The 288358-nt window shown below is 42.7% G+C and overlaps 1 protein-coding gene and 1 pseudogene across 6 annotated transcripts; both read right to left on the bottom strand.

Moving 5' to 3' along the window:
• Window positions 1-66185: 66185 nt before the first annotated feature.
• LOC123392215 lies at window positions 66186-66285 on the bottom strand (annotated as a pseudogene).
• Window positions 66286-158836: 92551 nt separating this feature from the next.
• ETS1 (ETS proto-oncogene 1, transcription factor) lies at window positions 158837-288069 on the bottom strand. Of its 6 annotated transcripts, XM_045080359.1 has the most exons (10): window positions 287940-288069; window positions 273676-273759; window positions 257845-257989; window positions 192135-192254; window positions 190389-190589; window positions 187512-187589; window positions 186304-186552; window positions 181749-182009; window positions 163525-163643; window positions 158837-162656 (listed from the first exon to the last, which is right to left on the bottom strand). In XM_045080359.1, the coding sequence occupies exons 1-10, from the start codon at window positions 288060-288062 to the stop codon at window positions 162441-162443; spliced, it is 1596 nt and encodes a 531-aa protein (XP_044936294.1). In that variant the 5' UTR covers window positions 288063-288069; the 3' UTR covers window positions 158837-162440. The 6 variants fall into 6 exon arrangements, with proteins under 6 accessions (XP_044936294.1, XP_044936296.1, XP_044936295.1 ...); XM_045080361.1 differs by lacking the exon at window positions 181749-182009; XM_045080360.1 differs by lacking the exons at window positions 257845-257989; window positions 273676-273759; window positions 287940-288069 and adding exons at window positions 200362-200463; window positions 225033-225459.
• Between the last annotated feature and the right edge of the window lie 289 nt (window positions 288070-288358).

The raw sequence follows: 288358 nt of genomic DNA, 5'->3' as shown, positions 1-288358 counted from the left end.
TATGCTGCTTTCTTGACCCAACTGTCATGCATGTTTTTTATTACTCTGTGGATTTGTCTTGCACTGAGGGGTGGGAAAAGGCTGGTGAAGCAATAATCATGTAAGTGAAAGCAGTGATTCTCTGGTGTCCGCTACAAATTTCCCACAGTCTTTGCTAATGGCTTGGGGTCCTCAAGGGTTTAGAATTACAGCTTTCAGTAAATATTCTTAGACTTGCTCTCAACACGAGCTGCAGTAAAACAGCACCAAGTTTGCCATGAGAGCAATTCACTAAGCCATGGGTCCAAACATTGCTCAGAACTGAGGAGTGACAATGACAGTAGCAGCTAGCATTTATTGAGTCTTTAACCCATGGTAAGTACTCTTCTAAAATCACTTGACATGAATTCACTGATTTCATCCTCATAACAATGCTAGCCAGAAAGCGCAATCATTATCCACTTTGGATAAATGGGGAAACTGAGACACAGAGAGGGTACGAGACTTGCCAAGGGCACACAAATCATAGGTAGAGGAAGTAAGACTCAGACCTACACAGTTGGACCGCAGCATCTCTAAGATCTCCTCTTCCCAGGCCGACGAGAATGAAAAAAAGGGAGAGTTGAATTTTACACTAACCTTGTCATCACTAATTAAAGAAATGAAACATTTGTTAAATAAGAACAAATACTAACTCTTTTACAAATGGGGAAATTTTATTTATTTTTTTATTTACTTTAAAAGATTTATTTATTGGGGTGCTTGGGTGGCTCAGTCAGTTAAGCGTCTGCCTTTGGTTCAAGTCACTATCCCAGGGTCCTGGGCTGAAACTCGACGTAGGGCTCCCTGGTCATGGAGAAGCCTGCTTCTCTGCACCAACCCCCTTCCTCTGCTTGTGCGCTCTCCTTCTCTCTGTCAAACAAATAAATAAAATCTTTAAATATATATATTTATTTATATATTTTACAGAGAGAGGAAGAGAGCAGGAGCAGGGAGCAGAGGCAGAAGGGAGGAGAGAAAGAGAATTCCTCAAGCAGACTCCCCACTAAGCACAGAGCTCAACTCCAGGCTTAATCCCAGCACCTCAAGATCATGAGCTGAGCCAAAATTGAGAGTCTGCCATTTATCCCACTGAGCCACCCAAGCGCTGTGAAGACATTTTAAAGTAAGAACTATGCTGTTTCCATCCCCATACTGAGAAAAATAAAATAAAAATAAAAATAAAACTTCCTGATATTTTACCAGTAAAAATGCCTTTATTCGGAGCACCTGGGTGGCTCAGTGGGTTAAAGCCTCTGCCTTCAGCTCAGGTCATGATCCCAGGGTCCTGGGCTCAAGCCCGGTATTGGGCTCTCTGCTTAGTGGGGATCCTGCTTCCCTCTCTCTCGCTCTGCCTGCCCCTCTGCCTACTTGTGATCTCTGTCAAATAAATAAATAAAATCTTTTTTATTTTTTAATCCCTTTATCCAAAAATAGCAGAGAATCACAATCCCAGTCTTTGGCAAACCCACAAGCAAGTCCCGCCAATAAAGGACAGGGACACTCTCTTATAGAGGAAAGAGGAACACTGGGAAAGTTGTTATAAACAAAATGTCCATCAGAGTAACCTGGGTTTCAAAGTATAGCGGCTTTTCATTGGCTGAGTTGTGGCGGACTCTCATTGGCTGGGCTGTTGCCAGGGTAGGAAAAACTTCCTTCCTGCTGCTGAGACACTGAAGTAATACTTACCTGTGAGATGTCTCCCTTCCTGTTGGGTCAGTCATGGCAACAAGTGGTAGGGCTCCCCCTGCTGGCCTCCTGATTCCATCCTAAAAGGTTTCTTTTTCTTAGTTTTTATGGTAGACTTGCCGGCGCCAAGCCTACGCCATGACTGTCATTATTTCCAAGCACTTGAGTGGCAGACCAGAGGGGAAGGTGTTGGGTGAAGAAAGCTGCTGTGTTTTGCACATCAGGGTGACACTCCTGACCCGAAGTCGTTTAGGTTTCTAAGCTAGGCAGGCACTGTTTCTAGTTGTGGTGACAAATTGTCCTAAACCATCCAACCTCCATCTTTTCTTCCATGTCTTTTCTTCCATTGACTAGGTGGGGGCAGGAGACAGATGATCTGGGTCTGTGCAGGAGTGTCTCATGTCTCCTACTCAAAACCAGATAACCCAAAGGGAGCAGCTTTGCTCTCACTACATGTGCTAGTGTTCTCACCAGCTGACCCACCATCCTGGCTTTCCTAGGAGAGTCTCTCAGATATGGAACACAAGCAAAAAGCTTACAGGATGACTCTGGAGAAGGGCAGCAGAGATAAAACCAGATGGAAATTACAAATATAAAGTAAAAGCCACTGTCCACAGAGTGTCTTACACTTTAGTATTTTTACCCATGTCTTTTCCAGTCACTTTTTTAAATAAATAAGAATATGTAACTTTGAGGGTTTTTTCTTAGAAGTGATAATATGCATTTAACTTTGGATGATGCAAAAATATTTTGGGAAAATGCTATCCTAAACTGACTCAAAACCTTATGTTTAAAAAGTGTTGCAGTGTTATAAGGACTCTCCTATAGAGAGTTTAGGGGCCAAATAGGCCTAATAGGCCCCTTTAGGGGCCTAATCAATGGACACAAATATGATGAATGGTAAGTCACTTCCCCTAAATCCTTCTTACTTTTCAATAGCAAGAGTTCTTAAATTAGTGGGAAAAAAGTCATATATATATATATATATATATATATATATATAATTTTTAAGCTACGGTCACAATTCCCTCTACAGTAGACGATAAAAGGCCCATCTACATACTGCTAGCAAGAAAATAAATTGCAGAACCTTGCCAGAAAACTCAACAATAGGCTTAACAGAGAAACAATAGGAAAAAACCTTGGAGTCAGCCTAAATGTCCATTATTACATAATACGTATGATACACAACTATAATGAAATAATATGGAGCCATAAAAATAGAGAATATTTAAATAACATGAAAACATGATCTGTTCCACTATCAAGTGAAATAGCGAGTTATAAAATAACATGTATAATGTTAGTCCAATTTAAAAAAAATGCGTGTATGTGTGGTTAAGTATTGTGATATTTGCAGACAAATTCAAAGGATATATATTTAGAGAGACTACTCAAATGGCTATTTGATTTCTTGGTGATAGGACTTGTTATGATTTTGGTTTTGTCTCTTGGCTTGTCCATAAGTTTGTGACAATAAAATATAAAATAAACACTGACTGAGTGATATTGACAATTTTATTTTGATGTCTCTGTGGTAAATGCCTTGGTGTTGATATAAAACTGGTTATATTTACCACCATGATTGTTGCATTTTGCCCTTCATCTCTGTTTAACTATTCTTGCCCTGCTCAGGCCTTTTAATAAAGATGGTTGCTCTCTGACCAGCTAGATCAATGAATTTATTTATTCTGTTTATAATTAAGCTTCATAAACTAATAGTTGTCATTAGCATTTATGATTCTACCTTTTCAAGGTTCATTAGCTCATTAATTCGTCCATCTTTGCAGTATGTTTTCCCATTTCCTCCTGAGCCATGAGATTTCAGTTTATCTTCATTGTCTTTGAGCTGTATCTCCTCAAAGCAACATAGTAACTCAGTTCAACAGCTATTTCTTGAGTACGAACAAGGTGCAGAGCATGACACCAGGAATCGTGGGAATGGCACCAAGGAACAAGACAGAGAAGCACAAAATCTAGGGAACAAGAAAACCCAGGCATTAAGTAATTGCAGTGCAATGATTTCAAAAGGATCCTTTACGCTCCCATTCCAACTCCTGGATCCATCCCGTATCTGCGAACTTCCCACAGAATGTTCGTATGCATCATTTTTGTTAAAATATCACAAGTTGGAAATGTCACAAAATGGAAAATACGATATTACACATCTTCAGTAGATATAAACACTCAGAATGCAGGGACATGGGTATATTTTGATGGTGATTTCTTAAGAAAAATCCAATCTAGTCATCAGGGAGCCAAATTAGATAAGCGGTCTCTTCCTGCCCAGACTTACTGGCTTATCACCAAGTGTATACCCTCATGAACTCTAGCAGCATACACATTTTGTTTTATTGTGAACACTGCCAGGAGCTACGCCTTGTCTTCTTTGCTCAGAAATCCATGTTGAAGTCCACATTAGGGGACAGGATGTGTGCTTAAGGGTTGGGTTCCAGATCCTTTGGATATTTTCCCAACTGCGGGATTCTCTTCACTACAATTAGAACTTAGGGTTTGAAACTAGATGTGGGGTGGGCTCCGGAGGCAGAGTTGTCTCCAGCAGCTGTAAGCAGATGAGAGAATGAGCCTTCATGTTTGTCACTGCTGTCTCTTTCTGCCTCTTACATGTGTGTGTGTAATGATGATCGGTATCTGGTTGCCTTAGAGACTGTCAGACCTGGCATCTCTGTTTATCTGAAGAACACTTGGTGGTTTCTCAAAACAGGTGTGGCCTGGTTGAGCATAGCATAGCCACAATTTTTTTTTTTTTTTTTTTTTGAGAAGTTGCTTTGACTCTGGTGGCTTTTACCAACTTTCCGAATGTCACTCAGTCTCTTTCAAAGGCTATTTGTCAAAGTTGCTGGTGAACTAGTCTCTTGCCTGTTGTTTTTTTTTTTTTTTTTCCTCTGTATTTTAAAAAGATGCAAGACTAGATAGATAAAAAGCTTATGGAAGCAAAAATTGGTTCAAAGGGACAATTGTGTATTAGTTGTGGCCTGTATCTTGACAACTGGATCTGGCCCCCTCACTGGTGGTGTGGCTTCTGAGGTAGATGACATGAAGAAAACCAGTTCTCATTTGGTAAACTCCGGTGGGTTACAGAGCTCAGGGAGGGATACCATCTCCAAACACAATATATATGTATAGCCTCATTGCTATGGAGCTTATGATCAGTAAAGGTATTGAAAGTATGTTAATACTGGGTCAGACTAAGCAGGGAAAACAGACTGTATGTCACTATGTCACTAAAAAATGGTGGAGGGGTGGGAGGTGTTCAAGCAAGAAACCTTCTAGGGGGGGACTTAAAATTAATGAATACAGTCAATACAGGAAGTCTGGGAGAAACTGAGTCTATTTTGCTAGAGAGGAAACTTAAGAAAGCCATGACTTCACATATTGGGAAAAGCGCTTAAATGCATAAGCAACCATACTCATTACAGTGCCAGAGGGAAGAACTGGGTCCAAAAGGTGGATTTACAGTTTAAAAGGGGATAGAGCTCAATTCCATGGAGGCAAGACCTAGTACCCACAAGATCTCATCTAGTCATAGCAGAATGGTGGCCTCAAGAAACATGAAAATTCCCATCCGCAGAGAGAAGGCCTGATGACAGTTTGTCAGCCTTGCCAAGGAAGGATTCCTGTCCTAGGAGCAGGATTGGATTAGACCTCTGAGGTCCTTTCCAAATGTAAGATGCTATCTGTCTAATTAATTGCCAGTCATAGTCCTAGGTGTTGCCCTGGGCTCTCATCTCCGTGTCCCTGAAATTTGGATTCACTTCTTAACTGTTAGATAATCAAGTGGATTCACATCTTTAAATCAGCAGTTGGCAGAAATAGGAGGATAGATAAATTCCTGGACTCTCAGCCTGATTAATTCATGCCCCAGAGCCTTGGTTTAGGAAGATCCAGGAGACCATGAGGCCAGTCAGAGGTGAGCACTATTCCTATGTGAAATCACCCAGAGATCCTCATCTCGATTTGCCTCCTTTTTTCCTCCTTAATTTCCTTCTTTCTGGGGGTTTGAGCTCAGGGAGGTTTTGATCTTTAATGTCAGGTTTTGTTTGATTTTTGACCTGGCATTCTGCAAGGCATCGTAATAAATACTTAGGCGGCCAACCCAAGTACTTTTGTCTCCCTCACTAGTGGGTGTGAAAAGAATACAATCTATAGTCAAGTTTTGGTTTCAGCTCAGTCCCTTGTGAGTAGCGTGGCCTTGTCACTTCACTTTTTTGGGACCTCCATTTTCATTTCTGAAATGGAGTCAGCACTATTTTCTGAGTTTAGAGGAATCAAAAGAGAAAATACATATGACACTACTTACCAGGCTTTGAAGCACGTTTTTCAAAATTTAGCTAGAGTTGGATTTTTTTAACTGTATGTTATGGTCAATGTAGAATATAAAAAACACATTTTTCACTCTGTATGAGACATTAGAAGCAACATTTCTTGATCTTCCAATAAGTTCTAGGGAAAAACAATTGACTGGTGAGAACCATCGCTTTGAGTCTACTCCTGTGTGTGAAGCAGAGCATGAGGTGAGCAGCGGGAAAGTTATGTCTTCCTCAAATTCTCAGCTCTGGGTTGGGGTACATGAGCAAACAGAAAAGCAGCAGAAACTATTAGGTATTATTAAGTAAGCCTGACAACTAAGACAATAAATCTAGAAATTTACAGGGAATGCAGATTCCATGGAGTATATGGAGTTTCAATTATCTGTGGTTATTAGTTATGAAGACTTGACCTTTCTTCAGCATTTCTGCTTGAAGGGGAAGATGTTCATGGACAGTCTCTCCCATACCAAGTCCCAGAAAGAAAGTTCCCAGTAGAAGAGAGAAATATCTCACAGAGCAGGATTTAGCAGAGCTTCTCCCATCTCTGTGGAAATGAAACTGGTGTGACCATATCGTATTTATAACCTCCGTCGACCAATACTTTGTTGTTTTCTTCAAGCCTTTCCTGCAACACTTCGAGTCTGTATTTTTTGTTTGCTTTCCTTGCAATCAGAGAAAATATGTAGCCACAAAACTTCACTCTATTTTCAAAAGCGCAGTCAGAATGTTACACTTCTAAATTGTGGCAATGGGGTGAGGCACACCCAGTAGACAGAGAACTTTACACCTTTACAAGAAAACAGAGAAACCAAGATATGTTGTGATAGCTTGTACAAGAAAAACGCACCCCAACTTGGAAAGCCTGTTTTAAGGGTGAGCAGGACGATGCCATGACAAAACTGAGATGCTCGATTGTCCTCACTCACCTTCCCCCTGTCTTCCTTAGCGGACACCAGAGATTTTAAGCTTCCTGAACTGACATGGAGTTTCACATAGGCCCCTTCCGCCTCTAGCTGCTTTCAGAACCTCGGGCCCGAATATTTCCTGACATCAGGTCCTTCACCAAGAATCTCTCCATCGTCCATTTTCTCAGGGCACAGTTCTCTAGTGATAGGAACTAGGGCTGACAAATCCACATTCCTGAAACCTTGATTGTGACAGCCATTTTCTGGACCTGCCTAGGGTATAAAAAGTGAACTTCTAGAGATGCAACCTTACTCTAGTGAGAGGAGTGATTTTAGTTACAGAGTTTACAAGCATCAGGGCAACCTGGCAGAAGAGATTAATTATGGACAAAGTTCTGGAATTTGTACAGTCAGACCATGCAGATAGCTGCTCATCTCGTCCAGGTATGGAGTCAGGGCTAGGGGAGATGATACACTCTTTTTTTTTTTTTTTTAAGATTTTATTTATTTATTTATTTGACAGAGAGAGACACAGGGAGAGAGGGAACACAAGCAGGGGGAGTGAAAGAGAGAGAAACAGGCTTCCCGCTGAGCAGGGAGCCCAATGTGGGGCTCAATTCCAGGACCCTGGGATCATGACCTAAGCTGAAGGCAGATGCTTAACATCTGAGCCACCCAGGAGCCCTGAGCTGATACACTCTTCTACTCTTCCAAGTTCCTGCTATAGAGCTTCACTCAGGAAAAAGGCAAGTCTCCACACAGAGGACACTTACCCCCAGGTCTCCTGCCTAGGAGTGTAAGGCTGAACTGTGGGCCTTTATGAATAAAAGTAGGAAATAATATCTCAGCACACAGTGCTCTCAGTTGTATTCTTCTCTCTGTCTCCCTCGCCCTCTCCATATCTAATTAAATTATTACTGTATATAGTATATAGATGTATAACTGTGGCAACTAAAAACTGGGCTTATGTTGAGTGTTGAATTGATGCATTTGGGCCTTCAATCATTCATTCGTTAAATATAAGTGTTTAAGCATGTGTTCTACAAATGCCTATTGAGCATTTACTATATGCAAGGCAGTATGTGAGTCACTGGGGATCTCAGGGGAGCAAGGCCCTCCCTGCCCTTCAGAAGCTCGCAGGCTCCTGGACAGAGACAAATGAACAGTAAATGAAGATGCAGTTGTGAGAAGCTCAGAGTAGGATAGGAACATAGGCAAGGACCCTCGGAATGATGTGGGAGCTCAAGAAAAGCTTCACAGAAGATATAATATCTAAGTTGAGTCCCGAGTGGTGTAGGGAGGGACAGCCCCTGAAGATGGACCAAAGGTTTGCCTTCTGCTCCATGAGTCCAGCCAAAAGGTAGGGGAGATCAGGTTATACAGCAGGACCAATGAGGTTTTTTGTTTTTTTTTTGTTTTGTTTTAAACTGTTTTGTTTTTTACTATGGCCAGACACAACATAGAGGATAGAGAATAGAATGAGATGAATTTGAAGAGAAAATCATACCTAATATCACTTTGGATCTTGCATTCTTCTGGTATCATTTACAGCCAAAGACCTGGCTGGTTAGAATTTCTTTGAGGATGCAACTTGAATGACAAAAGTCATAGAATTTCTATGCTGGATGGAATTTAGGGGCCATGTACTAGAACACCTGTCCCCAGCGCGTGTGTACCTAGCGCACATCTACAGGATTGAGGATCCTGCTCCCTGACTGAGCCACCCTCTCTCTCTCCAAGTCCAGGTCTACAACAGTCTTCCATCTTTCTTTTACAAAAAATGATGTGATGATCCTGGCCCTCAAGGGGGCTGGACTTTAAGAGTTATGGGAATGATGCATTCATTGTTAGATAAAATAATCTGGAAACGATCATAGAGTAACATAGTAGACAAGGTTGGGCAGACTTTAGGATTTAATTTTCCTTATTTCTATGAGTTAAGATAAAAGACACAGTCCCTGTCATTAAAGAGTTTATGGTGTAAAGGCAAAAACGTGTAAGAAACCACTGCACACCTATTAGAATGGCCAAAATCTAAAACACAGACACAACCAAATCCTGGTGCAATAGGAACTCTCACGCATTGTTGGTGGGAATGTAAGACAGTACAGCCACTGGAGAATCCCAGTTGGGCAGTTTCTTACAAAACTAAACATGGTCTTATCATATGATGTAGCCATCTTGCTCCTTGGTATTTTCCCAAAGGAGTTGAAACTTACATTCACGGAAAAATCTATACACGGGTGTTTACTGCAGCTTTGTTCATAACTGTCAAAGTCTGGATGCTGCCAGGCCGTGCTTCTGTGGATGAATGAGTAATAAACCATAGTACTTCTAGACAATGAACCATTATTCAACACTAGAGAGAAAGAAGCTATCAAGCCATGGGAAGATATGGAGGAACCCCAAATGCATATTACTAAGTGAAAATCAATTTGAAAGGGCCATATACTGTATGATTCTAAGTCTATGACATTCTGGAAAAGGTAGAACTAGGGAGATGATAAAATATCCGTGGTCTCCAGGGCCCAAGAGAAGTGAGAGATGAACCAAAGAGGATTCTTAGGTCAGTGAAAATACTCTGTGAGATACAATCACAATGGATACACGTTGTTCTGCCTTTGTCCAAGCACTGAGAGTGAACCCTAATGGAAACTATGAACTTTGGATGGTAATGATGTGTCAATGTGGGTTCATTAATTGTAACAAATGCACCACTCAGGGCGGCAGTGGGGGGGTGGGTTGTGAGGGGTTGGGGGGTTGTTGATAACCGGACAGGCTACCCGTGTGGGGGGGCAAGGTGATCTGGGAAATCTCTGCACCTTCTGCTCAATTTTGCTGTGAAACGAACACTGTTCTAAACAATAAAGTCTTCAGAAAAACTCACAAGTAGAGTTAGTTCAGGAATCCTGGGGCAGTGCCTGTCAGGACTGCCTGAAGGGAGGTTGGGAGAACAGAAAGGAAACTGAACTACAGAAGAGAGTGATGTGAGCCACACAGAAACAGGGTCAATTAAACAAACCTGTTGACTCTGGACTCTAGCTGCTACATCTCTTTTCAGTGAAGGTCAGGGACTTCCCACTGGGTTTGGGATGAAGGAGCTCCTGCTGGGAGCTTGTGTGCTGGATATTGTACCAATCAAAGAACATCTCAGAGACCTAGTCATAGAACCATGTGATAGCTTTTATAAAGAAAATCACCCTCCATTAGTTCATGGGTATCTATATATTTTGAATCTGTTTAAATAGAGTAAATTTTTATAGTAAGACGAATCTGCAAATGATACCAAAACTAGGGAGATTGGAGACAATCCTTTAACCCAGATACTATGATAACCAGGAAACAGAGATTTTAGGAGCAAATGAGACTTTAAGAACATACCAAAAATCACATTTCATAGAAAGTTATACATAGATCCCACCCTGTACCTCCTTTTTATAACTTTTACGTTTTTATTTTTATTTTTTTAGTTTGAGGATAGATGACACACATTATATTGGTTTTGGGTTTACAACACAGTTATTCGACAATCCTATACATTATACTCTGCTCCGCACAAGTGTATCCATCACCTATGCCCACACACCATTATCACAATACCATTGATTCTGTTCCCTTTATCCCCATGATTTATTCATTTCACAGCCAGAAGCCTGTATCTCCCACTCCCCTTCACTCATTTGGCCCATCCCCCAAGTCCCCTTTCCTCTAGCAACTCCCAGTTCGTTCTCTGTATTATAGGTCAGATTCTTGGTACCTCCTTTTATTTTCATTTTGAGTATATAAACCATGTGCTCAATCTCCCTCCCATACCCAAAAGTCTTTTTTGGGTTTTTAGGACAAGGTCTATGTGGTCAAAATTAGCATGGGGTTTAACGCCACTCCTCTGTCTCAAGAGTAATTTTATTTTCTACAGACGTTGAAAAAAATCAGCACTTCACTGTGTGCCTCGTACAGCAGGGACCCCTCCTCTTCTGAAATAATCCAGCTCTTCTACTCTGGTATATGACATTTCGGGTTATACGTGTGTTTTGCCCAAAACTAAGGTTGTTCCAGAACGCTCTGGGTTCACTGTGCCCTGCTATCTTGTATTTGTTTCCTATTGCTGCTGTAACAAATCACCAAAAATTAGTGATTCAAACAAAACAAATTTAATGTTTTATGATTCTGGAGATTAGAAGTCCTAAAATTAACGTGTTGGTAGGGCCACATTCCCACTGAAGGCTCTAGGGGAGAATCTGTTTCCTTTCCTTTTCCACATTCTAGATCTTTCCATTCCTGGGTTTAGTCGAAAGGCACTTGTAGAACTCAGTAAGCAGGACCCCCAAATTCTAGCCTATACCACCGTATTCCTAAAGATCGGCCACACTACAAACTATGAGGATTGTTACTTCTGTACCAGCCAATCAGTCAGTTCACTGGAATCAAGAAAGAAGTAGTAATTTTCCATTATTGTGCCTGGTACTCTGCTGCATGCAAGGGATACAGTGAATAATACAGATGCTCAAGTGGTGAATAATACAGATGTTCAAGAATCATCAGGAGAAAGCAAGAAGCGAAGCAGTGTTGTTTAATAGACATCCCTTGATGAGCAGAATAGCTGACAGCAAAAATGACACGATGAAAGGACCAGAGGCGGGAGCCCGGCTGTATGAGGCCATTAGTTGTACTACATTCGTAGATTTGTTGCTCAAGAATAATAAATAAGAATTTAAAGACTTAGACCCTGGATGCAGAAAAGTTTCAGTGTAACTGGGCAGACAGATGTTGTGCATAAAATGACATGAGAAGAATTAGTCAATTACAAGCGTTAAGTCAAGAACAGGAACAAAGGTACAGAGGGAAGGGCTGCTAACATATAAGGAGAGCAGTCCGTGAAAGGACAGGTTGGGACAGTTGTGGAAAGAGGTTATGCAGTCGGAACAAGGGAAGAGTTGGACATTTAACGCAGACCTTCTGATAGAAGGAAACAATGGCTGGAGCTTGGAGAAAACCATTCCACCAAGTGCATCCATGTGCGTGTTGACAAAACCATACAAAAGGGGGCGCCTGGTGGCTTAGTGGTTCAAGGCTCTGCCTTCTGCTCAGGTCATGATCTCAGGGTCCTGGGATTGAGCGTGTGTCGGGCTCTCTACTCAGCAGGGAACCTGCTTCCCCCTCCCCTGCCTGCTTCTCTGGCTACTTGTGATCTCTCTCTCTCTCTCTGTGAAATAAATAAATAAAATTTTTTAAAAAAATCATATGAAACGTGCTGTAGAAATGTCAAGCGTGATTACAGAATACATGCTTCTTAAGAGGTGGGACTTTGTCTTGTTTACCTTCCTGGCAGTGGGACCCACAGTAGTGCTGGCACAGAGTAGCTAATCAGTAAATATTTGTTGAATGAATAAGTAAATTAATGAACGACTATAAAGAGATCAATAAAGAATTGCACTTTAGACCAGGGATAGTAATAGACAGATCTGGCTTACCCCTCTGGAATGCAATACTCAACACCCAAGAGCAGGCTATTATCACTTGTCTTTGCCCAGGGATCCAAAGAGTTTGGGGACTTGAGGCACAGGTACTTCGGGGATTCAGCTTCTGGGTGCACATCTGAATGGGAATGGAAGTTTTGGATTCTTTTTTGTTACACACATGCTATAAAAGTTCCGATGGGCCTAGCTTAAGAAGTCTACAGAAATAAGAAAGAGTATTGGGCATTATTTCTAGGAAGTGCTTTGTGCTTCCAATGTCCCATTTTTATCTCCTTTGAGTGATCTGCTCTTCTCCACTGTTCTTTGTGGCATAAACCCCTCATCCCCAGACTCAGAGTCACTGGAGACACCAAGCCATTAGCTGATGGAAGAGAAGCCTGCAGACAGGGGAACTGACAGAATGAAGTATATTAGACTGAATATTAGTTTCAGATGAAGTCCCAATGCAATGAATTGCCACGCTATTGATATAAGCAATTCTTCCCCCTCCCTTTCCTTTGCCTCAGCAGGTCCCTCAATGTCTTATGCTCAGATTTTCTGAGTTTGGTCCCTTAGAACTAGGAATCCCTTTGAGCCATCATCACAATCAACTGCGGGTCTTAAGATGTGTTTTTGTGAATAAGGTGAATCCCATGACACTGTTCCTCTACAGAACAATTTTCCATCTATCAGTGAGAAGGGCTGTGACAGAATTAGAAGACACTTGTCCCTTTCTATTTTTTTTTTGGCTGTTCTCTGAAAATTTATGCCTGAACACCTCTACCTTCTATCCAGCGCTACCTCCCTTCATTATGAGAAACCAAAATGGCGCTTGACTACATAGAGCAATTCCCCAAAAAGAATAAAGAAAGAAAACAGAAATGAAACGAAGACTGGGAAAAGAAGGGACAGGCAGGTAGCAGTAACGGTGTGAATATATGAATATAAAACAAAGCTGTGGCCTCTTGGGTCCCCTATACCTCCAGCAGGCCAGGCAGGGGCGGTGGACATGGCTTTGAAGGTGAGCTCTGGAATGTGTATCACTGAGCAGAGTCTTACGTTGCAAGGCCCTTTATTTGAATGGAATAAGTTCTGAGGTGACCTACTTATCTTGGACGGTGGCAGGGAATAAAATATGGGAAATTTGTCATGGAGGTCCATGAGAGACAGTGAGCTGAGGAGGGGTGGTGGGGAAGGAAAGAGGAGAGCTTAAGGAGCCCCTCTGGGACAAAGACCAACTTTCTGACATATATTTGCTTGATCTCCCTAGCTCTAGAATGATGGATGAATGACTAACCAAATGACCCTGTTTAATGAATGTTTAGGAAAAGAACATAGCAGCCCCAGCACAAATGGACTCAGAGCTTACACTTGGCTCTGGCCTTGGAACAGCTGTTATGATTTCCATCTCTTGGGTGGATTCAAGTTAGAAGTTCAATCCATGAGGGGGCTTTTAAAGAGGCTATAATTTTGCCTGTCTTGGCTTTCCTACTCTTTGAGGATTTTCTTGTAGCTTTTAAACGTTTTTAAACAAAGTTCAGTTTTCCAGAATTATTCAATTAAATTCCTTCCTAAGGTAAGAAGTGGAAGGTACAGTGAAGTCCCGGACAGTCTCATGCCTTTCAATGTATAGTGGGTCTCTCTCTGCCCCAAGGTTCTTTTTCAGTTAAGTGTCCTGGTTGACTAAACTCAGTGTTTTCCTTCCCATAACCACATACTCATGTGACTTTCAGAATGATTCTTCCCTTTTTTGTTACCGAAATGAGTATCATATCAGTCTAAATTTTCAAATAAAATAGATAACCTGGAATCATTTCAATTGGAAAATAGGTAATCTGGAGGTACATTGTAGACATTGAGAGTTGTGGAAACCAACAAGAGGATAAAAGAAAAAGAGCTTTAGCTTCTCGTGGGGAATGTTCTACATGAGTGTTTGTCTTTGCACCCTGAGGAACGCTTGTGAGAGCTCAGGGAGATGGACGGAGCTCATCTGTTGCCCATGTGTACCATTTGTGTAGTATGAGAGGTTCAGACAGGGTATCACTGGCAGGAACTGAGGAGCAAGAGAATGCCGTGAGGTTGCTTGGTTCAGGGACAACCTGGAAAGCAGAGCTTCAAAGACAACCCAAAACTCTCTGTGGCCATAGTTAATGCAGAACATCTACTCAACACCATTTCAGTTCAAAAGATGTTCTCACTTTGTGAGCCTCAATGGGATAACTCACCTCATGCTTGCTGGGGTAAAGGGAAAACACACAAATCTAGAATTAAGGGAGCACATGAGCTCCCAAAATGCACTGATGAGGCTCATATCCCAGCTCTATATAACACCCAACTCGTATAATTATTGAGGCAAATGATATGAGGTAAATATGGTATTTCTACATTTTAGTTTCCCTCTTTATAACTTGGTAAAGAGAGGAATGCTTATACTGTAAGTTTATTGTGAAGATGACATATGGAAACATAGAGTTGATGTAATTAGCATTCAATAGCTATCATTATTATCAATCATTCCAACAAGATTTTCCCCTTTTAGAGATTTTATATTGTTTGGAACTCCATAGCATCATTTTCTGCTTATTTTCAGTCAATGGAAAGCTTTAAGAGAACTCTTTTAATATAAAAAACCTTTTAAATCCGAATCCTCTGTCCTGTTAAGCTACAAGAAAAAATTAGATGATCTCTTACCAAGTTTTCAGAATGGATTATATTGTGCCACTCAATGTGACCTGTCCAAACATAAAATAGATTGTATTGATCAACAACTTTCCAAGAACCTCAATGGCCTTATATCTTGGTCACTTTGGGCCCAAAAAAATAATTTTAAAATGGGGAAATTAGTTAATGACTGCCTCCTGCACTCTACTCCCTTTCATTTAAAAAAGAAAGAAAGAGGGGTGCCTGGGTGGCTCAGGGGGTTAAAGCCTCTGCCTTCGGCTCGGGTCGTGATCTCAGGGTCCTGGGATCAAGCCCCACATCGGCCTCTCTGCTCAGCGGGGAGCCTGCTTCCTCTTCTCACTCTCTCTGCCGTCCTCTCTGTCTACTTGTGATCTCTGTCAGATAAATAAATAAAATCTTAAAAAAAAAAAAAGAAAGAAAGAAAGAAAGAAAAGACAACGTGTGGGGGGGAAGCTATCATAAGCAGAACTGAAACCTGCAGAGAAAGTTAATCAATACATAAGGCTAATACGTAGCTTCTAAATTGTCTAATGTATTATGACCCTGAGCCATCCAAACTCCCTTCACATTCTCTGAGAACTTTCCCTGATTAGAACTCTGTCCCATCTGCATCTTCTCAACATTTTCATTTCCAATTGACGTGGTGCAAAATCCTCTAACAGCCTCTTTTCTGAGGGCTTGAGTCTTCAGAGACTACCCTCATCCACTTCATCTGAAGAGTCACAGTATCTTTTTTTTTTTTAAGATTTATTTATTTGACAGATCACAAATAGGCAGAGAGACAGGCAGAGAGAGAGAGAGAGGAGGAAGCAGGCTCCCCGCTGAGCAGAGCAGAGAGCCCAATGCGGGGCTCGATCCCAGGACTCTGGGATCATGACCTGAGCTGAAGATAGAGGCTTTAACCCACTGAGACACCCAGGCGCCCCAAAGTCACAGTATCTTAAAGCCTGCTGAACCTCTCTTCACAAGGAGTACACATATAAGATGTATATTCTGTTCTTCAACTGAGGACAGCTCCAGGCGCTACCTACTGGTTTCTGTCAGCCCCTACAATCCATTCACCATATGGCAGCCAGTGGGATTATTTAAACACAAAACCTTGTCTAGTTACCTTCTGTAAAACCTTAAATGCTTAAAAGAAACAAACCATTGCGTATATATACCACCTCTTCTGTATTCATCCATCCATTCATTCATTCATGGGCTGCTTCCATATCTTGACTTTTGTAAATAAGGCTGTTATAAACAGAGGGGTGTGCATATCCTGTGGCATTAGTGTTTTCGTATTCTTTGGGTAAATACCAGTAGTGTGATTGCTTGATTGTAGAGTAGCTCTATTCTTAACTTTTTGAGGAACCTCCATACTGTTTTCCACAGTGGCTGCCCCAGTTTGCTTTCCCATCAACAGTATGCAAGCGTTCCCTTCTCTCCACAGCTTCACCAAAACCTGTTATTTCTTGTACTGTTGATTTTAGCCATTCTGACAGGTGAAGTAATATCTCATTATAGTTTTGATTTGCATATCCTGGATGATAAGTGATGATGAGCTCCTGCTCACGGCATGCATTTATATATATTATATATATAAAAGAATATTACTCAGCTATAAAAAAGAATGAAATTATGCCACTTGAAACCACATGGATAGAGCTAGAGAGCATAATACTAAGTGAAATAAGTCAGTCAGATAAAGACAAACACGATGAGCACTGGGTGACGTGTGGAATTGTTGAATCACTCTGTGGTACACCTACTATCAGCTTCATTTTGGTAGAGCTCTTCCCTCACTCCAGCTAGACAAGCTATATTTTTGTTTCCCAAATACACTACCAAGAACATTTATACAGGCTACTCCTTCCTCCTAGAATGTTTTCTCCACTCTTCCCTTCATTTTTGGCTCAGGAAGTTCTGAAATCCTTTGTCTAGCTCAGGTCTGATTTTAGGTCCTTTAGTTAAATGAAGTCATAGTGCTGATCCCAATATTTAATTACATATTTATCATCCCAACTACTTAATTAGCATATGAATATTCTATCTCTCTAGGATACAAATCCCAGGAAAGCAGAGACTAAATGTTTTACTCTTTGCTGCATCCCTGATGCTTAGCACATGGTCAGTCCTCACAAAAAAGTCAAATGAAAGACTTTTTATTTTTATTCATTCTGTTTCATATATATACATATACATATGATTTAAACATTAAATTTATTTACCATAATAAATAATAAATTTGGTAAATTTATTTACCAAAATAAAAATAAAAGTTCTCCAAGGCCATAATTTTCCTTAGAATATTACCAATGTGAAAGTCTTTTAGAGAGCATGACCCTCTCAGTGAGATATTCCCTGGCAACTATTTGTAGAACCTAAATTCCTACCTCAACATTTTGTATCCTCTTAATCCAACTTTAATTTTTTCCTGTTGTTTGTTGACATTAAAATAAATTTAAATGTTTGCCTAGATTACTGTCTGTCTCCCACTACCAAAGTGTTAACTCTGTGAGGAAGGACATTTTGACTTTTTGTTCACAAGTATATTGCCAGTGCCTAGAATAAAGCTTAGAAAGTGTTAAGAACTTGGTAACTATTACTTATCAAATGTCATATTTCAACTCAGCACTACAAGACCCATCAATTCTGCTACTTGTATCTTCTCCACAAAACCATATATGCCACAAGAAAACAGATAGCTTTTTCTGCTATGAGGGGCTTCATATGTGGTGGTTTTCAAGACAGTAGCCACCTGCCTCATGTGTTATCAAGCACTGAAATGTGATGGGTCCAAACTGAGGTGTTCTATAAGTATAAAATATTCAATGAATTTCAAACAATTAGTACAAAGGAAAGAATGCAAAATATCTCCTGAATAATTTTATATTGATTACACGTTAAAATGATAGTATGTTAAAGACACACCATCATCTGAGTTTAGGGTCCCCAATCCTCCCTGAGTTCTACCAAAATTCCTTTGCTTCATACCTGGAAAAGAGATTTGCACCCCATGTAGAAGAGGGTTCACTTCCTATAATCTTTATTCCTCACATACAAATAATATGTATTCCTTCTAAGATTATTAAGAAATTGGGCTCCTTACTCTTTGATTTGCATCCTAACATTCTTCCCCTAAACTGGTTTTAGATACTGGAATACTATATTCTTGAACAGCACTCTCCAACAGAAATATAACGTAAGACATATTTGTAATTTCATATTCTCTAATAACCTAATTTAAAAATAAAAAGAGACAGGTAAATTTTACTATAATAGTATATTTTTCATGGTAAAAGGATTATTTATTTGTTCATTTCTGGCATGTAATCATTATTTGGACTTCTCAGGTTTGAAAGCAGTCACAAAAGAGACTGACCTGAATTGTCTTAGGTTTGTATTACTCTAATTATGTTTCAAAGATATATTCCTCATGGAAAGACGCATGTAGGTTTCTTAGAGGTGGTATTTCCACTTTGTAGTCTGGACTAAAAAGCTTATTTCCTCATGGGCCACTTATCTAAAAAAAAAAAAAAAAAAAAAAAAAAAAAAAAAAAAAAAAAAGATTGTATCAAAGAAGGAAACACCTAGTCAAAGTCATCTGTGAGTATGGCACGATCGAGTCTCCATGACTAGTCTAGACCTGATATACTCACCCCTTTTGTGGAGAAATTTCTGTGTTAGTCAGTAAGGTTTTAAGGGGATAATATTCTTGCTTCTTTAGATTTATTTACTTATTTGACAGACAGAGAGAGTGCACGAGAGTCGGGGGAGGAACAGAGGGAGAGAGAGAATCTTCAGCAGGCTCCCTGCTGAGTGCAGAGTCCAACATGGCTCAATCCCAGGACCCTAACATCATGACCTGAGCCCAAATCAAGACACAGTGTTTAACGGACTAAGCCACCCAGGTACCCCTAAGGGGATAATATGTTGACCCTATCTTGGAAGGGTATACAGTTGAGAGAAGAAGATGACACATGAACAGTTAATTTCATCATCATGTGGTAAATTCTCTGGTCAAGAGAAATACCGGATGCAATCAGTACAGAAAAAAAAAAAAAAAAGGAAAGAAAGAAAGAAAAAGAAAAAAAGAACCGGACTCAACTTGGTTAATGCCTCTGTGTATGTGCACATGTGTGTGTGTGTGTGTGTGTGTGTGTGTGTGTGTGTGTGTGTGTGATGGGTGGTAGGAGAGATAGTCAAGGAGGAACTAATACTATATCTCCAATTACAAATCAATGTCATTGATTACTTAACAGTTAAACCGTACTTGTTTATCACCATCTCATGACAGATACACTAGATTAGTTTGAAAGTGATCACTTCCTTCTTATCAGGACTTTCACTATAACTGTCCTGAATGGTTTGTGCTAACAAGGAGTAATGAGATTGAGGGGATAAGACAGCTGTTTTGAAGACGGTCTGCATTTCTTTACTTTCTAAGAAATTCTCTGCCCTCAGAAAAAGGATGGTGTCTTTCTTCCTTAACTCTGATGACATGGTTCACTGGGGTTCCTCAGCCAGCCATCCTTGTCCACCCGTGCAAACCCCCAAACATCCCTGCTGTGCATGTTGTGTATATATGTATTCACAGACACACACATACAGAAAGGTTCAACGTCTACTTTGTTCCTTTTCCTCCTAGTTCTATAGCTATTCTTTATTTATGTGTTATGGTGTATGTGTTTATTATATAGGAGGTCTCAGTTTCAAACTGGCCTGCCTAACAGATCTCCTCTGTTCCTGGCAGGATCTGAACATGAACAAGAGCCTTCTAGGGAAAACCCAAAGCCCTTCAGGAAGTGGTCTGTGATGATGTGATGTGATGCTGATGAGTTTCCTTCTGAGTCAGGGCTGACACAAGGGGGTCCCCAGGAATTGACATCTCTCCAAAAAGGTGTAAGGATGTTAGTGCTGAGGTCATGACCACCTTTACCTTTGTTATGGGCCCTCGAGGGCTTTTCCCAAGTCACTGAGATGACTAGAAGCCAAACCAGATTTCGGCCCAGGTCCTCCCCTTTCTCTGAATTCCCCTCGTTTCCCTGTTTTAATACTTCCTTGGAGTGTCTTGAGTTGCCTGTTCTGGGGTTCACATGCTTCCACCATGAAACACACATCCCTGTGTACATCTAAAGCAGCATCATAAAAATGGCCCCCTGGGTTCATTTTCCATTTTCTCCCACATCTTTGTATGAAAACCCTGAGTTGAAAGGATGCTTGAAGAATACCATATGCCTGGGGCAGCCGTAATAATGCTCCTTCACATGTTTACAGACCTTTAAGCTCTTCTGCTCCATACAGATCTTACACAACTTAGGATGATGTTAGGTCCCAACGAACCAATTGCAAATTGAAAATGCCTTAAGTCAAAAATGCATCTAAGACACCTAACCTATCCAACATCATAACTTAGCCTTGTCTACTTTACAGGGACTCAGAAGGCTTAAGTGAGCCTATACATGAGCAAATAATCTCACTAACACAGAGCCTAGTTTCTAATAAAATATTGACTATCTCATGTAATTTATTGCATACTGTAAGGAAAGAGAAAACCAGAATGGTTGGACGGGTGAAGGATGGTTGTAATTGTATGGCTTGTTTGCCCTGGTGATAATCTAGCTGACTGGGACCTGCGGCTTTTTGCCCCTGCCCAGCATCCTGAGAGAGGATCCTACCACAGATCGATCACTAGCCCATGAAAAGATCCGCATTCAAAATTTGAAGTATAGTTTCTATTGAACGCACATTGCTTTCACACCACTGTCAAGTTGAAAAATCCGACATTGAACAGTCCTAAGTCAGCGATTGTCTAGACTTAGTCTCCTCTGTGTTTGCCTTCAGAGGCTCAATGCTATAAAGCCATGTCGAGCTGGTTCTTACAGAAAAATACAGAAAAATACTCTCGTGCTCCTTCGTAAATATTTGATGCTGCTGTAAAAGGGTCCCAGGCCTCTTGACATTTAGTCAAAGTCACACTAAACTCATGTAAAAATAACTAGCAATTTGAAATAATCGTTGCTCTGAAGTGTATTTACATAGGCACCTGTTTCTTTCACTAGCCTGCACGGGTCTTAAGGGTAAAGGATCAACTGACCAATCCCTGCATCTTTATGGCCTCCTAAAGTTTGGGTACATACTTTGTTCTTTTTTTTTTTTTTTTAAGATTTTATTTATTTATTTGACACAGAGAGAGAGAGATCACAAGTAGGCAGAGAGGCAGGCAAGGGCCGGGAAGAAGCAGGCTCCCTGCTGAGAAGAGAGCCCAGTACAGGACCCTGAGACCATGACCTGAGCCGAAGGCAGAGGCTTAACCCACTGAGCCACCCAGGTGCCCCCATACTTTGTTCTTAATAAATATCTGTTGAGTAAATGAAGCACTAAAACTAGCAGTAGTTACTTGAGAAACTACACAAGAGTCATTTGCTTGGGAAAGTGAAACCAGGGCACTTGATTTGGGTCACCCACTGTTGTATCAGAAGTGCTTCCTCAAGTGAAACATGGATCCCACCCACTATAAGCAAAGACCATTTCTTGTGATTCTGTGCTCAGTGACTATGGAGGGCAGATGTCCCCAGTTTGGACCCTGCATCGGACAATCCCAGACAAACAAGAGATAGAGGAAACCTCCAGTCACACTTCTATCAAGGCTTTATACTGTTCCTGAGTCTGCTTCTAAGATTCAGAAATACTCGCCAGTTTCCCCTTTGATAGCTGCTGGCTAGAAAGTTCTTACCTACAGAACAACTTGAGATCCTTCAACTTCTTCTCTCCAGAATTCTCCAGAAAATTCTCAAGCCATCTGCATGATCATTCTTCTTAGAAGTTGGAGAGTTGGGCCCAGTGAAAGGCAATGAGTTGCAAAGGCCGCCACTGAAACTGTTCTGGGTTCAGCATGGGGACTGACTGTCGTTCCAATAGCCAGCACTGCTTCCTGAGCTAAATCCATCATTAAATAAATAAATAAATAAATAATATCAATATTTCTAAAACCTTAGCTCAATAAACCAGAGCCCCTGGAGTGCTTAGTAAAAGATTATATTTTAGCAGGGAAATCTGAATAAAATCTGTAGTTTAGTGAATATAATGTGCCACGGTTATGTCACAAATTCACATTAGGCTTCTAGGTATATACCCCAAATAAATGAAAGCAAAGACCCAAAGAGAAATTTACAGATCGCGTTTGTAGCGGCACTGTTCACAATAGTCAAAAGCGGAAGCAACCCAAGTGTTAATAAAGCAATTATACAGGTAGATAGATATATAGATAGACTACATATATATATATATATATATACCACATATAAGTGTATACAAATAGATAGTATATATAAATATATATAGTATATATATATAAAAGGTAGTGTACATATATTTAAATATACTACATATATACATATATACTATATATACACATTACAGATTATTATTCTGCCTTAAGAAGGAAGGAAATCCTATCATGCTACAACATGGATGAACCTTGAAGACACGATGCTAAGGGAAATAAGCCAGTCACAAAACAAATATTGCACGATCCCGCCTATATAAGACCTAGAGAAGTTAAATGCACAGAGGCATAAAGCAGAAGGGTGGTGTCCACGGTGGGGAGGGAGAGAAAAGGCAGTCTTTGTTTAATGGGTACAGAGTTTCAGTTTGGGAAGATGAAAATCTTCAGGAGACAAAGGCGGCGATGATTACGCAACCTATGAATGTGTTTAATGTTGCTGAATTGTGCCCTCTAAAATGGTTAAATGACAAATTTGTTATGAATATTTTGCCACAACTTAAAAGAAGAAAAAGAAGAAGAGGAGGAGGAGGAGGAGGAGGAGAATTAACAGGGGCACCTGGGTGGCCTCTGACTTTTGATTTCGGTTCAGGTCATGATCTCAGGGCTGTGGAATCGAGCCTTGCTTCAGGCTCCTTGCTCAGTGTGGAGTCTGCTTGTCCCTCTCCCTCTGCTCCCCCTGTTCTCTCCCTCTTTCTCTCAAGTAAATAAATAAATCTTTTAATTTTTTGTTTTAAATAAGGGAAATGGGATGAAGGCTATACTGAATTCTCAATATTATCTTTGCAACTTTTTTTAAATCTAAAATTATTCCCCCCCCACCAAAAAGTTTATTTAAAAAAAAAAAAATCCACTACTGGATGATTGTATGAACACCACTACCAACAAGGAAGAAATATTTCTGATCTCCACACTAAATTATACAAAATCTCTCTGGAGGTGGGGGTCTGGGATACGAAGTCTCATTTTTAGTAAGTTCTAAAATTTAAGAAAAATTATTTTTTAAAGACATTCCTAACAACTGTCTTAAAAGTTATCTTCTTTCTTCCCGCCTCTTTTAGCCAGTGATGGAATCAAATCTTTATCAGAATTCTATAGCAACCAATGTTTTCTGTGGATGTTGCTTTCCTACCGTGCTTTGATTAGTCTTCGGGCTCAACTGGATCTTCTGTAACCCCAGAACGAGGGGATTTGCCAGGTGTCTCGCCCTTCCCTGGATCTTTTCTCCATGGCTCCTGCTTTCCCTCCACGTCCACTTTTCGACCTCATGAAAAGGGCTCCATTCCCAAGAAACTTAGTAACCATGGACTGATTGGGTCACGACCAAGCTTATTTCTCTCTCTCTTTCCTTACCACTTTCAGTGACCCCTTTCAACAAGGGTCAGAGCCAGATTTGTAACTGAATACAAAAACAACAAGCAGGAAAAGGTGACAAGAGCACCAAGTCATGCTGGAACGCTTTAAAGCCTTCTTGCTCTGACGCTGCACTCATGCACTCAATAAAAAGAAAGACGAAGGTTGCCAGGACAGTCATGAAGGGGTTCGGTGGAGAGCCCTGGGGCCGGAGGCAGGGCCAGTTTCTTCTGTAAAAGCCACGTTACTTCACCACTCAGTGCCTCAGTTTACCTCTTATAAAATGACAGACAAGAGAAACTCTGAGGGTTTCGGCAGTTTTGAAACTCTGTGATTGAACAAAACCAAATGATCGTGACCTGAGGTATTTGCATGGCCACTGTCCTTGGGGATGGAACTTGCCTTTCTTTTGCAGCTCAAAATTTTTGAAGAGAGATCTGCAACCGGGCTGACTCACACCAGAGCTTCTGAAAGCATGAAGATCATATAACCTAGGCAACTTTTCCAGCTCCTCTGGGAGGGAGGAGTGTTGAGAGAGGAAAGCGGCTTCTGAGAGACAGTCAGAGGTGACTGTTCTTAAATACATATGAATGGCTCCTGTCCTATTGCTGATTATGTGTTGAAGAAAAGGAAACTGGGACAAGAAGTTAGGTGTTTCAAGAAGATGCTGAGGAGGGTTGGGAGGGGACACTTGTTTTTTGTCCCCATGCTCTCTCCTCACTTTTCTCCTGCCCAGGAATTTCTGATTCTGTTTGCAAGCAAAAACTCCCCAGGAGACTCTCAACACTTTGGTTCAGTGACTCCCATCTTTGGAACCTTGGAATCTGGCATTGTGAGATCTGTGGGCAGTATTGCTGGTCAAGGTCAGAAGTGAGAGTATTTAATAAAGTCTGGCAATGATCAATCCGGTTGTGATAAGCAGTGCCCCCAAAGCCTTTCGGAACAGCAGAGTTAGCACCTTTAGCTCTGTCTGGAAAGAGAGAAACAGGCCAACTGTGAGCTGACAGAGAGAGACCAAGGGAGCATGGGCCCAGAGAGCCGTGCAAAATTTCGAGGAGGAGGGGCTCCCTTTGCTGGAGTTGCCCTCCCCAGGATGAGCCCGACAACATCTAGGCGTAGTGACTGCCTTAGGTATTCCCAGGGTCTCCTTCCTGGGCACTGCTTATAAGCAGTGCCAGAGGCCTACCAGAATTTTACTTGCATTTCTTCCTGTTGCTTTTGTTCTCTCGTTAGAAGTGTAAGGTCATGCTCAGTACGTGGTCTCCCAATTTCATTCTTGTGGCTACTGAGGCAGCTATGACGGTTGGTGGATTTCTTTGGGCCTTGGAGCAGGGACAGGGGACACTTGCGCAGTTACTAATAGGTCATATTAGGAGTGCCTGCTCCTGGGGCCAAGCATGTGTGGCTAAGGAGAGAGGCTGAGCCTGGGGAGAGAAGCAGGCAGCTGTGACCAATGGATGGAAGGCATCAGCACTCCCCTTTGCAGGAACTTCTGCAGATTTCCCAACCTAAATAGACCCCATGGAGAAAAGGCTCGACCCTCAGGTGGGGAAGGGACAGCCAGAAACCCTCTACAATTAGGTACGAGCTCTCACCGGGCAGGGTTAAAGCCTTGTCTGCCAGTTTTGCCTGTCAGACAAGGGGCCGCAGTGCGGCTGACGGTCATACCCGGCAACGCCCTCCTTGCCACCCCACACATTTGCCTAGTGACCTCAGCCAAGTTGCCTAACCTCTCTCATAGCATTAGATTCTCCATCTAGGAAACCTGGAACATTGCAGATGTCCATTTCTTTCTTCTTCTGAGTGAAACTTTTAATAGCTGCTGTCTTCCTGGGGAAAAAAAAAAATGTAAATGAATAATTTCTTCTCATGACCGCCGTCTTTCGCAGAGTTAGGGGGAAAATAATTCCCTTGCCATGGCACCTTTCTTGTGTCGGCTGACTCATTGTGTATCCTGGATCCAGTCCTCCGCTCCTTGCCTCAGTTTCCTGGTGTGTGCAAAAAATCCCCGCCTCCTACCACCCTCGGTTCAACCGAACAAAAGTCCCTTAAGTCACCCCCACACCATTCAGCCCTGGACCTCACGTCTTCTCCTAAATGCAAACGCCTTCCACCTGCTCCTTGTGTCAGGGGTTATCAGGTTCCTGACACTGAGGGTTCCATGCCCGGGTAATGTCAGTTTGAATTTACTGAGCATGACTTTGGTAATGAAGATGAGACCCAGATAATCCTGCCCACGAGGCAATTACTATCTAATCCTGTCCCAATCAAGGGTTACTCTTCCCTTTTGAGTCACAAGGAATCCTTGTAACATACAAAACAAAAATTTGAAAAATCTATCAGAAATACCACCCTCGGACCACCCACCTTAATGGGGCTGCATCTCGCCTGGGGTTAGATGCTGACATCTGCGGGTCTCCGCCCATCAGCTCAGAAGCAGAGATACTTTGAGAGATGAGAGGTGGACCAGAGAGCCTATTTATATAATTATTTTGTAAACTATGTAGCACTTTGTGGGACTCAGGGTAAATGCTCACCAGGTAAGCCATTTTCTTGGTTATTGTGATGGGATGTGGAGAAGTCGCCAGTCCTTCTAGCCCCCTTTGTGCTTCTGAAATGCACCCTCAGACCACCACCCCCCAAACTCAGCCATGCCCCTCCTCCCCCTCCTGGAAGAGGGATGCTGGGGGAGCAGTGGCAGCCCAAGCAAGTTCCCTCTCCCTGTCCCCTCCTCTTCCCCCTCCCCTCTCCCCCCGTGAGGGAGTGCTGAGTGCCCCCCACTTGTTCGGTGCAGAGCTCTGCGTCTGAAGCCCAAGCTTGTTGATCTTATCGGGCTGGCAGGGAGGTAATATGCGTGTGTCAGGGGATTCGTGCCTGCTCATCATTGTGGTTGCCCGAAGTGCAGGCAAGGTAACACTTAAAGTCATTTTTGCAGAGAATTGCACAAACATCGGCGGCTATGGAGAGTCAGTGGTTCCACTTCTGATCAAGAAAAACACCCACAGAATGGCGCAGAAGGCGAGAGAAGCACCGCAAACACACAGTAGCGCACACAGGCAGGGTTAAACCCCAAGTCCCCGGAGCGGGAGGAAGCGCTCTCCTGCACCAACAAAGAAGCAGCAACTGGAAAGGAAAGATGGGTTTGGTGCCAAAAGAATCTAGGAGCTGTTACTGCAGACAGATGTGTGGAAGCCTCTCTCTAAGGGGGCAGTTCTGGGGGCAGGGGAGGGAGGGTGGTGGCGGGGAAGGACACCCCTGACTGTTCTCAGGGCTTGAAACTGAACGTTTCTACTTCAGAGAATTGGCAACGATTTCTTGCTGAAGGTGAGGGTGGGTGGAACAAAGTGAGGCCAAATTTGGGGCTTCCAGGAGGCAATGGACGTTTTCAATCTGCTAAGCCGTCCAGGGGGTTAGGAATTGACAACTGTTGATAATTCACACAATTACTCTTACAGAAGCAGGATTTCTGTATAAAGATTGTGTATAAAGAATGGTTTTTTTGGTTTTTTGGTATTGTTGTTGTTGTTCTCCTCCCCTCCAAATAGAAAGGTAAAATCATGACCTGATTAAGGATGCCTTTGGCACATCTGAATTCGTGCCACAGTGACCACCCTGATCTCCTCGGTTTGACAAACACAATACCAAAGTGAATGAGACAAACCTTGTGCTGTTTTCCTCTAGTTTGATACCTAGCAGAAGGAGCAGACATGAAAGAAGCAAGCACTGAAATACATAATTACAAACTGTAATTAGTGCTTTAGAGAAAGAACCTTTGGGTGCTATGAAAGGGAATATTATTATCCAGAAGTTTGAGTCTGTTCAATAGGCATTTTCAAACAATCATTATGTGCATAATTGTAGTGATATATAGAAATGCCTGAAATCTGATCCTTACTTTCCAGGAGCTCAAATCCTTCTAAGGAATTCAGGTATATTGATATATCAATAATAATATTTGAAAAGAGAAATGAGAGATTTTCATTAAGCTATTTTAAAAGCTTCAGGTTTTTTTTTTTCCCTAGAAAATGGTGTGATCATGCTTTGTGCTATACATACACACATACACACATTTGCCCCTTTCAGTTATGCAGGTCTAGAAAATTCTTTATAATTAAGATTAGAAGACATAAAAGATATTACCATTTATCTGGTATAAACCATCCTACTAACAGTCATGGTGTCTGAGAGCAGAGTTTCTTAAACTTTAATGTGCATAAAAATCACTTAAAGATTTTGCAAAATACAGACTCTGATTCAGTTGGTCTCGAGTTAGCCCATGAAATTTGGCCCTTTCTGTTACAATTCTGCTGATAGTGATGCTGGTGGTCTGTGGACCACATTTTGAGTAGTAAGGTGTTAAAGGAAGGAATCAAATTCTGTAACACTGTGTTCACTGGGCATTCTTTCACTCAACCTAAGTTCCCTGAGTATCAACTGAAGTTGGCTTATATTATCAATAGCCCTTCCCTACTTAAAAAAAAAAAAGGTGTTCACACACTAGAGATGGGACAATACACAGTTGTTTAGAATCTGAGGAACCGTTTTATACATTTTTATATCTGGTATAAATACTTCAAGAATCTGGGGGATGAACCAACCAAGATACCAAAGGCAGCATCAAGATCCTCAATCCCTCACTGGGATTTGTCAGAGATTTTACCGTGGCGGGTGACATAAATTGATACGGACATAAATTTACATGCTAGACATGGCACTACAACTCAATATGGCCGTCTTTTAGGCTCGCTGATCGCTTAGGTGAGCACAAATTGCAACCAGCCTTTTTCTCTCCAAATCCTAGCATCTTCCCCTCAAGTCCTTCCATTCTGCCATCTTGCCCACAGGCCGGCCGAGAGGCCGTGGACCTGCTGCTGTCCCTCCCCACATGACATTTATCAACCAAATGAAACCTGACGCTAGAATTGTCATTTTTGTGAGAAGATGATAAAACTCATTTCACCTTTCCACTTAATAAGCTGATAATTCCCTCCGTGCCTGATGGGTCTTGGCAAGGTTTGCCAGAAGAACAGACTCCAGTCACACAGGGCACGTAATGCATGTCTTTCCCTTTCACATTTGGAGTTCATTTCTACCCAATCATTTTCAAACCTCGCACAAATGGAATTTCCAAAGCCGGGTTTCAAGAAAGCACCTTGATTTCCTCCCATTCACATCACGAAGAACATCAAAGGCCTTGATACATGTTGAGAGGAGGTAATATTCTAGGCGCAGATGAAGCCCTTCCCCCACTCGTTTTGGACTGTCAGGGAAGTAATTGATGTGCCTCCCCGAGCATGATAGCCTCACACCACCAACATCCTCGTGTCCTGTTGGGAATTAACCTTGTCACATTGTCTGATTCTCCACTGGTAAGAAGTATTTGCTGCCAGAGACTGAACTATCATTGGGGGGTATGATTACTTGAAGGCAATTGCAATATTTAATATTCCTCAAATGAGGGACAATCCTGAGAAGAGAGGAAAGAATGACACATTTTTAAGAAGGTGGGGAGGTGGGGGAGAACAATTGCTCTTCATTGTCCTGCTCTAGGTGAATGGCTGTCTACACCATATGAGCTAACTGATCCAAATCCAAGTCTTAGTAACAGGAAGAGCCAGTCAGAGAGTCGAGAAACCACTTACTTAGTAAAGTGTTTCCAGGTACACCATTGTTTTTTTCACATTACAAATATTTTATGAACGTTTCCCTTGGGAAAGCCCTATTACAAACCCCATCCATTGTTTTAGGGGGAGAATACTCAGAAAAGGGGTATGAGATACTCAACTAAGAGACCAAATGGAGGACAGGAAATGCAAAATTTGAATCCCATACAGTGAGAAGAACCTTGGGTTACGGGTACTGAGCTCTAATCCCGCCCCTACCCTTTGCTGGCTGTGGGAATTTGAGCTTGACTGAACTGGCTCCTAATTTCCTCACTTGTAATTAAGTAAATTGGGTCCTTGGTGAAGCTAATGTTTTAGGACTTCATGTAATTAAAACCTTCCTATCTTCTAAGGAAATTGCATATCTCCCAATCCTTTATCTTGCAGGTGATTGCTGGTTTGCTACTAAACTGCTCACAGTGAGAGACCAAGGGATGTGATACGAGTTTCATCACTCATTCCCTCAAAATAGGTTCTGTCTGTCATTGCTTCACAAACCAAGGAATAATCTTACACAATCAAAAAGGCATAGCTAGATTATCTCTGCAGGTATCTACAGAGGGCATATTCTTTCTGTTTTAAGAAAGCAAAACTAACAGGATAGCCAAAGTCAACATAAAATTACTCTCTCCCATGGATTTTACTCTGAAATAAATTTGAATGCCTGGGGTCAAGCAGCCTGAGAAAGACATCCTAGTTTTCTCTGTGTCTTTTTTGGCTTCTGAGTTTAACAGAATAGTCATAAAGAAGACACACATAACACACGACTAAATTCAAATTTCATCTGCTCTATCTCATTTAACTTTCATAATGATCCTATAATGGCAACCATGCCCTCCAACCCATAAATAAAGAAATTGAGCTTGGAAAGCTGAAATTATTTCCTGAATGCCATGCTGTTTATATACAGTGACACAGAATCTGAACCCCGATCATTCAGTCTTAGCTATCTGCCTCAGTTTATTGCCTGGGAAAATGGATCAATATATCGAAAAATAAATTGATGAAAAAATGGATCAACAAATCACGGTTTCGCAGGGAATGTTAAATGACACGATGTACACAAAACATTTAACTCGGGGCATGGGACATGAGAGGTGCTCAAACGCAACTGCCTTTTCAGATATAAGGAGACGCAGATCTGTAGCAGGGAACTGAGAAATAAGCATTTTTACTACAGAACAGGGAAGAAAAGGCAAAAGAGCATTGACGAAGCAGTTGGATGAACTCTTCCAAGACCTTTCTCCAAAGTATGTTATCTTTCCAAGGTTCCTGTTATGATTTGCTCAAAGGCTTTGTGCTTATGAAGCAGATACGGTCTGAGGAGGGTGGGCCAGCCCCTGTGGTCACTCTGCAGCCTGGCTTGTACGGGTCAGCACGCTGGTGCTCCTGCCTCCGTGGAGAGTGAGCACCTTTTCCGGAATCTTGACAGGAAATGTCCCCCGCCCCACCGCGTCCCGGCCACTCTCTCCAGGAGTCATGGGTGATGAAGATGTTTCCTGCCATTCTACACAGGACAGAGAGTGAGTTAACCCTGGTTTCATTATCAGCGGAGTAGCCGGCGACAGGACCTCTGTTCCCCCCCCCCCCCCCAGAGTGAACATGCAGCCGGGACTGCCATACCCCCAATCTTGGTTGCAAGCAAGCAAACCTGTCACCTTCCTGTTTTATCTACACATGGTGTTTGCTTCCTTTGACGTGGATTCTTACACTCAGGGTGGGAGGGATTTCTCGAAAAACAACATGTGTTGTATGCCACTGATTCCCTGTCTCCCCACCCCTTTCTCTTTCCTTTTCAAGGCTCCAGGAATTGCTAAATGGCACGTCCTGAAAAAAAAAAAAATGGCACGTCCTGAACACCCAACTCTCAGCTAAAAATACCCAAGCATGCACTTATCTACACTGGGGCTTCCTCTCCGGGGGCTTCACAGACGTTATCTCATTTATCATTAAAAACACCCTGTGAGGTGCGATGCGGTCAACGAATACTATTGCAAAAAGGTAAGGAAGGCTTTGAGAGGAAAGGTCATCTTTGGGTGGTTCTATTCTGAGGCCTCATCTTTAACTCCTCAGCTGAAAACCCCAATCACTGTGCATACTCCCTTGGGAACTGTGGGAGTCCATATAAAGCTGACATCAACCCAAGAATCCTGGCCCATAGGAAGAGGCCAGGTGTAGATGGATTTGGAACCCCTACACTGCTCCTTCTGACTGCCTTTATGTTCATCACATCTTTGGGCTGGCGATTCTGTCCCCACCGTACCCTCCCCCAACACTTCCTCATGTCTTCAAGTCACTCTCTATGTATCCTGATTTACCTCTCCTGCCACCATAGTTAGGACTCCCACCTATAGAAACCCATGGTAACTATGAGTTTTCTGTAACTCCCACCCTCTCTCCATACAATAACTACAGACTGGAAGTTTTATATGAATTTGTAACGTGTGCTTCAAAATGTGTCCCTTCATGTTCTTTGGTTTCCTATCTCAGGACCTGGAAATAATGACCCAATTCCCAAAGCTGGGACTCGCGGCAGATTCTACCCCCTCTCTTGTTACCAGGTGTGAATGCTTACTGAGGTAGATACCTTCCGCATGCTCCCCCACAACCCAGATCCACATCCCTTTCCCAAGCACAAGCCAGGGAGAAACTGACTTACAGGACATAAACGAGTACACTTGCTCTTTGGCTGCCTGCTGGGTTTGACTTTGGTGAGCGCTGGTGGGAGACTTGGAATAAGGAAGGACAGCACCTTGACTGTCGCCATGGTCAGGCCATTTCCTAGACAAAAGGGCAGACCCTACCACGCATCCCTTTCCACATAGCCCTCTGGGGTTCTGGTAATCATTCCTTCCTGCTGCCCATCAGGCTTGGAGTGATAAAGTCTCCTACTTCCTGATGTTACCAACCCCAGGGCATGGCTCAATCCCCAGTTCATTTCTTAAACCCCAATCCCACACTCTGTAAATAATCCTTATATTAAACTTATTAAAGCTAGAATGTACCATCTCTTTCCTGATGGGTCTGCAACTATGATAGTAAACAATTTTATCTTTTTCATCCAGTTGAGATGACTGTATTTGAAGTCCTTGGAGCTGATTGCTGTGTTACTTCCAAATCTTTCTCCCTGTAGTCTTCTTGCCATTGTTCAGATTGTCAACGCATCTTTTCTAAAATGTTCATATTAGATCAATCCTGAGTACGTCCATCTTAGGTGTGCAGTGGCCTTCAGCATATCATTTACTTACTTGTCTGTCTGCTTTTCTAGAGTAAGTCTTTTATCTCTCTTGCCAGGGCATCCTGACCTCAATAAGTATTTATTGAATGAATGAATATTGAATGGGACTATAGGTCTTAAGGGAAATATAGCTATTTCCTTTTACAATATTATTTTCTCTCAAAGTGCAATTTCTTGTCCTACTGAATGAGTCTCATGGTTATGGGAATACAAACACCTGGTAATGCCTTTCTATTGTTCTGAACACTTATCAAAGAAGGGTTGTATCATGATAAAAAAGTAAAGACTCCAAGCTTGACTTGCTGAATTTAATTCCTGATTTCTTCAGTAGTTCTGTGACGGGAGACCAGTGACTTAATATTTTATACCTCCATTTACTAATCTATAAAGTGAGGATAGTAATATCATCTCACTCTTGGGTTTCCCACCATAATTAAGGGAATTAACACAGACCAAACACTAAGAACAGGGCCTGGCACATGGTGAGCTCACAACCAATGTTAGCTTTGATTGCTTAACCTATGCTTAGCTCACCACTATTATGCCATGGTGTCTCTGTTTGTACTTTGTTTAGCTCATTCTTTCATGAAAACAGACCTCTGAAAACCTTCTAATGTCAAAGATGGTTCCAAAGTCTAATCATGGTGACCATGGGAACTCCATCTTAAGTTGGCACATGGCTGCCACTCTCTAGAGCTTCTGCTGAAAACATCCTTTTAAATGATCTCCACTTCCATTCAATGACTTGTCAAGAAAGGGGGCAGGGAGAGCACAGGTACTTTGTATGTCTTTGTATATTATAATTGCGATTTCCTTGTGATCATTTCCAAAACCAAAAGAATATTTCCTCTGACAGCACTGAGTCTCTGTCTGCCTCCCTTTCTCTTTTTCTTCATAAAGGGCCTCAAGCCTACATAGTTCCTTCCAGAGATTAAGAGAGAAACATTACATTTGAAATTTTAAAGATAAACTCACCAAAGGAAAGCTTTTTAAGGCTTATTATAGAATATATGTCTATAATTACAATGATCCATTTTAGAAAAAGGAAAAAAGTATCAAGAAGAAAAATAGAAAAATCACCATTCTAACATCCTGAAATGTTTTGTAACAATGCTTATAGACTTTTTTAGATTTATATGTATTTTTTCATAATTGAGATTATATTCTGAATATATTTTGTAGCCTGCATTTTCCCATTTTGTCAAATAAGAGTCACTGATCCAAACTTTATATAAAAGTAGTTTTAATGATACCATTAATTTAATAATTTAATTCAATGGCATCATCATATTCTATTATTTTTGTATTTTCCCTTTAATTAAATATCCTCTACTACCAGATAAGTTATTTCCTACTTTTTAAATTTATATTATAAAGCTACAATAAACATCTTTGGTTATAAATTTTTGTCCACCTTTATGAAAGATTCTCAGAATAAAATTATTGGGTTGAAGAATATAAATATTTTAAGGCTTTGATATAACTTAGTACAAAATTGCTTGCCAGAACATATATGCCTATTTATATTTCCGCCAGCAATATGTGAAGATTAAGGTTAGAATTAGGATATTCTCAGCTAGCTCTAAATTCATGTCTTGTTTAATCTTTTCCCACTGAAAGGCAAAGCCTACATGGGCTTAGGTTTTGTTGTTGTTGTTGTTATTGTTTGTTGTTTTTCTTTTTGAAATTTTTACTTAAATTCTAGTAAACTAATGTATAGTGTGATGCTGATCTCAGGAGAAAAATTCAGTGATTCATCACTTATATACAACACCCCGTGCTCAACACAGGTGCCCTCCTTAATCTCCATCACCCATCTAACCGACTTATCCAATCAAGCCTGTGTTTTTTAAATGTGCGTAATAAATAGTAAGTATTAAAGTAGTTAGGAAGTGTCTTAATTCTCATTTGAATATTACATACTTTATTTCACTCCCATTTAGACAACTTTAGTCAATTAAGAATGCCATGAGCTACTTCAAGAGCAGATTCCCTGCCATGGGGGACACAGCTGGCCTAGTGAACCCCGTCGTTCTGGAGGGCACCCTGAAGACGCTTCCTGCTGGATTCATCCCTACACCTGGAGGGGTGTGGGGAGGCCCCTACAAGAAGCCAGTCCCCAGTCACAGATTCCATCTGGCTGCTAGGACAGTCTGTATAAAGAGAAGGAACTCCTCAGCAAGAGAGCATTCTTTCCACTAGTCACTCAATACGTGGCCAACTAAGAGCCAATTGCATTGGCAGAGTTACACTGAGCACCAGGAAAATGACATGAACAGGAAAGACCTAGCCCTGCCTTCATAGAGCTTACAATTTAGAGAAAGGGATAGTATTAAACAATTGATTACCCAATCAGATCTTTAATCCTGTTTACAATGAAGTGCTAGAAAATACATGAACAGAGATATAGAACTTTCAGTCTGGTGAGTTTACAATTTCTGCTTGAGGTCATATATCACAACTCTGTACTTGGAAATCACGTTATTATTTGTGAACACACAGTAGGATTGAAAATGCCATTTGATGACAACTTCTTTCCTTTATCTTTCTTTGAATTTCATGAAATCATACATGTTCCATGAACAGATACAATCAGTGCTCCCTCCCTAACATGTCCACATGTTGGACTAAAAGATGAACTTCCAATGCTCAACAGATAATGGTTCGATAAAGACTGAGGGAAAAAATGGGTTTATCTAAAATTTTCTTTCCTTGAATATAGCATCTTAGAGAACCTCAGTAACAAATCCCATGTTCTAAAGAAAATTGCAGCCAAAGAACGTAAATGATCTGTCCCCTTTATAGCTTATCGTGGAAAGAACTAGGAACTGATCTATGAAAGAAATTGGGTAGTTCCTTTAGATAGCTTTACCATAGTCATTCACTTGCCTGCTCAACCAGCAAGTAATAATTCATGCTGGGAAAGTGACAAAAAAAAATCCTACTTTAGTTTCTTGCCTTTCCCAGAGCCCTTCACATGTTTGGTTTCATTATAAACCATAGTCTATAGATGGATCTTCTTACATGACAGAGGGTGACACCCTAATCTATTCATCCCCATCCACTCTACCATATGGATCTAGAAGATTAGATCAAAGTGAAGATCTGTGAGCATTGTCTGTTGTCCTCTGTCCTGTCCACACCAGTTTTCTCAAGCTTCCTTTAGTGCCTGTTTGCTTAAAAGGATGAATGCAAGGCCGAATAGGCCACTCTCACCGCTGGTGAGGACTGGTGTCCTCTGAACGCTGGAGTAGCTTCCTGTAAATGGAGCAAAACACAGACCTTTCACACGTAGGGGCCAGGGAGAAGTTCTTGAAGGAACAATGGGACACACAGGGGACTATTTACAGAATCCACTGCCCTGTGTTATGGCTATTGAGTTGCCTGGCAATTTATATTGTTTGGTTCACAATCCCCAGGCCTCCCTCTGCACCTCCACCCCCTCCACCCCCACCAACTGCCTGCTCAGCTATTGTCATTGATGGAATCATCCTGGCCTTCCCCACCCCCCACACCCACTGCCCTCCATCATCATTTCCCCTATTGTTTGCCGGGCCTAGCCCTGACCCCTGGGTATTTATAAAGGCCACTTCCCGCGGCATCATTGTGTGCTCTGTGGCCCTCAGCTCCCCACGTTTCCTGACAATGAGGGGGGAGCTTGTTAACAGCCTGAGTCCAGCTCCTGACTTCCTCCATGTCCTGTTTACTGGGTTTTGCAAGCATCTCTCCGGCCACTCCTTAGAGCCCAGCAACACTGATTTATCCCAGCAGGGACTATAATCTTATTCCAGTCCATCAGTTTGCCTAGACTCAAACATTCCTTCGGGATGAAGGACTTCCGCATAACAGGCTGGAGCCTTGAAAGGGGTTCCAGTCTTTGGATTAAGTGGCCGTGGTGTCTCAAGTTCAAACCAAAGACGAGGACAGGATGAATGCACGACATCATGTACACTGGTGAAAAGGAAGGAGGAGTAGTACTTTGAAGCACCTGTGATTGTAATATTTCAAACTTTTCAATCCCTCGTCTGTTTTCAAACTGAATTTGATGCATTTCCTGTGTCCACAATGAGAGAGTCAAAGCTCAGTCAGTGTGAGTAAGAAATTTGCTCAGGGTCATGAGCTATTGCAAAGCCCATTTGCTACCCAAAAGCACTGTGGTTGATAGCTTTGGTCATGTACTCATTCTTTGTTGTTGTTAAGATTTATTTATTTATTTATCTCTTTAGAGATAGAAAGGGAGAATGTGCACATGTGTGTGAGTGAGGAAGGAATAGAGGAAGATAGAGAGCATCTTATGTGGACTCCCTGCAGAGCATGGAGCCCGACTCGGAGCTCGATCTCAAAACCCTGAGACCATGACCTGAGCTGAAACCAAGAGCTGGATGCTCAATGGACTGGGCCACCAAGGCACCCCCGTCATGTACTCATTCTCGATGTCATCCCCGTCCTTTCTTTCTTCAAGCTGCCGGTTTCCATCATCTCCCCATCTACCTCTTTCTCCATTCATTTCATCTCCAGGAGCATGGGGATACCTGACCTAAGGTCCATCAAAACTCAGGAACTCCTTCTAGAAGGATTTGCCTTGGGGCCCTCCAGACCCACAGCAGCTAGAGAAGAACTTTCCAGGCTCCGCCCACTGGGATAAGCAACTTGTTGAATCAGGCTCCGGCCCAGGCTGGCTTTTTGTGGTGTTCGATCTCCCCCATGATGGATCCTGTCAGGAACTGAGATTTTGAAATCTCCTTTTCATTATTGTAGCCAGAGCTCTGCACTGAATGGGAAAGATAGACAATGGCGACAGAGAGTTGACTTAACCACCAACATATCAGCCGAGCCTGTCCCTTATGCCTCGATTGTTTGGTTTGGCAAAACCATGATCTTTTCCTAGTGTCTGAGTACCAAGCCAGACACTTTTCTCCCAGGGGTCCATACAGCCACTCTCTTTGTCCCTGATCATGATACAGCCACATTTCCTCGGGCGCTCAAGCTGAGCATGTGTGTTTGCTCTGGCCTGTATCATCTTCCCAGCCTAAGGGTCTCCACCCTGCCACCCCTTCCAGCAAGCATCCTGTTTTATCCCCGGCGCTGGGGCTGTTCCAGACTGAGGAGCTCCCGGCAGGCAGTGGGCCAGTCTCGGGCCCAGTGACAGGCTGAGTAATGCACAGGCCAGCCAGCAGGTCAGAGGGCAGCTGCTCCTGGGATTGCATCTCCTTAGATGATGAGGACGGCTGACTGTGATCAGCCCATGGAATTAGTATCCAGGGCTGATGGGCAAGATAAAGCACATTAGCTAAATGTGCCCTCTTTGATTTTATGCACAGGAGGCAAGAGCTTGCCTGGAGGCCTTGATCTCCCCACTGACCTTCTCCTAAGGCTACTACTACTGCATGATCATCCTTATCAGCTCCATAGTCATTGTATAACACGAGATGGTCAAGACTAGAGGGGGCGGGGCAAAGCCTCCTTTAATAAATGAAGGCACAGAGGTCCAGAGGGCTCAAGTGACCTGCTGTAATCCACACCCAAGTCCCCTACCCCGCCCAGTGACCTCTTCAGCTACATTATACCTCCACGTCTGGGAAAGGTCTCCCTGGGGTTAAGAAGGGAGGTTGGAAATGTGAGTTACAGATAAGAGGATATCCCTATTTCTCAGATTAGCTTCAAAAGAATACAAAGGATGAAATGCCAGGAATGAACTCTCCATCCCAAGAGACACATCCTTACTTGCAGGTAGAGGGAGACAGGAGAGACCACAGCCTCCAGCCCTGGGGACCCATCTCTTCTCTATCCCCTCATTCTGACCTACTTTGTCTAAACCTAAAGTCACAGAGCCATAGCAATAAACATTAGAAAGAGAAAAAGAACACACACAAAAAGACAGCCTCATCACCAGATAACACTTGTTCAACCCATAAATATGTACAGACTTTTGTGATCACGCCAACCCCACTCAACTCAACATAGATAGACACTGTCCCCGGGGTGTAAGATTACTCATTCAGTCAGTCAGCCAGTGAGTCAGTCTCTCTCTCACTCCTTCACTCAGCAGAGACAGATATCATGATATATATTAGTCTACATTTACTTGGAATACACTTAGACAATAAACTAGGTGGCAGGGTAATTCTTCTGAGGAATGATACGTTGAAGACGACAGTTTGGTGGGGCTAATAGATACATTAAAAATAGTAAAGCCTGAGAGCACCTGGATGGCTCAGTCTGTTAAGTGTCTGCCTTTAGCTCAGGTCATGATCCCAGGGTCCTGGGATCGAGCCCCATGTCAGGCTCTCTGCTCAGCAGGAAGTTTGCTTCTCCCTCTCCCTCTGCATGTCACTCCCTGAGCTTGTGCTCTCTCTCTCTCTGTCAAATAAATAAATAAATTTTTTTAAATAAATAAAATCTTTTTAAAAAACCAGTGTGGTCTATTGTGAGAATATATATAATATTCACACACATATTCTATTCATATATATCTGTATATACATGTATTCTTCATATATACACAATAAAGGTGTGCATGAGGACCCGAAAATTGCTTGGGATGGATGAGGACAACATCCAAAATATCATCAGAAAAAGATAATATTAGAGTGGAGTTTCAGGCTGGGAGTTGGGAGAGCACAGCAGACAGTAGCCACAGCCTGTCAAAGGGGCAGAGGAAAGAGGGTCCTGAGGCTGCTCAGAGAGGCACAGGAAGTGTAGAATACAGGAGCAGGAGATGATGTGGCTCTTTGGGCAGCTTCCAGGAGGCCTTGAATGCCACGGAAAAGAGCATGGGCTTTCTCCTGAAGGTACCAGAGATCCATGATATAAATGAATACAGTGAATAAGAGGACTATGTTTCCAACAAAGAAAAACACTGGTGCTCAAGTGAAAACAGAACTGAAGGGAGGGGAGACAGGTCCCAGGAAGACTCTGGAATAGTCTAGTTGAGTGCTTCCATTTGTTGACTGCCTGATCAGTGTCAGAAACTAAACTTATCACTCGACACTATCTAATTGGCATCTGTCAACAAATATTAATGAGAAGCAATTAGGTTCCAGGCACTGTGGAACAAGCAGACTGACCGTCCTCCCAACAGAGTACTTCCTGAGTACTTGCCATATGGTTGGTGAGCACGTTACAGGTAACATTACGGGTAATGGGGCCATCAAACTCAAAAAGAAACTTTTATGTTTATTACTATTATTTTTCCAATTTTCCATTACTGCCTAATGATTCTTACTCTTTCAGTTGTGAATTTGATTTTTGGAGACAGCCTACATCTAGTTAGAGCCTAACATGAAGATACTAATAGCAATAATGCAGGACAATTTGGGGCCAGAAGAAGGACAATAATTGCAATCAAAACTTTGCTGAGTGCTTTCTATATTCCAGGTACTATAAAAGATGACTTTGCCACTTAAAAAATATCATGTACAGTAAATAGTTATTTTTATTCTTACTATATTAATAAGGAGCAAAAAATCTATGGAGATGTAAAGAACTTGCTCCAGGTCATATAGAGATTCTGAATTGAAACTAGTCCTAAATACAGGACCTAAGCTCTTAACCACCATGACATTCTATTTCTCTGCAATACAAGACTAAAATGATGACTTATAGGGGCAACTGGCCGACTCAGTCAGTGGGTTATGATTGAGCCCACACTGCATGGAGAGATTACTTAAAAATAAAAATCAAAAAGTTAAAAATAAAATTACTCTACAACCCAGCAATTGCACTGCTAGGTATTCAAAGGATACACACATAGTGACTCAAAGAAGCATATGCCCCCTAAAGTTTAGAGCAGCAGTGTCCACAAGAGCCAAACTATGGAAAGAGCCCAGATGTCCATCAACAGATGAATGGATAAAGAAGATGTGGTATGTGATACACACACACACACACACACACACACACACACACACACACACAATGGAATATTACTCAACCATCAAAAAGAATGAAATCTTGCCATTCGTAATGACATGGACGAACTAGAGGGTATTATGCTAAGTGAAATGAGTCAGAGAAAATTCTCATACAATTTCATTCATATGTGGAGTTTAAGAAACAAAATAGATAGACATAAAGGAAGGGAAGGAAAAATAAAGTAAGTTGGAAACAAAGAGGGAGATAAACCATAAGAGATTCTTAACTCTAGGAAACAAACTGAGCATTGCTGGAGGCGGGCTGTGGGGAGAGATGGGGTAAGCTGGTGATGGACATTAAGGAGGGCACCTGATGGGAGTGAGCATTGGGTGTTATATGCAGCTAATGAATCCCTAAATTCTACCCCTGAAACTAATAAAAATGATAATAATCCAAAAAATAAAAAATAAATCCTTGGGGCATCGGGTGACTCAGTTTGTGGAACATCCGAATCTTGGTTTCAGCTCAAATCATGCTTTCCTGGGTCATGGGATTAAGTCCTGTGTAGGGCTTCCCACTCAGCAGGTAGTCTGCTTGAAAATTCTTTCCCTCTACCTCTCCCCCCACTCACATCTTCTCTCTCTCTCAAATAAATAATTAAATCTCCATAAATAAATAAATAAATGGGAATTATGCCTTGTAACGTAGACCTGTGCATTGTATAACCCTCTTACAATGTAAGCCTTCTGACAACGGAAGCCTACCTCATGGTATATCACACGTATGACATTGTACATATATCTTCCATAAATATGGATTATCTCTGTGTTGATTTGTTTTAGACCATTTCACAAAATAAACAAACCTTTATTAATTTTTTTATTTGTAGCTTCATTTTTGCAGTCTCAATTTTTCAATTTTTATTTATTTATTTATTACTTTTTTTTTTCCCAGTCTCAAATATTATCTTAGGGCCTTAAAAAAATCTGAAGACTATAGGGGAACTATGGCTCTAATACCTTTCTCTGTAGTTTTGTCCATGGAAGAACCCCAGGAAGGTGTAGAATTCCACAGCTGGAATAAGTACATTAGTCTTCCCAAATGAATAGCATACCTCATTATTTATAAGCTTCAAACTGCAGCTGCCTTGTCTTCATACTGGGAGGAAATGCAGCAGTCCGTCCCTGGTGATCTCTTGGTTGGACATTCTCGGCCTTGGCTCTAGTGCCCCCAAACCAGCCCCATGTCCTCTCTCTGTTTATCTAAAAACCACTCAGAAAGCAGCCAGAATCTCCTTATTATTCGGAATTATTCATAGGCAGGGCCCAGTGCACCCATCTCCTGAAACACAATTTAGTCTTAAGATGTATACATTGTACCCCACTATGTATTTTCAGGAGCAGGACAAGCCTGTATTGCAGCTTAGTTTATTTTGCTTTTGAAAATGGAAAGAGGTTTCCCTAAGCACTGGAAAGAATTTGAGATAGGAAAGAGAACACCAGAAGGGAAACAGAACTTCAGACAGAAGAGTGGAGGAAGGAAGTGGAAACAAGAGACCAGATGAATTCTTCTCTCGCTTTCAACCTGAGACAGCCTCCCAGAGCTGTGGGGTCCAAGGCAGGCAGGTCCTCCAGCCAGGATCAAGGTACGCATTTCCATATCAAAGGAGAACTCACTGACTGAAGAGGTCTTCAGGGAGAGACCCAAACTGAGGAGAAAGTGACGCTGGGTTCCTCAGCACACATTTAGAAACAACTTTAAGCTTGAGCAGCTCAGTGATTGTTTTTCTCATCCCCAGTGATGAACCATCTATTGGCCAATCCATCCAGCCATCCCAACCTCCTGCTTTTACTTACCCTCTTTAAGAAATACATTTCAGAACTGCTGGGGCATAGTCCAAGAGCCTAACTCAAGTAAAACAACTCAGAAGACGGACATTCATTTTATCTTTCAGGTCTCGAAAGAGAATGAGAGGCTTCCAAGATCTCTGGGAAGAGAAAGTCTTATTTTCTTCTCTCTCTCACACACACAGGGGAAGTTGGAAATGGAGAAACGATCTATTTCCTGAACATAGATATCTTCTGAAATCTTTCCTCACCTCCAGCTGGAACTGAAGCCATTCCCAGGAGGAAGGCACAAGTTGGAAGGCAAGCAAGAAACAGGCTAGATGCTGTAAGTCTACCTGTTGAGAATCCCTCAAGTACCCCATTTTGGACACTGCTCCCTCTAGAAGAAAAGGCATTGATGGGGATGTGGAAAGCACTGGCTCAGCCCCCAGGTACCATGGGGTAAGGTGAGTGAGCCATGCTTGGCCTGCGAGGAAAATCCGCATCCAGCCCAGTGGGTTTCCCCTCTGCGAGTCACAAAACCAACTTCAAAACAGCCACTATAGTCAAGCTTCATGGGTGGAGTATTCCCCAGCCAAGTCCAGGAAGTTCCCTATCCAAAGCTATTCACGGGGCTGGAGCTGTGCAAATCATTAGTCTCCTACTCGCTCCCGGTAACCCTGGGAGGCTGAGAGCCCAGGCCTATGAGTCCAGGTGGGACCATTAGGCCATGCTGGCAGCTCAGGCATTACCATGGAAACAGGAGGTCTTATTTATTTTATGAAAAAGAACAAAACAACTGACGGCCGTCCTTTAGACAATGGGATCATGTCATCCGAGGCCCCTGTACACAGGTGACAAGCTCAGCCCCCAGTTCTTTCCTGGGCCTCCCCCATGCTCGTTCTGGAGGAGGTGAGCCCAGCAGGCTGCTGGAGGCCGGGTGGTCTGGAGCTGACAATGTGTAGGGCTGCAAAGCCGCCCTTGCAGATGTTTCCTGGGCTGAGCCTGAGCAAGGCTGAAAGTGGAGAGTTTGGCAGCAGGAGGCACCAGGAGGCGGCCCTGAACTCGGAGTCAGGGTGGCCTCCTGAAGAATGGGTCCAGGTGCAGGGGAGATAAAAATGCCCTGCAGGACACGATCCTAAAAAGCTATTGTTGTTTTAATGAATAAAAGGACTTAGAGGTGGGAAGGAATTATCACCTTTATGGTTAATGATGAATGGCGCCATTTTGATGATTGACTTGGAGAAGAAAACAAAACATACTATGTCCTCTCCTCTTGTCCTCTGCTATGATCAAAGCTCCTACCCTACCTTCTTTCAGGAAGCTTCCTTCAGTTCTCTGGCTTAGCCAGAACGCTCTTTTCTCAGAACTTCAACAGCATTTGTCACAGCAGCAGTAGTTGTGATTACTAGTGCTGACAGTGTCCGCTCTGTGCCAGGCTTTACTCTAGGCATGCTATATGGATTACCATGATTCTTCCTCACAACAACCTCAGGAGACAGGTGCTAATATTATCCTTGCTTTCTCAGTAATGAGACTGAAGTATGGAGAGATTGAGTAACATGGTGAAAGGTGGCACAGCTAGTACAATCCAAAGCCTGGCTTCGAATCCAGACATCTGACTTCCAAGCCCTAATCTATCCACTTCACTTACTCTCTCCCGTTAATTAATTCTTTCTTTCTTTCCTTTATTTTTTTTTTTTTCCTAGAGACAGAGTGCCTCTGTTTGTGTTCAAGCTCTTGGGGGTAGGAGCAGATGGAGAGGAAGAGAGAGAATCTTAAACAGGTTCCACACTCAGTGCAGAGCCAGACGCAGGGCTCAATCTCACAACCCTGAGATCATGACCTGAGCGAAATCAAGAGTCAGACGCCTAACCGTCTGAGCCACCCAGGTGCCCCTGTTCTTTTATTTTAAAAAATAAATTCACCAAATATTCTAGAATATCTAGTATGACAAGATATTTGGCTGGACACCGTGTGAGAAATGAAGGTGGACACAAAACAGTCTGAAACGTGTACTCAAGATCCTCACAGCCTTCAAGTGTGTATAATACATCCCCAAATAAGAATATTGTGAGGAGAAGTGAGATCTACGCCCTGAGTAATTATTTCCACAGAAGGTCCATTATAGGCTTTATGAAAAGCCCACCACTTACACTGGAACTTTGAGGAAAATAAAGCCAAAACGGGAAGCATATCTGATAGGAACATGTTCAAGCAAAGCACAGCAGGATATATGTTTGTAGGCAGTGACTTTCTAGATTGAGAAGAATGACCCAGGAGTGGAATCATGGGTGATATGGATGAAATGGGTAGGTTGCAGACAGACAATGAAAATTTCTTAGTTTAGGGTTTTTTGTGGATATAAGGGAGTCAGTGAAGGTATATATTTGAACAATGGAATGATGCAACAGAAGTGGGCTTTGGGTGGAGTAATCTGCAGTGCGTGTGATGATCAAACTGAAAGAGAGAAGAAATGAGGGAGGCATTCGGTGGCTATCACAGAGCAGGCAGGCGATAATACTAAATTAAGCCAGAATGAGTTGGCAATGGGCGTAGAGAGTTAGAACTGATAGGGAACACATAGAGGAAGTTAAATTAAAGAACCCATGGACACGCTGCATGGAGGAGACCCTGAAAGGATACAGGAAGAATGTCATGCCATTATGAGAGAAAAGTTATGAAGATGATATGGTTGGTGAAGAAGAGGGAAAGGTTTATGTAGATAGTCTCAGAAAGTGTGAGCTTGAGATACGTCTAAGTATGTAAAGTAGAAAGTTGACAATCTGGGGCACTTGGATGGCTCAATTGGTTAAGCATCTTCCTTCAGCTCAGATCATGATTCCAGGGTCCTGGGATCAAATCCTGCATCTGGCTCTCTGCTCAGTGAGGAGTCTGCTTTTACCCCTCCTCCCTACTCATGCACTCTCTTGCTATCTCTGTTTCTCTCTTTCTCAAATAAATATATATATTTTTAAAGCTGACAATCTTAGACCACAGCTTATGAGGGTTTAAAATTTCCTAAAAGAGATTCAAGCATTATCCACATAGTGGTGGTAGTTATAATAGAAGACAAAGATGAAATTGACATGAAAATGGGTACAGAATTTGCAGTAGATTCTTTATTATAGAAAGGAAAATACTATAGGATCTAAGTTCCCTGAAGGTGTCACATTTTCCTGATGCATATCGAATGTGTTAGATCTCAACTTGATACAGAATAGCATAAAATAGGCATCTGTGAAAGGAATAAAGCTTTGTAGAGCCAGGGAAATTTAGAAAAATAATCTGTTTGGATGGTTGATAACCTTTGAATTCTGCCCTGTACAAAATACTAATAGATAAACTAAGCCAATGCATTTTTCTTCCAGAAAGGGCATTGGGAGTACCCAAATTAGATCTAGAATCTCCTCTTCTGGTAGCAGTTTCCAGATTCAGAGTTATGAGAGCTCCCAGGCCACAAAACCATACAACTGAGTATCAATGAGCCCCATATATATTTTTTTCCTCTAAGCCCTTTGCAATGCTCAACTCTGAAATGTCAGCCCTTTCAGCCTGGTAGATCAGTTGTACTCCCATCCTCATGTTCCATCCATAAAATGGGAACAGAATTCTCAGCTTCAACATTGCAAGGAAACATTTTGTCAGACTCCTTACAGAAGAATTTTAGATACTATTCTAAATGACAAAGTAATTATTAGATAATGCATTTAATATTCTTTAAATCCCTTTTATCTCAGGAATCATTTCTAAGAATTGCTTGGCCTAGTTTACAGACTGAAGAGGATGGGTTCTGAACTAGGACTGTAGTCAACTTTCCCCAAGTCCAAGATAATTAAGTAGGAAGATTGTGTGTACACTTGAGATTGGTGGATATCCAACAATGACCAAGAGCACACTCTGAGCCATGCGGCATGCCACTTATGGAATTTCCATCTTAATTTTCAGGTCAACTCTCTAAGATATATTTGGGGCAACATGATGACTCTGCAGTGGTTTTTCTCTGGTGGTTCTGTGTAGATTGAGGGATGGTTGAGGAGATAAACAAGGAGACAGTGTTACCACAGATACCTGAATTTGTTTTTTCTCATCAAAAGATATTCACCACACATTGGTTCTTTTATCTCTTGCTGGTCCCTATCAAAGGCCTCAACTTGCACCCTCACCTAGTTCTGAAATCAAACTTCTGAAAAATTAAAATTAAAAAAAAAAAGAAGGATTGAATGCACTGTTTCATTTCATCTTTTTACCTCTTACTGTTGTTGTCTTTACATTTCCTATTTCCCTACTAATGATGAAATTGCCTCACCTCAGCCTTATCTGTCAAGGGAAATGTCGAAATGTGCTATTTCTTGGGAGCTAACATGCAGATATAGATTAGTTTCTTGGGTCTTTTTTTTTTTTTTTTTTTTTCAGATCCAAAGTGATATCAAAAGTCTTAACTAAAGTCACCCAGCAACTGAAGAGCTATGGCGGGAAGTAAAATTTAGAGCTCCCAAATCCCAGGGACATGGAATATAAAACAATCCACCACCTCATCGTCCTCAGCTTCAGTAAGTCTCTAGACTAAAAAGTTAGAAATAATAACAATGAGAATTTTTTAAACTAGGTTAAATAGCAAAAGTAGAATTGTGTTTATTGTGTCTTCATAAAATTCAGGTGGGGAAAGGAAAAGGGTCATCCAATAATCTACCTCCAGTCCAATCTAACAAACATGTCCACACCTCTACAAACCCACTCCTCCTCTATTAGGAGCATGGAGTCAGCTTGAACACCTTGCCCTCACTTCCTGTCCTTCATTTCTGACCAATTTTTGTCATCAGTGGATCCATGTTCAGTTTTATGTTTGCTCCCTTAAAAATATACACACAGATCAAAACTACTAACACTGAAGGGGAATTTTGACCAGAGAAGAGGTATTTTATATATTTATAGTGCTATTACAATTGTATAATTAAGACTTGCTGTTTTCATTTTTTCAACATAAGACATGTTTTATTTAAGACACCCATGCCTATGAGAAAACAAAAGTGAATCTATTTTTCCACAAGAAAGTTTGAAATTTTTTCAATCTGCATTTTGCCTTAGAGACTCAGGTTCAATCCATACTTTGGGGTGAAGACTCCTGCAATCAAGTCACAGAATCTTATTTGAGCTAACAGTCAATAATCCAACCCAAGGTAAATAGAAACTTGAATTTTTCCCATTGTTCTTCAGGACTGAAAGATATAAAGAATGCCCATGGCATAACTTATATTTCCTACATAGTAAATACCCAAGAGCTACACTGAAATCCAATGTTGTATTGCTTCCATTTTATGGTAAGGAACCACCAAAGGCAAGAAAGAGAGTTACCCAGTGCATATTCCACTTCCTGTCAGGGAACAAATCATCACACATCCACACCCACATGTACTCTCACTCTCAATTGAGAGCAGTGAGTCAGGATCTATAACTTTGCAACCAACCCACCAACAAGAATGATGCTCTTAGGCATTCAGCAACTTTTCTTAGCACCAAAGTTTGGACCTTAGAGACCAAGGGTAAGTCTGAGGCAGAAACAGACCCTAGTGTTCTGTCAAGATCTTTAATACAAGAGAATTTCACCATGGAAAATGTATTTATGACAGAGCTGTGGCAGAATGTGACATCACTCATGTGCTTAAACCTTTACCTATGCCTGGAAACACCAGACCACATGGAACGGGTTTACCTCAACATGCGAAGGCCTCAACTGATGAGGAGCCTCAGAACCTTGAAAGTGTGGGCGGAGCCTGAGAGAACGGAAAAATCTACCTATCACTCTTGAATTCTCAGAATGCAGCTATAAATACCCTCAGGGTTTATTGGAGAAGAGAATGTGTATAAGTTAATAAATGTACAGTTTGTGGATCTAAAGCAAAGCATGTAAACCAGACCTCATCCACATGTGTGATAACAAGGGCCAGACATATCCCCCTACAATCTGCACAGTCTCAAGGCTAGAGGAGACATCAGCCAACCAGAAAGGATGCTGTCCCTTAGGATGGAAACAGCACTTGTTTTAAATGTAGAAGATAAGTGTTAGGATACCCAACTTTGCACTCTCCACAAGCCACTTCCCACTCCTCTACTCACTTTCCTATGGGTAGGGCAGAATGAATTAGCTGACTTTCAAAATTCCTTCTAACATGGAACTTTTGTGGCTCTAAGTCCCCAGGTCTGGCCATGCCAGTAAGACTCAATATTCTTTTTTAAACCTCAAATATTCTATGTTCCATGTTCTAATATTCTCCAGTATTTTAAGTTCAGTGTTCCCTTCTCCATCCTCAGGAAAAAGAGACAGAAACCAAGTCTCTCTTCCATTTCATTTGATTTGGTTTTTATTTATTCAACCATCTCCATTCAGCAAACATGGAGTCAAATACAAGGCACCCTGATAGATATCGAAATTACTGTAGTGACTTGTAGCCAACTAATAATTCTCCATGGCCCCTCATATGTGTTATTTTCTTTGAGCCTCATAATAAGCCTGTGAGTGTAGGTAAGTCAGACATGCCTGTTCCTACTTCAGTAATAAGGATACTAGGAACCGGTAAGAATAAATGATTTAATAGTGATTGTATGTCCAAAAATTATAAGAGGTCCAGTAACGGCGTTTTTTAACTCTGGGACTCATTTCTGACCTAATATTCTGAACAGCCTCACGAAACAATATTCCACACTTTTAGCTGAATGTTATACTTTAGAGAACACTCTTCAAGCAAAAATATCTATGTTTATCATCACAAAAGCCCCACAAAGTCTTGTGAGAATGAGGCCCAATCAACATAACCATACATGAAGTAAAGACTCGAGACTATGTTATGGTTAACTCAAGTCCTATTAGCCACAAACTTACCTGAATTTTCACAAGCTAAAAATAAGGAAGATTATCAACCACTTTATTCCTAAAATATATCAAGCAGCCACTGTGTTATTTCTTTAGCATATATCTTTTCAAAATGCCTACCATAACCCTATAAATTACATATTATTATTTGACAGATGAAGGAAAGAAAATGAGGCTTAAATAAATAATAGCCCCAAGGTCACAGAGCAACTGAAATGAGTAACTGAAATGAAAATGAAAGTCTTACCCAGGGATATCTGGCTGCAAAATGTAAGCTCTCCCACAGTTCATAGGACGAACCTGTGATTCCAAATTGATAACCTCTGTTCCAGGTCACGTAAGGAAACTCAGTTGACTTCCATCCTTCAAGAGACAGTGATTCTGAAGAAGTACCTAATTCAGTTACATCTGGATGGGAAATGTGGAGAGGTGTAATTTAGGGGGAAAAGCACATTCAGAAATAAAACAGTCAAATAAATTGGGTGATAACGGTGCCCGGATCAGTAAACCTCTACCGCAGTCTTACCGAAAGAAGATAACCAGCTAACAGTGGCTAATATTTATTCTTCAATGAATCCCACAGACTCCTATAGTAGCACACTCGTCTTTGGTGAAAAGATACTAGCCAATTACATTTTAAAGGATTTAAGGCTTGAAGCTGGACATTTCTCAGCCGTATTAGCCAGGATGCTTAGGTTATGCTGCGGGAAGAAATTAACCTAAAAAATTTCCCTAACACAACAACAACAACAGCAGCAAATAATAATGGTTTTATTTCTAACCACGCAAAACAACCTAGTTTTAAGAACTAGTCACATGACCGACCTCTCTTTGCACATGGAGAAATCTGGGGAGTACATGGATATTCGAGAAGCTCTAAATCTCTCTGCCAAACAACTTTTCAAGGACAGGAAACCTCATCCCAGTCATAATGAGAACAGATAATTTTTTTCTTTCCCTTCAAAAGGCACCCTTTGCCTTTCATCTTATTCTGTGCCCTGGAAAGCTGAGCAGTACACACTATACCCAATACTCACCTGCTCTTGGACTTCCTCTTGTGTTTGATCAATAGAGACTGCTGTGAGTTCAAGATACTGATTCCTTTTTATTCCTGGGGCATCACCGGGATTGGGGCTGAGTTTCCACCATTCTCCACTTTAACGTTCTCTTTCTGGGTTCCAGAAATCACTCCTACCCCATCTCTGTGGGAAGGTCAACAACCTCTTCTTACAAAGCCGAAAGGATGACACCATTTCTCGTGCTTTCCCCACCTTTTGCCTCTCTATTAAACTTTAATTGCTCAGTTTAAGTGCTCCTTCTTTTCCCCGCTGAGATCCTGACTGATACAAGGGAACTCTGAAAAGGATTATAACCTAACTATTGAGAATATTTCTTATGCTTACCATTGCACTAGAAATGTGTTAACCTTTAGTCAAATCTACTTATAATAACCCCATAATTTGTAGGTTTTCTCCATTTCCATCCATTCACAATATCATCAGAAAAATTGGTTCTTTTTTTCTGATTATCTGTGTCTTCATAATCCTCTAGTGGTCCTCCATTACCATAGAAATGCATCAAAATCTTTTGCCCGGATTTCAATACCCTCTATGCATCAGCTGATTTTCAGCATCCTCTGGGTACATTGTTCTCAATTCTCTAGACCACGAGTTGGCAAACTGCAACCCATGGGCCAAATATATATATATATATTTTTTAAACACAGCTACACCAATTCATTTACATACCGTCTATGGCTATTTTCACATCACAGTAACAAAGTTGAATAGTTGAGACAGAGACTATCTGGCCTGCAAGCCTAAAGGTTGATCACCTGGCCCTTTGTCTGCAAAGTTCACTGACATATTCACATATGCTGTTCCTTACCCTAGAATGAAGAGTGTCCCACCAACACCACATGCAAAAATTCGGTTCAGGTATAGTCTTCAATCTCACCACTTCCATAAAGTTTCCCAATGGTTCCAGATAGATTATCCCAGCACCTTACTTCCAACCCTACTTATCATTTACTATGTGTATGAGTCAGAGTTCCCTAGAGAAGCAGAACCAATAGGATATATAAGAAGAGACTTATTTGTAGAGAACATATTGGTGGTTACCAGGGGGAAGATGGGTGGAGGAATGGGTGAAACAGGTGAGGGGATTGAGTATATTTACAATGACAAGCACTGAATAACGTGTAGCTAATTGTTGAATTACTATACTGTATACTTGAAACCAATGTAACACTGTATGTTAGTTATGCTGGAGTTAAAATATGAATAAATAAATATATAAATAATAAAAAGAAGAGATTTATTATAGGAATTCGCTTACACAATTATGGACGCTGAAAAGCCCTAAGGTCGGCCATCTTCAGCCTGGAGAGCCTGGAATGTGAGTGGTATAATTTAATCCAAATTCAAAGGCCTGAGAACCAGAGTAGCCAATAGTGTAAATCCCAGTCAGAGTCCAAAGACCCAGGAACCAAGGAGCACCAATGTCCAAGGGTAAGGGAGTATAGATGTAACAGCTAAAGTAGAGACAAAAGTATCTTTTCTCCACCGTTTTTTATTCTATTCAGGCCCTAAACTGACTGCTTCATAGCCACCTTTATTGGTGAAGGCAATCTTTATTTGGTCTATCATTTTAAATGACAGTCTCTTCTGACAACACCCTCACAGGCATACCCAGAAGTAACATTCTACCAGCTGTCTGGATATCCCTTAGCCCAGTCAAGTTGACACAGAATTAACCAACACAAATCCAGTCTTGCCAACTTGGCACCCGTATGCATCTCCCTAAACAATCTTACTGGCCAAATAAAGACAATAACAAGGTCACGATTCTGTCTAACATGATACCGCTATCCTGTGTACAACCAAAACCACATTAATCCCTTTCTCAGATGAGGAGGTGACGTTCTTAAATGATGTTTACTTTTGTCCTGATATTCCATAACTGAAGTACTGCAATGTAAAATTAACAGCACTTAAATATTAATGTAAAGTCAATACACCTATGTTACATGACAGAGAAATGAGAAAAGAAAGAAAACAAAGATATTTGCTTAATATGTGTGTATATAAACACACAACATATTTATAACAAAATGAAATACTCGTGATAATTACAGTCCTCATTTTTGTAACACACCTCTTGTTTGTAGCTTATATTTATAACTATCTTCCACAACCCATTCTGTATTCCCTTTGCCTTTAACAAGCGCCTCAGCTTGTTGTGGTTCTTAGCTGGTAGACTGACCCAAACCTTCGTTCCTGAAGGGTCTGGGCCATTGGTCATCCTGCCTGGATTGGGTTGTTGTAGTTTTCCACTGGCCTTAATCACAGAGCATTGTGAAGCCCTAAGAAACCTCTTGCATTCCAGATATACTCTTTCTTATCCCCGCTGTAGAGTAGTAGCCCAATTTTCCCTTGGTAGTCAGGACCAGTCACCCCAGCCAACACTGTAACTCCCTTTTTGCCTGTTGATTCATAGGCATGAGGAGCCCAAAATGGCTAGCTGGCAGTCTTAACTGCCAGTTCACTGGAATCATTGGTAAGTCTTCTGGTGGAAGTCATCTTCCCTTTGGACCTAAGACTTCTAGGCTAGCAGGACAAAAAACCATAAGAACTAGAAGCCAAAATTTGGCTTGTGGTACACTAAGGATAGTAGTGAAATGGCACCCCTTCCATTTCCACTCCTCAGTTCCTGAACCAGTGGGTCCTGGCTTTCTCAGAGAGGTAGCACCATATACTGCTACAATTACTGCTTCAAAGCACACTAGATTATACCTTCTAATGGATGTGGCTTTCTTTTATGTCTGTTTCTTCTCATTAGATTAGAAAGAAACTCGAAGATAAGAATTGCATTTTAACTATATATCTTCTTTGATATGTATACATTGTCTGGAACACTTCACGTGTTGGGCACTGCATTTTAAGTGGATGGATATCTATAGCAGGAGAAAGTATGAATTTCTCCTGTAATCATAAGGCAACATGGGGAGGGGTGGAGGAATGGAAGGAAGGTGGTCAAAGGTACAAATTAAAATTATAAGAAAAGCAAGTACTAGGAACACAATGTACAACATGAGGACGATAGCTAACCGTGCTGTAGGATGCCTAAGAAAAATGTTAAGGAAGTAGGTCCTAAGAGTTCTCATCACAAGGAAACTTGTGTTTCTTTTCATTTTATTGTATCTATATGAGATGATATATCTTACCTAAAGCTGTGGTACTCATTTCACAATATGTGTAAACCAAACCATCACACTGTACACCTTAAACTTACATGGTGGTGTATGTCATTTTTCAACAACAACAAAAAGATTACACAATCATGGGTCATAAAGATGCATGAAGAAATTATCATCATTTGATTGCTCAGGAATCTAAGGGAAAGACAGAGATAAATGTGGATACCAGTCTTCAGTTTATATGGGTTCCTTGTGTGAAGACTGATAACCAGTTCTTCCCACTTCTATCAAGGAAAAGACAACCAAAGCCTGTATTTACCCAAAAGCAAAAATAATTTATATTAATTTGAAAAATAACACTGAGACACTGGGGATTTGTGTGAGCTGGAATTAGATAGGTAACATTAGGTTAGGTAACAGTAGGTAACATTGTGGGATGTCCTAATATATATAAGTATGCCTCACATCATTTTCATTATCAGCTTCAATAAGAATAACCACAGTATTTTTCTCCCACTAATACAGTTCATTAGGTCTTTGAATGTACTCTTATATCCATTTATTCCTTTAACTATCAAAACAACCTTATAGTTTATGTACAATCCTGTTTTAGTGCTGGGAAACAAAGAGAAAAGCCCATGAAAATAAGCTCTCAACCATGTGCTCTCTGGCTTTCAACTGCAACAACAAAAAGTTCATGGAATAAAAAATGGGCAGTGGGTATAATTAGGAACCTCTTGTCCATTCTATTTTTAAGTTATTTGTGGCAAGGAAAGGCATTCGTCTTCTGAACAACAACAAAAAATTTCCGGACAATTGAATACTGAAAAAAATTGCAGACACCTCTTCTTCTTCCCTTCAATCAATTCAACTGAAGCCAAAGGAACAAATGTTTCTGAAAGAAAACCAATACACACAATACAGAGAATATAGATTACTTTTTTAAGGATTTTTTATTATTTATTTGAGAGAGAGAAAGAAAGAGAGTGAGCATGAGTCGGGGGAGGAGCCGAAGGAGAGAGAGAAGCAGACTCCCCACTGAGCAGGGAGCCCATGGAGATTGATCCCAAGACCCTGAGATCATGACCTGAGCCAAAGGCAGAGCTTAATAGCTTAACAGCCTGAGCTACCCAGGCACCGCCCCCATCCCTGATGTAGGTTATTAATAAAGTCATCTACCAGGTTAAAATCTGGATTCATTCCAAACTTCTTTTTTTTTCCTACTGCAAATCCATTTGTGAAGAATTGTTTTTCTCCTTTCCCCTTCCCAGTGACTACAACCAGGTTAAAAGGAATAAATAAATGGCAGAAAGATGTCATGGATTTATAACAATCAGGAGAAAATTTTTAGCTATTACCACCCGTTGTTTCCCATTGCTCTCTCATAGCCATTACCCTCTTCAATTCCCATTGTCTTTATTACAATTCTGCCAGTAAGAATAACTTTATATACTACCATGGAGAGACAAGTTGATTCAGGTAAAATCCAAAACTCAGATTCAAGACATTAAATTTGAAAAATTGTCCTTTTAGCTCCTATGAGTGATAAAAGTACTGTAAGTCAAAGCTTTCAAATACATAAACCAAAGTTGTGAGAAGCAGGGACAAAACAAAACAAAACAAAAAACCAACAAACAAACAAAACCAGAAAAGAACAGAAACAGAAAAGAAAAAAGATCTAAAAACATTTTCCCCACTCAAAAGAAGATAAAAGTCTGACCACAGGTAGGAAGAGGAGAATCAGAGAAACATGACTAGGATTTCAATATCTGCAGGTCTCTGAGAAGGACCTTTACTTTTTGCCACACCACCCAGGGGGAGGATGAAGGGAGTACACTCCCCAGAAGAAATTTCCAATCTGTCTGTTAGGCGTGGCAGAGGGGCAGAAGGAATGACTGCCTAGCTGCCCAGGGTTATAGATCTGGTGAGGGGCAAGACTTAAAAAGAACCCCATTAGTGGCACCTGAGCTATAAAGGAGCCATTACTGAGTGCATTAGTCAATGACAGCCTCAGATATATGGATGAAAGGTAAGCCTAAACCCAATGAACAGAAATGGTGGCTATCTGGAGAGCTCATGTAGTTCCCTAGCCCATTTGGAAAATTCTACCCATCCCTCCCTTTGCCCAACAACTAGAGTTCCCTGGCAATTAGCTCATTCAAAGCCCTTTCTCTTCCTGGACACACTTTATTGGAGACGCCATGAAGAAGAGATGATCTTCCACAGCAAGATCTCCCAAACATCTGGGTTGCATCCCAGGCTGTCCGTCTTGCTAACTTATTAATAACAGAGAGGGATGACTAAAAAAAAAAAAAAAAAAACTGGATAAAAAGGTTATCAGCTCCTCTTCCCTCCCTAGCATCTTTCTGATGGCCTTGATTGATGCCAGATTGCCTGGCAAGGAATAGAAGTGCTATTTTTAGTTGGCTCTGAATCTGAGGGACTTTTATTTCTGCTTGTGAACCTTTATAAATATTTAAGAGAAAGAAAAAGCATGAATGGAAGAACATGTGGGCTCACGGATATCCATCAAAGCTGTCCATAGAAATAATAGATGTGTATGTGTGTGGAGCTGGTGGGCCTTCTGGAGGTAGAGAGCTGCATGTGGATGAATAAAAGAAAACTCCCAAAGCCTTGGAGAGAACTTCAAAGTTAAGAGAAAAATCAAGGCTAATAAGGTGCACACTCTGAACTCCTGATTCAGCCGCCTTCACCAACTTCAACCTCTGTTTTCCACTCCTGCACCAGGTGTGCTTACCTCCTTGCCCCTGAAAAAAGGAGAAAGGCTGGGTGTGAGAGGCGGTCAGAGACTTGGGTTCAAGTTCTGGATCTTCATGATGCATTTGCACAGAGGAGCAAAGTAGCTCATGCACCGGGTCTCAGAATCCAAACCTAAAATGAGCATCGGGCTAACTTCCAAATCTAAGTTTGTACTTGTAAAGAAGTCCTCTTCCTTCTTCTGACCTTTACCCAAATGATTTCCTTCATTTCAGAAAAATCTGAAATGTCTTGCCTTTTGTTTTTTTGTATGGCACATTAAAAAGTCAATTCAACAGGCATTTCCTGAGTGTCTGCTCCACCAAAACCCCAGTCCAGGCCTGTGGGAGAAAAGAAGATTAGGGCAGGATCGTGTTCTCTGGTAGGAGAGAGGGTAAAGTTCTTTCCGTTCCCTCAGGTACAATTTCAAAAGGCCCCAGTTCCCTTCAGGAGAGAAGAGAAGAAGAGAGGAGGGAATCTTTGTATTCCTTCTTTCAGGGAAAGAGCTCCAGTGGATCCCAGTTTTAGTCAAGATTGCACCCATTCTTTCTATCTTAACAAAACTCCTAATTACATGCCCTAGAGGGCCAGAAAGAAGAACAACACACGCACACGCACATACACATACACACACATGCACATACACATGCACTCGTCCAACTATTCCTTCAGTAATATTTGCTGAGCACCTACCAAGGTAAGTACTGACGTTGTAGCATCAAAGGAACAGGAACCACATGTCTTGCCTTTGTGGAATTTACAATGCAGTTAGGAATACATGCATTAAAAAATATTTATAAGCTTGATAGGTACTCAGAGATGCCATGACATGGACGCCGGCATAAGAGGTTCTAACCACCCAGTATACAATGAACCCCTTTATTGATCTCAACACATCCCTCTCAGAGGTCACAGGCAATTCTTCAAAGGCATTGTAAGTATCTGAAACCAGCAGGAAATTCCCTCAGACTTGCTTTCCTCTCCTCTGTAAACTTTGAAGTTTACATCTTCAAACCCCCTGTCTTCCTGATGGCTTCATTCCAGATTCAAGCATCCTGGTTTCGGACTATCTCACCTGGCGTTCCTTTAGGAATTCAGTCCAAGCAGCCACCCCTCCACAATTTAGGTGAGTTTTGACAGGATCCTATACCCTGCCCCTCTGCCAGCCCCAGTTCTGTAACACCACCAGTCTTCAAACACTTGGCCTCCCAGCCCTTAGGCGTCCATGCAAACAGGCAGCTCAGCAGTGAAGGCCCTGTAGGAAGTAAAGTAGAGGGAGGTAAGCTCACTCCTTGGGGTGGGTTGGGGGGTTTGGCTTTAATGTCTGACTTGTGGACTTGGTCCAAAACTCTCTGCTCATGTGGAGAATGTTGGTAGTTTTCTGAGGTGCGAAGTTCTGAGAGAACTAACAAAAAGAAAGAGATGAGTATATGAAACACCCTGGGACTCCTTAGTGCAGAATAAATGGAGATTTCCTCTTATTTAGGCTATTAAAGTAATGACAGTTTGTCACCTGCATATCTCCCTAGCTGCCTTTCCCTTCCCCACTCACACATGAAAACCTCAATAAATCAGAGCTACTTGAGCCCACTTAGCTCACCCCCGTACTTGCATGTCTCTGTCTTCTTCCCATACAACTCCCACTTGCTTCCCATCCAGCATGTTCCTGCATTTCCCCCCAAGTTAGATAAATTTCACTTGCCTGGGGAATTCTTCCTTGACCACCACCTACCACAAACAGTTAATTTCCCAGCCACAGTTTTCCTATAGCACTTTATACTGTTATTAGCATGAACTCTTTCATTCAAGAGACATTGACTGGGCACCTTCCACACTGCAGGGTCTGACATGGGTTTTTGGCTGAACTGTCTTCTCCACTTGGCTGAATGTCTTGGGAACACAAACCACGCCTTGGGCCTTGGGATAGGGTACACATCTAGGACATATGAGGCACTCAGTACGCGCCTGGTCAATTGATGTAAACTGTGAATTATTTTTTAAAGGAGCTGATGGACATGAATTGACAGAGAGGAGATCTGAATTGATGTCTAGAGAATTAGACTCTGTGAACAAAATGGAACTAAATTTGATTAAATGGATCTCTTGCAACATCGTAATTCCATTCCAGAGTGGAAGTCTCTACTTTAGGACAGCTAAGCTCTAGTTTCTAAGCTTCCCTGAGGGATCCCAGGAAGGGATATAATCTATTCCACAGGCCGTGTCCTCTTTCCCCTTTTGGCTTCTGATTCTTAGCATTGCAGAAATATTACTCCCAGAAATAAACTGACCTTTTGAAAAGTAACTGAAATCATGCATTCCAGCTGAGGACAATGAACTCGATGTTTAAAAAATATGTTTCTGTGCCAACATAATGAACTTGTTGGCTACTACTACGTTCTCTCAGTTTTTAGATAAACATAAATGCGATTCCCAAACATTTGTTTTAATAAAAACCTTTTTTTTTTTCTTCCTACCTTCGGCAAGCTGTTATTGAAAATCCCGTGGGGTGCTTAAATGCTGCCTTGTATTGAGTCAAGACTGTGAAATCCTTTTTTCAGCACTGTGCCCATCCTCTGATAACTTGTGTCATCAAGATAGATTTGGATGTGAATGCCCATGATAAAAATTAAATTCCATGATGATAAATGTAGAAGTGAAAACATAAGCTTCTTGTTTTGAGTCTGATCGATTCATTCATCACTGATTATAACAGTGATGAACAGTGGCACAGCACCTGACAGTTCACTCAACTGTGTGTATTGGTTTTTTTTTTTAATAGGATTCTCCTAACAAATTGGGGAGATATTTTGTTATTACTATCCTTGTCTATATCTTATGGATACAGAAATTAAAATTTGGAAAAATTACATGACCTGCCAAAGGACAAATGTAATGCAAGGTTTGGAAATCTCCATGGTATGGCAGAAAGCATAGTGTCTATAGTCCAACAGAAGTTGGTTTGATTTGTTTCCTCTACTGACTGGCTTTGTGATCTTTAACCATAACAATCATTACAACAAATATTTACTTAGTGCTCACCATGTACCAGTCAATGTTGTAAGCACTTGGCTTGTCTTGTATTATTTAATCTTCATAAGAGTTTATAAAGTACATTCCACCATTATCCCACCAATGGCTGAGGAAACGGACACAAAAGGATAAGAAACTTGCCCAGAATTTTCTTAACTGCTAAGTGGGAAAAAAGAGGATTTGAACCCCAGTAATCTGAAACCAGAGTCTAAGCTCCTAACCACTAGGAAATACTGTTTGCCGGTGAAGTTAGTTTATCTTTCTTACCATCGTTTTTTTTCCACCCATAAGAGAGAGGCAGTGATACTTACTTTGCAAGATTGTTATGAAAATTAAAAATAATGTCCATCAGGTACCTAATAAAATTCCTGGTACATAGAGCACTCTCATTAAGTTTTCACATTTTACTCACTCACATGATACTTTCTATGATAAATTATGCCAGGATTTTTTGTGCTGAACCTATATATGGGTCCACAAATTAGCTACCGAGAAAAAGCACCCAAAGTTGTGGGGGGAAGGGTGGTATGCATGCATTTTTATGGAGAAACTGTCTTTAGTTTTCATCAGCCTTGCAAAAATATCCATGCCCCAGTAAAACAAGATCACTTTGGAGAATCTTGAAACAAGTCCTACATTCTTTGCCTCCATTTTCCCATATGGAAAATTATTTAAATATTTTCTCCAGTCAACATCATCAGCAGAAAGGCATTTGCCAATTTGACTTATCCAACTTTAAGTACTGGTTATAAAAATAATCTGTTTATTTAGATGGGTACAATAGAGTTTGAGAATTTTGCCTCCTGTATTTTCCTCTGGCTCTATTTGGGGTTGGAGAAAAGTTTTCCTAAGTATGTGTGAGTGTGTGTGTTTACATGGGTCCTCGGGGTAAGTGATTGCTGTGAGGTTGAAAGCCTGGCCTCTATTGGCTGCCCTCCACTTATCGGAAAGCAACGACCATGTTTATCCTGTTTCCTAATTAATCTCATCCCAGCCAACAGTAGACTACTACAAGCAGCTTTAAGCCTCACAACATTTGGCAGCCATGTGGAATGTTGGGGGATGGCTTGTGGCGCTCATCTTGTCAGTGGGCCCCATCGGGCTCTGCCGGGCTGATGATGACAAGTAGGTATCAATGGGCATGCTGGCCCCATAGCCAAAAAGCTTAATGGGAATGGACAATGCCAAGGAGTCCGAAACTTCACCCTGTCAAAGGAAAGGACAGGCATCTGATGCTGATTTTTATGAGATTTACGGCAAGTTCAAATAGCCCAATTCTATTTTTAGTGAAGAAGTTGGCAGTGAGATTACAAAGGGTCTTATTTAAAAGTTCCCCTCATCTGAGAATGCAAAAGGAAACAAACGCTATAAACCGTGTGAAGCTGTGATCACCCCTCCTGTTTGACACTGGCTTTCTCACCTTTTCTGGTCTTTTATTTCTGCTCCTCTGTCACCACTCTGCCACTTCCTTCAGCTGGCTCTTTGAGTAACACAGCTGGGTTTAATGAGTTCAGGGAGCAGAACTAAACATTCCTGGACAAAATCAAGTTATGACATCTCCTTGAGTACATATTCGATGTTTTTTGAGCAATTCTAGGGAAATCATTGTAAGTTCTTCCTCAAACCCTCTCCTTCCTAGATACTTGGTTAAAAAGCTTTACCATTTTCAATGGTTTGATGCATTTTCACATTAAATTCTATTGTTCAAATTTATGTAGCTCCATTTACCAGAGTCTAATGTTATTATAATCACCTGTAAGGTATGCAAAGGAGAGTAGAAAGCAATAACAGTATTTTTAAGTGGTATAATAAGGCTTTCCTGGTTTTAGACCACTAAACCTTATTTTCTTTTTTTTAACATTTTATTTATTTATTTGACAGAGAGCGACATCACAAATAGTCAGGCAGACAGAGAGAGAGGGGGAAGCAGGCTCCCCACTGAGCAGAGAGCCTGATGCGGGGTTTGATCCCAGGACCCTGAGACCATGACCCGAGCCAAAGGCAGAGGCTTAATCCACTGAGCCACTCAGGCGCCCCTGAACCTTATTGTCTTATCTATGAACGAATGTGTCATTTTTTAAACAAGCATGCCCCCAATTTTTAATAATAGTTTAAATTCCAATATGAATCAGAGGAGATAGTTAATAAGCAATGTTTGATTTATCCTGAAACTCTAGATGACACTTAGCAGAAGTGTGAATGAAGTTTCAAACTGATAACCTCCCTTACCTAAAAAAAACAAAAAAAACAACAAAACAAAAAAAAAAAAAACTCTTCAAATTTGCTTCCCACCCTAACTACCATATTTTCCTCTCACCTTGCTTTCAGGGTCACATTTCTTGTTCTCCTCCCACGCATTCCCCAAACCCTGTAACTTGGGTTCTTCTCATATCACCTACAGAAACTAGTTCCTAACAAGTGACCTAACATGGTACACCTGGGTGGCTCAGTTGATTAAGCCTCTGACTCTTGGTCTCATCTCATATCTGGGTCTCAGGATTGTGAGTTCAAGCTGTGTTGGGCTCCACATGGAGTGTAGAGCTTCCAAAAAAAAAGTGTCCTAACAATCTCCAAACACCATTCTCCATCTCAGACCTCCTTTCTCTATCATCTTCTATGAACCCTCCATGAAGGTGCCTCCTCCCTGCAACTCTACAGCTTCTCCTCTTATTTTGGTTTTCCTATTGGCCCCTTTTGTGGAAATCTTTACCATCAGCGGTATTCATTATGCACTGTTTCAGCTTATTCATTTACCTAATAGTATTTATGAAATGTCCAGTACTGAGAGGGCTGCTTCTAACAATATGGCACACTGAGAATCAGAAAATCTCTAGCTATGAAATCCCTAGAAACACCAGATAAATATGTAAGAAATCATTTAAATAAGGGGAAAACACCCAGGAGACGTAAAAATAGGAGGAAAATTAAAATCATATGCAGGGTGTTAAATAATCCTGAGGCTGCCTTCTCAAGCAAAATCCAAATGCACATTTTTGACCGCCTACCACAGAGCCTCCTATAACTGTGTTACAAAAACCTCAAACTTGATATAGGCTGAAGAAAGAAATGTAAAACATCTTCCAAAATGTTCTCTCTCGTTTGTTCTCAGCTAAGCAAGTGGGATCAGGGACATTTCTGTCATTTCCACAGTTCCTGCATTATCCTCTCCCCATTTCCTCCCGGAACCTGATACCCAGTGTACCCAAAAAGAGTTCTGGCCGCCATGTTTCTAATTTAGGGTTAATTCCTCTTAATTCTTTCCATTTGATAAGTTTATGTGATGGGGCTTCTCTCTTGGTTATCTCAGACGTTCTTCAAATCCTCTGCCGAGACTAAATGTCTTCTGGGTTAAGCAGGGACACTGACACTGTCTAATTCTTGCCAAACTCTGCCTTCAGAATCTTTTTTTTTTTAAGATTTTATTTATTTATTCATGAGAGACAGAGAGAAAGGCAGAGGCAGAAGGAGACACAGACTCCCCAAGGAGCAGAGAGCCCGATGTGGGACTCGATCCCAGGACCCCAGGATCATGACCCGAACCTAGAACAGATGCTCAATGGACTGAGCCATCCAAATGCCCTGCCTTGAGGATCTTCTGTGCCACAGCAGTGTGACCCCAGTGATGCTGCCATGTCCTTTTGAGCATCACAGTTGCTTAAAAACCTCTACAGGTTATACTGAGACTATTTGCCTGGAAATTAATGCCAACAAATTTAGCTTGAGAGGCTGCTACCTACACACCTTTTCCTCTATCCTGGAAGGGAACCTTTTCTACTTTTAAGGAGACAACTTGAATTGATACTTAAATGTTATCAGTTACTGGGATTCAAGTATGTTTGAGCATATATCTGGAAAACTTTAATGTATCAGGTGTGATTGTGCCTACCCCACAGTTCACATGTATGAGAATGTGATGAGTATCTTGGGAGAGTGCAGTCTCAGGGAAGGAGGGGTTAGGCAGAGAATACAGGCCATGAGGTAAAGACTTGGTCATTGAAAAGAAGGAGCATCTTTGAGTTTATTATAATATCAATATCTCATATACCCCTCAAGCCCAGTACCCCCATGAAATCCTATTCATAAGCTCCATAGAATTGATGTGCTGGTAATAGGGATGAAATGGAGTAACAGTCTTTTTGTACTGTGATAATTATAAGACTGAATTTCTGGTTGCCATTCTTGAGCACTCAAAAGTGAAAAGACATCTCAGGCTTGGGGTCAGTGGGAGAGTTGACTAGAAAAGATGGCAATCACTCTCACAACAATACAGGGCCCAGAGTCCAGGAGATTGAAACTCTGGCTTCAAGCACAACATAGAACAGGAAAGGAAGCAAAGGTCCAGGGTGTCCTGAGATGAAGGAAGATTTGGACAGAAGCAACGGGTACAAGAGTAGAATTTCAAGACATTGACATGGTGAAAAAAAAAAAAGAAAAAAGAAAGAAAGAAAGACAGAAAGAAAGAGAGAGAGAAAGAAAGAAAGGAAGAAAGAAGAAAGAAATTGACATGGTGTAAATCTTTTAGCTTCAAGGAATTCCCACCTCCCCCGCTTTTCACTCAGTAGGCCTGTATCTAAGAATCACCAACATCACACTCCCATTGTACCCTCTATTCCCCACACCCCCACAAAGTAGGTTATCAGCAAGAAGCTGCAGCATCCAATGCCAGAGTACCAGGTCAGCTAACATAAACCATGCATATACTCCGACAACCCCTTTCCATGTATCCTGGTCAGGCAACTGAGGATTACTTCATTGTAATTACCTCTCCTAATCTGTCCTATACCTCTTCCTCTTCCTCTTTCCTTTATACTTATTGTTGTACCATGATCAAATATATGTTTTTCAAAGTCTCCCTCCCTCCTACCTCTCTAACACTGTATGTAGCCTCATAACTCCTGATATGACTTCTGTAAAGTCAATTCCACAGGTATGCCATGAAAACTACTATGATATCCTCCTCTAAATAATAATGGAATGAAATGACTAGTCTAAAAATCAGCAACTAGAAGGAGACAGAACAGAGATGATTCTCAAGATGTAATTCCTCCTTTTAAGCAAAAGGAAATTGATCTCATATTTAATTATATCCACTTGATACTGACAGAATAGTTTGCTATCTATTTAACACAGTAGATATACTGGATGAATAACAGAGGGAGTCATATTGTGGCTTCTGGTTATCACTCTAGAGAATAAGTGGACGCAGTGTTTCTAAGCACCCTGGACAGTTCCTTTGCTCTCATCAGTTCCACCCCTTGCCTCTTTCCATTTGGATAAATGGGTCATAACAGCAAACTACACGGGTTTTAAAATCATATGTCAGAAAGTATCTCGGCTGTCATCTTGTACAACTTTTTTGAGAGGTGAATTATCTTATGTAAGTTACCAATGGGTCAATTACTTTCACTGCTATCTTGTCTGGAATAAAAACAAACAACTCCTATCTCCTAAGTCCCATTCTGAAAGCCTCTCTACAGCATATTGAGGTTTTCTAAATTCATCTTAGTCATTATTTTAAAAGAGAATCCAAGAAAGTTGGGAGACTCTAAACACATTTTTTGCCAAAGTTAACATTCTCTCCTTTCTCACTTATCTTCATAATCTGAGAGCGTAGTTTGGAAGAAAACTGTGTCAGTCTTTCTACCTAGTTGAGGTTAAATCTCTGCCTTATTTAACTATTTATATTTTTGTTTATTTTTCCCATGCTTCTATACATGGTCAGGATATGAAGATATCACAAAAACCAGTGTCTTCAAGGATTATGTCCCTCGTGCAGGAAATGGAAGATTACATTCTTTCTAAGATATTATCTTATATGTACATAAAATATGGTTGATTCAAAATGTTCTTAACTTAGTAATAAATACTTGAATGCTAATTGTGCCTTGATTTCCAGCACATGTTTGTACCAATAATCTCACTTTAAAAAAATCACTAGGGCCTTTTGTTGTTGTTGTTGTTCTTGTCGAAAGCCAATGTCAGAGGTGATGTGCCAAAGGAAACTTTAAAAATCCATTTTTGCATAGCATTCCTTACACTCATTCATTCTTTCTACATTACAGCTCTATTGACAACTTTTCTTTTCAATCAGTTGCTATTAACAAATGTTAACACACCACATTTTAGGCTCTGCTAAGATAGAATACTATCAAAATAAATAAACCTTTCCAACAGCCATATTCATTTCCTCTTTTCCTTATTTTCCTACAGTGAGAGACATTTTCTTCCTTTTCTTTAATGTCCTTGATTTCGACACTTTCTTTTGGCTATTATACTGCTAATATATCATAGTTGCCAATGTAACTATTGTAGAATAAGCCTAATTCTTCATTCTTATAATCTTACACATCCTAGCCTGACCTCTCATCCTTTCTGATCAACCCAAACTGACTCTTCTTGCCATTTGCAGGATCACAACTATTGCAGGAGTTCTTTCTGCTGCTAGAAAGAAGATAATAACAAGAGTTGAGTTGCCACAGCCATACATTTCCATCTATATCCCTCCTCACTCTCCACCTAGAATCCAGACATCTAGCATTTCTTCCTTGAATATGATGTGGCCATATTGTCATCAACAACACACATCTTTTTGAGTCCCTACCCTCCTAGGGGGACACAAAAGCTATGAGACATGGCATAAACTGCCTAAAAGCTACAGTGAATGAAAAGGTAATTCAATGCAAGATAACAGAGACTCAGAGATGATTCAGAAGCTGAGCAAACCACGATGTATAAAAGGCTCAGAGATATAGTTCCTTCTCAGGTCAGGCTTGAACTGGCCCTGAAAGGAGGAGAGGACATACCAGAATAGAAAGGAAGAGAGAAAATATCCCATGGGTGACTTCTTGATTTAAAAAGTTGGCTTTTTGTATTCATAGATTGTTCCTTTGTTGTTCTAAAGAATAAGGTTCTTCTTTATCTTTTTTTAAGTTTTTGGTTTAATTCCAGTTAGTTAACATACAGCATAAAATTAATTTCAGCCCTTCCATGCAATACCCTGTGCTCATCACATCAAGTGTCCTCCTTCATCCCCATCACCTATTTAAAAAAATAGGATCACTATATGAATTTTTGTGTCGTCCTGGTTCAGGGACCATGCTCATCTTCTCTGTATCATTCCGATCTCCGTGTATGTGCCGCACATTCATAGATAGTTCTGTTCAAAAAGACTTTTCAAAACACTCTCTGAAGGACCGAAAAAAAAAAATCACATATTTGTGTACATTAGGCCCCAAATTTTAAAACTTCTTTATATTAATTTTCTAAACATTAAGAAACATAAGCAGACTAATTATTCTTGGCAGATCTTTATATACTTTAATCAGTTTCTTAGCTGTAGCAGACTCCAAAACTGTCACAAATATCTTTTTGAATAATTTGTTTTTATTAAGACAGTACTATTATTTTTAATTTTGCCATAAAGTTTCTTGCAATCCTAAAAGTTGAATTTTTGTTTAATAAACTTGGAATTACTGGCATTGCCAATTGACTTGTCTTTTAGACTGTGTTTTTTTTGTTGTTGTTTTTGTTTTTTTTTTAATTGAGAAAAATCTCCAGGTGGTCAGGTGAGGTCAGGCCAAATTCCACTAAACAGGGAAGACTTTTAATTCTAATTCCTTATAAGGAAGTGTACAAATATATCAGCTCAAATGTTCAAAGTTTCTATTTTTGGGTTTTCCACCCAAAGTACTTTCACTTTGTAGAGGATCAAACTCATCAAATAAGATGCTTCTATTTGCCATGTTTAAAATGGTGGCCCAGAAGGGAAGCAACTGGGGGATGGGCAAAATGGGTGAAGGGGAGTGAGAGGTATAGACTTCCAGGCATGGAATGAGTAACTCATGGGAATAAAAGCATTCACAAGGAATAGAGTCAATGATATTGTAATAACGTTGTATGGTGAGAGATGGTAGCTTGTGGAGAACATAGCATAATGCATAGTGTGTGTCAACTATACTCAAATTTTTTAAACCTTAATAAATAAAGTAAATGTTTCATAAACAGCAAATGTTGTAAAATCATAAGTCTTCTCAATTTTATTTCTATTCTGAAAGAAAATATAAATGATTGAATTAAAAATAATGTTTCCATTAAAAGACTATTACCCAAAGTTGACGTATTTCAAGATTTTATTGAATTTCAGGATTAAGGTTTATATATTCTGAGTTCTCATAGTCCCATTAGACAACATGTTTCCCACAGTGGCATTCCAGATCAATTTTTCTGCTTTTGTATTAATTTTCAGGATTGTCTCACTCAGATATTTTATTTTTAGTAATTACAATTTTTTAAAATCTTCAAAAACTTAAGCTTTGCAGTGTGCCAATTATTGAATTTTTTTTTTTTTTTTTACAGAGGCTGACCTGCTGCCCTCCTGGCTCCAGTCTTTCCTACAAAGTGTGAAAAGTTGGCCTTCAGGGCCCTAACCCTGGCTGTGACCACCCTGGCCCAGGAGTTTCTGGGCCCCAGCCACCCACAAGCAGCAGCTGCAGCGCAGCCGACAAGTGGAACATGCCAAAACTTTAATAAAAGATGTTCAAGTGATTTGGAACAAAATGCAATTAAAGTCAGGTAGTTCATGGAGCACCTGGGTGGCTCAGTTAGTTAAAGCCTCTGCCTTCGGCCCAGGTCATGATCCCAGGATCCTGGGATCCAGCCCCACATCAGGCTCTCTGCTCAGCAGGGATCCTGATTCCTCCTCTCTCTCTGCCTGCCTCTCAGCCTATTTGTGATCTCCGTCTGTCAAATAAATAAATAAAATCTTTTAAAAAAATAAATAAATAAAAAATAAAATAAAATCAGGTAGTTCATGGAGCACCTGGGTGGCTCAGTTTGTTAAGCATCTGCCTTCTGCTCAGGTCATGATCCTGGAGTCTGATTCTCCATCTGCCCCTCACCCAACTCGTGCTCTTTGTCTCTCTCTCTCTCTCTCTCTCTCTCCGTAATAAATAAAATCTTAAAAATAAATAAATAAAATAAAATCAGGTAACTCATTTACCCTCTCCAAAAAAAGGTTTCAAAAACTTCATAGGACATATAGGTTGATTCACATAAAGTTTTCATATTTATAAAATTTGCTCATTAACAGGTAACAAAACATTTACCTCCTTTTATATTTTTATATTCAACATCAGCTTTGTAACAAAAAATTAAATTTAATTATTTTAACACTATTTTTAAAAAATAGTTGTAAGTCTTACCAGCAATAGCTTCTATATTTGACTAGGGAATATTGTGGCTTTTGTGTATGGACACAGTTTGAGAAATACATTCACCACTAATTCCATATATATTTCTGTGCCCTAGATTTATTCACTTAGTGACAACACTGATCATTTTGAGGGCATGCTCCACCAAAGTCCATATTTACATAAAGTATATCATCACAAAGTATATAACTGGTTCAATGTTGAAAGTTTTAACTCAATTCTGGTAGTATTCAAAATAATGTCAGCAATTTCACCTGCGGAAGAATGAACCCAAAAGCTTTACTTGGTCCTATGGCTGGGTGGGTGAAAAATGATTTGGGGATATTATCTTCATGGTCTTTCAATTTGAAACATAGGACTCAGACTTTTTCCACTGGAATTCTTTAGGAGTTTTAAACTGTCCTGGATCCAAGGCATCCACTGTATGTCATGGCAGGCACACCTGGAATGGTCATGTACCATCTTGGGCAAAATTGAGAATGTAGTCTTTCTTTCTTTCTTTCTCTTTCTTTCTTTCTTTCTTTCTTTCTTTCTTTCTTTTTTCTTTTTAATTTTATTTTTTCAGTTTTCCAAGATTCATTGTTTATGCACCACACCCAGTGCTCCATGCAATACGTGCACTCCTTAATACCCACCACCAAGCTCACCAAATGCCCCACCCCCCTCCCTTCAACAACCCTCAGTTTGTTTCTCAGAGTCCACAGTCTCTCATGGAGAAAGTGGTCTTTCAAGCTACTTGTCTTGTGTTCTGTGGCTCAGCTGAGAGAGCCAGTGGATCACACCAACATAAAACTGTCATCATTGAACTGCTACTATTTTCTTCCATACATGGAGCTGACACAGTTAATAGTTATTTCTTCAGTGTTTGCATTAATGTACACAAGAAAACTTGGTATTAAAAAAAATCAGAGAAATTAATTTGGAAGGATATTTATTTTTTTAAGTGCAGAAAAAGTCAAGCTTCCTGTTATTATATGTAAACACACCCTCTAGAGCGGCAGATATTAAATTATTGCATTCAGGCCTGGTCTTCATAAACTAGTAATTCTCCAGTGAAGGCTGATGCTTCTTCAGCAGATTTCTGTTTTCATGTTGCCATGTGGTCAGTGACCGCACCACAGCCTCTGGGGTGGATGGGGACTGTGGAAAGACCTCGTGTGCAAGTTACCCATTCATCATCAACTCCCATGAGAATGAAGATTTAGTCCTTGAATGTGCATTCAATAGGCCTCAAATTTGCATTCAACAAGCTTTCTTCCTTTTGAACTCATTTTTGTCAAAAAGGTTAATTGCAAAAGAAAAAAAATATACCCCCAAACATTCAGATACTGGCTATAGAATTCTATCACGTATATGATGACAAAATCAGCAAAAGCCTTCACACCACTCACCACATGATCCATGCAGGACCACCCAGTTTTCAGTTCATGCGCACATTTCATGTAGACCTCACAGAATTCCCCATGTGTGGCATGGACCCCCCCAGCCAGTAGCCTGGCAACTTTATGCCTCGTTCAGGTGGTAGCAGGCATGATGGCAAGGCCAGGTCACAATTGGCTGGCAAATATTGTGGCCACTAGGGCAGCAACTTGAAATCCCTCCTGCCAGTACCACTCAAGACCGGAAAAACCTAACCACCCCACACAGCTTGTATCTGAACCCATTTCCTCACTGAGCACCCAACATTCCTCCCTTGAGAAGGAGGAATCTATGAGTCATGTCTTCAAGGAGTGATTTAACAACACAGTCCTCTGAGATCTCTCTTCACTCTGTGACTCTCAGGGTTCTAGAAGAGATCAGAGGGGAAGTGTGCACTACAAAGCAGAAGGCCACCAAGACCAACCTAACCAAGTGCTATTATTATTTTCATGCAACAATCAATATTAATACTTCAGTAGCCAGTGAACAATCAAGAGGGAATGTTAAATTGGATGGAATGCTGGGTAACAGGTAAAACCTGGAGATGGTTGCCAGCAAAATGAGACATAAGATTTGTTGTACTGTAAGTAAACAAAAAGAAATCACCTAAGCAGAATTTTTTTCTTAAAAAATATTTTAATTCCCAGAGGTGTCTGGGTGGCTCAGTTGGTTAAACATCCAACTCTTGCTTTGGGCTCAGGTCATGATCTCAGGGTGATAAAATCAAACCTTGCATCAGGCTCCATGCTGGGCATGGAAGCTGTTTAAGATTTTCTGTCTCTGCCTCCCTCTGCCTCTCCCCAACACCCCCACCCTGCTCCTGCTCTCTCTCTATTAAAAAAAATTGTGGGGGCACCTGGGTGGCTCAGTGGGTTAAGCCGCTGCCTTCAGCTCAGGTCATGATCTCAGGGTCCTAGGATCGAGTCCCGCATCGGGCTCTCTGCTCAGCAGGGAGCCTGCTTCCCTCTCTCTCTCTCTCTCTCTGCACCAGCCTTTCTACCTACCTGTGATCTCTCTCTGTCAAATAAATAAATAAATAAATAAATAAATAAAATTGTTTAGGTTTCCATATTATAATGTTCAATTAAGTTCTTGGTTTTATTACATGCTTTTTTTAGGGAAAAAACGGGGGGCACCTGGGTGGCTCAGTCGGTTAAGCGTCTGCCTTTGGCTCAGATCATGATCTCAGGATCCTAGATTCGAGTACCGAATCGGGCTTCCTGTTCAGCGAGGAGTCTTCTTCTCCCTCTGCCTGACGTTCCCTCCTGCTTGTGCTCTCTCTCACTCTCACTCTCTCTCTCAAATACATAAATAAAAATTTTTAAAAACTCTGCTGAAACAAGTATATTCCAAATGATAATTTATTAGCCTGAACCAAATGAAGTTGCCATCTTTACAGTTCAAAAATAGTTAAATCTGAACAACTTTGTCTTAATAGTCTTAACACTTCAAGACAGTCCAAAGTTGAGAAGCCATGTTGTTGAAGCTGAAGAACAAGAGGGACTTTTGTAGGAAATACACGAAGAAAACATGGAGAAAATATGAACATTACAGGAAAGGATTGAAAAAATGGAAGATCAGGGCTAGAAAAATTATGAATAGATCTTTGCTCTAATTATGTTCCTCACATTTAATGAAATGTGTCTTAAGTAAGAGCTACCCTGAAATATTCTCAAGAGGGTATGAGTTCAGAAACCAAAAAGAAACCAGAGGCTCACAGAGGATACCAGTAATTTGTCTGGCACTTTGCAAAGTGAGAGAGAGAATTGAAAACCGAATGGGACCGATTAGACGCGAAAAGAAAGAAAAGCAAGAACAGATTCTCAGGGAAGCTTGGGCCTTGCCCTGAGGTGTACCAGTCACGCACTTAAAACCCTTTAACATCAAAACCCTGTTAAACACATGCTAACGCCCAGCTGGATGTGATTTCCAATTCTCCCCTTAATTTTTCTCAGGTGCTGAACTTGAAAAGCCCCCAGCTTCATGGGGCTCATGATATGTTCGAAGCTGCCTAACTCAATGCCATACCATAGAGGTATTTACGGCAACAGGGAGTGGGTGAGGAAAACCATCCTATTTTAATTTGGGACAGCAGGAAACCTGTGTATTAGAGAGAAAAGTACCTGTATTGTATGATTGGTCACATCACTCACAAACTAGCTGTAACACCTGACAGATCACTTCATTTCTCTAGACGTCATTAAGAACAGGGGAGTTTGGGCCAGAGAAATGGAATGTCCGTGCTATTTTCCTGAAATTGGAATCATGCAAAATTAGCAGATAGCTTCTGCCCCCATGTTCTTAGGTACCTCCTGGGAATAGAGAGGAAAAATAAAATAAGAGAGTAAAATCCCAGGAATCTTCGACTAATGTGGAAGAAGTTGCAGGATCAATAGAATCAGAACAGAGACAGAAAGTGGGGTCCGAGGTCAGGGGAGATAGGTAGAGGATGAATTTGTCTGTTTTCTAGTCACTTTTTACCAAACCTGCCTCTGGGTGCTGTGGAAAAGGAATATTTAAAGAGTTTATTTTTGCTTCTTGCTGAGATCTGTGTGACACTAAATCCAGCCTTGTTTTTTTATCCTCCTGCTGTTTTTCTGTTTGTTCAGTACTGAGCATTTGAGAGATATTTCAACTCTGAAGGGGGGTGGGGGAGATACTAAAGGGTAACGTTCCAGGTCTGGACATTTTTCTTATAAATTTTTCTCTGTCTTTCTGTCTTTGGTGCATACTTGAGGAACTTCAAAGCATGTGTTCTTAATCACTCTTTTGGCATTTCATTAATGTTTGCAATTCTGACTTATTAAATCTAAATGAAGTCCTTATTGGAGACATTTAATATATAGTACAATATGCTATGCGTAAGATAAAAGGTCCTGAAGGATGGAGGAAATGAATTTCCATGCATGTCTTTTAGGATAGCATTCTTTTCTGGAAGGATATCCTCCAGAAGCAGGAAGATTCCATTGTTAGTTATGTGTTTGTTTGTTTGTCTACCAAAGAGATAGTTCACTTGCAGTTAACCTACTAGTGGATAATGTTGATTGGACTGGAGATACTAAATAATTGCTCAATCTTCATAGTTTTAAGTAAGAAAACTAATTTATGTAATGGGATAAACCAAAGGTCAGAAGTTAGAAGGTGTGACTGTGTTGCTTACTCTCTATATGATCTTAGGCAAATCCCATAACCTGGATGTTCGGGTTTTTTGTTTTGTTTTGTTTTCCAATAATGTGGAGGCTTCTACCTTCCTCCGGTGAAGCTGGCAGGTTAGCACAAATGAGTTAATCTGTTGAAGACTGCGTTAGAGAGAGTCAAACAGGAGGGACCAAGAAATGTAAGCTTAAGAGCAATTATCCCTGTCCTTATTCCTTAAGGATTGTCTCTATCGTAACTTCTCCACAGTTCCTCCAAAGATTAGAATATTGAAAAATATGGGATCCTCTTGTTAGCAAAAGAGCAAATTCTGTTAGCATGATCCCTGGCTTTGTTTTCACTAGCCTGCCTATGAGCCCTTGTTCACCATTCCAAAATCCAAAATTCAAAATACTCTGAAACTAAAAGTTATCTAACTGAGTCACTGAAACTCATTTGGCAAACAAAAGCTGATTTGGGGTGCCTGGGTGGCTCAGTTGATTAAGCATCTGACTCTTGATTTCAGCTCAGGTCATGATTTCAGGGTCCTGGATTGAGCCCCACATCAGGCTCTGAGCTCGGCAGGAGTCTGTTTCTCCTCTGCTCCTCCCCATGCTTGTGCTCTCTCTCTCAAATAAATAAATCAAATCTTAAAAAAAAAAAAGCTGATATAGATTGATATGTTTATCTCTAGTCTTTATTTATCCTAGTGAGTCTGAATATTCAGCTAATATTTTTGCATTTGTTTATAGGCAGGGATCCAGAACTTGCAGGGATATACTATAATGGTATAGGCAATATATTATTTTTCTAAAATTTACAAAATCCCCAGTTGCAAGACACATCTGGAAATTTTGGATTTTGAATAAGAAATTATAGACATGTATATAGAAGTTGCGTGCTTCCAGAGCCTTGGGAAAATTCAAAGCATGATTTGTGGCACTGAAGTGAGATGATCTGTCTTACAGCTTGGCAAGAGTCTATTTTGGGTGGCAGTATCTTTCATGTATGCAAAGCATATGCTTCTGTACCATATCAGAAGAAATCACGTTGACTTTCTCAGAGGACAATTCAGGGAAATTCTTTTCAAGAACTGAAATACTAATAATAGCCTAAATCCAGAAGTCATTCTTGTGCTTGCAGCACACACTTACAAAAAATCATGAACTTACGGGACTCAGCAAACACAAGAGAGTTAACAATTGCACTAGTGAAAACTTCCCCAAACTTCCACACCATGTGGGAAAACTGCTGAGATAGAAAGCTGTGACCAAAAATGCTAGAGAAGCCCTGAATATTCTTCCTGTTCTTGGAAACTGACAATGTATGTTAGCCAATTAAATGCTTGGAAAAATCCTGCAAAAACAAAAAATTGTTTAGCTCATTTGACCATGAAATTCATCATTTCTAAAAATACATTTCAAAATACTTAATATTTTTATGAAAGAAACACTGAGAATGTTACCTGCTGCTATTGAATATTACTAAATTCGGGGCTTTTTGGTATTCCCAAATGGGATGGCAGACAGAGAAGGGTGATGAAGAGCTAGGTCATAGAGAAAAGGTTATAGGTACTTGAATGGGAAGATAAGTCTGAAAAAGAGAAGATTTAGAATCTTCTGATCCATCACTGGTGTCTTTCAGTGGTCCCATCAGAGTTTCCACCTGTGGCTTAAAAGGTCCTTTAGATAAAATTTTCTGGTTGGCCTATTTTAGCTGGACACAGGGTTTGTTTTTTTTTTAAAACTATGGTAAAACATATATAACTAACTTTACCATATTAATAACTTTAAGTGTACAGTTAAGTGTAAATTCATTAACATCGTTGTGCAACCATCACCACCATCCACGTCCAGAAACTTTCCATCTTATAATACTGAAATTTTGTTCCTTTTATATAACAACTCCCCATTCTGTCTTCCCCCCAGACTCTGGCAGTGCCTTTCTACTTTCTATCTCTATGAATCTGACTACTCTAGAGACCTCATATAATTGGAATCACACACTATTTGTCCTCTTGTGACTGCCTGACTTCACTTAATATAAAATCCCTAAGTTTCATCTATGTTGTAGCACATATCATAACTTCATTCCTTCTTAAGACTGAGTGATATACCATTGTGGTTCGACATTTTCTTTGTCTATTCATCCAATGATGGACATGAGGGTTGCTTCTACCTTTAGGTTCTTGTGAATCACGCTGCTATGAACATGGGTGTACTATTATCTGGTTGAGCCCCTGATTTCCATTCTTTGGGTATCTACTCATAAAGGGAATTACTGGACAATATGATAATTCTATGTTTAAAGTTTAAGAAACCATTATATTATTTCCAAAACAGCTGTACCATTTTACATTCCTACCAACAGTGTACAAGGGTTCCAAATTCTCTAACTCCTTATCAACAGTTGCTATTCTCTGTTCTTCCTAATAGTAGTCATCCTAGTGAGTGTGAGGTGGTATCTCATTGTGATTTTGATTTATATTTTCCTGAAATTAATGATGTAGAACATCTTTTCATGTGCTTATTGGCCATTTATATATTTCTTTAAAGAAATGCCTACTCAAGTCCTTCACTCACTTTTTAATCAGGTTGTTTGTTTTTTTTTATTGTTGGGTTTTAAGCTGAACATAATTTTTAAAAATTATGAGCTCTCCCTAAAGGTAAAATTCACTACCTCTGAGATGGTGAATTTTCATGATTTGAGGTGTTCAAACAGAAGCTGAAATTGTAGCTCCTTAGTAATTTAATTTTCTCCTGTATTAAAAAATGTTCACATCCCAGTTAAAGATGACTATTTGAGTATGTGCATTTATTGACACTCCACTCAAAATTCCAATAAATTGGAGTTTCAGTAATTCATCCCACAAATATTTATTGAGCACCTACTATGTGTCTGGCCTATTTTTGACACAGCAATAGTTAAAGCAGTCTTTGGAATTGAGAAAATTAGGCTGTGGAGATAGAAAATGGAAATAGTTGTTATTCCAGAATCACAATATATATAGAACAAGAATTTCAGGTAGCTGGACGAGCAAGCAAAGAGTCTTGAGACAAGAGAACACTCAGTATCTTCAATGGAAGTGAAGGTTAGTATGACTGAAAGCATAAAAACAGGAAGTCATGGTGAAAGATAGAATTTGGATAGACAGGACATATAATGCTAAGGGAAGACTCTTGGATTTTATTCTAAAGATAAAGGGGAAATTAGTGGCATACTTTGAACAATGGAAGTATATGATCAGATTTAGATTTTAAAAGGTCACTCTGCTATGTAGAGAATATTCCTAGCAGGGCAAAAAGAAAAAAAGGAATGAACAACTGAGAGATAATACTGGGTTGGTCCAGGTCAATAGTTGTAAAGGTAATGAAAAGTCAGAATTGAAATATACTTTGGAGGTAAATTCAATTGATGTACTGATGGATTGAATAGGAAGGTAAAAGAATGAAAACAATTAAGACTATATCAGCAACTGGGTGATTTCTTAAGATGAGAATGTGAGAGCAGCAAGTCTGGGGGTGAGGGGGAAGAAAGCAAGAGTTTGGTATGAGAATGTTAAGTTTGAGATAGAAATGACGTATCAGAAGGAGATGCAAAGTAGGGAACAAGCAGAGCTTTAGGCTGACTTAGCAGGGCCAAAAAAGAGAAATCTTCCTTTGGCAGTAAAAAAAGACTGATTTACCCAATCTGAGAAATTATCAGGAATTTGAGATGACGAGATACTTCTGAAAATGGTGGTGGACAAAAGACTGAAAATAGCAAGATTTATTAGAAGTTTTTATGGGAATAATTAGATTCCCAGATCCCTGATTTTCTATTCCCTGCATTTAATTGGGCATCTACCTATCCTTTATTCTAGCAGAAGAGTAAAGAGTTGCCTTCTGGACATGTTGAACTAAAGACATTCTAGAGTTGAAGACATTTGGTTCAGAAGAGTGTGGGAACCCTGCACAGAAACAGAAGTGTTACATTAAATCACACCATATGTGAAGACCCCACCTGTATTCCTACTCCCATTTGCTTTCCAAGTGGTAATAAAATTTATTTCTCCCCTACATACAAACAGAGATTCTTCTTTGAGGAATCTGCCTGATCCACTAGGAAAGATTCTGATATATGGGGAATCTCAGAAAAGTGACCAATCAAATCACCCTACTTGCTGGGGGGAATAGGGATAGGGTGATTAGGTTATGGACATTGGGGAGGGTATGTGCTATGGTGAGTGCTGTGAAATGTGTCAGCCTGATGATTCACAGACCTGTACCCCTGGGGCAAATAATGCATTATATGTTAATAATAAAAAAAATTTTTTAAATCACCCCACTGATAATGCCAACAGTCCATAAGCCCCACTCAAGCACAAAAAGATACCTAACAGTTTTCAGTGCATCATTTTAAAATATGAACAGAAAACCAAGGAACATCAGATATTTGAGGAAATTCTGTAATGTGAAAGACATACCAAAATTAAAAAAAAAAATGCAGGGGGCCTGAATAGCTCAGTTGGTCAAGCAATCAACTCTTGATTTTGGCTCAGGTCCTGATCTCGGGGTCATGAAACTGAGCTTGATATCAGGCTCTGCACTGGGCATGGAGCTTGCTTAAAATTCCCTCTCTCCTTCTTTCTCTGCCTGTACCCCTCCCCCACCCCCACCAAAATACAGATAGCTAAAGAAAACAGAAAATGTATCTATAATTGAGAACTTAAAGTAGATAAAAGTTGTAAGACAATGAAACAAAACTATGCCCCATATGAAAAGAATATTCAGAAAGGTTAAAAAAGGAGCTCTTGGTTATTAAAAATATTTTAAAATAAACTATGTTCTAAAAAAATATCAATGAAACCATTAAACAAAATTGAAAAAATCTTACCCAAAATAAGACATAAACTAACAAAGAGCAGAAATGTATTAAATGTAACTGCAAATAGTAAATATAACTGAAAGCCACTCCAGAAGAGCTATCCTTAATAGAGGATCCAGAAAGAGAAAATGGAGATGAGTGAACTTTTAGAATGCTGGAGAGGAAAAATGGATCCTAATAACCAAGGGAAGGAGAAAAAAAAAATCAGATTATCCACAAAAACAAAGGATTCATGTCAGAATGGCACAGAGATTTTAAAACCAATCTAGTTGCTAAAAAACAATAGGGAAATATGCCTTCAAATTATGAGGGAGAATGATTTTCTGCCTAGAAATCTGTATCATCCATAATATTTATTGCATGTGAACAAAGAATAAAGACATATTCAACTGGCAATTTAGAACAAAAAGTACTTCCAAATATTTTTCCAGGATCTATGGGAAAATTACTTTCCACCAGGATGAAAAAATAGATCAAAAAGAAAGAAGACATAAGATAAAAGAAACAGCCACACCAACAAAAGAGACAGGAGAAGGAGATCCCCAGGATGAGATCGGAAAAACCAGGATGACACGTCTACAGCAGGCAAGGAAGACAACCCATCCATACTGGGATAGGAGAATGGAGAACCAAGGGAAATATTTCTCTAAGAAATCAAAATTGATAGAAAATCTGATCTGTTTAAAAATATTGAGGGAAAACTGACACTTCTGACAGTGTTTGGGCTTGATTTTTGTTCTAGGTATGGAGGAAACTAAGCAAGCAAAAAATCAAGAAAATTATGGGGCACCTGGGTGGCTCAGTTGGTTAAACAACTGACTTTAGCTCAGGCCATGATTCCAGGGTCCTGGGATTGAACCCCACATTGGGCTCCCTGCTTTGAGGAGAGCCTGCTTCTCCCTCTCCCTCTGCTGCTCCCCCTGCCTGTGCTCTCTTGTGCCTGCTCTCTGTCAAATAAGTAAGTAAATAAAATCTTCTAAAAAATCAAGGAAATTGGTAATGCTCATTGTACAAAAGCCACATTGTACAAGAAAGGATATGTAATCATAGTAGTCTACATGACTCAGCAGCACATAAACATTGGTATAGTCATGAAAATGTGAAGATTAAATATGCTGCTAAGAAAATTGTCATAATTCTATATTGAGAGAAAGGGGAAGGGACATGCACGTATAGGGGATAAAATGAAAGTTAACTCTTTCATAGCAGGAAGTGAATAGAAAATAGTTTAACTTTGACGTGCCTGGGTGGCTCAGCCTACTAAGCATATGACTCTTGATTTCAGCTCTGGTCGTGATTTCAGGGTCTGGGATTGAGCCCTGAATAAGTCTCCCTGCTCAGCAAGCAGTCTGCTTCTCCCTCTCTCTCAGTCTCTCCCCCACTGCTCATTTTCTCTCTTTCTCGCTCTCTCAAATAATAAAATCTTTTACAACATAAAAACATAGTTCATAAAAAACACATTATATATTGTATTGTCTACACTTATTTTCTCTGCTTTTCACTTCCCTTTAATGACTACCTCAACACTAAAATCCAGCTTCCACACTCGTCAAAAGCAAACCTCACCAATGATCTTTTTACTGCGCAGCCCAAAGGACATGGACACTTCATAGCTTTTGTGTGTCTTCTCCACCGCTGTTTTCTCTGTTATTCTAAGCCCTGGCTTAGGTTAAAAAAAAAAAAAAAAAAAAGGGCATTTTATGCCCTTGACATGTTATGAATGTCCCAGAGACTGACAGGTCAAAACATGAGCTCTCTGACCACATCCCACTCCTCACACCTCCACTCCCAGATCCCCTATGCATTCTCTCTTAGTCACCAACTTAGTTAATATAACCATCATTCAAAGAATTATGGAACAGATCAGACCAAAGGCTGCTCAGGGACACAATCTACTGTGATGGCTCAAAGATGACTAGAAACAGAGAAAATCCACATCGACCAGACCTCCTCTCAGAGAGACAAGGCGAATAAACCTCTTTCAGTAGAACGTAAGTTTTCTAAGAAGTATGCTCTAGTAAAAGGAGAGGCTCATTAAATCCTTTTCCAAATGGGACATTCTGCTTAATGGCTGCCTTTTTTTTTTAGTTTAGGTGGAAGAAGCAAGTTTGGAGCCCGAGGTGAATTACTTAGAACAGAACAGGGGATAGGCTGAGGATCTATGCATGGTGCTTTTCTTCCCCACCAGAGAAGATCTGTTTGATAGGGCACTACATCATTCACTGACTTGAGATTTCCAGCTGTTAAAGTCTGGTTTACAATTACCAGATCAGTTTACTAAGTCAAACACCCAAATCATTACCTTTATCCTTATAATTCACATGCAGCCAGCCATCACTGAGCCCACACTTCTCAAACTCTTTTAATCTACCCCCAGAACTCTTCTACCCCCTTAACACAATTTCACGTCCCGAGTCTCCTCATTTTCCCCCAAATTCTCTCAGTAGCTTCTTAATTGATTTCCACCACCATCAATTTTGTTTTCGGTTTCATCTTGTCCCCATCCATTCTCTATCCATGCTTGCACTGATTTGTTTTTTAAAAATGTGAATCTGATCATGTCCCCACATGACTTACAACTCTTCACTAAAGTCCGATCGTCATTATTTAGAAAATAAGGCTTTATGTGACTTCCACTGCTTACTTAGCTTCACCAGAAGGATTCATTGCCAATCCTTGCACAGATCAGTACAGACTTGGTTCGTGCTCACTTATACACAGAAACACACCTCCACCCCACCCTTTCATTGTTCAGCCTCTGGGCACTTGGGCATTCACACCTACCCTCCACCTTGATGGTACTTCTGTCCTCACTTCTGGGTAAATCTTAGCTGAACCAAGATGCTCATCTGTAGGAATCTGTCATCTGTAGGAAGGCTGCCTTGCAACCCCTAGTCTGAGTTAGCTATTGCTCTCCTGTGAGTTCACAATAGCCTGCACATACTACTATCTTAGCTGCTATCACACTGACTAGAGATCTTCTCTGTTTTCCTCTGCCTTCTCCATTAGACCAAGTTCCCTGAAAGCTAAATGCACATAAAATTCCCAAGTCTAGTACAGAACAGTTAAAGAATTAAAATACACTGAATGGGGGCACCTGGGTGGCTCAGTGGGTTAAGCCTCTGCCTTCGTCTCCGGTCCTGATCCCAGGGTCCTGGGACAGAGCTCCACATGCATCGGGCTCTCTGCTCAGCAGGGAACCTGCTTCCCCCCTCTTTCTCTGCCTGCCTCTCTGCATACTTGTGATCTCTCTTTGTCAAATACATTAAAAAAAAATCTTTAAAAATTTAAAAAAATTAATAAAATACACTGAATGGATAGTTGATCCTCAGAATTTTGTAGGTTAAAACAGGTTTTAATACCACCATTTTAAAGATTAGAAAACTGAGTTACAAGGGATGATAATAAGAGTCAAAGTATTTCAGAGCAGGAACCAGATGCTCCTCAAGGGAGGCTAGGCTTTCATGCATTTATTTATTCAATAAGTACTTAATGAGCTCTTACTATGTGCCAGGCACTGTGCTAAATAAACACTGAGTGAATAAACTCAACAAAAATTCCTATTTTCATGGAGCTTGCATCCTAGATAACCTCAGGGTTCTCTACATTTAAGATTTTACAGTGTGATACTCTAGTTCAGGGAAGGCATAACCCCAGCTGGCAGGAAGAAGAAAAACAAAATATTTTCTAGAGCTTCGGAAGCAGAAAAATCATGGAAAAATTGCCTTTTTTTCTAGAAGCAAAAATGTCTCCTGAATCTGCCCCTTTACAGGTTCTTGTTGATCAGCAAGCCACAATTCAGGAGGCTGGGACACACATCCAGAAACCTCTGAGCCCAAAAGATATTTCCAACATGTATTCTCTGCTCTTATCCCTTCCACACACCATATTTATGTTGGCCTCAGGGTTTTTATTTCTGGCTTCCTCCATCTCTTCTTTCCTCCTTTTTTATTCAAGTCCTACCCATCCTTCAAGGTTTAGCCCATATCACACCTTCCTGGCAAAACCCAATTCAATCTGAAGATTCACTAAGGCCAACTCTTTCCAAAAACTCAACAACACCAAAAATTATCTTAATAATCTGAGTCTATTATGGGTAGATTTTTTTTTCCAACTAACATTGAAGTTTTCTGAAGGAAGAAATCCTATCTTCTGCTTCATTAGCACCTACTCACACCTGCAAGTATGTGGGTCACATGAGAGATAACTAAACAGCCCTGGAAGAATGAATGATTGTTCATTTCCAATCATTTTGCCATCTGATACTCTCCTGGAAGGGATGTAAATGCCTCCCTATGAAAGGGACACTCTCCAGCACAATGGCAGGAGTGCCCCAACCCAGGGCTATAGCCACAAGGGTTCTTCTGAGGGAATCATCAAAGGGGAGGCAAGACATGCCTAGCACACAGAAGCTGGCCTCTCACTTGCTCCTTATACCTCCAAGAGCAAAATGCCAGACTGAATCTCTCTCCAGAGCCATGAGGTTAATGTGGCCATTTATAGATAGAAGGAGATTAGGTATGTTGAAAGGGGAAGGTTTTTATGCTTTGCTTTTGATCCCGTCTGGCACTCCCCAGAGCTGCCATGTGCCCCACACCTGATAAATACTGTTTTATAAATGGCATAGAAGAGAATTTAAAGCCATAAATCTATCCCCACCCCCACTCCTCTCTTTTTTATGGATCTAAAGGCTAATTAAAACCATGCCCTCGTTTTGCAAATGAAGCCTCATCTTTCTGGCAGCCCCCATTTCAAATGAACTGAGGGCAGTGTCAATGTGAAGGGCAGCCTCGTGTTGATGATGTCCAGGCTGTCATGGAGCACCCTGGGGGTCTTGTAGGTCTGTCTCAAGGTGTGTGGACACCACTCAGGGCTGCTGCAATGAGCAAGGACATGCAGTTCTGCTTGGGCTTTGAACTTGGTTAACTCACAGGGCTAATGTGAGCCAGTTCAAGATTTAGTTCTTTAAAAACAAAAACAAACAAACAAACAAACAAACAAAACAGAAAACCTTTCTTCTTTAGCCTTAGGCTGCCCCCTCAAACTTCAACCACTGCTCTTAGTTTCAGATAGACACCAGGAGCCTGATGGGAATGTATATAAATGGATCAGGACTTCCAAGGAAACCATGCAAAATATTATATAGCCATTAATTGAATCATTAGAAAGGTTATATAATGTCATGGAAAATGTTCGTGATGCATAAATGGAAAATGCATAATACAGAAAGTTTCTATAAATGGAAAATGCATAATACAGAAAGTTTCTGCTTTATGATAGAAAGTAAAAATATATCGTTTTTTACAATATATTTTCAATTACCAAATGATATGTGTGCACATGGTTGAAATAAGAAATAATCACAAGGGCTTACATAAAAAAGGCTCCCATCCTTCCTACTCTCCATCCCCCTCCCCACAGCAGATACTTTGAACTCTTTCTGGTTATTATTTTCCCCTGGGAGTCAGTGCCATATCTCCAGATAATATATGTTTTTGCCTCTACTTCTTATTCACTTTCTACATTATCTTTTGAATTCCAGATAAATTAGCATCTGGCTCACACAACCTCAGCCTATCTTCCCCTGCACCAAATATCTTAGTAAATCAAAATTATGTCCTTCATTCCTTACCTTTTCATAATTATTCTTTTTTTTTTTTTTTAACTTTTTGTTGCACCAAGTGAAAAGGGTATCTTTGCTTATCTGGCCATTCCGTCAGGTAAGAATATTAGCATATTAGTATCCCTGCTCTTTCCTTCCAATCTCCTTTTCTTCTACTTGTTTCTTTCCTATAGTAGAGCTTAGAATTTTTGTAGTAGAGATACAAAGAAAAGAAAAAGAAAAAGAACAAATGTTTTTGAAATCTAGAATGGAAATTTTGAATCTTCCCTAAATTAATAGCCCTGAATGCCAAACATTATCATGAGAGGAAAGGTCTTTTTTCCTAAAATCTTTAAGCTCCTATGGATCTATCAGTGCCTAAGCACTTAAATATTCAGTTATCATACCATGGATGAGGAGACTTTAAATAGTGGATTGGGCATGATAGGAACATCTGAATGGGCAAGATGGACTCCCAAAACACAAAGGCTAATGGCCTGCTTCCTAATCTGGAAGCTGCAAGTCTCTGGGCAGAGAGTCTCAAATGTGGCTGCATATCAGAATCACCACTATCTGCCCAGAGCACTTATAGAATACTATCTGGACATAGAATTCAGTCATCAGTATTTGAAAAAAAAAAAAAAAAGTGAGCTGATCCCATTGTATAGCCAAGGTCAAGATTATTGCTCTTTGAGAAGACTGATAATCAGCTCAATGTCACTTCCAAACTGGTTTGGGGGAAAGAGAGCACACAATGTAGAGGAGGCAGGTGACTAAAAAGATGACTTTTGAAGCCTACCATGCTTCTAACTCTCCTCAGTCTGTGTGTGGGGGTATAGGAATTCTCAAAGTCCTGCAGGTCCCAGGAGGGGAGGGGCAAGAAAATAGGAGAACATGGGAGTCTCTGTCCCCTCACCAGTGAAGGCTACAACCAAACGAGCTGTCTGGAACCAAGGGCTTCAGTAGGAGGAGCCAGAATAAAGACCCATAAAGAACCAGAAAAGAACCAGTCCCATCTCAACCTAATGAGCAGCATAATCTGTTCAAACCAGCTCTTCACAAAACAGAACATGAAGAGCTGAAGCCAGCAGGTAAACCTGAGGCTCTCTTTCCCCACCCCAAAAAGTAACATAAGCTTTCCCGTACACTATCTGGGGAAAAAGCCGGGAAAGGGAAAGGAAATCTGAAAGACCAGTCACCCACCTGAAAGCTCACTTAACCCCAAAAAAGACTCTAACTCAGAATTTTGATGCATTGTTTTCTGGTAAATGTAAGACACACACACCTCTTACTAAATGGACAGTGACTCATTCAGAAGAATAAACTAGAAGCAATATTTTCAGGGAATCCTGAATAACTGAGATATGCAGCCCCACACACATATTACAGCAGGGAATCCTGGATAACTGAGATATGCAGCCCCACACACATGTTTGCGTGCACACCTACAACCATAGAGATTCAGTTAAAGGACCATCAGCCGTGCTAACAAGTGGACACAAGAATTCAGTGTTGAATTCTTTCAGAGATCCGAAATACATCTGCTTCACTTTCACCTTGCTACAAAATAGCAGCACTCCTTAGAAAAGGATCCAGACAACTGGAAAATTCCAACTTCTCGGCGGGCAGACACATCCTTGTTTCTTTTATTCGCTCTTAGTTCTCATTTTTAAGATGTCACTCCTTGTGTATGCAGCTCCTGGGCTGCCCATTCCATCTCCAGCCACTACCCACCCAGTGTATCTCCTGGGATATGGGCTGGCACGGTCCCGATCTACTGCAGACACATTACATGCCAGCACTGTGCTGCAAAGATAACATAGCAATCTCATTTAACCACTTAGTAGGAAGAGATAGCTTTATTCTATCAATGGGAAAACTGAGGCTTAGTGAGGTTAAACTATCAATATTATGTTCACACAGTTAGAAAGAAGGAGCCTGGATTGAAATCCAGATGTTTCTGACTCTGAAGACTTTACTACTCAGCATCGCTTCCCTGAAGCCCTTATTCATGCACCTGTGCCCATCAGCTCAACAAATACGTATATTCTAAAGCATATCTACTCTCAAATATCCTAAACCCTTCTCTCTGTAAGCACATGTATGCTGGCCCATGCATCCCTTTTTTTCTTTAAGATTTTATTTATTTATTTAAAAGAGAGTGAGAGATCACATGCATGAGAGAGCATGATAATCTGAAAAAACTGTCTGAAAGCCATCCTAGCTCATCGTACTCTGATATTGTTTTGTTTTGTTTTGCTTATTTTTTAAGGTTATGCTTCTTTTTATTTTTTCTTTTATTTTTCTTGTTTTTATTATTTTTTATTTCAAGTTTTTTTTTTTTTTTTAAATCCCAGTTGTTAACCTAGTGTCATATTAGCTTCAGGAGTAGAATTCAGTGATTCATCACTTACATACAACACCCAGTGCTCATCACAGCAAGTGCCCTCCTTAATGCCATCACCACTCAGCCCATCTCCCCACCAACCTCCTGTCCCACAACATTTAGTGTGTTCTCTATGGTCTGTTTTATGGTTTGACAGTCTCTGTTTTTGTCCCTTTGTCTGTTTTGTTTCTTAAATTCCGCATATGAGTGAAATCATATGGTATTTGTCTGTCTCTGACTATTTCACTGAGCATAACACCCTCTAGTTCCATCTGCATTGTTGCAAATGGCAAGCTTTCATTCTTTTGATGCCTGAGTAATATTCCATCGTTTCTTTATATACCACATCTTCTTTGCCCACTCATCAGGCAATGGATATTTAGGCTCTTTCCATAATTTAGCTAGTGTTGATGCTGCTGCTATAAACTGTTTTGTTTTTTATCTCAGCCTTACTTCTAGTACAAGAAAAGGTCCACTTCTAAAGGAAGAAGCAGTTCTGCTATATTTTAGAACTCTTAAATTATTTATCTTTCATTTATCTGAATATTCTTGATAGAAGAAATAGGATTTTTTTTCATCTTTGACATATCTTTTCATTTACCTCTTTATTATCTCTGTCTCCAGTAAACTATCAGCTTCATAAGGACAGAGTCTACGGTTCAAATATGATCACCAGAGTATATATACACAGGCCTAACCCACAACAGACACTCAGTAAATCTTTATGGTACAAACAAACGAATCTATGTATAGTCTCAAAGGGCAACAAATATTTTCGTGCTTATATTTTAAACCTCATACACAGGACAAAATTTTCCATAGACTTCCACACTTACCAGAGGAGCAATAATGCTAAGGCAAAGCTGTCCTGTCCTTCTGGTCCAGCTGCATTTCTGCACATTAGGCACATAATTCCCTCCCTGCGGCCCCTCCCTCTCATTTTATAGTTTTGTTTGGGTTTGAGTTTGTGGGTGTGAAGGTCTGAATTGTTTGGCTTTGTTATGGAATAGAGGCCTATCTCAGTGACCCCTATTGCTTACCTGCAGTCACCCTACCCTCCTTATCTGCAGTCCCATGTTTTCGATCTCTGTGATACCAGCATTTTCCCAAAACCCCCTGGAATGAGAAACTGGCTCAGAAACTGAAAAGTGATCCAAGCTTAGCACATTCTGCCCTGATGAACACGGCCAGAGGTATCAAACAGCTTGGACTTCCACTGAGTAGGAACTTGGACCACAAGCAAGTGTTTGCTGTTTTTCTCCCCTCTCCCTACCTGAAGTACAGTCTGATGTAGACTCATTCAGTCCCTAGACCCTGGGCTACAACGAGCCATCTTCAGCCCCATGTTCACATCTCCCCTTTATTTTCTCTTTCCCAGGCACTAATTTATGCAAAATGCATATTGATTGCCTATGAGTTTCCAAGTTACTGTGTTGGGTGCCGGGACTGTAATAAACACACACACACACACACACAGAGAGACATACACACACAGCCTGCATCGTTAGAGATCGGCCTGAGCTCCACCTCCTCTGGGCAGTCTTCTCAAATCTTCATAGCCTCCATGATCACTTATTACTAAGTAGCAATTAGGTACTTATAAATAATCTCTTTCACATGGTTTGTCCTGGCTTCTTGTGGGCTAGTTCTATCTACACAGTAAGATTATAAATTCCTCGAGGTCACAGGCCACCTCCTTCATTCCCACTGCATTTCCTTAATGACCACTAATGTGACTGTGATGGGCTCCCCTACCCCTCCTGTGAACTGGTTATTGCCAAGAGCATGTTTTTGTTTTGTTTTGTTTTGTTTTGTTTTTTTATGCAAGCCTTTGAGATGAAGAATGCGCTACAAAGAAGGAAGAGGAGACAGAAGAAGACTCAATATTCTCTTCCTATTACAGTCAGCCCTGCCATCTAGGCATTATGACTCTCACATATGACCCAAATGATTAAGTGGGAGGCTTGCGGGGGGGGTGTGACAAGCCCAGAAAACATGCAGCTGATACAATGCTAATGTCAAGAAGCCTCCCTGAGTTCTGATGATTTGAACACCTAATGCTTCTAGCAGATTGAATTATTTGGCTCCATGTGCACGCTGACATTCCAAGACCCAAAGGTCAGGATGAGCACATGTGAGTAGCAGACAGGCACTCACTGAGCGTCAAGAGCGGGGCCAGGCTGGGGAAGGCTAAGTGCCTTGGTGCAGGGAGATAGCCTCAGACTCTGCAGCCACGGGAGGACTGACAGGACCCACAGAGTCCGGCTGGGGAGCAGAGAGAGGCCCCAGGGATGAGAAGAGATGAGGAGGCCTCCCTGTCCTGACCTGGAGTGAGAACCAAGGTGAAAGGGGAGCTCACTGGGCCAAGGCAGTGACCCAGACAGCCCAGCCAGAAGTAAAAACAGATGTGAAACAGAAGCTATCGATGTCCTGCGGGCCATGGGGGTCTGCTCTGCAGAGGCGGACCGAATGGGATGCCCTGTCACTGATGTGGCTTCACGGGGCAGCGTTTGGCAATTAGGGCTAGAGAGCCACAAGCTCCAAGCACTGACCGGAGCACACAAGACACTTTGTCTTTCTGAAACAGCAGGGAAGGGAACAGACCCTATTATGTATGCTGTGCTCATTGCTGGTTCAGGATCCCAAGGGTCCTGAGTTCTATAAGATCTAGTCTTCATCCTCAGGTCCTGTTTTACTCAGCCACACCAGTGCCAGCTGAAGAATTCAACTCTGCTACCTCTTGCCTAAGAAGGTTAAAGAAGACTGGATCTGGGGAGTAGGGACTCTGCAAGAGAGAAATGGAGAGGCCTGCCCACAAATTAGAAGATCAAAGGCTCAGTCTCACTTCTGGGCTGTAGTAAAGGCATTGGCTTATGTCTTAAAAAAGACCAGCCTGCCCTGTACCCCATGTTCCTTCTGTAAGAAAGGTCAGATAGTGCTGTGATTCTTCTCGGGATTCATGCCAACAGAACCCCCAGGAGACATTCCAACTTTCTTGTCATTCCCCAGCTGGGATCTAGAGGGACACAGGCCTGAAGCCCGACTTGTAACAATCATTAAGATTTGGTTGATGCTTTGTTTGGAATTTAAAATCTGTGTTTCAAATTCACCATTTTATTTAATTGTCATGATATCTTATAATGTTCCCCATTAACCCAAAGAGGAAACTGGGGTTAAGGAACGTGATTTACCCAAAGACACTCAGCTTTGTAGTAAAGCTTGAAATCAGGTAACGTGATGCCCCCCATTTTATTTTTGTTTTTCAACATTTCCTTAGCGGGGCGCCTGGGTGCCTCAGTGGGTTAAGCCTCTGCCTTCCACTCAGGTAATGATCTCAGGGTCCTGGGATTGAGCCCCGCATCAGGCTCTCTGCTCAGCGGGGAGCCTGCTTCCTCCTCTCTCTCTGCCTGCCTCTCTGACTACTTGTGATCTCTGTCTGTCAAATAAATAAATAAAATATTTTTAAAAATTAAAAAATTAAAAAAAAATTATTTTTTAAAAATCTGTTTCACTTGGAAATGAATGACAGTGTATGGTTCAAATTCCTCCTCCATTTCTGAAGGAGTTGAATTCCTGCAAAAGCCTAATTCTTTTCCCCAAAGAGGAGGGAGAACCCAGCCCACTAGTCCCGGGGGCAAATTAAAGTGAACAGTAGTTAGATTTATGTTATCTAAACAGTTCTCTTACTGAGATAATAGGTCTGAAGAGGGAAGGCATTTCAAGAGCCAACAGCCTGGGCAGGCAATCTGTTTTTCCAGTGTCCCCCCCCCCCCCAGATAAAAAAGAGGTGGAAAAAACATAAATGCTTCATATCATTACCAATGAGTTTCCCTTTGATTCTGGGGGTGGTGGGGGGCGGGATAGGGGGAGGCAAAGAATATGCTATGAACTCAACAAAGTGGTAAAAACCAGTTGTCTGACGCCCTAAAAGCACCTTAGACCTTCCTCCACAGAAAAAAAGAAAGAAGAAAAAAAGAGAGAGAGAAAGAAAGAGTGGCGGGGGTGGGGAGGGAAGAAGGAAGGAAAAAGAAAGAAAGAAAGAAAGATTGATTGATTGATTAGAAAAGAAGGGGGGGAAAAGAAGGGAAGAGAAGAAAAGAAGAGAAGAGAGGAGAAAAGAAGAAAAAAAAGAAATAGCATGAAGACCAAATTACTGAAAACAAATCTTTTTTTTTTTTTTCAGCATAACAGCATTCATTATTTTTTTCACCAAATCTTGATAGGAATCGGAATCCCAGAGAAAGCAATTCAAGCATGGGAATGTGGAGCTGAGGACTGCCTACCCCATCTTTGTTCTGCCACAAGCCCAAACTGCACAGCTTCCACATACAGCCTACGGGGATAAACGGGGAAGTCCAGGAAAGGTGGGCGGTGTGAGCATGGCAAAGAGAAGTCATTTCCATCAGAAACTGAGCAAGACTTTAAACCATAATCTGTGGGTTCCCTAGAAATTTTGCCTCCCAAGCATTCTCTAGGAATACCGGAAGACCCCAATGGTCTCCTACTGAATTTTATTTGTCTTGTTAAACTCACTGATTTGGAGAGGGATATTTAAAAAGACTCATCTGCCAAGGTCTTTGGGCCTTGCGTGGCCATGAGTCACTTTTGATTAGATGATCATTTTTCATAATTTAGAGGTCATTCCCATTATAGGAAGGAGTAAACCAAGAGAATATTTATAGAGTTTTACCTTGTAGGGCAATTATTTCAACTATCTACAGATTGACAAAACCTTTTAAATTAATTTATATATGTGAAAAGAGAAATTTGGCAAGATTAATTATTTTGCAGAACCATTGCATTGTTTCTTTTCTATTTTCAGTCTTTGAGTTTGCGTCATATTCCCACAAACTGAGTGAATTCTCCCTTGTCACATCTCCCTGAAACAGACAAGCAGTATGATTTCCAGCATTTGCAAGCTTTATGTTCCTCATGCCCTTCCTTAATTTCTGTGTGTTCCACACCTGTACTACTTTTCCGCCTGGTATCAGTGGGTTTGTTGAGAGGGGTTGGTGCAAGGCAAGATGCGTACTGTTCTGCTTTGCTTCTCACTGTTGGGTTGCCAGTTGGGGAAAGCTAATAGCAGAGGGGACTCGATGCTTCTGTAGAAGCTCTTGCTCCCTGACCTTGGTAAGAAGGGATGTGGGTGGAGATGAGGATAGGAAGAAATGAGAGGTGGGTGTTGGCAAGTTATTAAAGGTCCCAGGGAAGTTTGGGGGCCAGTGGAATATTTTTGGCAGAAATCAACTTTCAAAACCATTTATAAGACGGACTTCCTTCACTCTTAAAATATGTATCATGTCTACATTAGGTAATAGATATACAAAAGGAGAGAAGCCTTCATAGAGAAGCTTTGAGCCGGGACTGGGAGAATGAGTCAGATATCTATAGTTGGAGAAATGAATTACAGCCAGAAGAAAGAGCTGGCCCGGAGGCGCAGAGCCCCAACATTCTTGGCATTTAAAGGAATATGAGCAGTATTAAGGGGAAATTGACTGGGTATTTGTGAAATCCAAAGGCTTCTGTCTTGGGCCAAACTGAGGCCAATAGGGAAGAACGGTTATGAGAAAGATAGTTCTGCTCCTTGCTCAGCCCCTCCTGTCCCAGCCAAAACAATGAACAAGTTCCTTTTATTCTCCAGCCCTTGCTGATCTCTCACCATCTAAAAATAAATACGCCTATGATGCCACATGCGCCATACCCAAGCGCGTGTGCACATGCGCGCACGGACGCACGCACGTGCTGCCTGGTCCTATTAACCTGCCCGGCACAGAAAGTCTTGTCACTGTAATAAGAGAGGAGCTTCATGAAGACAGACGTCAGTAACCATCTGTCATCCAACTGTAAACTCCACAGTCTCAAGCCGTTTTAAGCAAGCATACACTTAATAAATATTTGGTGAGTTGACGTGAATGAGCTCAGCTGGCAGGCTGAGACGTTGTGTATGTAAAGCTTTCCCTGGGGCTTCTTAGATGTGTATTCATGACTTTGTTCCCAAATATACAGAAGACTGGTGGGAAGCGGGTGAAATCCTTTGTCTTCGTTCAACAGCCAAAGAAGGAAACTAACAAATACCGAGGGTCCTCTAAACATTTTCCTTGCACTCATTTCATTTACCTAAAAATTTCCCCATGTTAGAGACAAGAAAACTGAGGCTCACGAAGGGACAGCAACTGTAAAGGCCTCGCAGCCGGTCTACAATGGAAACCGACTTTACGCCCACATCTGTATGATCCCAAGGACCCTTGTTTCCTTAGGCTCTGTGCCTTCCTCCAGGGCTTCTTGGGAATCTGAGCAGTCTTTCCTTTAGCTAAAATGAAATTCCTGAAGTTCCCCCTTTAAAATGAAAGGTTTTATCTCCATTCACAAAAAAAAAAAAAAAAAAGAAAGAAAGAAAGAAAAGAAATAAAGAAAAAAAAAGAAGAAGAAGAAAGAAAAGAAAAGAAAAGAAAGGATGAGAAGGAAAACTTCCTCTGACCAATGGAAAAAATAATCCATTGCTTTGCTTCCTGGCAAAAGGCCCAATCTGTGGGCCAGGCTGTGAAAGAGAGGGAGAGACATTCTCATGGAAAGAGGCCCCTCCACCCACTCATATTTGTGTTTCTCTGAGGTTAACCCAGGGCCCCCGCCGCCACCGCCACCGCCCGGCACATCACTCTGGTGACTGTTCCCACCATCAGCATCCAGATAGTATAGAGGCTGAGGCATTAGAATCTTATCACCCCTATTAAAAGATAAAGCCTAAAATTCAACCCTTATCAATATAAGCTTTATGTGCTCCATTCAACGCTTTCAAGGAAAGCAGACTAAATGTTTCTGTTTGCTGCCCAAGTTAGAGGAGGCAGCATTTGCTGGTGCAGCCTTGAAAGGGGTAATTAAAAACACAGTGGTATGCTTTGTTTTGATACTGGCCAGACCTTCTCTTTAGGAAATATATGGTAATAAAAAATGGATGAGATGGGAGGAAAAAAAAAAAAAACCCACGAAATTAACATCTTTTCTCAGAGTCAACCAGATGCTTTGTGAAAATCCGTATTTCTTCCATGTAGACTGTTCACAGCTGCGTTGTGATCTCAGCCCCATAGAACTCTTCCTCCGTGCGTGCATCCATGCATTCGTTCACTCCGTCGATAAATGTTCTGTCCATAAATCTGTATTGCACCAGACGCTGAAATATAAACCTGAATGAAACAAGACCCTTCTCTTGGGAGAGAAGATAAGGGTTGCAAACTGAGAATTATTTTGGAAGGGAGCTCAGTCTACCTCTGCAGCTTTAATTTGCACCAAAATTGCCCTGCGCTCTGTTGTCCCTGCCACCGAAATGCTTTCAGACTCCATTCTCCCACCATCTGGATGGCTTGCAGCTTCACAAGTGTGCCATCCCTTCTCCCATCAAGACGCACTCACCGTTTCTCGTTTTCCTATTGGCTGCTGCCTTACCCTCTGTTTCCGGTTAATTTTCACTCATCCTTCAAGGCTCAGCTCTGATATCCTCTTACTCAAAAGCCGTCGACGACATCTTCTCCCCATAGCATGGGTGTCCTCCCCATCTCCTCCCAGAAACATCCTTAAGTTTCCCTAACAAAGTCCTGGCATACTTCATGTTGCAATTATCTGTATAGCTTTCTTTCCCCTCTACTATGTCAAGAAAGCAAAGAGGGAGATGGGCATGTTACAATTGTTCTGGAGCAAAATGTCCAAAATATAATGAGTGCTCAGTAAATGTGGAAAAAAGAAATTGTTTCCGTATTTGGTCAGTTCTGGGCAAAGTGAGCAGATGAGGTGAGGGAAGGCTTCAAAGAGAGGACTATTAAAATAAATCTTGAAGAATTCACATGAATTCATCAGATGGACAAAATGGTGGAAAAACATTCCAAGGGGAACAACACATGCAGAGAAATTAAGAAAGAAATAGTAAATTTAATAAATGTTAAGTATCCCAGGGACACCAGGGTGGCTCAGTCAGTTAAGTGGCTGCCTTCGGCTCAGGTCATGATTTCAGGGTCCTGGGATCGAGTCCCGCATCAGGCTCCTTCCTCAGTGGGAAGCCTGCTTCTCCCTCTGCCTGCTCTGCCTGCTGCTCCCCCTGCTTATGCGCGCGCTCTCTCTGACAAATAAATAAATAAATAAAATCTTTGATAAACAAACAAACAGACCAATAAATAAATGTTAAGTATCCCAATGCAGCTAGGGTGTAGATTATCAAGTAGGAAAATAGCAAGAGATGAGGTTGAAGGCTTTGACTCTAATAAATTTACATTGTTTCCTATAGGTCTGCAGCAGAGAATGTTTTCCTCCTGCTTCTCCCCGCCAGCCCATCCTCATAAGATTATTCTCATAGTGTCCTAACACCCACAACACAGCATGAAAAGCAAATCTAGTCTAGGAAAAACATTCTGTATTTTCTTCTGAAACCAAAGATACAAATTTGAGTTATTCACTGTTTTTGATTATCTATATTCTTACTCAATTCCGGCAACATGGGGAATGATGGAATTTATTAAACACACAGACCACCATTGTTTAGGCTCTGTCCTGAGTCAGATCAACAGATGCTTGAGGACCCAGACATGCACCCTTCAAGAACAATCTTCACAGGTAACTTCACCACACAAGAAAGGTGAAGACTACCTAAGACACTGCGGCCATGAGGACATGGGCCCTCTGAGTCCTCATCCTATCATTTGTCCTCACTGACGTGTTAGTTACTTTAAAATAATGGGTTTCGAGGCTTACAAAGTGACACGTTTTTCTCCTGCTTACTTTTTCTTCCCAAACTAGGTTTTAACACAACTCATTTAATATATTAAAAGGCTGAGTGAGACAGACTCCCAAGGTCAGAACAAGCAAATGTCATCTTGGGAACTGAAAGATGGATGCACGTTCAAGGGAGATGTGATTCTCTTTCTCATGTTGGTGAAGTGCCATTAGACAAACAAACCATCAGAGCAAGTGCAGGGGTGTTGGTCTGGGCACGATCTGCTAATGTGCTGATCACTGATGGACATCAGCCAGCTGGCTGCCAAAGGCTCCAATCTCAAGGGAGTATCTCATACCTAACTCTTCCTTAAAAGACTCCATTAGCTTCCTGTATCATCAAGGACACTGCTCACCAAATTTTCTTCTGTAAGTTAAAGCGAAACTTTTATATATCTTATTGTCACTTGTTCATGCAACCCTACATTTAGGAATGTCTGATATGTTTGCCATAGTCCATAGTTCTTAATGCCAATCAGGACAAATGACTGCATGGGTACTATTGAAGTAATTAAATAAGGAAGTAATTAAATAATTAAATAAGCCACCACTAGACTTGGTGGCTCTAGTGCCTTGCTTGTCTAGGTAGGCAAACCAAAATCTAAACCAGAGCCAATTCCCATAAAAGCACATATAACAGAAAAAAATGAAACAGGAAAAAAAGCACATATAACAGAAAAAAAATGAATGTTTAACAACAACCAAACACAAATAGCCAACTAAGCTTCCCCAAATAAGGCAACCACTTCAAGTATAGCCAATCAAATGAGTTCCTTGCTTTGCTTCCACATCACCTCTGTAAAGTCCTTCTCCTAGCTCTTGTTGGTAGAGAGCTCCTAACCACTTCCATTTTGGTACTGGATGAATTCAAACTGATATTTGCTCACATAACTCTTGAGACTTTTAATGTACATCTGGTTATCTTTTAACAGAATAGTATTTGCTACAGGAACCATCAGGGAAATGCAAATCACAACCAGAATGAGATACCACTCCACACCCACAAAAATGGCTGCAGTCAAAGATAAAATAGTAACAAGTGTTGGTGAGAATGTAGGTAAGTTTGAATCCTTATACATGGTTGATTGAGGGTACAACATGGCACAGCAACTTTGGGAAACTGACAAGTTCTTAAACTTTAAACATAGTTACCAAGTGATCCAGAAATCCTATTCCTATAGATATATAACTAGAGAAATGAAAATGTGTGTTAACACAAAAACTTGCACAAGAATATTCACAAAAGCAGTATTCATAATAACCAAAAAGTAGATACAAACCTAAATGCCCTAGCAACTGAAGAATGGACACCCAGAATGTGGTGTAGCCATAGAATGGAATATTATGCAGACATGAAAACAGGTTGCAGCATGAATGGACCTTGAAAGCATTACGCTCAGTGAAAGAAGCCAATAAGACTAGACCACATATGATTCCATATACATGAAAGGTCCCCAAGAAGCAAATTTGTAGAGACATAAAGAAACAAGTGGCTGCCTAGCCTGAGGGGAGAGAGATGTTGGGAGAATCTGGGAAGTGACTGCTAATGGGCATGGGGTTTCTTTTGGAGGCAATAACATGCTTTAAAATTGATTGAGGTGATGGTTGCACAACTCTGTGAATATACTACAAAACACTGAATTGCAGATTTTAAACAGTAAAGTAAAAACATAGGATACCATATAGACTTATCAGCTCACTATGTTGTACACCGGAAACTGGTAAAACATTGTGTGTCAACTATGAGCCAATAAGAAATAAAATTAAATTAAGAAAAAGAAACTGAAAGAAAGTTGAGTTAAAAAAAATATATGAGTAACTACATAGGAATAGAACAGAATATTTAAGTTCAGCTCAGCCAACGAAGCAAAGAGCATTGAGTCACCATCATACTGGCCTCATCTGCTCCCCTCCAAAGGAGACCAAAGACCCCTGCTCTTTTACCTTGCTTCCCAATTTGGCCAGCTTTGAGGAGGCAACACCGGGTCTCAACAACCCTCTCAGTCAGGTGTTCCTTCAACCACGGATACAAGTAGAGGAACAACTTCTCACTTTGAAAAAGCAGGGGTAATATTCAAATAGTCACCAACCAATCAGGACAGATTTCAAGCAATAAGAACTGAAAGCCAACAAATCAAAACGTTCACATTTTTAGATCTGTGCCTGCCGGGTATCAATCAGACATCATACCAGCTTAATAGGTAGTGCACAATTATTTCCTTGGATGCTCCTTCTGAAAATTCCTGTGCTAAAATAACATTGGTCATTATATCAAAATAAAATTTTTGAGAAAAAATATATTTTTTCAACCTAATTTCTTAAATAAGCTGTGTCTGAGTATTTATTTTCTAAGTTTTGCCTAATTTGGACGTGGCACATTTTAAGACCCCTCACTAGGATTCTATTCCACTACAGAATATAAATTTATTCAATAAACAATAGCACCTCTATTAAAATATTTTTCTCAAAATGAACAATTATGGAATTTCAGAATTGAACTTTGCACCTTATTTAAACGCTTATCCATCATTTCATTTGTTTCCTCTCTTGTTTTCATAGTAATGCATTTCAATGTATTTCTGTAATATGGTCTTGTTTGCATGCTTTTGTTTCAATAATTGAAATTCTCTAAAAGCTACAAAAGATGACCTCTTTTGACTTCTCAAACACTGGATTTTTTTGATTGAAGATTTCCAACTGATTTTGAAACAAATGTGATCAAAAGGATGCATTTGTATAAGTTCAATAGAACTGTAGCCTCCTGAGGTTGATTTACAAAATACTTTTTTGCAATTTCAAATATTTCTAGACTTTAATTGATGCCAGGCAGGAAAAGATAAAAGTGCCTACCGCCATGTTAAGGAAATGAGGAGGAGAAAGGGGAGGAGGAAAAGAAGGAGTAGAAAGAAGAGGAAGGGGAGGAAGAGTAAACATCAGACTCATGACATAAAAAAAGGAATATTTAAAATAAATACATCTTTTGCCATCTCTTACTGCTAATCACCTGTAGTTTTAATCATCTAAAAATAGTCATTATGTACTTTATTGTATTACCTTCCTATCTTTTCCAAATACATAATTTATTTTTAACAAAATTATAATTTGATATTTTCCACCTGTTTTTTTTCTTATTGCATCAAAAATATTTTTCATGTAAGTACATAATTTTCAAAAATGTGATTTTTATGACTAGGAAAAAAACCACCATTTAAAAGTTCATAAATTATTGTACCCCTGACCTGGCTAATTATTTTAGATAAAAGACAGTCTGCACAATCTTTATAATATCTTTATAATGTTGCAGTAGATATCATTGGGCAAAACACTGTGGTTTTGTTTTCAAATTTGGGATTATTTCATTAAGGAAGAATTCCAGAGGTGGAATTACAGTTATTGTTAAGAGTGAATCTGAGCACATTCTTAGTAAATAGAAGGTTATCACATTAATTAAATATATCTTAAAATTCTACCACCTACTTCAGTATCCTCAGAGAATCAGCGTAAAATTCAGCATTAACCATAAACACTTGGAGTTGGAAGGGGTATTCAAGATCAAAGGTTGGGTTGTTCTTGGTTGCATGTGTGTGTGTGTGTGGTTTGCTTTTGTTTAAAAATATAAGTAGACAGATGCATGTATATACAGATGGAAAGAGACACAGAGAGGGACAAAGGGAAAGAGAGAGGGGGAGAGAGAAAGAAATACAGAGAGATACCTAGAAAACTTGAGTAACTCATTCAAAATCAACAGCAACTTAATGGCAGACTTGGATGAAAACAAAATACTATTCTTTCTGTTCCTGTGATGTTTCAAATATACTACAAGACCATATTAAACAGTTCACTTCAAGGGGAGCCTAGGTGGCTCAGTCAGTTAAGCATCTGCCTTCAACTCAGGTCATGATATGTGCTGGGATCGAGCCCTGCATTGGGCTCCCTGCTCCACAAGGAGTCTGCTTCTCCCTCTCCATCTGCCTCTTCCCCAGCTCATGCTCTCTCTGTCTCTCAAATAAATAAAAATTTTTTAAAAAGAAGTTCACTTTGAATCACATTTAAAGAGCTATATTTACTGAAATATTATAAGAACACCAATTAAACTTTCACAGGAGAATCTAAAAAAGGAAATTAAGGACAGAAATTCTTTAAGAAAACCTGAATTTGATTCAGAACCTTGAAACCAGTTTCTTCAAAAACTTGTTGAAATATAAAACAAAAAAGAAATATATGCTGTGCTCAAATGTATTAGCTTTCATTATCATAAAAGCCAAGACAAGTTAGAGCTGCTCTTACCTCATCGTGTCCAAATACTTTAGCAGAGCTGTAGATTTCACAGTTAAAAGGACTGACCTAAAACTTCCACCCAAAGAAAGAAATACCATGTTCTGGGCATAGACTAAATATTTTACATTATCCTCTACATTACCTTGAAGAATCCGTGACACCAGTTATGTAGACCAAGTTAAAAGAAACATTTAGGTAATCACCTGTAATTGCCCAAAGTACTCTCTTTAGCACATGGTACCTGTGAGATGCAACACAAAGTAGATTATGATCGTGTGACTCAGTGTCATGTAATTTCATGATTCTAAACCAACAATCCCAAAGAGAGTTTGGGCTGCAAGTTCCAGGGTCAAGTTAAATGCCGTTTGTTGTAGAGAATTTGCTCTCTAGTACACCAAGAACCTCAGACCGCTTTCCTTGGTAGCCTGCTTTAGATAGAGTGTATATTTTGGATTTTCCCTGATGGTCTTATTTATACTTATTGCCCCAGAATATTTATTACAGCTCCTCCTTTCACGCACAGAATTGTTCTATTTTAAATAGTGAATATGAAATAGTTATCCTACCCATATGGAGTATGTTTACTCATTTAACATTCAACATTCAGTGAGTCTCTCTCACACATGGTCCTGTGCTTAGAGCTTAGTAGAGGTTATTAGGCGGACTTAGTTTCATTTTTACCCAAATTGTTTGATCTTAAAATGACTCAAAATATGTCTGACTCCTCAGATTAATTCCTTAGCAGACATTAGGTGGCTTCTGGAACTGGCTTATCCTCTTTTCCTTATCCACATAACTGTGGAAAGAGAAAAATTACATCATTCTTACCACACCAGGTAATATGTAATGGTCTAGGAAGTAATGAGGTTTAGGAATCTCACAGAAACTGAGAAAAATGTTTAATAATTAGCCAGTCTAACAGATTGTGGTTGATGGATGTCTTAGTGAATAAAAAGTGAATAAGTCACCTCTAATTTTTACCTTGTTGCCCATCTTTTATGTATCTTCTAAGTGTCTACTCTTTAGAAAGTAGCAATGCTGAATCTGTTGGGCTAGAGGCTGCATTTTATGCTTTTCAGGGCTTCTGCTTCCCCTAACATAAGGAGTGTGAGCATGGCCAATAAAGTGATTCCATATCACTGCAAACTTCATTCAGCTAGTGTGAAATAACATAATGAAAACTTTACATTTATATATATATATATATATATATATATTTTATAATGATAATAATTTAAACAAATACACACACACACAAATACATTTATATATTATAAAGTGGTCCAGTGAAGAGCAGCTAGTGTGTTCCTGGGCCAATGTCAACCTCATGCTTCTGCGATGTTTCCCAACTAAGATCAGATATGGAATCAATGAACCCTTTTCAAGGGCCTGCTGTATTTTAGCTTTGGGACTGGACAGATGATCATGTCATTAAATCTTCACTAAAACCCTGTGTAGGGGATATTCTGATACTCATTTTACAAGCAAGTTTGTTAAAACTTAGAGAGAAGATAAATAACTTACCTCCAAGTTACAGATATAACAAAGGAAATAAGTAAAGTTTAAGCTCAGATCTTTTAACTTTAGGGCCAGCTCTCAGATGCCCAACAACACAGCCGTTCCATGAGGACGTAGCCACCAGATAGACAATGTAGACGTTCCATGCTGAAATAGTTACAACTCTTGCCGCACAAATGGCATGTAAATAATATAAAGCTTTATCTCCCCCACATGACCCTATTGCAGAATCTCAGGAGTCCTGGGTCTATTTTTAGTTCTTTATGTTTTTCTGATTACTGAATTCCTGCGCAATTAAAAAGAGAAAAGGGGGCGGGGGGGGTGAAGGAAAATATTCTTTGGAATTTCTTTCATGCTCTGTTCCCAGCCTGTGTGTGTGTGTTTCTTAGTGTGTTTTTAAAAGGTTGCATTGACTCAGCAAGAGGATAGCCAGTTAGGTGACAGTTCATCTCTGGTTTCTATTACCCATGATTAATGCCAGGGTTTGTGTTTATACTTGGAGGCTACACACCAGTTAGGGGCTCAGGGAATTTGGTTCTGGCTCTGGAAGAAAAAAAAAAGAGAGAGAGAGAGAGACAGACAGAGTGTGTTGTGGGGGTGGGGTGTGTACCCAGGATGGGGCCAAGTAGGTAAGCAGGGAGCTGCAGGCATGTTCCTGGAGGTAGGGGTGAGAGGTAATGGTCAAAGGAAGGAAGGATTCACCAAACCTGAATTCCGAGTGAGTAGCGTCTCCCTCCCTGTTTGTGATGACTGCCAGATTTCACTCAGGGACACTCTCAGGAGAAGATGATGGAAGTCAGAGCCAAGAACTGTGTCCTTGTCAGATCAGAGAGGCTGCAACAATCACCCAGTTAATGAATGAACACTTCTGCCAGCCATGAGTCTGTAGTAACGAAAACTCAGAGTGGGGTTTGGGGTGCTTGGGGATAAATGAATAGGTAAGAAACCACTTCGGAAGAGTACCAAACTTCATGTTTGTTTGCTGGGCACTAGTCCTTCCCATGGTTTATAGAATAATTCCATCTCACGGTTGGTATAGACACTGAAGGTCACCCAGCCCAGACTGCCTCCATGCTTGAATGTCCTTTCTCCCATCTCACCAAAGATCAGGTCGGGATAATTCCAGGAATGAAGAAGCCCACTCCATTTTGCAGCAGCTCTTACTGCTTGAAAACCACTATTCATTCATTCAACAAATATTTATTCGGTAACAACTAGATGTCCAAGCCCTCCTGTAGACCCTAGAGAAAAGCAGTAAACAAATAAACCAAAAGAAGTCCCTATCCTCACGGACTTTCTTTTCCTTACATTAAGCCGAAAGTTGGCTTAACTTTTTCCCACTGGACTACTTGCAACCCTGGGGGTCCTCTTTTTAAGGAAAATGTGATTCATTATTTTCTCTTGCAAATACTTGTAAACAATGGTAGTGTCCCTGTTTTGTTTGGTTTGTCCACTTCCTTCAACTGTTTCTAGTTTTGCAGTTCCAAGACTCTTTACTGCACTGGTTGCGGATTTCTGAACTTGTTCTGGTTTTTTCATATTCCTTTGAAAGTGCAATGCTCAGAAGTAATTACAAGACTCCCGAAGAGTTCTGACCAGTGGGGAACACGGTGCGGGCGTCGTTCCCTCGTGCTAGTTCTCAGATGGCCATTATAACAATCTGAGTTTACTTTGCCAGTTTTGATATCACATCTCTCTGCTGACTCATATGAAACTCCCAGCTCAGTTTTTAAACCCTGTTATTATGCGAAGGTATTTATCTGCATTGGAAATAAGTCCTATTTTCACTGCTAACCAACGGCAACCAAACCACACAATGAGATGTGCCTTAAAAACAAGATCGGGGCCTCTCAAAGAGGTCGAACACTCCATTTTTAGCCAGCCCGAGAACCACAAGTGTACCCTGGTGCAGAACTCTCCTCCATCAAGTGAGCAGATGCAGACCCTAGTTATAAATGTCGAATCTCAACCTCAGCAGAAGTATTTGCAAACCAGGAGGCAAGAGCAGCTCTAACTTAGCATCCCATTTGTGATCATGAAACCTAGTACATTTCGAGCACTACATACATTATTTCATTCGATCTCCAAAACAACCCTTGGGCTGGGTGCTCATTTTACCCATATTCAGATTCACAGATGAGAAAAGCAAGATATTGAAATTAAATATCAAATTAATTAAATGACCTGGGAAAATTAATAACTTGCCCCAGGTCGTTTAGATTTTAAGAGTGCTTTGCAGACTCCAAAGCACAACCACCTGACTACTGCAATCATCTGCCTTCGTGCTTGCATTGCTAGCTGCCCAAGAATGTTCCTTGAGAAGGAAAGAGGCACATCTGCCCTAACATGGTCTTCAAGCAAAAAAACCAAAAAGCCCAACAGCTTGAGAAGGACTAGGTTAGGCCAGTTTTTTTCTACCAGCTCTGATGAGCAAGAACACTAAGATGCTTTCATGAAAAATCCTTCTGATTCCAAGCAAGTAAATTACAGGGGTCAAATGGGAAGACAGATCTTGACAATAGTAATGCTGTCCTTACTTCTGCGTGTTTTCCCATAGTTTGCAACAGGAGCACACTGCATTTCCTCTATTGGTCTGACTCAGAGGAGTGGTCTCTAAGTCAGGCTGCACACAGCCATCAGGTGAGCGAATGGAGGAGCTTTGGATCTTAGCTGAGCACTAAACCACACAACCTCACTGTGCCCTCCCCAGGCAATAGCAAGGCTCTAAGTCTCTTACCAATTTCAAGCAACCCCGGCCACAGGAAGGGACCTTCCACAGACAGAAAATAACACTCCTTTAATCAGTAATGAAGAGGAGGGAAATTTCGGATTCTAGCACAGCGAGTGCACAATGAAGTCATGTGCCCAGTGCACATGCTCTCCCCTCTGCTTTTATAATTTATTTTCTGTTATTTCTCCACCCATACATGGCAATTTATCTTTTGCTTCTTATTTTCTCTGTATTGTTTCATTCCCTGTCCGCTCTTCCTATACTCTCTGTGTATCTCCATCAGAGACAAGACCATGTAACAATATAATTGGAATTACTCATCTGTTGGAAGTTTTCTATTTGTTTTACTAAGATGCCTGATGGCCAAGATAATTGGGCAGCAGTGTATGTTAAAGCAAAAGTAGATAAACAACAGGACATTCTTTAAACATTGACAGAAAGAGAGTTTAGATGTAATTTTTTACCTTCTTTTCATCCAACTTAAACAGGGATTTGAGGATTTTTCTCATAAAAGAGCCTCAGTATGCCACTAAAATCACAAAACTAAGTTACCAAAAAGTATAAGGCCCCAAATTCAATTGAGACCCAAAAAGGTAGATACCACATATAAAGACTTACTCTTCGAACAGTTTTTCTTTTGTTTCTACATAGAAGTTACCAGATAAAGGGCCCCAATTTTATAGACTCCATGTGGCCGAAAGTCAGAAAAAAACAAAATGGGTTAAATAGAGAGCTTACAGGGATCAATAATCACTGACCCCAAAGTTCACTCAGAGAAGAGCAGCATATCTTTCCATTCAAAAATTCTTCCAATTTATGTGGTAAAAATTCTGTGGGTATCTAGAATGATGAAGTGTTAAGTCATGTTTTCAAGTACTGATCTCAGAGTAGTGTTTCCCTGGGAGGGAAAGGTCCACACAGGAGTGAGAAGGCCACAGGAGGTACATCTCAGACTCCAAAATATGCTGGGTTTTGGAAGGACTCGTTCATCTTGGGGGGCTATTGCCAACAATCTACGAGTGTTCTCACTTTAGGGGAGCCCTGGTGGTTTTAAAAGCTCCAGCAGAGTGGGATGCCTGGGTGGCTCAGTGGGTTAAGCCTCTGCCTTCGGCTCAGGTCATGATCTCAGGGTCCTGGGAATGAGTTCCACATTAGGCTCTCTGCTCAGTGGGGATCCTGCTTCCCCTCTCTCTCTGTCTGCTTGTGATGTCATTCTCTCTCTCTTTCTCTCTCTGCCAAACAAATAAGTAAATAAATAAAATCTTTAAAAAAAAAAAAAAAGCTCTGGAAGAGTGCAAGAGGTTCTGTGGAGATATGGTCAATGATCACTGGAGCAAGGAATGGGAAGGCAAGTGACCTCCATGAGCTTTTCAGTCTGAATCTATATGGCATTTGACCCTTGATCTGTGGGGCTCCAGTTCACAGCAGGATGAGGATGAAAAGATTCAGGGGTTTGTGCCATTTTCTCCATTAGACAAAGTTGCTCAACTGTCCCTAGTCTGTGCACTAGTAGCCTCTGAACTTGGTTAGCCTTAGAAACTCTGTTGACTCTCAACCTTTCAGATCCTATCCTTTGGTCCGTGCTAAAGGTAGACTGATGATCTCTACACTTGGGGTGGCCCGGCTCATGGAATGTGTTCATCACAAATAATCTTGATGAAAATAAAAGAAACTGAGTGTGGTCTGTATACAAGTCCCACCCCCCAGGCCGTAAAAAGAGTTCTCCCTGACCTCAGACTTGGCCTCACGACTCATCCCTGTAGGATTCTTCCTTAGGGAGTTATCTCCTAATCCCAGGGGCTCCTTGTGCTTCACATTTCCTGTGCCTGTGTTTTTGAAAGACCTTCAGTAAATTTAACCTTTTTAGGAAGCTAGACATCTTGGGGCTGGACCAGAAGACCCAGAGAACCAAACTTCCCAGGCAATTTTGCCCATAATTCCGTTGCCTCCTGGGAGTATGATATGCAATTTCAAAAGCCTAAAGCAGTTTGGAGGCCAGAGAGCATTAAGACTGACAAAGACTTCCTAAACTCAACGCTGACTTATTCCAGTATAGCTGCCAGGAGTAAGTGGCTGATGGAATATTGTTTCTTAAAATTCTACCATATGCATTAAACCCTTCCCAGAAATTAATTCACTTCTTCACAAGCGTCATATTAAGTTAGCTCGCCTTTACTGATGAGGAATGATTTAGTGTAAGTCATGTACTAAAGTCATGAAACTAAGAAATGGCAGACAGTGGACGAACTCAGGCATTTAACCGTTAAGTCAGTGAGATGACCTGCCATTGCTGGAGCCCTCCATCTAAAATCTTCTTAATCAGGAACAGTCAGTGACATGCCAAAGGAGATGGTGGTAGAAGCTGTCTACACTGAGGATGAATATTATGTCAGATATGCTGTTTAGAATTGCCAGTCCATGGTGATAATAAAAAAGCAGATGGACTTAGAATCAGTTTCATTATTGTTTTTGTTTATAGAAAATGCAACCTTCTAGGGATGCCTGGGTGGCTCTGTTGGTTAAGCACCTGCCTTCAACTCAGGGTCATGATCTCAGGGTCCTGGGATCAAGCCCATATCAGGCTCCCTGATCCATGAGGAGTCTGCTTCTCCCTCTGTCCCTCACCCCTACTTGTGTTGTCTCTTGCTCACTCTGCTTTATCAGATAAATTAATAAATAATCTTAAAAAGAAAAAAAAAAGAAAGAAAGAAGAGAAAATGCACTTTTTATTCCTTGCACCCAGGGTCGATGTTCATATTTTCCCCCAGCCTCCGTTTTGAAGTGACTCTCAGGATGGCAAGAGGGTATTTTTTCTTTTCCTTTTTTTTCTTTTTTTTAAAGAAAATCACATCTGGGTTATATATGGGCTATATCATCATGGAACTCTTCGCCTGGACTTGTCCATACATCCCAGACCAATCCCTATGTGCAGGCTTTTCCTCCTACACCTTTGCTAGAACCAACTTTTGGGGGCTAGGTTATACTTCAGAATCCATGAAGGAGTTTGGGCCCTAAAGGAGTACTTAATATCCAGTCTTCCTTCTGGGACTACATTTTGCAAAACAAAGAAACATCAACCCAAACACAATCTGTTTTCTCTCAGAGTTGAAATTCCATTTAAAAAAGTGACGCAACTTCCCGGTGGAAAAACCTGGCAAACTCTGCTTAATCATTTGATCAAGGCTAACCTCACCAGTAAAATGACATATTGATAGCAAGTACCCCCTCATCTATGAAGAGAAGGGGACCTCATATTTCTTGTATTCTTTCCCCAAATCCATGCCCCAATCTAATCATGAGAAAAACAACAGATGAACCCAAATTACCTGGCACTGTAATGATGGTGAAGAACAGGAGTAAAAAAAGCTATCAAAAACCACAGAGGACAAGGGTGACGTGATTGTCTAAGTGTAATGTGGTTTCTTGGATCAGATCCTGGAAGAGAGAAAGGCCATTACAGTAAAAAAATAAATAAATAAATAAATAACAATAATAAAATAGAAAAAAAAAAAGAAGAAAGAACAAAGAAAAGAAAAAGGAAGGAAGAAGAAAGAAAAAGGAGAAAAACTGTCAAAATTTGGTTACCATTTGAGATCTGCTAATAGCAGCACATCAGTGTTGGTTCCTTAGTTTTGACAAATGCACCATGATCATAATAGATGGTTAGCATCAGTGGGAAATGAGTGAGGGTTATATGGGAATTCTCTGTATTATCTTTGCAACTTCTCTGTGAATCTAAAGCCATTAGAATTGTTGTTGTTGTTGTTTTTAATTTTCTACATGGACCCTTGAGAAGAGTAAAGAACACAGAAGAAGAAAGTGGAAAGTCTTAGTGTGTAAGGGTCATTCTACGTCCCCATTATTGGCCTGGTGATCAGTTTTTTGGTTGTTTTCCTGTACTATTATGAATAGCACCAATTTCCACCCTCAAAATTGTGTTTATTGGGTGATGAAACTCATAACGACTTCCTTGTCTTTGGAGATATTTGCATACTGAAACAAACAAACAGCACACACGCACACACACACAAACACACACAGAGCCAATAGAAAAAGAGGCTCAGCAATTCTGTAACAATTAAATAAACGCAAGCAGGCATCATTTTTTTACTTCCGAGTCGACTGAAATTTGTACTGAATGATGTCTTATTATATAGATGTTTTATATTTATTTAGTTCTCTACAGCTAGATGTCTAGATTACATCTGGTTTCCAGCTCTGATAAATAATGTTGTCAAGAACAATTTCATAGCTGAACCTATGATTATTTACTTAAGAATTTCAGGAAAGAATACCAACAGTTAGCACAGTGATCTGCAGATATTCCTTTCACTAGTAAATAAAATTCCTGTGTCCAGGGAGCAAGGACAAGCAAGAAAAATACATTCGATAGAGGAGAAGCCACAGAAGAGAAATGCCAGAAGCTTCTTCGAATGTCAAGAGTAACAGCTGAAATTTAAATCTGTATATTCTTCCATTTGATCTACCCTGGAGGCTTCTATAGATGAGAAAATGGTGGTTCCAAGTAAATAAACAACTTGCCAAAGGTCTTCTGATGTCCGCACCAGAAAGTAAGTTCCACTTACTTCTCCACCCTCTGAAGAAGGGATGCATCAGCAATGCACATGACATTGATCTGCCTGGGCCCTTTGTTTAGAACAGAAAGGCCTGGTTTCTCCTTATTGGTGATTTTCTGATTCTCTCCATCCTTGCACTGTTCTGTCTACCCACCACCAACCCCTATTCTGGCTCAGAAACACTATCTCAAGGGAACACAGAGCTTCTACTGCTCAACTCCACTTTTTAAGCCAGTATCTTCCAAAAACACACTATACTTTTGTACTTTGCCATGCTATTTTGTAATTCCTAGTCGTTCTTTCACTCAGCAAACATGAGTTCAACCCAAGATACTGAAAGAAAGGCTCAGGCTAGATGTGGTGGGGAGGCAAAGGCAAGACAAAATCCCAATCCTATAGGAACTCTGGTCTACTGACGTAGATTGGTTTACCTAGTGTGAACTAAGTATGTTATTCTCCCTCCTGTTTGTTGGACACTGACAGTTACTGAATTATACATTAGTTAGATACGAGGAATATGAAGGCTGAGGAAGGAATCAGAAGGATCACTCGTATGACACAATCAGCTACCCTGACACAAAAGGTTCTGAAGTAAGTGTCCTGAGAAGGGGACAGAGTGCACGCCAAAGAACTTCCAAGTCATCCCAGATGAGAGTGACCATTGAAACAGATCTTGAAGGATAAGGTGGATTTCAACACAGGGCTCCAGTGGAAAGTGAGGAACTCTGGGGAAGGCGCCAACTTCCCAGGGCACCTGAAATTGTCCGTAGAGTTGGAATACATGTATGTGAGTGAAGAGAGGCAGTAAGTAGATGATAGGTCCAAGAAAAGGATCACTTTGGGGGTCACCTGGGTGGCTCACTCTGGTCATGATCCCAGGGTCCTGAGATCAAACCCCACATGGGGCTCCTGCTCAGTGAGGAGACTGCTTCTCCCTCTCCCCATGTTCATATTATCTCTCTCTTTCATAAATTAAAACTTTTTAAAAGACGTTATGATATTTTTATTTCACAGGTATTATTTATTATAAATAGTATTTGTTTCACAGGTATTATTTTTGAGGATTGTATATTGGGATAAATGGGCCAGACACATATTCCTTATACCTCCCATTAGGCCATAAGCTACTGGAATAAAGGAGATTACACTTTCTTTCTTTGGTATCTTCTTAGGCATCTAGAACAGAGTTTGGTCTGAAAAATCGATAGAATTTTGCAAACAGAGGTACCAGGAATGTGAATGTTGAGTATGACATGGTTTCAACCTTCACAACTAGTGGGAAACACGGTCAGAAACAGATGAGTTCAGTGTCATTTAGGAGAATGATAGAGTCATTCGTGGGATGCTTGGAAGCACGGAGGGGCACTAAATATTTATACGCAACGAATAGCTGTGGCCTGTGTGGGAGTGTTTGGAGATCCAAAGTTGGCATGAGATGTACAAACGCAGAGCGTGATTTTGAAGAGACCACCTAGAATCTGTTCATTTATGAGCGGTCCTGGCTCTTCCGCTGACCATGGATGTGAACTTGAGCAAGTAAGCCTTCTCAGAATCTGTCTCCTTTGTTTACAGAATTAGGAGTTGGATGACAATACTTTTTAGGTTGAAATTTTGATTGGCTTTCATCTTAAGCTGGGTGATTTTGTGACTTCTCTGGTTCCAGCACCCCTCTCTCGCTGCCTTCTCCACCCAGGGCCCCTAGAACTGTGTAGTGTGGCCTCCCACCCATGATCCCTATGTCCCACAGAGAGGAATGTGAAAACCTCAATTCCCTCTTTTGGGAGCCAAACGGAAGGGCCAGGGCAGGGACCTTGGTGAGCTCTACGCAAGCAGTCAGCTGGTTGTTGAGCAACAGCACTCCCCACCCCACCCTGCCCCACCCCATTTGTGTCCGCAGAGACCCATCTGCTCTGGAGCCCTCCCTCAAAGCCCCCTCAGGCAGCTGAGTCACCCCTTTCTACTCCCACTGCTTTCCAAGAGAAGGAGACTTCTGTACTCTGTCTAATGTTATCTGGTCCCTTTTAAAAAATGAGACTGGAATAGCCACAGCTCCTCTCTCCAAGGGAAACCCTCATGGCACTATTTTAATTGTGTGATGAATTAAGCCCTGCTGAACTTCTTTCATAAATCAACTGGATAATGCCTGGAACTCTAGGAGGGAAGACAGAATCGGATGGGGGCTCTAAAAGTCACCTTAAAAGACGGAAGGGGAAACAGAGAGGGACCAGCATTATGCTTCAGAAAAGAATCAGATTCGAGTTCACGAGAAAAATGGAAGAAGCCGAGAAATGTCTCTTTCTCAGAGCCTGGTTATTGTTGGCAAGCACCAGAGGACCTCCCATGATGTCCAATGGGAAAAATAAAAAGATGGGGCTATGCGGGTGTTTTCATTTTAATTAGGGTTATTTATAGAGTGGAGAATGCTGTGTTTATGTGTTGTGCATTTTCTGTCTCAATGGTCATCGTCAGCTTTTTTTTTGGTATTCTCATTACAGAAAGAGAGAGGCAACTGACTACTTCTGGTTAGTGCAGATCTGAGTCTTGGTCGGCACTCAGAGGGGAAGATTCCAGAAACCCCTGCTGAGTCAGGTAGAGTCTGAGCTGAGTCTTAAGAAGCAAGAGGTCTGAGGTCCTGCCATCTCTGTCCCAGAAAGATAGAAACTGCTGACATGTCCAGCTGCCCCTGGGAAGGAATTCTCTGGTGTTAGCCTGGACCGTGAACCAGGAATCTCAGGAAACAGGGAGAAGAGGTTGCAAAAGTCTCTCTTGTAGAAGCTGATGAGCCTGCAAAGGGAAGGGAAAAAATAGAGGCAAAATCCCAAGATCTATCCCCTCATGGCTCCAGGGTTTAGAAAGAGGGAGGAAGGGCCCCTGAGTGTTTTGCTGTTGACCAAAAAGGACACTAGACAAGGGGTCTGAGGTCTAAGAGCTGGTCCTCCTAAATAGGAGTCCTATGCAAGTCACATCTCTTCTCTGGTCCTTAGTTTCCCATTCTGTAAAATGAAGATGCTTGGCTCAGTCATCCCTAGGAGTCTTTACTCTTCTTTCATAAACCAAGGAGTTCTGTGAGAAAGAGAAGAAAGAGCTGGTTTGCTCGCTATTTCTTCAAACCATCATTGAATTTCCCAGCATGCCTTTGGCCAGGGCCTTGAATTTCCCAGCATGCTTATGGGCCAGTACTTACTTCTGAAGGAAGGGACTGGGGAGAGCAACAGAAGCTAGTCGAATCCATCCAACTCTGGATGAGACCATATACGTACAAATACATTAGCAGAGACATCATTGTATTAACAAACATGTGAAAATGCATACCTTGGAATGCCTTAGTCTGTTGTTTTATGTGAATCATTCTTGAATCCTCTGCGGAGAGAAGTCTGTGTGCCTCTGACAATAAGAAAAGAAACATATCCAATAAACTTTCTCCCGCATTTCAGAGCATCATAGCAAGATTAGGGGTGGAAGGGTAAAAAGGCAAAAAGAAAGGAATGGCACGTTAGTGCTGTCTACCACTCACAAAGCCTCCTGTGGTTCCTATTTCATGCCTAGGTTCCCTACCCTCCCCACACCCTGTCCCTGACTGCTTGTTCATTCAATTGCTTCCAAACACACCTTGTCTTCACTGGGGTAATAGTGGGGAAAGGGAGAAGAAAGGTAAAAGATCAGAGTGGAAACTCCTAGAGAAATTTATGATTAGCTAAACAAGAGCCAAAAGAAAGAAGAAAAGACAGAGAGAGGGAGAGAAGAGACGAGAAAATTTGCTGATGTGGACAGGACTGAAAAAGTACCTTGGATGATACATGCAACCTCAAAGCAGGCTGAGCCCTGAAAACAGCGTTCCCCTCCTTGACCATGACCAGAGGACCACACCCCTGCCACCCTTCCTTCTCCGCCAGTGGCTTTTCCATCACCTTCTCCTGACATCTCCCTCTTCTGTTTCTGAGCAATCATTCTAGTCCGTGAACAGTGCTCTTACACAGATGTAAACAGTTCTCACCGCCCTGCTCACTGCAGGCAGATCTCATTCTGTCTGCCTCCTTCAATCTCTTCTGAAGATAAAGACAAAAAGAATGGTGGGTTAAGTAGGTTTCCAGGACCCAGCAACCAAAGGCCAAATCGTATGATTTGGAGCAAGACTGAGAAGAGGTAGAAGAAAGATAAGCAACACTGTAAATTGGCTTATAGGAGCTGCAGTACACACTCTTGATTGCAGTAAGGAGGACCCCCAGCAATTCAGGGTATTATTCCTGAGAATTTGACTCATCTTGCTGCTTTGTTTCAAGATCTTCCTAACTTTTTTGTGGTTCCCATATGCTGAGAAAGCCATTCTTTAGAAGGGAACTGTTATCCATTCCTCAAGTTGTACAATCATCAATTTGCAAAACCAAAGCTTATTACTGCTCTGCCAGATTTCATCTGACCCCAAATAACTAAGGCACCAGTGCTGGTCATTTGCATGGCATTTGGGAACCCAAAAAGAAATACTGAAAAGAAGCGCTCATCCTTAAAAGATCAGTCGAAATGATCTTATAGCAGTTTTTCAACTCTGTTAGCCCCCAGAAGGCTTGCAAATCCCTTCTGACACTAGACACGGGCCAGTAATGATCTATCAGATAGAAATTGTACAAGTTTAGTATTAGAGTTTATTAGAGTTTAGTATTAGAGCTCCAAAATTCGACCCCAATTCAAAAAATCACAGTCAGATTTCCTTTCAGCCCAGCCTAGGTTTTCAACCTCTTCTCTCTGGTCAACTTTGAAACAACTGGCTCCATACTAGGATAGTTTCTTTATTTCATTTACAAGTCAGGGGAGAGGTGGTCACACTGTATACATTCAGATGTGCCTGATACCAAACCAAGGCACATTTGCGCACAACCCTAACCCATTAAACCATCCATGCCTTCCTTGCCAGAAACATTCTAGCAAACCCAAGGAGCAAGGGTCATCCCTACCTTTTTCTCAGGGTGAATCTGTCCTAGAAGAGCTCTGGAATACATCTTGTTACATCCCTGTCTCTAAGATCTCCACTTAACTTTTCTACATTTTTGAGTCCAGGAAACTAAGGCTCTCTTCCACATTTTCCTACCTCTAGGAGAGACTTCTATCCATTAATAGCCATTCTTTCTCACTCCCCGCCCCCAGTCCAACATTTCCTATATTTCTGAATCAGCAGTTGTGCATATCTGGCACAATCAAGCTTTTTTTTTTTTCAGTTGTTACATCCTAGTCTTCTGTTTTCCTCAGTTTTATTGAGCTATAATGTATGTATAGCATTGTATTAGTGTAAAATGTACGTTATAATGAATCGTTAGGTGTATATTTTGCAAAATGATTGCCACAGTCAGTTAACATCCATCACTTCACATAGTTACAACTTTTTTTCTCTAAGAGATGGCAGATTCTACCAATTTCAGCATCCACCCCTAATTTTTCTGCCTTCGCCCCAGTAAAGAAAGCTTGGGAAAATATTGCCAAATCACTCTGCTAATCCTACCTTAGCAAGAGGATCCACTCCAAGATTTAATCTCCTTCCAGATTGTCTCTATAACACTTCTTTCTGATTTTTCCATTCCCCTTGGAAGGGAGACTGGTTCCATCTCAACCTGGTGGGACAACAGATCGTTTTTAGTCATTTGCTCTCTCACTACAGTGCTGGCAGCAGCATGTATCCCCTTAACTCCTTAGTAACTTTTGATCTTTTAATAATCTGGAGAGTAGTGAGGTGAAGGAATTGACAGCCATCTGAGAAAAAGAATTCTCTGGCTGATATACCTATTGTCTGTTTTCTAAGATTTCTCTGTCTTCCGAAACATCTCAATCTCCAAGAAGAATTGGGCTGAGTACTCATCCTATGACTCAGTCCCCGCACCTCATGTTGGGTGAAATTATGTCTATGTTGAGATATTGTATACCCATTTTCCTTTTCTTAACATAATACTTAACTATTGCTAAGAACTGGCCCAGGTCCAATCAGTGAAAGAGAAAAAAATAAAGTGACTTGAAGGATATGAGAATCTAGATCATAAAAGAACGATTGTAATATTTTTTTCTCAGGATGTTAGGTCATATTCCATTCCCAGTAAGTTCCATTACATCGAACATCTCTAGTGAGCACAGTAATTTCTAACACCCAGCTAAGGGACCATTTATTTCAATAAATATTAGATGTATCTACCTACATTTAAGAACATCTTAAGAATCAGGAAGATCCAACAAACATGAAAAATTGTTCAACATCACTGGACATCAGGGAAATACAAATCAAAACCACAATGAGATACCACCTCACACTGGTCAGAATGGCTAAAATTAACAAGACAGGAAACAACAGATATTGGTGAGGATGAGGGAAAAGGGGGAACGCTTACACTGTTGGTGGGAAAACATCATGGAAGTTTCCTCAAAACAGCATCTGAAGGTTCCAGGTTCCACTCTGGAAAACAGCATGGAGATTCTTCAAAAAGTTAAAAACAGAGCTACCCTGTGACCCAGCAATTACATTACTAGGTACTTATCCTAAAGATACAAACAGTGATTCAAAGGGGCACATGCACTCCAATGTTTAAAGCAGCAATGCCCACAAGAGTCAAACCATGGAAAGAGCCCAGATGTCCATCGACAGATGAATGGATGAAGAAGATGTGATATATATATGCAATGGACTATTACTCAGCCATTGAAAAGAATGAAATCTTGCCATTTGCAATGACATGCATGGAACTAGAAGGTGTTACGCTAAGTGAAATAAGCCAGTCAGAAAAAGACAAATATCAAATTATTTCACATATATGTGGAATTTAAGAAACAAAACAGAGGATTGTAGGGGAAAAGAGGGAAAAATAAAACAAGATAAAGTCAGAGGGGGAGACAAGCCATGAGAGACTCTTAATTATAGGAAACAAACAGAGGGTTGCTGGAGAAATGGGTGGAGGGGGTGGGGTAACTTGGTGATGGGCATTAAGGAGGGCACTAGATGGAATGAGCACTGGGTGTTACATGCAACTAATGAATCTCTAAATTTTACCTCTAAAACTAATAATACACCATATGCTTATTAAATTGAAGTTGAATTAAAATTTTTAAAAATAAAACAAAATCTTAAAAAATTAAAAATTAAAAAATTAAAATAAAAATTAGGTAGATCCTTGTGATTATACAGGAAAGTTGCCGATGGAATACTATAGTCACCCTGGTAAATTTCCTTGTCCATGTACTCATTTAGTCTTCTGTCTACCCTCTCTTGATGCATATAGGTACATTAAAACCAAAAAGATAAAGGCTTTACTGTGATTTGCAATGTCTGATGTAATCTGATGCCTGTTGCATTTCCAACCTACTCTCCTGCCCCTGCCCATCTTTACTTATTTATTTTTTTAATCACATCAACCAGAAATATACCATGTTCTTCCCTACCACACTGCCTGACAATCTCTCACATGCTGTTCCCTCAATCTGGAAGACTTTTCATCTTCTCTAATTAACTTCTGCACACTAACTTCCACTAACTTCTACACATCCTTCAGATCACAAACATATCTTCCAGAAAGAAGCCTTCTCTGCTGTTCCCACACTAATTCACTCAGGGTGAACACTTGTGGCTTTTGTGCCCCTTTATCCATTCAACTTTCTAAGGATAAGCCTAGTCCATCATTTCTGAGGAACCATGTGCTGTCCCCTCATTCATAGACCATAGTCTCCTGGTGGGGATCCATGGAGTCTAGACATAAGCCAAAATGATTGGTACAGACTGGGGTTTATTAACCAACCAACCAGACTTTTTAAAAAAGATTTATTTATTTATTTATTTGTTTATTTATTTTATTTATGGGAGGGAGTATACACACAAGATGGGGGGAGGGGTAGAGGGAGAGGGAGAGAGAAAATCTCAGACAGGCTTCCCTGAGTGTAGAGCCAGGCTTTGGGCTCCATCTCATGACCCTAAGATCATAACAAACTGAAATCCAAAGTCAGATGCTTAACCCACTGAATCCCCCAGAAGCCCCTACTCAATCAGAATTTTTTTTTTAATCTGAGAATGCTGGAATACAGATTTTTGTTCTTTTCCATTGGGCTTAAAGCTGAGATACAAGATCTAAAGCTAGTTCATTTACAAACCTTCTGAAAAGGGCATCCACAAAGTAGGAACAGATATGTGAAATGGAGAAAAATAAACCAGGTTCAGATGGTTTTGGAACCCCTATTGCCAGATTTGCCTACAGATTTCAACTTTTTAATTATGTGAACACATAACACCCCCCTCATTTCTTAAAATTTATTTTGTATTATTGATGTATTGATTTTTTTTTATTTTGCTTAAGCCATTTGATTTGGATTTTCTCCCATTCTCAAGAGAAAAATCCCTGAGAGCTCTGTGTTTTCTTGCATTTTGGCAAGCCCTGATGTGACTAAGTTTTGTCCAATTTCTGTTTTTCACATTAGATTGGGAATTTTATGAGACTAGAAACCATGTGAGTCTTATTTATTGTTGTGTTCCAGTTGCTAGTACAATGTGGAGCACGTAGTAAAATATCAATATTTTTGAATGAACAAAGGAATGAAGAATGCATGAATGGGAAATTCAAGGATTCCCAATGCCTGTCAGGCTCTTTCTTCCAAGGTCTTAACCTCAAAAATGAAACATAGTTCCCTGTGTCTAATGTTGATCTTCATGTGCTATCAGAGGACACTCTTGCCCTCCTTTTCCAGAAGAGTAACTTATCTGTGTACACCTTAGCTGTGTAGACAGGTAGCCTCCACTCACGGTCCCTCTCCCACTGCAACACGCCCAGGTACTCTGCTTTGGTTTGAGGGCAGTGAGAGGAGGAAGTGTTCATGCAATGAACACACTTTCCAGCAAGATCATGTGACCTTCACTCCTGAGCCATCTTCTCCAAATACTTCTTTAGTAACAAAGACAATAAGTTCATCTTCAGCCCATTGGCTCCATAGGCTGTCTCTCAGTGTCTAAACTGGGACAAGAAACAAATGAGAAGCTATTTACTCTCCCTATGACCCCAACATCCTGTTTATTGGGTTGGAAGTCTTCAGAGATGCACAAAGTTTGCAACTTGGAAAACCAAGTTGTACCTGTAGTTTAAGGCTTCAGTGGGTCCAGGATTGAAGGCTTCAGGCCCTAGATTTTAGTAACTGTCGGTATTGTGAGGTTTTGACCTTATGCCATGGGACTGGTTTTTATAGTTGTGTGGTTGACTTGTAACTAGAGCAACCTGTGGAGGCGGATTTCAGCCTTAGGCTTTAGAAGTAAACCATATGGGATTCTGACCTTTGTAAATCACTGTAGTTTATGGCAGATTTAGGTGCAGGTGAACAGCTTTTCTTAATACCCACAGACCTTAGCAAAATGCCAAACAAATGGGGAGGGAGGGCTTAGTAAACACGTGCAAACTGTACCATTTCTGGCAAGGATTCGATCAAAGGGAAGAGTCCTGCTCATCCACCACTTTGGGCATTGTGGTAGAACAGGAAAGTTGCTGGGGCTGAATGGGGACTCCTCCGGTTGTATTTCTTAGTCCAGAAGGTAGATCTAGACATTAAACTTCAAAGGTAGCTACTTTCCATTTGTGCAACCGAGCATTATAATGTGAGATGTGAGCTTTAAATCTGAAACCAGTAAAGGTGTATCAGAGATCAGCTACACATAATTTTATCTCATCTTATTCTGAAGAGGGATATAACTTTAGAAGGAATAACTTTGCATTGGCTCTGACTGGTTCTAGCTGACTCACAGGTTTAAGTCACCCCCCGAGTAAACTGAATAACTAATCACATAGGTTTAGAAGGAGGTTTTAGACTTCAGAGTCCCACACCACAGCTTCTCCCATAGAAGAATAGACTGTTTACATAAACAAATGAAAAAGGAAGGAAGGTCTTTAATATTAAAAAAAAAAATGCCATTCATTATCTTGGGATGATAGAGAAACAATTGAATTGTTATTGGAATTATTACAAAAATTATCAATGGAATTACTGAATCTCAAAGACTAGAAAAGAAATTTAAATACGTATGTCTATAATACTTGATGTCTGGGAATCAAGCCAGCTCGGGAGACCCAAGAGGAACTGGAATAGTTTGCAAAATCAAAACATTTGAGTCATACAAACAGAACAGGGGCAATAAAAGAGTAGGAAAAATTGTTTAAAACCTGGAAAAATCCAAAGGGGGAGGATGGTATTTTCTTTCAATATCATACGAAAGCATTGTATAATAAGCCAGCCGAGGATGATTTAATTTTCTTGGGGGAATTTGTTTATGTTTGGCTTTCCCATTACAATTTGATTAGAGCCCAGACATTGTAAAGTTTGGGTTAACAAGAATATTTGTCTGGTAGAGAAGATAATCCTAAAGGTTAAGTTTTATTGCCCTGTAGGACATTAACCGATTTGGTGTCTACTCTAGCAACCTTATTCCAACATTCCTTTCCTTAATGCCCATAGAATACCTAGTTCCTCACAGCTCCTCGCTTTGAACCAAGTTCGCATTTTTACTGGTTCCCTCAATAATGAACAATTATGAATAAGGTTTGAGAAGTAATCCTTCTGTGTTTGAATGAGAGTCATGTTTTTAACTTTTTGAAAATGGTTCTTTAGCAGTTTGCGATGTCCTACTGAGATGCCCACAGAGGCCATTAAGCTGTAATTGTCCATTTCATGGATTAAGTCCAAGAATGTCATTTCTTGGTTCCTGTAGGAAGTCTCAAGAGGCACTACAACTTAATCGATCCTGACTCCTCTTTTTTTGGTCTTTTTGTTTTTATCTCATTCTGCATTTTTATTTCTGCTTCTGTACTTAACCATCCTTGGTTCTGGCTCTGACTGGTTCATGACCAAGGCGTTCTTCCCCATACATGGCATCACTGATAGGCAACCTAGTCTTAACATCTGACCCTTTGGTGATCTCTCTTGGATGACGGGGATCTCTTCTAAGGTGAGACACAGCAAAGACTCTGGCTTCTTGACTTTTGTCTTGTTGTCTCCTCATGCACTCAAATAAATACTATATACCCTCTGTGAAAAAGAATAAATCTTTGAGACCTAGTCTGGTGAATTTCTATGTTTACTTTAACACATGGCCAAAGTTGTAAAATTGTATCCATAAGTGTGAAACGTCTTTATCTTTCAGTGTGTTAATGTGAAATAGTTTTCTACCTCTTGAGTATATTAAGAAATTAGATCACAAAGCACTTTAAGTTAAAGAAGCTATATTTTAATTAGTTTAGAGAGAATAATAAACACACATAAAGCTTCTTCCAGAATTCAGAATATTTTCCTAGAAAATTAAGAAACTAAACAACTCATACTTTGAATTTTTATAGAAATAAAAATTCTTTCTTGTAGGAAATCACTGTATCAAAAGTGTTTTTATGTAAAGATCCAAATTTGTGTAATTAAGGTGAATCCCCACTGGTTTGGTCATTTCATTTAACGACATTTCATATGAAGACACATTTTTAAATATGGATGTATTTTAAATATGTATAATATGAACATGTGTCTTATTTTTATAAGTTTTGAATTATTCTCTCATGAAGGAATTAGTTATTCTGAACTCCCTAAATTTCCTATATTGGCTTAGGGATCAGGTTAGCCAATATTACTTCTACATAATCACTATGATTGTGAAAACAGAAACACTATGTGCTCACCTAAATTAAAATATAATTTCAGCAAAGTTTTTAAATGTTCTATAACGTTTCAGCTTAAAAATAACTCCCAAGATTCTTTGTTAACTTTAACTAGGACTATCATTAAATTTGGCTAATCTTGCATACTTCGATAATCTCTAAGTAAGATAGAATAATCAAACACTGATCATAATATATATCCTAATTTATAGACTTTTGTTTCTTACTTTTATATGTTGTATGTTATATGGTATGGAGTGAATATAAGTCTGGGTCACACTATTGGTGATAGTCGCTTTCATCCATTTAGAAAGGCAAGAGTCTCTATAGGCAGTTGTATCATGTTATAGCTTTGTAATTCTGCTAAAATGCTTGCACATGGACAAGTAATTATCAGTCATCTACCTTCCAGTTTTTTCCCTATAAAAGTAGAAGTTAAGTAATTTAGCTACAAGTTATAGTTAATATGGGTAATTATGACTATACTAGTGGCAACAGTGTGCATAATGATAAGCCTTGTTTGTAAAGAAAAACATGAGTGGGGGCCAGAAGGCTAGAGATCCAAGACAGAACTGATGTTGTAGTTTAAATCCAAAGGCTATATGCTGACAGAATTCCCTTCTGGGATAGAGAGGGTCAGCCTTTTGTCCTAGGTCAAACCTTCAACTGATTAGATGTGACCCACCTTCATTATAGAGAGTAACCTGCTCTACTCAAAATCCACCAATTTAAATGTTAATCTCCGCCAAAAAAGATCCCCACAGACACATCCAGAATAATGTCTGACCAATTATCTGGACGCCTTGGCTTAATGAAGTTGACACACAAGTTAACTGACATACTATTGTTTTTCAGGTGCCCAAAATACTGTCTTAATATACTTTGAGAACTCTTGAATTTGTTTTCCTGAGATCATATTCTAAATTGGAAAAAAAATTAACCACTATAGTGTACACCTGCAACTAACATAACACTATATGTTAACCATACTGCAATTAAAATCTAAAAGCTTAATACAAAATAAACAAATGAATAAATAAATAAATTGGGACACCACCACCCCACCCCCCACCCCGCAAAAAAGCAGTTTCATTTACATCCGAAACTATTTTGGGGGATTTCCCAGAAAGGCCTGGACAATCACAAAGATTTATTCTTTCATGTAATATAAACACAAGTACTAGAAGTGATTAGGTATACATGGTATGGCCTGTACTTTTTAATTAGCTCAGTGATATTTCCAGACCTGCATGGGAAGGGTTGTTAAATCAAAGGATAATTTTATGTAGGTAAAATGGCATTAATATAAATTTTCAGAGACTGTACACTTTATGAATTAAAAGTACCTAGAGATTTATTAATGTCTTCACTCTCTATAATATGTTCTTATCCTCAGGAGAAACATTTGTCAAACCTTTATGAAACAGTTAAGTATTGTCCTCCAATAGAGAAGTTTATGTACCTCATTTTGGATATTATTGATGACTGTAATAAATTAAGGACACAAGCTATGATTAATTTAATTTCACCCACAAATATTTTCTGCTTTGCCCTAATGCTTACCTGAAGGCTCTCAGCCTTTTTTCTGTGTGTTCAACAAAGGACCATCTCAGGGCCTCATGCAAATGACTCTATTTTTAATTGCTGAAATTTCGGTGTAGAATTTCCTAAGTATGGGCTTCAGAGCTTAAAACTTAAAGGTGTTTTAATTCAAAAGCAGATAAATTCAAGAGCACAGATTGAATCCAACATCTAGCAGCCCAAGAATTGATTGCATGGACAAAATGAATCGATAAGGGATAGTTCATTATGGTTACTTACTTGGCAGATTCCTTCTTCATATTGAGTTTTCCGATGGAAATAATAAGGAAGACATTTCCTTTCCTTACATAATCCACCTCAAGCCTGCAGTGTGGCAAACTATGCTTTTGTTAACCTAAACTTGTGTAAATGGTGTCTGATTCTCAATGACCACTCAGAAGTCAGAAGCCATTTGAGGGTTTGCAGACCACATGGTCTCTGACCACTGCTCCACTCTGGTAAATAGATTGAAATAAACATGGTGGGAGTATATCTAAATTCTAAGGCAGCCATGGATTATACACAAATGAATCCATATAGTTGTGTTCCAGTAAAACTTTATTTAGAAAAACAGGTGCTGGGCCTGCTTGACTAAATGGGTCATAGTTCATCAACCCCTGGTCTCAAGCATCCATAAATGTCTCATTTGCAGCCCTAGGACCTTGACTATTCCAGTATCAACCTAATTGCTAAGTCTAAAGTTTATCAGGCAGAAGCTTTTGTGGGTGAATCTTCTTTAGGTTCTTTGGATTGGTGAGGCTTTTCCTCTGCCTCTAACTGGATATTTTATCTCTAATGTGGAAGAGGCACAAGCCATCTTCCACCTGAGTGGGAATTAATTAAGAAACACAGGAGTTAGACAGGTGGGAACCAAAATGGCCCTTTCCGTGCAGATAAAATGTATTTTGGGAGAATGTAGCTGAGGTTTGCCACCAAGTGGGAATGCTAGTACTTGATTCTGAGTTAGGCAGTCTTGCTTACCCAATCACAGGCGCCTTTGGAAGCAGACCTCTCCCTGCAGACCTATCCCTGTAAGAATCAGAGAGCAGGTAACAAGAATGAAAATATGTTGCAGTAGTAGCTCAGCAGAGACGTGAGAAGGGAGCTATATAATTCATGCTCGGGTTTATCTCCCAAATTCTCAATAAGAAAAATAATTCCTCCTCCCTAGGGGGGAATTGCATTGGGGCATTCTGAGGCCAGGAGTATTTCTGTAAAGGAGGTTTATTCACACTGTGAAATATAAACCCGGGGAAAAAAGAAAGGGTTTCTCCCAACACCTAAATAATCTCTGATCCTTAAACGCTCCTGATCAAAGTGTTCAATAACCTCTCTTTCCTCAGAGCACCAATTCTAGTATCTTAGCCTGGTATTAAGATGTTTAGCTCTCTAACTCTAGTTTACCAATGTAATCTTATTAGCTACGACCTACTGTGACTCTGGCTAGATGAGTGGAATCATCATTTCTAGAATACGACATTCACATTCCTGCCTCCTTTCTTTTCCCATGCCACTGCTTCCACCCGAAATGCCCTCCCTAATTTTCTTCTTTGATTCCTATCTATCCTTTGGGGCCTGGTCCAGCTTCTGGGGAAACTTGTTGGTCATTCTAATTATCTTCACCCTTGAACTTCTAAAGCCCTTCATGACCGTACCACTCCTTAGGTATTGGAAGTGTGCGTTGTCAGTAAATTATGCAGGATTGTATTCTACTGCCAAACTCAGATTTTTTTCCAGTTCCTTAAAGATTGGAAACATTTCATAGGATTTTTGGATTTTCGAAGCAGCTAACACAGTAATTTTACTTAAGGTCGGTACTCAAATGTTCACCGTTGATTGTACATACCTTTTAGAATGACTTGTTTAACGCTTACAAATTTCTAACACTACGATTCTTCACTAATCGAAGTTGCTCCCATCACTAAAAATTAATGAGGAATTGCTCTATTCAGAATAAGTCTCCAGGCAATTTTACATGTTTTTGTGCTGTTGTTGACCCAGAACGATGAAAAGAGTTTTCAGCCGGGTTGTTCTCAGCATTCTGGAAATGCAAGCATGCTGGACTTCCTGTCCACTCCTTCTGGGAGCAGCTCCGATATTAAGGTTATTTGCTTCCAGGGATAGAAATGGAGCAGTATCTTTCTTTTTCCTTCAAGGAAGTGTCGAATCATCTCTCGCAATAAGACCAAGGTAATTTGGAACTGTTAGAACACTTGTGTGGATGGCTTACGTTCTTCTAAACAATACTGTTCTGTAAAACATCAACGTTAATTTGTCAAAGCTGTTTTTTTGCATCAATAGTTTAGTGCAGATGTAGCTCCATGCTGGTAAGATAGTCTTAGAAATTTGAAGTGAATTTTAGGTTGTCACAGTATCAAGAGGGGATATTACTGCCATTTAGCAGGCAATGGGCAGGAATGCTAATCGTGGATGTATAGAACATCACATGCAATCAACAACTGACCCACACTCCAGAGAGTTTTCAAATGTCCCTCCAGACATTTATATGTGTGGAAACTGATTCATAAACCTCTGAGCCTAATACTTAATTGCATTTACATATAAACACCTAAGACCTAACTTTTGTGTAATTTTAAAACATGGTTTTGTGCAGTTTGAATTTTCCATAAATGCAACTGCTACGTTAATCGAGAGAAGATTGCATTTGGGCTTGCATGGAAATTTAACAAATTTTGTTAATCGTTCTGAAAGCCATATTTCCAATGGCAGAACCACTTCCGTCATTGAAATGCCCATTGGAACACACTCCTCAGATATAGAATCATCGTTTAAGATATTTCCTCCGTAAAGCATTTTCCAGAAACTTCTTTTCTCCAGCTGTATTCAATCCTAATCTACCCTGATCTTATCAATACTAAAAACATCCTCAATTATACTTATTCAGGTGGGCTACAATTTTTATTAATGGCCATGTCCCAGTTACTAAACTGCAAGCAACATTAGGAGAAAAGACTATGCCTTATTCTTTCTTATATCTTTAAAAATCTCACATGATACCCAATATATAAAAGGCACTTTAGAAACATTTTGTGAATATGTTCATTAATCCTTGTATTTGTTTTGTGACAAATATTTATTTAGCATTTACTGTGTATAAAATAATGCTAGATGATAGGAACATTTCAGGGGGCAAATCAAAGACGGTCTCTGATCTCATGGAGCTTAACCTCTAATCAGAGAGGAAAAAAGTATTATTTACACAATTTTTAGCTTTGGTAGAATTGTCATACCTACTACAGTGGATGAGCATAAGGTGCTGTGAAAGTGGTAAGTGGAGACCAGATCCAGGCTAGAAGAGAAATAGGAAGTGATATTAAACTGTGCCAGACATCTACTCCTGCATGACAAATCAACCCAAAGTGTGTTGCTTAAAACAACCACCATTTATTGTTGCTCACAAGTCTGCAGATCAGTTGAAACATTCTGTTGATGTAGGCCAGGCTCTAGTCTCCAATGGGCTTCTTCATGAGTTTGTGGGCTGGGGTTGGTTGGTCTGGGATGGCCTCAGCTAGGATTCTCAGGGAGATCAAACCAGGGTCATTCACATGGTGCTGGTGGGGTTCCAGGAGAGGAATAAGAAGCCTCAGATTCCAAGGGCGGGAAAAGAGAACTCCCACCTCTCAATGAAAAGAGCTACAAAGCAACTTGCCAAAAAGTGCAGATGGAGGAAAGGTAGAGAATTATGGCCCTTTTTGTAATCAATTGCACCAAGTTAAGACCAAAATAATAAGCAGGAGCTAACCAGACAGAGAAGAGAACTGCTATCTGAGTGTAAAGACCCTAAGGCAGAAAGAAGCTTGGATCCTTCCAGGAAGCCAAGAAAGCCAGAGAGGCAGTGTGCTGAGCAAGAAGATGAGCTGTATCAAAGGAGGCTGGTGAGGAGGGAGAGACCACAGGCAATAGAACTGCGTCATTTAGTCATGTTAAGATCTGGACCTTTCTCCAGGAAAATGGCTTACTCACACAAGGGACGTGGTCAGAATTTATACACATGTGTATTTCAGATCTCTTATGTTATACATGGGCCACATCTCAGAGAAGTTAAATTAGTATTTCTGGGACCAGGTTCCTGTACTAGTAAAATCATCCCAGGTCATACCAGTGTGCAGCCAAGGTGGAAACTCTCTGTATCAGAGAGAGGCAAGACATAGAAAGTTATTAGTGCCAGATGTCCAGGTTAAAGATGGTAGTAGCTTGAACTGGTCTCTTTATGGAGCGAATGAATGAGTGAGTAAATGAGGGAATGAATGACATGGAACCTGAGTGAGAGTTTGAGGACCTGCCGCAAAACTGCCTCGTTTCAAAGCACAGCTCTATCACATCCTAGCTGGGGGACCTTGGACACCCACTTCCTTTCTTTGAGCTTCCCTATCTTCATCTCCAAGATGAGGATGGCAACCATACCCACCTGTGCAGTGTCTTATGCAAATGGATGAGATAATCCTCCCAGGGCACCAAACACTGTGCCAGCAGAATGGTAGGCACACAGCGAACTCTGCCATTACTAGCGAACGGATAGTAAACGGATGATAGCTCCAACAGGACGTGGTCTCACGCAGTAAGCAGCTTCATCCCCATTAGTCTCCCCAAGGACACTCGATTCTAATTGGAATCATGCTATGCAGTCCCAAGTTGGCTCATGTGGTTGCGATTAAGCCAAAGTCTGGGCTGGGACGAGATAGTGACCATTTCTGCTTGGCTAGCCGTCGACCCCCGGGGCTGCTCCTCCTCGGATCTAACGCTCTGTCATCTGGCTTCAGCCCATCTGGGGGAGGACAGGGAGAAGCCAGACAGCCATGAATCTTGCTGTCTGCTCACAATGTCTGCCGTCTAGGGAGGACTGAGAGGAGCTCCTGTCAGGGGGAATGTATAGCTCAGTAGCAAAAGCGGGTGCCCTTTGGCTGTGCCACAGCCCAGGGTCAGCTGAAACCCTTCCAGAGACAGCAGGGCTCAAGTGGGGCCTGGGTTGACTGCAAACTCCCATGCAACTCAAAGTGATAAGCAGAGGGGAAAGGGAGGGCATAGGAGCCTTAGCCAGAGCTGTCTCTGGAGCTAGGGACTGGAGTAGAGTTCAATTCCCAAGAAAGAGGTATGTATCCCACTATACATAAAAAACTCTTTTGAATCAATTACATGTTTTAAGGAGGCCTGGATGGAAGATGGAACACTAAGATAGAAGAATGGTAATGGTGATTGTCTCTGAGTAGTGAGATAAGGGGTATTTTCATTTTCTTCAGCCCCCCTCAATATTCTCATGTTTTGCCACTAAGTATGCATTTTAATAATCAACAAAAGTGAAAATGTTAAAAATCCAATGTTTGGGATGTCAGGACTTTCCCCTGCATTCTTACTGAGTTAACAAATTGTTCTTTACAATTTTCTGGTGCGGTCCTAGAGAAAAGGAGGTTTCACTTACAAAGAATCCCAGTATACCCCACTGGGGTATCTTAGCTAATGATGGGACCCCCAGGAAGCAGACCCACAATCTCCCCTGCCTTTCCCCCTTTATGCCTCCTCTCCATCAGTTCTTGCCACTTGAGATCTCCCATACCCATTCCCTAGGACTCAAGAGGTCAGTTTATGGTATAAGAGGTGAGATGAAGGGCACCTGGGTGACTCAGTAAGTTAAGCCTGTGCCTTCAGCTCAGGTCATGATCTCAGTGTCCTGGGATCGAGCCCCGCATCGGGTTCTCTGCTCAGCAGGGAGCCTGCTTCTCCCACCCCCTGCCTGCTCCTCTGCCTACTTGTGGTCTCTCTCTCTGTGTCAAATAAATAAATAAAATCTTAAAAAATAAAAAAAGAAAAGAAAAGATGAGGTAAATGTAAATCAGACACTTCTCAGTCATCCAAGCCTAACTGAATCCTCAACCCAACCTCATCATCTGTAAAATGGAGATAAAAGCAGTGCCTGTATCACAGGATGTTAGTGAAAATTAAGTGAGACCCTAGATAGAAAGTACGTAACAGCACCTGGCCTAGAGTGACATTTAAGGAGGTATCATCCTTAGTCCATCCTCTCTTGCTATACTGTACTGGATGTTGACTGTCTTCTATGGGCTCTGGTCCTTTGCCTGACAGGAAATATAACAGGAAATCAAAATTAAGTCACATAGTAAAGACAGGCTAGTTTTTTATCATGCCAGCATGTGCCCTGTTGACATCACCTGGGTGGCTGAGGAATCTGAGTGGAGACGACCCTGCCCCAAATATCTCCCCACCTGAGAAACCTCTGAAAACGATGGTGGTGAGAGGCAGAGCTGTGAAGACAGACCTTGGTCCACACCCCCTGTCCCATCACAACAACTGTGGGACTTGAGCAAGCTGCTCTGGGGGTTTTTATCTCTCCCTGCCGTGAGGACACAAACCCTGGAGAGCGGGGGCATGGGTCTTACTCCATGAGCCTTCCAGCATGTGCCTGAGGGGTCCCTCGCTTCTCTCAGGCTCTGCTCAAGCAGCAGCTTTTTGGAAGGCCTTCTCTGATCTCCCTGCCTCCCACAGACACTCTCCTCCATCCACCCCGACACAGGCCTGGACTGGCTCTCCCTCACCTCCAAGATGGACACCACAGCTCCATGGGGGCGAAAGTCCTGATTGGTCCCAGCCAATTAATCACTCACTGATACAATGCTCGGCTACTTACATTGCTCTCTGAGCCTCCACCTCTAAAGACTATACCATACTTCCCTCACACAGCTATGCAGAGGATAAATTTCAACTGTGGAAATAAATCTGCCTTGAACACTGTAAACCACCATATAAAAAGGAGATGTTAGCATCATTTTTTTTTTAAGTAACTCAGCAGTTTATTTCCTGGATGACACCCTAAAACAAGAAAAAAAAAATTTCCAGTCAGAACGGGACAAAGACCACGCTTCATTTGGGATCAACATCTGATTTGAAACCTTGCCTCCTCTACCTGACTCACTCAACGCCCCCCCTCACCCCCTCACTCCCCCGGCAGGCCTCCCAGCTAGCTGCACAGGCACTGCTGGGAGCTGGGCTCTGGAACCCTCCATCCGCCCTCGCCAGCAACACGCCTTTGGCACATCCCGCCCTGGAGCCAGCCCAGGCTTAGTAATGGGATACAGAGCTTCTCGCTAGGCGAAGTAGAGTTTGCGTCAGGAGAGTTGTCGCTTTCTGCTGGTTGCCTGGTGACCCTAATGGAAAATGAGCTGTGGAGGACAATACCACAGAAACCACTCCCTCAGCTGGCGGGCTCCACGGAAAGCCCAAGTGCCATAGGAGGGGGAGGGGACTGCCTCCAGAAGCCTTGTCACCGGGTGCCTCCGCGTTGGTGACGGTAGGGATAGGCCCACGAGGGCAAGGCCCAAGGTGGGGCTGGGCCATAGCAGGGCTCTCCTTTCTGCCTGACCTGTTGCTCATGAGGGAAGGATGGGCCCGGCACACTCATGAATGCTGGCCCCAGGCCCAATTTTAGATAAAAGCGCACACTCACACACTCACACACACACACACACACACACACACACGAAGTTCCATCTCTGTTGACACTTCATGGCTCCCACATCATGTGAGGCACATTCTGAAGCTTGATGAAGCCCTCTCTCAGACTCATTGTATTGATCATTAGAGACACTGGACAGGGAAGACTGAGCCTGTGGGGTGAAGGGACCCAGCCAAGAGCAGCAGCTCCTCCAGGACTGGAGGAGGCTTTCTGGTTGGGTGGCCTATAGGAGAGAACACTAGGAGGACCCTGGTTAGTTGGGAAAATAGGTGGTCAGGGCCATTAGAGGAAAAATAAATTACAGAGTTCATTTACAAGAGCTTGAGCCAGAGCCAGGCCTGCTGAAAAGGCCAACTTATCAAAAATGTGCAGAGGTCCTACTGTGTGCCGGACACGCTCTCCCATTCTCATCTCATTCAATCTCCAGGTGATTATGATAATATTTGTAGCTATCAAAAATCTGGATTTAGGGAGGCCTGGGTGGCTCAGTCAGTTAAGTGGCTGCCTTCGGCTCGAGTCACGATCCCAGGGTCCTGGAATCGAGCCCCGCATCGGGCTCCCTGCTCACTGGAGAGCCTGCTTCTCCATCTCCCTCAGCCTGCAGCTCTGCCTACTTGTGATCTCTCTCTCTACTTCTCTGTCAAATAAATAGATAAAATCTTTTAAAAAAATTGGATTTAGAGATGAAATCGAAGCTCAGAGAGATTGGACAGTTTGTCTGAGGGTCACACAGCTACTCGGAGTCAGGATTTGACACTTGCTTTTCTGATTTGAAGTCTTGTGTTGGTTCCCTAACATCCACCCATCACGCCCCAAAGAATATTCTTTTCCACCCCCGCACCATCCCCACCCCTGTTCCACTTCACCTTCACCCAGTCTCAGGCAAGCAACATGCCCCGCTCCAGTGGTGCCTCAGTCTGACCTCGATTCATGGAGAACAAAGGTTATTTATTTATTCGGTCAGTCAGTCATTTGGTCCTTGACCAACTTTTTTTTTTTTTTAAGATTTTATTTATTTATTCATGAGAGAGGAGAGAGAGAGGCAGAGGCAGAAGCTCCCCACTCAGCAAGGAGCCCGATGTGGGACTCGATCCCAGGACCCCGGGATCATGACCTGAGCCAAAAGCAGATGCTTAACCAACTGAGCCACTGGGGCACCCTTGACCAACTATTTTGTGAGGCAAATTTCAGGCCCTCAAGCTAGGGGCTGGGGCTGCCACAGCAAACAGAGAGACTCACTCCCCATCCTCAAGGAGCGTGTCATTTATTTATCCCTTAATAAGATAGTTTCCAGACTTGTGAAGCAGTTTCACAAATATGCGACAGCCAATACCCAGCTCCACGCGGCGCTCCCCATTAGTCCTCCTGCTATATTTGGAAAGAAATATAATCTGCATTTTTTTTTCCATCCTCATCTATTCAAAGGACTGCCTGAGCAGCACATCCCTCATCTTCCCGGTCAGGCTAGTGATTAGTGTCTGTCCAGTGAAAAGGTTATGAAAAATAACAAGTAATATTGTCTTAATTCATATTTTTGTTTTAGGATTGAAAATGATTTTGCTGAAAGTATTTCAATGAATTTGTTACCAGCACTTACATAATGGTCTGAGTGCAATGAAGAATGGCCGAGAGCACAGCTGAGATCAATCCCATTCATGAGCGAATGAGTCAGGGAGACCCAGCCAGGAGTTCAACCCTCCCTGTCTGTCTCCAGGCCTCAGAGTTTGGAGCAGCCCTCAGGTTTCTGGGTGCTTCGGTTCATTTGTACTTGGCTGAAGACAGTTTCCTGTTTCTAAGAAAAGACTGCTCGGATGTCTTCTGAGGTCCTTTGGACAGCAAGTCCTTCAGGCCTAGCTAGGCACTGCCCAGGGGTAGTGCGGTGGGGGAAGGGAAGCTACACAGGCAGGGTTGGTTCTCATTAACCCCCTGCCGCCCAGAGGCATCCTGGGATTCAGAGAACGAGGCTCTTACAAATATTTGTCAGACTGGCTGAAAAATGAAGAGAAGGGTAAGGACTGGGCCAAATAAACCCCAGCTCTTCGGAGAACATCTGGATTTGCTAAGCCTCAACCGAAAGACACGACAGGACAAGGCCCAAGGAAAGGGACAGGTGCGCGTCACACCTTCCAGCCCTGGCAGGAGAAGCCGCCCACTGAGGCTGTGGCTCGGGCTCTCTCTGGGCTGGGCTCCCTGCCTGCAGCTCTCCAGTCCTACAGATCACTTTTCCAGCCACACCGCAAGCCGTTACCATGGAGGCAGATGTTAGGGCAAAACAGAGCTGTCCGATCTTCACCCTGTGGCTTGCAATCCCAGGCCCAATGTGGAGGAGAGCCATGCTGCGGCCACAGGCCTCAGTGGGGCGCTCTGAGGACAGACGTAATGGGGACCGCAGGGAGGTGCCCTGGCAGGAATGAGACCCCCTGGGGAAAACCCAGAGGAGGTTGGGGCGGAGCCCTCCTGCTATAAGGAGGCCAACTCCCCAGCCACCAACCCCAACTCCACCCCAGCTGGACTCCTCTCTGTCCCAAGGATTGGCTAGCCACCGTTGACAGCGTCAGGCAGTGACTTACACAGGCTTTTGAAGGGAGAAACAATGCACTGAAGGTTTATCAACGTAGGCCCTGCAAGCAGAGCCACCAGGGTTGGAATCCTGCCTCTACTGCTTAGTGGGGGTCTGGCCTCCCTAAGGCCGCTCAGGCTCCCTGAAGCCTCAGTTTCTCAATTAAGAAAATAGTATGTCACCCATTGTCAGGTTGTTGTGATCAGCAGTTGAGATAATCCTCCCAATGGATCTCCTCATTTTCACTCTTGCTTCATTCTGATTCTTACCAAGAGCCAGAGAGCTCTTGTTAAAATGTGAATCAGATTGTGTTGTTTCCCCTTCTGAAATGTTCCAGTGGCCTCCACTGGAAATAAGAGTCTTAGCTTGTCCCACAAGGCCATACCCACCCCCCAAGCCACTGCCTAAAGCTCAGCTCCTAGTCCAGTCCTGCTCATGAAACTGCTGCACCACCCAGGACCACTTTCCCCTCATGGAGTTTGCCTTTGCCTCAGGACATTTGCACTGGATCTTCTCTCCTCCCAGGAACACCTCCCCCACTTCACATGGGTGGTTTCTTGGTTGGTCCCTTCTATCTTAGTCAACATCTCAGGAGGCAACCTTCTATGTAAATCAGCTCTGCTCCCGCCCCCAGAGACTCTCTATCCCATTTTTTCTAGCATTTAATTCTTGGTAATCCTTCATGTCTGAAATCGTCTTCATTACTTTTGTATAATTGTTTACTAGAGGAAAGTAAGCCCCAGGACAGCAAGGATTTTGTGTTCAACCTTATTGCCAGTTCCTACAACAGTGTCTGATGCATAACGGGCACTTAAATAAGTTCTTATTAAACTAAATTACTTAATGAAATGTCTGTTAAATAAATTGGTTGGTTATATTATTAACTGATAGCATAATAAACATATATTATTATTTTTTTTAAAGATTTTATTTATTTATTTGACAGATAGAGATTATAAGTAGACAGAGAGGCAGGCAGAGAGAGAGGAGGAAGCAGGCTCCCCACAGAGCAGAGAGCCCGATGTGGGGCTCCATCCCAGGACCCTGGGATCATGACCTGAGCCGAAGGCAGGGGCTTTAACCCACTGAGCCACCCAGGCGCCCCAATAAACATATATTATTAACTCTAACACACAACCTTGTTTGAGTGGTGATGGTAGTCCCCTCAGACACAGCAGGGTTCATCACAGATTTATGGAGGTTTTCACGTTCATGCCTCACCTGAGCCTTATGGCTAGCCCACACAATGGCCACCATTATTTTCCCTTGGAGATGAGGCTGAAGGAGACTCAGCAACGTGCTGGACCTGAAACCAGGACTTCGCCTCCAAACGCCAAAACAGAGTTTCAACCACCTACATGATCCGCCTTGAGATAACATCACATCTCAAGCTAGGAAAAATTCATGCTCTTCAGAAAGCCTCACTCCTTAGGTGAGGGGAGGCGAGGACTTCAGGCCCTGTGACAGGCAGTGGTGGGAGCCCTCTCTGATCACCTTCAAATCTCAGTTGCCTCCATTGCCGAGAAGGGCTGACTGGAGTCATCGCAATTGGCAGATCTTCCAGCACTCATTGTCTGAGGCAGATTCCCTCCGTCTCATTAGCTTTCTCCCGGGCCTCCTTCTCCTAGCCCATGTCTGTTTAAGGCAGTTAGAAGATATGCAAATCAAGGCCTGGGAGAGCCTACTGTGGGCTCTGAGGGCCCCAAGAAAGCAGAGCTTGCTTAAAGGTCACAGCTGAGGGAAGAGGGTTAGGAGGCCACTCACCCACTCTCTTTTTTCTCGTCTCTCCAAGAGGTCAACAGGGAGTTCCCCATCCAAGGGTGGAGCACTGAGGCCAAAGGAAGAGAGAAGGTCTGGGGTTAGAGCCTTTGTGCAGGCTGAGGCGAGGGGGCATTCCCTTTTTCACACTGTGGGACGCATTCATCGAAACAGGCAAACTAGTAATTGCACAGGAGTGACGACCTATGAGGTACCTCACTGGGCTCTAGGATATTGTGGAAGGACCCAGTTCTCTCTGGCTGAGCTGGTTGATCCTAGGATGTTCCCCTTGGCTCACTCAGACCCAAGAACATTTACCACTATTCCCTGGCATGCTCACCTTTCTCGTTCTTTCCATCATATCAAATTGGGAGGGGAAGTTTGGAGGGATAGAATCACCCACCTCTTCTCACCTTCCTTTTGGATTTGCTCAAGGAAATTGTATAGTTGTGTCCTGGCATTTCCAGGAATAATAATGCTCCTTTACCCATTTTCAGTAGGTAACAACAGCTAAGGCTTTCATTCCCACCCACATCCAACCACTGAAATGGAACTAACCAGAACTACCAGAACTAGAGAGCTGACCTGGAATTATTCTCAGGGAAATGGAAAAGAAAGGTGCAGAGCGTCCAACTTCTGGAGACCTGTCGTCTCAATACCGCATATATCAGTAGTGGGACTAGTTAAGGTAGCAAGGATAGGTCATGTGACACTGTAAGGATGTTCGGGGCTAAATGTTGACTTACGATTCAGAGCTCTCAGTTTCTAGAGAAGGAGCAAACACAGCCGCGGTGTGTATACCCTCTGTAGTCAATCAGCCGGATTACAAATAATGACTTGTTAGTTGCTAATTTGGGCAGGATGTCATCCTCTCCCTGCTGGCCTCAGTGTTTCCATACACAAAATGGGGGTAATTAGAGTACTTTCCTTTGAGCATCATTGTGACAATTAAATGGCATAATTCATGCAGTGTGATTGGTACAGTGCCTGCCACAGACCCAAAGAATGTTAGATGTTGTCATTGCCATTACTATTACCATTCGGCTGAGGCTGTGTATGCTGCTGGATTCAAACATGCTGGTGTCTTTCTGTCAGATTCATAGATGAGATTATCGCCAAATTCTTACTTTTATTAGCCTTGTAGGGTCTTTGGGGAGAAGTCATTTAAGGGAAAGTTGGAGCTAGGTACAGCTATAGTGAATTGTCTCAGAAGCAAAGCTTTAGCCAAGCAAGGCTGTGGGGCGATTCTCAAAAGCTCCTGTAAATGGAATCAAGGCTCTTCTAATGGGACCTTGCACTTTTGTCTCTAGTAGGGATGGGGGGAGTGGTCATCTGTTCACTTCAATTTAGACATTCAAAATCTCTCCATCTCCCTTGGGCTCTGATATTAGTCATTTACCTCTTAGTATGAATTCTGCCTGGCTCTCAGCTCTCCCTCACAGTAGAAGCATTGAAAACTCATTCTCTGGGTCAAATGGAAGTTTGTAGCAAGTGTTGTGGAAAGTGGGAAGTTCTTCCTTGAGATTCTAAAACATACATGGGAAAGACACTAGTACGATGGGAACTTTGAGTCCTAGGTTGTCAGGAATAGTTTCAATTTCAAATAATCTCATCTGTTATTCTCATGACCCATCAACTTTTTCTGGAAACTACATATCCCAGGCTTTTCCTCACACCTGGATGTAGTACAGAAATCCTTTTTTACAATATGCAAGTCTCAGATTTGATCTGTTAGAGGCGGCCGATTCATTAACGAGAAGAACTCTAGATGAGAATCATTTCTGCTGTCAGCTGAGGACTTTGATGGACTAAGAAGTGGAAGAATTCATGGAACATAACTCAAACCAAGCACTATACCACAAAAACCTGTTCTGGATTCTTTCAAGGCCTTCAGAAAGAAACACCAGTCCCTGAAGTTTCAGTAAAAATCTCCCTGCAAGAATGATGGAATTCATAATAGAGAAATAGATTAACACCATCCCTTGGCAATCATAAAACAAAATCTACTTAGTCCTAACACGGCATCACTTGAATTTGAAAGGCTGATATAGCAAAGATCTGGTGCCTGAACCATCTATGGCAAGTTTCGGTGTCTATCAGAGGGATGGGACTGGAACTTGATTGTCATCTGTGATTGTCTTAGCCCGTGGAACCTAATGCCTTAACCTAGCTCTCATCAAATAGCTTCATTGGGACGCCTGGGTGGCTCAGTCGGTTAAGCGTTTGCCTTTGGCTCAGGTCATGATCTCAGGGTCCTAGGATGGAGCCCTACATCAGGCTCTCTGCTCAACAGGGGGCCTGCTTCTCCCTCTGCCTCCCACTCCCCCTGATTGTGCTTTCTCTCTCTCTCTCTCTCTCTCTCTCTTTGACAAATAAGTAAATAAAATCTTTTATTTTTTTTAAAATAGCCCCATTAAGTAGAAAGCAGCCTGAATTTAAAAGGTGACATTGTTACAGAGAAACTCAGTTTCACCACCAGCCCTAGAGATCCCACAAACGGCATTTCCTATTACTTAATTTTGATGTTCTCAGGCTCTGCCTCGTTCTGCTCTCATTTGGCCACTATTCCAAGTCATTTGGGTGTGCTCTCCCGGACCCTGTTTTCTTTGCTCTGAAGTCGTGGGTGGCAAGCAGGGAGAGGAGCCCCTTGGCTTAGACCTGGCCTCTGCAGAGAGACTTGTTCATGGAGGGACACCCTTGTGCTTAGCGGTTTGGGGCAGGCGAGCGCAGGGAGGGCTGTCAGGGCTCAGCCACCTAGAGACTTAGAGACTTTGACTCTAATTCCTACCTCCAGCCGTAAGGAAGGGTCTGAGCCCTCACCTGAACTCACACACACACACACACACACACACACACACACACACACACACACACACACACAAATATATGCTGCTCCCATCCTCCCACCTCCCACTCATTGTACAGAGGAGAAAAAGAGCCGGGCTATCCCACGCCTGGCTTTCTTTACCAGCTCTCACCAGCCCTCACCAGCCTCTGCCGGATTTGGCTCTTTCCAGTGAAAAATGAGCCCTAAAGCCCTGGAGCCTTCTTGGTGATTTACCGAGAACTTTACTTCCACATGGGCTTTCCGGCTGCAACAGACCCCAAAGAGGCAGGGGGAGGAAGAGGGAGAAAATCATAAATGGATAGTGAGATGAGAAACAGATGTTTGGAACCTTCACTGGCAGGGAATTCTCCACCTCGACCTGCTCTCTTCATGAGATTAGAAAGGCTGAGTCCCTGAGAGCAGACTTCTATTCCACCTGCATTTCTCCTACCTCCCGACCAGTGCCCCAGCTGCCACTCCATCTTGCAAAAGTCATCATGGCACCTTGCCATGTGGGTGTCTACCTATTAGGTTCTTTCTTTCTGACAACAAATGGATGCTAGGTGTTCTGACTGTGGGCATGTGTTAGACACGATCGTTTGGCACTGAGCAGCTCACAAGCTAGCAAGGGAGACAGAGAAATAAATAGACAGTTCAAAGATGGTATAGTCTATCCTAGGACAGAGGCCGATACTGCACATTCTGGAAGCACGTGGGAGGGACTCTGAACTTGGTCTTAGGACTCAGATGAGTGCTGGAATGTCAGAGGACATGTGATCTGAGTTTGGAAGATGTTAGTAGATGGAAGGTGGTAGAAGTCACTTTGGATGTATTAACTTAGCAGCCTTCAAGAGCTTCATACATGTATTTAGTATAACATAACGGTTAGGGGGAAACCTCTCTAAAGCTGGGCTGCCTGAGCTTGAAACCCATATCAGCCACTTATTATCCCATCAGGCAAGTTAATGATGCTCTGTACCTCACTTTCCTAATTTTTCATGGGAAGACAATTATACCTGTCCTAGGGCTGTCGCAGGAAATATGTGAAATGTTATTTGTAAAGCCTTTAGGTGAGTCCTTGGCACACAGTAAGCACTCTATGTTTTCCAAAGGGAAAAAAAGGGAAAATTCAAGAAGTGTTTGGAGCCTGCTGCATATCAGGCAATGTGCAAAGTCTTCTGGATACTTAAAAGTCATAGTCTGTCTTTTTGAGGAAGCCCTGAACGAGTGTGTTTGAATTCTCAATGAATTATGATGCGGTGGTGAGAGAGGGCTCTCATCGGCATGGCATCTTCTCCATCCTTCCAGATGATCAAACCTGATCTAGGAGCCAGCATGGATGCCCCAACCTCTCATACTCTATCACCATATCTTACAGAGTTGACTCCTTTACTATCTGCTGGATCCCATTGCTTTGCTCCTTTTCTGTTGTTGATGCTGCCTCTGCTTCCTTGCCACCTCTGGTGAGTACAGAACTGCTCTCCCTTCCTCCAGCTCTCTCTTCCATTGAGTCAGTTCCTTTCCTTCTTTGGTTCCCTTTTCTTCAGAGAAATGTTTGTTCAAGTTCTTCTTAAAATTGTGTGATTTGGAGATTTTTTGCTATTGAGTTATAAGAGTTACTCGCATATTTTGGAAATTAACCCCTTATACCATATATATGCTCTGTAATATTTTCTCCAATTATATGGATTGCCTTTTCACTCTGTTGGTGCTTTCCTTTGCCATGCAGAAGCTTTTCAGTTTGAAGGAGTCCCACTTGTCTATCTTTGCTTTGGCTGCCAGTGCCTTCAGTGCCGTAGCCATGAAATCATCAGACCAGTGTGGTGACACTTTCCTCCTATGTTTTCTTGCAGGGGTTTTGCAGTTAAGGTCTCATTTTAAACCTTTAATCCATTTTGAGTTGAATTTTGTGCAGGATGTAAAAGGGGTCCATTCTCATCCTTTTGCATGTGGCTATCCAGTTTTCCCAGCATCAGTTGTTGAAAAAACTGTCTTTTACTATTGTATATTCTTGGCACCCTAGTCAAAGATCAGTTGACCATATATGCCTGGATTTATTTCTGGACTCTCTCTTATGCTCCATTGGTCTATAATGTCTTTTTTAAGGCCTATACCATACAATTTTAATTATCAAATCTGATTTTTACTGAGCTAGAGTCATGTTTTTTGCACTCAAATGTCCTCATAGCAATCCTCAATTGAGAATCTCTCCATTAATTCCCCCATCGGTTATAGACAAACAACTATATTCCTTAACATGGAAGAGCCCTTCGTGAGCTGATTCTTATTTTTATTCTCACTTACATCTCTGGACATCCTCAACCCCTCAACCCCGGAGACACAACTTCCCGTGAAATCACAGTGCTGTTCATGTGACCATTGCTCTCCATGTTAGAAATGGTATCCTAATTTACTAAAGAATGCATGCATCCTCTGTAATAAATTCTCTGATTCCTCCAGTTCTGCCTTCATCAAAGTTCCTTGCACCTTGTGCATTGTTCCTTGCACAATGATGGGGAGAGTCTGAGGGGTCAGCCCACAGCACCCATTTTTCCTACACTAGCTCTGAAATAAATTTTTTAAAAAGTAGATAGAATGGGATCCCCAAATGTTACCCTTATAAGTAATAAAGCCAACATCACAATGTGAAGTTAATAGCAATGGGCAACTGGATAAGGGGGCATCCTAATAATGACCCCAGAATTTCAAGGCACAGGTTCTAATGGACTGGGTCAGTCTTCCTCACAACAGGGCCAACCACTGTAAGATTTAGAGCATGGGCTAACACAGGAGGATATGAATCCCTCATAAGCAGGAAGATGAAGCCATATGGGATCGGGAGGGAGACAAACCATAAGAGACTCTTAATCTCACCAAACAAACTGAAGGTTGTTGGGGGAGGGGGGTAGGGAGAGGGTGGTGGGATTATGGACATTGGGGAGGGTGTGTGCTATGGTGAGTGCTGTGAAGTGTGTAAACCTGGCAATTCACAGACCTGTACCCCTGGGGCTAATAATACATTATATGTTAATAAAAAATCAAAACAAAACAAAACGCAGCAATCAAATATATTAGTCCTTGGAGTGGGGCATGTAAAGGACAGAGAAAGGCTAGGAGTGTTACACTAATGGAGCACCCTCCCCGTTAAAGGAAACTCCAGGAGTAGAGAAGAAAATTACCTATCCCTTCCACTACACACACATACACACACACAAACACACACACTATAACTCTAACTCATGTTCTATGGTATATTCCTTTTTTGTTTCTCTATGAGATTAAAAGATACTTGTAGACAAGAAATATGACTTTTCATCCTATATAAGTATAAATCAAATACTTATACTTGACGCAAAGTGGGTGTTCTGCCTATTTGTCAAACATTGTTGAAGAGTGAAGAGCCAAAGCGTAGTGGGTTCACTCAAGAAGGAACAGCTCTTTTGGTAGAAGTCAGAAGGGAAGGAAAAATTGGGAGGAAGACTTCATGAAAGAAGGGCTATCAGAGCTGGACTTTGGGAAATATGTAGGTTCTTACTACACAGAAAAGCCAAAGACAACAACAGTTACATAAACCCAGAAGCGCAATATTGTATAGCAGATCCCTGGATGAATGTTGTATATAAATGTGGGAGATGAGGCAGGAAGGGCTAACTGTGTTTCTCCACCCTGGAATACTTAATAGAAATACTGAAAAATTTAGCGGCCTAAAGAGTGACTCTTTGCCTGAGTTTAATTTTTTTTTCTTTTAGTTTACTTTTAATCGTTAGTACAGTAGGGACAGTATTTGAAGGTATAGGGGAGCCTTTTCTAGACCTGTCTGCATACTCTCCCTGATCCAAAAACAACTCGTACTAAGAGTACTAATAGCCTCTGGGCTCACATCTGGGAAAACCCACAATGCTGATGTCACTCCAGCAGTATGAAGCAACAGGGAGTTGGAGGCCACAAACCTTGGCATCAGAGGAATCACATACTGCATGTCTAGATGATGAAGAATGAGAGTCTGAAAAGGCTGCTGGCTGCAGATGGTGTGATTTTTCTTTTTTTTTTTTTTTTTTTTTTTATTTTTTTTTTTTTTTTTTTTTTTTTTTTTTTTTTTAAGATTTTATTTATTTATTTGACAGAGAGAAATCACAAGTAGATGGAGAGGCAGGCAGAGAGAGAGAGAGGGAAGCAGGCTCCCTGCTGAGCAGAGAGCCCGATGCGGGCCTCGATCCCAGGACCCTGAGATCATGACCTGAGCCGAAGGCAGCGGCTTTTCTTTTTTTTTTTTTTTTTTTTAAAGATTTTATTTATTTATTTGACAGAGAGAAATCACAAGTAGATGGAGAGGCAGGCAGAGAGAGAGAGATGATTTTTCTATTTTAAATAAAAACCAGGAAGATAAGATGATGTTTTCTTTATTTGCATTTTTAGGATTTTTTTTTTTTCATGAAATAATCACCAAAAAAATTCCAGCATAAAATTAAGCTTTATTTACTCAGGAAATCTGTATTTGAACCCAAAAGTTCATCAACAACGTGTGGAATATATTCCAAATTATGATTTTGGGTAACACTCGAGATTCTATGATGTCTTGGTGACTCATGTAATGACCACCTACAGGGTTTTCCTCCTGGACCCTGTTTTCTGGGAACAACATGCCCCACCCACAGGGCCAGGTAACCAGTCATATTTCTGTTGTGTGACCCTGACCCCTGGTTATACCTAATTGGCTCAGAAATAGGAACTTGACTCATGCAGAGAATTTGGGATTGGGGCCGAGTTAATCTGTCTTTTATGTGACTTAAATTATAAAATTGAAACTTGGGAGCTGATGATCTGCCATCTGTTGCCTTTGTGTGGACTGAATAACAGAGATGGATGGTGAGCAGAAAGGGAAGAAAGATACCTACATGGATGGCCAAAAAACTTGGCAAGAGACTGGACACAGCAAAGGAAGGAAAAGGAGTAGTCCAGGTGGATGTCTCTGTTTCTGGCCATGAATAGTGTAGGAAATTATCATGCTAGTAACAGAATAGAAGAGCAGTAGGAAAGGGGATATGGATATTGAAGATCCATATTACAACAGTGCTAAATGAAGTTATGAGAGTTGGTAAGTTCTCGAAAGGGTGCACTCCCTGAGTGTCGATCCCAGATCCTCTGAGGCCACCCAAAATCAGGGGCAGAAGAGAAAGAGACTCTAGGGAAGGAGTATAGGAATGAGTTAAAGACACAGGAGAGATGTTCCAATTTAGAAAAAAGAAGAAACGTTAGATTCTCCTTCTCCAATGTTTTAGTTATCTATTCTTTTAAAGATTTTATTCATTTATTAGAAAGAGAGAGTGTGACAGAGAGAGTGCCAGCAGGGGGAGGAGGGGGAGTAGGAGAAGTAGGCAAGGAACCTGGCACGGGGCTCCATCCCAGTACCCTCTGAGATCATGACGTGAACCGAAGGCAGATACTCAACCCACTGAGCCACCCAGGCACCCCTCCAATATTTTGATTATCTAAATTTAATATTACATGATTACGTGGATGTCGTGGAACAGACTACGGAGTTCTTATTTTGATTTAGATATAGTTGCTCATATATACTGTCTTAGGACTGTAGACCATTTTGGAGGAAAACATGGTAATATACATTAAAATTGTTACGTGCCTAGACTTTGACTCAGTAGAGCACCTACCCAGACAATCTTCTCTAGACACTGCCTGTCTTACGCACAAAAGAAGCTCCCTGAAAGAGGGTACCTTTCTCATTGTTACATGGCCAGAGGTGAGAATCTGATCCATGCTGAACTACTCAGAGCCCTTTCCTTGGGATTTTAAAAATTATGACTAAGAAAGAGAGAGATTTGGTTTCTTGTTATATGGTTGGACCCATGCCACCTAAACTCTGGAACTTTGCAAGGCTGTGTTTCCTATGACATGGAGCAAGAGAAACAGCTTGCCTAGAAAGAAAAGGAATAAAGCTGCAGAAATACAGAAAGGAGAAACCGGAGATGGACAGGATGTCCTGATGATCTTTCAGTCCCTGGTTCTGGAAACTTCACAGTTCCAGCTGCCTTCCTGACCACCACAGAGGTCCATCACTCACCCCTGAATCCATAAAATGCATATTTCCCTAGGAGACCTCAAGATGTCTTCTATTACTTGTAACTAAACGAGTCTCAGCAGTAATCCCATTGGATGGTGATGGATGTTAACTAGACTTATTGTGGTGATCATTTTGCATTATATACAGATATTGAATTATTATGTTGTCTACCTGAAACTAATATAATGTTGTGTGTCAATTATACCTCAACAAAAAGTTTTTAATAAAAGACACTAAGAGTTTGGCCTTAAGAAACACTAGCAGAGGGCGCCTGGGTGGCTCAGTGGGTTAGGCCGCTGCCTTCGGCTCAGGTCATGATCTCAGGGTCCTGGGATCGAGTCCCACATTGGGCTCTCTGCTCAGCAGGGAGCCTGCTTCCCTCTCTCTCTCTCTCTGCTTGCCTTTCTGCCTACTTGTGATCTCTGTCTGTCAAATAAATAAAATCTTAAAAAAAAAAAAAGAAACACTAGCAGATGTGTGAAGTTATACATACGTTAAGGATAAATGTCACTCTTCCCATATAATCCAGCAATCACACTCCTTGATTTTGTCCCAAAGGAGTGGAAAACTTCATACACACAAATACCTCAGTAAAGTTTCTTTATAATGTTATCAGTGTCTGGTTAGCTCAGTTGGTTGATGTCTAATGTCAGTGAGGCCAAAGCCATGAGCTTGAGTTGTTCATAGGTCAGTTAGTTTCTCTATTTCCAGCAGCAATGAAATGCACCTGTATTTTTACTCAAATTTGGGCCATTGAATTACCATGGGAATGGCGTACAAAAACTCATAACCACTAAGAGGAAAATATAATTTCTTCAAGTAAATTGTTTATGGGCCATCGATCTTAGCAGATCCTTGGCTGTAATGGAGAGCATTGTATTTTCTAAAAACTGTTTCTATCTAAAGTACACTAAACTGCACACAATGTAAAGTGTATAATTTGATATGCTTTGAAATATGTAAGGTATCATGAGACTGTCACCACAATCAAAATACAAAATATTTCAACAACTTCAAAATTTCCTTCATGTCCCTTGGTAATCCATTCTTCCCTCCCCCTCATTCCCAGGTAAGAAAGAACTGCTTTCTTCAAAGCTGAATTATTTGCTTTTTTCTATAATTTCATATATATGAAATCATACAGTAGGTACTATTGTATCCCTTATTATATTTTAATATCTTTAGAAAATAGCTATGCCACCTTTCTTTTTCCTGCTATTAGTAATTTGGGTCTTCTCCCTTTTATTCTTTTTTCCTGACCAGTCTAGGTAGAAGTTAATTGATTTTCATGAGTTTCTTCAAGAACCGTCTTAATTTTGTTGATTTTCTCAATTGCTTTTCTATTTTCTAGTTCATTGATTTGGGTTCTGATCATTCTGTCTTTTCTTTCTTTAGGTTTCATTTGCTTTTCTTTTTCTAGTTCCTTTTATTTATTTATTTATTTATTTTATTGCACTTTTGATTTCAATTCCAGTATAATTAACATACAGTGTTATGTTAGTTTAGGGGGGGTACAATATAGTGATTCAGCACCTCTGTACATTACTCAGTGCCTATCACGGTAAGTGTATTTTTAATCCCTACCGCCTTTACCTACCCCCTTCAACCCACCTCCCCTCTGGTAACCCTGAGTTTGTTCTCTATAGTTAAGAGTCTGTTTCTTGGTTTGTTTTTCTCTATTTTTTCCCCTTTGCCCATTTGTTTTGTTTCTTAAATTCCACAGGTGAGGGGCACCTGGGTGGCTCAGTGGGTTGGAGCACTCTGCCTTCGGCTCGGGTCATGGTCTCAGGGTCCTGGGATCGAGCCCCACGTCGGGCTCTCTGCTCAGCAGGGAGCCTGCTTCCTCCTCTCTCTCTGCCTGCCTCTCTGCCTACTTGTGATCTCTGTCTATCAAATAAATAAAATCTGTATTTAAAAAAAAAAAAATTCCACAGGTGAGTGAAATCATATAGTATTTGTCTTTCTCTGACTGACTTATTTTGCTTAGTATAATACTCTCTAGTTCTACCCATGTTGTAGCAAATGGCAAGATTTCATTCCTTTTTATGGCTAAGTAATAGTCCATTGTATGTGTCTACCACAGTTTTCTTTATCCATTCATCTGCTGATGGATACCTGGGCTGCTTCCATAATGTAACAATCATAGATAATGCTGTAATAAACATGTGGGGTGCATGTACCCCTTTAAATTAGTGCTTTCATATTTCTGAGGTAAATATCCAGTAGTGTGATTACTGGATCATAGAGTAGTTCTATTTTTGACTTTGTAAGGAACCTCCATACTGTGAGAGCAGCCAGAGTGGCTCCTCCAGTTTACATTCCCACATAGTGCAGAAGTGTTCTTTTTCTCCTCATCCTTGTCAACACGTGATATTCTTGTGTTTTGTTTTTAGCCATTCCAGCAGGTAGGAGGCAATATCTCATTGTAGGTTTGCTTTGTGTTTCCCTAATGATGAGAGGTGTTGAGCATCTTTTCATGTGTCTGTTGGCCCTCTGGAAGTCTTCTTAAGGTGAAAGTTGAGTTCATTGATTTGAAGCTTTTTTTTTTTCTTTTCTACTATGAGCACTTCTGTGCTATAAATGCTCCTGTAAGTATACTTGAATCCACATCTTCTAGGGTTAGGTTTGTGTGTGTGTTAGGTTTTTATTTTTGTTCATTTCATGATATTTGGCACTTTCTCTCTTGATTTATTCTAAAACCCAAGAGTTATTTATGAATGTTAGCTTTGGACTACTTGGGAATTTTCCAGCTATCTTTCTGTTACTAATTTGTAATTTAATTCCGTGTGGCTATAGAACAGATTTTCTATTATTTGACTCCTTTTAAATTAATTAGATTTGTTTTATAGTACAACATATGGTCTGTCTTGGTAAATGTTTCACTGATACTTGAAAAGAAAGTATATTCTGCTATTGTTGATACAGTGTTCTATAATTGTTAATTAAGTCAATTTGATTAATAGTGTTGGTTGAATCTTCTGGATACTTACCAAATTTCTTTCTATAATTTCTATCAGTTATTGAAATCTTTACCATAACTGTGGATCTGTTTATTTCTCCCATTGGTTCATCTTTTTTTTTTTTTTTTTTTTCTCATGTTTAGTGTAGCTCAGTTATTAAGGGCATAAATATTTAGGATTATTATATCATCTTGGTGAATTGACTAATTTATCATTATTAAATGGCCCTCTTTATCCCTGGTTATATTCTTTGTTCTAAAATCTACTTTTCCTGATATTAATGTACCTACTCTACCTTCATTTTGACTGGTATTAACATTGTATATCATTTTCCTTCTTTTAATTTTAACCCATTGATTTGGGTGTACCTTTATTTTTGAAGTGCATTCTTCTAGTGAAAATAGAGCTGGGGCTTCTTTTTATCACTGTGACATTTCTGACTTTCAATTTAGGCTATATAAACTATTTCTATTTAATGTGATTATGTACGTGATTGGTTTTAAATTTACCAGCTGTCTAATTTTTTCAATTTGTTCCATCTGGGTTTTGTGCCTCTTCCCTACCCCTTATGCTCTCTTTGGGGACCCACAGCATATTTTTATTATTCCATTTTATCTCTTTTTTGCATTTTTTAATGGTTGACTTAGGGTTCATAGAATATGTCTTTAATTTATCACAGTCAGCCCTCAAGTAATAGTGTACCACTTTACATACATTAAAAGAAACTTACAACAACACACTTCCCTTCCCTGCTTTATGGACTTTGGGTGACTGTTGCCATACATTTTTATTTCATCATATCTAATAAGCCCCACATACAGTGCTCTTATGTTTGCCTTAAACAATCAGTGTCCTTGCAGAAAGATTTACATACCAAGAAAAAAGTATATTTTATATTTCTCCATATTATTACCATTTTCAAAGCTTTTAACTCAATTGCACACATTTCCATCTGGGATTATTTGCCATCCTTCTGATAGCTTTTTTAAAAAAATGCTTATCTTGCTTTATACTTTTTAAAAAAATATTTTAAATTTCATTTTAATTCCAATGTTGTTAACATTCAGTGTTACATTAGTTTTGAATGTACAATATAGTGATTCAACAATTCTATACATCACTCAGTGTTCATCAAGATAAGTGTGTGCTTAATCCCCTCCACACATTTCACCCACCCACCTTCACCTCCACTCTAGTAACCATTGATGTGTTTTCTATAGTTAAGACTCTGTGTTTTCGTTTGTCTCTTTTCTTTTCCCTTGGTCCTTTTCTGTTGTTTCTTAAATTCCACATGTAAGTGAAATCATATGATATTTGTCCTACTTTGACTGACTTATTTTGGTTAGGATTTGTAATCATTAGATCCTTCTATAGTGTTGCACATGGCAAGTTGTTTTTCTTTTTTAGGGCTAAGTAATATTCATATATATACATGCCACATCTTCTTTATCCATTCATCTATCAACAGACACTTGGGCGATTTCTATAATTTGCCTATTGTAAATAATGCTGCAATAAACGTAAGGGTGTATATATCCTTTCAGATTAGTGTTTTCATATTTTTTGGGGGAAATACCCAGTAGCATCATTACTGGATCATAGTATAGTTCTATTTTTAATTTTTTTAAGATTTTATATATTTGACAGAGAGAGAGAAATCAAAAGAGAGAACACAACCAGGAGGAGTGGGACAGGGAGAAGCAGGCTTCTCACTGAGCAGAGATCCTGATGTGGGGTTCAATCTCAGGACCCTGGGATCACGACTTGAGCCAAAGGCAGATGCTTAATGACTGAACTAGCCAGGCACCCCTATTTTTAATTTTTTTGCTATTTATTTGAGAGAGAAAGAGAGAAAGAGAGGGCATGAGAAGGGTGACGGTCAGAGGGAGAAGCAGACTCCCCACTTAGCATGGACCATCCCCCACCCCAGCCCAATGCAGAGCTTGATCTTGATCCTGGGATTCTGGGATCATGACCCAAGCCAAAGGCAGACGGTTAACCTACTGAGCCACTCAGGTGGCTCAGGATTTTTAATTGTTTGCAGAAACTTCATACTGTCTTCCGGAGTTGCTGCACCCACTTGCATTCCCAACCACAGCTTAAGAGGTTCCTTTTTCTCCACATCCTCACCAACACTTATAGTTTCTTGTGGTTTTGATTTTATCCATTCTGATGGGTGTGAGGTTATTTTATTTTCTTCTTGATTCAATATCTCTGTGTGTTGTGAAATGATCACAGTAAGTCTAGTTAACATTTCTCACCACATATAATTACAAATGGCTTTCTTATACTGACATCTTTTAAGACTTGGTGATTATCATAGTGCAGTTCTGCTGGTGATAAAATATTTTAATATCTTATGTCTGAAAAAGCCTTTGTTTTGCTGTTGTGTTTGATATCTTCACTAGGTATAAATTCTAGGTTGACTTATTTTTTCCCTTGTTCTTTAAAGAGGTATACTGTTTTCTTGTTTGAATTGCTTTTGATAAAAAAATCTGCTATGATTCTTACTCCTTGTTCTCTGTATATATATATATATATATATATATATATATATATATATATATTTTTTTTCTTTCATTATCTTTAAGGTCCCCTTTTTTTGTATCACTTTTCAGCAATTTAATTTATCAGTTTTCAGCAATTTAAACTGTCATGTACTTTGCTATAATTGTTTTCTAATTTCTTGTGGTTGGAGTTAGTTGGACTTTATATCTTGGACCTTCGAGTACTATAGTTTTAAGCAAATCTGGGACAATTTCAGGCATTAACAATTTCTTAAGTATTTTTCTCTATAGCATTTTCTGACCTTTGGGGATTCCAGTTACATGCGTATTCAGACACCTAAAATTTTCCCACAGGTCACTGTCTCTCTGTTCATTTTTCTTTCAGTCTTTCTTTTCTATGTGTTTGATTTTGGCTACTTGCTATTGTTTGGACTTTAAGTTTGCTATTTTTTTCCTTTCTGCTGTACTAAATCTTCCACCAATCCCATCAATTTTATGTTTCACCTCTTCCCTTACAGTCTTCATCCCAGAAGTCTTCATCCCTGGGTCTCTTTTTTTTTCCCTTTTTTTTATGTTCCACATCTCTACTTACCATTTTCAATATTTCCAATAACTGTTTGCACATGTGAAATTGTTACACTCCTGTAATATCCTGGGCACTAATTCTATTATCTGTGTCATTTCTGGGAAATTTCCTGACCATTTTTTTCCTTTTTATGGGTCATATTTTTCTGCTTCTTTGTATTCCTAGTAATTTTTTATTGGATGCCAGACACTGTGGGCTTCTTGGGTATTTTTGTATTCCTAAAAACATTCTTGAGCTAAGTTACTTGGAAATAGTTTGACCGTATTGAGTCTTGGTCTTAAGCTTTATTAGGCAAGAGTACACTGTCTTTAGTCTAGGGCTAATTTTGTTCCATGACTGATGTGAACCTTTCTCTGTACTCTACCCAATGCCTTGTGAATTATGAAGTCTGAGAACTGGGAAAACTAACCAATGGTCATAGTAATCAGAATAGTGTATATTGTGTATAAGTTTTACCTCAATAAAAATCATGTTTAGTGTTAAATACACACATATTAATAGTTAAGAACAGAAGATGACTTGTAAAATTATCTTCTGAGTATTTTTCAGTTACTTAAATTGTCAATAAATGTACAATCTTTTTTAAAACATAGATAAAACTATGGGGCACCTGGGTGGCTCAGTCATTAAGCATTTGCCTTCAGCTCAGGCTTATGATCACAGGGTCCTGGAATCAAGCCCTACATTGGGCTTCCTGCTCAGTAAAGAATCTGCTTCTCCCTCTTCCCCTACCCCGGCTTATGTTTTCTCTCTTGCTGTCTCTCTTTGTCAAATAAATAAAAATTTTAATTTTTTTTTAAACATAGATATGAAGGTATTTCAGGGGTGGGAGATTCTCGGTCTTGTAGAATGGATGAAGGAGAGGAAACAAATGTTTACTGGGCATTTGCCATATATTAGCCCTTTAAAAGTCACTTTATTACATTGTTCCATTTGGTCAATGTGACAATCTTATAAAGTAGATATCCCATTTTCAAAAGGCAAATAGTTATTAGTTCAATGTCCCTAGGCTTGATTGTAGGTCTACCGGCTTCTGGAGTCCATGTTTTGATTCTAAAAAGAGACTTAAGCTACTGGTATGGTCTTTTGAAATTCAGAGAATAAAAAAGGCTTGGCAGGGTGGGAAAGTCCCAGGAATATATCACTATCCGCAGGCCAATGAATTGGCACCCAGACTGGGGGAGTTCACTCTCCTGGCAAAGTGCATTATTCATCAAAGCAGTCATGAATCAAATATAGTTCATCTGAAACTCAAGGAAGTCTGATCTAAGGCATGAGAATTGGGTGTTTCAGAGAAAATCCAACCAACCTAGGACACTGCATAGCTAATGGTGGGAGCCAGAGAGATGTGTTTCTTCCTAACAATTTGTCAACAGCTTCTAAGGACAAAGGCTGCTTTGTTCCCAGATGGAGTAACCTCTCTAAGGTAAAGGGTCATGGATGTCAGGTTACAGAAATGGGTGCATTCCCTGTATTGGCTGCCTCCTGCCCAGGCAAGCCTGACTCACAGGTTGGTCACCTGTCTGGAATGGACTGTGGGAGAGCACACCAGGGAGGTCAACCAGAGAGCAGTGGGCCAGAGCAGTTTCCTTGTCAACTTGTTCAGGTTGCATCGGCTCCCTCCACTTTGTGTTGAATGCTGTTTCTTTGTGAGTGAGTCTCTTTCAATATCTACAATGTACTTTGATTGCTGGGCTTTAAAAACAACAACATCAACAACAACAACAAAAAGCCACCTCATTTGCTTACTGTTTATTGATCCTTTTCTTAAAGTTTGGGATAAGGAAACTCTGATTCCTTCCCCACCCCCACCCCCCAAAAAACCCTCCCAGGTCCAACTACAAGGGCTGCAGGGAGATCTGGGATTGACTTGAACGTAAAGCTCTGTTTAGAATGGGGTTTGGGGTAGGCTCTGATGAATTGTGTGCAAGCTGGTTGGGGTCCTCTCAAAGCTAGCCTATGACCATTAGGAGATCATCGAAATCCTAGTTTGATCATCAGTTACCGACGGGAGTTGGCAGAGAGGAAGAGTATGGCTCTCTCACTCCAGTGGCTCCAGTGTCCTTTATCTTGTGTCCTTTGCTTGCAAAATGGGAGCTGAGGAGAAGAACCAGAAGAACTGAGTCTCACTCCCCACACCACCCCCCAACACTGCCTCTTTTATAACAGGGCTGGGCTCTGCCAAATCCTCTGCCAAAGGCCAGGCCCCAAGCTCAGCAGGGGCTTCCCAGTTTCCATGGCTAATTCACTTCTGAGACCTTTGGCTGAGTTGCATCCCGGAGGGGGGGTGGTGGTGCGGCGGCTAATTACTGCCCATTGTAGCGCTGTTGAGTGCTACCTTCTGACGTAAAAAATGGTCTGCTGGGAACTGGTCTAAAACCAACATACAACCATGTATTGCACAGTTGTTAGGAAGCCACCAGGAAGGCTTACCCACAGTGGTTTTTAATCATATACATGCAAACTTTCTTTCCTCTTAGAGCTAAGAGCAGCCTATCAACAATTGTTTTGAAAAACACACATAGGTTTACCTTCCCAACCCCAAGGGAAAGACCCTTTCTGAGGATGGGTAGGAAGATTTCATGGAGAATGAGCTTCACCTTAAACCCTTGGATCTTCCCTAGTTTCCTAGCAGAAGCAAGAGGAGAATGGGAAAAGCAAAGCATTTCTCGAGTGCTTACTATAAGGTGAGTACTATTCTGTGCATTTTCTATAAATAAACTGATCCTCAAAATTGTCCAGTGATATAACTGCCCTCGTTGTCATTTTGTGGAAAATGAGGCTCAGAAATTATATGGATTCCCAAAGTCACATAGCTTATTAAGTGGTGGAGTCAGAATTTAAATTCAGATTTTAACTGAGTGCAAATGCCGAGGTTTCTCCACCATGATCAGAAATCCTGCTGGCCCACAGCAATTACTCTTTTAGAAGAGTCATCTCCAAGCCTTTCTGACCCTATATTCCCATCAGTAAATATCTGAAGCACTGCCTCAGATATATGCGTATTTATTTATAAATTCGAAGCACTAATTAATATCTATCAGCATTGATTGATAATACAACACCCCATGGCATTTATTCTCATTAGTGACAATAGTTGTAAATTGACATTTAATATTGAAGGGCACCTGGGTTGTTAAGCACCTGCTTTCAGCTCAGGTCATGATCCCAGGGTCATGCGATAGAGCCCCACATCAGGCTTCCTGCACCACAGGAAGCCTGCTTCTTCCTCTCCCACTCCCCCTGCTGTGTTCCTGCTCTCGCTGCATATCTCCCTGACAAATAAATAAATAAAATCTTTAAAAATATATATTATATATAATGTTGATAATTTGGAAACTTTTTTGGCGGAATCTAGTTAAATTACAGTTGTTGTAGCTTCAGTGCATGACTGACAATAATTTGTTCCAGGAGTAGAAGTCACCTGGCTTCTTTTCTTGTCTGTGTGCCACAGTGTTTCCTATGGGTATATCCCAGTTTCATTGCAGAAAACACCGGAAGGCACTGGTCCATTCTGTGAAGGTTATTTGGTTAAAATTAGATATTCTGGTTTATAAATCTACTCACTGTGTACATGTAAACCATAAAACACTAAAAGATGCTAAAAATGAGAAAAGAAATAAGAGCACCGGCATACACACCCCTTTTCCATTGTATAATTCCCACTTTCCCTTAGGGTGCTTGGAATATATGCAAATAACCCAAGGCAGCCCAACCCCAGGCACCAGGGTCAACATGTATATTCAATATTAGAAAATAAAAATGCATTTCCTAGTTTTAGCCAACAACAGATATGACTAGAAGTTGTAAATGATTTCTTCCACACCCCATGTCTTCCTCTGCAGTTCCCGGAGCATGCACGACCTCCCTGGGAGACCCCTGCCCCAGAGGAAGCTGAAGCTATATTCCCAGGCAGATACAGAAGGCTGAGGTTTTGGAGGAGAAAAGCAGCCAGGAACTGTGGAGTCAGCACTTGGGGCTAGGATGAGAAGACGTCCAGGCTGGAGGTCCACAGTACGTGTGCTCAGAGTGCAGGCAAGAGAAAGGCTCCAGGGCCATCAGTCAGACCCCCACCCAGGAAGAGTCCATCAGTCCCACAGCCTGGTTTTATGGATTTTGTCCTTTCTGAATCCAGGTCTTTGAGAGGCCTCCCTCCTAACTGCGTGAATACCAGAGTAAATGAAAACACTCCGCATCACAATGACCCCTTAAGGTTTGAGTTCCAAGATGGAAAATAAAGGCATTTCAGCCCTTCCATGGATAAAAATAACTTGCTGTCGATTTTGAAATCCCTTTCATTTGTCTCCCACAGACCAGCCCCATACAATGGCACTTTGTGTGAGAACTTTTGGCATGGGCCAGCCAGGCCCTGCTTCCTTCTGCCTGCCAATGGGAGGAGAGGAGAGGAGGGCTCCGAGCCCGGCAGTGGGAGAGGACTTTGGGCAGGCCCGACGTTGCTGTTGGATGTCATTCAGAAGTCCCCACTCCGTGGGGGAGTCCAAAGAGGAAAGCAAACAGAGCAAGGAGTAGTGGAAAATGCTGAGTCCTGGAGCTGGCCGGAACAGCATTCGCCTTTCCATGCTTGGAGCCAGGCGTTCTGTGACACCCACAGCTATCACAGGGAACAGGGAGGGCTGGGCACCCAGCGTCCCCAGCCAAGGGCCGGGACGGCTGGGAACAGATGCTCCCATCTCTTCAGACAGGCCCTCCAGAGCTAGAGCCTGTGCTGTGCCCTAATGATGAAGTCTTCTCTTTGTCCAGGGAATCTGGGGGTGGGATGGAGTGGGAAAATGTTTTCAAAGAAAGGCGAGAAAGACTGTCTTGAGCTGTGGTTTCAGATTTACTAATAGCTCCCACTTCCATGACATTATGTGTCAAACACCAACATAGATTAATCGTCAATCGCCCTATCGGTAGGGTCGGTACTATTGTTCCTGTTTTATGGGTGAAGAAATTGAGGAACAGAGAGGTTAAATAATTTGCCCAAGCCACACAGCTAAAAAGCATCAGGACTAGGAATTATCACCATGCAGTTTTGCCTCAGAGCCTGTGTTGTTCAAAGTTACAGACCTTCTCTTTAGCCTGTCACATATATTTCCTCTCTAGGAATAGACAATATGAAGGACAGAGTGAGGGAACTCAGAAGAGTAAAAGGAATGGATGAGGAAAAGAGTGAGGCATGATCACCAAGGACAGGAATTAAAAAAAAAAAAAAAAAAAAAAAAAAGGCAGGAGGCTCTCAGTCCAGGAGAAGTTGTGTGAAACCAAGGTAGAGAGATGGCAGGAAATGCTGGATAGGGAATGGAAGCCATGACATCACAGGCCAAACAGACACCTGTTCTTTTGTATGCCCCCAAGAGGACTCTGGAAATAATACTCAGAGATCACTCAGCAAATGGGGCTCAGACAACTCTCAGACAGACTGGAGAGCAGGCAGCTGGAGCAGAGAAACGAACACCTTCCCTCTCTTCCAATAACAGCCTGGGGTGGAGGCAGGTGTCCATGGCTCAAGGGAGAGATTAGCCCCCTGATGAGAAGAGACAGCTTGTGTCAGTCACCCAGGGAGGCCTGTCACATCCATTTGTAAGCTGAATAGTTCCTGTCCCTGGAGGAAGGAAGGGAAGGGAAGAGTGAAGGGATGGAGGAAAAAGGGAGGAAAGGAAGAAATAGGTTATTTGTAGGGAGGAGCCCTTGACTTTCATCAGACACATAGGATTGGCCTTGGAGTCAAAAGACCTAAGATCTAATTTTGCCTCTGTCACTAGTTAGCAAGGTGATCTCAGATCAGCCATCTAAACTTTCTAACCGTAAACCCTTACCTCTATGGTTCTTTCCAGATCTGAACTCCACAGAATGGTGATCTTGGGACCAAGGACAAGTCATCTTTCCCCACCCCCCAAGTTCTGGTCCTAGCACAGCGGTCCACCGCCCATCCACACCAACCAATCACCAAGTCCTAGCCATTCTATCTCCTGAGTACCTTTCTGATCTGCTTATTGCTGTTTCTCTTGGAGACAAATGAAGCCATTTTCCAAATGGTCTGCCTACCTTGGGCCCTCTAATGCTTTCTCTGTTTACAGACAGAATGATTTTTCTAAGCACAGATCAAATAGTGTGACTTGGCCTGCAGGAAGGTCCTCAGGGCTGTGCCTTGCCCTTCCCATGGGACATTAGGCTCTGCATCATCTCTCCTTCTCCCCCTCCCCCTCCCTACTCCATTTCACCCTGGGCTCTGGTACCTCAAAAGGACTTCCAGCTTCTCCAGCAGCCCATGAACTTTCCCACCTCTAGCCTCAGCCTGAACCTCCTTCCCTTTCTGCTTGGCTCACTGCTACTCATCTTTAGGGCATAAATTCTTCCAGCTGGGTGCTCCTCCTAGATGTCAAACCATACTGTACTTATCTGGATAGTCATTCACCCTTTACCTGCCAGCAGTCTTCATCTACTAAAAGCAGAGTCAAGGTAAAAGTTGTGTCTATCTTTTCCTTACAGCTCCATAATACTGAGTCCAGTGTCAACCACAGAGCACGTGTTCAATGAATGTTCACTACCTGAATAATTTGTTGAGTGGTATCCTCACATCCTCCTTCCAGCTATGACATGTTATAGTCTCATAGACAGCAATCCCATACCTCCTACATGTTCAGTTTCTGAAAAGCAGATCTTAGACCTTCCACCATCCCAGGATCTCCTGATGCGAGCCTGAACATGAACACTTAGCAGATTGCTGGACTCTATCAGAACTAATAGAAAGAATTGCCACGATCAATTATGAATCAACTATGATCAATTATGAATCAATTTTAAACTAGGACATGTTGTCTGGCAATCGGATGAGATCCAATACAGTAGAGGAAGAAAGGGGTGGAAGGACTCGGGGACAATCAGAGTTACTTTCTAGTAGAAAGTCTGGCTAGTTCTAGACCTACTAGACCTACTAGAACAACAGATCCATCTAAGATCCATCTAAGAGCTAGACATACTAGAACAGGAGATCTTAGATGAATCTCCTGTTCTAGTAGAAAGTCTATTTCTGTCACTAATCAGGTAACTTTGGGCAACTCTTTTGGCCTTTCTGGACCTTGAGTTCATGCATGCCTCATTGAAGAGGCTGGACAAGATAATCTTTTAGGTCCCCTTGAGTTTAGGTCCCCTTTAACTCAAAAATGTAGAATTTCAAATTCTGGTGTTTGCTCTTCCACTCACTAGCGGCTAAGCCATCCATGGGTTTTATAAGGAGACTGTGTAAAGTATCATGGAAGTGGAAGGAACTGCTGTGAATAATTATTCCAGGACAATGGGTTGACCCTGGGACTGTCCCAGGTACACCAGTCTTTGTGGTCACCCTTGTTTTAATTCAGCCTCTGTTGGCAGGGTTTCAGGTTTGTGGTTGTTACTTGTGGTGGCCGAGAAGATGATTTGGAATTTGTGGGATTTCTGTATTGGGATTTTAAGCAGACTGCACACACAGGTACCCAGAATAGCTTACATGCTTCACCATCATGCAGGAGGCCCAACCAGTTCCCCTACCTGCTCCCAAGTCAGAAGCCTGAGCACAGATGAGTCCATTCCCTACCCCAGTGGTCTGAAGTCGGTCAGTGAAGAAAATACTTTAAATCCCCTTGGATTCAAGTACACAGCTCTGTGCTACGTTCATGAAACCTTGACCATAGAGAAAATAGATACCCTGAATGAAATGTCTATGTACCCTCCAAACACTGGTCATTGTCTTTACCATCACTTACCCTTCCCCTAATATGTATAAACATCTCAAACAAAAGTTGCCTTGGCTGCACTATGATAGTAAACTTTCTTATTCCCATGGGAACCAGAACAAATGGGACAAAATCAGTCTGCCCAAGAAGTAGATTAGCAGAGAAGATTCCCCAGTTCAATTACTCTCAAGGTTCTGAACTTATGTTTCCCTCAGATCTATATAAACAAGGTCCGTTGGTATGAACACTCAAACCCCTTTCAAAGTTCCCAATCCCATCTCTCCTTCTCACATTAGGAATATTCTTGCCTCAAAAAGGCAGTCCCAGATCAAGGCTCAGAGTCCTCATCAAACTTTCCAGCCTTGTGAAGACTGGGGCCACCTCTTTGAGTCACTATTTCCAGCACATCTGGGGGACAGCCCTCAAAAGGGAAGAAGGAGCGTCACAACTGAAATTTTGAGATTTGCCTGTAAAAAGATGAAAAACAGCCTGCTATTGCCCAGGGTCAGTGTGGAATGGGCAGGGAGAACAAGGTAGTGGCTATCTCTTGCCCCCTTATAATTCCCACAGGTAGCTGCCGGAAACTTCCTTGCCCCTCCCCATGATACCCCATGGAGTGAGCAGAGCTGACCCAACATCAAAGCTCTGTGAAAATACCGTGGCTGAGAGAGCAGGGGAGCCTGAGTGGCAGGAGGAGAGATTAAGGACAGGGCTGTGAACTCATGAGGGCTTTGGGAATCACACAGTACATCATGAGACCTGGTCACTGTTGATTGTCCCACGTTGCCATGGACAGATAAGCGTCACTGTCATAACTCTGGACGTCAGCAACGTTGAGATAGACCAGGCAATTAAATGAACCTGGCTTTCTCGGTATAGAATATTTTCCAGGAAAATGGAAAAGGGAAAAAGGATCAGAACACAGAGTAAAACAGGAAATGGCAGTGGTCAAGGGGCAGAGACAGAGGCACCTGAGTTTCTGATGTGCAGCTTGAAATTCTCAATAAGGGCTCATTTTAAGACTTTTCTAATTTTCATCAACTGATCAACTCCTGCTTTTATCAACTTCCTTAAATCTCTGTTTCCTTGTAGGAGGTGCCAGGCAAGTGCTTTTCTCTTCTGTCCTTCGCTCTTCTTAGGTGAGGATCCTCATAGCATGGAGGAATCCCAAGAGCAGTGAACAACCAGCAGCATGCTGAGTCTATTTCCCCACTGAAGGGCAAGGGCCACCTGCCCAGGTCAAGTGTCCCTGCATCTGAGCCAGAAAAAGGCCTCTGTACAACTGAACTTGCATTATAAACTGCTTTCCCAGAGTCACCCCTGGGACAGGCAGAGGAAATGTTGTGGAAGTGGAAAAGCTTCCTTCTAGGGAGAAAGCTGTCCTTGTCCTGTGTTTGATGTAGGAAATGTACCTCCTGGTAACTCGGGCTGTGGCTCCCGTGGATGGGGGCCCATTAGCCAACATCATCAAAGGAGACCTTCTGGAGCTGTTGGGTGGTAACATGGCATAATGGAAAGAGCAAGGGCTCAGAAGTCAGGTGGTGCTGATGAACATGATGACCTTTTGTACTCCCTTCCACAGTAGGTTCTAGAATAAAATGAGCTTCCTGCCAAGTAAACGTGGAACCTGAATAGATAGGTATCTTCATAAGGGTCACAAAGTCAAGTTCTGCAGGGACCAGGCAGGAGTGTAAATGTGTGAGGCTGACCTCTTGGAGACAGGAGACCCACATTCACTTTGAGGGTACCTCACACTCAGTGTCAACCACAGGTGCTTGCTATGAGGAATGCCAGTTATTCAAAGACCTCCCATGACCCTACTGGATACATGGGCCCCAACGCTGTGAAGGCCAAACTGAACATCTTTACGGTGCAACATCAGCCCACAGTCTGTCCACATGTAACTTCTCATCTACATTGCCTGCCTCATTTAGCCTAAAGCACAAATCACAATCTTCTTCCTTTTCAGGTTAAAATAGCTACACCTCATTATACAGGAAGCTCTGTTGCTGTTTTTTGTTTGTTTGCTTGCTTATTTGTCTATGTGGTGTGAGTGTCCTACCTCGCTCTAAAGCCATACCTGTTGTGAGCCAGATTAGCCTTGGGCAATTATTTTGTCCCATAGCTTCCTGAAAGCCTGTTAAATCCAGATTTTTGATGACCCGCTTCTTCTGAATGACCCCTTTTCCTTGCATCTTTTTTTATCCCTTACCCTACTCTACACCCCCAAATTCTGCAGTCATTTTAGAAGACACGATCTCTGGCCCAGAAACAATATGGTAGCCTTGGCAGTATCATTAAGAGAAATAACCAAAGCCCCGTTACCTGAGACTTTCCCTCTCAACTCTAGCTCCTAGTTGGAGAAACTGAGGTCTAAGCTTAATTCATTCAAGGGTATCCTGTATCTTTTAACCTGGTCAGCATTAAATCAGATACTTTGGGAGAGAACAGCCACTTGGTACCAAAGGTAAGCTCTCTGACCAAATTCTTGATGGAGGCAGAAACCTTTTCTCTGTGCACTGTTTGTTCAAAGGGAGAGAGCTCAGATGTGGCCTCAGGTTGGCTCAGGAGTTGTGGCTTTGCTTGGGTTTACAGCTGAAGTCTAAAAAATATAAGGACCTCAAGCCAACTTCCCAAAGTCTCCCAGTGAGTGGTGGCAGCTGGACTGAGGTGTAGGACACTGAACCCCCTCATGGCTGGTCCAGCTCTATAACCACTAGACCACACAGTCAGTGTTCAACGTGCACTCAGCAAACCTCAAGCTCCAGGCTGGGAGAAAAAGATTTTCCAAAAACAGAGCTCTCTTTGTGAACAATTCAGCAAAAATTCTCTTTCCAGCTGTGAGTAGAGGATTCATGTTGCAAATGCTGGTGTTAATTAAAAACATCCACCTTCTACAGTTTCAACAACAAGAGAAAAGTACCACGTAGGATGTGTTCCCAAGCACTCCTCCCCAAAGCACTTATAAATATGATTTTACTTATAACACGGGCTGCTGAGGTTCAGGCAGATATTATTATTCCCCATTTTCAACCCCCAGTGGAAGAGCTGGGCCAAAGGAGACAAATGCGATGGGTCCCAATTTGCACAGACCAAAATTAGCATCAGAAGAAGAAACCAAAATACTGTTCATGTCCAGAGCATGAGCTAAGCTATTCAACTTTCCATGTTCCTATCAGGAAATTTACTCCCTTGAAATCAAATGTTTATCCGTTGAGTCACTAAAAAACTTGTTTCACGTGGGCTCTTCGGTCCTTCAGACATGAACAAAATGCGGTGTGACGAGGCCAGGCACATTCCACCGAGGGCGACCTCCGTATATTAATAATTGGGGTATTGCACTATACTTCCCTGTATTCTCATTATAAGTTTATTAGGAAATCTTTAACTGAGCTAGTCTTGAGATCGTGAGATCAGCAAGACTGAACTGCCTTTCTTCCTCAGCTTGTCTCTGGTTGGTGAGTCTGTCCTGCTTTTTCACACATGCACCAGACAGGAAAGAATCGAGCCAAACCCACATTGTTATGAATGAATTTCTTTGTTTTTAATCTCACACAGTTTAAAATACAATATGAAATCAGGCTACAGTATATAAAAAACTCTCCAGCAAAATGATGTGCCAGCATCAGCTACTAAAATAAACAAACAAAAAAACTCCCCCATAAGAAATTTTTTTTTGCATTAAAAAAAAAAACACATAGACACTTACATCGCTACATCTCTAAGCTACCTCAGTTCTGATTTTTAAAAAGCACCTGCTTTTCCTTTTTTCATCTTGCTTTTAAATTTTCAGCTTTTTAAAAAATATAAATTATATGAAAATACAAGTTGGAAAATAGTCAAACACAATATAACATCTTTTTCACCCCTGTACTTATCAGCTTAAAAAAAAAGTATTCTTAAAAAAAGTTCAGTAACTGAGGCAGTATTCCTGATAGAGATAATTTCATTTTAATATATATATACTTTATATATGTATATGTATACATATATTTATGGTTCCTTGAAACTTCTTTGGAATGTAGATATGAGTTCAACACATTTATATAGACCCCAACAGAAAGCAGCACGCACAGCATGACTAGAACAGAGAAGGTGTGATTTTTCACCATGAAGATTAGGCAGGTTAATGCTCTAAAACCCAGAGTGTTCGTCTCCAAAGTGAGGAAAAGCACATCTGATCTTTGAATGCTACCTCCAATCTCCAAAGCCACAAAACCAGGGCTCTGTGTAGGGAAGTCCCTCCCCTGCTTGGAGAAGGAAACAAAAGTGACCCCGAACCCGACAGCCAAAACCAACATGGGTTAAGGCATCTCCAGGAAAATAAGGGTTTCATCAGCTCAACCAGATTTGCCCATCCTTCCTCTGAAGTTAACATGTGTTTTTAAAAAGCATAAATGCAACAATTCTGCTACATTTCCAGTGTATGAACCACCCACCACTCTTCCTGGGATGGTCTCTGGCCCCTGGACAGAAGGAGAAAAAGCATCTGGCCAGATGGACAAAGCTGTCTTCCCTAACTAGCGCACTACCTACAAATACTGAAAATGGAGGACCTAGAGAGAGAGGCATCTAAGCAAACAAGCGGTAGAGGAGCAGGAGGAGGCACTTTCTTATCTCTTATCTGCTATGGAGTTCTTACAGGACTTAGACATGCTCACACGAGGGGAGTTTCCAGCAGAAACGCAAGAGGAAAGGTGGGTGCACTGAGAAAGTCATGTTCTGCCTGGTTGCAAACAGCAAGCAAGACCGATGCCCTGCCTTGGTTCTACTTTTGCCTGTTGCTGAAATGTGGAAAGACTTAACAGAAAACCCAGGTATTATTTTAGCGGCAGTTCTACATGTCTGCAAGCATGCACACATGCACACGCACACGTGCACGCACACAGACGTGCGTGGGTACACACACACACGCCTTTGCCAGTGCCCAACAAAGATCCCATAATCTAAGAGAAAACGACGTAATCCAACAGTTCCGCCTAACACTCCCTGAGCAGCTCCTAAAATATTCGAGAGCTTCATTAAGGCACCTGCACCCGGAAGAAGATGAGAATACATAGCTGGGCCAACTCCGCCTTTGCTTTCCAAGGAGACACTCCGATTTAACAGTGTGAGGAGACTAATGAATCACAGAGCTGGTTTCCTGATAATTCAGGGTCTGCAAGAGGACCTGGGAGTAAACAACCCACTTTCTGGAAGCTATGCTAGCAGGTAGTTAGTACTTCTGGTCTCTGCCTTGGAGCCCAGGAAGGGTTCATCCTGAGAAGCCCACCTTAAATATCTCTTCACCTCTCCCAGAGCTGTCCCTCTGTCGACATCCTTTTTAATCAGGCATCTATGGGGGGGGCGGGGTTCAAGTGTTTTAGGCACTTTTCTTCACTGGTTAGATGTTGGTTCCCACCCTCCCCGCCCTGGAAAAGACCCAAACCTCTGCAGACCACCCTTCAGCACTGCCCCAGTCAACGGAGTTTGTCGTTGAGCTTTGGAGGAACCAGAAATCTACTTGAATTGCACGGACCACCTCATTTTCTTCCCTCAAGCTCCTTTTCTTATGTTTCTTTTGCCTTCAAGTCATTTGTCTCTTCTGCAATTATTAACCTTCACTTACCCAGTGCCAAGATAACAGATCCAAGCACGGGCCCGGATAGGGTCTGCACTCTTCACGCTGCGTGCACGGTCTACTCAACACCTGACTCCACCCGCTGATACTCCTCAAAGGGAAGCCATGCATTTCTCCTCCCAAAGACAGCCACGCCACATATTACTTCCACGCAACCTTAATTTCCATTGTTCCTAAAACCCAGGACATCTAAATGACTTTGCCAGCCACTCTCCATCTCCTGGCATGACTGCATTGCTCTTTCTCTCACCACTCGGAATGTCGGACATTTCTCTCCACTGGGGAACAGGGTGGGGGCAAGCGATAAACGTGGGATGCCGGGACAATGAGACATAAAGGAGAAAGTGTAGAGTGCTGGTGTGGGATGACAAGCATTCAGGACTTACTTCCTAAGACCTGAGGGGTAATACCCACGCACACAGCCTTTATTCCAAGTCATATATGTTACAGTATAGAACCGATAAAGAACCAAGTCAGTCTTCCTCCTTCGATCTCCTTTCTATGACCTCAACAGTGCTCCTACATTGACTGTGGTCCAAAACCAGGGCTGCAAAATACATTCAGTTCAAAGACTTAATGCTTCTTAGTTCAATGTTAAGTCCAAACCCCGAGAATCCACTAATGACAAGTAAGTAGAGGGGCGTGATCGTTTTTTAAAACACAGATGAAATTCACATGCACGGGTCTCTTGTACCCAAATCAGCATGATTTTTTTTTTCCTTCATATAGAAGTCACATGAATTTGGGATCCCCGATCTCAGTGACAGCACTTTGCATTTCCAGTGGGGTCTATATAAACAGTTTCCTTGCACTGTGACAGAATCCTCAGCCGGCAAATAAAAAACAAACTTGCATGATACCGCAATACTGAGACCACCTTAGAGCTTAAGACGATTTTTAAGAAAAAAAAAAAAAAATACTGGCACAAAATTTAATAAAATAAATTTTAACACAAAAACAGTTTGGTCTCCTCCCCACGGAAGTCCATCTTTGTTTTTAGTGCATCCCCCAAACAAATGTTTCATCCTACCTCCCTCTTTTTTGCCCTCCCAGACCTAAAACCAAAAGCAAATTAATTGCCTTTTCATGGGTCTCATAACTCCTTATGTGTCAATTTCTTTTGCTAATAGGTCCATAACTCAAGACATGCCTTTTTTTTTTTTCATGGACAATTTTTTAAAAATAATGCGTTAGTCTCCTCCTCCCTTAAGCTGGATCCTTCAAGCTTCTTAGAAGAACCCTTCTCTCTCTCTTTCTCTCTCTCTCCCTCTCCTGAAAATTTGCTCAAGAATTTCTCGTCCCACCCACCCACAAGCCCTGGCTCGCTTTTTCCAACTGCTCACAATTGATTAAGCTGCAGCTCACTTAGCTCCCACCCCTGAATGTAAAAAATGAGTTCTGGAAAATTAAAAATAGAATAACGATTAAAAATTAAGAGTCCGACCAACGTGGTTGTTCTTCAAAATGTCTCAGCAGAGTTTTCCCCGACCCCTTGGGTGTCCATCACTCGTCGGCATCGGGTTTGACATCCAGCATGGCGTGGAGCTCCTCGGGCGTGTATCCCAGAAGGCTTTGTAGGTCGCACACAAAGCGGTACACGTAGCGTTTACCCGCTGTCTTGTGGATGATGTTTTTGTCATAATAGTAGCGTAGGCCACGGCTCAGTTTCTCATAATTCATCTTGGGCTTGTTTTTCCTTTTTCCCCATCTCCTGGCCACCTTAAATTAAACAAATAAAAAACTGAAAAAGACACGGGGTAAAAACCTAGAGGATAACCCAGGTAGACACACTAATATGCCCATGTATCCATCCATTCATGGTGACCCGTGATGTCCAAGGAAGATGGGTGGAGACTCACGTGCACGGGAGATCTTTTTCTCACCCATCTATTCTGAATGCCCATTTTTAAGAAATGGGCAAGATTCTTTAAATTAATGAAAATACATTGATCCTGTGTTTCTGTGTAATGAAGTGCTGGAAAGTATTAAAGTATTGGGGAAAAAAAAAGACAACACTACAAACTCCCCTCTTTCCTTATGTTGCTGGTAGGCTATGCTCGCTTTGCAAGCGTGAAATTTAGTGTGAGGGAGTGGAGCCGATCATGCCTGCGTTTCATCAAAGGGCAGCATTTTTTCTGCACTGGGCATGTTATCTTCTCTTGTCCGCCAGACCAGAGATGTTGCCTCTCTTGTTCAGTGTTTTCAGTTCTGTCATGCTCAGACTAGGGCTTGGCACAGATATGCATTTGTGGAAAATGATATATTAACGAACAGATTGTACTGATCTTCCAAGTCTCTTGAACTGTCCGACCCATTCCAGAAAAGGCAACCCAAATGTATGAAGGGCCCACCATGTGAAACTCAGAACACAAATGGGCAGTGTAGCTATGTCCTCTGCTGTCTGAAGGATGCAACTCAGTCTCAGACAGGCTACGTAACTGGCTCGAGATCATACAAGCACTGAGGGGCAGAGGTGGGGCTGGAATCCTAGGAAATGTCATCCCGGCCCACATAACCACTTTCCAGAGTTCCAGAGTTCACTCTCATCCCCCTTCCACACCGTGCTCACTCGTCACTCCCTTCTTACCTCATCTGGGTCAGAAAGCTTGAACTCCCAGCCATCTCCTGTCCAGCTGATAAAAGACTGACAGGATTTATCAGTGAGTAATTCCAGAAGAAACTGCCACAGCTGGATTGGTCCACTGCCTGAAAACACAAGCCATTGCGAATCATTACACCAGACGCTCAGCAGCACCAGCAATGAATTCCATTACACAGCGCCCCTCCTGCCTCCTCTCCAGTCCGTCCAGCCCCCAGAGGATGAAGGCGGCATACAGCACAAAAGTTGAAGGAGGTACTGTGAGTTCACAAGGACTGAACTGAAAGGTGAAAAACTTTCTACCTGCCCCCCGCCCAAAAAGCACTTACAATATCCCATTGTCTTATCAATATTATTTTGATTGACTTAACGGTCAGTCCATTTTTACTGCAATGAAAATTCTAGAAAGAAAATTACTGGATCTATCCTCTGAGACATTCTAAGGCAGCATAATCCTTCGTGCCTTCAAGAACTAAGTCATGCAGTACAGACAAAAGGTTGATATCCAGGATCTATAAAGAACTCCTCAAACTCAATACACACAAAACAGACAATCATATCAAAAAACGGGCAGAAGATATGAACAGACACTTCTCCAATGAAGACATACAAATGGCTATCAGACACATGAAAAAATGTTCATCATCACTAGCCATCAGGGAGATTCAAATTAAAACCACATTGAGATATCACCTTACACCAGTTAGAATGGCCAAAATTAGCAAGACAGGAAACAACATGTGTTGGAGGGGATGTGGAGAAAGGGGAACCCTCTTACACTGTTGGTGGGAATGCACGTTGGTGCAGCCACTTTGGAGAACAGTGTGGAGATTCCTCAAGAAACTTAAAAATAGAACTTCCCTATGACCCTGCAATTGCACTCCTGGGTATTTACCCCAAAGATACAGATGTCGTGAAAAGAAGGGCCATCCGTACCCCAATGTTTAGAGCAGCAATGGCCACGGTCGCCAAACTGTGGAAAGAACCAAGATGCCCTTCAACGGACGAATGGATAAGGAAGATGTGGTTCATATACACTATGGAGTATTATGCCTCCATCAGAAAAAACGAATACCCAACTTTTGTAGCAACATGGACGGGACTGAAAGAGATTATGTTGAGTGAAATAAGTCAAGCAGAGAGAGTCAATTATCATATGGCTTCACGTATTTGTGGAGCATAATGAATAGCATGGAGGACATGGGGAGATAGGAGAAGGGAGTTGGGGTAAATTGGAAGGGGAGGTGAACCATGAGAGACTATGGACTCTGAAAAACAATCTGAGGGTTTTGAAGGGATGGGGGGTGGGAGGTCGGGGTACCAGGTGGTGGGTATTATAGAGGGCACGGATTGCATGGAGCACTGGGTGTGGTGCAAAAATAATGAATACTGTTATGCTGAAAATAAATTAAAAAAAAAAGTTAAGAATGAGAGTCATAAATTTAAAAATGAAACATTTAACACTGTATACAGTAAACTGTATACTTTACTGTATACAGTAAAGTAAACACTTTACTTTTAAAATAAACAGATAAACAAAGAAAAAAAAGAACTAAGTCATGTTTGCTTTGATTAGTAATACAGTTATTAACTAAGGAATACCTTGCCACTTCCCATCTTAAGTCAAAGCTCTTAAGTGCTTCTCTGTATTAGAGAGCCTCCAGTCCCTGATTTGTAAGTGACAATGATTGCTATCCTAAGGTCATCAACAAGGACACAGAGGTTAGACATTCTTTTGGTCATAAGGTCATAATACTCTCTACTACATCCCATTCCTCCAGGCCACTTACAGGCAGCCTCACAAACTAAGAAAGGAGAATATCAGCACTGTATAAGGGATTAACCTGCCACCCAAGAAATCTTCAGAGGTCAGGTGAGGACAATCTCAGAAATTCTTCCTGGGTCAGTATATTCTAACTTACACACACACACACACACACACACACACACACACACACACAATCCTCTTGTCTTAGCCATCAACACTGCCAAGATCTTAGTTCTGGAAAGCCAGACACACTCTGATAGTCCACTTATCTCGTGCTAAAGGATTTATGCTCATAGATTTCCTTGTAAGATAACTTTCTATTCAGATATGACAAAGCTGCCAGTGATTCCAATCTCGTTCATGGGTGTAGCTAGAGGGAGAAACAACATGGTTCAATATTACGGTTCAAGTCTGTGGTGCTTGCTACAGGTCTACACTTACAGCACCATCTTAGAAGCCATCAGGGCAGAGGAGGAAAGATGAAGGAAGCCAGGAGCACTCCAGCACATACAGGGACACTTGACTTTCTAAGGCTCTCATCCTTAATCTGAGCTTCAGATCTGTCTGATCCAAAGAAAGTGAGATTCAATGGGAAATAAATTTTCTTCATCTAGAAAGAGATATGTTCTTATGATCTAGAGGGGTCAACTCTTGTTATACCTTATACTTCTACAAGATATGTTCCCATGCATCATTTTGCTAACTCCTAAAATCCACTCCCCAGCCCTCTCTATAGGCAAGGCACAACAAGTCTTAGTGTTTCCATCCTATTAAGAAACAAAAAGAAAAATGTTCAGAAAAGTAAGATGACTTTGCTCTGGGGCACGGTGTAAATGTGATGGTTCTGGGTCCGGTGCCCAGGCCTCCAGACTCTAAGCAGCAGGGCAAGAGCAGCTGACGTGGACATTCACTAGACAGCCAAAGGAAGCATCCCACCCCTCTCCCAACCCCAGTGGCTACCTGCTGGGGGTGAACCCCAGCGTGCTCTCCAGCACAGGCCAAGCTAAAACTGGAAGATGAAATAGCTTCACTTCATCCTTCTAAGAATGCACCTTGTACTCTTGAAAACCATCCTGTAAGAAATACCTTATGCATATTCTTGAATGAGATGATCCCGTGGACCAACGAAATAACTGAGCATTCATTCAAAGAAACAGCCCAGAAGGTGTCCCCAGGAAAACCTTACCCCTCTTCTGTTTCTCAGCCTGTTAAAATGCGGTTTTGCCTACAACTCAGGCATATTGGCAGGTTTTGTGGGCCTTGAGTTCAAGGTACCAGTCACTACTGCCTGCCTGGGTTCATGGGACAAAACGGGACATTATGGGAGGAATCGGTGGAGAAGCCATTCTGGACAGGAGGCATCAGTCCACGCATCTCTATTAAGAAAGGCTGTCGAATCTTTGCTAGCCAAGAAAATCACAAATAGCCACTGAAACAACCCGGCAAAAGAGCAGGCTTCCAGAAGAGGAGCAAAGAGGACGCTACACCCAACAGGACAGCACTGTCTTCCTACTCTTTGGGAGAGAGACATAACCAGGAACAGTCAACAACTCGGAAACTGCGTGAAGGAGCCCTGGAGTCTGCAGTCAGTCATCTCCCGGGCCAAGCCCATAGACAAGCGAACGAAACACGGAGAGAGAGAAGTGACTGTAAGACCCTTGATGAGGAAAAGTGCAAATGAGAGCTCGGGCGTGTCGCATACTCACGCACACTGGACACTGTGCGTAATGCTTTATGTTCATCTCATTTATTCCTTATAGTAACTCCAAGGAGTAGGTATTAGGACTCGCAAATTTGTTTTTCCATTTTTACAACAGAGGACACTGAGTTCCTGGGTCACTTGTCCCCTGGCCTCGTCCAAGGCCATTCAGAAGTAAAATGGCTGTGAATGGAACCCAGGCGGTCTGACCCCCAAATCCTTTAGCTTGGCACTGCTTTGTCCTTAAATAAGACCCACCCAGAGGCAGAAATCTGAACGGGCTGCCTGGTTGAGAGGAGCCATGGGATAAAAGAAACAACCCGGCTTTAAAAAAAAAAAAATCTCTTCCTCACCACTCACAGCAGACACGGGACACTGGGCTGGCCAGTGGTTCTCCTGATTGACCATGCAACCACTGGGGACCTTGGTGTTCACCTCCAAAGGTGATATGTCCAGCCCCATGAGTCCGTCCCCTCCTGGTAGCTGTGAGGCTAATGATACTTCACTGTTTCTCCCTCCCACTATTTACCTACAAACCTCTTTCCCATTATCTTCACATTCCCTTGGGGAGTGGAGGGCTAGTCACACCAAGCTCAGCGAAGGGGAAGGAAGGACATTTTGGGATCCTTCTACCCAGGTAAGTCCTAGTCGCTGGCAGGGAGCAGCAGGCAAGACCCAAGTCCCAAAGAGAGAGGCTCAGGAACATATCCCAGTTCCTCGTCCTTGGGATCCCTGGGGCAGCCAGAAAGTGCAAAGGGGGTGTGTAAGTCCTGTCGCCGGAACCAGCTCACAGAGGCACAGATGTCAGACAGAATTATTGCTGCTCTTTCTCCTGCCCAGTGCCATTTCCCAAACTGAAATGTCAGAGGGACAAGTTCTTTCTGTCTGTGCCAACCCTGCTTCCCTGGGCAGCCAGGGGTGGGAGGGGGGCAGGGTAAACCCTTGTCTGTCTGTGGGTTTGGTGGGTTTTTGTGTGTGTTTTGTTTGCTTGCTTTTTGTTTTTTGGTCTCATTGTGAGTTTTCCTCTGTTCATAAGGAACATAAGACTGTGAAATGTGGGAACTAGGAGCCTAGGCCATGGGTGAGATACTATAAAAGGTTTTTTTGCTATTTACAACAAAGGCAAGAGGGAGCATAAATAGGAAAACCAGATGCCTAACCAAAGCACAGGAACTTGAACAGGGAGGAATGTCTCTTGAAAGCTTCACAACAAGAAAGTCAAAATAGGGTGATGTCAGCTCAAGTCTCTGTTCCCTGACTCTGCAAGGAAGATCCTGGAAGCCCAGCCAGGGCTGACAGGCACATGCAAGGCTCCTGCCGTGGGATTCCTAAAGTGGCTGTTTGCCCTTCAGAAAGTACAGGATGTGGAACCAAATGAAAAGAATCCATGAGATTACCCTCCCCCCCAAAGATTCCTCCCTTTGGCTAACTCCTAAAGGGCCCTTTTGGTGGTGGGGAGCCGTAAATAGGAAGGACGTGGAATTATTCTCCCAGCTGGAAACGCCAGGTCTCAGTAAGAGCTCCGGGTCCGCGGTAGGTCCATTACGGAGCTGGACTTGTGGACAGTCCTGCACAGGAGCCTGGTCACGTTCATTGCAGGTCTGGGAAGGGATATCAGGATCCCCGGAGGGAAGCACACAGCTGGCAGGTAGCTCCAGGATGGCAATGCACACTGGGTTGACCCCGCCTGTCCCATCCATGTCTAGGCCCAAGGGAACTTCCTAGGCCCCAGACTTGTTGAAACCCGGAAATGAGACTAGCAGTGCCGGTTACAGACTCTCCCAGAGGATGTTTCTAGATTGCTTAGTGTATCTCAGCCCAAATCCCCGGGGCTGCAGGGCTCCTCCATCCCTCGCCCTTGCTCCAACATATCCTCAAATTGTAAAGGCTCTTCCTCATTCTCCCTGTGCCTCCTCTCACCCCGGGCCCAGCCGCATCCACCCACCCAACTAGACGGTGCTCCCAGTGACCTTTGTCCCAGGAAGCAGAGAATGGTACTAAGAATAGTGCCAGTCATGGGAAGGGGGAGTTCACACACTCAATGTGACTCACAATGGTGTCCCTGTCTGGGGGCCCCAAGGCAGTCAACGACGTCCTTCACCATGCTGCCCCAGGGTGTCACACATCAGGAATCCGGTGGCATCACTGGGAAACTATGCTTCTCAAGTAGAAACTCTCAGCCACAACAACAGAGGGGTCCCTGTTAGAAGGAAGTCTCTCTCCGAAGAAGTGAAGGAGGGAGGGCTACACACACACACACACACACACACACACACACACACACCACTCTCTCTGGCTGGGCCCCGCACACCCTGCTGACTGCTCCCTCCAGCCCCCTCCCGGCTATAGCTGGGGGATTTCCTCTGCTGGCTTTGTTCTTCTAAGCTTCTGGGCAAGAGGAGAGTTCTTAGTACAATAGTGACAGTCCTGATCTGAAAGAACCTGACTGAACCTCAGAAGCAGAAGTGTCAGGTGGGGACCCTCAAGGCACTTGAGATCCAAGTTATTAGTCTCATTTAAAAAAAAAAAAAAAAAAAAAAAACAAAGCTTCAGGTAAATTCCTTCTCATCCGGGTGACGTTTTAAGTCCCTTCTCCTTGTCTAGGAACTGAAAGGCCCACCATCTCTCTTAAGGAGAGCCAGTTATAAAAAATCCCCTATTGTTTCACTGCTATGGTTGAATGTTCCCCAACTCTGCGTCTAAGTGAACAAGTTCAATACACAGCCATGGGCAAGGACAAGATTTTACTAAGATCCTCCTGGGAACCATCCTTTCCACTTGGCCACCTGTCAATGTCTTCTCATCTTCAGGTGCATAGTCACGGACTCGCTGCTGGTGAATGGCGACCGGGGCTGGACGGCCGTGTTTCCTTTTCCTTTCACCTGCAGGTCCTCACACCCTCGTCTGTGCCCCAGCATGTGGCTAACCTATGAGAGCTGCTTTCTGTGCAGACGGAGGTCAGCACAGGGCAGTCACGTTCTCTGGTAGCTTCTTTCATGGGTTTGCTTCTACCGAGGCCAAGCCTGATGGTCTGTGTCCTCTGTGCCTGTCTCTCTTGTCACTGGGATGCACGCTTTCACAGCAGAGATGGTGCTTTCTCACTGGTGCAAGGTAAAGCGTAGATGATGCCTCACCCCGAAATACCAATAGTCCGAAAGCGACTTGCTGTTGAATGACACCTGCAGTTGGCCCCCTGGTGCCCAGACTCAAGCTTCGTGAGCCTTCTTTTCTGGGTGGCAGGTATGGGGTTTCGGACAAGAGCTCAACAGACATTTACTGGTTCATGCTGCTGAGACATTCATCATCCCTCTGCAGAAAGGTATCTACCCCAGCTGCCCCTCTCTCTCTATTAAACCCTATCTGGGACTAATCAACATGAGTGACTCCCAGGCTATAGGAGCAACACGTTCCCCAAATAAAAACATACCCACACGGCCTGTCCTTTGGGGGTTCATTTGCTACTTTGAGAAGTTAATCTCTTCAGCTTGACTCTAAAAGTCAAATCAAACACCTCAGTGCGAGCAAGACACCACATTTATTTTAACCTATGAAACTCGCATGGTTGGTCACCCTTGCAACAGGGAAGACTCTGCCCTCAGAGCACACATCTGGCAGGTGGTCCTAAAGCAGAGGAACGGGCCTTGACTGCCCCTCCCTTCCACCCAGGTGTCTCTACCCACAGCCAAACAAAGAGGGCAAAAACAGCAGACGCGAATCCAGAAATGACCCATCTGCTCACCAATCTATCTTCCTCTGCTGCCACCGTGAAGGTGCCCACCGTGGCTGGTACGGGGTGGGGGGACCCCGGAGCCTCATAAGCACCACGCCCTTCCTGTCAACCCGCTTCTGAATGATCCTTCACTGAAGATGCCCAAATCCCTGTCCACTGAGTCCATATGAAATGAAGGTGAATGACAAACAGGAAACCTCCTGACAGTGGCTTGCCCTCTGGACCCAAATCAGCCGTGAAGCTGCCGCTGTCTTCTGCCTGGGGATAAACGACTGTTGGATGGTTTGGCCACCACTGGGAGGATTGTTAAAAGGAAAGGAAGGGCAGATACTGCTTGATATTTTGGCATGGGGATATGTCTGTAAGTACCTTTTTCCCACTTCTTCGGAGTGATGCCCATCTCCTGCCTCCACCCCAACCTGATCTCCTCTCAACTCCAGCACGATCTAACTATGGTACATTGCATAACCAGCCAACAGCGCCCCTGTCCAATGAGTCACATGTTCCATCACTAAGTTCCTGTATCAATGGCTAATAGCTCAAGGGTAGCAGTGGGGCATACAGGTTCTAGTAATTTAGCACACAAACACAAAGAATATTATCTGACAGGGGCTTGAAAAACACTCTCCATGAACATTATATAATGAATGATAACTTCACGAACATGGATGGATTTATTGCCAAAAGGGCCAGCAGCTGACAATGGAAGCCAGTTAGAAAACAGCTCTCAAATCACATGAAACCTGCCTTTGATGTCAAGTCTGTGTCCCTGGCACGTTAGACCAAAAGAGAGAAAGAATTTCAAAAAAATCAAAAACAAACAAACGTGTCAGGCAGTGGAAAACTGGGAGAGGAGAGCAGACAGTACTCTCAGAAATTAAAAATATATATATGCCCAAGGAATGCCCCAAGAGGGGAGGTCAAGCTTCCAGCACTTCGCTCCCACTTCCTCCCTGATTCACTACACAAACTTACACAACTAATTTAACCTCCCTGGGCTCTAGTTTTCCCATCCCTAAAATGGAAATAGTTATCCTGTCCTCCCTACTTTATAGAGATGTCCATTGAGTCCCTGTTATTAAAAAACATATAAATATACATTTAAATACACACACACACACACACACATATGCAGAGGTGGTCACAGTGCTGAACATTTTGGGAACAATATAAAATACGACAGTGGGATTGACTAGAAGAATGAATCAACAGAAAATGTATTTTTGAAAGCACACTTTTCAAACAAAGACAAGCAAAAAGGATGAAATTTTTAAAAAATAAACACAGCAAAATCACAAGATAAAATTCAATTATTCTTCCAAGAATTAAATTGGCCTTTCTCATGGCAACTTTGGGAAAGGATAACGTTGCAGGCTACGAGTAAGGTTAAAGTATATATGTGAGACCTTTTTAAAAAATCCTGTACATGAGAACGACCAGTGTGGATCTGTTCAAGTTCGGGATAACTCTGTAACGTGCTGGCCCTGATTCAAAGTAGGTGAGCACAAAAAGAACACATGCAAACTGTTTTGCAAGTGAAAGTATGACAGACACTTACGGTTTGGGGAAATCTTGGCCACAGACAGACCTAGATCCTCTTTTCCCCACAATGTGCTTTTCTCCCTAATCATTTATGCTCCTCACAAAATACACTCTACCTCATTATAGGTAGGGCTGACCCAGGAATGCAACAGCATTGCCGCCAACGTCGGGCCTAGAGACAGATCCCATGCCATGAACTGAAGGTAAAGCCAAAGGTCCTGTCCAGCTAATCAATGTCTAAGACAGACCGGGCCACGAGCCCAGACGGCGGGCCACAGGTCGGCCAGGCTGCCCCAGATGGGACAGACAAAAGCGAGGTTCCCCAGCCCGTCTGTCTCAGTCCTGAGAACAAGACGGCTCCGCGCTTTAGCGTGGGGAGGAAAGACCCTTGTTTTTGCGTGGGCTCCTCACACCTGCATGTTTCAAGTCCACCTGTGTGGGGGTGGAAGGAGAAAGGAGACTGGTCTTCTCTTAAAGGGACAGCCTATATTCAAATGCAGCGCCCCTTCCCTCCAAACCCAAGGGCTCTGTCTAACCGTACTCAACCTACCACTGAGACACAGACTTGGACCAAGAGCTGGGGAAGCTCAAGTCAGGAAGTGGGTTCTTCAGAGCTTTTCCTTCTGATGTCTTCTAGGTAACTGACTGTTTTCAGAAGTCACCAGAAATGGGTTACGTTTGGATTGGAGGGTATGGGGTGAGAATTTTGTTCGAAACCCAAGAAATGCTTATTCGAACCAATGCAAATGTCTAAAAACAATGCCTCCCTATGATGTATTGAGGTAACAGGAAGAAAGAGAGATGTGTTCGTTGATTAGGCTTAGAAAGATGAAGTTGAGGAGTCTGAAACCCATAGTTTGTGGCCTGAGTGGAACCTCTGGGATTTATTTTATCCTTGCCATATAGTTGCACCTGCATATCAAGGGTCAGAGGAATGACGAGCAAAGTCTGCTAGAAGTTTTGGGGAGGTGACATACATCCCAAGTGGTCTTCGGGGCACCGAAGTTTTCAAACTTAATCCAGAAAAGAATATCCACGCACCCCCCAAATGGAAGACATGGTCGCCAGATTGGGTTGGACAACAGAGAACGTGAATGACAGCAAGGGGCATCAGAAGAAATATGTTTTGTTCCACTGTCGTGTGAAGAGCTGAGAATGTCCTACCTACGCCTTGCTTTTAAAGAAGAAAGGACCAAGAACGTGGCCTCGGGAACTTGCACAAGAAACTGCACCCACCTCAGCTCTGAATGTCAGTCCCCTCCACGGGGCTGTGCCCCATGGGCACCGCTCCAGCAAAGAGCCTTCGGGCCTCCTGCCAAAGTTCAAACTTTCACATTCACTCACCTTAGAAGAATTTTCACTCTTGTGATTCTCAAGGAGAGGTAAGTCACACAGAAGACAATGCCATATGCTTCGTTAGAGTCAACAGTATAAATGCACGGAGCTCTGAAGCCTACCGCGGGCCACCGAGAGCATCGGGACCAGGGTCTGGAGCCCCACTGTACTACCAGCCAAACAGAAAAGCCATGCCGGCCTATCTGACAACACACAATCATCAGTCGGGCGTGATGTGGTAGTCACCTGAGCGGTGACAGCCAAGACAAGAGGCGACTGAGACCTCCCACTGCAGGAGGAGGGAACATGGGTTCCTCCACGGGGCAGCTTTGACCTGAGAGTTTCCTGGGAGCCTGGCCAAACCTTTCTTGGACCCGAGCTGCAGAGGGAGGCTCTTCCCTATCCAGATCCTCCTTCCCTCTCTCCTTTTCCAGGGAAGAGACCTTTAGCATGGTCGAAAGCCTCCCTGACCTCCCTGGCCATCCCTCACTCTGTCCTTCCCAGAAACCCCTCACACACCAACACGTCTTGCGAGTCTAACTGTGTCTTGCCATCTGTACCTTTGCAGACCCCAAACAACACAGGAACATGTCCCTGAGAGTGACTGTTTCCCAACTAATTGTCTGACAACATGAAAAACTTCAAAAGGCATCTTCCTTGTGGTTTTCGATGTGACTTCAGGCTGGACCTCTTTCCCTGTCTGAACCTTGATTCCCTCATTGGTACAGTAAGAATGACTAAAGCTACCTTGTGCGGTTGTTGGTGACAGTTTAAAAAAAAAAAAAAAAGGGTAATGTACATGAAAGAGACTAGGACACAAGGGGAGCTTAATGCACCCGTGGGCTGAGCTGAAGAGCTGAAATGACCTGATCCGATATTAAGAATCTTCTGTGCCCTAAGTCACTGCTACCAATTACTGGCATTTACTAAATAAAATACACTGTCCCCTAACCTCGAGGAATATAAATATAGAATTAAAGCAGAGGGGTGCCTGGGTGGCCCAGTTGATTAAACACATGCCTTGGGCTCAGGTCACGATCCCAAGTCCTGGGATTGAGTCCCGCGTCACACTCCCTGCTCAGCGAGGAACCTGCTTGTCCCTCTGCCTCTGCCCTTTCCCCCATCTTGTGCACCCTCTTTCTCTCTCAAATAAATAATAAATAAAATCTTTAAAAAAAGAATTATATGGGAAAGGTGAAGGTTGGGGGATAATACGGAACAGCGGTACTCGCTATGTGCCTAGCAAGGGTTCTGAGTGCTTTCCACAAACTCTGCCTTCAGTGCTCCCAACAACCCCCTGAGATAGAAACTATTATTATCAGCATCTTGCCGATGGGAATCCCAAGGCACAGGCAGGCGAGCCTGCCTGAGGTCACACGTGGTCCAAGGCAGAGCCGGATCACACTCAGGCTGCCTGGCTCCCGACTCTGGCTCTTCACGCCTATGGGAAACATACCAGGGCTCACGGAGCCTGGCAAGGCCTCCCTCTTGGATTCTTTACCAGGACTGAGACGAGAAGGCAGTTCCAGGGGACAGGCTATACAACCAGGGGGCTGCACAGGAAAGCTGCTGTTGGCAGGACAGGAAGAGAACAGCTTCCCTTGAACGAAGTCCGTAGGTGGAGGGACCAGTGAATGTGCCACTCTTTCCCTGGAGCAGCGAAGGCCATCCAGGAGAAAGATGCCAAGGGGCACCAGGCATCTGGGACCTCTAGCAGGGCCTTTCCCAATGGAAGCTGCAGGGAGTTTCCCGGGCCTGCTGGTGAAGCGCCACAAGGTACCGAGGCCTCGGCAGCACCCGGGCTGGATTTGGCTCAGTGGAAACATTTTACTTCAAAGACAAAAAAGGTGGAGCCTCCAGGAGACAGAGCCGAATTCCAGAACTGTCACCACCCAGTTCCAGCCTCTGTAGTTAGATTTGGTTAAAGAAACAGTGACCCACAAAATGCAAGACTTCGGGACGCCTCCCAAACAGGCAGGGGGGCCTGTCCCCAGAAGGAAGGGGTCACCTGGCGAGTTTCCTGCCATCCCAAATCCACACACCCACTCAGCCTCTGGTGGCTGGAAACAGCACCAGGGACACGAGGCACGTTTTGTGAAGTGGAAATGGGTAGAGTCGGTTTGCAAGGTGTTGCTGTAACTGAATTATTACAAGGAGGGGTTCAGTCAGCAGAGGCCTTCATAAACAACTGGCGGAAAAGGGGAACCTCCCTTTCCATATTTTTTTAAAAGACATTTAGGGGAGGGGAAAAAAAAAAAAAAAAAAAACGAACAGGGAGGCCGAATCCTGCTACCCTGTGATCTTTGTCTGCTCGTGGCAGAGGGTGAAGAACGGTCAGAAAGCCAAGCAGGAGGCAGAGCAGTGAAAGTGCTCTATGGGGCCACAGAAAGGGACTTCTCCTCTCTCAAGAGGCTTACCTCCCCCATGCTCCAAAGTATTTTCCCATCAGTCTCAGCACTGGGCAGCATGTTAACCCACAGCACAGAGAATTGGAATCCCACCCAGCTTCTGAGATGCTGGTCCCATTTGGGCCACAGGGGTCCTCCTGGCTTCCTGCAACCTGGTAATCACAGGGCCTCTGAGCCAGAAAGGCAAGACACTCTCTCTGGGCCACTATTTCTCATTTCTGAGCTCTTTTCTTCCTTTCAGGTGCTGCCCAAGGATACTCCACAGGGAGACTGTGATGGACCCCCCCTGAAAGCCTGAGGGCCAGCTCCAGCTTTGCCTGCCCAAGAACCTCAGGGCCCCAGGAAAAGGCAGCTCAGGCCCCAAAAAGGGACCAGAGTTCGATATTCATGTCAACAAGTTGTTTCTTCTTCAATTCACAGTCTTATACTGATAGCATTTGTACAGACACAATATTCTAGAGCCTGGGTCGGGTAATCACCCTTCCCTTCACCCTCAAATTAAAAAGCTCCATGCTATTCCTAATAACATACCCACCTGGGTTTAGAATTTTAGAACTCTTGTGCACAAATTCACACTGCACTGTGACCCCTCTCCCCTTTCCTTATCAGGAACACAGGCTCGAACCAAAAGCTTCCTTAGTTTTTATTTGTATCTGAGTGCCCTGAGAGTGTTTTGCAATCCAGTTTTGCTTCAGAAAACTGTGATTTCAGGTAATGCTGCCAAATCTCAGGTTTCATTCTGCACTGAAGGGCTTTGAAGCACTTCCTTTGCAATGAAGTTGTTTATTTTCAAAAACATGTTTTAGCAGCAGCTCTGGGTTACTGAACCCTAAAACTTAACTACGAGCCAGAACTCCAAGGTTCTGGGCTTGGCCTAGGGACTTTCTTACTGTATGACTTGAGACTGTCTCTAGAGCCTCCTAGGACTTGGCAAGATTTCTTTGAGGCCAGAAGCAATTTGAGAGGACCTAGAGAGAATGTACGGGGCTTCTTCTTCTATGGGACTAGCACTGTGTGTGTGTGTGTATGTATGTGTGATGTTTCATACAAAAGTATCTAAAAGTTGAATTTCAGATAGTGCCAGATTGAGCCATAAGGAGAATGAGGGATTGCATTTTCATGGATCTGCACAGCACTAGAAGACAGAATTTGGTGATGGTTGACAAGTAGCTTTGGGTTTAGCCTTTTTCAGGCTTCTGGATGAAAAAGAGACCCTTGCCACCTTGTTCACAATGTTGCAACTGTGGGTGGGGACATACCCGGGCACGGGAGAACAATGGCTTTACTACCAGGCCGGCTCAGGAACGGCTGCAGAAGTGCTAGGAACAGATGTCTTATCTGCGGTGATGCCTTATCTGTCTGGCAATCTGGAATGAAGTTCAGTGAAGGTGACTGTAGGCCGATGACTCCAGATTGAAGCCAAAGGCTAGTACTATGTCCTACACAGCCCTAACCCATATACAATTGGTAACAAGTGCTAATTGGTAACAAGCGAGACTCAAGGCCCCCTACTCTACTGTAGGAAAGCAACTGAGATAACCCATAAGTATTCTCTTTCTTTAACACCAAGAAAGATTTCCTGGTCGAGTGAGACATCTGGCACTTAAGATTCAATTCAGGAGCTATTTCTGTGTACATGCCAATTATCTGGTCTTGAATAAGTCACTTTTTGTGCCTCAGTTTCACCATCCATTAAATGGGGCTGGGAGAGAAGAGAATACCAGTTGACAATCCAGTATATTTTTCTATAGCTACTGCATTTGGGAAAAACAAAAACAAACAAACAAACAAAATCAGAGATCCCTACCTTTTTCAGGGATCTGGAAAGCATTTTGCTTAGGTCAATTAAATAGATAGAAAACACTGGGGCACTTCTCTGGGATTGTTTTGTAATTAGATGGGGTTCATAATGTATCTTCAAACAAGAAAAAAAGGAGCTTTCTGATTGTATCAGTCTGATAACCGTAAGCAGTTCACAGTAAGGTAAGAAGGTACATTTTGGCGGAAGCCAGCACTGCATTTGATGTATTCTTAACTCCGCGCACAGGCAGGCTTTCAAGCCATGTTATCTGCCCCCACATCTTGACCTAATTTAACAAGTTGCCATGGGAGCCCAGTGAAGGTTGATGCAATTTTCTTATCTTCGGAGGAAGAATGTAACTGTGCAAGAGAATGTGAAAATTCAGTTTCTAACTGATTTCCACACGTACAGTGCAGTAACGAAGACATTACATGAAGAAGTGAAATGTCTTCCTTTGAAGGTGATATAGACAAAGGCCCCCTGCGTGTAATGGCAGGGAAATGACTCTTCCCGGCTTGAGGGGGCCATGTGTACACACTGTAGTTCAGGCCAAATAATGCTGATATAACGGTGTCACTGCTCCTACGGGGCAGCCACATATACTCTAGAGTATTGGGATTTTGAGGGAATGAACAAAAAGGAGGCCCCACGTGAACTAGAAAATGGGTCTGATTTTTATGAGCAATAAGAAGTTTGCCAGCATTCAAGCAATGCTTTCTACTTTCCAAAGCACTTTCCAAACTTCAGCTCACCTTAACACATCTATGTAAGGTCAGGTGTAAGGTCATGCTCCCAGGCTGGTGGAGAGGGCTGCCTAGGGATGTTCCTCTAACTCTCTCCCCGCTCCCTAGGATGTACCTGGAATGATGAGGGACCAACAAGGAACATGCAAGGGCAAGGGAACCACCGTGTAGAATTAGTCTGCAGGGTGGACAGATACTTGCCAGGCACTGAGCCCAGGGTAAACATCACCAAAATTTTAGCTGGCCCCCACATGCCTTACAAATCCTGACTTTCACTCAGACCACAGCATGAAGAAAATCCAGTCCAAGTCTAAGGACAATTATAATATCTTGAATTCGACCAGATAATGAACCTCCCAAGGGCAACTGGCCCTTATCTACACTCGACATGTGCTCAGAAACATTTGCTGAAACAACGGATTTATTAAAACGGAGCTCCCGGCACCCCATGTCTAGTACAACGTCTAGCATTCATTTGTTTAATTAATTGATTTAGTTATATTACATTTTCACAGATCTCCCACCACCAAGATAAGGATGAACACTTCCACTTCACTAAAAGTAGAAAAGGGTACAAGGTAAATTTGCCTAAAATCACGCAGTGTGCTAGAACTGGGGCGGGGGAGGGGGCAAGGGACTTCTGTTTTCTGGGCTATTGTTCTTACCACCGTCTGAGATGGTGGGAACAGTTACATCCCCAGGGTCAGAGAGGAACACTGGGTGGTGAGATACTTAAAACGTACTTTTAAATTCAAGAGACCTTGAATTTAGTCTTTGAGACCTTTCACTAAGTCACCTTGGCTTTTCTTCCACTCACTGAATGTTTTATTCACTTAGAGAGAGAAAAAGACAGAGAGACAGAGAGACAGAGGAAGGAGGGGGGGATGCTGAGAGCACCTTTTAAAAAAACCCATCCAGATAAAGGGGGCCATCCATCATAACTGAGACCTCCAGGACAGACCTACATTTGTGCTAAAAGAACTTTCTGAGGCTCTTATCGGTTTGGCTGTGAGTGTAGATCGCCAGAGAAGATTCTCGGGCAGCATACAGACGTTAACTATCTTGACTGCAGTTCATGTCTCTATTTTGTATTTCATATTTGTTCCTAGTTCTTAGAATTTCCAACTCACCCCTTTCTGTCTCACCCTGAAACTGGGACACTTGAAAAGATTCCCCAACTCTTAGATAATTCTTCGGAGATACTAAGATCATCTCAAAGCGCCTTGAGTCGCTCTCATAGACTGTTAGCTCTGCAGATTTCTCCCAATAGAAAATGCAGTAACTAATACATGTCACACTTTCAGAGCGGTTTCTAGCTGAGGTGCACATCAGGCTTTTACCTTTCCCAGAAACTTCTAGATCTCCTGCAGTGCAGCCAGATATCCTTACCAGAATCTTATCCCATGAAGGCTGACTTCAACCGTAAGGATTTCTTTGACCATAACCCAACTTTAGAACTTCAAGTTAGTTTATTCATCTCGTTATCCACAAAACCACCCTAAGTAGCAAACTTTTCATTATGACGTACCTAGCTAAAAGAGAATATAATGCCATGGGAGAAGAACGGTGATCATCGATGCTGGTGGTTATAAGGGAGATGATGCCAGAAAGAATACAGAAATACTTCCAATAAGGACAAAGCAATGTGAGGGCTTGCTGGAAGCTGCAGATGAGCTGGACTTTACCCTTGGCAAATGGCAGAGCCCAGGGGAAAGGAAGCAAGCACCACCAGTTAGAGACCCCGCCACCTGCAAAGTCCTCGGGATCATGCTGGAGGCTCCCTGGCCTTTCCTTTCTCCCCCTGATTAAGCTGCACTTCTCCCTCCTTCATGAGTATCCAACCGGAGTCCAGGGCTTAAAATACTTAGGAGCTAAAGCTACAGGAACCAGCAATCTCGCACATCTTGAAAGACACTGAATGTGCTTCTCCTCATTCCAGACGTCCTTAATGGAAGGGGGCCTCCTCTCTAACAGTCTGCAGTCCAGAGATGGAAGAGGATCCACTTGAAAGGCAGTATGTTCCCACTAGTGACACACTAGTGATGTCCAAGCAAAAACTATGGGAGGTTCCAGTAGAAAGAACAGGGTAGGAGGCGTTTACGTCTTTTCGGGTCCTGACTCTCTATAGAGACCTTGTCACTTCCTCAAAACACAGACATAAGTGCTGAGCACCAATTCGTGCAATGCACGGCCTGAGGAGCTATGTGGGATGCGGCGTAAAAGGCGTACTTCAGATCTCTGAAGGAGTCATTTCTCCAAGCTTCTGAGTTGTTCAAAGCTCAGCTGGCTTTCCTAGTAAAATCTTGAGACCTCCCTGACACAGGAATAAGGATCAAGTACACTCCTAAGATCAAACCAGTACCTCCCTAGAAACACAGGTAGGACAGTTTGCCTCCATCCACAGAAAGGGTCCCCACGAGTCAACCTCTCCAGCATGGAGCTGAAGAGAAGAGTGGCCTACACCACAGTTGAGTGATCAAAGCTTAAAGTAAGCTTCACTCACAACACAATTCCTAATTCTTAGAAAATACTACATTCCTACAGAAAGGATCTAAGTTAACCCGTAAATGCTCCTTGGATACTTCTCAGATACACTCATCACATGTCTCCAAGGTTAGGCAGCACCTGTGCTAACAACTCACTCAGTCAATGAACTATTTTATCAGCAGATTCTCAATCAAAGCCTAAGCTCTCAACATCCATCTTCCTTTCCCTATGTTCTTTTCATTCACCACTACTAGAACTTTCACTCCTAGAAGAAAGTCAATAATAAAACTAAATGAGAAACAAACAAACAAACAAACAAAAAGGGTTTCCTACAGAGGCTCTGGATAGAGCATAGGGTGACTAAGGCTTCTCTTCCTATTTGAATAGCTAGCCTAATGAGAATGCTACTCCAGAAGACTCTAGAGTGTGGCCATTCAATGATGCCCTTGAGAGAGAAGTTCTTCCCACCACTCTTGGAAATGATCCCCTGGGATAGAATGATACTGTTTACTTCCAAAAATCGATGGCCATTCACAAACAGAGTGGTGTGAGAGACTGACCAGACCTCTTACTGTCTTCTTCTCCCCACTCAGCCAAAAAAGAGAGTCTCTAGGGATCTGTGCATGATGCCTTCCAGCACCGAGCCCACCCATGGCGACAAGCCCACAGAGGCTGCTGAGGTAGGGGCAGGACGCCTACCTGTGTAGCCAGCCAGGGCAGCAGCAGGAATGACAGGCTTGTCCTTGTTGAGGTCAGCACGGTCACGCACATAGTCCTTGAAGGTGCCCTTGGGCTTGTGGTTGGGTAGGGCAGCTGGATAGTCCTCTGAGTCGAAGCTGTCATAGGAGGGGACGCGCTGCAGGCTGTTGAAGGATGACTGGCTGCTCCAGGACTGGGTGAGGCGGTCACAGCTATCGTAGCTCTCCACGCTCTCAAAAGAGTCCTGGCCCCCGAGCTTACCTGGAGGTAAAGGAGGTGGGAAGAGGGCAGGGGAGGAGGAATTGGGAAGAGACAACTGTAAAAACCCTCTTCGTGAGGACGGGTTGCTAATCAGACCTGCAGAAGGGATGGAAGAAGGGAGAGGCCAGTGGAAACGGAAGCTCAGGGGTTTACGCTGGGGAAGGGCGCCCCACAGGGCCGAAATCACGCTGCTCTGGTCTATCTGAGAGAGACGGCAGTCTGTGGGGCCTCAAGATTCCTGGGGCCGGAAATCCGAAAGTGGAGAATCACACTGGATCTTACGGAATTTCCGGCTGACGTATTCGATTCAACGAAGAGATGAAGGAATCGCAGCAGTCAGGCTTAACTCCCTATTCCCACTCAGGCCAATGAGCTGATTTCAAAAGGCCCAATTTGGCAAAATATTTTGGTCATAAGAAAAAATATTCCATTAGACTAAGAGCGGATTGACCTTCCCTGACCTTGGAACTTAAGTGTTATTTTTTAGCATTTTTTCCAAATACTATTTTAAAATGAAATCTATGCCCTGCCTCCATGACATCTCAAATAGAAAAAGAAGTTATGAGATGTTTTTTCCAGGAGGTTAAAAAAAAGAACCACTATCGCTCTTCTAAACAGAAATCCATGGTCTTCATCTTCTCTAAGTACAATTTTGTGTTTGAAATTTATACTTCAGTGGGGGAGTGGGTGCAATAAAACATAAAGGAGTTGATTAAAGAGTTAAGGTCCATAGCTATGTCAGAAATCCTTTACTCCATGAGTTGCTTAAGGCATTCTTAACTGACCACAAGATCATGCAAGTTCATTAATTTCCCAAACCAGGTTATAAACAGCTGCTATGATTGCGTAATAGCTCTAGAGAAATTTCCATTGGCAAAAATGCCATGAAAAGGGAGACAAACCAAAAAAAATAAATAATTTGGAGGAAAATAAATGTATCTAAAAGCTGAAAAGCTCACAGGAATATTTTCTGTGTTCTCCTTTCAGAGATTTTTCAGGTAACCTAAATTAAATCACGGGAGACTCCATGACCGTCTCAGGTCATCACAAGCCAAGAGGCAAACGGACGTGACAGACGTGTGTGTAGAAATAACATGTCAACTCTACACTGTTTAGGGGCAGCAGGTCTGCTATAAAGTTCAAATCCCAGAATACGGCCCGCCGATACAAGCTAATACTGGTGGGTTTCTGGCATATTCTCCCCTTCATAATAGTGAGAATTGGTTAAAAGAATGGAATTCAAATACTTAATTATGGTGTCCAATCCAAAATTAGATGTATAGTAATTAGGAGGGAAGATATGTTGCTCATAAAATTTAAACACGCAACCAAAAAAATCCACAATAAAAGGTATTCAGTTAAATATATACTTTTTGCAAAGCTACTGTTGTAAGAAGATTTCCCAAACCTCTTATCCCCTCCAGTGCTGCTGCAAACAGAAAGGTAGGTATATCCACTTAATCTCATTCCTTCCTCGAGTCATCCAAAGAAGAGTAATCTCCAGAAGGCAAACTAGGAGCTCTCCATGAGTTCCTGGCACTGCCTACCCCACCCACTGGCATATCTGTAAGTTTTTTATTATCCTAACAAATGAAAGAATAGTCTCTTCCAGAAATTCACAGGAAAAGACTCAAGAAAACAGCCTACAACCGGAATGCAATAGCCTCTTTTTAATAGAACAAGGAAAATTGGCGGCATCTCCTCAAGAGGTGTTTGCTGAGACCAGATACCCATCTTAATGGTCATTCAGGTTCTCCACAAGGCAAACACACCAACAGCTTAAGAAAGACAACTCATCTCTTCATGGAGAACACCCAGCAAGTGACTGATACTTAGGCAGCATTTCTACCTCAATCGCTCTGAAACGATTCTCTATCAGTCACTTTTCCATTTGGAGGGCACATAGACTGAACTTTCCAAAGCAGGCGAGCTGAGTCTCCAAGGAGCCCCGAGAAGCAAGGGCACGAAACTAGGCCATAACCACCCTCTGGCAGCTTCTCAAACATGAGCCAAATGTAACTCTGTTGAGAGTTGTGGTTTAGAGCAGTAGGCTGCTTTCATTTTAGCTCTATTTCACAATCCTGGAGTTGGGAACCTTCGTTTACGGGTATTTTCTCCAAAAATGGGTTGGCTCCAACTGGATGAGGCACTCAGTTATGCTACTGTGCTCAGGCAGGGAAGCCTGTGTCCTCTAAAACGCCCACTGGCCAGCTTCTCTGTGAACTGTCTCAGAGCAAGGCCTTCCAAAGCCATCTGACTCCACCAGACAGACCTCAGAGCACGCTACGCAGCAGACGGGGGACCCTCCCCAGCAACGCTCTGGACAGACTGACACAAAGACAGTACTTAGAGTCCGAAGAAGAGGGACACAGAAGCGCTTTGTATCCTATAATGCGGTCCACAGATACTGTGATCATTACTACTAATCACCAGCCAACAGTCATACTTTCTGTCTAACCAATCACCACGCATCCGAGGGCAGGTCTGCAGGACCTCTAACATGCAGACAGCAGCTGTGAACAACAAGGGCTTCCTCTCGGGGGCCAACGCCATGGTCGGTTTGCTGTGAGGGAAGGGGAACAGGGTCAGAGAGAAACAACTCCTGCCTCTTTGTACGGGTCACGATCTGCTCCCCAGAAACTGACATGGGGTTGGAAGGATGATGGAGCCCCAAACCCAGGACCGAGAGAAGGAGAGACAGAAGGGACGATCATAGAAAAATAAAGCCAGGCACAATTTAGAAACAAGGTGATGGCAGAGCTCCCCGAGTGACACTATGGCTAGGCCCAACCCTCAGCCCTGGCCTCATCACATACATGCACAGACAGTCCCAGGAGAAAGAAAGTAGTTTTGGTGCTTTGACCTGCCTGAAGAAAAAAGAAAAAAAAAGATACGCACACACACATGTGTGTGTATTTAAATAGACATGCATCCAAAAATAAGAAAAAAGAGTCAGAAAGGGGAAGGCAAAACTGGTTCCACCCATCCCCTTCGGTCTGACACACAAACACCCTGAGGCCCTAAGAAGGAAGACTGCAGGTTCAGATTTTGCTAGGGACTTTCCCTCTGCAGGGCCTCTGCCACTCTTCCTAGGGCCTGCTGGGAGGAAGCATGAGACTGACGCTCGAAGAAGACGACGACGACGACATTTATGGCCCCTGGTGGCTGCTGGGTGATTCTTCAAAGTAAAGATGTCTTTGGGCTCCACTATGAGAGACTCAGAGGAGGACAGCAGGGTCAGCACTGAGCAGACATCCCTATGAGGCCTGACTCCCGTGACTAAAAGCCTCAGATCACCACTTGGATGAGCTCCTATTATCTCCTGTCCGTAGTGTTTTCTCCTTTATCCACTGGAAAAGTCATTTTTTTTTTCAGCTCTCTAGAAATTAGCTAGTTCTTCCTTGATGAACAAATCCCTCCTTACAGAGGACTGAACCTCTCTCAGACACAAAGATATCCAAACACCTGAGGAGTCAGGCTGCGCCTCTGAGCATTCGTGTCCTGATCTTAAATTCAGGTGTACTTAACCTTTTTCTTTTCTTTTCTTTTCCTTTTTTTTTTTTTTTTTTTTTTTACAAAGTCAGTCAGCTCTATTTTTGAAACATTTACTTCACTGTCGGTGAATATTTTATCATTATCATAATGGTCATGTCAACAAGAGTACCTTCTTTTGGAAGCCTCTGGCCACCTCTTTCCCTGGTCCTTTAGCTAAATACATACTTTCACCACAGTGCTGATGACTGGTTCCAAATAAACCGTTGGTTAACCATCTTGTATCTTCCCAAACCAGAGAAGTCACAGGAGGCTGGAGAGCCCAGGCTGAGATGCAGAGGTCATTCAGATAACATGCCGGGTATGCAGTCTGACACAGGACAACTCTAAGAGGATTGCTAGGCTACATGAGAAGCTAAGGGCTTTCCGGGAGGGTCACCTGAACCATTCTTATTGGATTTTATCTTCCCCAAGCAAAATGCTCTCAAAGAAGATAAATCACACCTTAAAAAACAACCACTTTCCACTAGAGTTATCACTTAATGAAATATTTTACCCAAATGAGAAATGGGATTGGTCATCACGCCAATTCCACCATTGACACACGGTCTTTGTCATCATGGCGAACTGGGCCACACTTTCATGTTGGAAAGCTCTTAATATCTAGACATTCTAATGGAAAGGCTGAAATTCAGGAATGTACAGGGCCAATAGCAAAGAAAAAAATAACAGGACCTGAAAAACTCACAAAGTAAGTTACATTTGAAAGCCCAAGAGCTTCTAGAGAAGAAATCTGACCTACCACGACTGGTCCTTCCCATGCACATGTTGTCCGGGGTTACGACTTCTTGCTTGATGGCAAAGTAGTCAGTCTGCAAGGTGTCTGTCTGCAGAGGGTCCCGGAGAATGACAGAAGGGTAGTCATTCTCATACTTGAGGGAGAGGAGCTCCTCCGAGCTGATGGGATGGAGTGTCTGGTAGGACTCTGTGATGAAGCTAGGCTCTGAGAACTCTGAGGGAGGAACGCACTGAGCATGCTCGATACCATAACCTGGAAACAGAGAATATGTGCCGTTGGATCGAGGGTCAATTTGGACCTACAACAGGCAGGTCTTCGCCATTCACAGCAGCCCCACAAGACGAAAACAAGCTAACTACCTTAGAGAAGGAAAGGAGCATATTTTAGGTCAGAAGGGTCTGGGTGCTTCAGCTTGCTCAACTAGTTAACAAGAGACTTCCCTTTTCTGGCTTAATTTACACATCTCTAAAATAGGGATGATTGCAATCTCCCTTAGAGCGCTGTGAAGAAAAGCAAAGAGTACGTGTGTAAAATGCCGACCAACCCTTCTTGCTCTCGCCATCTCAATACTTAATATCATTGCTGCTATTAGAATAAAAATCAAAATAAAATAAAAAGATAAAAGGAAAACAAACCTGCTCAAGACTCCCTTCAAAAGCAAGGCCAGCAGATAAGAACAGCCCTACCCTAATCTGCTTCTTCTGGCCCCCTCTCCCGTAAGGTTAGGTATTGTCTACTACAAGGGAGAAGGCTTTATCTTCTGTAACAGAATCTAAAGCCACACGGCACACTCTTGAGGAAGGATCAGAGGAAATGCTGTCGTATCTACTAGTAAAAGGGGAAAGAACAAGGGCCATAACCAAATCCCTAATCCCAACCTCTGATGGCCACCATGGTACCCAGGATCAAGTAAGATCAAAGTTCATGGGCCAAATTGCAGTCCTTCTACATGACTTTCATGCTGAAAGTATTGGGAGAGATCCTGGTGTGTAGAGGAGTTGGCAGGTTAATAAAAATAGCAACATGTAAAGAGTTTCAAGGCTCGTGCCTCGGGGGAACAGCAAAATAAATAACAGAGAGGCCACATTGAAGACAATGTTATTTTCCACAGAATTACCATGAAGGAGCCTGAGGTCACGTGGGACAGGAATCCTTTCCTAGGTTCCCACTACAGCAAGCAAAATGAGAGAAGAGCGGAAGAACGAACTTACTAATGAAGTAATCCGAGGTATAGCGGGATTCTGGATAGGTAGGGTTGACTCCATTCACTTGATATGGTTTCACATCCTCTGTAACAGACAGGGCAGGGAACCAAACAGAGAGGTCAACAGACAAGTAACGTTTGGCCTAAAAGGACCTTGGACGAAAGGACTACAATGATCTCAGTCCCTCCCCCAAGAAATCGGCATGTTCATTAACTGAGCTGGTGTCTGAGTCTACCCTGACTGGGGCCTTGTCTAGAGATGAGATCACAAAAGTATGGCTAAGTCGATTATTTCAGTAGCTGCAAAATGGGGATTTAATATCTTGGAAGCAGCACCAGTGAGTAATCTCTAAGGCTTGGGAAGGCATCCCACCCTCATTCTGATGCACGCTTGCTCCATGAAAGGCTGCTGTCTTGGGAATTTACCCGAATCTGTCCCGAATGCTCGAACCAATCGGTTCCAAAACTTTTTTTGGAAATATATTATCATCTTTAGGTGGTTATACTTCAGGGCCTCCACTTCTAACAGATGTCTGGTTTTTGTGTTGTGTTGTTGGTTTTTTGTTTGTTTTTTTTTTTTTTTCCCATCACCCTGAGGCTCAGAGAAGAACAGGATACTGGTAAGGTGACCATTGGGTGGATGGATAAGGTGGGGCACGTGCGAAGACAGAGAACTGTTATCACCAACTGCTGTTGGCAACCAGGTGCCAGCTCCCCTTGGCATGAGAACGGAATGTAGGTGAGCTGAGGTGCTGGGGGATCCTCTCGTTCCCCTGGAATCCAGTGGTGTGACCCCAAACATTGCATGGAATGCTCTCATTCTATTTCCCTGTCAGACTCAGGCACACAGAAGGAGTGTTGGCTTAGGTTTTTCCTCCGATATCTGATAGCTTGTTGGGAGCAGAGGCTGCTGGGAAAACAAGTTTATGCCTGTACAGGGAAAACAGTTCCCAGTGGAGATAAAATTATTAAACTCTGCTTTAACCCCTTATCAGATTGAAACATCCCTGTCCGCTTGGCCTTCCACCCCACCCCAAACAGCTATGTTCTGGGGCTGTGTTGTTCTGGTTTAATTACAGAACAAAAGCTGTAGCCTCCACACACACCTCGAGCTGGGCTCTTCAAGACCCTAAGGAGAAATAGTTCCTACCACCTTTCCCAGGAGCAAATGGGTGGGATGATAGGACGTTTTGTCCTCCAATATTTTCAATGACTTCCTGATGGGTCTACATTCTCTGAAGCTGGTCCTTCGCAGGAAGGTAGGTCACACCCATCTTGGCGGCCCAGACACTGCTCTGCGAGTCCATATTATTATACAAAAAATGCAGGGCAGGAAATTAAACCCAAAAGACCAAGTTTAAGGAAATGAGTGATCTTGAGGAAACCACCTAATCTGCCCTCATTTTACAGATGAGGACACCAAGAGCACACGGCCCTCTTATTTCACAGGGCTATTTTGAGAATCCAGTGAGAAAATGGATCGGAAAGCACTCGGGAAACAGGAGCTGTTCTACAGTTATTAGTCATGACTGTGATCACAGGTACTCTGGCACACCTGGTCGCTCCATGGAGACAAATACAAGGAAAATGCATATTACTGGGATATATTTGGGTTACACAGTCTGGTAGAATCCACCGTTGTGTTTATACACCAACGGTTATATCAGATCTCTTAGGAGCCTGCCCTGTCTTTTCCCTCTATAAACAGGTCACTCGTGTCAACCCATAGGAGTGGGTGTTGGAGCAGTTAACGTGGACACGGCCTCGGGCCTTCGGGAAGCCCGGGCCCCGCCGTCCCCAGCGGAGGCAGCCGCAGCAAGATTCACCTAGCTCTGGACTGTTTATTTATTTATTTTCCAGTGCAGACGCTGAAGAGAAAGAAGAAAGATAACACTTCTGGGCCCAGAGGAATCTAATTTGGGGCTCTCCTGAGCATTGAGGAGTGGAAAATATCCTTACACAAAGGAAGGTATTATATAGAAGAAAAGTGCTAATCCAGAGCTTTGCTCCCTGCCCCCCCCCACCCCCGCTGTGGCATCTGCGCCAAGGGTTGGAGCTGGTGACCACAGGGAAAGGGTGGGCCTGGGTCAGAGAGGGCAATGGGCTTCTAGGCTTACAGTCAGCTGGAGGGCACCACTGACTGCTGGTAACTGCAATTTATTTTAAGAAGAAATTCAGAAAAATAAGTGCAAAAACACCCAAGTTTGCCGCCTGCTGCTGTTTCTATACTCAGCCAGGACTGTGGTACATGAGTCACTTGGTCCAAAAAGGTTGGAAGAGGCTGGTAGGGGAGGCCATGTCATTACAAGGTTGCAACACGGTGTCCCGACCTAACCCCCCATTTGTGCTCCTGATGAAAAAGGTAGCCCACAGTGCGCCAATCCCTTCCCACCCTCCCAGGCAGGGGGCCAAGAAGCCAATCTTAGTAAGTAGCTCTGAGAAGCGAAGCTCTCTAGTGCAAGTGGGCAGGTATCACACTGCCATGGATCAAGGGACTGTGTATTAAGGGGCCAGAAAAAAAAAAATACAACCAACGATCTGTCTTGGGAGCTGGCTGCTGACCCTGCTCAAACAGCCCATGAGTCCAAGGTAAGGATTGGGTTTAGAATTCTGGCTAGCGAAATGCCTTGGGAGTGCCATCTTGCAAAATGTTAAAATCTGAACCTCCAATACATAAAAGAAAAAAACTGACATTTATTGAGCACCTGCTGCATTTATTGAGCACCTGCTGCACACCAGCCGGGCATGTCTACAGAGACAGTATACGCCGCGATAGGATACCCACAGGTACTGGCATGGATGTCCCGCCCTCGGGTATCCTCCGCCACCCACCGCAGCAGCAACCCCACACAGCTTCCTCCTCACTCCCTCCCCACACCTTTACCTTTCTGCAGGATCTCGAGATGTTCCCACAAGATGTCCCCAACAAAGTCTGGGGCCAGCTCGAGAAAGCAGTCCTTCCCGAGTGCACAGAGAGCTGCTCCATTCATACAGAACTTCTGGAAGTCCACACCTTTCAGGCTGAACTCATTCACGGCCCACATCACCCAGTCTCGAACATGGGTTTCTGTCCACTGCCGGGGGTCTGAAGAAAGAGATCAAATGACCCAGCAGGTCAGGCTTTCCCTCCTGCCCAGGCCTCAGGGAGGACACTGAACGATCTGTTCTCTGATTCACAGGTTTAGGAAGCACCAGCCTATAAAGGCATGTCATGGGGCACTCTCCATAACCTTCCCTCTGCCCCACACTCAATATCCTTGGCCTGCAAGCTTGGAGATCATGCCCATTAGCCAAAAAGTAAGACAGGAGTAGACCCCCACACACACACACCTCTATTCAGACAGAGACTGATGAACCTCCTCTCTCACAACCTTACTTTCATGAGGCTTCTTTTTTTTTTTTTTAAAGCCCAGGACCAAAGAACAGAATGATGTCTTTCATAGCAATAAGAACAAAGTCAAGCGTGTTCTGGAGACTGCTCCCTCCTATTCCTGCTCTTCACTGTCATGACTGACCTTAGACATTAGAATTAATCATTTTTATCCTCGCTAACGATGGCTAGTCATAATCATAGCAACTAGTAATAGTAAGCCATTCAAATGGTCCTTAGTCCTAACAGCATTATCAGGCACCTGATTTCATCATACCAGACACCCTACAAGCGTGGAGCAGCATCAGAGAACAGGCAAGACGTGCTCTTCCCGCGTGGCTGGGGTTGAGCACGACTGAACCAGCGTGGCGCTCTCAGAGCTCCAAGGATGGCAGGAAGGCCAGCTGCGGGGCTCACAATGCACCTGCTGCCCAGCTCCATCCCACCCCCTTCAATCCAGCAGATGACTTTATGAGATGCTAGAAAACCCAAGGTCAATATTCACTTGATTCTGCTTTGTGATGCTAATAGGATGTTGGGCATTGCTGTCAGCCGAGGTTTGTGATGAAGCAGTATATACATGAGAAAAGGTTTGGAGGTACATTCACAGACTCTGTCTAAGATGTGGGTGTGACTGGGCTGGAGACAGCCCACTCTGCAGTCACTCTGACTGGAGAGAAAAGTGTTCTCTCTGCTCTCAGTTGCTCAGGAAATGTTGCCAGCTGGAGGCTTAAGTTTCTCCAGTCATTTGTCCTTTCTGACAACTCCAGTCCCCTTACATCCCTGAATAAACCCTTTCAGAGGAGAAGACCCATGCATAAACACATTTCACCAAAGCACATGGAAAAGAGAAGAGCAATCAGTTAAATTCCAAGAAATGTAGCTCACTAAATTCATCCAATGATGGCCCAGAATGACTCTAAGACTGTTTTCTAAGCTCAACTGTGCTCTGGAATTACCAGGAATTTCAACTTCATGGGCCTGGGACATGGCCTGAGCTGTGGGATTTCTTCAAGTCCTGAATCTCGTGTGCAAACAACTTTGGGAACCACTGTCCAAGACCAAGATGGCAGTGTCAAAACCTGGGAGATGGGGAAGCACTGGCATGGGTCTACAATTGTTCTAGGAAACGTCTGCCACCATCTCCAGGGGCTGACGGAAGTGGTTAGTCATAATGTCGGTCTCACACTGCAGGTGAGATAACTAACCTCACCCATAAGTCTGATCCCATCCCTCTCTTCTCCCAACAACAAAACACACCTTTGGGAATTCCCAGGCGTTGCTGTTCTTTAGAGAAACCACTGAAAGTAGCTTTCAATGCTTGAGACATCATTTCTTTGCTGCTTGGAGTCAAGAGTGGGACATCAGCACATTCCATATCTGTAAAGAAAAAAATAAATGAATAATAAAACAACACAGGTGATAAAGACTAGACACTGTAGTCATCTTTAAGCAACAGATACAAATATCAAATCATTATGTCGTATACCTCAAACTAATATAAGCTAATTGTACCTCAGTTTTAAAAAACTACTAGGTAGTTAACCACCCATAAAAGGTAACAGGGTTTGAATGGCTTGAAGAAGGCAATCTGAGAAATAACTGTACTAACGTCCTCACTAGGGCAGGTAAAATTTGGGGGGCTTTCCACAGTGTGCTAAGCCCCTAAAAAAAAAAAAAACCAAAACTGACATTTGACTAGAATGTTCTACATCCTTGACCAAAAATTAAAAAATAATAAAAAATTTAAAAATGCTTACTCTTTCTGCAAAGCTTTACTAATTCAGTCATAGCCCCTGATCAACCTTCACATTCACTGAGAGAATTAATGTGGCTACCTACTTCCATGAAAAGGAAATGACAACATTCATTCATTCAATGCATCATCACTGAGCACTCGCTCTGTGCAAGGAATTAGGGAAGCAAGCAGTGAGCAAGACAGAAATGATCTCTGCCCTTATGAAGCTGGATATCAGTGGCTGGCAGGGAAGTCAGGCATTATAAAACTAGTTAATACAATTAAACATTCAAACACATCAATACGGGTTTCATAGGAGATGCAGAAAATGAGAGGTTAACATAGAACAAGAATTCCCGGAAGTCTGGAGGACTCGGAAAAGGCCTCCCTTAGGAGAACAGAGATGCTTGACCTGAGATCTAAAACATGCATACTTGTTTAAAATAGAAAAAATATTCTAGACCAGAATTCCCCAGGTGTGGTCCCCAGACCACCTGCATCATCATCATCATCACCGGGAAACTGTTAAAAATTCAAATTCTCAGCTCTACTCCGGACCTCCTGAATCAGAACTTCTGGGAGGGGGTAGGGGAGCACAGAAATCTGTGCTTTTAACACACAATCCAGGGGCTCCTGATGACCACACAATTAGAGAACCAGAGTCCTAGACAACAGGAGGAGCACAAACGAACTTTAGGAAATGGGGGGAGGAGGGGAAATATGGCCCATTTTCGTATCAAAAAGATCAATGCAGTAGGAGCAGAGGAACCAGGAGGACAGTTGCTTGAGAGGAGGTGGCAAGGTAAGCATGGGCTTTTTTAAGGCACCCTAATGGACATGAAGTGGTACCACGCTGTAGTTCTGATTTGAATTTCCCTAATGAGTAATGAACGTTAGCATCTTTCCATGTGCTTATTGGCCATTTTTGTATCTTCTCCGCAGAAATGTCAATTCAAGGGTTGTGCTCACTTTTAATAGAGTTGTTGGGTTTTTGTTGTTGAGTTTTAGGAACTCACGATATACCTGAAAGAGCTGAAGCAGGGTCCTAAAGATAGATTTGTATACCTCTGTTCACAGCAGCATTGTTCACGATAGCTAAAATGTGGAGGCAGCCCAAGTGTCCATCAACAGATGAATGGATAAGCAAAGTAGTATATACATACAAGGTGGTAGTATTCAGCCTTAAAGAAGGGCATTCTGACATGGATTATGACGTGGATGAACCTTCACATTATGCTAGATGAGACAAGCCAATCACCAAAAGACAGATTACATGAGGTCCTTCAAATAATCAAATTCATGGAGACAGAAAGGGGAATGGTAGCTGCCATAGCCTGGAGGGAGAAGGGAACGGGGAGTTGTTATTTAATGGGAACAAAGTTTCAGTTTTACAAGATGGAAAAAGTTCTGGAGATGGATGGTGTTGACGGTTGTGCACACTATGAATGTACATAACACCACTGACCTGCACACTTAAAAAGGGTTCAGGTGCTGAATTTTATGGGAGGTATATTTTATCACAATATAAAAATGGAAAAAGAGAGAGAAGATCACCTTAGCTACTTGGTAAAGAAGGGTTGAGCAGATAACTAGGAATAGTGGGAACACTTGATAAAAAGTTCTTACAGTAGCTGTGGTGAAAGGGAGATGGCGATATAGGTAGCCTAAGAGGATGAAGTTGAAGTGCATATGAGAGGTAATATCTACCCTGAAGGTGGCAAGGAAGAGTGAAGGATCAACTTCTGCACGCCCATGAACGTGTCATCCTTTGCAACATCCATCTCTATTTTTATCTCTATGTCCAATCCCTCTTGTAATCACAGATGATGTTCAAAGCAAAGATACATAAATATGGCTCAGGTTAAAAATCCCCAGTATTCACCTTAAGTACTAGTTCCCACAAAAAGCTCATGGGCAAAAAAGGAAAACAAAAACAAAAAACAAAAAAAACCTGAGAATTCCTACTAGCCATGGCGTGATCTTAGGGCAGTGGTATACTTTGCTGTAGTAATTTCCAGAAGCCCTCTTCCTCACCCTGGGTCTTGAGGGTATCATATGAAACTGACTTATACAATGGCTGGGTTCCAGGCAATGCTGCCATTGGTGTTCCTCAACTAGCCATCCCAGCTCCCTGACCAGTTAAAAAAAATTCCCTGGACATCTGTATGTGTACTGGCTGAATTCATGGAAACACAGAAGGGAAAAGATGATGACTGGTGATCTCTGAAAAAAGGAGCAAATAAATTGCCTCTCAACGTCAAAATGAACGGAAACTGCATTGCAAGAGAGAAGAGCGAGCACTTTCTCTCTGGTTTGCTGTGAGTGATGCCTTCAGGAAACAGCTTGCAGTCCAGTTCTCCCCTAAAAGCACAGAAGGGCTCACAGCAGCTGCTCCCCAGGCCCTGCCACTGAGGGTGGATCTGAAGTTCTAGGGAGGGGAGAGCTTGGGCTGCCCTGGGCCAAGCCCCAAAAAATCTAGTAATCTAGTGGAAAAATCAACATGCCTCCAGGAAGGTTGACAAAATGATGGAAAATCCCAGATTGTTAAGAGGGAAAAATGGGGGAGGGGATAAAATTTTGATTACATAACATCTAGCCCTTCAAACAATGGAGTAATCATCAAATGAGTCACCAAGAAAGACATCAATACTGCCCCTTTGTCCCCACTCTACACACCCAAGAACAGCCAAGTGCCAGGTCCAGAAATGTCTCCACTTAGAGTAGAAGTTGGTGTCACCTCAGAGAAAGGGACTTTTTATTTCACCCAAGAACATTCCTTTTGAAAGCATCCTGGCCTCCTAGCACAGGGCAGAACACAGGAGTCAATCAACAAATGTTTAGTGAATCCACTGTTTTCCAAATTTGAATCAACTTCCCTTCCCTTCACTCCTGTCCAACACAAATGCATGAACTTGAACTGTGTGGGTTTTGTTTTGTGTGTTTGTTCCCACCACTGATTTATGATTCGATGAAAAGAACTTTACTGATGGCAGAAATTGGCCAGGACAACACATGTGGAAAATACAGGCCGGCCAAAGGCACAATGGTTGTGCTAGAGGCTGGAACTGAAGGATGGGATTGGCTAGGAGGCCCCAGGCATCTCCTACATGGAAGATGCCAAGGGGATGTGAAGGCCAAGGATGACAGCAGAAAGCCTGAGAAAGAGGTTTCCTGGAGTCTGCTTCCTATAACCCTGCACACTTTGACAGTATGGTCTGGACAGGACCGTTGGCCTGACAACACTCCATGCAGGTTCCTGCTTCCTGTTAGGGAACCAGCCCTTCCAGGCTCTCACTCGCTCTCTCCAAGAGAAGCAGCTGGAATACTTTTGCCTGTCTACCTCAATGCCATCTCCAAAAGCCTGGTCAACATGCTGTCAGCTGCGGCTGCGCCATGCCCATCAGCTCTGCCCCTGGCTGCTGGATCTCTTGGAAAAGTGCTCACAGCCTCACAGCCCAGCTGGCTGGTGGAGGCCAACCCCATACACTTGGGACACCTGCATTTGGGCTCAATGAGCTCAGGAGAAGGCATGTTACTGCCCTTGGACACAAAGGATTCAGACAGGAAAAGTAAGAGCTTTTCTCCCTTGTTAAACAGTGGGGAGCATTGGTTTAAAAAAAAAAAAATGCAAACCCTCCCCTCTCTAAGTGAATGAACAATTAGCCAGGATTGGCTTTTATCAGTAGTAGCCCGGGCATTGCATTTAAATGATGATGAATAGGAGCGCCTGGGTGGCTCAGTGGGTTAAAGCCTCTGCCTCCAGCTCAGGTCATGATCCCAGGGTTCTGGGATCGAGCCCCACATCAGTCTCTCTGCTCAGCAGGGAGCCTGCTTCCTCCTCTCTCTCTGCCTGCCTCTCTACCTACTTGTGATCTCTGTCTGTCAAATAAATGAATAAAATCTTTAAAAAATTAAAAAAAATAAATGATGATGAATAATCATATTTGGAAGCAGACATTAATCTAAAAGATTAAATTGTCTTCACAGAAAATATGAACGCAAAAATTCCACCTATGGTGCTAGTTTGTAATCACAGCAGTTGTGTTAATTACACTGATTGACAACAATAATAAAATCATTACACAGATGGAGAATCCGACCTAGTTTAGCCCAAACAGGCCTCTCTGTTATTCCCGCCACATTTTAGCTCACGGTCTGTTATAATATTTTTGCATCAGGTACCAAATATTTCTAATTTGAAGGATGGCATGTAGAAATTAATCAACCCCCCCATCTCGGAAATTCACTAAAGTACTAAAATTGCCTTTGTGTTAATATTTGTAATTGCAGTATCTTAAATTCAAATAACACATTTGTCTCAAAATGCTGAGAACCTGTCCTGAAGATATATTACCCCAATACAGTAGAGACTCTAAACACAACACATGGGAAACTGAAAACGTTTACGAGCATATCGGATTTCCTACCCAGCAATTATCCCTCAGGACCCTAAATGTGAGTTAGTATTTATAAGAATCACCCTAAGTTTCAGAGAATAGAATTGTACAGAAGCCAGTGAATGAGTAACAGGCCCAAACTCTCATCTTAGCAAGACGGCACAGTATCGAGTCGGAAACGAGCAGGGAGCACTCCCTGAATTAGTAGGGGCATAACGAACTGGGCCATTCTGAATGCATGGAAACATCTGCTCCTTTCGCATTGTGGCCTGACCCTGAACAAAAGTTTATATGCAACCCCAAGGATGTTTTAAGTCAAATGCAGAACAACGGTTTTAATTCAGTTATGTGTAAGTCAAGGGTAAGGGCTGTTCAATGTCCAAGAACCTGTCTAGGATGTTTTCATGTGACTTTTCATGACATTCTGTTCAGTTGTTTGGAACCAAATGTCTCATATCAACCAGGTTACATAGACTCTATGCCAGAAGTGATGTTTGTCCCAGGAGAAGTCAGGACAGCACCTTATTGACCTAAGATGTCTCTCTCCTCACCTTCCTTAAACTACACAATAAAGCAGAGCATCTAGGGTCTGAATCTGAGGGTTAGGTGATGAGAAACAAAGCTAAGAACTAGAAATGCCAGGTGAATTATTCCAGTCTGCACAACCATCCAACTGGCCAAACCCTAGCAGGTTACCATGATGATACTATCTGTGGGGAGGGAGGGCGCGGGTTGGGGGGGTTACTTTTCCCATCAAGAGCAGCATGCAAGAAACAACAACAATGGCTAATATGCCTGACATCTGAAAACCAGTTTATGGTCCACTAAGACCGTTCATGAATACTATTTCATGATATCACACATGAAATTTCCAAGAGTCCTTGGTAGGTACTACTGGATCCCCATTTTACAGATGAGGAAACAGAGCTCTGAGAGATCAAGAGATTTGTGTAAAATCACAGGGCTGGACCTCAGTCTTTCAATTCTTAAACTCAAGCTCTTCCTACTCCATTCCACTGCTGCAGCAAATAGGATTAGATCAGAGATTCAAGGAAAATAAAATTTGGACAACTCAGAGAGAGAAAATGGGACTTTTATTTGTTAGTTGGAAGTTAGATACATTTGAGAAAATAATTAAAAACTTAAAACCTTTCCTGGACTGAACAAATCCAGAATTATGGAGCTAGCTCCATAAAGACATAATTAAAAGCCATTTACAGAATCGACTGTAATCTTGTCCTTTCTCGGGACTATGGGTAGCGACGCTTCCTTCCTTCCATACGAAGTGACACAGGTTAAATGACAACCTGGCTTCCTTCTCTGTCTGTGTTCATCCCTGAGTCACCTTGATGGGCAATTGTGTGCATAATATAAGGTTAATTAGTTACATAAAGTCTTACTGAAACATGTTTCTTAAAGTGAAAAGAAACCAAGAAGAAGCCTTCTGGTCCATCCCAGGAGGAAATAGAACAATAGTCCCAGCTGGAAAGAGAATTCTGAAGACCAAAGAAAAAGACATAATGGGGCGTGCACGGGGCTTGCCTTGGCTTGTTGGTCAAAATCCATGGGCTCTTATCTCAGTGTTGCCACTAATATAATCACACTGGATAAGTCACTTAATCAGTGTCTTGCTAAAAAGAAGTCTATTAATAGGTTCTAGGTTAATGTTGAATAACATTTTTAATTTCCCTTATCGCAATTTTCAAACATCCACCAAAGCGGAGGGAAGAGTACAATGAAATCGTATTCGAAATCTATCAACACTACTCGTTCCTAATTCATCTCCTTCCCTACACACTGAAGAACTATAAAGCTAATCCCGGACCACATGTCATTTCATGCACAAACATTTTATTGTCAGGCAGACATTCTCTAGATAAAGGAGGATCATAATAGGAAAGCTGACAAGAGACAGATAAACTCATGGAAAAGGAAAATAAGGCTTCAGATTACCTTTCACGGTGCTTACAGCTAGGTCTACATTTTGTTTAACAGCCCATCTGAACCACAGAGCTTGTCTGAAAGCAACACTGCCTTTATCTGGAAAGTGAAGTCATTGGATCAGAGAAAGAGGAGCTCAAATCAGGATGGAAAGCCAATACCTTGGATTCCCCTGTCCTACAAGCAGCGAGCACGGGGATCATTCTTCCTAACGGTTCACGTCTGCATGACCTTCTAACTGTGCAAGAAAAGGCTGGGGATGCTGGCGAGAATCCAAGGGGCAGTGCCAAGCCGCCTAGAAAGTCCCAGTGTGGGAAAGAAGGCATCTTTACTCCTTTAGATCAATAGAAATAGAAAAATAGAAATAGAAAAAACTCTGACCCAGAGTTGACTGTCCCTGGAAAGCTGTTCCTGGTCTCTAAAAGGACTTATCCCGTGAAGACACTAATATCTCATTACAGTGTGACAGGGAATCTCAAATCCCGTCTCTGTTGCTCTCTCTCATTCGCGGATGGTGGATTAGAACTAGGGATCAAGAGACCTGTCAGGGTCCTCTTTCTCCCACTGGTTGTGGTGTGATTTCACTCCTGTGAAAGGCCCTAGAAACTTGGCAGGCAGGCTTTCCAGCGGAGGGCGATGGTCTAATCCACAAAGCCTCTGGGCTGAGGTTACCGCAAAGAAGGGAAATAAATGTCCCTCCCCAGCCCCTCAGCTCTGTTTTCACAGACCTAATGATGGGACAGAGAGATGAGGGACAGGCAAGGCGGTGCTCTGGCAAGCAGGGAGCAAGGTAGGGCTTGAGCGCCCCTTCTGAAACCACCCTTCTCTACCCAACAGTCCATTGCTGCCCCACATAAGGGGACACCACCAGGAGTTCTGAAACAGATTCCTATCAATTAGGAAAAACTACAACCAGGCTTCTGCCCTCCTCTTAATACCTAGTCTCCTACAAGTCACCCGACAATTTAAAAAAACAGTCCAAAGAAGTAGTACAGAAAAATCCCCAATTTGCCCTCCAACAACCAGGCTGACCAAAAAGGCAAGCCAGTGTCCAGTTACAGCCTCTAGGCCCTGCTGCCCACGCACACCGCCACCGGAGAGTACAAAGGGCTTGGGTACCCCGGGGCCACCTCCGAGGTGGATGCCCCTTCTCGGCCGGAAGCTGCCACGGGACAAGAGAGGTGGCCTCGGGGGAGGCAAAGCATGCTCCCCACCGCACTGGGAAACCGGCCGCGGGTCCCGCAGCTGGGCCTGGGAAAGAAGCCTGCGGAGAGGGCTTCTGAACATCTGAACATCTGTAGGAAGTGACTTCAGTGCTCTCCCTTCTTCCCTCCATCCACCCCTGCCCCATCCCCCACAAGGAGTTTTAACACATTATTACCACTGAAGTCCTGAGGATTTGGTGACTCACCAGGCTCACACATGGTTCCAATGAGCCCTTGACCATTACATGGTAGGGGAGCAGGAAAAACAAATGAAAGCGGTTGTAATTCGGCAGCGCCGGAGTTCAAACCTGCCAGACAAAAGGGATTGCAGGCATGTTCCCAAATCCGTTCAGGCACCTGACATGCAAAGCTATTTTTAATCACTGGATTTATTTCTTTCCTACGCCCTCCACCATCCTCCACCTCAGCAAATGTTTCGAAGTCAGAGCAAAATCCAAATTAATTCCAGGTGTTCAGGGAAACCCAGAGAGGCTCTTCCGTTCCAGAATCAGAGCCAGAAAGCAGAACTGCCCCCTGGGTCCTGCAGCTAAATTTTCTTGCTCTCTACTTAAGAGTAGTTCAACTCTCCTACCCTACACATTGGGCACATGGCCTGAAAGAGGAAATATTTGAATGAGTGTGCCCAGCTGGAATGAGTCCTCAATTCTGCATTTTTTCTAGCAGCCCTGGCAAGAGAAGGTGCACGAGGACAGGTCTCCAAGAGCAACGAGACGGAGCATTCTTTCATTATCCGGGATTCTCTCCCCACCTGACCAGGACATTTCTTTCCGTTCCCCCCATCATTTTCATTACTAGGAGGTGCTCAGTACGTAACCAGTGACTTGGACAGAACTAAAAAGCATCTTGTAAAATATCAAGACTACAAGAAAAAATACACAATTTTACTTCCTAATGCTTTGAGAGACAGCAAGGAGAAGGAATCTGGCAATTTTCCCAGGTACAAGGAAGCAACTGAGAAAATAAGAAAAAAAGAACACAAAAATCCGATTCTGAGATGTCAACGGAAATTGACATCTCCGCAATCTGGCTCTTTGCTTTAATGGAACAGACTAATTTCTGACCTATTCTGCACCCTCCAGTCTGTTAAGGGGGAAACCTGTTCCGAAGCAATTATCATCTCAAATGTGCCTTGCCAGGACAACACCTCACAGCTCCAGGATCCAGCGCACCTAAGAAGCCTTTTGGTTTCCAAAAGGCCCTAAGAGTGCCATTTCAGAGTCAATATGGCACAAAACAAAATTGTAATTTGGGGCTCAAAACCCTTTTCTAGGTGTTTGAAATTTGCCAAACCTAAGCTGCATTTTATCCTCGTCATTCACGTGCCCTTCAATGAAAGACACTCTAACGATTTAAAATGGGTGGCTCAGTGGGTTAAGCCTCTGCCTTCAGCTCAAGTAATGATCCCAGGGTCCTGGGATCGAGCCCCACATCGGGCTCTCTGCTAAGTGAGGATTCCCCCCCCCCTGCTCTCTTTGCCTGCCTCTCTGCCTACTTATGATCTCTCTCTCACTCTGTCAAATAAATAAAAATAAAATCTTAAAAAAAAATAAGTACACTTAACATCTTTAATAAATAAATAAATAAATAAATAAATAAATAGTGTTTTGATTGTGGATATTCGGATCCCTGCATAAAAAGGGACAGCACAACAGAGTATTTTAAATAATCAAAAGTTCTAACATGATCCTTTCAAACCATTTACTGCATATGTCTCACGCTTCATATCATTTGCTATGTAGATGATTATACTTGACTCCCACCACACCACACATTTTACAAGTCCTGAATCTCCCAGAACTATGTGACTTCTTTGTCATAGAAAATACAGAGAAAAACACAGAGCCCGGTTTCCATATTACTCAGGAGGAAAGCCTGAATTGGCCCCTTTCGGCTCCAAAGCTTTGCAGATGGTCACAGGATCTCCTATGGACTCTTCTGTCACACCTCTAAGTGAGGCCAAACTCCAGCCCTGCAGTCAGCTAAAATCCTTATGACGGGATCATAAGGCTTTTGGTGCCAACGTGGCCCAGGATCACCCCACTGAAGAAGACTCGGGAAGATATGTGACAGGCTCCATCTTGCTATAATCCCAGCTTCCTCTTCTTCAACTTCACACGTGGGCCTTTGATGCCTCCCCCCTGAGGCCCTGGAGATTCTGGTTAATTGGGGGCTGAGTAATTTATTTTCACTTCACTTGCCTCCTGCCCTTGATTTTTCAGGACTGTTATCAGAACAGAATCTCACATTTTACAGAACCTTCTCCCCCATATTCTAACATGATCCTGAAAACAACCAGGTTTGTGGCATTATCTCCACCACATAGGTGAGGACACTGAGGCTCGCAGAGGTCACTTGAGTGACTTTGCTAAGATGGTCAGGCCAGTGCAGTGGTCCGAGCAGTGCACAAACCCAGATCCTCAGATACCAAAGCCAGTTGTTTTGTACCCAGACCTATTCACAGAGGTAAAGCAGGGCCGGCAGAAATGCTGAACACCAGGACATTTCCTTCCGTTTCCCCCCATCATTTTCATTATAGAGAACATTCCTCCCGTTGAAGAAAAGCACCTCAATCCCTGAGACCCTCTGTAGAGAGCAGTCACATCACCAGAGCTGAGGGGTCTCACCGCACATTCTACCCTAATCCGCTCAGCTCAGGGCCCACCTGACCCTGATCTGGGGGGCAAGACTGGCATGGCGGGAGGTGGGGGCGGGGGGGGGTTGCTCATGAGGATCACCAGGAAGGCCAGGCTGGCCAAGGTGGAAGATGAGGCGTTTTCTCCACGGGCAAAGGAAAAATCTGGGCAAACAAATGGAGTGGAGCCCGTTTATTTAGGCTGGAAGAGGTAAAGTTTTTCTGCACTTTTGAACTGTTTTCTCAAGGCCTGCCTCTCCCTCCCACGCAGGAAGCAAACACAGAGACAGGCCTCTTGCAGTGAGGGCTTTAGTCACTGAAGGCTAGCCCGGGAGAGGCAGAAGGAAGAGGGGCACAGGCTGGGCGGCAGGGTCCACAGGCAGGGATGGGGGTGGAGGGAGCTGGGGGGGATGGGCAGACAGGGAGGAGCTGGCAGAGGAGTGGGAGGGGAAGAGCTGGCAGGGAAGGCAGATGGCAGAGAAGGAGAGAGGGAGAGAAAGAGGGCACAGAGCAGGAGATACTGGGAAATCTTAAACCAGAATAAAGGCCAAAGCGCAGAGTGGAAGAGGACTGGGAAGAGCCAGCACCTTCCAATTAATGATGTTCAGAAAGCAGCATTTTTCCATAAATTTTGAAAGGAAATTCTCTCTCGACTTTCTTATTTATTTATACATTATATAAATACATTTCTAAACCAAAAAAGGACCGTTTTTTCCAATGGGAAAAAGCCTTGTCTGAGATGAAAGCCAGTCTTCAAAAACCCCTTGGAGGAAGCTGAAACCCCACATGTCTTGGTGCTACAGAAAGAAAAACAAAGTGGACATTCTTCCTGTGTTCTAAGGCTTTTTTATGCAGATGTGTTTTTCTTTTAATAAATAAATCTGGACAGAGAAGGAAAAAGCATCCTCATACACATTCACACAGTGCAACTGTCTGCTTTCAACCCAGAGAAACCACAATGAAAAAGAAGAATACATAAGTCCATTTTCCCAGTACAGGGACAAAGATTTTCAACAGGGCAGGCCACAGCCAGGGACGTGATACACTCTACATATGTAGCCCAAGGTCCCCAGATGGACAAAGGACGATGGGTGAACGAGTAATGACAATCACAGGTAAGATCAGACCTGAGACCCAAACAAACACTATGCTTCCCAGAAGGACCCCAGTAATCCTGTAGGATGCCACCTGACTTGCTAAGACATTCAATTGCTCTGTCCCTTTTGAGCCATTCAATTTTCTTTATGGATTGCAATCATGATTTCTTAACGATTACACGCACTGAGTTCAAATCTGCCCTCTAATGAGTTCTAGGAGGAGAACTTCTCCTCTGAGAAGGAGGGCTTTGTCCCTCCTTCTGTGGATTGAAACCACGCATACAAGTTTCATCTTTCTTCATCTATCAGTTTCCTGACTGCTTTAACATCCCTTTGTCACCAGTTCTATCCAGGTTTTTAAATTCCTTGGTGGTGCCTTCAAGCACTCATGACAGGCTGATTCTGTCCTTCCCCCCCGACCCAGAAGCATTCTGGCATGCCCATGTTCCTCAAAGGCATCAGGGACATTCCCAGGCGAACACCGTGCTCCTCAGGAGGAAATGAGACCTCCTCCTTCCCCTATACCACTCACTTCTGTGGGTACAGACCAGCACTGAGTTTTCCAACAGCTACACGACAAAAGCCATTCAAAGTACACCGAAGCTGAGCCAGTTCTCTACCTGTTGACTGAATCTTATTAACCTCAGTGGAAGGCTTCACATTTATCCATATTGAACTTGACCTCGTTTGTTCTTATCCCTACATCACAAAGCTGTCCCCTTCCCACTAGCTTTGCACCATATGCAATTTAATAAGTATGTTTTCTTTATTCTTCTCTGATATGAACCCCTGATAAAAATGTTGAAAAGGCAATGACCAAGTCCTGAGCCCCATAACAGCAGAGACCACACATCATTCTGACACACAATCATCAAGACCGTTTTGGGTACAGTAGCTCGACCAGTTATAAATCCTCCTGATTTTACTATGGTTGGATCCATGTAGCCTCAACTTGACCACAAATATATCATGGAAAGACTTGGGCAAAAGCTTCATTGGAACAAAAATACGAAGCTCATAGATTCAGATGATGTGTCCAACGAGAAGCCAGTTCCCCCCAGGTTCTCCCTAAGTGCCAGACAAGTGGAAAGGCAGCAGAGGAAAATGGAGCTTGGATTCAGATCTGTGCAGGACAGAGATAGAGAAAGACACCCAGAGAGGGAGGGGGTGGGAGGGAGGGAAAAAGAGAGAGAAGGAAGGGCAGGAAGGAGAATGAGAGAGAGTGCTTAGAGAGAGCCCTACAGTCACTTTGCATCCAGAAACAATGGGCACTTAGAGAACAATGGCTACAGACAAAGTCTTGGTCTATTTATATCTGCCACTGTTAGTCCCAGACAGGAGGAACTGGAAGTCTGCCCTGTATGTACAGCTCCAACTGGACCAGAGCTGGGAGGAAGATGAGGTCACCAAGAATGCTGCCTCCTTTGAACAGGCTCCTTTGCTGCTTGTATAGTTTCTTCTTAGCCTAAAGGATCTCTTTAGCCAAGTAAAGAAGTTTGCTTGCCTACTGCTAAAATACAGCCACCGCTGAGAAGGCCCGGTCACAAAAGGAACTGCTGCTCAGCCCGGCCCAAGGCAATTAAGGCCTTTGTCTACAGAGGTTCAAGGAAGGTGGGGATGTCAAGGGAAGACTAACCGGTAGATGGAGGTTAATGCTAGGGGGTTCCTGGAACAAGAGTCCTATCAGATCTGTTCATTACACTCATCTCAGGGCTCTATAAAAGAGCTTTTCTGTGGGGAAGTTCCCTCCTCACTTCCTGGGAGCTAGCATAAACAGGCTAGGAGCTGAAATGCACAGATTGTGTCTCCTGTCTCATGAAGATCTCTGCCTCCTCTTCTGACAGGCTCTCTCTTCTGGAAAGGTCATCTTCTGCTCTAACATCACTTTGGCGTGATCATCAATTCCTTCCTGTGATACTTACTCTTTTCTTTTATAGGGTTCCACTTTTCCTTTAAGTTTTTATTCTATCTTAATTCCAGTATAGTTAACATACAGCACTGTATTAGTTTCAGGTGTATAATATAGTTAAGCACATTACTTAGATTCTTAATCCTCCAAGAGGCTGACTAAAGAAGATCAGCAGTGGCCACATCAGCCTGTGATAGATACCAAAATGAAGACGAACAGAGCTGAGCCAGAGAAAAAGGAGGGGGGACCCAGCAGTGAGCCCTGTGGCCGGCCCCCCTGCCGCCCCACTGCATTGTCTGTTTCCCCTGACGGCCTTCAGCATCCACGGGCGACCGGTAGCCAGCAACTGTGTCTCCTGGATCCAGTCCAACCTGACAGCCTCCTAGAAGGAGTGCGAAGCTGGCATCTCCCAAAGGCATGAAATTCAGGGCTTCACAGAGATCCCCTGAGGAGTCATTTTAGCTTCTTACTCACGCCTGCCAGTTCCTACCACCAGCTCCCCTCCCTGTTCTTAGAAGACCAACACTAAGGAGGCAGAAAAGAACCCAATTAAGACCATTTTTCTCCTTGTCATTGAACAGGCTGAGGGTGTGTCATTGAGAATACCCAGGGTCCTGTCACCCCATTCACAGGGAACTAGAGACAACGTTGCTTGATGTGAAGGCTGAAGTCCGGAGCAGACCAGCGCTGGACCTGGCTGCAGAAGGTGCCGCCGGCAACCAGTTAAACTTGAGGCGCTATGTTCCTTCAACACCCCACCCCTCCTCGGTGACTTCAGAAGGACCTGCATCAAGACACTCAGGGTTTCGGTCATCCGAGGATGGTCTAAGAAACCTGAATGGCAGGCTAACTGAGATAATCTGTACAAGGCCACCACATGCAAACACTCCTGTACATCTTTCCTTCCAGGCAGATGGTGAAGACTGAAACCCAGCTGAGACAATGGACCGCCTAAACCAAGATCTAAGTGGGCTCGTGGACCACCTCTCCTGCTCTACTAAACTCACCCCAACACTGCTTCCTTGACTCCCCCACCCCATCCCTAACATGCTCTCAACATGCTAAAGATTCCCTTCTGCTCCAAGGGCAAGAGAGCAACATGGGAGCCATACGGAAGCCAGGGGGAGAAGGCAGAGAGACACATATTCCCACCCTAAAGTGGGGCTGACATCAGAGGAGATGCAACAATTCCCACCCATCAGATGTTTGGCAAGTGCTGGGGACAGCCCTTCTCTAGACCTATCTGTCTTCCCAAATGCCTGCGTGCCAGATAAAATGCACCAAAGACCGATGGCACGGCCCGAATGGGGAACATCTGTAGTTCAGAACATCAGACTTTATGGATTCAACAGCTCATTAATTAAAAGACACACTCAGTTTAGTAAATCCAAATGCACGTTCCTAATGAGGAATCAGAGATCCTGTTGCTTTGAGGGATTTAGCTAATAACTGCAGGGTACAGGCTCAAGTTCCCTGAGCTGCTAAGACTCAGGACCTGGAGAGACAGCTTCAAAGGGATTATGGGTATTCTCCGGAAACCATTGGGTTCACTGCTAAACCTATCATCTGAGGCTACTCCAAGGTTTGTTTAGACCTACCTAATCTGTAATTTTAGCCCCTATATCTTCAACTTTGGCCTTTTTTATGGCGTTGGGCAGTAACTATCGTCCCATCCACTCTACTTGTGTGTTCACACTTTTCCTTGGCTCTCTGTTCCTCTTTACCAACCTCGCTATAGCTATAGGACACAGAAAGCCTTATCTGGGGCCCAAAAGCAGGAAAGAGGAATTTATAGAATTCGCTGTAAAACAACTCCTTGGAGGGACGCTCTTCTTCCTGGCAACTCGACGTAATTATAAGATGAATGAAAAGCAGGCTGTGGGTAGAGAGGAGGAGGAGCCGAGCTCTGTCACTGGTCAGGGGTCCTACACTATTCCCGGAACACAAACTTAGAACTCAGACGTCAGCTAGATCAAACCCTTTCTTCTACAGATGCGGAAAATGAAACCCGGAGAGGTGACATCAGCTTGCCTTTGGTCACAGGGTTATTAATTTTAGACCTCCTGACTCCCTGTCCCATATATTTTTTTTTTCCTCCATACCCCTGCTGTTTACTCATAGCAGTGGATTGGGAAAGAGCTGGTCTTCCTCATAACTTGACCACTATAAAGCGGTGTCCTTATGGACACACACTGCCCTTCTCCAAGTTCCCAAGAACCCAAGGGGAACAATCCATCCAAAGATCTAAGAAACGTGACTTGGGACTATACAAATGCTACCTGTTCCCGCTCCAGACTATAAGCTTTCAATGTCAGTTGTCAGCCTCTACCTTAGTTTCCTTGGAGTGGAAGATTCCAGCTGAATACCAGGAACTATAAAGCAAGCAACCTTTAATACCTAACTTCAATTGCATGATACCACTGTGTCTAACAGCTCTAAAACTTGAGGGTGCTGTTCCCACCAATTCAGACAGAGCGAAGGCAGCAGTTAATTTGAGTGATCTACTGACTTTTATCTAAAAAGCACTGAAAGAAAGAACAGATGACCACTATGCTATTCAAAGGTTCTAGAACGCTACCATTCCAGTCCCGCTGGTATTCCAAATAGAGTAATGGAGACACAGTGAGAGGGTTGAGGGGTGACAACAAACCCCACCAATGGAGCCAGCACATAAAATCAAGGGCATTGGCCTGTGCATTGAACCTGATGCTTCTGATTAATGAGGCCATAAGTCTGACTCAATGTCCATGTCCTAAAGCAACACCGGCAGCTCCAATTCTAAATGAAATCCATTTGGAATGCAAGGAGTTAAGGACTTAGGGGAAATACACTTAACTATGATCTCTTCACCTCTCCAGGTTATTTTTCTTCCCCCTCCCTTGCTCCTTTCAGAACAAGCCTCTCCTCATGGCCCCAAACCTTCTGACAACCCCACCACTGCCCCACAGCGTCGCCCACGCCGGCCCGGAGCAGACAGCACCGGATGCCTCTCCCAGTGGCAAACCCTCGTGGCTGAGAAGTCGCCAGGCAGACCCAATCTCCAGATCAATGGGTGTGAGAGGCCAACGGGTGGAGAGCAGAGAAAAAGTGATCAATTCAAAAGGAGGAGGGAGCAGAAGCCACTCTCCATCTGCCCGGGTCTGGTGGGAAGGGGAGACTGAGATGTGCAGCCCTCAGCCCTCATCCGCTGCTAATAAATGGCTCTGCCTCATCAGGAAGCCATTAGGAAATTGCAGCCACCGCAGCCCTCAGCTCTCGGACGGAACGGTCTGCATGCAGATGGTGAAAGCACTCATTATCTCTGCCTAGACGTCCACTGGCTCACTGCACAGTGGAGCCGAAGCAAGGGAGCCACCAAAATAGAGCTGGGGCTCGCCTAGCGAGGCAGCAGCGAGTGAGGAGGCCCTTACAGCCAGTGGACAGGCCGATAGCCCTCCCCTCAGCAAAGTGCACAGAGCATCAGGGGAGAGTAGTGGGAGCTCTTATCAAGACACACGGGTCCACCTCCTCACGTTCTCTGTTGGATGGCCTTGCCAGCATTCCCTTATTCGAAAAGAGCTACTGTCTACTAACAGCTATGGGCTTTCTGTTGGGGGTGATGAAAATGTACTAGAATTATGTATCAGTGATGGCTGTATCACTCTGTGAATGCACTAAAACCCACCAAACTGTACACTTTCAAATGGGGAATCTTATGTTATGGAAATTAAATCTCAATCTAAAATATATATTATATATATTATATATATTTATAATATATATAATAGTCTTATATATAATATATTATATGTGTGTGTGTATATATATATATATATATATATATATTTTTTTTTTTTTTTTTTTTTTTTTTAAAGAACTAGTGAGCCACCTTCTACCAGCCAAGCAACACCCTGGTGATTGGGAGACAGACCCTTCACCTGGATTTTCCCTTTTCATGGGAGAAACAAACCTCACACAGGCAGACCAGCAATAGTCACAGTCACATCTCGTGATGAGCAACAGAACGACGACTGAGACCAAAGGTTTCGTGATGGAGACGAAGTGAGACAAGAGCTGGGTTCCAGAAGCCTCGGGGAAGGGGGCAGGAAAAGGCCTGCTGATGTCCCGTGTCAGGGGTGCGACACAACAGGGGGGTCAAAGTGTGAAGTACGCCTCCAAGAGATGGCATTATAGGGAAAGGGAAGCCGGAGGGGTTGGGACTCTGGCATGTGGAAGCCTCCCGAGAGAGCAGATCGGCTCTGCTCTCTGGAGACTACGGGAGAAGCCCAGCAAGGTCCACTTCCAGACTCGCAGTGTCTACAACTTTCGGGGTCCACAGCTTCCGGGGCGGGGCCACTTGGGCGAGGTCTGGGAGGGAGGGCCACAGAGCAGGAGGAAGCAGAACACCTCACGGTCCCCTGACCCAAAGATGTCCTCAGAAGACGCTGCCCAAGCACTCAGACTTGGGTCTATCAGGCTTTCACGAGAAAACAAATCTCCATCAGGCTAGGTTCTTTCTGGACCTTTCTCTCCCCACCCCTGGAGGGAGACAAAGGAATGGCAGACAGAACAGAGATTCAGGCAAACCAACACCCCCACCCCCGCCAGGTTCACTGGACATGAACCCGAGGAAGGTGCAGTCACAGCACTGTGACCAAAAGAGATCTTTTGGAAAATTCTTTTCCAAGAGGGATCATGAGTTCTGTCCCCTGGAATGCCCCAGAGCAGTTCTGATTGGTTCCGTGGCCCTGACTCAGAATGAGCACAGCTCCACCCTCAGATGAGTAAATAAAGGAACCCAAGGAATGGAGGGAGGGAGAGGAGGAAAGAGGACAGGCAGGCGAGAGCAGGACAGGAACCAGAGGAAGGCAAGTGCTGACTCTGGTGCAGGGAGCAGACAGATGAGATTTCGAGTCCGTTCCAGAGAGTGGTGTGGCAGAATTCAAGGAAGAATTCTCTGAGCCTTACACCCCACTCCAGTTGGGATACAGCCCTGCCTTGGCAGCCTGCTCATCGCTGCTTTATAATATACTGAATTAGTCACTGGATTAGCAAGCACATTTACACACACTGGCACACAGCTGTTTAAAGACACAGGATCCCCTTTTCTAGGGGCCAGATTCTGGATGTAAATCAACCATTCCAATTGGCCACAGGCAGGCTCCAGGGGTGCACGGTTCCTACGTACGTCTTCAGATACAAAGCACTTTAGGGACACTCAGCTAGAACTAAGAAGATCTAAGAGGCATCTGCAGGGGACAGGAGGAGAAGCCTGCGGAGAGGAAAGAAAGTGGGATTTTTCAGTCCTGAGGCTGATTATCTTAAGGAGGTTGTCAAACGGATTCACTGGCCTGACCTTCCCAGGAAGGAGTGAGCTCTCCTCCTGGCTTGATCTTTTCACAAGCAGCAGAGGTTCCGTCCCAGACCTCAGAAGCCTAAGGTTGCTCCCAAGCAAAGAAAGGTTTCCGGGGCAAAGAGGAGAGTCCTTATGCAGCTAAAATCATTCTATACCCTCCCTGATAACTGCAATTCCAAGAAATGTCCTTGTTGACGAGGCAGGGGCAGTGCCTGTGAATAATGCTTTCGGGTTGGAAACGTGACCAAAGCCCTAGCTCGAGTTTGGTTAAGTATGCGTGAGAGGAAGAAGATACTGCTAACTGGCCACAGGGACTGCTCTGGCCCGCTGGTTAGGGGGGTGTCGAGTGGAAAATTTTCTGTAACCAGGTTAACAGTAACCACAGTTTTAACAACCACTGTAGTCATAAGAGCGCTGTCAGCAATGAACACGGTGGCCTACAAGATAATGATAAAATAACATTTACTGAGACCCTATGGCAGTGGAGAAGTATTGTCTCGAATTATCTCAAACCTGGACAACAGCCCTGACCGTTCTTTATTCGAATCTCTGTTGTAAGGATCAGAAAAAACAAGGCTTACAGAAGTTAAATGCTTTGCTTAAGGACAAATTAGTAAGCAGAGGGCCTGAATTCAAACTCAGGACTAGCTCACATCAACCCTACCCTTCTCAGGACACCGTGGTGCCTGCAGTGAGAGACACCCTCGTCACCCACATAAGGAATGGCAGACTGTGATTTGGGGACAAAGATCACTTTCCACGGAGCAACCTAATGTAAATCCCCTTCTGGACTTAAGATGTCTCATCCACCAAATGGGGAAAAGAGAATAGAGAGAGATCTGAAGATGATGGGAAGAAACTTAGGGCACACAGAAATCCACCTGGCAAACAGAAAAAACAAATTACTGAAAAGGGTATACTGCAGTGAGGTGTTTTGAGAAGATCTGCGAAGAGATCTGTGACTGGTTTGCGTAGGATGAACCTATCTTGCACCACCAGCTTTTAGAAATTCAAATATTAATTCCTTGGAATTGGTGTGCCCATAAAATGCTGAAAATATTCTCTTCTTAGAAAGCAAGGCAGCAGAGGGCCACCAGAGACTGGACCCATCTTTGCTCCTTGCTCGCCGTCTGCAGCATGTCTGCGAGCAGAGCAGCCTGACCGAAACCTATGACCCTAGAGGCAGTCGCCAGGGCCCAATCTCATTTAAAAATAATTTTTTGTTGTTGTTGTTCATCCAGCACCCCAGATCCTTTGGAGACACTAAAGCTAGGAAGGCATTTCACTTTTCCCCCATCAGCCCATCCATCATAGGAGACAACAGGTGGGGGCGTGGAAAGCCACAAAGCCCCCCTAAGAGAAACCTTCAGAAATCCAGAAATAAAGCAGTAGATACTTGATTTTTTAAAAAAGCAAAAAAACAACTTCAGTTGAATCAGAGGTTAACTGCAGGTCCGCTGTGTAGACATTGATTCATTCCATGTGTGTTTATTTATCTACAAACATTCCTGTTGCATCAAGTGGCCTCAAGGCCTAGACTTGTGCCTCTGAATATCCCCTCCCTGGAGAATTCTCAAGCAAGGGTGGGGCTCTTACTTCATTCCTCGATTTCCCAATCTGGGAAATGGGGGCCAAAGCCCCAGCTCTGTACATAAGTTGGTGAGTTGAGTTAGCGACTTTTCATTCGTGCATTTTGAATTTGAAAATGCATAGTGACAATTGTAGGAACTTTTTGGTGGGGGGAGCTTTCTCTGTATTACACATCCCAATGGTAGATATTTATAGATCTACTGAATGTTTTCTTCCTTACCCTGATAATCATGAGGATCCTGAAACAGCATAACGCACAAAAGAATGTTCCAACGATCAAAGCCTCTGATGAGAATGGTAGCAAATTCTCCCTCCAAACAGATTCTAAGTTGGTAGGACTTTGTAATTAGAAAGATCTAAGCTCAAATGTATGACCTGAAAACTCTAGAACCTTGGGAAAATTAATTAAACCTCTCTGAGACTCAATTTCTGACTTTAAAAATGGGGATTAATAAACCAAGCTCACAAGGTTGTTTAAGAAAGTTGATTATTGGTGCAAAGCAATTTATTTCCCTCACTCCTGCAAACTGAAACCCAGATACATACAAAGACCAAAAACAAGCACCCAGCAGTTTTGAGGAATGTTTGGTTTCCATTAGGAGGCAAGGAAAGTGTAAGATTGAACTCTTGATCTGACGTGAAATCAAGGACGCATTTCCTGTACACACACACATGACTCACCCTTAGTTTATGTATTCAGTATTGTAACTCTGTATCAGATCTCTCCCTAATTTGATAATGTTTCTTGCATCACCAATGACTCTAGAGTACTTTCTAAACCTGAGCTCATGAACTCTCCCACTCTCTCCTAAGAAGAGGCAGCTCACTCAGGAGGAGCGAGCACCCTTCTTTTAGAAGAGTTGAGAGATGATAGAGATGTGGAGATACTCTGGCCTCCCAGAGTATCTGGGAGAGACTCAGCTCTCTGCATTCCCACACCAGGCAGTAGTAGGAGATAAAATGATGACCACCTACAGAAGAGGACCTGCCCAGTTTCAGTCACAGAAAACATTTAAACTGGGGAAAGGTAAGACCAAAGACTCCTTAGGTTTGACCCAAACTCCCCACAAGTGGAGAACTCAAAGTCAAAGTTCAGGTTGAGAAGGAGACACTTCCACCCACACTAAGATTTGCCTTCCAAGATTAGATTTTCCTGGCAAGCATTAAGTTTAGGGCTGAGATTCCAAAGTGCCAAACTTAAAATGATTATCTCCATTTTTGCTGCCATCGGGGGTCCTCATTCCCATCTCCTCTTGCCCTACAACCCAGAGCCCTTCCAAGGGCACTGCTGGCTACGTAGGATTACCTTCACCCCTAGGAAAACAGAAACATGCCAAGGGGACACTTCTCAGGGTAACAACCTCTCACTCTGCCTTGGAATGCTCTAGTTTCCAGAATGACCAACACAAGTAGGGAGGGGACTTATTTTTATACCTAAGGAAGAACACATTGGATGAGTTTGCTAAACTCAGAGTGTATACACCTGGTGCCATAGCAAATGCCCCTGCCCCAGGGGGGGGGGAACCTACTCATCTAAGATGTCATTCCTTCTTATACAACTCTTTGGCACAATTCTTGCTCATAAAATGCAGTTTGAGGTTCTCGGTTGGGCAGGTTTTCTTCCTCTCCCCCCTCCAACCACCTGAAGTTCCTGCTAGTCATCCAAATGGACTTCATTTGCTAAAATGGGTAAATGGAGGCACAGAAAATTATATATCTCGACACAGGAAAATGGGTTGGACAGGGATTCTTTTCAAAATGCTTTATATTTTAAAAATAACATATTTCCCAAAGTCCAAGGTCAACCCATCCCAGAGGGAAACTACCTATTTATCTAGAAGCTAGTGGAGTAACTCACTTTTTTTTTTTTTTTAACTTGAGAAGAAACTAACTTGCCATCCTACTTAAAAGTTGGCCAGTGGGTTGGCATCATGGAAAACTATGCAGATTTCTCAAATCCTGTGTCGGAGTCATCTAGGCAACCTACTTAGAGCTCAATAATTAGCCAACTGTGTGGGACCCACTAACTACATATAAAATATGTGGGGGAAATCTATTTGTGGCAAAAGAGGAGAAGGTGTCTTGTTGGCATTTCTGATCTCAAGTTCATGTTTACTACTATATCCTGATTACTAATAATTACTATTATTATGAATACTATTTCATTAACACTGAATGCACTATGTACTCGCCAAATCAAATAGTGAAAATGTATATGGCTAAAGAAAAATGTCAGGAAGTTTGGGGAACACAGCTTCCTGTTTTAACTCTGCCACTGAACTTGACCACGTAAACGTGGGGGCAGGGGGGACTCAGAATCACTGCTCTGCAGTTGCACCATTTATAAAATGTTACTATCTAAAAAAATTACCTTGAGGTTCAAATGTGGTGAAGTCACGTGTCTAACTGTAAAAGTGCTACCAAATTATAACCCAGTATTAAGGGAACTGGACAATAATAGATACAAACAGACCTGAGGGTTTCCCCCAAATTCAACAGGCATCCCAATATTTCTGCACATGTTGGAGGCAGCAGACCCAGAACTTCAGAGTGAGTGGATCTGAGTCTAAAGCCTTCTGCTCACCAGCTGTGTGAGCTTGGGCAAGTTGTTGAACCTCTCAGTTTCTTCATCTGTGAAATGGAAATAATATTTAGCCATTAGGGATGAGGGTAAAATAACGAGGTCCTCAGTATATGAATGCCCTCACGAATTAATAAGTTAGCACCTACTAACTAATAGGACCAAAAAAAAAGGGGGTCAAGATGAGGGGAGAGAAGCGCCCACATAAGTACCAGTAGATAAGGTGAACCTTCATACGAACGACAGTTTTTCTCCAAACTGGCATGCCGCCCTTAGATGCCTGCTGCTGACAGAAAACGGGAAAAGTGTGACAGGCCCTTCTCAAAGTGTAGAAATAACATCAAGAAAATGATTTTCAGATAACAGCTGTGTGCAGGCGACACTCTTCCACGGCTGCCAAGAGCGGCCTTTGAGCAGCAAGGCGGCCTGGGCTCACCACGCCCCGACACACACTTGTAGCTTCAGGGACACGGCTGGGGCAGCTAAAGCAGGAGATGTCTTCTTGGCCCCTGATTCCAAAGGACAGCCAGCGCCTGCAAAAGGGTCAGCTGCTGGCTGCGTGAAGAGCCAGAAGCCAGCGGCCCAGGCCCTTCCCTCTATACAAATAGGAGGCAGGAGCCTTGACTCACTGAGTCTGTCAGGAAGAGGCACTGAGACGACTTTCAGCAGAATGCATTCCTCCTGCAGGAGGGGACTGTTTACCTACCGAGCAGTGCACAGAGAAGTGGCAGCTTAGACAGAATCAGCTCACTGCTCAGACCACATGCTCAGCCCTGAGGATGCAGCTGGGCCTGGCTGCTTCACCTTCCAGACCCCTAACCTACATCTCCTTCCTCCAGATGAGACCCCACACTAGAACCGCCTTCCGCTACAACTGTAGCAAAGGCTGACGGGATGAGGAAAGCTGTTTCATGGAGCAAGAGGAAGGCAGGACACCTGGTCCAGGGTCACCCCCGAGACAATGTGCCCCAAGTTTCTCCAACGTCAAGCAAGGCCAGGAACAGTTCCCAACACCTCCCTCCAGGAGACATATTAACCTTCACAGATGTATCCCCAATAGATCGGCAAAAGTTGAGGATTAGGAGAAAAACAGCCTCGTTTTGCCCACCTCTTGAGTGACATATATGTTCTCTCTGAGCCTGAATTATTTCAAATGTTCTCTAAAATCATAAAATGTCAGGGTAAAGAGAAACCTTACGGGTCATCTTCTCTGGTTCATGTATTTGACTGAGGAAGAACATGAGGTTCAGAAAAAATGAAATGACTTGCCCAAGGTCATGCAGACAAACAGGTGCAAAGCCATGGCTAGAAATCAGGGCTGCTGACCCTCCGAGAAATGATGGGTCCCTATACACTGTACTCACAATATTTATTCCTACTACACTGCTAAGTCTCCCCTTCCCATGCATGAATCCTCACTGTATTCATTTAATTAGTATTTCAGTGATAGAAGACAACCTTCGCATAATGTACAGAATTCACTGAAGTTTTAGGCAAGGAGTATCAGAGAGGAAAAACATACAAATACTAGAAGTAAAAAGGTCATCACACGGAAACTCTTCCACCAAAAATCTCCTTGTGATGGATTTTCTGAAGGCTATTTTAAAATCATACTCAACAACACCCTCTGATTTTAAACGTGAACGCTAAATAATGAATTACCCTAGCACAAAACTGTTATCACACAAAAATGACATTCGATGAAAGCTGTTTTAGTTCCTACAAGTAGTAAGAGCTCCAAAATGCTTCAAAAACTACAGATCTACAAACACTCCCCAGGTTTAGGAACGCCCTTGCCTGACCTAGATTTTTTATTTTCCATTCGTACCTTGAAAATAAGTACCTGATTGATTCTGTCATCTACTCTGAGATTTAACGCCTATTCTGATAAACTGATACAGAGGTTTTAACAACTAACAGTATGAGTGGGAGGTAAAGTAATGCTACCAAAAAAAAAAAAAAAAAAAAAAAATATATATATATATATATATATATATATATATCTCAGAAACCTATTCAGTAACACTTCTCTGTCCTTAAAACCTTCCTACCTTCAAAGGCAAAATTAATTTATCCTGAGATTCAAAATGTTCTCACATGGGTCCTGCCTTCACGTTTCCTTCTCTCTTCCCTTTCTACAATCAAGGCAGTTTTCTTCGTATTTATGTAAGCCTTTCTTTTACTCTAAACTTTCGGCGTTCTTCCCACACTGTTCTTTCTATCTAAAATAATCCTTTCCCTGTTCTTACGCCTCCTTCAAATGCTTCTGAAATAGCCATGTTCTCCCTGAAGCTGACCTGTGAAATTATTCTAGCCTAGAAGTGTTGGAAGAAAGAGCCCAACAGGCATAGAAAATATAAATAATCATTGATCCACACGCAGGTCCATAAATTCACACAATGCCTCCTGCACTTTCAGCCATGGAAGCATCTGGAGCCCAGGGAAGATCTCATCTGATTTACCCCGACTAGCCATGCATCCATGAGAGATTTAAAGGCTCCTGAAAAGATTCCACAGATGAAGAATGGAGAGCCAAGCTCACCCACCTAACCACCTAAGACTAGTTCCTATGAGGAATTTCCCAAAAGTCTATGATACAATCATAGTCTATGAAATAAAAGCATTAAATGCTTTTATTCATTTTCCTTATTTCTTTTTGTTCCTTTATGAGTTCTTTATACTTTTTTACTCTTTTTTTTTTCTATTCCTTTTTAGCCAAAAGGGATGTTGCAATTGAATCCACCATTCCCTTCCTCCCCTCCTAAAGCACTAAAGGCTTGTTTTTCACTTTTGTTTTTGTTTGCCCATTTTAGTGGTACAAAAAAAAAAAAAAAAAAAAAAAAAAACTCTATTTTTTTCTTGCCCGTTTTGATCCCATCAGTAAAACATCTCATCTTGGGCAAGCATTAAAACAAAACAAAGCAAAAATGTTAATTGTCTTCACTTGTGTAATGATGACATCTCGCCCCACTCAAAAGTTCATTTTCACACTCACACACACACACACACACACACCACACCCCATGCACACAACATGCACAAAGTTTACAGTTCCTCTGCAGAACCGTGCAAAGCAGAAATCAACAGCTTAGCATGAGCTCCCCAAAGTTACCAAGAGGTTTCAAATGCTCGAAGTGAACTTGTTTGAGGTTGATTTGTAGTTATTTCTCGGGCTCTGAGAAATATTACATTATGCGTCAAAAACACATTTAAAAATATTACTCACGGTTGGGGGAAACCACACTGAACTTGAATTATTTCAAACTCTTAATATGCCCCTTACTTTGGAGGGTCTAAACCCCAAGGCTAGCAAATTGAGAACAGGTATTACAGAGAATATTATCATCTAAATTCAGTGTCTAAGTGGTGTGTCCCTCATTTGCTGGGAGAGTTCAAGCTCATGTCCATCATTCTAGTATAATTATTCACAGTGCCCATTACATTCTCGAAAGTGTCCCAGTTTAGATGATAAATTATAGGAACTTACTACCTAGACATCAACAAGTTCTGAAAGCCTAAAACTGGTCAATACTACGTTGGGTCTTAAAGCACCATCTGGGTTAGTATTTTACAATTCTCAGGGACAGAACTAAATGCTACAGAGAAGGACAACTGAAAAAAGTTGATGGGACAGTAAGAAGCGACATTTGGAGTGTCCAGTGAGAGGCTTGGACCCAAGCAGCAGAAACTGGAAAGCACCTGGGAAATATGACAAAGTTGGCCAAGTAATCAATAAATATTTATGGCTTGAACAGCAATATTTTGAGTGTGTCTGTAAGCATGGCTCCCTGCCAATGAAACTGGATACTACTGCAACCTACACCACAGACCATTTTCTTTCTGTATCTGCACGGAGACTCTAAACTTCACAATCAAAAGAAAAAAGTAACACAGATAGGCACGGGGCTTCGGAAAAGTAGCCAAGCAGAAACAGCTTCTTTATGCAATTTGAAAAACATCTACTGACATTTTGAAAACAAAAGAGGTCTTTAACCCAACGGAAAAATGCTAAGCTATAGACACATGACAAATCAAAATGATAGATTTGGGAATTGTCTTGACGTTCTCGATGCTGAGTTAGGGACTGCGTGCGTAGCAGCTGTAAGCCAAGAGTGGGCCTAAGAGACTGGGAAGATGAGAGAAAATCTCATCAGACATTCTGAGCAGGGAAGTGGGGCCAATTTCATTCTGGAGTAGTCAAGTAAAAAAAATATGGAGTCTGTGTTGTCAATATACAAATCCACCTCAGTGATGACTGTGTGGGTCCCAGGATATTAATTATTTGGAGAAAATGCTCCCCATAAGGCAGTGATAGAGGAACCCATACCTTACCCGGGACAAGTAATCCGGGCATCTGTTTCTTGATTGGCCAGGGGTCATGGAGGACTGGTGGGTCCACAGGTAGAATCCCAAAGCTCGCCCTCCCTTCTTGTACACACAGCCCCTTGACCCATTAAATGGACTTGTAAATACTACATTGTAGCTGGAAAAAAAATAAAACATTGAGTGTGTAGACAGCAAATGTTGGGGTCTATGGCTTCCTTTGGAAGCAAGAAAGTTAAACCACAGCCGTATTAAGAAAACAAACTAGTTGCTGATCTATGTCTCTCATCCATCAGATTGTGAGTGAGATTATATGCAGAGCTGTGTCCATGAGGCAAGAGGCAAAATGGGCAGCATCAGGAGGCTCCAGGAAGGATGTGACCTTGGAAGTGAACATAATCGCCTCCCCACCTGCGAGAGAGAGAAGTATATCTGGAAGACACTGGAAAAACAAGAACCCAGGTTCTCTGCTTGGTGATCTGAGGCAAGCATAGCTCCTACCTTCAAGCGCCTTCCTAAGGCAACACAACTGGACTGGCGGGCCTGGAGAATGCCCACTGCCTCTCCCTAAGCCCAGAGGGAGCCCTGCACCTTCTCAACCCCCAGAGAACCCACCATCACTGCTTCCTCATATGCCCCCTTTGCATGTATACATACATATATATATGCAATTGTTTACATATATAATTGTAATTGTATATACACAAATATATATTATATATCACATATATTCCATATATATGTGTGTAATTGTTTTAAACATATGTCCCTTTAAATTTCCAGAGTTACCATGAATAACGTGCTTTTTTCATTTTAGGTACAAAATGCCTGCAACAGCTCATCAATTTGTAAGTTTCTAACAGTGTGGCCTTGGGCGGATTTTGCATCTCTTTGAATATCATTTTCCTCATCTGAAAATACAGACAAAAATAATAGCTCTCCCCACCTGAGTTAGTGTGAAGGGTAAAAAAGTGTTATTTGATGTGAGTGTGCCAGGTACGTAATGTAGGCCCCATAATTTGTTATTTGAGAATGGCAAGAATCTACCATCAATGCCAGGCCCATGGGATACCACTATAGCCACGGGCTATTCATTCCACAAACCAGAGAGACTTCTGGAATTATGCTGTTGCTATAGCCATTGTAGAGGTATCTGTGCTCTTTGAAAGAGAGAGCCCCACTTTCCTGAAAAAGCCTGACCGACACTAACCAGCTCTCTGTCTTGCAGAGATTTTGCTGGAGCCCAGAGCAAGCTGGGTTCTGGGAGGCTGACCACGAGCTGGTTTGTCTCCTGGTTGGGTGGGGGTGGGGGGGATTATGATCCTCTTACAGGGTGGTCTGGTCTCTTTAAGAAAGAAAAAAAAGTTACATAGACAAAAAAACAGCAATACAAACCAACCAAAAATGCCAGGAATGCAAGCTCTGCCAACAAAATAAATAAATAAAATGTGAGATACTTTATAATAACTGGACATGATGCCTTTCTCAACTTTGCATAACTGAAACACTGTTTTTTCATCAGTCCTTCAAATGTCCCCCTGGTCCCTAGTCTTGGTGGCCCTCTTGCTTAGAGGTGGCCCTGATCACCTCCGTCACCTTAAGTAACTGACCAGTCCTTGGGCATTTCTTTAGCTCTGAGTTGGGACCTGGAGATACTCCCACACTCGGAAAGTTACCTGGCTTGCTGCGTTAGCCCTGGGAGGCAGAGCATGGAACCTCACTGGCATGAGATCTCAGCTAAGGAGATGAAAGTCTTCTCTTTAACTTGAATCTTCTTTCCCTCTCAAAAAAGGGGGGGTGGTGGTGTACACAATACAGCAGCAGCCCCTGTGAAACATTTCAAGGGCCCCCGAAAATCCTGCACTGGTCAGGCTCATTTGTGTTGATTTGTTTTCTAGTTAACTGTTGAGACTCTGCTATAGGTCTGTACTGCTTTCAGATGGTGTGCATACCAATATACATAATTCTCCTATCAACCCTAAGAGACAGAACAGTTACTACACTCATTTTGTGGATGCAGGAGCTAGAGCACAGAGAGATGAAGTAATTTGTCCAAAGTCGCACAGCTCATAGGTGGCAGAGCTGGGATTCAAACCCAGACAGGCTGGCTCCAGAGTCTGGGCTCTGAAGCACGAGGCTCGTTAGTCACTAATGGAGTGTGGTCCGTAGGGGTCTGGAAGCACAGTGAATGAGCGAGCTTAACAGCCTGGGCAGCTCTGCCCTTCTCTCCTGTCTACACTGATGAAGACACAAAGACTGACCTAAGGGACGGCAAAAGGAAGAAATCTTCCTGTCTCTAAGAGCAATATGTGTCCGCCATGGCCGCCCATCCCCTGCCAGGACAGCGAATATCCAGAATTAGAACTCCTGCTTGTCTCTGGGCATTATGCTCACCTCACCTAGAAGGTGGAATGGGGAGGGAGGGGGAAAACGAAGCGGCTTGGGAATGTATTTGCTTTGGCACGCAGGCTCTGCCCTTCTCGGTAAGCTCCACACCAGGAGGGAACTCGTGGACTCTCCACTCTCCATGGCTCTGTTTGTTTTAGCCCATTTAAGACCCAAGAGCCCCTGCAATCACATACTGCAATCAAAATGATATACCCACTTTACATTAACAAGGGATATCCAGTTCCCAGGTTATTTCAAAATATATGTTAATTTGGTACTTAAAGCTGTTGAAAATCCTGGGAGGTCTCGATCTAGAAGAATTGTGAATAAAGGTTCTGGATCAGGTCTTAGCCACAAAGACAGGCAAATAATCCAGGACTCCTGTTTCAACACCTTTTCCCACTGCCTCCCTACTGGCTCCCATGTATTGGTTGGGGGGGTGGGGTGTAGGGATTAATGATTTAAGCCAGATAAGATCCCAAACTAGTTGTCTCCACACATAAGAAACTAAACGACCCAAAGAATCATTCTGAAAAATATTTAAGTCACAGCTGTGGACACAAAGCCATGCTGTGAAAAGTTAAACTTTAAACACATGTCCTATATGGTCTGATGGGCAAAGCAAATCCCCACTTAGCCAGTGTCTTCTCCACCCACCAACACAGGCAGGCAGCCCCAGCCAATGTTTCTTCTAGCCGTGCACCTGCAAGCTTAAGCCTCAACTGAAGTTTCTTTGCTGAGCTTTTCAAAGGTAACTTGCAGTGTTACTCAAGGCAACATAAACTGAGAAGTTAAAAAAAGGACTAATTTTACTCTAGCCACTGGCTTACAAGATTTTCTTAAGTAAGTGACTTAGCTTCTCTGGGCCTCTATTTTCCTCTCTGAGATATGGGTACAATATTCATATATACCCTACTAAAAAATCCAGGAAAAAAAATTAAAAAAAAAAAAACAACTGAAACTGCTATATGTATTTGCCAGTTTCTCTATTTTCCCCAAGACAGGACCAGAGGATCAAATCTCATTATGATGAGTGCCAGAAAATTGCCCAATTTCTCTGACCCGTTGAAATTTTGTTGTACCGAAGGCTGCTTACAAAACCTGATCAGTGTCTTGTCAACCTTTTTTAAAAAAGAGAGGCACTGTAAAGACACTTAGTACAATAGATGTTGACTGTAGCATTAGTGCTTACTGTCCCCATTTTACAGATGGGAATGCTAAGCAAAGTTACTTGCCCTGAGGCTTATTTTTTATCAATAACCAAAATAACAACACCATATGCTCAAAATCTCTAATATATAATATTAAATTACCCCCCCCAAAATGACTTCAGCTGTTTACTGTGATCTAAAACATGTGTTGCCAGGTGCTCTTTATTCCCAGCACATGAAATCTATTGTAGGTATGGGGGCTGACCTATCTTACACGATACTTCCCAGACAGTCAACTCTGTCCTTCTCCATAAATACACAAACAAGCCATTCTTAAGGAAAGAACCTATTAGTTGAGTTTATATCTTTGCTGGCAACTATCATTTCTTTGATACCTGGCTTGGTTCAACTGTGACTAACAGAATTCATTCTGGCTTTTTTGAACCCCAAACAAACCAGCACAGCGACATCATTTCTTAACTGTAGCTCTAAGTGCCTGAAATGTCTCCGCGGTTCTAGTTGATCTCAGCATTGCTCTGACCATGTCATCATCTTTGTGACAACAAACAAGCTTAGCCTTCTTTATGCACTTCCCAGCAGAACTCCGAATACTGGAGTTGAATGTCAGGGGGTCTAACAGGAGAGGACAGGGCCAGGTCTTCATTAGCATTTCGGGAAGCTCTCCAAAGGACAGAACATCAGCTTTGCTTGTGTTGGAAGTTTAAGCAGATGAAGAAAGGGTTAAAATAAGCAAGTGATGATGGTAGAGGCAAGGAAGTGTTAACCAAAGGCAAGACGGGCTAAACTTCTCAATAATCAGATACAACAGAGGAGCAGGTCACTGCAATTAATTATTTTCCAGAAAGCATCCCCTTCTCTGTGTATCTTATTATACATACCTTTACCTCTAAAATCACTAATCTCGAAAGGATAGTTGGCAGTTCCTTATTCTAAAAGAAAACATCTATTCTTCTCAAACCACCTTTATTCTAGGACTTCTGGACCCTGTGAAACTACCAATGAAAACTGATCCAATTTTAGGATCAAAAATTGTGTCTAAGACAAAATCAAATTTCTTGCCTATCCCCTTCTTCTAAATCCTTCAAAGAGTTGGATAACACCACCCACCAAAGACCCAAAGTCACGTTTGGGGTCAGGATGTTTTCCTTCTTGTAACATATCTTTGGCACCAGAGGACAAACGTATGGCAGACGAGAAAGCTTTGGATAAAGTAAGTAACCTGCATGAGTAGAATTGGGATGTTTCCAGAAGTTAAGATGATCATTTCAGTTCTCCTACCACCTCCTTGCCCTCAACCCAGAAAAGAGGAGCTAGATAGCAAAGGGACATGTGACAGGAGCTCAGGAAGGTAAGACGTTTGAAAATGTGCTTGTAGGCCGGCCAGTGAGACACTGTTTCAGCTCTTACTGCTCAGGGCCCTCCATCCAGCTCCAGTTCTGGGGGATGCAGAGACCGCGGCTGATGTCTTCTGCGCAGTGTCCATCCCCCCTAACGCTAAGGAATAAGGCCAGAGCATGCTCTCTCATTTGGAAAGATTAAAAAAAAAAAAAAAAAAAAAAGGCAGGAATAAGGGTGCTGGACATTCTATAAGCTTTTTCCCACTACTCACAAGAACACAGCTGTGAAAATAAATACCACCCCCCAAACAAGGATCTCAGGCCACCAACAGTCCTCCTTTTCTTCTCTACCTTGCTCCAGCTGCCACCAGCATCGCCTTGCTCAGGCAGAAACGCACTGCCTGGGAGGGAACAGCGGAAAGGGGGAGAAGCAGAGGGGACCCCGGCCTCTGGCCAAAAGCCGGCGTGGGGGCCTCGACAGTCACCACTCACCCGGGGAGGGGAAAAGCTCCAGATCGACTTTTTCCGTCTTGATGATGGTGAGAGTCGGTTTGAGATCGACGGCCGCCTTCATGGTGCCAGGAGTGGGGGGCAGACAGGCGTATAGCAAGTTTGCTGTTATTCTTGTTGTTTGTCTTTTTTACGGGGACTAGTAACAGGGGAAGGGGGACGGGGGAAACCCGATTTTCTTCCCTAAGATCTCAAATTCCCGCTGACTTTTCCCCGGAGCCCAGAAGGTGCGCGCCGGGCACTCTCTCCCGGGAAGTTGGCACTTTGCGGAGAAGTGCGCGCGCCCCGGGTCCCAGTTTCGCCTGCGCCTCGCCCCGCTTCTCCTCGTCCTCGCCCCGCTCCTCCTCTCCGCCGGCAGGCAGCTTCAGCTCGCTCTCGCTCTCCGGAGCCGCGCTCTCCCTCCCTCTCTCCCGCCTCTTTAGGGCGTTTCTCGCGGCGCCGAACCTCGGCCGCCGGGTCTGCGCGCCCGCCCCCCCACCATCCCCCAGGATCTTCGCGGGGAGGGGGGGGGGGCTAGGGGCGGGGCCGGCGGTTGGGGGCGGTCCGAGGGCGGGGCCGGATACCCGCGGCCAATCGACGGCGGCAGCCCGAAAACGAAAGGAAGATGGGGCGGAGCTCCGCGGCTACCAGCGCCCGCGCCCGCGCCCACTCTCTGCCCTGGCCCAGGCGCCCGGCTGCGGATGGCTGAGCGCGGAGCGGGCGGGACGCTGAGCCCGCTCCCCAGCCGGGAAGCGCCCAGAGCGCTCGAGCAGGCTGGGTGCAGAGGCTGCCGCGGCCCTTTCGGGAAAGTCCGTCTGATTCGCCACGCATTCTTGAGGACTTGGTCACCGGCTCCTGCCCCTCTTCCCAGTAGCAGCATAGTTTTCCGAGTGCGTGTACATCATTCATTCACAAAGACTGACACACAGGACGTGAGGCATGCGGAGGAAGGGGCGTGCGTGCGAGCGGCCGCAGGGGGTTCTCAAGCCCGTGTCCTCTAAAGGCTTTGGGAATCCTGGACTCTCGCCACGTAGTGAGTCAGGAATCGGTGCAGTGCTTCTAGAGCAGCCTTCGATTTTTCAGGGCCCCCCTACCCCCCGCGTGTCATGGTTAAGAAATTAGTTAAGATGGGACGCCTGGGTGGCTCAGTTGGTTAGGCGGCTACCTTCGGCTTGGGTCATGGTCCCGGCGTCCTGGGATGAGTCCCACATCGGGCTCCTTGCTTGGCAGGGAGCCTGCTTCTCCCTCTGCCTCTAGCCTGCCACTCTGTCTGCCTGTGCTTGTGCTCTGTATCTCTCTCTCTCTATAACAAATAAATAAAAATCTTAGAAAAAAAAAAAAGAAAGAAAGAAAGAAAGAAATTAGTTAAGAAAAGACGGAGGCAGCGTTCGTGAGCAGAATTCTCACTGCCCTTGAGAAGGATCAAGCCCAAAGCAGCCTCCTGGGGACCCCAAAACAAAGGCCCAAATGCTTTTTATGTATTATTGGGAGAGCAGAGAACAGGAATTCCCAAACTGGAATGCAGTCATGGGCTTCCATAAGCGTCCAGTTGACCTACAGCAGGGGTTGGGTGGAAGGGGAAGCTATTATTCTGTTCTTCTAATTATGTCACAGTTGGCCTTTTCTTTCACAGACTCTCCTCCACTAGATAAAACTGACAACCCTACTACAACCACCACCACCAGCAAAAAAAAAAAAAAAGCGGTGCAGAGGCTCTGTGGTTTTCAATTTCTGGAGTACATCATTCGCAGCTGTGACAGAATCAGTTCCCTGTCCCATTTGGGAATTCCAGACACTTTGGACACCATAACACAATCCCCAATAATTCATGACTTTGCATTAATAACGTTGGTTATCATGAGTGGAGCTAGTTGTTCTAATTAAGAGATCAACCAGTAAATCTAGAGGAACATACACAGACATACGTGTGCATAGCGAGAGCCAGACATTGAGATCTACCTTTGATTAACTAGAAGATTAAACAACAATCTTTCTGAACAACCTCAAAGGAAGCTATTTTTAATACTGTTTCCTAATTTCTAAGCCTCTGTTGAACTACCACCCCTTGCCTGCAACTGAGTTAGATCACTTTAACACACCTGCTTACCTTCACCTAATCCCAGTTTTGTCTCCTTAAAGCCTTGGTTAGCTTGCCTGTTTCCCACAGCAGATGAGAAAAGGAGCTCAGAACAGAAAATCAATCTCTGGTTCCAGGTTCAAACTTCAGATCATGCCCGTCCTTCAGTGACCAGGGAAAAATACTTGTATGTGACAATTCTAATTTTTGTAGGATTGTTGTATGTTTCCAAAAGGTATAAGAAAACAATGCTGGCCTCCAGATGACAAGAACAGACACTTCTGATCCTGGGAAAAGCCGGGAGAAAGGGATGGAAGGATGAACTGGATATTTACACGTCCGAAGGAGCCGCAGAGGAAAGGATCTTGAATCCATCCTGTGCTTTGCCTCCTCTGAATACATCAGCAAAAGAACTGAGCAAATCGAGAGCTGCTTTGGGGGAATCTTGTTTTATTGATGTTGTGTTAAGAAAATGCTGTTTTTTTTTTTAATCCAAGTGTAAGTACTTACTTTTCTACTTGCAAACGAAGCTGCCTCAGAGCCAGTCTTTTTTCTCTTCCCCTTAATCTTCCTCAGCTTTCTCCCCCAGACCAGCCTGAACCCTGCTGCCAACACCCTCCACCATCAGACACTAAAAGAACCCTCCAGAATCCAACCAGAAACACTTTCCACTCCAAGCCAGCAGTGGGGAAACTTATTCCTTTGGTTTTGCAACAATGATATCTCACCTAACTATCCATCACCCTTTGTAGCCCAGTCTTGCAGCACAGAAGCTCAAAATATGTGAAGGTCCAAATCAAGGAAGGGGATTATGTAAGACCGGAAGGTGGGGGAGATAGCCAGGGACCACCAAAGACCCCCAGGAAATCTCCTTGTACTTGAGGCTGATTGTGAACAGTGAAGTTATCACAAATCATGCATCTAACTTCAGATCTAACTGAAACTTTGCTTGGGACAAAGAGCACTGATGTAAACAAATTAAAATATGTTCACAAATGTGGGATATTAATAATCGAATCAGGCCTACAAGTATCAAATCAACACTGATAAATGAAATTTTCATTCCCTTTGCAACAGGAATAGATTCTTGTAAATCTTCTACGGACTTTAGAAGGCATTTCTCTCTTACCAGAGCCTAAAAAGCAATCTCTAGCCCAGTGCCTGACACATTGCAGACACTCAGGAAATATGTATTCAGTAATGAACTATCAACTTCCTGGTTACCAGGGGCATCTACCTTGCCACCAGTTTTCTATAAGGCAAAGGTTTAAGTGAGTTGTTTCTGCTATGGCTTGTGAAGAGGAACTAAACCATGTCAACCAGTCCACCCCTAGGTCGTTCCTTTGTCCTCCATGGCAGAGCAGAACTCCTATTCCCCAGCATTCATGTCCACTTGGATTCACTTGTGCTTCAGTTTCCCCACCAGCAAAACAAGAGCAGCTGGGCCTTGCCTTCCAGCTACTTAGGCAAGTGGTTTCAACTTGTTAGGCACTTGAGAAAAATCAACCAAGGAAATACTTCCTCGCTTATTTTTGTAATGCAACAGTTTGCTCCTCCTGCAATTGGGAGAAAACAGAATTGTATTTTTAAACATTCCTAAGACCTAGGGAATTACACCCAGCAAGTGCTAAAACTCCCTAAAAGAGGAAAATCATGTTAATGATTATCAAAACAGGGTTTCAAGAGTTGGGTGACCCGGATGTGAGGTTAGACATTAATGATATCAAGGAACTAGTCACATTCTTTATTAGAATCCCCTCACACGCATAGATGTCCAAAACACAAACTTTCTCTTTCCTACTCCGCCCCTCGACTCCACACTAGCCTCAATTAAAAAAGAAACAGAAAAATACACTAAGTTTCAAACAGTCATGGAAGACAGACTGTCCCTCTCCACAAGTGTGCCAGAAGTTTTTTGTCTCTTTCTTGAATCTTAAACTTCACCAAACCAAAGAACCTCTGAGTTTTGAGCTAAAATATGCTGTATTGGAGGTAGGTGCAAAAACACTCCGACCACTAACGGCTGATCCAGAACAAGTTTATGACTCACAGATGTTGATTTACTGGTTTAAATATAAGATTAAAAAAAAAAAAAAAAAAAGTCCTCCATTAACAACCTGTCTGAGTTGCGTTTGTGGTTGTTTTTTCTCTGAGAAAAGGCAACAGTCCCCGTCACACACAGGGACCTAGAAACAGGCCTCTGAAGCTTCTCTCTAAAGCAAGTGGTTTCTCCGTGATAAGTTGAGTTATTAAAAAAACACAGTGGGGCAGAAAACAGCCTGGGGCTTCGATATCTACCATTATCAAGCAGCAATAAAATGGCAAATTGGAGATCGAAAGGAAAATGGAAATAACTCTCTTAATTAAACTCTGATGCCAGAAAGCCTGAGGGTCAGCTTCAGAACCCAAGTGGCAGGCTCCGAGCTGTTGGGCTGTGGGCTGGCTCTGTGACCTCAGCAGAGCCACTTAACCTTTGTGTGTGACAACCTCATCTCTGTTTCAGGGAATAAAATCACCCCTGGCTCTCCCGACCATGTAATACACACTCATTAGCTATTGTTTAGAAGGTACAATAAACAATGGGCCACAAGAAGAGCCATAGTTAGGGGGAAGTGGGGGGGGGGGCAGGGTGAGGGAGGACTTGGGGGCAGCTTGGCCCCGGGAAAGCTTCCACAATCAGACAAAGATGAGAGTGAGCAGTGCGGGCTCTGGTGTTGGACTCCGGTTCAAACTCTAGCTCTACTGGCTGAATTCTTGCTCTGAAGTCACTTACCCTAAAACCTCAGCTCCTCCACACTCACGGCAGAGACAATAATAGCACCCCCCCTTTTAAGGTCATTTGGAAAAGTAAATGGGATAATGCATGCAAAGCACTTAGCACAGTGTCCAGGTCAGAAAACGTGCTCGGTTAAAACTAAATCATTGTTCCTGCTATTAAAATCCAGGATGAGGTAGAGTAGTCAAGAAATCCTGTTCCATCTCTAGGACCTTCTCAGAGTAACTTGGATCCTCTGTTTACCTGAACCGTCTTCAGGGAGAGATAGGGAGAATGATCTTGTTTAATTTAAAAATCTCTCCAGACCCCTATCTCACTCAGTTCCTGATTTGGGAACCTGCCCAGCTTTGGCCTCCTTTGAGAAATCCCAGCACCACCTGATTAGAAGAGAACACTGTAGATCTGTATGTGTTTTAAGTCATGGAAAACCCGTAGTTCAGATTCAGAAGGAAGAGCCTGTGGATGGTACCCGGTGGAGCTCTTGTCCAGGGCTTGGCTTTGTCCCATGATGGAGCTAGCTGGAGTCTCTTAGAGATTTCCAAGTCCAGCCCTCCTGCTCGCCAGAGGGAAAAAATGAGTTTGAGAGAGTAGGTCATTCAGCCCAGAGCCACACAGCCTGAAAAAGTCAATGTCAGTCCTACAACAGTATCCCCTAGACTGTAGTTCCGTCCGTGGCCATCTCCTTGGATCTATTGATACCACATTGGGGGAAGCCACACCATTCGGTATGGTCTGTTACTGGACACTCTCGAGACACAAAGCAGGACCCAGTGTACACAGAAACGGATAGATGATCGGCCTCAATTTCTAGAAATCTGACAGTGTTCTTTGCACCCGATGTGTTGTCTTTGGGCAAATGCAGTGCAGAATAACCATACCAGCATTCCCCGTGGGAGCCAGCTTGGCATGGACTGTGGGGAGAGAAAGGGTCTGGGTTGGCTCTATGGCTGTCTGCAGTTTCTTTAGACTGTAATTAGGAACCATTCAGCTGCATCTGCAGCCCCAACAATGTGGGATGGGTTGGCCTAATGCACAGACCAAGCGACACTATAAAATCCACGAGTTTAGACATCACGTATTACTCCAGCAGCAGATCGGGCTCTGCTCCCCCAGAAAGAAGTCAGGAGCTGCCTATCAAGCCTGCAGGGTTCCGAGGTTTCCTCCACACCCACACTGAGCCCATATCCTGGGATTGTTGCGCCCTCCTGGGCCTGGATAATGCAGAATGCAGGCTACCCTATGAGCCTTCAGGGACCGTGTAATTTGGATTCCAATTTAAATTGTCCTAAATTGGCCTCTTGAGGAGGTAGAGGGATGATAGCCTTAGTACAGGTAAAAGGAGAACCAGTGTTCTTTAATGACCTGCAGAAGCAGAGAAGGAGGGTCTTAGCAAGGAGCTCCATACCCCAGGAGTACAGAATCCTGGCCCCCTCCCCAGGCTGCAGGTGGTTTCTTCTGGTGGAAGGCTAAGGCCTTCCTCTGATCTTACCCTGCTTTTCTCTTGGGTTACAAAGACAACAGCAGACTTCAAAACAGATGTTCTCTGCAGTTGTGGTCTGAATCTTAAATTAAGATAATTTCATTGTGGACTCTTACCCCTTTTCCTCCCCCTTTCATTTTAAAATGCCAAGGCAATTGCCCCAAAAGACTAGCATTTACCACCCCCAGAGATGAAGGAACAGAGATAGGGTAGGGAATTTCTCCAGCCTGTTCCTGATGCTGGAAGGAAGGCAGAGGGAGCTGATAGCACCAGAAGAAGAAATTGTCCTGACAGGGGAAAAGGACAATGGTACAGGAGGAAGGACTAGGAAGGGAACTTCTCGGAGAACAAAGGAAGGACAATATGGGGTCAGGGGCAAGCATGAGGAAGTATAGTCCCAGCAGTTCTATGTCCTCGACATATGGGGATCCCTAAGATCTCAAAATTAAATTAAAGCCTGATAATGCATCCAGTATGGTCACAGAGCCCATTTCATGGTCCTGCATAGTCATCTGCTATGGAAGGACAATAAATCAAATCAATAGGAGGTTCTCTAGCTGGAAGAGTTGCACAGGATGGTGAGGGGAAGGGAGGGGAAAGGATCTACAGAAGATGCAAAGGGAAGGCCAAGCTGGAAATCGACCTCGAACACAGACTTTCCCCTACGTGGAAGTGGTGTATGTAAAGAATCTCCCACCCCACCCCCACAATGTTCTCCTCTTGTGCTCACCTAGTGAACATTTGAATGGTCATGTCTCCCTCCAATGCTCCCTAAAGGCAGCAACGGGTCTCAGCCATCACAACCTCCAGGGCCCAGCTCAAGAGGGCAGGAGCTTAATAAACTCCGCCAATGATTGAATTAATGAACAAATTAACTTCCTAACATTTCAAATATGGATCTTTAACTCAGATATCTGTCTTCCATCTAATTTACTTATTTGTTTCTTTCTTTGTTTCTTTAGTTTTGTCTAATGTACGACTCAAAGTTGCCGAAAGTTCAAGAATAAAGACCCAGCCATGTGATGCTTTTCCAACTGAAAATGTCTTTATGAAATTTTATTGTGCTCCTGTCCTCTCCGATCTCCTTTAAAGGAAAATATTGCTTAAGGTCAACATATTCATTTTATTTTTCATCTGAGCATATTCAGTATAGGTGTGAAAAATGGCATCTGGCTTACCACAAAGCCAACTAGTGGCTTTGTTGTCAGTCTGAACTTTATGCAACATATTGTCCGTAATCTCACTCTGCAGCTCAGAGGCAGTCTTCAGCGCTTTCTGAACTTTAAGTTGAATCTTCTATTTCACTGATTATCGTGAAGGTAAGATGCCCAACCGTTATTATATCCCTTATTTGTAAGAGTCCAGAAAATGCATGGACCCATTATCTCCACCTTTGTGTGAAAGTATAGACAGTCAGATGCTTACAGGGAGGCCAGTACCTGTTACAAATCCCCTTTACCTTGTCAAATTTGCTTTAACTGGTCAGGTTCCTGGAAGTATGGGCCATGCTGTAGGCATCCCCCAGAGTAAGAGAATAAGAGCAGAGAGGGAGTGAAAACAGGGAGGACAGAGGGAACTAACTGACCGACTAGCACTTAACAGACACACACACACACACACACACACACACACACACAACACCCTAAAGAAAGCCTAACCCCTCCTGCTGGCTGGACTGTGGCAGACCACTGTTCCTGTACATGGTTATATCTACTACTGGATAATGGAAGTGTTGCAACAGAAAATCAGCTGATCTTAAACCATAGAAACCAAGGAAATAACGGGTTTGGTCAGGGTCCACCTTTACCACCAAGCTATAAGGATCATGAACACACATTATTTTATATCACCTCAACTGGAAGATCTAGGTCCTTTTTTTTCTAGGGCCTATTATATGAGAAGAGGCCCAAGAAAAAATTCAGTAGGTTACACCAAGAACATCCTCCTAGCCAATAACTATAACACTCTGTGGGTCATCTACAAACATCTTACTCAGGAACATATTCCTGTCTCAGATTAAGCATCCTTCATTGAACATCATTGGGTCGTAAGGAATTCGTAAGAATACTACCTTTGGCCCCTGCTAAATCATGTAATATGGAGGGCTTTTTAAATTCCCTTGCTGTTTCAGACCCCCTCTTTGCACATGAACTGCCCTAAAAAATGTGCACAAAATCCAAGTTTCATAACCATTCAGGAGCACAAATCCATAAAAAGAACTCTAGGGTGTCCAGGGTAATTACTCATTTTTGGAATTGACTAAGTACCCAATATACTACTGATGGAAAGTTGACAGTTGAAAAACAGCCTCAAGAAGGGATATGTCAACTTCTCTGGGATTGCAGCTCACATGTAATGCTCTGCTCTTGAAGGGCGGAGAGATGAAGCCTTCTTTCACTTGCAAGGAGCCAGCTGTGCTCGCTTTGCATCTTACATCACCTCTTGGGAAAGAGTCAGGATGGAGTGGATGGTCCTGGCAATGACGCATGAGGCGGAGCAGACCCCAGCTCACATTTCATCTATCTGGATTGGCTTCTATACAATAAAAACCTTTCTTCCTCGGAGTCAGTGAAGAGGAGAGCAGCAAATCCGACACGTGTGACGTGCAAGAAGGCACCATTTAATCAGTCAGGCCTGTGAAGCACTTTCAAGCGTTCAGGGCTTGAAATGATAGGTAATGATAGGTAATGTGGGCACGAAGAAAGTAGAAAATAGAGAAGTTAATTCTTAATGGAAATGTATTTCATCAGACTGATCAGAAACATGTGTTTTCCCCAGACTGGGAAACCATCTTGAAAGACTTCATCACAAAAAGGCCTTGGGTGGGAAGGGCCACTAGGGACCTGCTGAGGAGGGGGCGGGGGAGGTGCAGCTGGGTGGGGAGCTGGCAACAGACTGTGAGAGAAAGAATAAACAGCAGTCAGCTCTCTGGTGGCACATTCCCAGGAGAGATCCCTTTCCAGGAATTAAAAATTCTAAATAATGTTGAGAATTGTCAAAAATCAAAAAGATTATGGACTTTTCTTTCAGGGAATTCCACGGCATTGAGAGAGCCAGATGGCTGGCAACAACGATTCCCAGATCTGGGAGAGGCCCAGCATCCACATGGATTCTTCAGTTTCAATGAGCTAACGTTTTCTGTCATGGAGAGTACTTTTTTTTTTTTTTTTTTTTTAACTGAATTGAATTGGGCTGAGGTGTAGAGGTAAAGAGACAATTCCAAATAAGTGTTCCTGCTTCCAAATAAGTGTTCCTGCTTCCAAATAAGTATTCCTGCTTCCAAATAGCCCAGGGGAGGACAGGCAGTTGCTCATCAAATCGACTCTCGAGCTTTGGTGTCTTAACTTCATAGAACGTGCTTAAGCTTAAAAACAACTGAGGAGGCAATGCTATAGAGTAGTTAAGAGCACAGGCTTGGCAGTAGACAGACAGAAGGTTGAGTTTCAGCGTGGCCCCCCTCCAGCTGTCAGTCCTTTGGCGTCAGAAAGCCTCATTCTTCATCTCTAGAATGGAGGCGATCACCATGCCCAGCTCAAAGAGTGGCACCAAAGATGGGATGAACGTGTGCCAGGTACTGTGCCCCGTGCCTGACCCAGAATGAGCCCTCGACAACACTTTGCTCCTCTCATTCGCTAGAAAAATCAGAATTGTGACTTTGGATTTGGTGAGCATAAAATTTTCAAAGAAGTTAATCCAAGTTGTGGTGTGCAATGTTCCCACAGTGGGATTAGGATATGGTGACCCCCTGTCTTGGTGTGTGCCATTAAATCCATAACATTATTATTAATAATAAAGATAATTTTAGGTCTAAATTTGCAAAGCACACCATCCTCTTGGATGAAAGGGGATTGGTTCCTGTTAGAGAGACATGACATAGGGGTCAGAAGTTCTAATCGTATGTTCACAGCTACATTACACATTAGCAGCAAAAAAGAAAATAATCACCCTTGGGCCTCTTCCAATATTGGACTGTCCCCACTCTGGGCTGCAGGTCTCAGACTCATTCCATGATTCTGTACCGCCTGAGCAAAATAAAAACTTGGCTTGTACCATCTTGCTTTCAAGCTGGTCCGTGACCCAGGAGGATCTCACGTACTATGTAATACATACCCTGTACCATGCTGTCGGAGGCATTCCTCCAGCCAGCCCCCATTGGGCAGTACCCCACCATATTCACTCTACAGAAGTCTTGTCTTGTGTTTTCCCATCTTACATTTCTCTAGGCTATCTGTCTCCTTTTCTGACAGCTAGAGTTTTCTAACAACTTGGGCTGCAACCCTGAACTTCAAACCTTCTATCGCGCCATACTCATGCATTTTAGTTACAAAATTCTGGACCCATGTAGCACTCCTTCAAGCTCGGACTTGAAGTGTTTTACTTGCTGGCATCAACAACCCCTGCTGACCAGTGGCCCAAAAGAGCCCAAGGAGAGGTAATTCATGTCGCCCCTTCTGCCGCCAGTCAGAGCCCTCATTGCTCTGTGTTGCCCAAGAGTACCCAGGTTTTCGTATTTCGGGGGCACCGGCTGCATAATTTGTATTCTGGCACCACCAGTGCCTGGCACCTGGCCACCCAGGCTGGTATATTAGAACACACATAGTCTCCTCAGTCGTTGCCTGCTCCATTTTGGCAAGATTAATGCCACATCATTGGGGAAAGTGGACTTAACTGGTTTTCTGGGGGTGTTTGGTTAAGCCACCCCCCCCCCCACTCCAAGTTGATTAAAGTGTAGCTTTGCCCTTTCCAACAACCGTGGCAAACAAATGATGGGGAAATACTCCAAAATGCACATGGCTGGGTCCTCTCGTTCTTTTTTTTTTTCCTAGTGACTTTGGGGAGGTTTGGGCACTGATCCTGCATACACAATACAGTTCTTGTTCTTCTTTTCTCTACAGAGCAGCCTTGAATAGCTCGGTCTAAAATTATAAGCAGGGGCAGCCCTAGGCTCAAAGAGATCAGAGCCCTCATGCTGGGTCTGAACAAAGACCTTGCTTTTCCCCAACAATTAGCCCTGTAAAAAAGGACATCTATCTCCCTCTATTAAAGCCACCACGTGCCTTCAAGTCAGCCCATTGTAAAGCTAATTAAATAACACGCCTCTCTCCCCATGCAGGTCTCCTGATTAGCTTTCCTCTGTCCAAGACCTCTCTGCGAGGCGCCTAGAGATATAGACAGGCCAGCATTAGCTCCCCCTTTGAAAAGCCATCTTATCAATATCGTTGAGTTTGCTCATGCTCCGTATTCTTCCATTAGCTTAGACTTTAGTCACCTCCACCTTCAAAGAATAGATACAATTTATTATGACCTTCTATTATTATTATCTGTTACTATTATTTAGCATTATTTTAAAAAATAATAATAAGCAACATGGGAGGGAGAAATTTCTGTCCCAGAAAGCTTTGGCGGGAATGCACCCACATCAGCCTGAAGGCACGGTCACTAGCCCCGGAGTGTAGAATGTATGAAGGACTTGCAACAGAAGTTGAAGAACCTGGGGAAGTCACCGTCATGCCAACCACAGGGGCCACAGCCCCGTCCCCATCACCCAAGTCCTCAGATGGGGATGACCAATGACGCAGGAGCGCTTGGAAAGGTACGCTATAGGAAAGTGGAGACAAGAGTTCAACCCAAATGTTGTAAACATGAAGTAGAAATAATGAATTTTGATCTTAATAATAATGAATAATGAATTCCTTCAAAGCCTGCTAAGCAGATAAAACCCAACCACAGCCGAAAAGACCAAAACTGGCCCCTGCCCGCCTTCCTGCCTTCCAGCCATGCTTCACCTTCTCTCTGGAAGAGGGACATTCTGCACTCCAGGGGACCCTCCTTGTGCAGATCCCTGGAACACACCCCAGTGCCTCATCCTTCTGTGCACTTCTACGGGCCTTGCCCTCTCCAGGAAGCCCTCGTCCCCCTGCCCCACTCATCTGTCAGGACAAAGCAGCAAACGCAACTCTCCCACCCCCCTACCCACTCTTTCCACTCGCTCACTCCCCCCTCCATCCCCACACCATGAAGGTCTCCTGGGCCTTCCTGGATAAAATCCGGCACTTCCACCTCTGCTCTCTCAGAACAAACTGCCTCCCAGGCAGGACCTACAGGCTTCCTTGACTGAGCATTTCCAACACTACTACTGATCACACACCTCAGCCCTTCAAGGGCAGGAACCATATTCAATTCAAGTGGTAATTTCCAGCTTAAGATACAGTGACTTGGACTTGGTGACATAGTAAATGCTTAATAAATGTTAAAAGAACAAATAACTGAAAAAAAAAATGAATGAAAGAAATAATGAATAAATAGATGCGTGAATAAAACTAGCGTCTGATATGAAATGTGATCAGATGTGGTAGCCTCAGGCCTGCTCCCAGCTTCACTCCACATGGCCCTGGGTGCTTGGAAAAGGTACTGTTATCTCAGGATGTGGTTCTCCATCCCTCTGAAATTGTCCGATCTGGGGGCGCCTGGATGGCTCAGTCATTTGAGCATCTCCCTCACAGTTTCGGGCCAGGTCAAGATCTCAGGGTGGTGAGTTCGAGTCCCACATTGGGCTGCATGCTCTGTGCACAGTGTGCTTGAGAGTCAATCTTTCCCTCTCTCTCTGCCCCTCCCCTGCAATCATGCACACACTTCTCTCAAATGAATAAAGTCGTAAAAAAAAAAAAGAAATTGTCAGATCTCATACACATGCATACTGATGCACATACTTCTCGGATACATTTTTTTTTTTTAATAATAGAATGGAAAGAGAGCAGGCCAGCCATTTTCTAAATCTGCTTAATAGTTCTAGAGCTTAACTTTTCAAACAAACTCTAGTCTTTGAGATCTCTAGCTCATTGAGTCACTGGACCATATAAATCTTCCTTTCCAAGTGTTTTTAAAAAGATTCACCAATCTTCTTGAATGTCTGATACTGATGAATGGGTAACTAAATAACAAAGTTAGCCCATATACATTTAAGTTTCCCAAGAAATACTCATAGAACTCCAAATTAGCAAAAGGACAGATGAATGGAAGGGGTCGGGGAAGGAAGGAAGGAAGGAAGGGAGGAAGGAAGGAAGGAAGGAAGGAACAGAGAGAAAAAGAAAGAAAGAATTAAAACATGTGGCAAGAGATTTTGAACTCTGCCAAATCCCCAAACATTTATAAATAGCCAAAGTCACGAAAAGATTACTATCTTTAAAACATAAAGCCTTGGGGGCCTGGCTGGCTCAGTCAGTTGAATAGTTTGACTCTTGATCTTGGGGTTGTGGATTCGAGTCCCACGTTGGGTATAAAGCTTACTTAAAATTTTTTTAAAAAAATAAATATATAAACAAACAAACATAAAACCTCACAAAACTCATTGTCTGATGATTTGTCTATAAAGTCACATCTAAGCATGATAAATTTGGGTTGGTTCTTTCTTTGTTATTTTTCCATCACAATCCCAACTTCTAAAAAAAATGTTTTTCCAACATTTGAGGGCACCTTCCATAGAGAGAGAAATCAAGGCATAAAGACAGACACAGAGGAAGATTCCATGGTCCTCCAGCAGCAAGAGATAACCATTTCAGCAAAAGAGTTATAACCTCAAACCTGAAACTGAGGGAGAAAACACTGTCATTCACTTGGCAGTGACTTTGTTCTGGCCAACTTCCTACTTGCTAAAGTGGAATGCCCACTTTATAATGATCATAATGGATTGAAAGCTGTAAAATTAGATTCTGGCTGGCAATAAGCTCTTTATTACAAGACCAGTGTTCTAACCCCTGAGCTATGGAGCCAAGCTCTTTATTACTTGACTTTACTACAATGTGCCTCCATTCTCAGATCTTGCCTTAAGGAAGACCCATCCTAGACCTCTAAGATATGTAAAAATAGGATAATAAATTAAGATAAATAGATCTACATTTCGATATAGATCTGACGCCTCAAGATACAGTTTGGTATGAATACAAAGCAGCCATTGAGCGTTGAGCGTGTAAAAATCACACCTGTTAATTTATCAAGGCCAGATCAAATAAACTACATGGCAGAAATAAACTATTAAAGCAAAGATAAATAGAAAACATGGTAGCAAGGGAAGAATGATTGGAAATAAATATAAGTGTGAATGCCACCACATTAATCAAAGAGAAATATCAGATGCATATAATCAATGCATTTTAAGCAAAGAGTAGGAACAAAAGATAAGAACTAGGTTTTGTAAATGTGAATACTGTCATGGAGATACTGAGTACAAGAATTAAGTACACTGGGTAAACACAATATTTTTAAGGTCCTAGACAATAGCATATTTTATGTGGGAGAGATATAACTGCTTTCTAAATCCAACTGAGGTTTTCAGCAATATTAAAAGCCATAAAATAGAAAAAGCAAGACACAAAAGAACCTTCTCTTTAGGAGGAGGAAGAGTTTGGAATTGATGGTATATTGCAGCCATGTTGATAGTTCATGTCAATACATTCCAGTTGGCAGGTTAATTAAGCAGTGACATCAGAGTAAGCTGGCCACATAACTCTGCAAATGGGATCCCTTAGGAGAGCCATCAGGCACCACCCATGTTGCTACCTTCACAAGGGTTTGGGTCATTTTAAATTCTTTATGTGTCAAGCCTCACAACTGAATGTGAGTAAACATGGCTCCTTTCCTCTGATTGAAGGAACAGCAGTACTGTCCCTTGCCTGATCTGGAAGGTCACAAAGCACTGCCATCGACGTCATGTCCCAGCACCTCAGAGATATGTCTAGGAGGAAGGCGTGCATCCCAGCCCTCAGCATGCCAGTGTCTGTCCAAGATGGAGAAATTCTCCACTGTTTTTGCTCAACTCTGATGCATAAGAGCTATGCAAAATACTGAAGACACACATTTGCTCAGTTTTTGCAAATTATTCTTATGTCCCACATCTCTCTCACCTACCACTTGGAATTCTTTAAGTGTGGTTTTTGCCACCAAGTCTTTTGTCTTCCTTTGTTGACTTCTTCTTAGACCTTTCCTCACTTATGTACCATAAACCATCTGAGTTCTTATTTTCCCACCAAGAAAGGGTGAGGGGGAAAAGGAGGGAAGGCATGGTGTGGTGGAGAAGAAATTATCAATGCATTAATTCCCACCCAACTTCACTCAGAATAGAAATAAGTGGAGCCATCATTGGGAGGTGGATTGAGTAGGGTCCCAAGTGATGCATCTGGTTGAGCTCAAGGATGAACCAGAGGAAGATGAAATCAGGGTCAGGATTAAGGGAGAGGGGAGGAAGAACTCAGCTCCCTTCCCATGGGAACTAAGAGGCAAGGGAAACTGACATGGAGTAAGCTCTGGGCTCAGAACATTCAATGTCTGCTACACATCTCCCTCACAGCTGCAGCCAGAAAACGTTGGGAAGCATTAGAAGTAACAACAGCTGGTCATAAAACACATATTTCTAAATTGTCTTTTTTCTATTTATATATGTAAACTGGGATTTTATAATAACATGTCCCAATAGTGACTTCAAGACAAGTAGGACCTACATTACAAAGGCATGAACAATACATTCTGGGAAATGTTCCATTTTTCGAAAGTCACATACCCCCTTCTTCACCAAGGGCCAAGAGAGCACCTGAAAGAAGAGACAGAGAAAAGAGGGAAGGGAAGAGAACTTGGGGGCTCAATCGCAGATATAATAACTTATCGACATCTCTACTCTAAGAGGGAGTTCCACTTCCCTTAGATTCACAGTGGTGATTCCTTCAAGATGCCCAAATCGAATATGCTAATTTTATTAAAAGTCCTATTTATCTAAAACTCTATAGATTCAGAGTATTTGCCAGACAACAGTTAGTGGCTTTTTCATTTTTTGAAATCTATCAAAAATAAGACCAAAAAAATAAGAAGAGAAAAATCAATATCTTAGAGAAACAAACATGCATTAAATGGGATTTATACAATTAAGTCACAAAATGAATTAATAAACTTTTCCTTAGAGAAGTCTGCTGATTTTTTTTTTTTTTTTTGGAGTTAAAGAAATTCTGGGAGATTTATTTATTTATTTATTAATCCTTTGCTTTATTGATTCCTTTTAACATTCCTAAGACTTAAAAACAATACACCAAGAAAGATAGAAAGAAACACACTGAAGTAACTTAAAAATAAAATACTGGGGGCACCTGGGTGGTTCAGTGGGTTAAAGCCTCTGCCTTCTGCTCAGTTCATGATCCCAGGATCCTGGGATTGAGCCCCACATCAGGCTCCCTGCTCAGAGGGAGCCTGCTTCCCTTCCTCTCTTTCTGTCTGCCTTTCTGCTTACTTGTGATCTCTGTCTGTCAAATAAATAAAATAAAAATCTTTAAAATAAATAAATAGAAATAAAAAAATAAAATACTGTTTGTTTTGGTTTCATCGTGATACAAGAGGTAAGGGGAAAGTGTTATGTTCCACTTTAGAGATGAGGAAATTGATAACTATTTAGCATAACTAGATTTTTAGATTTTGCATTCTTCACTAATTGCACATAGAGTGGTCGCTTTCTGCAGCCTTTTCCTCATAACTGTTATTTCATAGATCCTGTGCAAAGCTCAGCACAGAGTTTAATATCAGGCTACAGAGTCAGGCTAACCTGAGCTCAGAATTGGGGTGTGTAACTTAAGAACAATGCAACTTTTAGCAAGTTACTTCAACTATATAAAACTCAGCTTGCACCCCTATAAAATGAACTCTTCAGATTTTTTGGCAAGATTTAAATAAGATAATATATGTAAAATATTAAACAGTATCTGGCTCAAAATAAACAATAAATGACAATTTCTTTTCAGGTTAAAATTTTTAAAAATCACATTCGAAACCAGAATTGGAACTCAAGCACCCTCAACTCGCTAAATTCACTATCCATCGAAAAATACTCATCACAGTGAGCAATGTTGAAGAATCACTTGATGCAAATGAATACCTATGTTATAGATAAGAAATAAATAGGTGGCCTACATATTTAAAAATATGTGTTTACAAGAGTACCAAGACAATAGGATAAGAAAAATTTTTACTTAAGTAAACTCTGGTCTTCCCATGTGGGCCTCATACTCTTGACCCTGAGATCAAGAGCTACATACTCTACTGACTGAGCCAGCCTGGCACCCCAGGATAAGAAAAATCTTTTTACAAATAGTGCTGGGATAATGAGCTATACATATGCCAGAGAAAGAAATTGGACCTCTTACCTCACACTATGCACAAAAACTAACCCAAAATGGATCATAGATCTAAATGTAATAATTAAAGTCATAAAACTCTTAAAAGAAAATGTAAGAGTAAATCTTCATAACCAGGATTAGTCGATGGCTTCTCTGCTGTGACACCAAGAGCATGAAAAACCAAAGAAAAAATAGATAAATCAGGCTACCATAATGAAAAACACTGGTGCCACAAACCAAAACATCAAAAAAGTAAAAAGACAACCTATATTAAGGGAGAAAATATTTGCAAAGTATATATCTGATTAGGAACTTATACTCAGACTGTATAAAGAACTCTTATAACTCAGTAGTAAAAAGATAACCCAACTGAAAAGAAATGGGCAAAGATTTAAACAGACATTTCCCCAAATACAAATCGCCAATCAACAAGTGAAAAGGGGCTCAAGATCATTAGTCATTACGAAAAATCAAATCAAAACCAGAATGAAATACTATTTCAAGGTCACCATGAAAGTTATCAGATATTGGTGGAGGATGTGTAGAAATTGTCACCCTTGTACATTGTTGGCAAGAATGTAAAATGGTGCTGATACTTTGGATAACAGTCTGTTAGTTCCAGAAGTGTTACCCTATAACCCGGCATTTCCACTCCTAGGTATAAAGCCACGAGGAATGAAAACATAGTTTCACACAAAAACTTTTATGTGAATGTTCATAGCAACATTACATATCCCACACATAAAGTGAATACAGTTCAATTGTCTGTCAAATGATGGGTAAATAAAATGTAACATAACCATATAAAGGAATATTATTTGGTGACAAACAAGAACGAAATATTAATAAATGGTACAACATGGATAACCTTTGAAAATGCCAAAGAAGCCAGTCATGAAAGACCACATATTGTAAGACTGTATTTACAAGAGAAGGCCAAAAGGGGCAAATTTATAGACAAAAATTAGACTGGTAGTTACTAGTGTATAGGAGTAGGATGGATGAGGGAGGTGACTGCTAACAGGTATGGAATTTCCTTTAGGAGAAACAGAAACATTCTAGAATTAAATTATGTGCTATTTGTACAATATTGTGAATATATTAAAAACCCTTAAATTGTACACTTTAAATGGTCAAATTTATGGTATGTGAATTATTTCTCAATATTGTGAATATATTTAAAACCCTTAAATTGTATACTTTAAATGGTCAAATTTATAGTATGTGAATTATTTCTCAATAAAGTTCATCTCAACACTGTCTAAAAAAAAAAACAAAAACAAAAACAAAAAACAAAAAACCCTCTGCTTTTCCAGAGGTGAAGTCAAGACAAATAAAAGGGAGAGAAAGAATTTCCTATCATTCAGTAAAGCCTGCCCAGTGGAGTCTATGAACATCATCTCAAGACCATTTGCTTAACCAAAGTTCAGTGGAAAAACATCTAACATTTCCATGACCTTCTTTTCTAAACTTCCTAAGTGGCTCCGAGAAGAGCCTGCCCAGGGAAACTCCAAATGGAACCTAAAAATAATATCTCCTGGCTTTATAAACATCAGGAATGCTAATGAAGTGAGGAGCAGCAGACCTAATGAATGGAACATTTCCTTCAGGTTGGGAGGCCCAAGCAGAGTCTGAACTCATCTCTGAAGGCAGTCAGGAAGGCCCAGGAGGGGACAGATGAGGGCCAGGGAGGTGAAAATCAACACAGGGTGAAGAAGGAAAGAATAACAGTGAATGAGGATACATAAAGCAAAGCAAGAGTGACCGCTATTCTAAACATAAGTGAGACAACCCCCTTTCAAATCAAACTCCCCATCCTCTTTCTGCTGACCAAGTTTGGACAGATGAGTGCTCCTCGAGGCAAACACTCAGTATCTTCATTTTCACGTGATTTGCAAAGAGGCCAGAGAGGAAACTGTTTGCCTTGGTCTCTCCTTACTCTGGTGTGCAGTGGGAATATTCTTAAAATTCCCACTCTCCTGATGCTCACCTGGCTGCCCAGTGTGGGTATGTCAGTCTTAGCTTCCCATTCAGCTTATGTTGATGCTCCTTGAGGATGACCGTGCCATCCTACTTTGTATGCCCAATGCCTCATGCAGAATAAAAGGAACTTGTGTTGATTGATGTTGATTGATGACAGGCAGAATAAAAGTGTTCTACTCTAACCAAGACCCTAAACCAATCAAAAACCTTGAATTACCTCTGGCCCAGTTGAGGACCAAGGTACCAAGCACCCCACCAGTAGCTGTGATGCTTGGACAACCAGGATACAAATATTTATCACGTCCTTTGCTCTATAGCAAGTACTGGGCTAAACACAGGGAATATGGAAATAAATGGTACATTCCCTTGGCTTAAAGAGAGAGAAACTGAAAACAAAGAACCTTCTGGAACAATCTTTGGATTTTGTTCTGAAGAGTTTAAGGTGTGTGTTTTGTTTTGTTTTGTTTTAATTGAATAACTTCTTAACTGATTAACTGATTTTAAAATCCTGGGAAGTTATCATAATCATCCTGACAGATGAATCTCATAGCCCTGTCTTGTTTATCCAATAACATCAATTGAATGCCTGTGACAATCCAGGTACTCTGCCAGGTACTAGGAACAGGACCAGGACAAAGGTCTACCCTCGAGGTACATATAGGCAAGTAGCAAAAACAAAAATCAGTGATTGCAACACAGTGAGATAATCTACAATTCGGGTACTCAAGTATTGGGGAAATACAACTAGGGTCTAAACTAAGAGTTTGACAATAATCATCATCAACGTGGTCATCATCATCCTTATAAATTCGAGAGATATTTAGGACACAAGATTGAGAGGACTTGTGCCCAACTCTATGGGGATATGGTGATCATCTGCTGCTTTTGCATCCCTAAAGCTTTCCCCCATGTTCCCTTACCAGATCCCTCCCAACTTCCCCTACCAGACCTCTTATCACACTTCCCTTCCAGGAAAGACAGGAAGACATGAGCTAAAGAGAGAGAAGGAGGCGGAAGAAGAAAGAGACCCAGGAAGAAGAGAGCAAAGGGTTTGACAAGATTATCGCTAACCTAGGGCTCCCCAGACTGGCTCTTCTGGACTCTTCAGTTCTGTGAGTCAAGAAATTCCTTCTTCAGTTTAAGTTAATTGAGCCAGATATCCACCACTTGCAAACAAAAAAGAGCCTCCAACAACACTAGGGTTAAGGCAGAAAGGAGAGAGTCAATACTAACTACTAGTTTCCTAGACTGGTGACTGGTAGATCACTTGACTTTCTCCAAGACAGGATTGGCGGTCTAGGTAGTGTTACAGAGGCAAGAGAGAAAGGGATGATCTCGGGTTTAACTTTGAGACGATGTGTGATAGCCAGGTGAACTAGTCACAGGAAAATATTCATGGAGTAGACTTTAACATTAACCACTAGCTGATGAAATGGAAGTGCCCTTTCCCCCTAAAGTATTCTTTAATTTATAAACTTTCCTTAAAGAGGTGGATTATTTTTATAACAATTATTACCAAAAAAAGAACCCTCTCACATTTGCACATGGCGAAGTACTAATTCCCAGCCAGAAAGAGGGAAACAGTTACGCAATTTAAAGCAACCCAAACCTCACAGATTCTCTCTTGCTTTTCCAGCGGGTCTTCCCCTTCAGTTAAAGGGAGGGGAGAACGATGAATGCCCACCTGCCCACCTGCCACAGCTATCAGGAAATACGGGAAGTGAAAAGAGTAAGGGACCAACAACAATGGGAAAGATGCAGAAGGCCATTTCAAACCATCTGTCCTTTGCCCCCAAATCTTGTTGGTTGAGTTCTCATAAGACATGCCTAGCTGAATCCCCTTTTTGCTTCACTCGCTAAAGCAGAACTAAAAGATTATTCTCGAAATCAATAGCTTTCTTTTCCTATCTGACCTGCTCTTTCCCACTTGATAGATTTCTAAAACATTCCCTTGAAGTTCCCTTAAAAGGTTTTGAAATTTGTGTCTCATGTGATAGGAGCAGAAGGATAATAAGTAATGACTTAACCTACTTCTGAAATATCCTGAAGGATATTTGAGGGCGTAGGCAATTCACAAACTCCTTTAATAATGGATTTCAGAGTTAAATTTCACCATAGCTAATCTAAACCTCTCTTTTCCCATTTTTTCCCCCATTTTTTCCCCTTAGTCTTCAGTGGATCTAAAGAACAGCTGGTAACTCTCGGATGATACTTGATGAAGGGTTAAGTCTGCATAGTTTTGAATCTTAATTGATTTTATACTTAGTTCAACACATCGCTTACCTGAAGTTCGATTTCTATGAAAGGCAGTGAAAAATTTGAAGAGTAAAAGTAAGTCAAGCAAGGGAAAAGGAATGGACACTTGGTGCAACACTTGATGTCACAGCACCAGTAAGGTTGAATATCATCCTAATTGTAGAGACCACCATAAGTGCTAGAGAAAAGCTGTTTTCCTTGTAGATTTCATTGTAATTCTCAAATTTTTAAGTGCTCTCTGATATAAAAACAGGGAGAGAGCAAACCAAATGTTCCTTCAATCCCATTAAAACTTGTGAGATCAGGAAGAAATGTTGAAAGGGCAGATGGAAAAGCGATTAATTGTTTACTTAAAAAAAAAAGGAAAAGAAGAAAGAAAGGAAGAAAGAAAGAAAGATAGATAGATAGATGGAATTTCCCTTCTCCTCTGCAGCCCAGTCAATAGGGCTCAGAGAGGCAGGCCACCCCACCCAGGGAATTGCAGATAAATGCACTGGGGTTTAGAAGCCCCATCCCCTCACCCCTCACCTCTGCCTTCTCCCAATTCTGCTCAGAGACATTTCAATTCCATTCTCTTCCGAGGCTCCCCCTCTCCCATCTCCAGAGCAGCAGCCCCGAATCACATCATTGAGTTTAAAATAAAGAAATGCTTTTCCTAAAGAATTCGCACACAAATAATCTCATTACCCCAGTGCTTAGGTTTATACAGCAGCCGTCTTCTGCCAGGAGGGGAAAAAAAAAAAAAAAGCACTCTACGCTCACTCACATGGAACAGCTGCGGGGAGAAAAATGGTATTTAATTCATTGTGAAATATTCAACAATGGCTACACTGCACTTTTAAAAGCCTTTTGATAGTAAAACCCACAGAGAACAGCCCATCCTGTGTGCTGAAAAGCAGCTTCCCCACAATTAGTCTCTCTATTCAGAGGTCTGAGAAGTCTGTGTAAACTTCAGCACGTGCTGTGTACACTGTGGATAGCTTCAAGGGTATAACCTTTCACAAACTTCTTGGGTTTAGTCTTGCTCAGCGACTCTGTCTGCTCTCAAAGCTAGCTGATGGAGAAGGAGAAATGGAGCAAAGGGAGTGTGATGCTGAGATGAGAGACCCTAAGGGAACTTTCAGCAAAGGAAAACCCGCTCCCCCAAAGGGCCCTACAGATGACCAAGCTCCCTCATGCCAATGTCAGACCCAAAAAAAGAGAGAAGGTCCTGAAAGACTATACAGGCTCCTTCTCTCTATTCAGCTCTAAGATTTTCATGGGTCTCTCTGGTTTGTAGGACAATAAGGAAAGCTTATATTCTCTTACCCTCTAGCGCAGACCTGAACCGTGAGGGATGAGGCAACAATGAAGACCTAAAAAACATTTTGGGGGCAGGCCAAGTTTGCATCAAGGTCAGAGCCTGCGCTTTGCAGTAGGATCCCAGATTAACTGACCCTCTCTCCACCTCCCAGACTTCTTTGGGAGGTCAGGTCACCCCACTGAGCCTCATTCATCTCATCTGTAAAATGGGTCTTAATATCATCTTCAGAGGAATGTTTTAAGAGTAAAATCACCACACATGTGTGATTCTTAGTATAGAAAGTATTTGATGAATGACAATTACTCTTTCTCTCTAGCTGTTCTGGAAAGAAGATAGGCTTTCCCTCAGGACTTGCTACAGTAAGATTATTTAAAATTGAACAAGAATGGGATATGAACTATTTTTTACTCTACATTCTTAAGTTTTTTTTATTAATCAAGAGAGAAGCAACAGAAATAGAGATAGGCACAGATACCTAACTGGAAATTCTGAGGGATCTGAATTATTTTGGAAAAATTAAATAAATAAAAACCTACCAAGAGCCAAACAAACTTTGCGTCATGATAGGTTGGTAGTGTTGTTTTTCAGGAATTCTAAACTCAGATTTTCAAAACACAAAGTATTGATGAAATGCCTGAACATATCAGGTATGGTTGAAGCGACCACTTTTCTGTTAATTCCAGGCTTTCTTCAAGTTTCTGGGAGCAAGACCACAGAAGTTTCAGCCCCTTTCCTTATAAAATCCAACATTCAACTTATCAACCTCACGTAAGCCATAAACCCTGGTCAGTGAGGAATGTCCATCTGTTCTGACCAAAGAAGGAAATGCTAAGACACTACTGGGCAGTTCAAAGGAGCTGACCCAAGGTGGGGTCATCTCACTCCCTAGATCTGAAACTTCTGGAAATGGTCTCCACTTGAAGAAGCCAGTTTGTGACAGGCAATAGAACAGTCAGTGGTTCCACAAGAGGCCAAAGATCAGAAATGGGGGCCCGAGATCCTTAAGGCTGCACAGAGTTGGAGGCAGTTGGGTAGAGGTATGTGGCATCTGGAGGTGTATGTGGGCACCATGATTGTTTTTGTACACATTGTTGGTAGGGGGTGTGGGCTCTGGACTCCTGCCCCCTTCAGAGACAATGTTTCTTCCACTCACTCTCCCCCCACCCCCCCATACACTCCACAAAGGGGCAGGTGGAAAAGTCTATCACCAGAAGCACATCCGTGAGAAGGAGAGTTCACGATGTGACTCTCCCCTGTTTCTCTGGAGGGGCCTGAAGTGCTCCCCTCCCCCATTCCACCTCACAGTAGAGAGGCCACAGGCCCATAACCTCCACGGATGTTCGCAGAGCTCATTCCATGGAGCACAAAATAAAAGGAGATGTTAAAACGAAAAAAAAAAAAAAAAAAAAAGGTGGACGGGGTAGCGGGAAACATGTCTGGACTTCAGTCTCAAGACTTCAATGCCCAGTGTCTCTGGCACAATGGGATAAAGTCCGCTTCTAGATTTAAATACACTCTCTTGGGACTGACCAGAGTGGTGAGAAGGGATTGATAGGAGGAAGCTCCTACCACGGAATTCAATCAGGTCCACAAAACAGGCTTTGGACATTCTCTATGTATGCCACACTTTTAAATGCTGCAGGGGGTACAAAAGTTCCTTCTGTCCTGGCCAATAGTTCTTAACTTCTTGGGGCTGGGGGTGTCCCAGACGGCTCAGAGAATCCTAGGAAAGCTACTGCACACTGCTGGGGAGGGATCGCACATTTCTGATACTCCTCGCTGTCAAGCACCCCTGCTCTCATGAGAATCTGCCGGTCTGAGACTTGGCAGAAAGTTGTCAGGGTTGATTATTTTAAAAACGTAGGAATCAGGTGGGAAATCAAGAGAACAGCAAAGGCGACTAGAACTCTGGTATTTTTTTAAATCGTGATCTGGAAGAGGTGATGGTCCCCTGACTAGGCCGCCAGAGGGGGGCAGGGTCTGGACTGAGAGCTGATGGACCACTCACCCTGGCAGTCTCAGGAAGAGCCAAAGGTTGCCCTATAGATCAGTGTAAGGGTAATTTCTCTCACAGTGCAATTAGGTCTCATGTTTGACCTACGACCTCGGTCCGTGCGATATTTATGCTCTCCAGACAGGCAGCAGCAAGGTCGAGGCTGAGGGAAGGCATTTAATAGGGAGGGGAAGAAAGGGGGGGCAGGCAAGGAGCGGGGGGAGGGGAGGGAAAGAAGGAAAGGAGGAAGGGAAGAAGGGAAGGAGGGAGGAAAGAAGGAAGGAAGGAGGGAGAGGGAGGGAGAGAGGAACCTGATCAATTTACAGCAATGCATGAAATCATAAATTGAGAGCCATGCTTTGGGGTTCGCCCTTCCCACGTTCAGTGCGGTACTTTGTTCCCCACCATAGTTCTGTGAGGTAGGCACGACTATATTACAAAGGAGAGAACGTGGCTCAGAAGGGCTCAGCCTTTGCCGGTGGTTGCAGAGCTGGTAGGTGGCAGGGCTGTAACCTTGACCGGAATCCTTGCCACCAAACCCTCCTTCCAGCTCCTTTCTAAACAGTAACAATCCCCACGTGTGGTCTGGGTCGAGCGCATTGGGCTCCCTCGCCTATCTCTCCATCTCCCCGACGACCCACCTAGAACTCCCCCCTGACCTCTTGCAAAACTGCATCTGAGCGCAGAATCTCTTCTGTTCCAACGGTCTCTCTCCAAAGCCCGGCTTGGGGCAGATGTGCTACCAGAGACTGAATGGAGGGCATTCAGGCCCAGGGAGTTCACTCTGCTCTGCTCTCCTCCCTGCCTGGATCTGGAGTTAAACACTCGGGTCCTCGTCCTCGGACGCCCTACCTCCTGGCTCACTCTGCCCGCGCCAGCATCGCTGGCAGCGCCGGGGTTAACCCGCCAGCCCTGCGGAGCAATGATTTCTGTTTTATTTCAGCAGGGGAAGTGTGTGCCTGCCTGATTAGCCTTATGGTTTCCTCTTTTCCCATAACCTCCAGACCCCCATGGCCCAAATGTTTACTCTCTGAAATAAAAAATCTGCTGGTGTTTTTCTTTTTGTGTGCTCGTGTATTTTGGGAGGATTGCAGAGGAGGGAGGCGGGGTAGGGGTTAGGGACACGGAGGCTGGGGGAGAGAGCAAGACGCCTCCCCCTGCGGGCGGCCCTCCCCCACCAAGCCTCCTCCAGCTGCAGGCTCCCGGCTCAGACCCCTGGCTGCAGTGCAAGAAAGAAACTTATTAATGAGGGAGCTGGGTCTCCTGCTTCAGCAGCTATAAACACAACGAACATCTGGAGAGAGTAAGAGTCTCTCCGCGGCCAGACACTGAGAAAAACAGGCTGTCTCTGCGCATCCCACCCCCTACCCCTGCGCGGTCGCACACAGCAGCCCTCTCCTCCGGGCCGGACTCCAGCTCCCACACCATTCACCCAGCCCGAGCTTTCCATTCACAGAGAGGAGCCGGCCGGCCACGGCACCCACCGTCCCCAGCCCCCGCTCGAGGGGTCAAACTGCTTGAATCAAATAAGAACTCGCTGCCCTGAGGACCTTTTCCCAACTCGGACCAAATATTTGTGGTTTGAAAAAGTTCAGAGAACTTTTTTCTCCCCAGCCCCCTGGGAGTTTCAGAGCAAGGCGGTTACATCCTAGGATTTTTGAGAAGCAACGCATAGGAGGCCAGCCAACAGCAGGCTTGCAGTCTAACTGGAACTCCACTCAAGTGTTCTTCCTCTAGGGAACCTTCCTTCGCAAGCACCTACACAGATGATTCATATCTGTAAAGTCCTTGGCAATCCATACTGCTCTGGGCTGCTAGGCACAAGTCCAGAGCGAGACACAAGTCTCTGGTCTCTAAGGGAGCGGAGCTTCTCTTCGTGTTCCTCACCAGGCTCCCTTCACTGGTAAAAGGAGACACGTGAAGGGTAAGGTCGGCAGGTGTCAGAAAAGCAGCCTTGGGCAAGAGTGGGCAGGACATCTACTTTCCTTGGCTCATTTAAATTCACACTCAAATCGTACTGAAAGGAAAAAGAAGGAAGGTGGTAGCATTTATTGATCACCTGCTACAGGCCATGACTTTTTAAGTATACACCCCCATTTAATGGGCACAAGACCTCTTTGCAGTCAGCACAGGTGTCCCACCTGTTAAAGGGGAGGGGACAAGATTCAGGGCGTGTTCTTGCTCTTTGCCACCACACCATTCCTCAATCCTTCGTTTGGACTCAACACCCTTGAGCTCATACTCAAACATTTAGACCACTAAGTTCTTGTAATGGGCATATGACCTCACACACACTTGAAAGCTGCCAAGAGGTCAGGAGATGGGAGTAGAAAGGAGATGCCAACATAACATTGGCAGATGGGACCAAACTCAGTCCGGAGCAGAAGGAATATCCTTTGCTTGTGGAAAACAGGGTCAGGCAGTGATAGAAATCTCATCAGAAGAACAAAGTCATACAGGGTATCTTTTTTGCATATTCCCTGTGAGGAATGACCCACATCACAGCATCTCCAAAACACATATACACATACACACACATACACACACACAGGATCAGGACTATTTTTGAAGGAAAAAAGAAACTGAAGCAGGTCCTCCACAGAAGGAAAATGTAGCCCGAATGAGGAAAGATTAGACATGTGCAGGAGACAAAGTTGGAAATACTGTCCTTTAAAACCGCGGGGCCATTTGAGATGGTCGGTGGAGAGGCCAGAGCTGCTGGAAGTAAAAACACTTCATAGAAAGGTGAATCTCCATTCAACAAGTCTGCCTGGCATTATCTCAATGTTTTCAATGCTTAAAAGCCAAACTGGAGGCATCAGCTTCTCCTGCTGAAATTTCCCACCTGGTTGTCAATAGCCCTTTCCAAACACTGGGCCTGGTTTGATCTCTCCCAGCCGCCCTGGCTGTGTGGGAAAGCCCCAGGAGAGACCAGAAACTTGGGTTCCCAGTACATCTCCCCACTTGAACTTCCAAAGTTTATTTGAGAAAGACATTCTTTCCTCCTACCATTTTACTAGTAAATTTACTTTAGAAATATTAAATAGCAAGATCCAAAGTCACACACTCACACTGCCAAGCATTATCTTATGAGTAAGTGTAATATTTCACGTGGGAGATAATTCTTCTATCCTGTAAGCATTCCCCACTCTCCCCCCACCCCCATACATGCTTGAACAAAGTTGCTTAGAGACAAGGAGCGAGTCTTCCCCTTCTCCAGACATCTGCTCCATTTCCAGTACGTGAAACTGACCACTGAAAGTGTTCGACCAATCAGCGGGGCACTTTATGACTCAATGATACACAGACATTTCTGGACACTCAGGCGCTTCAGGGCAATGAGTGATGACAGCAAACATTCATAAGGTGCTTGCTAAGTGACAGCGCTGTTTCAAGCTTTACATATATTAACTTAGTGGTTTTCAAAGTGTGGTCTCTGGGCCAGCAGCAGCAGCAGCAGCAGCAGCAGCAGCACCTGAGACCTTGTGAAAAATGCAAATTCTTGAGTTGTCCCCTGGACTCACTGAGTCAGAAACCCTGGGGATAGAACCCAACATCCTTGTGTTTTAATAAGCTGTCCAGGTGATTCTGACATGCTTTGAGAACCACTAGTCTATGGGAGGAAATGAGAGTGCAGAGATACTAAGTTGCCTAAGGTCACCCGGTTAGGAAGGGTTGATGTGCAAACCCAGGCAATCTGGTCCCAGAATCTGGATTCTTTACCAGTATACTATACATACTTCCTCTCTCATGAAAAATGAAAATTGGAAGGTAGGCTGCAAACGTGGGTAGATGTGGTTTTTACTGTGTTCAATGACCAAGAACGTACCAGACTGCATTATACAAGAAGAAATAAAGTATTGTCTTGCTTCTGAAATCGAGGATCACAGTAAGGAAACCATAAGTTCATTCCCGTAAGGGTAAGTTGGGGGTACTGTCTTGTGTAGCCACAGACTGCTTTCCAGCTCTGAGTAACTATTTCCCAAAAGCAAACCTTGGGTTAGAGCATCCTATCCATAAGTTGGGCTGATTCAAGACAAATCCCATGAAACAAAAAATACCTTGACAGTATATTACTTTGGAAGGGTGCTCAGTAATCATCCTATTTTCTGATATACCTTATTGCCATTCATAATATGAAAATTAAATATGAACAACTGTCAACTGGGGACTGACTGTGGGCTTGTGGCATGGGTGCTCAGGTGGGTCTCTGATGTCAGTTTTCTAGCTCCCGATGGAAAACAGGCATTACATGACTCCAGCACAGGGCAGCACTGTGAGCTCAAGGGCTTGATCCAAAATGGCCTGCTGTCTATTCTGTCCCTTCTCAACAGGGCTGTGGTTAGGAGTTCGTCATAATAGTTAATGGCAGTGAAGTGTTAATGATTTCTTAGAGACAAGGAGTAAGAGACTGACCTGAAAAGTGATTGAGAGAAGGGGCTGATGTTAGGGATAGAAGAGTGGACACGGGAACAGGGAGGAGGGGGGGTCAGTGGGCTCCACTCCAGTCAGACTATAAACAGTAACAGACATTTCAGCCCTGTCTTGTGTAAGGGGCTCCATTGATTCACAAGGCTCCCTGACAGAGGGATGACGAGGAGCCGAGACAGAAAGGGCCATTCATTCATGCAGAACATCAGCTCCCCGTCCCCATTGGCTCTTGCTAGTGGCTCCAGGCTGAGAAAGAGGAGGGGGAAGAGGCGGACAAGGAGGAGGAGGAGAAATAAAAGAAAATGATGACTACGAGATTGTCATGAAGAAATGTACAGCTGCGCGGGCAATTGCATGCAAATGTGGCTTCCCTTTTTAGCCGTATAGTTAATGTCCTCAGATTCATCTGTTTCTCTCTCTCTCTCTTTCATATCATCTTCCCCTCCCCTTCTTGCCTTGTTTCTTCCGGGCTCCCCTTCTCTTGCCTTCCCATTCAGCTTTCATTTTCTCTTCCCATCCTGCTTCACCTGTCCACCCATACCTGTATTTTCTATCCATTCCCATGCTTCTCTGTCTTCCTGGGCACCCTTCTTAGCATCTGTTCTGTTCAACCCATTCTCGACTGTCTTGGTTACTAAGCATTCTCTCCTGCTCACCTGGTAGGCTCTCCCACAGTCATGTTTCCTCACAGCTCCATGCCCTATCTTCCCACCCCTCTCCCTCACCCCCCTCCTAGTCCTCAGCCTCGGGCCCCTTTGTGAATAAGAGCCACTTTATTAGGAAAGGGCCTGATGTTCCTCAATGGCCCCTCCTGCCGGGTATTCCAGTCACTGCCAGATGTGGAGTCCTTGGAAAAGAAGTTCATTCATTCCTTCTGAGAGCACAAAACGTGAGATGGGAGCGGGGGTGGGGAGTGGCCATGAGACGGAGGACGGGAAGGAAACTGAAGTTATAAATAGGATAAAAGAAGATGAAAAAAAAAAAGTAGCGTATTTTTTTTTCTCTCTCTCTTTCTTCTTACTCAACACATCTCCAAGGAAATGTGCTGCAGCTGGAGAAATCATTGGTTGGTCCATGTCTTCATCTCTCTTCTCTATAACCCCAAATCTCCTTCCAAAGGACACCCATCACTGAGGAGGGCTGGACCACAGCCCAGAAATAATCGCTGCAACTATTTCGTCTGGACAGCTCAGAAGGCAAAGGAGGGGCTGGAGGAGCTTCGGGTTCTTGCCAGATATTTCTATCAGAGGGAGGCCAGGGCAGAGGGAACTACAGACCTCACAGTTGCCACCAAGGCACTGCTCCCCATGGAGGCTTTCTAGTATTTCTGAGCTGCGGTTGACGACAACCAGGTCATTTTAAGACTAGTTATTACAGGCACTCATCTTCCATCCTACTCAAAAGCCACTGGTCTGTGTGACCCTGTCTTCCTTCTTCTTGCAACAACGAAGTCGACTGTGGGAAGAAAACTATATTATCCCACTGGACTCCTCACATTTTAAAGAAGCTTCATCCCAAGAGGTTCTTTGTGTGCATCACAGACACAGTGTCATTGGCCCTGAAATAAAAATTCTTTGCTTTCAAGAACCTTGACAAGGAGGAGAATAAAAAATCATCTTCACTTGGGAATGTATGTACTCCTCAGCCAGGGGAAAAAAAAAAAAAAAGAAGGACCATGTCTTTTCTCTATGAAGAAGGGAACTTCTGATCTTGAGGCTATGGACCAGCATGAAATAACCTCAGCTCTTAACAAAAGGTAACTTCCAGCCAACAGAAGCACCGTCCAGAGCACAAAGTGTTACCGCAAGGTAACTTTAACCTGGGTTGTGCAGGAAGATAAAAGACGAAAGCTTGGTGGCCTTGATAGGATTCAAGAATTACACAAATGAAGGCGCAACCATCCTGACCTTTTGCTTATGCAAATAAGATTTGTTAGAACAGTTTGTTAAGGATGACTTTTTTTCATCCCTTAGAATCTTCAAGTCTAACCTGCAAACAGCTGCAAAAATCTTCTTGTCTTTATGCTTGGAAGAACCGAGCAGAAAGGGAAGCGTAACATACCAAGTCTGAAATCCGGGGGTGGTGCCAAAGAATATCGTAAATATCAATGGCTATTGAGTCCAGAGACTATGAACACAGAGATTGCTTTCGTTCTGCCCTAGAGAAGAACCAGACAACTGGAGAGTGAGTCCCGTGCCTTCTCCCCCAAACCCCTACCAAATGCTTTAGCATCTTGCTTTATACCTCTATATTTCTGGTCAGAGCTAAAACAAGGGCAACAAAGCAAACATTTATTTTCTGTCTCTGCTATTATAAAAGTAGTCTACCATATCGTTATGTAGAATAAAGAAACACCAAAACAAAGAGTTGTGTTTAAGTGAGCTCCCAGTGGCTTTCTCCCTATATCATGCCTCAGAATTACATACTTTCAACATGTGAGAGTAATGAGATTTCTTAGGCTAGGAATTAATCCTGGGAGAAAATACAGATTTGAGCTGTTTTTTTTGTTTGTTTGTTTGTTTGTTTGTTTTTTGGGGTTTTTGTTGTTGTTGTTTGGTATTTGGGTATATATAATCTGGCCTCGTGATAAATTGAATTTAATACCCGAATCCATCACTTCAGAACCCCCAAATCAAGTTTTACATTTGGCATTGAACGTAAAGGAACAAAAACGCTATTCACAGGTCAAAGCGGACTCCTGGAATTTGTGAGATACACAGTGACTTCTGCAAAAGAGGATGGGGGTGAGGACTCTCAACCTGTCAGGTCTTTGGGGGAGGGGAACACAGGGAAGAGCTCTCTGGAGGAATGTCATTCCTGTTCACCAGGGGGCAGCACGGTGACCAGCCAGTAGGGAGAGAGGGGAATGCTGGGAGGAGAGGAAGGAGGTCTATGAGGGAGAGCTGGGGAAAGAGAGGGGGCAGAGGAAAAAGGAGCCCTATGCCAGTGGGCTCAGGCCAAGAGGTTGAGGACAATGGGGAGAAAAAGATGAATAAAGAAATTCCCTTTTGTAAAATGGCCATTTATCCGGCTCATACTCTACGACTGCAGAACTTTAGACCCTTCGTCAACAACCGGGCCGAAATGGGTAAGCCTCAGGAAATGCATGGTGCACAGAACTATTTATAGAATGAAGACCTGAAGCAACCTCTCCTGGGTTCATTCCTACAGTTTCATCTTCCTGCACTGCAGAATAAAGTAACACAGAATTATGGAGATGTCGTGGGACTTTCTGTTCAAGAACAATAGCATCTTGTCCCCGCATAAGCCGTGGCAGCTGTTCTTGCTACAGAGAATGAAGCCCACATCACCCTTCCACTGTCCTCCAACTCTATGCGTGGTCCGAGCCTTTGTTCACATTCCTACCTGAGCCACAGTGTTCCAGACCAGTGGGAACTTCCTGAATGGTCATCTCATTCCAGAAAGGGTAGTAAGCTCTTTGCGGGTGATAATTGGACTGGAAGCCACAGGCCATTCGAGGATCTTCATAGGAATTGATAGGTGCTTGCCTCTGTGACAAGGGAAAAAGTAATGAAATATATTAACAGGAAAATCTCTGTACTCTAGCCCAAATGGAATAACATCTTACCATACAACCACATGTGGATAGGAGTCATCCATAGATGATAGACAGCAGAAGAGAACCAACCAATGGTCACATAACCAACCCCCCCCCCCCAAAAAAAATACAGAGAGAAGGAGAAGGGTCTTTTACTTAGACAGCACATCCAATGATTTTCATCCATTTCTTCAAGCATTTGGCAACTACCTTTTCTAATTTTCAAATAAGGACCCTTGATTAGCAGTAGGCAGAATCTCGGCCATCTTTATACAATCCCGGCTTTTGAAACTTTTAATGATCTTACTCTGTAAAAGCACCACAAATGGATATTTTTACAGGACATTCTAATCTCATAGAACCAGTGGGTGACAGACACCAAAGGAAAAACCAAATATATGGGCCTATTTAATAATAATCACTTGTTTTTTACTCGTTTTTCAGTTAATCGATTGTGCATGGGTTTTAATGATATTGATGGCTACACAGAAATTTTCAGTTTCTTGCAACATTTGGGGACTAGTACCACTCTTTCAGGCATTTTGTGAAATTCATAAAACATATCATCCACCCAGTACGCTTTAAGGAAGGCAGAGGTGCTTCCTTAAACACACATGGGAAGCATGTTATGCAGTGTTTGAGATCTTATTCTTTGAAGCTAGATATCTTCATGGATTCACATCCTGGCTCTATCACTTACTAAGGGAAGGCCTGGGCCCATTCTTTTATCTAAACCTCAGTTTACTCAATTATAGGAAGAATTAAGTAAAATATGTGTAAGAAAATTATATTTAAAGCAAAATTTAATATGAAATGTATGTGTACCTTGTCTACATGATGCCTAATAGAAGGTAGATATTATTTTGATATAACAGACCCTTCACATTCCTGGGATTGAGCAAGAGGGATAAAAAGCAAGACACAAGGAGCACCTGGGTGGCTCAGTCATTAAGTTTCTGCCTTCAGCTCAGGTCATGATCCCAGGATGCTGAGATCAAGCCTCACATCAGGCTTCCAGCTCAGTGGGGAATCTGCTTCTCCCTCTCCTCCCTGCTCATGCTCTCTCTCACTATATCTGTCTGTCTCTCAAATAAATAAATAAAATCTTAAAAAAAAAAAAAAAGTAAGACGCAAAAGGAGATAGCAGATCCACAGAAAGATTTCCTGAGGAGTCTGATCTACACTGGTCCTTCCTTTACTTTCTTTTCTTTCTTTTTTATTCTTTCAATCTCTCTTATGGCCCCTCTACCTTCATAAAAACCACAGTTAAGATAATCAAACTCTGCTATAATTTGATATAGTTAAATCTACTGATATTAAAGGCTTAACTAATAAGTATAGCTACTTAGATGGTATTTTCACCCATGAAGGGTAAGCTTGCTAACCCCCAGGAAGAGCCTCTTACTGGAGAACCTCTGATGCCCTCTCTCCCCCTGAGCTACAGGACAAGAGCTCAGCAGTATTAGAGTCAAATATTCCCTATCTACTCTCTCTTCCCCGTTTTGCAACTGTCCATTAACTTAAGCTCAATAAAAATAACAGAAGAGAGTATATTGGCCCAGAGCAAAATGACAATCAAAGCCAAAATATAGAAGGACATTTGTGTGCATTAAAAAAGATGACGTTTTCCATAATATTCATAAAATCATTCAAAGTAGGGCTGGATGAAGTTTACTTTGGGGCTGTTGGACTTCTAACTGGGCTAAAGGTGTCAAGAACATAATTACATCCTTGGAACTGAATGGAGTCTCCTTGAGTTATTGAGTAGCAAAGGCTACCATACTTAGCTTCTGCTACTAGACACTGGTGAGAACCACTAGAATATAAATGGAGCAATGGCATGCTGCTAGCTATTTGTGTTTGAGATCAAAAGATTTAGGGAAATTAACGCTCCCCAGAGCTTCAGTCAGAAAATGTTTCCTGAATTCTGGTTAAAACCATTTTAGGGACATTGTATTTTTATATTGCAAGCCTCCCAGGCAACAACTTTTGAATCCCCAAAGATAAGTAGGTCTTATCTTTGCATAGTTTGCCTTCCCACCACAGTACACAAGAGTTCATTTTCTTTATCCACACCAACATTTGTTATATCTTATGTTGTTGATTTTAGCCATTCTGAAAGGTGTAATATCTCATTGTGATTTTGATTTGCATTTCCTTGATGATTAGTGATTAATGACGTTGAGCATCTTTTCATGTGTCTGTGGGCTATCTGAAGTCTTCTTTGCAACTAAATCAGTTTGAAACACATTTTCTCGACTACCTGTGTGCTCTCAATATCTATCCCCATCTTTTGCTATTTCTCTACAGTCTTCCTCAAAATTCAATGTCAAGGATCAGAGTTACAAGAATTAGGTCTCAAGTGAGAAAATTTTGATTCTGAATTATATAAAGGAGAATTCTAAGTTGCCTACTCCTGTTCTTTTGGGACAGTGTATGCATGGTTTGCCTAAACCCTCCTTGTAAGACCCTTGAAGATGGCAGTAGATAGTACGAGTAGAATCCTTGTAGATAGGTACAAGTAGTTTGTTATAGGCCCTGCAAAGGTATTAAAAACCTGAGGAGAACTTCTTGGTTTTTGCATTTTATATCATTTACTTTTTTTATATATTTGTTACTTAAGTATAGTTGACATTCAATGTTATGTAAATTTTGAGTATAGACCACAGTGGTTCAACAATTCTGTATATTACACTATGCTCCCCATGAGAAGTATAGGCACCATTTGTCACATACAATGTCATTACAATATTACTGATTATATTCCCTGTGCTGAACTTTTTATCTCTATGACATATTTATTTTATAACTGGTATTTTGTACCCTTAATCCCCTTCATCTTATTCGTCCGTCCCCTAAACTCCCTCTCTTCTTGCAAGAAAACAGTTTGTTTTCTGTATTTATGGGTCTGTTTTTGTTTGCTCATTTGCGGGTTTTTTTTTCTTTTTAGATTCCAAATGTAAGTGAAACCATATAGTATTCGTCCTCATTGGACTTATTTCACTTAGCATAATACCCTCTAGCTCTATCTGTGTTGTTCAGAAAAGGCAAGATTTCATTCGTTTTTAAGGCTAAGCCAATATTCCAGTGTGAGTGAGTGTGTGTGTGTGTGTGTGTGTGTATCTCACATCCTCTTTGTCCATTCATCTACCCATGGACACTTAGATTGCTTCCATATCTTGACTACAGTAAATAATGATGCAATAAACATAGAGGTGTAGGTCTCTGCAAATTAGTGTTTTTGTTTTCTTTAAGTAAATACCCAGTAGTGGAATTATTGAATCATATGGTAATCCTATTTTTATTTTGAGGAACCTCCATACTGTTTTCTACAGTGACTGCATAGTTTGCCTTCCCACCACAGTACACAAGAGTTCATTTTCTTTATCCACACCAACATTTGTTATATCTTATGTTGTTGATTTTAGCCATTCTGAAAGGTGTAATATCTCATTGTGATTTTGATTTGCATTTCCTTGATGATTAGCGATTAATGACGTTGAGCATCTTTTCATGTGTCTGTGGGCTATCTGAAGTCTTCTTTGGAGAAATGTCTGTTCATATCTTCTGCCCAAAAGATTTTGAATTTTTTTTTTGGTGTTGAGTTGTATACATTCTTTATATATTTTGGATATTAAACCTTTATCAGATTACCATTTGCAAATATCTTCTCCGATTTGCCAGGTTGTCTTTTTGTTTTGTTAATGGTTTCCCCCACTGTGCCAAAGATTTTCATTTTAGTATAGACCCAACAGTTTATTTTTACTTTTGTTTCCCTTGCCCAAGGGAAGGGAATTATAATTATATAAAGGAGATATCTAGAAAATATCTAGGAAATATTGCTAAAGGTGATGTCAGAGAAATTACTGCCTGTGTTTCCTTTTAGGAGTTTTATGGTTTCATGTCTCATGTTTAGGTTTTTAATCCATTTTGAGTTTATTTTTGGGTATGGTATAATACAGTGGTCCAGTTTCATTTTTTTGCATGTAGCTTTCCAGTTTTCGCAGCACCATTTGTGGAAGACAATGTCTTTTTCCCCATTGAACATTCTTGCCTCCTTCATTATAGATTAATTGACCATATAAGTGTGGACTTGTTTCTGGGCTTTCTATCCTGTTCCATTGATCTATAAGTCAATTTTTGTGAGAGTACTGTTCTATTTTGATTACAAAAGTTTTGTAGTATATCTTGAAATCTGGGATTGTGATACCGCTAGCTTTCTGCTTCCTCAGGATTACTTTGGCTATCACAATGAGATATTACCTTACACCTTTCAGAATGGCTAAAATCAACAACATAAGATATAACAAATGTTGGTGTGGATAAAGAAAATGAACTTTGGCTACTCAGTTTTTTGTTGTTTCATACAAATTTCAGGATTATTTGTTCTAGTAATAAGGAAAATGTTATTGGTATTTTGATAAGGATTACATTGAATCTGTAGATTGCTTTGGATAATATGGATATTTTAACAATATTAATCCTTCCAATCCATGAGCGTTGTATGTCTTTCCATTTGTTTTTGTCATCTTCAGTTTCTTCCATCAGTGTCTTAGAGTTTTCAGAGTACAGGTGTTTCATCTCCTGGGTTAAATCTATTCCTAAATATTTTATTCTTTTTGATACAAGGTAGGATGGAGAAATTTTTCTCAAGTTTACATGTTTAAGCTTTCTCTGCTAAGGAAAGGCCACTGATGGCAAAATGTAATGCGCAAGGAAGTGTCGAAGGAAAATTATCTGCATGCATTCTGCAGGGGAGTATTTTGTGGGTTAGGGATAAAGCCATGAGGTTCTAGATACAGGCAATGACAACAACATAGCAGTGTGAGGAGTCAATTCCCAGCCTCTGATGAACAACCATGCTCAGCATCAGACTGAATTTATGTGTCTTTTTTTTTCTTTTTTTTTAAATCACTCGTGCTTCAAACCAGGTTTTTGTCAGGGATAGTTCATATATTATTTTACAAATGGAGATTTATTTTAAGACATTATTTTCTCTTTAGCCGTCCTCAGGGGAGCCAGAGGACCCTACTCTTAAGAATGGGAAGGAGGTAATGCACTAAGCTTACCATGAACCACAAACGTCTTTGCTAGCAGATGCTCCTGAAAGCACCATGACTCTTGTTATCTAGACACCTGCCTGTTTATTAGACATCTGACAAACTGACTTAATACCTATTTCATAGAGTATGAAAATGACATTTTTACTCAAAAATGACATTTTTACTCAAAAGAACCACATAGCTGGGTCCAATTCATTATGAAACTGTCTTCGTTGAGGAGCAAGAAGCAGGTTATTAACAGGTCAGAAATCTGGGCTGCACAACACCCACCCTGTTGCTTTAAAAAAGCACGACCCAAAATAAGTTTGAGTCTCTTTGTTGACACCGTCCTTTCCTGGCTGCAACTGGAGGTGAACTCATAAGATGCAAGCAACATTTTCAGTCCTTGTCACAGTTTTAAGAAACCACCCGTCCTCACTCATTCACGCCACAGGTAATTTTTGAAAGGAACTAACATACACCACACACCTGCTCTGTGCCAGTTGCTATGCTAAGCATTGTGCAGAAATGGTTACATTTAATCTTCACCACCCTCATGCAAGATTATTATTCCTACCCCTATTTTGCAGAACAAACTGAGGTTTTAAGACGACAAGTAGTGGTGCTTGGGTGGCTCAGTTAGTTAAGAGTCCGACACTTGATTTCAGCTCAGGTCATGATCCCAGGGTCCTGGAATCAAGTCCCAAGTTGACTCTGAGGTCAGCACGAAGTCTGCTTGTCCCTGTCCCTCTCTTTCTCTCTCTCTCTCTCTTAAATAAATAAATAAATAGATAGATAGATAGATAGATAGATAAATAAATAAAATCTTTTTTAAAAAGAGGACAAGTAAACTTCCAAAGGCCAAACAGCTAATAAAATAATAAAGATAGCATTCAAACCCAGGTCTATTTGGTTTCAGACTGTCTTTTCTTCTACCTGTCCAACATGAAGCTTATGTGGCCCTCATACAGATTTCTCAAGAAGGGTGACTGCTGTCCTAGGATAGGTACTAGGCAAATTATGGCAATGGATATTTATGGAGCAAATTTATATCAGTACACCCAGTCTATGCTGAATATCATGTTCGATGCAAAGAACATAATATGAACAAGAAATGAACTTCACCCTTAGGAAGACAAGTAAACAGGAAATTACAGCGAGGAGATGGGACAGGGTTAAGTCCCAACGTGTAGGGGGAGGGGCATGATAGCAGGTAATACTTCCTGGAGGAAGCAAATTAAGGTCACCCAAAAGCTGGGTAAGATTTAGCCTAGAACATGTAGTGAAGAGCCTAGAGAGAGGAAAAAAAAAAAAAAAAGATGATCACACACCTTAAGGTGAAAAGGAACATGTAATACTATCAAAGGAAGAATAAGAAAGATTCAGATAGGTCATCTAGAGAGATACAGACTGTGTCGTTTGGTGGTGAGAAGCTGGAGGGAAAGTTATGATCTTGGACAATGTGGACGCTTGCCATGGGGGTCAATGAATAAGAAGCAAAGCTGGAGGAACAGGACAAGATCACAATGTTGAGGGCTGTAAATACCAGACAGGAATTTGGCTCCAGGAGAAAGGCTTTGGTGTCTGCATTAGAGGTAGTGACATGGTGAATCAATATGTTCTTCTAGCACTTCTGGCACTCCTTTGATGGTGCCAAGTAGGATGGGTTGGGCAAGAGGAGGAGATAAGGAAGTGGACATAGGCACTGGAGTGCCTCACAGAGCCATACTGGAGACTAAGGTAAAGGGGGAGATGGAATCAGCATAGCTAAACCTACTTTATTTAAAATTTTTACTTTTTTAAATAATTTTTGCATTAATTTTGACTTCTGAAAACTTTGCATTAAGATATCATTTAGCTTGATTCCTCAGGGCTGGGGCACCCCTTATGTATTACTCCCACATGAGTGTTCCAGGGGCATCCTGCTGGTTGTGGTGCTAAGCAGCAGTTCAGGTATGAGGGCAGAGTTAGATCAAGGTCATGAATGTAGAGGTAAAGAGGAAACAAGAAATGTAAGTATGTTTCAAAGTTAGAATCAACAAGATTTTCTAACTGTGTAAGTTAGATAGGTGAGTGTAAGGGGAGATAAAGGTGAGACAAAGGTAAGTGTAATACATAAGAAAGGAGAGAGGAAGAGAATTTCACCCTCAGTTATGTTTAGATGGAGTGATGGCAGGTTGGTGGGGCCAGGGGTGCCCTGAAGGTGGATACAGGATAGAAGAGGACAAGAAAGGGTGCAGTTAGATCTGGAAACATGGAGCACCCAGTGAGAGTATAAAGTCAGGAAAAATGGAAGTTCAAACAAAATGGAAAAAAAGATAAAAAATGGGTCAGTATAAAAAAAAAAAAATGGGTCTGTAAAGTTGCCTACAGTTACAAGAGATGAAAGGGGAAGAAACAACCAACAGTGGCTGGCTGAAGACAGAGGAAGAAAAACAAGAAAGCCTACAGAGTTGTGGAAGCCAAATGTAGAGCTTCGGAACCTCGGGTGGTTCGCCAGTGGCCACCAAGGGAAGGATGGTAGCCACAGGGCCTTGGAGGGATTAGATCCCCTCCCCTGAGGCATCTCAGGAAAGTGCATGTTTTGTCCTGCTGTTTCACACATGGTGGCAAGATGCTAAGGGAAGGGCACTCTTCTCCCTATCCCTTTGGGGGCTGTCAGAGGACAGAGCCCAAGCCCACATGTTTCACCTTTATGACACTGGAAACAAATAAAACAAAGCCCCACAAATCTGGAACTACTGAAACAATGGGCACACCCTATCCCTGCTCTGCTTTGAAGGTGAGCCTACTCTAATGACTAGGACCACATATGTCCTCATCCATTCGCCCTCCAGTCAAGGTTTCCTCTACTTTATTACCTCTGCCTAGCTCCACCCCCCAAACTTCAGAGTCAGGGACTCTATCTTCCTCCCAACCCACGACCCCCTGCTGCTATCTCTTTAGGAGCATCTTCTGCCCTTCCCCTCCCATGCCTGCCAAACCTTTGGCTCATCGTCTGCCTTGCCCCTGCCCCCAAAATTTGGAAAAGAGGGAATAGGGGAATATTTTCACAACACTACATCATAAACCATGCTGGAGTCCGCAAGATTATACATGATCTGTTCTTCAAGTTCATGCCCACCTTTAACCAAGCAACCATAAATGTCCCCGTGTTTGCCTACTAATGACTCAGTACACAAACTCTGTGGGAGCAAATCTGGCTTTTCTTTGGTCAACTTCAGAATTCAGGGCCATGAGTATATGAGACACAATAACTATTTCTAGATGCTACTGTTTAAACAACAACAACAACAACAACAAAACAAACATCTTACACCCAGGGGCGAAAATGAATTAACACTGGATGTGTGCCTTTGCGGGAACAGCCATTTTTCCGGAAATGGCATAGATATCCCCACTCTCTAGTAGGAAGAAAGAAGACAGAAGACGGGGAATCAGAGAGCCTGGATTCACATCCTGCCCTGCCCCTATGGAGCTGCGTCACCTCCAGCTTGTTTCTTAACCTCCAGATTTTGTTCCCTGAGCAGGCCGGCCTCAGTGATCTCCACGCTTCTCCAAGTCCAGTGACTTCTTCTGCGGATCAATCCACATTCTGTTTCCCAACCTGTGACCCACAGCTTTCATGGGTGGAGGAACGCCTAGAACCAAGAGTTGTCCTAGTCGTAGGTAGTTTGGATTCATGACATACAAGGACCCCCTTTAAATTTAGGAATACCTTCATATTTTTCTAATTCTTTCCTAAGACCATGCTCAAACACTGCTTGGACCCCATGTCCCTGGTTTCTCTTCAGAGAACTGTGAAGCTTCGGAAGCACCTGTCTACCGAATAGCTCTCGGGCCTCCTGACTCGTTGATGCTCAGGAAAAGTCGGGGCAACCAAAAGACAGTCTCTCAGCTTCAACCCTTTCTTCCCATTGCATGCAGTAGGCCTTCCACATGAGGCCGAACTCCACAGGCTTTAACCTAGTCTGGGCTTCCTCATCCTCAGAGGATACTTGACAAGACGCCTGCTTTCACTCAGCCCCCAACACGTCATGAAGAAACTCCTGAGGCAACGCTAAGGGGGAAGTTTGGGGCCAGCCACGTCGGGGCTTCAGGAGGACACGGAGGCCCATCTGCTTCAGGAGGGCACGTGTGTCCCACTCCCTGGAGAGGCAGAGGGGAAGGAGGCAAGCAGAAATACTCCTGAGCTTGGGTTCAGCTTTCCTCAGCACTGCCATTGAGCAGGAGGAGGGAGGGGAGGGTGTGGCCGCCCCGGGAGAGGCAGGAACAGACAAAATAGGAAACTCTCAAAGGGCAGTTTAATTTTAGACTCAAAGCCAGGAAATTCTTCTTAAAACAATAAGAGTGATGGGCTTGGGCCTCGGTGAAAGGGCAGGGCTGACCGCCTACAGGTTTCTGAGGGAGAAACGCAGAGCCTGGACCTGTGCCGCAGAGACAGGCTCCTCAAAATCCTTCTGGAACTGACCACAGCTGAGGTGGCTCGTGGCAGGTGGAGACCACAGCGGCCTCCACCCACAGCCAGCTTTTGGTGACCCCAACTGAAGCTCCTGGGTCACTGACCTTGCTACCAGCCTGAGTGCCCGCCTGGCCTTGACACTTTCCTGCTGGGAGATCCGCAGGGAGATACGTGTTCTTTGTCTGTTTCTATCTACTCCCTTAGTGTGAAGCCTAACGCCTCCCAGTGACTGCAGAGGTGACGGCTTTGGGCACCCCACAGGGGAGAGGTAGAGGGCCAGATGACTCAGAGCCTCCGTCCGGGCCCAGGGTTCCTGGGTGGAAAAAGTCGCCCAGGCTACCGGACCCAGCAGTAATTCCAATTTGCTGAGTGCTCTATAAAATGCAGTTTGCGTTTTTCCTAAATCCAGGAAGATCACCTCATCATAAATAAGGCAGCTAGGTGCGTGAATGAAAGTCTACTGTAAGTGCTTTGACATTATCATGTATCTAAAAAATGAGGATAAATTCGGTAGTTTAAGGAGTGTCCTTAGACGGGAGTCAGGAGATCTGGGTCTCATGCCGCTTCCCGCCAGCTCTGTAAACTCAGGCAACTTACTTAATCTCTGAGGACCTTACGTTCCTGATATCGAGAGATGGCCTGTAGGTTGTTTCTCTAGGTGGTGCCGCCTGAACCCAGTATCGTAGAAAAGCCCCCCTTTTCAAGATGCTGGAGAAGTATACATGATCAGTCTTTCCCAGCACAAAGAGTGATGGATGTAAATAATTTCCCTAAGCATCATGTTCCAGCAATCTCTCCAGGGGAAAAGCCATCACCATGACAAGCAACAAGGGAAAAAAAAAAAGTCCAGTGTTCCCTTATTTCCAAATTTCTTTTGTGTCTTTCTACTTCTCTAATCCCAAATGCTTTATCCATTGTTCTCCAGGATTCACACAGAGGAGGAAAGAACGTTCTGTGCTAGGCTTTACAGCAACAAGCGCGAGCCCTTCCCCAGGGCAGCAAGGACACCACGGACTCCCTGGTGACCCACTCCAAGGCTAGAATCCTGAGGCATGCGGGCTGGGGGTGAAGAGTGTGCGAACAGCCCTGGGTAAGAAGGGAATTGCTTCCCAAGGAGGTCCAATTAAACTGCAATTACTCAAGATAAGAGAACCAGGTCTGTTTACACAATGGGGTTGTAAACCACCAGCCCATTACAAGGGAACTTTGATCTGGTGGCCAGGGAGCGGTTTCTGGTGCAGAGTAGTGATGAAACAAGGAGGTTGCATGATCAGAATGTCTCCATCTTCACCCCAGTAGCCCCCATCTTGCTCGGGCAACACCCTCGGATGGACAAGTGGGATCATCTCCACTCCCCCCGTCCATGTTCCCATCCAATGTGATCAAGAAGTCCAGAGAAGAGCACAGAAGAGACAGTGAGCATAAGCGATAGAGAATTAGCTGAGGTCCTATCTGGGGGAGGCACTCAACAAGTATTTTCTCATTGAACCATCATGATGGTCTTATATGCAAAAATTATACTCCGCCTCTCACACAGAGGAGGACACTGAAGTCCAGAGAGGTTAAGTAATTTGTCTGAGGTCACATGGCTAAAAAGTAAGAGACCAGAATTTAACCCACATCTCTGACTCCAAAATCCTTTCCATTATAATTGGACGGGCTGCGTTCCACAGCTGCCACTGCAGGCTGTCTCCCATCTCATGTAAAAGGCAAGAACAAAGTGGGTCTCCCTCCTGCCTCCCCAGAGTGTCAGAAGGTAGAACCAGAGTTATGTATCCAAAAAAAAAAAAAAAAAAAAAATCAATCGATCAATCACTCGATGACAGAAGGAAGAAAGAACATGTACAAAAGAGGATTTGCTCAAACCACAGAGTGGTTGGCAAGATCCAATCTCAAAAGTCTCTGTGTTGGCAAACTGTGCCTGAGGGTGTGGTTTGGAGCTTATTTTTACAAATGTACTTAGCTAAGGCCCATGGCCACGCTACCCCTCTGGCGGGCACCACACTGGAGATTCAGAAGGGCTGCCAGTCCCCTGAGTTCCACTGGAAAAGGACAGGAAGTACAAAGGGCAATGACTGAAACCAGCCAGTGGCAGCAGCCTTCCTCGGCCCCCCGGAAAGTTGATACTCGATGTGCTCTCCGGCATATGAGCATCACCCAAATTACTCAGTGATCCTATGTCTGAAATAGGCCTGACCTCATAGCATGTTATTCTATATGATTATAGCCATTAAGTGTCTAGAAAGTATGATCCTATTCATCCATTCATATAGTAAAGTTACAAGCCAAAAAAAAAAAGGGCTTTTGTTGGACAGTTTCTGAAATGCTTCTTTCATAGTGACCATATTTATAAGAGAAGAACATTTGATCCAGAAAGTGGAAGAATGTCAAGTTTTTCATGCCTTCACTCCATCTCAGGGAACATGGGATGTTGCCTAAACCCAGAGCCTTATCCTAGGAAATTTTGGCATTTGGGACCAACACAATCACTCTTGCCCAGCATATTACTCTGTCCCCAAAGGCCTGAGCTCTGAGAGGTGAGTGGGCAGTGCTAGTCCTTTCCTCTGAACAGTTCAAGGTGCTTCCTAAAGCTGGTATGGCCCACGGGTCATTAATCCCGGGGGGACCTCCTCCACACATCCTCCTTGCTTTCAAGGTGGCCAAGGACTGGGACAAGTTTGGTCAAAACCAGGAGTGGCCCATCCCTCCCATTCCTGCCCTCCCCCCAGCTCCGCAGCCTCGGTGGCACGGAGGAGAGGATGACGCATGAGGGGATGAAGGGACCAGCGCTGCTGGGGACTTCCAGGGCTCACCATGGGCTTGCTGAGGTAGCATAACAGGAAGGAGCACTTCCTCCCGTTGGATGAAAGGGTCCCTGACACACAACCCATATTCGTACCTGAAAACGTCACCCCCTCCCACACAATGGCCAGACAACTCCCCAAAGCGTTGTTGCTCGACCTCCCGGCTATGACGCCACTTTATTCATGGCCATCGTCCCCCAGAGGACTGACCTTACAAGGAGAAAAGCACGCATCCTGACTTTGACAAGCTGACCCTGAGGCAGATAATGTGAGTTTTGTGTAAGAAGGCCGTTACCTGACCGCGGAGTTTGTAACTGTTGCTTATGATGACTTTAAACCTTCTTCTGGTACCCCAAATGATCGAGTCACGCTGATGCTACCTCTAATTTATGAATGAACAATTGGAGAATTAGCCATCTGTGGAGACTAGAAAATATTCGTATCCTGCTTTAGATGGAACCAAACTTTAGATTGAACAGTGAAAGCAGCAGCCAAAGCAGAACCCCTCATAACATGAATATATTCTCACTTGTTTTTCTTTCATAAGATTTCCCCTTCTGAAGTAGTAATTTACACGTTGCCAAGAGCCACTTAGACCAGTCTGTCCATGGAGGACCATCCTACCTTCAAACCCGATCCCGGGGCTACTGCCACCAGGACTCGTAAGCCTCACCCCTACTGACGTGTGGGGCCGAATAACCCTTTGTTGTGGGGACACTGTATCATGTGATTGTGCGATGGCTGGCGGCATCCCCTGCCTCTACCCTCTAAATGCCAGGGATGCTGCTGTCTGCTTTTAACAATTAAAAATATCACCAACTATCCCCTGGGTGCACAATCAGCCCCATTAAAAACCCACTGCTTTACCATTTTCCTTCCACCCTCAAATCCCCACACCCAAGACAGAGTTTCTTTTCTTCCCAGCCTGGCCTTACCAGACTGGAGCCCAGGGTACCAGGCAGGAGGACGCGGATTATTGGATTAAGTACCATGGGTTGACCTCTAGATAGAGTGGCTCCAACAGAACTGAGCAGGTTCTGGTGTCTGCAGCTTTGACTTTCTTGTCTGGGAAAGTTAATGAAGCTGTGCTCACTCCTCCCCGAAATCTTCCGTTGGGATCAAGGGTGTGAGGTCTGTCAGTTTCGCTAATGCCAGTGTCCCAAGGTTAGAGTCTGCAGACAATTTACAGATTCTTTGTTTCTTATGGTGCTGGCTAGGTTGAGGTTCTCTGCAGGGGCTGGTTGATTGACCCTAAGTTTGTACCAATAAATTTTATTTATTTGTTTGTTTATTCATGCACTCATCTGTATTAGGGAGCGCACCAAGGCGAAGAAGTCACAAGACTTGACTGCTTGCATTAGGGTTCTGAAAAGTTGCCTAACTAGTCCCAGTGATGGAGAAACTGAGGCCCAGAGAGAAGTTAGGCGTGAAAGTGCTGGAGTAGTAGTTAGCAGTTCTTACGCAACCTTCTGCTTTTACCCAAGCAACTCTGAAATTCACAGCGAGAAGGATCCCGCAGGTTGATAATACTTTTCAGATATGGCTGTTGGGGCTGGGAGCAAATGAGTCCTCTGTTTTGCAACCAGTGGAGACCATTTAAAATGCATTAAAACTAGCCAGTGAATTCAGTTAGGGGTGGGGTTGTTTGTTGAAAATATGTACCCAGAGCTGAGTTTTGGTTTTCTAATTTCATACAATTTCCAGACACCCTGCCAAAGTTAATTTAATACTATACCTGTAGTTTGCATACTTGTAATACCATGTATTTCAGTGTCTAGAATACAATGCATATAAATTTGCATAGCATTGCTTTTTTGCAGAAGTTATTGTCTTGTTTACTTTGATTACCATACTGGCAAAGATAATTAACATAGGCTAGTTTTTAAATCTATTCTTCCAAGCCAATGACATATTTTGCCCTGAAATCCCAAAACCCTTTATTTGTTTTAACAAATCTCTTCAATATCATCTTTAAGAACTATTTAGTGTAATTTGTGTTGACCTCAGATGATAACCTCTGTGTGAGAAGCAGGAGGAGGAGTCTTTCCCTGACAACTTTTCCAGTCCCTTCTGTGACCAGCAAGTGCAAGACTCTGGGTGATTTCTACAGAGCAAAACTGAGTGACGGCTGGTCAGGACTTGTGTGTGTGTGTGTGTGTGTGTGTGTGTGTTTCTAAACATATTTCTGGTGTTACTCTAAACTTTTTCCTGATTCTAATTTTTTTAGAAAAGTGAATGGGGGTTATACAAATGCAGCAGCCATTTAAAACAGGAAAAAAAAAAGGTATTTCAGAATAGTCACTGAAAAAAGCAGTGATAATCACTCCTTGAACACAGAATAGCTTTTGGTCAGTTATTTTTTCAACGATATGGAAAATAACTTGTGAATACATCAAATCTTTCAAAATACAATTACAGTGAGTGGGCGTGGTTAACGTAAGGGTACCCGCGTTGGAAATTCTGCAGATCCTCAGGCAAGACAGTCCAAGACCAGAGTCAGAAAAGAGCTCTAGTCCCTTGGTGTCTCCTTAGAGCCATAAATGTACAGGGAAGATCTAGCATTAAGCTTATCTGTCCATTTCCAGAGTAAGCTAAACGAGTTCAACGTTTACACTGGCTTTCTTCATATGAAAACATACAGAATTTGAAATGAAAAGTCAATAATATATCAGCTAGTAGTAAAGGTTCTTTCAACATTGCAATTGATCGATGGGATCATCATGGAATCGCTCACACAATCAATTGATAAGAAATGCTTCAAAACCTTCTACTGATCAATGCATTGCTTGGGTGAGGGTTTTTTCCCTGAGGGCAAGAAACTTTATCTAGTCTTATTTTTAAAGTTCCTTTTACCTCTCTTATTCTGGGATTTATAACATTTTCCTGTAAACTTACTGTTACATTTCTCAGTTTTAAATTCTGTGATCAGAAGGCTTGTGATATTTAGCTTTTATGTATGAGGCCCCAAATAAGTTTAACCATGTTAAACCCAAGGTATAGCGATATGTGAAAAATTTTCACCAAGTGAACTGATCAGTGAAAAATCACCAGCCTTTAACCATTAATCGTGCTTGAGTCATTTTCTCTGAAACTCAAACACACTAAAAAACCTTTCTCAGCAAATCCATCAGTCTTTGATTTTTATTTTACGTGCCGATAAAAACACAGATAATCTCACAATTTAGCTCCTCCAAGAGATTCAAGGCTGATTCCAAATCTGGAGTCGGGTCCCGGCTTCTCTGTCCAAGAGAGGTCAGGATGCTGGAAAGCAAGGGGAAGCCAGGAAAGGCAGGGTGGGCAAGGGGAAAGCAGGGAGCGGACCCCACTTACCGCCATCGCAGGACGTGTTGCTGAGTAAGGGGCAGGGCCACTGGCTGCAGAATCCACAAAGTAGCTCATGGTCACTTTCAGCACCTGCGTGGGAGAAAGCCTTCACTGAGCCCCTGCTTGCACCAATGTGTGCACTAGAAACCAGAGGGTTCGAGTCTTAGAAGTGGGTGTCTCCTAGGAACCATAGAGCTCACCTCTTCTTTTTTTCAATATTTCTTTTGAAGTGGGGAGGAGGGGTAGGAGAGGGGGAGACAGAGAGAATCTTAAGCAGGCTCCACGGGGAGATTTACATGGGACCCGATCTCACAACCCTGAGATTGTGACCTGAGCCGAAATCAAGAGTCAGACACATAACCGACTGAGCCACCAGGCACCCCTAGAGTTCACCTCTTTATGCTACAGAGAAGGAAATGAGAAATCAGGAAGATAAAGTGACAGATCACGGGCACATAGAAAATGGGCAGACCCCAGACAGAGCCAGTCTCTTGACTGCAAAGTAGCAGGGATAGTGCCTAGCCTGTGTGAGCTACAGTCAAGAAGCAGGAAAAGCACCTACAAAAAGACCCTTTTGCAGGGTTTCTGGACAAGAACCAGGTCTTACGTGTTATTTTTAGTAATATCCCCATCTACCACCCTCCCTCCACCCCAACCAGGCCTGGCACATAGCAGGTGCACTCAGCACACCGGTGTGGCATAAATTTGATAAAAGAGTAAAAAAAGAAAGGCCTGAAGGGAAGAAGGATGGAAAAGCCCTACTGGAGAGACACATCCACCAGGACCTAAGACACAGATAAACAGAGAGAAGCCCTGAAAAACGGATGGAACATTATTCATCTGGAACAAAAGGAGAAACACTATGAAATAATTCTTGAGCAGAGCTGTTATCTACACCAAAAATCCGACTGTCGAGAATACTTGAGGAATGTTCTGGCTGAAGGGATTTTCCAGCTGGTTGTCAGTCATCAGGAAAACCATTTATGTATCAAACATTTTTGTTAATCTAAATGCTTCCTAAAGTACATTAGTTCACACACTTTAATCAACTCAATATTATATACTGAAAAAAAGTCTTTCCTAAGTGATTTAGAAGATTTAGTTCTTAGGCACAGCATTCGAAGGCTAAATTCCTATGGTTAGGAAGTGACGTTTTAGGGGTGCCTGGGTGGCTCAGGTGGTTAAACATCTGCCTTCAGCTCAGATCATGATCCCAGGTTCCTGGATCTAGCCCCAGCTCAGGCTCCCTGCTCAGTGAGGGGTCTGCTGCTCCCCTCTGCCCCTCCCCCGACTCGTACTCTTGCAGGACCGTCTCGCTGTCTCTCTCTCAAATCAATAAAACCTTTTTTTTTTTTTAAAGTAACATTTTTGTTTTAACTTGACTGTTTCCGGATTATATTTGTCTTTTCCTTTATTCTTGCTAATATGTAAAGCCACCAGCACATTTCAAGGAAAAAAAAAAGAGTATTATATGTCCTATGTTCAGTTTGTGGTTTTGGTTTACTGTCTTCGTTCAGTTGACAGCCAATGAGCCTATCTTCCTTCCTACGAAATGTATTTAAACGATATAGTTAAACCAGCTCAGCAACAGAAAATTATACCGACTAAGGACTACAGTTACAGAGTGGCTAATATTGCATGGTTGAGATCAGTAAATTAAAAATCGTCAAAAGACATATCTTTGCCCAGAACTTGTGCTTCTTGTTTTTAACTAACCCTTTACTTTTCTTATGATGCATTTTCTCCAAAAATAGATGCAGACAAAATAATATTAATTTTTAAAAATAAAATAACTAAGGGGACACCTGGGTGGCTCAGTGGGTTAAAGCCTCTGCCTTCGGCTCAGGTCATGATCCCAAGGTCTTGGGATCAAGCCCCACATCAGGCTCTTTGCTCAGCCTGGTTCCCTCTCTCTCTCTGCCTGCCTCTCTGCCTAGTTGTGATCTCTCTCTGTCAAATAAATAAATAAAAATATTTCATAAGTAAATAAATAAAATAACTAAGGGTAACTAGGCTATGTTAATCAAGATGCTATTCCTTGTTTTTTAGGGGAAATTTATCTCCGTTGCAGCAAAATGGCCCCTTAAGAATTTCCAGTGGTGAAGCTTAAGAGGAGACAAAGACCAAAGTATGCAAGTCCAACTGGATTTTTAAAATCCAGTTAATATCCAGTTAATATCACCTGTTTCTCAAAACAATGAGGAGCTATCTTGAATCAGACTGAACATGACATATGAAAAAGGTACATACAACATAGGTCAACGAGGACTGATCCTGACCATACACTGTCAAAGATAGTCTCAATGAGTTCAGCATTCCCTTCCTACCAAAGCATTCCTTACCTTTAATCTTGAAATCAAATGCAAAAATCCTAATGAATCGTCATCAATCTATACATCCCCACTTGAAAGTTTTTGATCTGCTCACGGATGAAACTTACAACTCAGCAACACAGAATGTGTCATCCTAAGAACAGATTAACCATGATCAGATTCCCTCCAGAGCCCTGCAGGACAACCTATACCTTTGGGACCTGTCAGGTATGGGAGCACTGTTTGTGCCAGCCATTCAGCCCTCCGATGTCCTCCCCAAAAGTCCCATGGACCCCCTGAGTCATCACAGACCTCAATCATTCATGCAACAAGCACAGTGAAGGCGTCCTTTGTTAGAAACTTGTTTACCCATTCAGTAAATCATTACTACGCGTCTGCTGTGTGCCAGGCCCTGTTCTGGGCATTTGGGACCCACCTGGTAAACAAAGATCCCCGACCTCATAGACCTCACATTCTCTCCGACTCAGAATGAAGCTGAGAAAGACAGTCTCTATCTCCAGGCAGTGGCAAAGACAGACTTACATAGGACTATAATACAAGGTGATGAGCAGTTTATCAGCAATCTAGAAAGAAATAGCGGTCAGTCCTACTAGGTGTGGGGAATGGGAAATCGTGGAAGATTGCAGTGTGAGGCATGCCCTGTGGCCATATGAATCACCCCTATACTCCCATAAGTGGCAAAGATCCTTCCTCTTCTGAATTCCTGTTTTATTTAAGTATTTGTAAGAAAAAGGATTTTTGGAAGGGGCAGCCTTGTCAGGAAGCCCAGCTCAAGGGCATCAGGAGTTTCAATCTCAGCCAGACAACACCCCTCGGAGCAACACAGCTTGGGGAGAGGTTCGGTGGAAATATGTGTTTTCTGTCCAGCAGACAGAGTGAGGGAGGAAACCTATGGCCCCACATATGGTTCATTCAGCGCGGGGCTGTGTTCCTGCGGCTGCGTTAGATGAATGACACTTCCCTTGGGGAAAAGCCCTTTGCCCAGGGAGGAAGCCGAAAAGAGGGAGTTGCCAGAGCTCTCAAGGGCTCTCATCTCAGGAAATAACTCTGGGACAGAAATGGATTACTGCTGTATTATTTTTTGGAGAAAGAAAAAAAGAACTCACCCTTTCTCCACTTGTAGATTGTGACACAGAACAGCTGCTTGGGACATAAACCCTTTCAGGAAAAGCAAAAAGTGTCTGGGTGACGCTTTCTTTTTTTTTTTTTTGACTTGTTGGCCAAGGAGAATTCCCTCCCACATAACATGAAACATCAGCTGGACCAACGTTTTTGTTGTTTTTTGTTTTGTTTTGTTGTGGCATCATAAACGTTTATTACCTAAATACAAAACAACTGTGTGGCTTCAGATTTACTCCCCAGCCTAGAAGCAACCAGAGGCCCGCCAGAGTGAAGGAACGATGTGAACACCTGATAACAGGGTTGTGTTGAGCTGAGCTCAGTTTTCTTGAAAGGAAGCAGCAATGGCCAAGGAGCAGATAAATGTGTCTGAAGTGACTTAATTCTCAGGATCCTGCCCCGGCCTCCGGGGGTAGTGCTCCCCCTCCACCTTAGGGCTCATGCTACCCAACACGGATACACCTCTGCTCCTGTAACGTGGAACGTCTGTTCCCACAAGCTCATGGGGCCAGTCCTCTGTTCCCTGCCCTTCTCACATGACCTCCTTTGGTAGAAATGCCTCCTGTCCTGCTCCTCAGCCACCTACCTGCTTCTCTTGCTGCTTTGAGACTCCTCTCAGAAGGTCTCGCTGCCAGGGACCCCTCCTGCCCTACCCTTCCCTCCCGGGCAGGACTAGCTGGCCTTCCCCCCTGTTCCCCTTGCGTGTTTCTGCCACTGTGCCTAACACATTGGTTTATAAACATCTGTTTCGGAACACCTGGGTGGCTCAGTTGGTTAAGCGGCTGCCTTTGGCTCCGGTCATGATCCCAGTGTCCTGTGATCGAGTCCTACATCGGGCTCCTAGCTTGGCAGGAAGCGTGCTTCTCCCTCTGCCTCTGCCTGCCCCTCTGTCTGCCTATGCTCGCTTGTGCGCTCTCTCTCTCTGACAAATAAATAAATAAAATCTTAAAAAAAAAATTTTATAAACATCTGTTTCTATTTGCCTCTCCCACTAAACTCTGAGCTATCTGAAGACAGGCACTATGTCTTTTTCATCTTTGTATCTCCAGACTTTAAGATAGACGAGGGGACATAAGAGATTTTTTTTTTTTTTTAATTAGTGAATGAAAGGATGACTTGGTCTCCCAAGAAGGAAAATGTAAAGTGGATCAGAATTTTTTTTAGATTCTCTAATCAGAGAATCTGAGCAGATCCCAGATCTGAATAAAGATCCACTTGAAATAATAGGTGTGGGGGCTCCTGGCTCAGTCGGCTGAGGGTACAACTCTTGGTTTCAGCTCAGGTACTTGTCATCTCAGGGTCCTGAGATGGAGCCCCAGGAGTCACCACTCAGCGGGGAGTCTGCTTCCTCTTACCTCTCCCTCGGTCGCTCCCCGCCCCCTTGCCCGCATACACACTCTCTCAAATAAATAAATCTTTTAAAAAAATAAAGAATAGGTTTGTTGTGTGATCCATTTCTAAGCTTTTGCTCTTAATGTCACCTCGTCACAGAAGTGTTTTCTACCACCCCATGTGACACTGAGCTGCTTCTTGATTGTCTCATCAACGCACATCCCATTAGAACTTAAGGATTTCGTCTGCATCTTCACTCTCTGCTCCAGGCCCTACACAGGTGCTGGTAGGATACGGCCACACAGAGACTTGTTGATTCTCAGAGTTAAGTTAGAAAACATGTACATGCCCTTTAACTCACTTAAGTCCTCCTCCCCCCGCCAGATGTGGTGAAAGACAATGGGCAATGCTGTAACCCAGTCAGGCTGAGATCTGACTCTAGGTCTTCAGCCACCTTCCCCTGGGCTCCTCTTTTTTCACTCTCCTCAATTTTCCAGATGCAAATGCTCAATCCGTGCAGAGGACAAAAAAGATAATAGTTTGGTTTATGTGGGTGTGTCAGTCCAGTAATGGACTTTGAACAGTTTTCTGTGGGACTCAGGGGAAAGCACTATTCTTTGTAGAGCATGCTACCCAATGGACCTCTTCTAGACCTTTCCACCCTCCGCAAGCTTAGAGACTTGGGCCTGACCTGCAGGCTGAAGCTGCCTTTCACCCAGATCCCTGCAGGGCAGGGTGAGGGAGGCCCAGAGGGCAGAGAGGCTGGGGAGGAGCAGGGGTGTGTCAGACCTAGGCAGAAAGAATAGGAAATGCCAAAGAGAGAAGACTTTCATGAAGGCTGAAGCCAGTTCACATCAACTCTGTCCTGCTTGGCTGCATCTCTACAGGAGCACGGTGACATTAGTGTTTTTTATTCTGGGTTATGTGCTCTTCAAGGAAACACTATGCCATTAAGGAAATAGTAAACTACACTTAAATGGTTTTTATGTCTTTTGAAAACGATTGTTTTTGGAAAAAATAATATATATTTATTGAAGAAATTACGATAAAAACACAGAAATGTCTAAAATAAATGTCAAAATCACCCTAAATCCCACTGTCCAGAGGTAATTATACTAATACTCTGTTCAATGTTCCTCTGGGTATTTTTTAATGTGTCTTTCCGAATGTAAATATAACATATACACATGATCATAATTTTACCTTCATGGTATAATTTTCTACATGCTATGTTGTTATCTGCTTTTTTCATTGACATTTGACATGTTATGGACATTTTTCTACTTCAAGGAATATAGCTCTACATTCCAAAGTTTATGGCTGTCGAGTATTATGCTCTATGTATGCATTATTCTTGACTTAATGAGTCTCTTATTACTGTATAACTGACTTGTCCGAGTTCCTTGTCATGATAAAGGTTCTAAAATATTTTCTCTTGTCATTAAATACCTACAAGTGGTATTGTTGGAACAAGGAACGTGTACAAAGTGCCTTCCATAACAGAGAAGCCAAAATTACACAACCACCAACAACGGCACTGTGTTCTAACTTTGACCTTACCCTCCAGTCTTCCTGTTAACGTCACAGATCAGGAATCATGGTTCCAATCTATGCTAGATATAAAGATGGCACGTGAAGGATTCAACTGTGGATAAAGCTATGAAACATAAATAATGTAGATAATTTGCTATGCAAAAATTAAATAGCTTTGCTACTAGGATTCAATATCAAGAATTTAGGATTCCCATCAATCTGTATTAAAAAGACACCCTTTTGGGGTGCCTGGGTGGCTCAGTGGGTTAAGCCTCTACCTTCGGCTCAGGTCATGATCTCAGAGTCCTAGGATCAAGCCCCACACATTGGGCTCTCTGCTCAGCAGGGAGCCTGCTTCCCCCTCTCTCTGTCTGCCTCTTTGCCTACTTGTAATCTCTCTGTCAAATAAATAAATAAAAAGTCTTTAAAAAAAAAAAAAAAAGACACCCTTTGGGCCTAGAATGCAGGAGGAAAAGAATTTGACTGACAAAAGGACTATCCATTCAAAGAAAAATAACGGAACCTTTGCCAAACTAAAGACATTGCCATCCATGTCAAGGCAACACCTTAAATCTCCAATGAATAGTTTGAGTTTCTTTTTTATGACTGCCATGAAAATCTGTTTTTAAAGACTCAGAGGGAGCATTCCTTCTTTTGGGAAACTTTCCCTGAACCCCTGGGCAGTTAAATGGACACTCCCAGCCCTCGTCCACAGGACTCAATGTATCAATACTCCTACTTTGGTATTTGCTATTTGGTTCAGAGTATTTCTTTTATAAATGTCTGTTTCTGCTCCTCAATCCTGAGCTGCTGGAGAGTAGGGACTGCCTTTTCATATGCTACATAGTAGACATGCAACACGTTTGTTGACTGAATGAAAGAACCTGTCCGTGAAATAGAGTTAGAACATATAACAGTATGTCTCATAGCCTGAATATACTCAAGAGTGAAGATATCTCTAAAGCAACAACAAAAAGACCCATCACCTGTGATGACGTGTGTCCATATGCAACACTAAGATTAGACTTCTTCAATGTTCACTACATGCAGGATCGTATTTTTCTTTAAAAAAAATTTTTTTTTTTTATTTATATGACAGAGAGTGAGCAAGAGAGCAGGAAGGGTAGGGAGGGGAGGAAGAAGCAGACTCCCCACTGAGCAGGGAGCCTGACACAGGACTCCATTCAGGGGACTATGGGGTCATGACCTGAGCCAAAGGCAGACACTTAACCAACTGAGCCACCCAGGTGCCCCAGAATCATATTTTCCTTTAAACTAACAAATGCACCAGATTGACAAGTTTATCTATTGTACTATTCTCTCTCTTAACTCTCATAAGTAGCTCACTGGTATTTTTCCAGTCATTTTAGTAGATCTCTCCTTTGATCTGGCAGGGTAACAAAAGCTGCCAAGTTCAATTCCCCCAAGAACTCAAATTTAAGAGTATTTAGATCATTTCCTAAGGAAACTTTGTGATTACAATAAGGAGAAAAGAAAAATAGTTCGAAGGATTGGAGATGGTTTCTCTTCCTTGCTCCTAAAATTTTTAAGAACTTCATTGTCTTGACTGTGTATTTCAACATTACAGTAGTAAACATTCCTTCTTATTTTAAGTGGCCAACCCTGACCTATAAAGGCAGTGCTCTCATTTATGTGCTGTTGCCTTTTGTGTCTTAAACCAAACAGGCCACCTTCACTAAATGCACAAAGCAGCCACTCAGGGTACAGCTAGCATTACAGTCTTACTTCTCCTCCGCTTCACTGATAATTAGTGCTCCAAACCTTACTTGAATAGAGGCATGAACATGACTCATAGCCATCTCCTATTTCTCTAAACCACCCCCATCTCCTAACTAAGCATAACACTTTCAAGTTCTGTATAAATTGACATAGCTCAACCAATCTTTCTTGGAAGACTATAAATACACTCATGTTATCATATGATTGCAAGATTATATTGTTTTGCCCTTCCTCAAGGAGTAACTCGTAAATATGTCCTGAAAAAGAGAGAGAATATGAGATGGTTTTAGTCTGTTGTACCATAGCAATTAGGAAATAAGGAGTACCTCACAGACTATTTTATGTTTCCTCCTCATGGAAACAAATCCTTCCCAGTCACACTGCTGGAATGGCATTGTCAACAGTGGGCAGAGTGGGAGTTGCTTCTCATAGACATCAAGGGATACATCCAAACCTGCCTGCTCTTAAATGCGAGGAATTTATGAACATGATATCAATCCCAATCCCTGAAACCTAGCAGAAACTGGCACTCTACTTTTTTCTGGGCAATCAGGCTTCATGTGGGAACATCCTCTGGGAGACTGAGGGTAACAGTACCCTATTTTACAATAAAAGTGCCCACAGCCTCATCTCCAAATGTCATTCCTCAAATGCTGTATTTAACCACGAAATTTAGCAAATGAGCACAGTTGGCCACCATGCATATCATAGTTATCTATGAATAGCGAATTGATAAATTTAAATTGTTTCTTACTAAGAAACTAGAAACAGAAAAAGAGCAAGCTAGAGAAATGACATTAAGTACTCACTGCTTCACAATGACAGATATAGTGGAGGTCACATTATATGAGATTCTTGGCCAAGTCAAATCCAAAGAAGGTCTGCAAGATTAAAAATGTCACCTCTAACCCAATGGATGGGGCCAAAGAAATCCCTAAAGAGCCTAGAATTTTAAATAATTACTTTTTTACTCACAGCATGGAGAGCACATTGGACACAATCTAGAATATGGAGATGGTTTGGGCTCCTAAGAAGCTCTCAACAAGACTGAAAGACATCATGAACAGAGGTAGCTACTAAGAGGACATGAAAGGGGATCAGGATAGATTTGAATAATGCCCTTTTCAAACTGAACCAAAGGAGACCAGTTGCCTCAGATCTCTCAAATCCAGCAAGCAACTTCTTGGGACTATGTCAGATGGAGATTTTCACGGTGTTGTTTTATTTGTTTTACTGCCCAAACTGTAAGGTTCAAATTTTCTGAATGTAATGTTCAATGGCTTGCTGCCCTTCTTGCAGAAAGAGGGACTTTGCAATTTTAATCAACTTTGGAGTTGACCATCATGCTTTGTTTGAATACACTGGGCTCAGAGAGGTTAAGTTTATCAGCAACTAAGAGCTCTGGAGTTACAGACTGTGGGTGAACTGGCAGCTCCTCACTGAGCCTATGGCCAAGGGCAGGTTTGTTAAGCTCACAAAGTCTCAGATTCCTCAACTATCAATTGGAGGTAATAATACCCATCCTTTCAGGATCATTGAGAAGGGTTGGATAAAATAAACGTGCTTAGCAGAGTGCTTTATGCATGATAAAATGGTCAACAAATAGTGGTTCTTATTTATTGCTGTCTTGTCATAAGGCCTGGCATTAGTAAACATTCATACTTTCATAGTTATAGTGGGTTTTATTAATTATTATTTTTAGTGCCCAAAGGAGCAGACGCTATTCATTCAGGTATTAGAACTAGAACCCAGATGGCCTAAATCCCTTGTTCCTTTTTCTAAAGGACTTGCATTTAAATAATCAGAAAAGGATTCCCTTCCATAAGCAGAGGTTGAGTAGGCATTAGTTAAGAATTTCCCTGAAGAGCCACAATTTCTGTTGAATAGTAGTCTATTTGTACCATTGTTATGCATAAAACCGAGAAGTAAGCATTTTTCTTACTGCGAGGAGCAAACTCACTGAGAGACTGCAAGGCACAAAGGGGGAGATATTGTAGCCTCTCGAGTCAGACCGAAATTTTTTTGACTTAAATGTCTATCTTTGGTGGAGTAACTCTTTAGCAACTAGATATGAACATAAGGAAGTAGTAAGCTGCTACAGAAAATACTCAAGAGTTTTTGTTCGTTCACGTTTTTTAATTTTCTTGTGTGTGTGTTTTGTTTTTTTCCTCTAGAGCTGCGCTTTCCCCAACTGATTTGCATAGAAATCACCTGGGAATCGCGTTACAATGCAAAGCCTGAGTCAGCTGGTCTGAGGTACAGGGGGAAGGTCTGTATTTCCAGCGAGATCCCACGTGATGCTGATGTTACGGCCCAAAGGACCTCAGTTGGAGGAGCAAGGAAGCGTCTGGACAAACTTGGTTAAGTTCATGAGTGATTACAACAAAGCAGGTGTTGAGGGGGCAGGGCCCCCTGAGGATCAGGCAAAAAGACATCTGTAGCACAGGCTGAGCAGAAGTTCGATTTTTAGCTTAGCGACAATACAAACCTGGCCAGGGAAACACAGGCGGCTCAGGACCTGTCTCTGTCCCCAAAGCCATGTGCCTGAGCATGGGCGCGTCTGACAAGCCTTCTAGCCTTTCCTAAGAACCTGTGGTTGTCGTTACTTAGCCTCGAATGTCAAGAAACTGCCATTGCTGTTCTCTCCCCACTGACAGGAATCCTTTCGTTTAAAAGGTCACCAGGGGCACCAAAAGATGATGAAGGAAAATAATTTGCATTGTATTTTTCACAATTTTAAATGTCCTAACACTTCTGGAAACTCTCCGGTTTGTGTTTTGCGACTTCTGAGGCATTGGAGATGATTTCCAAATGAAAGGTCAAAAAATTTAAATACAAAAAAAAAGGCTAAAATTCGGGGGGGGGGGGAGGTGGGTTCTACTTTTCCACATCACTTGAAAATTTCTAGATTTTACTTCTCCCATTGAGAATATTTTTTGACATCTTCACCAAGAGGTCCTTTCTTGACTCTCCTAGTGAGTACTACCCCAGCCTTCTCCTCTAAGTTCTTGATACAGCAGCAGCCCTTAGTCAACTGGAATATCAAATCTATCCTCTTCTATGAGAAACAAAATTGATCAAAATAGATGTCACTCCCTACTCCAGACATGATTTCTTGCTATCTGAGGTCCCCAGACACTCATAGACTGTGTCACACAGCTTAGCATTCATATTGTCTTTTATTTTCAACTTCTTTTCAGGTAAGACCTTGCCTCCTAAAATAAAATTATGTTGATCTTAGAAATGGAACATCCATTATTATTCCTTCAGTATCTGTTACGTCACCCAACACAAGGCTGGAGACAACACAGAAATTCAATCGATATTTGTCCCAAGAGACACCGGAGGAGAGATATGCTGATCTGGTCAACTAGACCTTTAACTTTTCTAATGGTCAGTATCTCTCTAACAACGAATGGTCGATCTGCAGATTCCCCTTTGGAAAAGAGGCCTATTCCATAGTATTCTCCCAAATAAGAGCAAATCATGAGTCAGAGCAGAAGAATTCAGCCTAAACTCGTGTCAGTATCTGAAAGCTATGAAGGTTGCTTTGCAATACGGTGCCAGCCCCAAGGTCTGGACTCACAGCCCCTTGGTTCTAACCGGGTCCTACTCTACATTGGTCATATCACCAAGCTCAGGGTCTTCAGCTGTTAAATGGGAATAACAAGGGTGCCCACCTCAAATACTTCAATGTGGGTTAAATGAAGTAGTCTGTGCAAAGCACTCAGTAAGGACCCCCGAGCATACTAACTTTAAGTGCTCGAAAAATATTGGGAATTATTTTCCTCTCGGTGGGGAAAGTGAAGGAAACCAGGTGTGATACTCGGAGAATAATCCAGATTAAAAGCTGGAGTTCCCTAAAGCTACATTTTCAGTGGAGCAGGGACGAAGGAGATGAAAAGACACAAAATGAGTTGTTTTCGGATCTGAGTTTTCCGAGGATTGAAAACTCACAAAATTTGCCTCCAACGCCACTAAATTGTTGCATACCACATTCAGTTTGCTCAAATACCAAATATGTTTTAATTTCCATAAAGAAAGAAAGAAAGAGGGGGCGGGGGCGGGTATGTGTCCCAGCTTCTGGGATGTCACCCTTCCTTTGGCTGTTTGCTGCAGAAATGGGAATTTTCAATGAGTAATTAGAAAAGTAGAGTCTCTGTGGAAAACAGATCTGTTCATCAATAAATAAAATCAGGAGGTACACCAGAATGGGAATTCTCAGTAAGAAATTCAGGCATACACTGAGGCTCTGGGTATAATCAAAGAGAGGAGTGTCAGGGCTAATCATTTGTTTCCCTACCATTCATCTGTCTTCTGCCTCCCCCACCCCCAGGGACCTGCACCCACACACCCAACTTGTTACAATATTACTTAGGACAGCCCCTCAACAGGATTGGAACTTTCACTCTCTATGCTGTTTACTCCTGTTCTCTCATCTTTGTGGAATAGGTGAGGCACGAATCATCATTCACATTTTAAGAACAGTCAGGTTAAATACCTGTTCTCCGTTACCAAGCCAATCTCTAACAGGACCCAAATGTACATCCACATTCTTGATGCCAAATCCAGCAGCGGGTTCCAGTTCTGACCCTGCTCGCCTTTGAACTTCATTATAATCTGAGGCAGGCAACTGGCCCAGGTCCATGCTCTCACCCAGCTCTCCAGGGTCAGGCATTACCAGGTGTTGAAGGAGGACACCTTTTGCCCACCTTCTTCCAGACTCTACCCTTGGACCTTGCGGCCCCTCTACCCACTAGCGTGTGGGTGGAAGGAGCCTGTAATCAGACTCTGCTTCCCTCCTCCTCAGCAACGGAACCAGGACGGAAGACGCTGTGTGGCTGCTTTTTTTTTTTTTTTTGACTGTTTGTTTTTTCACTACTGAGTTGGCAAGGATGGGAGTTGTTGATTTACAATTAGAAACAGCATGCTTCTTCAAATATTAATATTAATAACTACAATACTGAACACATGAAAAGGGCCTTTCATCTTCAAAGCTCTTTGCAGACATTAACTCATTAGCTGTCCCTTCCCTCCATTCAGGAACAATAACAGGTAAGTAAGAATCTCAACAGCAACAGTGGCCACCCTGCCAACCCTCCACGCATAGTCCCTGCCTGCAGAAGGGGAAGGTTTGTTTTTAGATAAGAAGGAGACGACACAATCCGGAGCCACGACAGATGAAGAGTCATTTTACAAATCATGAGGAATTTGCCAGGGTTATCATTTTAGAGGCTTTTTCCTGTTGTTTTGGTGATATGTCTCTTTTCAGTTGCCCAGCAATGGTATGAAATAAGGGGGGGAAATGGTTTAAAATTAAAAAAAAAAAATCTTACCCAAAAGGTAGTAAGGAAAAGCTACAAGTGAATACCTTGATCTCAATAACCCAGAATCTTTTTGAACAGTTCGTCCATGTTTAAGGCTGCTTTAAAAGGTGGGGTAACAGGGGCTTGTTAACAGCAGATGAGAAGCCACAGAGTGGCAATGCAGGATAAAATCACCCAGTGCAAGGGAATGGCCATCCATACCCCTTGTGGTTCCGTAGCATCGCCAATGAAGTCCATCTCTGCGGGGGAGAGGAGAAAAGCCCCGTGACTTTGCGACTCTCCCTGTCTCAGCTACAGCCCCCAAAACAGGCAGAACACGGGAGAACTGGAGTCACAAAACAAGGAAAAACACCAAAAAAACACAAAACAGAAAAAAAAGAACACCACAAAACAAACTGGCTAGTTTGACTTGCAAGAGTCAAACCTGTGGCAATTTCCTCTCTACAAAAATTCATTAAGCTGCGTGGCAGGAAAAAAAAAAAGCAATAGGTTTGGTAGGAGTAAAAGAGAAAAAGAGGAATTTCTATGTTTAACTACAGCTTTATTTCTTTGGAGCTGCTCCAATATGCGAGGAAAATTCAGAGTTCTGACAAGTCATCTGCGAGTCTCTAAAACGTGTGTGATTTTGCTTTTATTAAGCAGGGAGAAGAGTGAAACACTCTTGATTTCAGACTATTTTAAGAATGTTAAGAAGTATTTTTGAAAATTGTTATTAAGTAATTGAATGGAAAATATCGGAAAATGTGAAAAGAGAAAGAGAAAACCCGCCTGTATCCTGAAAAGTCCCCATCAATTCACTGTTTAATTCCCCAGAATGAAACAAAAAAAGGGGGGGAGCGGAAAGGAAAGGAGCAAAGTTTTAGGCAGAAACTCACACTTCACTTACTACTTTGCCGGAGAGCCTGGGTGAAGAAAAGGTCCTGAGTGAGCTTCCCTCAGTGTCTGTGGTCTCTTTCCAACTACCTGCAGGAATCCTCCGCTTGATGGCTATAGAGGATGCAAAGACCATAATGTTTCTAATAGAGCTGCCTCCTTAAATTGGGGGGTGTGGTCAAGGCCGGGAAAGCTGGGAAAAAAGGCAGTGTGCCCCAAGCCCTTGACAATGCGGAGGCAGACATGGGAACAGGCTCTTTGGTCTAGGTGGAAAAGCAAATGTTGTTACTGGCTGGGGTCACACCGAATCACACCTTATTTTCTATCCTTCAAATTATTCTTCAATTAAATATAATGCAGCCATGGAGAGTAATGGGGAGGGAGATGAGCCAAAGGGAACCAGCTCAGTGGGATAACCTGTCTCATCTTCTG

The sequence above is a fragment of the Mustela putorius genome, unplaced genomic scaffold, assembly GCF_011764305.1.
Source record: "Mustela putorius furo isolate JIRA1106 unplaced genomic scaffold, ASM1176430v1.1 tig00000460_pilon_pilon_pilon, whole genome shotgun sequence".
Lineage (NCBI taxonomy): Eukaryota > Metazoa > Chordata > Mammalia > Carnivora > Mustelidae > Mustela > Mustela putorius.
Note: the sequence above shows the minus strand (reverse complement) of the source record. Positions and strands in the feature narration are given on the sequence as shown.

What these genes read in the sequence shown, in the direction of transcription:
- ETS1 (XM_045080359.1), bottom strand. Translation starts at nt 288,062, where the DNA reads ATGGTCTTTGCATCCTCTATAGCCATCAAGCGGAGGATTCCTGCAGGT. An exon ending in TGCCCTGGCTGGCTACACAG is followed by an intron (nt 163,644 to 181,748) that starts GTAGGCGTCCTG and finishes TTGTGTTTTCAG; the next exon opens with GCAGTGGACCAATCCAGCTG. An exon ending in AGCTTTCTGACCCAGATGAG is followed by an intron (nt 162,657 to 163,524) that starts GTAAGAAGGGAG and finishes GTTTAATTTAAG; the next exon opens with GTGGCCAGGAGATGGGGAAA.